The following is a 288,358-nucleotide window of genomic DNA, read 5'->3' on the forward strand; positions in this document are numbered from 1 at the left end:
ATATGATAGTGGCACAAAAATAGACACAGATCAATAGAATAGGAGAGCCCAGAAATAATTAATTAATTATTAATTAATAATTTATTGGTCAATAATAATTTGGTCAATTAATCCATGACAAAGGAGGCAAGACTATACAATGGAGAAAAGACAGTCTCTTCAGTAAGTGGTGCTGGGAAAACTGGACAACTACATGTAAAAGAATGAAATTAGAACACTCTATAATACCATATACAAAAATAAACTCAAAATAGATTAAAGATCTAAATGTAAGGCCAGAAACTATAAAACTCCTAGAGGAAAGCATAGGCAGAACACACTTTGACATAAATCACAGCAATACTTTTTTGGATCAGTCTCCTAAAGTAAAGGAAATAAAAGCAAAAATAAACAAATGGGACCTAATTAAATTTAAAAAAAGCTTAAATTAAAAGCTTTTGTGCAGCAAAGGAAACCACTGAAGAAATGAAAAGACAACCTACTGAATTTGAGAAAATATTTGTAAATGATATGACCAATAAAGGATTAATAGCCAACATGTATAAACAGCTCATACAACTCAATATAAAAAAAATACTCAATTAAAAAATGGGCAGAAGACTTGAATAGACACTTTTCCAAAGAGGAAATGCAGATGGCCAACAAGCACACAAAAAGATGCTCAACATCGGTAATCATCAGGGAAATGCAAATCAATACCACAATGAGATATCACCTCACACCTGTCAGAAAGACTATCATCATAAAGAACAAAAATAGGGGCTTCCTTGGTGGTGCAGTGGTTGAGAGTCCGCCTGCCGATGCAGGGGACACGGGTTCGTGCCCTGGTCTGGGAAGATCCCGCGTGCCGCGGAGCGGCTGGGCCCGTGAGCCATGGCCGCTGAGCCTGCGCATCCGGAGCCTGTGCTCCGCAACGGGAGAGTCCACAACAGTGAGAGGCCCGCGTACGGCAAAAAAAAAAAAAAAAAAAGAACAAAAATAACATTTGTTGGTGAGGATGTGGAGAAAAGGGAACCCTGTACACTGTTGGTGGGAATGTATATTGGTGCAGCCACCGGGGAAAACAGTATGGAGGTTTCTCAAAAAACTAAAAATAGAACTACCATATGATCCAGCTATTCCACTCCAGGGTATATATCCAAAACAAAAACAGAAACAATAATTCAAAAAGACATACACTCTCAATGTTCACAGCAATTGCCAAGACATGGAAGCAACTTGTGTCCATCAACAGATGAATGGATAAAGATGTGGTATACACACACACACACATACGTATACACATATGAAATAGTGTCATATGCAGCAACAAGTATGGACTTGGAGGGCATTACGCTAAGTGAAATAAGTCAGACAGAGAAAGGCAAATACTGTATGATATCACTTATATGTGGAATCTAAAAACTAAAACAAACTAGTGAATATAACAAAAAAGAAGCAGACTCACAGATACGGAGAACAAAATAGTGGTTACCAGTGGGAGGTGAGGGGTGATATAGGGGTGGGGGAGTGGGAGGTACAAACTATTGGGTGTAAGATAGGCTGCAAGGATGTGTTGTACAATAGAATATACCCAATATTTAGAATATGACCAATATAGCCAATATTTTTAATAACTGTAAATAGATTATAATGTTTAATAATTTTTAAGAAGTTCATTTCTTTTCATTGCTGAGTAGTGTTCCACAGTATGTTTGTTTGACCATTCTGCTTTCATAAGACATTTGCAGTTTCCAGAAGATTTTTCACTAAGGGAATAGCATGCTGAGGTTTGTCTTCTAAGGAAAGAATTCTAGTGGCAGGAGGAGGAACTGGACTGAAATGAGAGTTAACATAAAGAAGAGAAAGGGGGACAAATAGGAAGTCATTTTAATAGTAGGAGAGAGAGATGAGGGCTGGAATTAAGAAAGTGGCAATGAGTGAAGAGGAGGTAATGGATTCAAGAGATATTGCTGAGGTAGACTTGACAGAAAGGGGTTTGTGATGGATTTGATGTAGAAGGGAAGGGAGAGGAAGACTCAAATATCACTTCAACTATCTGGCTTGGGTGCTTGCAAGATCAGCAATCCTACAAGCTATAAAATGGCGTTCAGGAGAAAGAGACATTTGGAGAGAGGATATTGAGTCCTATTTTGGACACCAAGAGTTTGAGAGGCTTAGCAATAGATCCAAGTAGAGGTGAACAGTGGCTCAGGAGAGCGTTCTGGGCAGGAGATCAAATGGAGAAGCTACCAGAATACAAGTTACATTTGAATCTATGGGATGGATGAGATTGTCCAAGAAGTGACAGAAAGTTTAACAGAAGGCTGAAGACATAACCTTGGGAACATTCACATTTAATGCTGCCAAGTTATCAAACACGAGAGGGAAACGTATTGTACTGCAGTAAGGTATTCACTGTGTGATCTTTGCAGGAGTAGGTCAGTAGACAGAAGCTTGGTGGGGCAGATGAGGTAAAAAAAGAGAGGAGAAGCAGTGAAGGCAAGAAGAATAACATGAGCCTTTGAGAAGTTTGGCAACAAAGGTTGAGAGAGAGTCAGGGTGGGACAGGATCTGCAGTACTCATCAAGAGCCCCAGGACACCTGGTTCTTCCTGTGACCATGGGCACACATACTACCCTTCAGGTATATCTTTTTTGCGCATCCACACACGATCCTGGGAACTCCTCTTGCCACTGTGCTCAAGAAGCTGCTACCAATTTGTCCAAATAGCTCTTGACTAACACCTACTTGCCATTTGGGGGTCACCAAGGACTCTGAGAAATGAACAAGTCTGTGAGTTAAGGACAAGCTAATGAATGAGGAGAGAAAAGGTAGAGAGCATGAGCGTTGGCATAGCTGATGGAGCAAGGGCCCTGAGGTGGGGGAGAGCATTAAATGGAGAGGTCAGTCTTGGAGAAAGAATATTCCTTTCCTCTGAATCAGAAAGTAATTGGTTAAGGTGGGGAGAGGTGATAGAGGTTGGGATGTGCAGGGAGGGGTCTGACGCCACAATTTTCTCAGTGAGGTAGGTGGTCATTGCAGTCAGAAAGAAGAGAAGAGGGGTTGTTTGATTGCTTGAAGAGAGTGATAAAGATCCCGAGCAACCCTCTTTCGCTATAGTACCAGCCACAAACTGACCTACTACAGTATCTGTCTGAATTTTGGCTCTCTTTCCTCAGTGGGATATAAACTCCATGCAGACAACAGGTTGTTCTTATTCACTTTATATCCCCAGAAGTTAGAACAGTGTCTGATACATAGTAGGGCTCAATGACTATTTATTGAATGGATGAAAGAGGAGGAGTAGAATGGTGAGAATCACAGAGGACCCAGCTGAGGCTGGAAGTAATCCTTCCCTCTCCTGAGTGACCCTCTCACTTGCACTCATCTCTGGCTGCCTTGTGAATGAGTTATTTACAGTCACATCTTGTCTCTGTCCTGCAGTGAACATTCTTCAGGACCAAGTCTGCATCTGTCCTGGTGTGTACACAACACAGGCTGAATGAATGGACATGTGAATAGAATGCTAAGCAGCTTTGGCTGTTGCAAAGGTCCTTTTCACGTTGCATTAAAATCCAGCCTCTTGTGACGTCTATACATTGGTTGAAGTTTTGCGGTTTGGAATAAATAAAGCCTATTTGTTCTTCCTTTAGATAGCCCTTCAAATATTCGAATGGTTGTGGTGCCTTCCACACTCTCGCCTCAGTAAAGGCAAGTGATGACGTTTGTAACTGTCCCTCATATGACTGGCTTCCAAACCCCCTGATACTCTGATCTCCCTGGGATGGGAAATCTTTGACCCTAGGGGTTGTTTAGACAGCATCAGACTATGCCTCCATGGGGAATCCAGGCATCCTAGGTCTAGAAGAATATAGGTATGGCCTGAGGCCCTGTCTTTATCACCCCTTCCCAAAGCTTTAAAGTCAAGCTCTGTGTGAGGTCAAGTGAATCCTAAAATTAGGAGTGAGTCTGTCACTGGAGCTCACTTCTGTGCCAACAAGGAGGCACCTCTCCCTGCCCAGCATGACGGTGACCCTGGGCCTGTTAAACAAGCTGCAGTCTGCAGAGAGTTGTGCCTTGTCCCTTTTTGGACAACAGAGGGAGATGACTGGCAGGCACCTCTGGTATTCCCCCTTTGAGTTTTAACAGATGAAGATAATAAATAAGGGGTCAGTATACTCCTGGGGTGTGGGTGAGAGACACAGCCTTCTCAGCACCACTATGCAGAATGGTTGAAGTTGTTTTGCTGAAACTCTCCTTTGTCTTTACCTCTCAGGGCCAGGCTACTCGGGGAGTTCATTACGCAGATCTCACGTTTCAGTCAGAGGGAAAGTGGCCTCCAAAAAGCAAGGCCGTAACCCTGTAGCTAACCCAATGAGGTCCATTAAAACAAAGTTATTGAGATCAAATTAATGTACAATAAAATACATAGGTCTTAAGAATTCAATTAGAAGAGTTTTGATAGTTTTAGACACCTGTGTAACCACTACTCAAAGTGAGAGAACATTTCCATTAGCTCCCAAATTTCCTTTGTGCCACTTTGCAATCAACTCCACCACCCTCCTGCCCACTTTCTGACTTCTATCACTATCAGCTCGTATTTTCTCTTCTTGGACTCCATACAACTGGAATCACAGAATAGGCATGTTTGTGTGTGTCCTCTTTTGTTCAACATAACGTGTTTGAAATTTTATCATATTGTTGTACATATCAGTAGGTTATTCCTTTTTAATGATGAATAGTATTCCATTTCATGAGTAGGTCATATATATTATCCATTCTCCCATCAATGTGTTGTTTAAAGTTTTTGGCTATTATGAATAAAAGCTGCAATAAAAGTTGCAACTCCTGTTAGGTAGTGAAAAACAGTGAATGTATTTTAACCTTATGAGAAATTGGCTAACAGTTTCAAAGTGAATGAGCCATTTATATATGCCCTAGTAATGTATGTGCATTCAGTTGCTCCACATCCTTTAGTGCTGTCAGTCATTTAAATTTTATCCATTCTAGTGGGTCTGTAGTGTTACCTCGTTGTAGTTTTCATTAGCATTTTCTTATGACTAATGAGGATGAGTGCTTTCTCACATGCATTTTGGCCATTTTTATATCTCTTTTGGTGAAGTATCTTTTCAAATCTTTTGCCCATTTTATAAATTGAATTACTTGCCTTTTTATTCTTGATTTGTAGGATTTCTTTATATATTCTGGATTTGTAAGATATGTGCTGTATATATTTTTTCCAAGTCTATGGACTATATATTAATTTCCTTTACCATTTCTTTTGATGAGGAGAGTGGTTTAATTTTGATATCAATTTTTTTCTTTTATCGTTAGTGCAGGGTGGTTTAATTTTCATGTGAGAGGTTGTTTTTAGCCATGAGACATGGTATGTCTAGGAGCCCAGAAAGAGTCTTGGATAATTGGGAGTGGGTGGGAGATATAGACCCTTCACCTACTAAGGGTACAACAGCCCCACAGCTTGCTGCTTTGAAAAGGCACCAGGTTAGTGAGTAATAAGGAGATCTGGGTTCAAGCCCTGGCTCAGCAATTTACTAATTGAGTAACCAACTTATTCATCTGCAAAATGGGGATAATCATGCTTGCTCATGACATCATAGTGGGCTTTGAATAGTGGAATTTGAATAAAGTCTGAAAGCCATAAAGTACTCCACAGGTGGTCATGAGTATTATAATATCAATATCAATAATTACTACTATTATTATCCTCAACCCTCCCATCATCCATTACCCTGCTTGTGTTATCTTATCCTTCCTCTCCACCCAGCCCTCACTCCTGAGCACCTCATTGCTCAAGAACATCTTTCTTAGGGGACAGGCAGGAAGGAAAGATTGAAAAACTCAAACGCATCTCATCTCTTCTTTGCATTTCCAGGAAAAGTCCTTGAGATCTGTTAGTCCCATGGGGCTGTGCTGTGCTCTGCAATAGGAGGGTCATGAGAGGGCTTGAGAGGCTGACAAATAATGGAGATTCCCATGGGGCAAACCCCGAGCGGCTGGCATGTCATTTTGCCTTTTCACCTCTAATGTCTCCTCTCATTGTTTTCTGCCTGCACATCTCAATTTTTCACATACTTTTCCACCAAAAGAAAATCTCATTTATGTGATTGTAGGTAATTATTTTTTCAGGAGACAGACCTTATTTCCCCTTAAGTTAACATACTAAGTTCATGAATTACAACTAAAAGTAAAGGATGCTGCTGCTGTTGTTGCCATTAGCCCGTGCATTTTTATAATTGGCTTTTTAAATGTTGAAATTATATGGGTATCTCCATTCCTGCCTCTGAGGGGCCCAGGCAGATGGGGACCCTGACAGGGAATTCCTGCTCGTTGCAGTTAGTGTCTTTCAGAAAAGCTACATAGAGGGAATTTTTTTTTTTTCTTCAAGGCACAGCTTTCCTTCTTAGAAGGAGCAAAGGAAGCAGGCAGGGAATCTCTTTATGAAGTAATCTGTCAATTTGTGACGGTAATGATCTATTTCCAAGCTTGGGATACTTGGAAAACACCCTCATTACACGCCTGCTGAGCTGGTGGCTTAGGGCTCCTTAGACCCAGAAGTGCTGAGCTGGGACATACACACCAGAGCTCCTCAGGTGGCCACCCACTGGCCAAACCTGGGGTCCACCAGACTGTGGTAACCCTGGAATCTTCCCCAAAGATGGAAAATGCTGTCTCTTCTGGTCTGGGCCTGATAGCACAGGGGTCAGTCTTTGTTATCTTCCTCTAGAAGATGCTTAAAGCATAAAGCTGTCTAAGAAAGTCTACAGTCTTGTTTTTCATCTCCTGAATTTATGGAGCAGTGGAAAAACTCCAGACCAAAATTTCAAATCTAGGCCCTTTCCCCGCTCCGAGATGGGACCTCCAGGGCTTACCAGGGCATGTGACCTGCCTAAGTCACCTGAGACTAAATTGGGAGAGGGAGGAAATGAAGGCAAGATAAATGGTCCTCACCTGGCTACAGCATCACTAAACAATGAATCCAGCAAACAGAGGGTGTTAAGGGACGTGGCATGATCCTCAAGGCTTCAAAGCAGGAGTGGTCTCTGTTCTCTGTGTGGATCTGACAGAGGAGAGTTGGAAGGTCAAGGGAGGCAGCAAAGATAAGCCAGCGGCTGGGGGTCACATTACAAAGCTGAAAGGAAGAAGTGGAGAAAGCAAGAACAGGCAAAAGAAAGATCAGAGAGAGCTATTATTATGTAATATGCCCATTGCAGACAGACAGGCGGCACTGGCCCTTCATCTTTCTTAACCTTAGATTCCAAGAAAGCCTTTGTTGTAGCCTGATCAGTCACACACAGTCACAGGCTGGGGTGAATGTCAAAGTCCCGGTAAATCCTACTCTGGACAAGAGGGTAAACTTGGGAAACATCTGAAACATTTTCAGGTTAGGGAACTGACACACTCAGCCCTATCCTAGTTATCATCTTCCCAAACTTAGCTCCCTTCTGTTGCCCCCAACTCCAGACCAAGCACCTGAGAGGACAGTGGGAAAATAGGGTTGCTGCCAGCACCACAACAGCAACACGTATGAGACCGCAACCTGCCCACATACTTGGCAGGCAGCACCCTAGACTCATGCCAACTTGAGCTGGGTGAAAAGTGAAAAACCAGTCCATCAAAGAGCTGCTTTGTCTATGTGACACCAAAACAACCAGTTGTTTACACTGGTACCACATGGGGCCAAGAGCTGTTTTGACTGAAACCAGCTCCTTTGACTTTGTGCATAGCCCATAACCTGCATTTCACACCACGTGGAGGGAAGGTTAGAGCAGTAGGTCAGATCACCTCTCAGACCCAGCCCGACTGAGATGGGCTCTGTTTGTGTGTCCCCCTCTTACAGGACCAAGTGTTGCTTTGTCCACTGCCACAGCTCTGAGTGTACACGTGGTATCAGTAGGTGTCCTTGAATGGAACACATCACAGATGGGAGAGAGGTGAAGGAACAACGCACTGTGCTTGCAACCAAGAGGATGGAAACCAGAGCTGAACAGGGACAGATGCTCAGCTAACAGTTTGGCATTTGAGAAATGTCTTAGGGAAGCTAATCACAACCTGGACTTGGCTTAACCCATTTGTGTGTTCTAAGCAAGTCTCGAATGAGCAGCTTCTCAGGTAGGCAAATGCCAGGGATGAATGTGGACCATGGGAGACACAGAGAAACACCTGCCACTTCCTGCTATGGAACCTGTGCCAGGTGTGGCCTCTCTGGGGGTCATTTGAGGTTGGCCTTTTGATTTCTTGGGTCCCATTAAATGGCTCTGATTTTAGATAATATTCTTAATCTTTTGACAAAATCTAGAGAAAACAAGGAAAAAGACCACAAAATATCTAAGACATCAGATTAATTTTCCCTCTCCTGCACACACACAGTGTTTTAAATTTTCTGACAGTTTTCCCAGTCATCACATTGCCAGGAAAGCTCCTGCCCTAGATACCCACAAACTTACCACCTGCCTCCCCTCAGTTCCTTCAATTCCACTTAAGTGGTCCTTCTCAGAGAGACTTTCCTGGACACCTGGTCTAAACTTCACTATCACCCCTCTGCTCCTGCTACTTCCATCTCCCTACCCTGCTTTATTTTTCTCCTGGGCATTTACCATCATCTAACACACTAAATATTTACTTATTTGTCTTATCTGTTTTCTGCCTTCCCCCCACTAGAATGTAAACTCCAGGAGCGCAGGGAGTTTTTCCATGTGCCCTGCTGGTTCACTGCTCTATGCAGCCAGGACAGCACCTGGTGCAGAGTGAATGATCAATATGTATTTGTGGAATGAGTTAGTAATTGCTTTCTGCCCTTCAAGTAGAGCAGATATCTCCATTTTACAATTGAGGACTTTGAGGCAGAGAGTCTCCATGCTCCTGACCTCCAGGATTTTGAAAAAGAAATATTTCTTGCAAAATAAAGACTATTTTTTTTCTTGGAGTATAATTGCTTTACAATGTTTTGTTAGTTTCTTCTGTAGAGCAAAGTGAATCAGTTATATGTATACATATATCCCTTCCCTCTTGAGCCTCCCTCCCACCTCCCCCCACATCCCACCCCTCTAGGTCATCACAGAGCACTGAGCTGAGCTCCCTGTGCTGTACAGCAGCTTCCCACTAGTTATCTATTTTATGCATGGTAGTGTGTATGTTAATGCTATTCTCTCAATTCGTCCCACCCTCTCCTTCCCCCCACTGTGTCCACAAGTTCATTCTCTGTGTCTGTATCTCTTTTCCTGCCCTGAAAATAGGTTCATCAGTAACATTTTTCTAGATTCCATATATATGTGTTAATATATGATATTTGTTTTTCTCTTTCAGACTTACTTCTCTCTGTAAGACACTCTCTAAGTTCATCCACATCACTACAAATGACCCAATTTCATTCCTTTTAATGGCTGAGTAATATTCCATTGTATATATGTACCACATCTTCTTTATCCATTCACCTGTTGATGGACATTTAGGTTGCTTCCATGTCATGGCTATTATAAATAAAGCTGGAACGAACATTGGTGTACATGTATCTTTTTTTTTTTCACACACACACACACTGTATTTTATTTTTACAAGAGATAAAAAAAACTGACACCAAGCATTGTAAGTGGATGGCCACAACAAAAGCAACAAAGATTGCAATTACCAAACACAAAACACACTCATACTCTGTCATAATATTGACATTCAGTCCAGTAATCCTCCACTGTAACAGCTCCTTTACTTTGCAGTGAAAATTGATTTGTATATTTTTTGTCTCTAAGCCCTTGTGTGATTTTTTTTTATTCAAACAGAAAGTCACAAAAATTATAATCATCCTCATCAGTTCACTAAGTCCCATGTATTTAATTTTTTTTTATCTTGATCTTTTGTTAGCACTTTTATGAATTCATCAGTTTTCCATTAGAGTTCTGAAAATGCTAATTCATTCAGTTCAGCAGTATGGTCAGTTACCAGAAACCTGGACTTGTCAGAGTCTTTTCCATGAATTCCTTAAAGATGAAACCCTTTTATAGGAACATTTTTGCAAAAGAATCAGAGTATACCCAGAACTGTCTGTAAATGACAAAAGACTTAAAAATGACCACGGTTAAAGATTTGACAAAAGTTCATAATAATGCAACTGACAAGGAAATTTCATAATTTCTGAGATATACATTTTAAAGTAATAACTAGATATGACTTATAACATTATACCAGAACATATAAGATTTTTAGAAATTTCATGTAATGTCTGAAACATTTATATTAACATATTTCCATACAAATAACCCAAAGAAAGTTTAGTATTAGTTGGTTTTTGTTGTTTGTTTTTCTATACTGCCGGTTCTTATTAGTCATCAATTTTATACACATCAGTGTATACATGTCAATCCCAATCGCCCAATGCAGCACACCATCATCCCCACTCCATGACAGTTTTCCCTCCTTGGTGTCCATACATTTGTTCTCTACATCTGTGCCTCAACTTCTTCCCTGCAAATCGATTCATCTGTACCATTTTTCTAGGTTCCACATAGAGGTGTTAATATACGATATTTGTTTTTCTCTTTCTGACTTACTTCACTCTGTATGACAGTCTTTAGATCCATCCACGTCTCAACAAATGACTCAATTTTGTTCCTTTTTATGGCTGAGTAATATTCCATTGTATATATGTAGCACTTCTTCTTTATCCATTTGTCTGTTGATGGGCATTTAGGTTGCTTTCATGACCTGGCTATTGTAAATAGTGCTGAAGTGAACATTGGGGTGCATGTGTCTTTTTGAATTATGGTTTTCTCAGGGTATATGCCCAGTAGTGGGATTGCTGGGTCAAATGGTAATTCTATTTTTAGTTTTTTAAGGAACCTCCATACTGTTCTCCATAGTGGCTGTATCAATTTACATTCCCACCACAGTGGAAGAGGGTTCCCTTTTCTCCACACCCTCTCCAGCATTTGTTGTTTCTAGATTTTCTGATGATGCCCATTCTAACTGGTGTGAGGTGATACCTCATTGTAGTTTTGATTTGCATTTCTCTAATAATTAGTGATGATGAGCAGCTTTCCATGTGCTTGTTGGCCATCTGTATGTCTTTGGAGAAATGTCTATTTAGGTCTTCTGCCCATTTTTGGATTGGGTTGTTTGTTTCTGTAATATTGAGCTGCATGAGCTGTTTATATATTTTGGAGATTAATCCTTTGTCCATTGATTTGTTTGCAAATGTTTTCTCCCATTCTCAGGGTTGTCTTTTCATCTTGTTTATGGTTTCTATTGCTGTGCAAAAGCTTTGAAATTTCATTCAGTCCCATTTGTTTATTTTTGTTTTTATTTCCATTACTCTAGGAAGGGGATCAAAAAAGATCTTGCTGTGGTTTATGTCAAAGAGTGTTCTGCCTATGTTTTCCACTAAGAGTTTTATAGTGTCCAGTCTTACATTTAGGTCTCTAATCCATTTTGAGTTTATTTTTGTGTATGGTGTTAGGGAGTGTTCTAATTTAATTCTTTTACATGTAGCTGTCCAGTTTTCCCAGCACCACTTATTGAAGAGACTGTTTTTTCTCCATTGTATATCTTTGCTTCTTTTGTAATAGATTAGTTGACCATAGGTGTGTGGGTTTATCTCTGGGCTTTCTATCTTGTTCCATTAATCTATGTTTCTGTTTTTGTGCCAGTACCATGTTGTCTTGATTACTGTAGCTTTGTAGTATAGTCTGAAGTCAGGAAGTCTGATTCCTCCAGCTCCGTTTTTTTTTCTTCAAGACTGCTTTGGCTATTAATGGTCTTCTGTGTCTCCAAACAAATTTTAAGATGTCTTGTTCTAGTTCCGTAAAAAATGCCATTGAGGGCTTCCCTGGTAGCTCAGTGGTTGAGGGTCCACCTGCCAATGCAGGGGACATAGGTTCGTGCCCCAGTCTGGGAGGATCCCACATTCTGTGGAGCAGCTGGGCCCGTGGGCCATGGCCGCTGGGCCTGCGTGTCCGGAGCCTGTGCTCCACAATGGGAGAGGCCACAGCGGGGAGAGGCCCGCATACCGCCAAAAAAATTAAAAGAATGCCATTGGTAATTTGATAAGGATTGATTTCAATCTGTAGATTGCTTTGGGTAGCATAGTCATTTTCACAATATTGATTCTTCCAATCCAAGAACATGGTATATTCCTCCATCTGTTGGTATCATCTTAAATTTCTTTCATCAGTGTCTTATAGTTTTCTGCATAGAGGTCTTTTGTCTCCCTAGGTAGGTTTATTCCTAGGTATTTTATTCTCTTTGTCACAACGGTAAATGGGAGTGTTTGCATAATTTCTCTTTCAGGTTTTTCATCATTAGTGTATAGGAATGCAAGAGACTTCTGTGCATTAATTTTGTATCCTGCAACTTTACCAAATTCATTGATTAACTCTTGGAGTTTTCTGGTGGTATTTTTAGGATTCTCTATGTACAGTATCATGTCATCTGCAAACAGTGACAGTTTTACTTCTTTTCCAATTTCCAATTTCTTTTATTTCTTTTTCTTCTCTGATTGCGATGGCTAGGACTTCCAAAACTATGTTGAATAATAGTGGTGAGAGTGGACATCCTTTTCTCGTTCTTGATCTTAGAGGGAATGCTTTAAGTTTTTCACCATTCAGAATGATGTTTGCTGTGGGTTTGTTGTATATGGCCTTTATTATGTTGACGTAGGTTCCCACTATGCCCACTTTCTGGAGAGTTTTTATCATAAATGAGTGTTGATTTTTGTCAAAAGCTTTTTTCTGCAACTATTGAGATGATCATATGGTTTTTCTCCTTCAATTTGTTAATATGGTGTATCACATTGATTGATTTGTGTATATTGAAAAATCCTTGCATCCCTGGGATAAATCTCTCTTGATCATGGTGTATGATCCTTTTAATGTGTTGTTCGATTCTGTTTGCTAGTATTTTGTTGAGGACTTTTGCATCTATATTCATCAGTGATATTAGTCTGTAATTTTCATTTTTTGTAGTATCTTTGACTGGTTTTGGGATCAGGGTAATGGTGACCTCATAGAATGAGTTTGGGAGTGTTCCTCCCTCTGCAATTTTTTGGAAGAGTTTGAGAAGGATGGTTGTTAGCTCTTCTCTAAGTGTTTGATAGAATTCACCTGTGAAGCCATCTGGTCCTGGACTTTTGTTTCTTGGAAAATTTTAATCACAGTTTTAATTTCATTACTTGTGATTGGTCTGTTCATATTTTCTATTTCTTCCTTGTTCCATTTTAGAAGGTTATATCTTTCTAAGAATTTGTCCATTTCTTCCAGGTTGTCCATTTTATTGGCATAGAGTTGCTGGTTGTAGTCTCTTAGGATACTTCGTATTTCTGCAGTGTCTGTTGTAACTTCTCCTTTTTCATTTCTAATTTTATTTATTTGAGTACTCTCCCTCTTTTTCTCGATGAGTCTGGCTAATGGTTTATCAACTTTGTTTATCTTCTCAAAGAACCAGCTTTTATTTTTATTGATCGTTGCTATTGTTTTCTTTGTTTCTATTTCATTTATTTCTGTTCTGATCTTTATGATTTCTTTCCATCTGCTAACTTTGGGTTTTGTTTGTTCTTCTTTCTCTAGTTCCTTTAGGTGTAAGGTTAGATTATTTACTTGAGATTTTTCTTGTTTCTTGAGGTAGGCTTGTATAGCTATAAACTTCCCTCTTAGACCTGCTTTTGCTGCATCCCATAGGTTTTGGATCATCGTGTTTTCACTGTTATTTGTCTCTAGGTATTTTTTGATTTCCTCTTTGATTTCTTCAGTGATCTCTTGGTTATTTAGTAACATATTGTTTAGCCTCCAGGTGTTTGTGGTTTTTTCATTTTTTTCCCTGTAATTCATTTCTAATGTCATAGCGTTGTGGTCAGAAAAGATGCTTGATATGATTTCAATTTTCTTAAATTTACTGAGGCTTGATTTGTGACACAAGATGTGATCTATCCTGGAGAATGTTCCATGTGCACTTGAGAAGAAAGTGTAATCTGCTCTTTTTGGATGGAATATCCTATAAATATCAATTAAATCTATCTGGTCCATTGTGTAATTTAAAGCTTCTGTTTCCTTATTTATTTTCATTTTAGATGATCTGTCCATTGGTGTAAGTGAGGTGTTAAAGTCTCCCACTATTATTGTGTTACTGTTGATTTCCTCTTTTATAGCTGTTAGCAGTTGCCTTATGTATTGAGGTCCTCCTATGTTGGCTGCATATATATTTATAATTGTTATATCTTCTTCTTGGTGTGATCCCTTAAGCATTATGTAGTGTCCCTCTTTGTCTCTTGTAATAGTCTTTGTTTTAAAGTCTATTTTGTATGATATGGGAATTGCTACTCCAGCTTCCTTTTGATTTCCATTTGCATGGAATATCTTTTTCCATCCCCTCACTTTCAGTCTGTATGTGTCCCTAGGTCTGAAGTGGGTCTCTTGTAGACAGCATATATATGGGTCTTGTTTTTGTATCTATTCAGCAAGCCTATTTCTTTTGGTTGGAGCATTTAATCCATTCACATTTAAGGTAATGTTCCTGTGACCATTTTCTTAATTGTTTTGGGTTTGCTTTTGTAATTCCTTTTCTTCTCTTGTGTTTCCCACTTAGAGAAGTTCCTTTAGCATTTTCTGTAGAGCTGGTTTGGTGGTGCTGAATTCTCTTAGCTTTTGCTTGTCTGTAAAGCTTTTGATTTCTCCATCGAATCTGAATGAGATCCTTGCCGGTAGAGTAATCTTGGTTGTAGGTTCTTCCCCTCATCACTTTAAGTATGTCTTGCCGCTCCCTTGTGACTTGTAGAGTTTCTGCTGAGAAGTCAGCTGTTAACCTTATGGAATTTCCCTTGTATGGCGTTTTTCATTTTTCCCTTGCTGCTTTCAGTAATTTTTCTTTGTCTTTAATTTTTGCCAATTTGATTACTATGTGTCTCGGCATGTTTCTCCTTTGGCTTATCCTTTATGGGACTCACTGTGCTTCCTGGAGTTGGGTGGATATTTCCTTTCCCATGTTAGGGAACTTTTTGACTATAATCTCTTCAAATATTTTCTCTGGTCCTTTGTCTCTCTCTTCTCCTTCTGGGACCCCTATAGTGCGAATGTTGTTTTGTTTAATGTTGTCCCAGAGGTCTCCTAAGCTGTCTTCATTTCTTTTCATTCTTCTTTGTTTATTCTGTTCTGCAGCAGTGAATTCCACCACTCTGCCTTCCAGGTCACTTATCCATTCTTCTGTCTCAGTTATTCTGCTACTGATTCCTTCTAATGTAATTTTCATTTCAGTTATTGTATTGTTCATCTCTGTTTGTTTGTTCTTTAATTCTTTTAGGTCTTTGTTAAACATTTCCTGCATCTTCTTGATCTTTGCCTCCATTCCTCTTCTGAGGTCCTGGATCATCTTCACTATCATTATTCTGAATTCTTTTTCTGGGAGGTTGCCTGTCTTCACTTCATTTAGTTGTTTTCTTGTGGTTTTATCTTGTTCCTTCATCTGGTACATAGCCCTCTGCCTTTTCATCTTGTCTATATTTCTGTGACTGTGGTTTTTATTCCACAGGCTGCAGGATTGTAGTTCTTCTTGCATCTGCTGTCTACCCTCTGGTGGATGAGGCTATCTAAGAGGCTTGATGGGAAGGACTGGTGGTGGGTACAGCTGACTGTTGCTCTGGTGGGCAGAGCTCAGTAAAACTTTAATCTACTTGACTGTTGATGGGTGATGCTGTGTTCCCTTCCTGTTGGTTGTTTGGCCTGAGGCAACCCAACACTGGAGCCTCCCTGGGCTCTTTGATGGGGCTAATGGCAGACTCTGGGAGGGCTCATGCCAAGGAGTACATCCCAGAACTTCTGCTGCCAGTTTACTTGTCCCCATGGTGAGTCACAGCCATGCCCTGCCCCTGCAGGAGACCCTCCAGCACTAGCAGGTAGGTCTGGTTCAGTCTCCTCTGGGGTCACTGCTCCTTGCCCTGGTTCCCGATGCACACAGTACTTTGTGTGTGCCCTCCAAGAGTGGAGTCTCTGTTTCCCCCAGTCCTGTCAAAGTCCTGCAATAAATTCCCACTAGGCTTCCAAGTCTGATTCTCTAGGAATTCCTCCTCCTGTTCCGGGCCCCCGGGTTAGGAAGCCTGACATGGGGCTCAGAACCTTCACTCCAGTGGGTGGACTTCTGTGGTATAAGTGTTCTCCAGTCTGTGAGTCACCCATGCAGCAGTAATGGGATTTGATTTTACTGTGATTGTGCCCCTCCTACCATCTCATTGTGGCTTCTCCTTTGTCTTTGGATGTGGGGTATCTTTTTTGGTGAGTTCCAGTGTCTTCCTGTCGATGGTTGTCCAGCAGTTAGTTGTGATTCTGGTGTTCTCCTAACAGGGAATGTGAGCACATCCTTCTACTCCACCATCTTTGTTCCTCTCTATCTTTTTGAATTATGGTTTTCTCAGAGTATATGCCCAATAGTGGGATTGCTGTGTCATATCGTAGTTCTATTTTTAGCTTTTTAAGGAACCTCCATACTGTTCTCCAAAGTGGCTGTATCAATTTACATTCCCACCAACAGTGTAAGAGGGTTCCCTTTACTACACACCTTCTCCAGCATTTATTGTTTGTAGATTTTTTTTTGATGTTCGGGGTAGGAGTTTATTAATTAATTGATTTATTTTTGCTGTATTGCGTCTTTGTTTCTGTGCGAGGGCTTTCTCTAGTTGTGGCATGCGGGGGCCACTCTTCATCGCTGTGTGCGGGCCCCTCACTATCACAGCCTCTCTTGTTGCGGAGCCCAGGCTCCAGACGTGCAGGTTTAGTAGTTGTGGTTTATGGGCCTAGTTGCTCCATGGCATGTGGGATCCTTCCAGACCAGGGCTCGAAACTGTGTCCCTTGCATTAACAGGCAAATTCTCAACCACTGTGCCACCAGGGAAGCCCTGTAGATTTTTTGATGATGACCATTCTCACCAGTGTGAGGTGAAAACTCATTATAGTTTTGATTTGCATTTCTCTAATAATTAGTGATGTTGAGCATCTTTTCATGTGTTGTCTGGCCATCTGTATGTCTTCCCTAGAGAAATGTCTATTTCGGCCTTCCATCCATTTTTGGATTGGGTTGTTTGTTTTTTTTGGATATTGAGCTTCAGAGCTCTTTGTATATTTTGGAGATTAATCCTTTGTCAGTTGCTGCATTTGCAAATATCGTCTCCCATTCTGAGGGTTGTCTTTTCGTCTTGTTTATGGTTTCCTTTATTGTGCAAAAGCTTTTAACTTTCATTAGGTCCTATTTACTTTTGTTTTTATTTCCATTACTCTAGGAGGTGGGTCAACAAGGATCTTGCTGCGATTTATATCAAAGAGTGTTCTGCCTATGTTTTATTCTAAGAGTTGTATAGTGTCTGGACCATGTTCTTGGATTGGAAGAATCAAGATTGTGAATATGACTATACTACCCAAAGCAATCTACAGATTCAATACAATCCCTATAAAACTACCAATGGCATTCTTCACAGAAGTAGAACAAAAATTTTCACAATTTGTATGGAAACAGAAGAGACCCAGAATAGCCAAAGCAATATTGAGAAAGAAAAATGGAGCTGGAGGAATCAAGCTCCCAGACTTCAGACTATTCTACAAAGCTACAGTAATCAAGACAGTATGGTACTGGCACAGAAACAGAAATATAGATCAATGGAACAGGATAGAAAGCCCAGAGATAAACCCACACACATATGGTCACTTTATCTTTGACAAAGGAGGCAAAAATATACAATGGAGAAAAGACAGTCTCCTCAATAAGTGGTGCTGGGAAAACTGGACAGCTATGTGTAAAGAATGAAATTAGAACACTTCCTAACACTGTACAAAAAATTGAAAAAGAAACATTTCTGATGACTAAGATGCTCAGTTTTTTTTGTTTTTTAATCTCCCTCAGGTGAGACGGGATGACTATGGGTGCTGAAGTTAGGTATTTCCCTTCCTCCACATGGAAGTCTAGAGTGGGCTGGAGTTGAGTATAACCTTTCCTCTCTGTTAGGCTCTGGTAAAATAGTTTTCCGTGAGGACAGGCCTTTAACAGGAAGAGAACAGAATGCTCTGGGCATATTTCATAATGGCTACTTTTCTCCTCTCCTTGATGAGAGCTTTAGGGGATCTTTTCTGATCTTCACTGTGAGAGCCTGGTAGGGCTCTTGGAGGTAAAACTGGCAAAAGTCTCTCAAGTCTGGGTACCCTGGAGCTCTTAACTCTCGCTGTCATCTGCCCTGAGTCCTCAGCAGTCCATCAACTATAGGTTAAGCATTCTTATTCAGGACTGGTTCCCACAGAGGCTTCTGCTCTGGTAAGAAGTGATTCTCTGTATCCACCTGTCTGTCATTCTAATTTTTGTGCAGCAGTTTTCTCTGTAATCTCCACTCTTTGATGAATCTGAGAAGAGTTCTTGGTTTTGTTTGTTTAGCTTTTTCCTTATGAGGATGGGTGATAACTTTCAAGCTCCTTACATGCCAGATTAGACTTAAAATTTTTTTTTTCCTGTTGAGTTTTGAGAGTTCTTTTTCTATGTATTCTAGATACCAGTCCTTTGTCAAATATGTAGCTTGCAAATATTTTCTCCCAGTCTGTAGCACCACATCCTCTTCATGTGTTGTATGACAGAGGAAAATTTTAAATTCTGATGAGGTCCAAATTATCTTTTTTTTTCCTTCTATATATCATGCTTTTAGTGTCAAATCTAAGCACTATATACCTAGCTCTAGATCCTGAAGATCTTCAGCTGTCTTTTTCCTGAAGATTTTATAGTTTAAAATCTACATTTAAGTACATGATCCATTTGCAATTAATTTTTAAAAAATTATTTTTTTTATTTTTGGCCACGTTGTGTCTTTGCTGCTGCGTGCAGGCTCTTCTCTGGTTGCAGTGAGCAGGGGCTACTCTTCATTGCGCTGCATGGGCTTCTCATAGTGGGAGCTTCTCTTGTTGCAGAGCATGGGCTCTAGGGGCATGGGCTTCAGTAGTTGTCGCACACAGGCTCAGTAGTTGTGGCTCGTGGGCTCTAGAGCACAGGCTCAGTAGTTGTGGTGCATGCTTGTAGTTGTTCTGTGGCATGTGGGATCTTCCAGGACCAGGGTTTGAACCTGTGTCCCCTGCATTGGCAGGCAGATTCTTAACCACCGTGCCACCAGGGAAGCCCTCTAATTTTTGTATAAGGTGTGAGGTTTAGGTTGAGGTTCTATTTCTGCCTTAGGACTGTTCAGATTATCAATTACATCTTGATTGAGGTTTGGTAATGTGTGGTTTTTGAGGAATTTTTCCACCTCTTTTAAGCTGTCAAATTTATGAGTGTTAAAAAATATTTGTAGTATTCTCTTACTATCCTTTAAATGGCTGCAGGACCTATGATGATATCCTGTTTTATTCCTGATATTGGTGGTTTATGGGGTTGTTTTCTCATCAGTCTACATAAAGGTTTATCAATTTTATTTTATTTTTATTTATTTATTTATTTTTTGTGGTACGTGGGCCTCTCACTGTTGTGGCCTCTCCCGTTGTGGAGCACAGGCTCCAGACGCACAGGCTCAGTGGCCATGGCTCACGGGCCCAGCCGCTCCATGGCATATGGGATCTTCCCGGACCCGGGCATGAACCCGTGTCCCCTGCATCGGCAGGCAGACTCTCAACCACTGTGCCACCAGGGAAGCCCTATCAATTTTATTAATTTTGTTCAATGAACCAACATTTTGTTTTATAGATAATCTTTATTGTTTTCCTAAATTCAATTTTATAGATTTCTGCTCTAATCCTTATTGCTTCCTTCCTTCTCCTCGCTTTGGGTTATTTTGCTCTTCTTATTAGTTTCTTGAGGTAGGAAGTTAGTTTATTGATTTGAGATCTTTCCTCTTTTTAAATTTTTTTAAATTAATTTTTATTGTTGTATAGTTGCTTTACAATGTTGTGTTAGCTTCTACTGCACAGCAAAATGAATTAGCCATACATATATCCCCTCCCTTTTGGCTTTCCCTCCCATTTAGGACATGACAGGGCATTAAGTAGAGTTTCCTGTGCTATACAGTATGTTCCCATCAGCTGTCTATTTTATACATCGTATGAGTAGTGTATATGTGTCAATCCCAATCTCCCAATTCTTCTCACCCCACCACTTTCCCCCTTGGTATTCATACATTTTTTTCTCTATGTCTGTATCTCTATTTCTCCCTGGCAAATAAGGTCATTTATACCATTTTTCTAGATTCTCCATATATGCGTTAATATATGATATTTGTTTTTCTCTTTCTGACTTACTTCACTCTGTATGATACTCTCTAGGTCCACCCACGTCTCTAAAAATGACCCAAATTTGTTCCTTTTTATGGCTGAGTAATATTCCATTCTACATATATACCATACCTTCCTTATCCACTCCTCTGTTGATGGACATTTAGGTTGCTTCCATGTCCTGGCTATTGTAAATAGTGCTGCTATGAACATTGGGGTGCATGAGTCTTTTTGAATTATGGTTTTCTCAGGGTACATGCCCAGTATTGGGATTGCTGGTTCATATGGTTGTTCTATTTATAGATTTTTAAGGAACCTCCATACTGTTTTCCATAGTGGTTGTATCAATTTACATTCCCACCAACAGTAAGAGGGCTCACACCCTCTCCAGCATTTCTTATTTTTAGACTTTTTGATGATGGCCATTCTGACCAGTGTGAGGTGATACCTCATTGTAGTTTTGATTTGCATTTCTCTACTAATTAGTGATGTTGAGCATCTTTTCATGTACATCTTGACCATCTGTATGTCTTTTTTGGAGAAATGTCTATTTAGGTCTTCCACCCACTTTTTGATTGGATTGTTTGTTTCTTTGATATTGAGCTGCATGAGATGCTTATATAATTTGGAGATTAATCCTTTGTCAGTTGCTTTGTTTGCAAGTATTTTCTCCCATTCTGAGGGTTGCCTTTTCATCTTGTTTATGGTTTCCTTTGCTGTACAAGAGCTTTTAAGTTTAATTAGGTCCCATGTGTTTATTTTAATTTTTATTTTCATTACTGTAGGAGGTGGGTCAAAAAGATCCTGCTATGATTTATGTCAAAGAGTGTTCTGCCTATGTGTTCCTCAAAGAGTTTTATAGTGTCTGGCCTTAGATTTAGGTCTTTAATCCATTTTGAGTTTATTTTTGTGTATGGTGTTAGGGAGTGTTCCAATATCATTCTTCTACATGTAGCTGTCCAGTTTTTCCAGCACCACTTATTGAAGAGACTGTCTTTTCTCCATTGTATATTTTTACCTCCTTTGTCATAGATGAGGTGACCAAAGGTGTTTGCGGTTATCTCTGGGCTTTCTATCCTGTTCCATTGATCTATATTTCTGTTTCTGTGCCAGTACCATACTGTCTTGATTACTGTAGCTTTGTAATATATTCTGAAGTCAGGGAGCCTGATTCACCAAGCTCTGGTTTTTTATCTGAAGATTACTTTGGCTATTCGGGGTCTGTTGTGTTTCCATACAAATTGTAAAATTTTCTGTTCTAGTTCTGTGAAAAATTCCGTTGGTAATTTGATAGGGATTGTAGTGAATCTGTAGACTGCTTTGGGTAGCATAGTCGTTTTCACAAATTGATTCTTTCAATCTAAGAACATGGTATATCTCTCCATCTCTTTGGGTCGTCTTTGATTTCTTTCGTCAGTATTTTATAGTTTTTTGTGTACAGGTCTTTTGCCTCCTTAGGTAGGTTTATTCTTAAATACTTTGATATATTCTTTTTGTTGCAATGGTAAATGGGATTGTTTCCTTAATTTCTCTTTCTGATCTTTTGTTGTTAGTGTATAGGAATGAAAGAGATTTCTATGTATTAATTTTGTATCCTGCAACGTTACTAAAATCATTGATTAGCTCTAGTAGTTTTCTGGTGGCATCTGTAGGAATTTTTATGTATAGGATCTCATCATCTGCAAACATTGAGACTTTTACTTCTTCTTTTCCAATTTGAAGTCCTCATTTCTTTTTCTTCTCTGACTGCTGTGGCTAGAACTTCCAAAATTATGTTGAATAAGAGTGGTGAGACAAGGGGTGAGACACCCTTGTCTTTTTCCTGATGTTAGAGGAAATGCTTTCAGTTTTTCAGCATTGAGAATAATGTTTGCTGTGGGTTTGTCATATATGGCCTCTATTATATTGAGGTAGGTTCCTGCTATGCCCACTTTGTGGAGAGTTTTTATCATAAATTGGTGTTGAATTTTGTCCAAAGCTTTTTCTGCATCTACTGAGATCATATAGCTTTTATTCTTCAATTTGTTAATATGGTGTATCACATTGATTGAGTTGCATATATTGAAGAATCCTTGCATCTCTGGGATAAACCCCACTTGATCATGGTGTATGATCCTTTTAATGTGTTGTTGGATTCAGTTTGCTAGTATTTTGTTGAGGATTTTTGCATCTATGTTCATCAGTGATATTGGCCTGTAGTTTTATTTATTTGTGGTATCTTTGTCCGGTTTTGGTATCAGGGTGATGGTGGCCTCATCGAATGAATTCTGGTGTGTTCCATCCTCTGCAATTTATTGGAAGAGTTTGAGAAGGATAGGTGTTATCTCTTCTCTAAATGTTTGATGAATTGACCTGTGAAGCCATCTGGTCCTGGACTTTTGTTTGTTGGACGATTTTAAATCACAGTTTCAGCTTCATTCCTTATGATTGGTCTGTTCATATTTTCTATTTCTTCCTGGTTCAGTTTTCGAAGGTTGTATTTTTGTAAGAATTTGTCCATTTCTTCCAGGTGGTCCATTTTATTAGCATATAGTTTATGCTTGTAGTACTCTCTTATGATGTTTTGTATTTCTGTGTTGTCAGTTGTAACTTCTCCTTTTTCACTCCTAATTTTATTGATTTGAGTCCTCTTCTTTTTTTTCTTGATGAGTCTGGCTAAAGGTTTATCAATTTTGTTTATCTTCTCAAAGAGCTAGCTTTTGGTCTTACTGATCTTTGCTATTCTTTTCTTCATTTGTATTTTGGTTATTTCTGCTCTTACATTTATGATTTCTTTCCTTCTACTAACTTTGGGTTTTATTTGTTCTTCTTTCTCTAGTTGCTTTAGGTGTAAGTTTAGGTTGTTTATTTGAGGTTTTTCTTGTTTCTTGAGGTAGGATTGTATTGCTATAAACTTCCCTCTTAGAACTGCTTTGGCTGCATCCAATAGGTTTTGGGTCGTGGTGTTTTCATTGTCATTTTTTTCTAGGTATTTTTTGATTTCCCCTTTGATTTCTTCAGCAATCTCTTGGTTCTTTAGTAACGTGTTGTTTAGCCTCCATGTGTTTATTTTTACAGTTATTTTCCTGTAATTGATTTATAATCTCCTAGCATTGTGGTTGGAAAAGATTCTTGACATGATTTCAATTTTCTTAAATTTACCAAGGCTTTATTTGTGAGCCAAGATGTGATCTATCCTGAGAATATTCCATGAGCACTTGGGAAGAAAGTGTAATCTTCTGCTTTCAGGTGGAATGTCCTATAAATATTATTTAAGTCTATTTGGTCTCTTGTGTCATTTAAAGCTTGTGTTTTGGTCTGGATTATCTGTCCACTGGTGTAAGTGGGATGTTAAAATCCCTCACTATTATTGTGTTACTGTCGATTTCTCCTTTTATGGCTGTTAGCATTTGCCTTATATATTGAGGTGCTCCTATATTGGGTGTATAGATATTTATAATTGGTATATCTTCTTCTTGGATTGATCCCTTTACCATTATGTAGTGTCCTTCCTTGTCTCTTGTAACAGTCTTTATTTTAAAGTCCATCTTGTCTGGTATGAGTATTGCTACTCCAGCTTTCTTTTGATTCCCATATGCATGGAATATCTTTTTCCTTCCCCTCACTTTCAGTCTGCATGTGCCCTTAGGCCTGAAGTGGGTCTATTGTAGACAGTGTATACACGGGTCTTGTTTTTTTAATCCATTCAGTTAGTTGTGTCTTTTGGTTGGAACATTTAATCCATTTATATTTATGGTAATTATATATATGTATGTTCCTATTACCATTTTCTTAATTGTTTTGCGTGTGTTCTTGTAGGTCCTTTTTTATGTTCTTGTGTTTCTCGCCTAGAGAAGTTCCTTTAGCATTTGTTGTAAAGCTGATCTGGTGGTGCTGAATTCTCTTGGCTTTTGCTTAAAGGTTTTGTTTTCTCTGTCAGATCTGAATGAGATCCTCCCTGGGTAGAGTAGTCTTGTTTGTAGCCTTTGCCCTTTCATAACTTTAAATGTCTTGCCACTCCCTTCTGACCTGCAGAGTTTCTGCTGAAAAATTAGCTGATAACATTATGGGGATTCCCTTGTAGGTTATTTGTTTCCCCTTGCTGCTTTTAACTTTTCTTTGTATTTAATTTTTGTTACTTTGATTAATATTTGTCTTGGCATGTTTCTCCTTGGGATTATCCTGTATGGAACTCTCTGTGCTTCTTGGACTTGACTGACTATTTCCTTTCCCATATTAGGGAAGTTTTCAACTATAATCTCTTCAAATATTTTCTCAGGCCGTTTTCCTTTCTCTTCTTTTCTGGGATCCCTATAATTTGAATGTTTGTGCATTTAATGTTTTCCAAGAGGTCTCTGAGACTGTCCTTATTCTTCTCATTCTTTTTCTTTATTCTGCTCCTTGGCAGTTATTTCCACCATTCTATCTTCCAGCTCACTTATTTGTCCTTCTGCCTCAGTTATTCTGCTGTTGATTTCCCCTAGTGTATTCTTCATTTCAGTTATTGCGTGGTTCTTCACTGATTGTTTGTTCTTTAGTTCTTCTAGTTCCTTTTTAATCTTCTTGATCTATGCCTCTATTCTATTTCCAAGATCTTGGATCATCTTTACTGTCATTACTCTGAATTCTTTTTCAGGTAGATTGCCTATTTCCCTATTTCCTCTTCATTTATATGGTCTTGTGGGATTTTATGTTCTTCCTTCATCTGCAACATACCTCTCTGTCATCTCATTTTGTCTAACTTACTGTTTTTATGTTCTTCTTTCTGCAGGTTGCAGGGTCTTAGTTCCTCTTGCTTCTGTTTTCTGCCCCCTGGTGAGTGAGGTTGGCCCAGGGGCTTGTGCAGGTTTCTTGGTGGGAAGGCCTGGTGCCTGCGCTATGGTGGGTGGAGTGAGTCTTTTCCCCTGAAGTCCAGGTCCTCATCAAGTGGTGTGTCTTAGGGTGTCTGTGAGCTTAGTACAACTTTAGGCAGCCTGCCTACTGATGGATCAGGCTGTGTTCCTGTCTTGCTGGTTGTTTGGAGTGAGGTGTCTAGCACTGGAGCCTGCAGGCAGTTCTGTGGGGCTTGGTCTTGGTGTTGATATGGGTACTTTTAGGAGCACATACACTGATTAATATTCCCTGACCTGGGAATTCTCTGGTGGTCCCGCATCCTGGAGCCTATGCTCCCATCCCAGAGGCCCAGGCCTGACCCCTGGCTGGGGAACCAAGAGCCCACAAGCCACACAGTGTGACCTGAGAGAAAAGGAAAGAAAAAAAATGAAAACAAACAGATGAACAAAACCCAAGACAAATAGCAAAAACAGCATCAAACAAACAGCAGCAACAACAACACAGCACACAGACACACACACACACTCAGAAAAAAAGAGAAAAAATTAAAAAATGTAAGAAAATTTAAAAAACAAGGGAACAGACCAACAAACAAAAGAATTCTAATATGAGAACAGTCAATAAGGGCTAAACTAACAAAAACAAAGAATGAAAAATAAAGCAAAACAGAAAGCAAACAGACAACATAAAAAGTGAAGAAAACATAAAATATACACATAAAAACAATGTAAAGAAGAAAAATAAAATAAAAAATAGATAAGGAAGAAGAAAAACAAGGAAATAAACCACAAAGAAACAAAAAGTAAATTAAAAATAGAGAAATAAAAAATTTCATATACTGGAAAAAGATTAAAAAGAATAAATACCAAAAATAAAAGGCAAAAAAATAATAAAAGTAACAATGCCAACAACTGAGCAACATAAAACAAACAAAATAAGAATAATAGTAAGAAGAATATTTTCCTGGGGCCTCCTCTGTCAGTGTCCTTGCTCCCACAGTGAGCCAGAGCCAATCCCGCCTCCCCAGGAAGCCCCCAATACCTCTAGGTAGTTCTCTGGACCTGCTGTGGGCACTGTGGAGCCAGCACAGACTCTGACCTGGCCCGATTCCCACATGCACTTGTCCCCAGAGTCCAGTGCTGCAAAGGCTAGACTGGTTTCAAATGTTGAAACACTTGCTGTCTATTCAGGAATTCCAGAGATGCAGGATTTGTCCAGCCGATCTCAGGGATTTAATCCACAGCTTGTGCAGCTGCATGGAAAGATTTCTGTTCCTCTTCCTTAGTCGCACCACCCCTGGGGCTCAGCTTTGGTTTTTACCCTACCTCTGCGTGTGTGCGGCCCTCAGGCTCTTTTCCTTGCCCAGGTGGGAGGGGGTGAAAGCAGAGGCTGCTTGGGGCACACTTACTCACTCATGCCGGGGCCTGAGTACTGCAGCCACAATTGGAGTGCCTGCAGTTTGCCTGAGGCAGTGGGTCCAGCAGGTAGTTGGAACAGACCGTGGCTCTGGTGAATGGGAGTGGTGGCGGCCCTGCCCCTCATGCACCTCTCAACAATAGTGACTCCCTTTCTAGGCAGACTAAGCTTTCTCTACAGGCATTCCCGGCCATGTGCCACCTCATTCCCGTCTCCTCTGCTGTATCCACACAGCCCACAGTGTTCCTCTCCCTGGATCCTTTCCCCCAGCCCCATGCTTTAGAATGCAGCCCCCAGCAGCATCGGCAGATTCTTGTCCCAGGCAGGGGTGCCCAGGGCTGATTCCCAAGGAGGCTTTGGGATGGGTGGCACTCAGGTCCGCAGAGCCCACATGGGCAGAGGAGACCCTGATCAGAGGGGGGGAGTGGGCTTGCTCAGGTGGGAGCTCCTCCCAGTGCCTGTGGAGGCTGAAGAAGCAGGTGGTTGGGAAAAGGGGTTATAATGGCTCTGCCCCTTGCGTGCCACTCAACACTGATGTCTTATTCTTATTTTATGGTATCTCAGGCTTTTTCTGAGGACTTTCCCAGTTGTGGGGCTTCTTACTCCTGTCCCTTCAGTCTGTATTTTCACAGCCAACAGTTGTCCCTTCCCTGGGTCCGTGCTCCAAACCCTACTTTCCAGTGCCCAGCTCCTTTTCACAACTGGCAACTCAATTCGGGAATGTGCAGAGCTGCAGTGTAGACCCTGCCTGCAGTTCTTACTTTGTCTTGCCTTCCACAGACCGTGTACTGTATTCTCCTTTGATCCCCATGAAGGTCCTTTTCTCTCCCAGCTGATTTTCCCACCATGAGTTTTTCTGAGTCTGGGGGCCTCCACTCACCTTCAGCTTCCTGCTGGGGTTGCTGGTCCCTTTTCTGATTCCTTTTTTTTTTTTTCATTCTTTCATTTTTTTAGGTGTCCAGAGTCTTCCACTAATGTTCAGCAGGTGCTCTGTGGGAATTGTTCCATCCATAGATGAATTCTTTCTGTATCCATGAGGAGTGATGAATTCCGTGTCTTCCTATTCCACCATCTTGACTCCTCTCCTTTCCTCTTTTTTAGTGTAAGCACTTAGTATTATGAATTTTCCTCTTGACATTGCTTTAGCAGTATACCACATATTTTGATATGTTGTATTTTCATTTACTTCTATCATCTAAAAAATTTTCCTTTGAAACTTCCTCTTTGACCAATGGATTATTTAGCAGTATGTTGTTTGGTTTCCATGTGTTTGAATATTTTCCTGTTATCTTTCTGTTATTGATTTCTAGTTAGATTGCATTGTGGTCAGAAAACATTCTGCATGATTTTGACTTTTAAAAAATGTTGATGTTTGTTTTGTGGCCCAGAATATGGTCTGTTTTGTTTTATGTTCCATGGGCAATTGAAGAGAATGTGTATTTTGTTATTGTTGGGTGAAGTGTTCTAAAATGCCTATTATAACCTTTTGGTTCATGGTGCTGGTGAGATCTATATACTTGTTGGTTTTCTGTCTAGTTGTTCTATCAATTGTTGAGAGAGGAGTGTTGAAATCTTCAACTGTAATTGTGGTTTTATCTCTCCTTTCAGTTATGTCATTATTTGCTTTACATATTTTGAAGATTTGTTGTTTGTTCATACAAATTTAGGGTTGTTATATCTTCTTGAAGGATTGAGGCTTTTATTGTTATGTGATATCCCTTTCTGTCTCTGGTTATTTTCCTTGATCTGAAGTTTACCTTATCCAATTTTAATATAGCCACTCCTCCTTTCTTTTAATGATTGCATGGTATATCTTTTTCATCCTTTTACTTTCAACTTATCTATGTCATTGAATTTGAAGTGAGTTTCCTGTAGATAGGACATAGTTAGGCAAGGTTCTTTTTGTTTGTTTTTTTAATCCACTCTGTCAATCTTTGCCTTTTGATTGATATATGCAGATCATTTATATTTAAGGTAATATATGTTGGAGCTTAAGCATGCCATTTTATTGTCTGTTTTCTATTTTTTCCTCTACTTTTTGTTCTTCTGTCTCTATTCTTTCTCTATTCTGTGGCTTAAACATTTTTTTAAGGATTCCATCCTGATTTACTTATGGTGTTTTGGAAAGAAATGTTCTCCAAATATATAGTTTCTGTAGTTGCCCTAATTATTACAATATACATATATAGCATATTACATTCTACTGTTATCAACCTTTTACCCCTTCTAGTGAAGTATGGAGACCTCATTTCTATTAGGTCCCTTTATTTTTTCCACTTTTAAATATCATTGTCTTGAGTATCAAATCGTGTTATAATTTTAGTTTCAAGCATCAAATATGACTTCTAAAACTCATGTGAACAGTCAACCATTATATACTATTATTTCTCCCTTCCATTGCCCTTTCTTCCTGATGCTCCAAATTCCCTTACTCTAGCATTTACTTTCTGTTTAAAGAAATTCCTTTGGCCAGTCTTTAAGAGTCTGTCTGTTAGTGACAAATTCTTTAAAGTTTTCCTTCATCTGAGAAGGTCTTTATTTCTCCTTCATTTACAAAGGACAGTTTCACTGTATATGGGATTCTGGGTTAACAGTTCTTTTCTTTCAGCACTTGCAAAATGTGCCACTTTCTTCTGTCCTCCATAGTTTCAGATGATAATTTAATTTGGTGTTCCCCTATAGGTAAGGTGTTTTTTACTGCTTTCAACACTTTTTTCATCATTAGTCTTCAAACATTTAGTTGTGATGTGTCTTTCTTTGCATTTATCCAGTTTGGCTTTCACTCAGCTTCTTGAATGTATAGCTTTGTATATTTTATCAAATTTGGGAAGTTTTTAGATATCATTTCTCTGAATACTGTTTCAGCCCTACCCTCTCTCCTTCTGAAACTCTGATGATACAAATGTTGGATCTTTTGTCACTGTTCCACAGGTCTCTGAGGCTCTGTTCATTCTTATTTATTTTAGTCTATTTTCTCTGTTGTTCAGATTGTGTAAATTCTATCTGTCCTCAAGTCCACTGATTCTATCCTCTGTCATCTCCACTCTGTTACTGAGTTTTAAAAATATGTTATTGTATTTTTCAGTTCTACAATTTTCATTTGGCCCTTTTGTACAACTTCTATTTCTTTGGTAGGATTTTCTTTCTTTTTTTTTTTCATTTGTTTCAAGATAATTTGTATTTATTTGCCCATTGACACATTTTTAAGATGGCTGCTTTTAAATCATCTTGATGTTGGTGTCAGTTGTCTTTTCTCACTGAAGTTGTGATTTTCCTGGTTCTTGGTATGACAGGTGATTTCAAATTGTATCCCGGACATTTTGTCTGTTATGCTAGGAGACTCTGGGCCCTACTTAAATCTTTTATTTTAGTAGGCAGTCACCTTGTTTAGCTTTAGCACATAGGCCCTGGCCTACCAGGCATTGTAGGTCCATTGATAGTTTTTCAGAACCTTTGTGGTGCTACTTTGATCTGTTCTCAGCCAGAGAAGCCTATTTGTTCTTTGCCCTGAGACTCCCCAGGCTGAGTGCTTTTTGTGGTATAGAATCCCTCCCTTCCATGGCTTCTGGCCATCCTAGTGTCTTTGGGTGGTTGGGTTGGGGGGAGTCTTATGCCTGCTGGGGCAAAGATGCTTCCCAGACTGAACTGCTTGTTGTGACTGAATCCTTTCTGTTATTGCCTGGCCGTTCCAGTATCTCCCAGTGGGGGAGGGAAGTCTCAGGCCTGGCCACTTAGTGTGGCTCAACTCTCCCTTTTGCTGGTGGTGCCTGGCTTACCCAATGGTGTCAGAAGGACTCCCTCTGATCTGGGAAAGGAATGCACATATCTCTGCTGCCTTCGTTTGCTAGGTTGGAAAAGGCCGGGCCTGGCTCTCCTTCTTCTGTTGGCTGAGGGGATGTAAGATGCTCTGTTACTGTGGTTTTTTCCAGTCCTAGGGTTCTGAACCAATTCACCCATCTTTTAGGGTTCTTCTTTGGTTGTCCTTTGCATTGTTTCCAGGATATATAGATATACTTAGAGAGAAGGAGCAGGGAGACACAAGTCTATACAATTTTGTTTGGACCACCTTTCAGCCCAACTATTTTTACATTTATCATAGGTTTCTGAATTATTTCTGATACTGAATGATTCTCTTAAGAGATATCTAGCTGAGACACAGTAACTTAGCAAAGTTTGTATTGGTCCTCATACATAACTTGTATCTGCTTTATTATGGAAGAGGTATTATCATCATCCCTATTTTAAGGTGAAAGTGAAAAAAAAGAGCCTGTGGTCAGAATGAGCTTCTAGCTGAATGTACCTAGAACATAGGGCTATTGTGAGCATTAAATGAAATAAAACTAATAATGCTCTGGTTGCCAGTGCATGCAGGCAACAGTGAGTGCCCAATGTTACTGCTCTCCTTCTACACAGCCCAAATTTTCCCTTAGTTCTTTAAAGTCCCTGAACACAGGAACAATCTATCTTTTTTTACCTTTATCCTGGGGTCTAGAATAGTACCTGGAAATAAAAATTAAACTGCCTGACCAGTGTACATATCACTTGTAATATCTCCATCTCTCCCTAGCCATACTCTTTCCCTTTTCTTAATTTTCCTTGAACTCTTTGTGACTCAGTGAATTAGCTCATCTACAGCTTTCCTCCCCCTCTGTTCATTTGCTGTAAGCTTCAAGCAGTAAGCTTCTCTGTGTTCATGTATTTTGATGATTCTCTGCTTCTCAGTCATCTCATTCTTGGGGCAAAGATGTAAAATGTCTTTTTTCTTCTGAAAATTTTAGGCAGTAACCATCAGTCCCTATGACCTGGTAGAGACAGAGTATTTCTTTACAGCAACCATTTTACTGGCCCAGAGTAATGGACCTACCTCACAAGTACAGGTTTTTAGCTAATTTATTTACTCCTCATAGCAGATCAAGAGGCTGTAAGAAGTTCTAAATGTAATTCCAAGTTACTGTAATCTAAAAATTAAACCTAGATGAGTGAAAACAACTAGCATTTAAATCTTAATGTCTCCCAAACCCACATCTTCTATTGTCATATAAAATCAAACTCCTGAAAACATATTTACTTTGCCTTAAGAAATTAAATAGGTTAGAAAAACACTCTGAACTATCTACAGATGCACATGCCCTCTGACATTGCACAATGAGAACACACATTGTACAAATTAAGAAACAATATACATCTATTACCACCCTGTGCATATTTCTTTGGGACTTGGAAACAAAATTTTCCAAATTACACCTCAGAGCCTTCTGCCAATTCTACCACATATCTGACATTATATAGAACTAAAGTTTACTTAGTTCCCCTTTTTAAAAATAATACAAATGAAGGATTTATACTCACAGGTGGCTTAGGAACAGAGTAGACTCATACTTGGGGTAGAAAGCACAGAACTCAAGAGTACTCTTCCTTTCAGCAGGAAACTTAGCTTATGAGATATCCTTGTAACCAGACTAGATATTAAAGAAGTTAGCATTTTACCCAGCTTTATTATTCATTTTTTTCTTTGTATTGAAATAAACAGTTTGCAAAGACTTCCTCTCAAGTCATTAAAACATGGCCAGATAGGAAAAGATCAGTTAAACACTTACTACCATAATTTGGATTAAGATACATAATATTCTTATTTTCAAAGACAAAATATGCCATTGGTTCAAGGATACATTAGATCCTTTCAATTTGATGCCATACCATGAAAAGTAGAAAAACACAAAGTGAGATAATTTATTGAATCCAATGTTTTTAGTAGATTAAGCCTCTTCTTTAAAAGCAAAAATCATCTTCATATTTTGCTCAGAGCAAACCATTTTTTTTCTGGACTAAGGTAGTATATTCTTTTGAATATTCTTGAAATGGTGCTTAAACTTATATAGAGTGAACTTCCATGAACTTTGAGAAGGCAAAGATGCAGCAGTCATGGGAAATGAGAATACTTGATAAGTTTACCTGACTTCATAAGTACTGATGTCTTGTAGTATCTGGATCCAGACATCTTGGGATGTCTGGACGTGTCTCGCGTCAACTGGATACTCTGGTCAGAATGGTTCAAATTTAGACAAGAAAATCTCATACAATCAATTAAACTGAGTTGATGGTTCTCTGATATGAGAATATAGACTTAATACGTATCTGAATCTAGGAGCGCAGTGTAAATATAATGTCTAAGAAAAATGAAGACTTTGTGTATGAAGCATAACTTGTTTGGTAAACAGTAAGATTAGAAAACTATAAAAGAAAAAAACCTCTTTTTCTAGAGAGACTAACCATGGCCTATGACTAAAAGCTCAAAGATCCAATTCAACATTAATTACATTTTATGAAATTTCCAATGTTAAGCAGAAATTGGGCTCATTAGCTAAAATGAGTCTACAAAGGGCAATATTGCTCTGGTGGGACTGTTAACTCTGAAGAATGGTGTTTTATTTAATAGACAAAATGGACTTCATACATATCCATTATCAGTGCCTTTAAAACCAAACAACTTTAAAATTTAGCAGCAGTTTCTGCAAGTACAAAAATACACATTTATTACATAACATATGGTAGTAAAATTTGTCAAGATATATTATACAAACTCAAAAGCATTTTAGATAAAGCATTGGTCTAATATATTATAGATTGACAGAGTATGATAAAATGACATGTAGTCTGTCTTCAAATCATACAATATAATACTTTACAGCAATATTAACTATTCACATTAAATGTTACAGGAGTATCTAAGGGAACACAGAGAGTAGGAATGGTTATTGAAGAACCTCAGCATCTATTTTCTTCCATGCTTCAAACTGAGTGGATGATTTCCTATCCATCAATATGAAAGCAAAAAGGATAGAACTATTATTTTGTTAAGTAGAGAAGCAATTTCTTCTAGAAAGACACTCCAAGCCATAAGAGCTTCATTCACATCTTGTGGTTCTGCAGTAGTATGCCCTAAGGGTGAGGGGAATCCCTGTTGCCTTTATATATTATACCACAAAAGATGCCTATGGACACTTAGGAGTCTAAATATAGGAGTGGTTAGTTATAAGGTAAAATCTACTTCACATCTGTGACTGAGATGGCCAGTGTCATAAAGGAGCTCTTTGGAGAGGGTTCTAAAAGTTAATTATAATGCTTAGGACAAACAGGACCATGTCCCCTAGAGGTAGGTAGCACCTAGAGCTAATACTGAAAGGATTTCTTCTATCTTACAGAAAACATTATTTTTTTTTCTATAACTGAAAAATGCAACCTTTAGGACAACAGTGAAAGAACATTTTGACATGAAAGTTTCTGGGTGGCTGAGAAAAATAATTTGGAATTAAGCAAATTTGTGGGAGGAAGGTCCATCTGATACTGAACTAAAGAAACCAAATGGGCTCTAAGCAACTTCTTATAAGTATTTAAAATGAAGGAAGATGCACATCCATTTCTGATTCTACCCCTTCACACTGGCTGGCAAGGCCAAATAATCCATGGAAATAATCCAGGAGAGGTACTGGTATAAACTTTAAGGCAAGAGAGGAGAAATGTCCATGGATATGAAATGAACCAATGGGGTATAAACCATGAATCATTTGGAACAAAGAATATGTAAAAACTTCTGGAGGTAAGAAAATCCAAAGCCGATGACTGTCTGAAAGGAGGCCTGACAGCCACTCTTATGGCTCCTCTATTCTGTGACTCTTTATAACCTGCCAACCTCAAAACTGTTCTCAACTGCCAAGTGACAATCAGAAAAGGGATGATTTACCAGTAATTTTTTCTGGCTGACTAATCTAAGAGGCAAGGAGCAGAAAAAAATTTCAACAAAGAGGAGCCATGCTTTGATCACATGTTGGCAATAGCAATCGTGTAACAGAGAAAGGACTGCTGTGGCAGTTTTTTCCTCCACACTAAGACAGCAAACACAGTCAGAAGGTCACGTTATAATAGGAAAAATGCATTTCTGGAGAATGTTTCTAGCTCAGGCACCTTGCAAGGACATTGAAATGAGCAACCATCTCCTTCTTTCTCCTCACAGTTCTGTGTCCTGGAACCTCTGCAGAGCAATGAAACACTAATGGAAAAGCACAACCAACACAACCAAAGAAACAAAACAAACAAACAAAAACCATTATATCATGGTACTCATGGCTCTTGAATCACTGTAGTTTTCTTCCTCTCTAGTTGCATCAATGGGCTAATACCTGAAATGATGTTGTGAGGGCATGTGACTGACTATAAGATGTCACAGAAATGGCCACTGGTTCAGATTTGGGGAAAAGTTTCAAATAATTTCCTTTATTATTGAACATGTTTTCCTTCTGTAGCTTTGATTAGTGGCATTTTTCTTGCCTACTTATTAAACACATTCCATGGAATGTGGATGGTTTCTTTCCACCCTTCCCTCTCTCTCTCCAGCTCCTATTCTTCACTTTTGACTTCCTGGCTTTCTCAGGTTACTAATTTCATCATACATGGCATGTTTCCTCTACAGAAGATGCTTTCTCTAGCCCTCTGCTTGTAGCTCTTAAAACGCATGACAGGATCAAACCATGCTCTAATAAGGAAAAGCCTCCCAAACACTTAGGTGACAAAAGTTTTTAGTCTAAACTTTTTGCCAAATAGTCTCAATAAAGAGAATTCTTTTGTTGTCCTAAGTATTAGCAATGATTATCCTTATGCTACCCATCCCAGGTATTTTACACAAAGAGGTCATAATAATTATTATCTTTATATCATGATTAGCCCAGTTTCTGTTCTTGTAGACATCAGATTCTTATTGTGGTTAAATGTCTTTGGTCAAATGTCTGTCCTCAACATCACAAACCACTGTAGGCCCTGAGTCTGGGCTGCACACATGATCCACAGTCAAAGAGCTGGGTGAGGATCTTCCGTGAGGCAGAGTACCAGGAGAACACTGCCCACTAATCTCTCCTTCCTCGGGTGACTTCATACAAAGCCCGAGTCTGTCTTCCACTAGGCTGACTGGAGAGCTACAGTGTTTCTCTGAGTCCTGGCTGGGGTAAGAACTATACCAGCGGGCTGTTTGCACAGCTCCAAGTCCTTCAGCCGCCCTTCGGGGCATGTCTTTCTGTCTCTCATGCAGTGCGTTGGCTTCTGGAACACCAGAAGCATGTGGAGGAGGCTCTGTGTGTCCTTTTAGAGAACCTATTTTATTTTCCTCTGGTCTGGGTGCCCTTGCCTTCTTTTTGAGGGACCAGTTTTTCAAACTGGCTACTCCATTTCTCAACCATGTGCTGGGGTGAAGAGTTACAGAATGCATTTGTGAATGCCACTCTACACTGTCCTTTTTTGTATAAGCCAGGTGGCCGCTGGCCTGCCCTGATGAGGGACCAGGAATTCCAGAAATGAGGCTGGAACTGCTAAAGTCAGAAGAAAGCTCTTCCTGCTTTCTTTGAGCCTGAAAAGTGCAATCTATTGGAGAGGAAGTTTCAGTGGGTGTAAACACGGAGTGTTCAGAAATCTGAGAAAAAGCACTGTCTTGGGAGCTCACTGATGAGCCAGATGGAGAAGTGCCTGGGGAGGACAAGCTGGAATAGCTAGTCCTTGAGCAAATGTTTAATCTTGGGGGTAAAACCTTATCAGTGTTTTGGTTTGTGGCACTAGTCTTGCCCACCTCAATCCCCATGACCAAACTCTGATTAATAAGCTTTTGCCCCTCCATTTGCAAAGACTTGTGCCGCTTGAGATAATCTTCCTCTCCATGCAAGAGACTGGCTTCATAGCTGGCTTTATGTTGTTTCTTTGAATGAATCCCCCTGAGATAGGTCAGTTTGCAGTGTTGGTCATCAATGTTGGGCTCTGAGCATCGCCGGTGCCTCCTTGAACTCTTGAGGGTATCTGTTGTGTGTGGTGGGGAGTATCCAGATGTATCTGTATCAAAGGTCTGGTTCCTGGGATGATCACATGAGGACATGTGACTATAAGATGCCATGGAAATAGCTACTGGCTTGGATTTAGGAAAAAGTTTTACATGATTTCCTTCATTATCAGACAAGCTTTTCTTCTTAACATTTTTATTAGTGGCATTTTTCTTGATATCAGTGCCTATGACTAAACTCTTTTTAAAACATGTCTTACCCTCTTCCTGGAGGGGTTGATTCTGATTCAGATGGCTCTCATCTTTTTTCGAGAGAACTGCATCACAGCTGGACTTGCGTAGCTTTTTCTGATAAAACTCCCTGAGATAGGAAAGCTTTGAATCTAGATAGTCGTAGCTGGGCTCTGAGCAGCGCCGGTGTCGCCTCAAGCTTTTTGGAGCATCTGCTGCAGTTGTGGACAGGTGGCTGGGCGTGCTCATGCCAGAGGGGGCCCTGGCATGATCCTGCAGGGGTTCCTTTGTGTACACTGCAATGTTCACTGGCTTGGATTCAAGAGGCTGCTCCATTTGAATGTCTTCATCTTTAGAATGGTCTAAGTCAAAGTCGCTCAGGGTTAAAAGACCTTCTACCTCAGGCTGGTCGAGGTCATAGTCACTGAGGGTTAACACAGAGTCCATGCTCCTGCTACCCTGACCAAGTTTCTTTACCAAGTCACTACACGGGGCATCAACATCCTCATTCAGCTCATTCTCCAAGCTGTCATAGGAGGAGTCATTCAGTTGGAAGCAAGAGATATCTGTTGAAAAAGCGAATCATGATTATTGTTTTTACTTACCCAACTGTGATGATGTTTAGCTTAATTCTGTTTTCATGCAGATTGTTCAAATTCCTACTCTAAAGAAAGAAAGGATCTTTCACAGTCTTCCCAGTAGTAAGTGCAGAATTAAAAATAAACTGTTGGGGTATAATAGATTTACCTCAGTTCCTGAAGAAATGGGCTTTCCTTAAGTAAGATTTCCTCAAAGCAATGAGGAGATACCAAGAAACAGTTAAAAATATAAAGGAATTAATGCCAGATATACCCAGGTTCTGAATAAGATATACCCAGGTTCTGAATAAGACTCTTGTCTTTTAAATGGATTAGCTGGTGGATATACATAATTAACTCTAGTCTCAGAGATACCATTTACTAACCCTAACAATCTCTATTTGACAAAGATTTTTTACTATCCTTTATTTAATCTTTAATACAACCATCACAGTTAGATATTATGGTTTATCCATATTTATAAACGAAGATAATGATTTTCAGTGGCATAGAATAATTGGCCAAAGGTAACATAACTAATAATTGGTGGTACAGGAATTCATAATCTGGAACGTTGAATGTCTTTACCCCTAACACACCCTGGCTTGCCCCATGATGCTAGTTGTTTTTAAAGTGTTTTTGCAGTGCACTAGAATTCTGAGAAGTCTCAGGGACCTCTAGGAGGAAGGTGAGGAGCAAAAAAACCAGGGCTGCCTCTACTGCCTCTGGGCCTCCTACTCCAGTTTCAACCACAGCAGCTGTGTTATTCATATTGGGGTTCCTTGTAAAGTTTTATTTAAAGAAAGGTTAAAAACATCATACCATATAATGCTGCCACTAACAACTTCTTGGAGTTTGGAACCTTGTCTTATACATTTCTTAACACTACCACAGTGTTAACATACTCTGACCTATTAGCAGGCCTTCTAAGGAAGGAGCAGAAGTCCTAGGCCCACTAACCCAGGTGAGAGGCACCTTCACCTGAGCTGCTGTGGGCTCCAGGATAACCACTGTCCCAGCTGATCTTCACAGATGTGTGTCTGTTTCCCACAAAAAACAATCCAATTATTCACAATACCTGAGGCATTCTCTCTAGTATCACATCTCACTGAAACCTCTCCCAAGAGGGAAGTGATTTCTTCTCCAAATATCCGACAGCAATTTTCAATCAGAAATTGTATAAGAAGAGAAACCTGTACAAAAAAGGGACAAAAATGAACTGCTACTTCTCATATAGCATGTCTATAAATCACATTTCATATATGAATCCTGATTCTAACAAAAAATGCAAAAGAATCCTGAGAAAAATTCATGTCTGCTTTAAAAGTATACAATACAGTTTCCTCTAACAAACTATAATACTTTCAAGAGTAGTTTGAGCATAGAAATTAACTTTAATCAGTGGACTAAAGTTATTATTTGTTATTATGTGTGGCCTTGGCTTAATGCTAACATTTTTATGCCAATAGCTCTGTCTTTAAAATTAGAGTAATTTTAAGTATTCTCTATAGGGCATTTGGGGTGAAGAAATAAACCTTCTCATTAAAATTCATGAAGCATCATTAGATGAACATTTATAAAATGCATTTCTTATGTAAAAGTCAGGTGTCATAAGCGTGGGAAGTGGGTAGGTATCCTCTGTGGATTTATTGTGAAGGAGAGAGACAGCTGGAGAGAAAACTTGCATTTTGCCTGACTAGTCTCTTCCCTTAGGCTCCCTAACTGGAGGTGCTTGGGGGAAGAGGTAAGATTTTACTAGGGAGCTTTGTGCCTCCATGGGATATACCGGAACCTTTACATAGTTTTCTTGCCCCAACAGCTGAGGCAAAGGAGCAGGCAGAATGTTGGGAGCAAGGGGAACCGATACCCCCACCCCTGTACTAACCACCAGGCCCTACATGAGTGTGATTTCAAGTAACTACTGTATGAACTATGTCGATATTATCAACACCTCCATTTTTTAGATGAGGACACTGTGGATCAATGTAACTAATTTTGCCCAAGATTGTACATCTGGCAAGTGGTAGGGCTGAGAATCCAACCCTGACCTGTCAAATTCCAAAGTCCTTATTTCTTTTTAAAATCATATCAACTGCTTTCTTATCACTCTATGGTTTAAGTCAGTCAGTCATAGTTGGTTTTCCTCCTGAAAGGGAAAAGGGAAGTAATCCAACTGCTATCACTTTTTTGCTCAAGAAATCACCTTTCTACAGTCTACCAGGATAGGATAAAACACTCAATGAACTCAAATTTATAAGGGTATGTACTGAAGTTATTTAAGAAAATATCTTTCAGAATTAATACCCTGAATGTTAGGTTCAAAATGGGGACTTGGTCCCTCACAGCATAAAAATGAAAAACTTCATTACCTTTTTTGTAAATTCGTTTTCTAGTTCTGGGCTGGAGGAAGTAGGAGGCCAAAGAATGCTTGGAGCGATGCACACTGCTAAATTAAATGCAGTCATCTGATTGGATGAGGAATGTTGCTCAATGTTGTATAATACCCCAAAAAGATACCTTAGGAGAATAACATTGGCTCTTGGAAGCTGGTCTAATAGCCTAAAGACAGAAAAATGCACTCTTTAAGCAAACATTTCATAGAAAACTTGTATAGCCAGGCAGCCCTTGCTTTTCACAGTTGAGATGTACAGGAAAGTGTGTTAACATGGTACATGCAAAGTGAGGACTGCCTGTACATAGGAGAGAAAGTGAGCACTGGAGATTTATTTATTTATTTTGTACACTGCCTTCACAATCCAATGAAAATGTGAAAGAATGCAGAAAAATGGTTCATAAAAAAATGCTGCCTGAAATATTTACCTGAAACTGGTACAATGTGTCTTATGCAAATCCTGTAACATTCCAGAATATTCTCAACCAATACCCCAAAAAACTTTCTGATGAAATTAAACAGTTATACTTAATATGCTCCTTTACTTCCAAGTGGCAACACAAGGATTCTGTCTCTTGGTAAAAACCCAAACTTCAGCTACGAAGACTCCCAGGTCCATTCTAAGAGCTTATGCTCTGCTCCCACATCTTCCGAGATCAGTTTTGTCCCACATCTCTTTATCTCACTGGTGTTACTATCACACATAAGTCAAGCTTACGATAGTATTTTTCCTACTGTTCCTATTTTGTAATTGGTAAGGAATTTTAAATGAACATTCACTAAAAATGATTTTTACTACCATACAGAAAACATATGCTGATAGTCATGCTTGTTGCTTTTTTCCAGCAAGAATCTGTAACCTGGGGTTACACTGGGTAATCTGACTCCTGTTGCATAAACAGCAGAGAGGTGTTTTTTCGGCACTATGGACTGACAATGAGTACAGTTTTGTAGGGACAAATTATGAAAGATACTGAAATGGACCAAAAGATTACTGAATGTATTCAATGGAAAGTGAGGCACTGTCTATCATACTCTAGGGCAGTGGTCCCCAACCTTTTTGGCACCGGGGACCGGTTTCATGGGCAACAATTTTTTCATGGACAGTGGGGTTGGGGTGATGGTTCAGGCGGTAATGTGAGCGATGGGGTGCGATGGGGAGAAGCAGATGAAGCTTCGCTTGCTTACCCACCGCGCACTTACCTCCTGCTGTGCGGCCCGGTTCCTCACAGGCCGCAGACTGCTACTGGTCCATGGCCCAGGGGTTGGGGACCCCTGCTCTAGGGTATCTGATTCTATGGGGGCCCTAAACCTTTGAGTTATTTTACAACTCTGAAAACTGTAGATTACTGACAGCAGTGCACTTAACACTTGTCTATAGACTGGAAAATTCTGTCTGGTGGAGAGATAAATGGTTTATTTGTACATACACCCCCGTGCCCCAGTAGTAAAAGTCAGTTTTGCATCTACTTGTAAATTCATTTCAGCATTTCTGAGTTAACTATGTAAGTTGTGGTATTGATAGTTTGAAATCTCCTTCGAACTGGCAGTAATATCTTACTAGTTCTCTCATTAATTAATGTTTTAAATAAAATCTTTCACATGTGTTAATTTTGTATTTGTATGAAAGCCATAAGTCTACCCTCTTTAAAAAAAAATCACCCATTTAACAGTTTGTAGAATATAAAGTTTTAGACAATGAGCAACAAAATACAAAATCTGATGTTCACTACCTCTGAATGGTTTCCACCAAACCTTAATGGATGCAGAGATAGAATTTTGTTACATGGCTTTGATTCTGGTGTCTTCAACAGTTATACTATTTTCTTCTACTGATAAAAGGTGTCTATCAATAGCAGTGTGTAGATAATAATTTGTATTTGAAAGCTGCTCAAGAAAAACCTGTACTAAACAAGCATAGGCAAATAAATGACATTGGGATTCTTGGGTTTTCAGAGAGCTGGAAGTATTGCTTCTCTTATAATGCAGGAAATATTCAGGAATCAGGATGGTGAGTCCTGCCAGCAACTTACCTTTGCATGAATACAGACAATGCATTCTTTGCATGAATACAGACAATACACTTTTCTCTCTGTAGTATTCCCACATATCCTTCTTCATATATCTCTTTCACTGATTATACTACACTGTTATTCTTTGTTTCATCTATTCTATCTATTCGACTAGACTTAGTTCCCTGAGGGGAAGGAATTTTCTCTATGTGAATTCAGTTGCTAAGTGAAGTATATAAGGAATTGTCTGTTTAGTTAAATATTTACCAAAACTAAGATTATAAATTGTAGATTGGGTCTACTGTGTTAGCTATTGGTCTAATGGGTTTCAGCTCCTATCAGATTCAGATATACAGAAGGTGTACAATGGTAGAGTATTCCACGTTAATAAGGTTAGGGGTAAAAAACAATAACAATGACAGTAGCTAGCATAAATCTATTTTTAAACTGGTCCTCATGGATTTGACTTTGGTAGTCATATTACATTAATAGACAAACTTATAAAATGTAAGTTTTTTAAAAAGTATTTCTGAGAAATGACCAAATTAGAATAATTACCTTTGAACTGCATGTATTTTCTCTTCATCATTTCCTTGATCCATTACACAGACCCAATGATCATAGAGATCTGACGAAAAAGTACTTCCTGGAATATTTCGTAGAAAATCCTTATATAGAGGGAAAAATAAATATTTTAAATTGTTATTCTCATGCTAATTATATATGAGAGAAATTACAAAGAAGACACGTTATTGGAAAGTACAGTTAAGGTGTCCCTTCTTTGGAATACACAGAGCTCTGTGCTAACCCTTCAATGATGTGCACATATAGAAATGCATGCTTTGATATTTTTCTAACAAAAAACAGAGGGAAATTGGATTCTGGACTATAGTGGTAAAGATAATGGACAACCTGTTTGGGATGAAACCTCCTGTGTGTGTACATTTTAGCAAATTAGTATAACATGGCAGGGTCTGGCAAACCATCCTAAATCCTTTTTATTTCACTAGTTAAAAGAAATGCATGAAGATATTTGTGAGATTCATAATGTGGTAATCAGTCATCCAATCATTCTATACATATTTATTCATATGTTCCAGGCACTGTTTAAGGTGCTAGGGATAGAGTAGTAAATAAAACCAAGTCCCTGTTATTTTAGAACTTTATATTCCAGTGGCATTGGTGAATAATTCCATCCAGAGGTACTTAGAATTTCTCCTTATATTCCCCATAGAAGGGCTCTCATGTATCATGGGGAGAAAGCACTCCAGACTATGACTGGGCTCTGGGAGCCTAGGACAGCACCCCATGCCTAATGTACATTAAATAATATGTCCCTGGGGGCTTCCCTGGTGGCGCTGTGGTTGGGAGTCCGCCTGCCGATGCAGGGGACACAGGTTCGTGCCCGGGTCCGGGAGGATCCCACATGCCGCGGGGCGGCTGGGCCCGTGAGCCATGGCCGCCGAGCCTGCGCGTCCGGAGCCTGTGCTCCACAACAGGAGAGGCCACAACAGTGAGAGGCCCGCGTACCGCAAAAAAAAAAAAATGTCCCTGGTACATTATCTTGTCTGGCCTTTGAGAGCCTTTTATTTTGAGGCCACTGGCAGGGCTAGGTGTGGTGAAACCAGACTATGACACAAGTAGGATATAATCAATGGAGTTTGTTGTTTGACATATGTTAATAAAAGGCTTAAAAATGAACTAATTTTGGTCTTGGTCCTATGTTCCTTTCTGATCTAGGCCAACTCTCTCTGCTGCTTTTGGCATGGTTCTAACAAGCCAAGCTTGCAAAGTCTGATCTCCACCTTAGTAAACTTCAGGCAGACAAAACTCAATTTCATATCTAAGCACTGTACCCATGGTTGACTATCCTTTTGCAAGTTCCTGCCTACAACATGGAGATAGGTGAAAGTCTGCAATTGAATAATTTTAATCCTTGCTGGAAAATCGAATGAGCAACATCATCTATGTGCTTTAAAACGGCAATGCACAACTTGTTGCTTATATGTCATGTTTTTATTACTAAGATGGAAGCTGTGATACCTAAGTGTTGCAGTTAGCTAATTAGGTGAGCATGTCCGCCACTAGCTTATTAGCTCCTTCAGGGCAGGATCAGACCCTCACCTTCTACATCATACACCTTAATGCCAAGCACAGTCCCAGACATAGTCGAGGTCATTACTGAACTGTTGCTATTTGTCATATGGTCAAATATTAGTGAAGGACAAGGGAAGGTCAACTAACTATAACTGAGATTCTAAAATAATTTTTATAAACCTCTTTGTAGTCATGTTACCTATTATCATACATTTGTTTTAGAGTAGTTAACAAGTAGGAAGATGATTGATACAAAGTCTTTCTCTGTTCTATTATATTTTTCAGCAGAAATGTACCTGGATACTTGTGATTCAGATGTGTCATCACAAAAGTTACCTCTTTCTTTTGGGTAAAGCTACCGAATTTTCACAATTTCAGACTAATTTTAGTTGCTGCACCTACTTTAAAAGTCAGAGTCAGAAGAGCCAAAATCTGTTATTTCAAATTGGGGCAGTGACAATGCCTCTCTTTTTAAATCTCAGTGGAAAAAATACTTATGATCTGTTTTGAAGAAAAACATCATTAAATCTTAAAACCTACACTTGAAAGATAATAACTTGTAACATCTCAATGAACTCTCCACAGCTGGAATAACAAGTTGCGAAATAACAACCACCATCGGTCTGAGAAAGGATGTGAGAGCTGGTTCTGAATTACAATCACCAACTCTTAGCACTCAGAGGAAAGCCTCCTCCCCTCCAAAACCAGAACCCAAGCCATCAGCAGAATGCCCATATTAATTTGAGATGAGATTCCTAGGATTAAAAATGAACTTTTCCTCAAAGGTCTGATGGATCAAAATTACAGTATCTCAAGCAATTTTCTTCCAATTATAGTTTGAAGGTTAAGCTTATATTTAAACAAAACCAGTATAAGCAAAACATTAAAGGAAAACTTAAGTATCACTTCCAAATAGTCTTAAAAACAAGAAACAAAACAAAACAAAAGCTCAAAAACTTTCGGCAAAAAGTTTCCCTTTCCTGCAACCACTTGGAAGAAATGAGAGTAAAACACAGTTATATGATTATGAAACTTTAATTAGTTGGAACCCATCTAGCCAGACTTTTCAATCATTTGGATTACTTTCTGTCTTTTGTTTATTCCTCTATAAGTACAATTTCTTCAATCTGAAATACAGTTTAACTCTTCTAGAACCATACTTCTTTGTAATAGCCTCAACAATTTAGTACAAAGTTTTAAGAAGCATAGTGCTGTGATGAATAGCATAGTAAGGAAAATTTTCTAAAACATAGGCTTTAACTTCTTAAATTAAGAGATGGGAGAAAGCCTAATTATATGAAAAAAAATTCATCATGCATATATCTGCATGTATGTGGCTAAGCACACCATACATACTTTTATTGTACTCCAGGATTGAAGGGTAATCACAAATCCTGTGTAAAATAAATTACATGACCCTAGCTCCAATTCTCCAGTTCTTCTGAGTGATACTTTATTGTGAAAGTCCATGGCAGGGATTGTTTAAGAGCAGACATGGCCCTTTTACCAAGAGACATCTGATTGTTCATTAAGTCATGAAGTATGATTCTGTAAGCAACTGACCAGCAGTAGGGATATGCAAGAGTCTTCTTCACCATGTTTTCCTTAATTTGGTTTTTATGCTCCAGGCCCTGGGATGCAGGCTGGGGCACTGTCTCCACCCCTAGCTCTGGTGCATTCCAACCCTGCTGGGAGATGGGAGCCTGATGCTGGTCTGCAGAAGCTATTGCTGAGGCCAAAACCTCTGCTAAAAGCTGGTTTTGACTCTAGGTTTTCCAAAAATGTGAGGCATTTTCAAGAATGTGAGGAGGAAAACATTTTAGAAGTCTAACTCAACTGTGGATGTGAGTTAAGTAACCACAGGGGTGGGTTCTAGGGTTTTTTTGCCATAAGTAAGCTTATCTGCCACAAGCATTTTTGCTGCAAAAACTTTTACCAAATAATGAATTGGCTGTAAGGCAATTCTACCATAAAAGGTAAAATAACAAAAAATAAATGAGGAACATTAAAAAGGATATAATGAAACACGAGAATAACAAAATTAAAGACTTTATTGTGAAATGCAAAATATCTGAACGCATTTAAAATGTGTGTAGATTCATGGCAATACTGCGCAACGAACTGACATTATTTTGTGGGTTGTACTTAAGCACTTGTCTTCCAAGTCTTTCGTTCATAGTACTTTATACATTTTTTTTGCTTGTTGATTCGTCTCTTGTTCAGCATCACACTTTTTCTTTTTTGCTAAAATTTCTTCCTTCATTAAGAGAGGCACCAGGTTTCAAATACTATGTACTAGGATGCATATTTGTGCCTGAGTGCTTGTGAAAGCCTTCCACACCATTGTATGTTTTTGGCATACTGTCATTTGTCCATTGATAAATGTTCCTAAGTTCTAGGGGAAATGTGGGTTCATGCTATGCCTTCAAGGTCCTTGGCCTCCTTCACCTCCAATGTAGTGTGTTTCAAAATATGAAACCAACTCTTGGGACCAGTCATCATCACCTGTCATGATTTTTATATTGTGTATGTCAAAACCAACCAGTTATTTTATTTTTTATGGTAAAGTTGACCTGTGGCCAATGAGTTATGTGGCAAAAATATTTGCAGCAAAGAAGCTTACTGTGAAATGCCAGACACACATGGGATGAAGGGTGAGAATCTTTAAGAATGCCAAATGTGGTAAGGATTTCATAAAAGAAGGACTGGATGTTGGAGTCATTCCTACTCCAACTTTACTTTTAAAAGGCATTAGGGGGAGACTGTATAAATGAATGGAATTTTCAGTGGTCTCAGTGAGCAATTTTTTGTTTCAGTTGTTAGGCAAATGTTTGTTTACTCTGGTAAACTCTGTTTCAAAGTTTAATAAAAGTTTACTTCTGAAAATTTCGCCTTTATTAGGAAGATAGTGAGATTGTGAGAAAGTCATCAGGATGTTTACTTTGGTAAACATGCTGTGTGTTATGATTATTTTTAATTTTTATTTAATTTTTTTGCATGGGATTGGCAGACGTGAAGATGAGGACAGTGCTGTGGGATGAAAAAATTTTAAAAAGCCTATCTGACATACCATATCATTAGCAGTGGCTTTTAAATGCCAATGTGACTTTGTGTTATTAACACTTTTTAAGATTCTAATTCTATTATGGTCCTTTGCAGATGGGGATAATGTTATAGTGAGAGAAACCAGTTGTCTTTCTCCAGAGCTATGCTGTGGGGTGGATGAAGGGAGAACTTTCCCTACCTTTAAGACAGATGCTATCACGAAAATAGATTCACAGTCTAGTTGTACTTCAGCTCCAGAATTCAGTTTCTCTTTCAGCTCTCTGCAGGATTTCACATTGGCCGACTGTCTGAAGATGCCTTTTGTGAGGGGTCCTTTTTGGTTAAGAAAGAAAAGCATATCCTATGGGGAACAAGGGGAAAAAAATCAAAATGGCACCTCATGCATAACAAGCAAGGGAACATACATTTGCCCTGTCCAGCTGCCAGAGGCTAGGGTATAACAGGGGGAAGCCCTGAAGGATTGGGGCTAGATGGCCTCCTAGAGATTTAAAGTCAATTTGTTTTTTGCTATCTTTAAATCTCTTTCTCCTATTTATTCTTGCTATATTCAACATCTAAAACACTTTACTTTAAACGCTTGCTTTAATGAGACTGTCTTTTTTCAGTGAACCAACAGTCACTTCAAGGTACCTGTTAACTTGTCTCTCTCCTCCCTAACTACTCTTTCCCCATTATTCTCTAATACGGACTCTTTTCCCATAATATGGAAATGCTCTTGCCAAATTCACTCTCCACTTGCTTGTCTTTCTTTTTATATGACTTTACATTTTATTCTACTTCCTGTATTTACTTCCTTCTTTTAAAATCAGCCTCCAAAATCATCTCTTCCAGGAAGTTTTCTTCATTCCATTCCATTCCATTCTCTTCAACCTTTCATTTTACTTTCTTTCTTTCTGTGTGTCCTCTGCTTGCCATGTAGGAAAAGAATAGGTGTTGGAGACGAGCAACCCATGGGATCTGGAACCTAGCTATGACACGTATTTATTGTGTGACCTTTGGTAAACTCGAGGGTTTTTTTCCCTTTAATTTGTAAAGTAGGAATGATGGTGATGATGATGATGATGATGGTAACTACCCTCTAAATCTGTTGTGACGGATAAGGAATAAAGTGGCTAGACTAGTACAATAGATGCACAATACAGGAAAAAGTGCCAGGCATCTAGCATAGTGCTTGGAGGATAGTGGACACTCAATGAATGTTGCTTAACAGTGATCATTTACTATATTAACCAGAGACAATAATACTCAATGGCTTGCATTTGATCTCTTCTACATACAAAAGATAATTAAATGCCAGCAGATGTATCTTTATGCTTAAAGACCTAGAATACAAATATAAGATTTAGTATAGAAATATAAGATTTAGTCTCTGTTGCTAAAGTGATTAAATGAGACTTTCTGAACAATGTAGGGTTCAAGAAAGGCTGTGGGAGAAATGTGAGGGCTAATGTGGATTCTCTTTCTACAAAGCAGATTCTAATTTATCTGAGCAGGTTTATGTGGCTTTTCCCTGAAACCAGTAGACTAGATCATCTCTCCCCATTATGTCTGCCTTATGACTCTGCAATAGCTTAATCAGATTTTTATTCTTTGAAGTAATAATAAAGATTCTCAGCCAGAGCCATGGGTGTCTATAATTTTCCATTTGGGGATAGATTTACCTCCCTGAGCTCTCCTTTCCTAAACCTCCTTTCCTGTTAGTGTTACAGGCCAAAATGAGACTTACCAAGACAGCTTTGGGCAGATTGTCGTTCTCACAGATATTTGGCAGAGAAACCCCAAAGAGCTGTCCTGGCACAGGAGATGTTGGTGACATGGGCAAGTTATCCAGGTGAGTGCTAGAGCCCCGCCAGAAGGCCCAGTTTATGATGGATCTTCTCCTTTTAAATGTCTTCTGACCTGAATCTAAGGAAGAAGTGAGATTATTAGGGAAAATAATTTAATTCACTTAATCTTATTTCTACAGTTCTCATTTTACAGTTCGTTCATTACTATGGCTCAGTAGTTTATAAATTAAGGAAGAATCAAACATTTGGGTTATTCGCCTAACTATCTTGGAGACATCACTGTGCTATTTAGTTAAGTTCTGGCACTAAATTTTCATAGGTAAAAGAAGGGATCCCTTACTGAACTATAACAAATTAAAGCAAAAGGGTTTCATACCAACACATATCCCATTTTGAAGCGGAGACTAAGCATACAAAGAAAGTTGAAGATTAAATTAGATCACAATTAAATAGTGAGAAAAAGAAAGGAAGGAGAAAAGGAGAGAGGAGAGGAGAAGGGGAAAGAGGAAGAGGAGGAGGTAAACAAAGAGGAAGGAGAAGAAGAATTAGGGGAAGAAGAGTTGTCTCTATTAAGTTGCTCTCTAGAAACAAGAATGCTTTATTATCTGATGTTCCACTCTACTACTGAGGATAGAGATATAGGAAACTAGTGTTCTATATTCCCCCCCTTTTTTCCAACTGCAAAGACTTTCATGTATCTTTTTGTTTCCTGACTTTAAAAAGCATGTTTAAGGAAGCATGGATGGATACAAACATGAGTGAGACTTGCCCTTGCCATGGTAAAGTTTACAATCTAATGGGGGAACAAGGCTGGTGATGGGGGGGGTGAGGGGAAAGCAAGTATATTAATAAATAAAATGTCATAAGGGGGGAACAAAACATCAAAGATATTCAGAAGAACAATAAAGCACATCTATCTACCGATTAGGAGTGAGGGAGTGATCCTGGAGTCATGTGCATTTGATGTGAATTTTGAATGAACACGATTTCAATAGGTAGAGGATCTAGCACCACGACTTGCATGAAGTTAACTACTCAATAAATCATTCTCAAACAGTAATTGAACTGAGGAGACATTTAGGTGGTGAAGATAGTATGAACAAAACAGGCAGAAGTAAGAAAGGTCAACAGTGAATCATGATTTTGTGAGATCATAATTCTAAGACATTTTTGATGTCAGCTGTATCTAATTTTAACATGAAAACTGATTGATTTGCACAGAATTTGATACTTAAAAAGACAGCTCATTAAGGTTCCTTTTGGACCTTTCTGCTGTGTGTGTCCTCTGGACCTCAACACATACGCACAGGTAACAACTATAAACTCTGGACAAAATTAAAGAAAAATATAAAGGCCTACCTGAAGGCACTAAAGAGTAACCAAAAGAAGATAGACAGTGGAGGTAAAAGTCTGATGCTTGGAAGAAGGGAATGGCATGGCACTGGGTGAGTTTCCTATTTTTACAGCTTTCAGCCAGAGGACGGGCCCCAGGGTGTAGGGGTGACTAAAATTGGGAGAGAAATCTGCACTCTTACTGGCTTGAAAAAACTAGAGAATAGAGATGGAGGTAACCAGAGCAGCTGGAAAGTGAGGGGGGGGCGAATCCCAGAAAGGAGAAAACTGAATAGTGGGAGCCCCAAACATTGTGTATAAATCCTGCCCAAATCTCTGGCTGATGCCCGAAGCATGCACCTGTGTGGGGCAGATTCAAAACAGCTTGCAGTTAAGGTTAACAGCGCTGAGATTTGAAAGGCCATAACTCCCAGGTGGCGACCACACAGGGTTAGACTCAATTTTCTCTAGGGACAGTGCATGGGATTAGTCAATACACTTCAGCTGTGTGGTCCTGACATGCAACCAAGATGCCAGAGATGACGTTCAGCTACTCAGCACTCCCTGACAACGGAACAATGAAGGAGATGATCTTTTCAGGGAGGACACGATCGGCAGTGTCAAATGCTCATTTCAAACAAGTGTTTTATACTGTTTATTTCCTTAGCGTAACCAACTTAAACCAAATACTAAAAAAGCCAAATCGTGGGAGGATAATCAAATAAGTAACATTTTACTGAAAAGCCTTCAGACCATCATCCACCCTTGGCTTCCTCAGGATAGAGTCAGTGCATCATTAATGTGCATACATCCAGGTGTAAAGGTCTTTGGTTCTGCAGTCAGGAGCCCACTTAGACTCCTGGCTCAAACACTAATTTGTGCACGTTACTTACCCTTTTTCTTCAATTTTAAAATGAGAAAATTACCTACACCTCAAAGCCTTATTGAGAGGATTAAATAGGATAGTGTATGAAAAGTGCTACTTTGCTCAGGGCATATAGGTCATAGCAATCTTGATTAAAGCTGCTAAGACACCAATCTCCTCTCCACAAAGAGGACCTCCTCCCCACACCCTTTCTCCATCTGTGTAACAGCCTTCAGGAAGTATGCAGACAGGAAGGAATACCAGACTCTGCTTAACTAAAGCACTTCCTTTCTGCCCTGACACTCCCAACCTCCACCATTTTAAAAAACAGAAAAGGAAACTGAACCTTATTCTTAAACCCAGAAGGGGGTTCCTGTAGGCCAGCAATGTCAATCTGTGCAAATGTTTGTTTAATATGTATCTTTATATATGTTGAGTAGTTGTACTCAGTCTAGTTTCCTCACATTTAATCTGGTTTCACTATTTCGAAACCAGATTTATTTGATTTTTTTAGCTTTCACACACTTCTTAGGAAGAATGCTCTATCATAAAGTTATATACCCAGCTATCTGATGAATGTAGACAGAGGATAAAGTAGAAATTGAGTTCTGTACTTTATTATAAATGCTTTCAGCTGCAGCCATGCCTTTTATTATATACAACAGTCAATTTTAGAGTTCAAGTTCCCTTTGGGACTGAGAGAAAAAAAATTTCATTAAAGTTTACTTTCTTGCAGAGGTTTTAATGCATAGCTCTTACTTTCTAAATGTCAAAGGCTGATGAAAAAACATGCAATTGTTATAAAAAAGATTAGGATGATGTAAATGCAGAGCAAATGAAATTCATGTACATCCAGCTTTCCTAAACAATTCTGGCAAGATTCAAGCTAGAGTTTCTTCATGCTTAAATTATGGAACTGAATATTAAAAATTGTAATTCTTAAAAGTTTGTGCTTATAGATTATTAAAGAGTAATAAATAACCACAACAAAAAACCCTTAATTAGAAATTTTAGCAAGATGGTGATGTAGGAAGACCTTGAACTCACCTCCTTCCATGGATACACTGTATCAACAGCTATATATGGAACAATTTCCTCTCAATAACCCCTCAAAACTGGCGGAGAGACCCTGTTACATTGGGCAAATGAGAAGGAAACTACATCCTGTTACATTGGGCAAATGAGAAGGAAACTACATGCAAGTGGGTAGAAAAGGCTGAGACACTATCTCACCATAAACCCCACCCCTCGTGCAATGACCCATAGTCAGGAAGAAACTCAAAACCCAGAGCTTCCCCAGAAGGAGTGAAGGATTCATACCCCACATAGGTCACCCCAACTTTTAAGATCTGGCATCTGAGGGATGAGCCCCCAAAACATCTCACTTTGAAGACCAACATGTCTCATGCCATGAGACATGTGTGGCTTTGTGGAACTGAGGGAGGGTTCCTTTTTTTAAATTTTTAAAATTTATTTTATTTTTGGCTGCACTGGGTCTTTGTTGCTGTGCGCAGGCTTTTCTCTAGCTGTGGAGAGTGGGGGCTACTGCTGTGCGCGGGCTTCTCACTGCAGTGGCTTCTCTTGTCGCGGAGCATGGGCTCTAGGTGCACGGGCTCAGTAGTTGTGGCTCGTGGGCTCTAGAGCACAGGCTCAGTAGTTGTGGTGCATGGGCTTAGTTGCTCTGTGGCATGTGGGATCTTCCTGGCCTAGGGCTTGAACCTGTGTCCCCTGCACTGGCAGGTGGATTCTTAACCACTGCACCACCAGCGAAGCCCTGAGGGAGGGTTCTTAAACGGCTTACGCCCAGGATCACCCACCCCAGAGCTCAGTCCACAAGCAGCCCTTTGAAAAGCACCCAGACTTCATGTGAAAGAGATTCATTTACTAATTTTAAAGCATTGGTCTAAGGGGCAGGGGTCTGCTGGGATACTCCCCAGGACAGAGGCTCGTGGACACTATCTTCCTACTTTCCTCTGCACTGCTAAAGCCTGCAGGCACCATCTTTTTCCCCCCCTTTCTGATGGGTGTCATCTTTTACTTTTTCTTCTTTCTTTCCTTTTCCTCCCCTCCTCTTTTTCTTTCTCTTCTTTTCCTTTTTTCAGTGGATGCCACCTTTGTACTCCCCCTCTGCCCCGCTTCAGCTAGTGGGCACCATTTTTGTGCTTTCCCTCTGCTGTGCTCCAGAGTGTCTCTATCTCCTGGAGGGGAGGCTCTACACACCTCTGGTGCACTGGTTTTTACATTTGGTGACACAGTTTTTGCAGCTGTCACCCAGGGAATGCCCCTTGATCGCCTGACCAGGGGGGCTTGCATTCCTGGGTCCCACAGGACGGTAACAATTATACAGACAGTTCTTAGAAGACTACCATCCCTAGGATATTGCACAGACAGCAGACTGAAACACACCCCCAGTCTTTTTGTAAAAGTGGCCTATTTGCTCATCCAGGAACTTCAGACCTGGGGGCAGGCTTCAGGTTTGGCACACACCTAGAGGTTATGGAGGTGCTCTCAAAGAAGGTACCCAGGGGACACCATCTTTTCACTCCCCTATGCATGACTACAGAACAGTGGTATCTCCCAGAAAGGAGTTTATACACCCACTTGGAGTCCCAATTTTTGTGACTGCTGCCAGAGGACACCTCCAGATGGCTTGGCTCTGGGGGCCAGCATGCTTATGCTTGCAGTCCTAGAGGACTGCATATATTTTCGTTCTTGAAAAGCTGCTGCCTGAGGACCTGGTTTCCAATCAGCCTGAATAAAAGGTACTGACTGAGCTCTCTCCCCTTTGGGACACTGACTAATCTTGGTACATCCTCAACTACTGGGAGCTATTAAAAATAAAATAGGCTGCTTGGGCAATTACAAAGGGTTGAGAGAAAACCAAGAGCTAGGGCAGGGTTGAATGAAAAGGTTCATCTCTTACACAAGGACAATGGTTCAAGACTGGAAGAGGTGGTTGTTTCATGTAATGCATAGAAACCAATATAGAATCAAGCAAAATGAAGAAATAGAGAAATATGTTCTAAATGAAAGAACAAGATAAAAGCTCAGGAAAAAAGTTAGCGAAGTGGAGATAAGTAATTTACCTGATAAAAATTTCCAGCAATGGTCATAAAAATGCTCACTGAACTTGGGAGAAGAATGGATGAACACAGTGAGAACTTCAACAGAGATAGAAAATATAAGAAAGTTCCAAACAGAAGTCACAGAACTAAAGAATAACTGAATTGAAAAATACCCGGGGGGCGGGGTCAACAACAGATTGATGAAGCAGAAGAAATGATCAGTGAACCTGAGACAGGGCAAAGAAACTCACCCAATCAGAGTAGCAAAAAGAAAAAAGAATGAAAAAAAGTGAAGATAGCTTAAATGCAACAACATCAAATGCATTAAACATCACATTATAGGGGTCCCAGAAAAAGAAAAAAGAGAAAGGGGAAGAAAACTTATTTGAAGAAATAATGGCTGAAAAGTGTTCTAACTTGGGGAAACAGAAATTCAGACCTAGGAAGCCCAGAGCATTCGAAATAGATGAACCCAGAAATCTATACTAAGACACATTATAATTAAAATGTCAAAAGGTAAAGACAAGGAGAGAATCTTAAAAGCTACAAGAGAAAAACAACTTATTACGTATAAGGGAAACCCCATTAGACTATCAGCAGATTTTTCAGCAGAAATGTTAAAGGACAGAAGGAAATGGCACAATATATTCCAAGTGCTGAAAGACAAAAATTTCCAACCAAGAATACTCTATCTAGCAAAGTTATCATTCAGAATTGAAGGAGAGATAGAGGTTTCCAGACCAGCAAAAGCTAAAGGAGTTCATCACCACTAAACTGGCCTTATAAGAGATGTTAAAGGCACTTTTTTAAGCTGAAAAGAAAGGGTGCTAATTAATAATATATAAAAGTATAAATCTCACTGGTAAAGATAAATATATGGTAAAGGTAGTGAATTAATTACTTATAAAGCTAATATGAAGGTTAAAAGACAGAAATAGTAAAAAATAACTGTAACTACAATATTTAAGTAAGGGTATACAAGATAAAAAGATGTAAAATGTGACATCAGAAAACAAAATGTTGGGGGGGAGAATAAATATGTAGAGCTTTACAATGTGTTCAAACTTAAGTTGGTATCAACATAAAAATAATGTTACAAATATAAGTTGTTACATGTAAGCTTCATGGTAACCAACAAGCAAAAACCTAAAGTAGATACATAATAACAAAGGAACCTAAGCATATCACTAAAGTTATCAAACCACAAAGGAAGAAAGCAAGAGGAGAAGAAGTGAACAGAGGAACCACAAAACAGCCAGAAAACAACAGAAATGGCAATAACATATCTATCAATAATTACTTTAAATATAAGTGGAGTAATTTCTCCAATCAAAAGACAGAGAGGGACTGAAAGGATAAAAAAACAAGACTCATCTACATGCTGCCTACAAGAGACTCACTTCAGACCTAAGAACATTCACAGACTGAAAATGAAGGGATGGGAAAAGATATTTCATGAAAATGGAAACCAAAAGAAAGCTGGAGTAGCTATACTTATATCAGACAAAATAAACTTTAAAACACAGACTGTAATAACAGACAAAGAAGGGTATTACATAATGATGTCAATCCAACAACAGGATATAACATTTGAAAATATTTATGCACCCAATGTAGGAGCACCTAAACAGATAAAGCAAATGTTAACAGACCTAAAGGTAGAAATAAACAGCAATAAATAATAGTAGGGGACTTTGATAACCCATTTACATAAATGGATAGATCATTCAGACAGAAAACAGTAAGAAAACATCGGCCTTAAATGACAAGTTAAATCAGATGAACTTAAGGTATACATACACACATGCAAAACATTCCATCCAAAAGCAATAGAACATACATTTTTCTCAAGTGCACATGGAACATTCTCCAGGATAGATCATATGTTAGGCCACAAAACAAGTCTTAACAAATTTAAGAAGGCTGAAATCATATCAAACATTTCTTCTAACCACAATGGTATGAAACTAGAAATCAATTACACGAGAAAACTGGAATATTCACAAATATGTGGAGATTAAACAACATGCTACCGTTATGGGTACAACATGCTACTATGGGTCAAAGAAAGAATCAAAAGTGAAATAGAAAAATACCTTGAGACAAATGAAAATATTATATACAAAACTTATGGATGCAGCAGAAGTTCTAAGAGAGAAGTTCATATCAATAAATGCCTACTTCAAGAAACAAAAAAACTCAAGTACACAACTTAACTTTACATCTCAAGGAACTAAAAGAACAAACTAAGCCCAAAGTTACTAGAAGGAAGGAAATAACAAATATTAGAGCAGCAGTAAATGAAATAGAGACTAAAAGACAGTAGAAGAGATCAATGAAACTAAGAGCTGGTTCTTTGAAAAAATGAACAAAATTGATAAACCTTTAGCCAGACTCAATAAGAAAGAGCTAAAATAAATAAAATCAGAAATAAAAGAGATGTTACAACTGATACCACAGAAATATACAGGATCATAAGAGACTACTACGAACAATTATATGCCAACAAATTGGACAACCTAGAAGAAATGGATAAATTCTTAGAAACATACAAACTTCCAAGACTGAATATGAAGACATAGAAAATCTGAACAGATTGATTATTGATAAGGAGACTGAATCAGTAATTTATAAACTCTCTATAAAGTCCAGGACCTGACAGCTTCACTGGTAAATTCTACCAAACATTCAAAGAAGAATTAATACCAGTGCTTCTCGAAGTCTTCCAAAAAACAGATTCCAAAGTCATTTTACAAGGCCAGCATTACTCTGATACCAAACCAGACAAGGAAACCACAAGAAAAGAAAATTATAGGCCAATATCTCTGATGAACATATAGGCAAAAATTCTCAACAGAATATCATCAAACTGAATTCAACAATACATTAAAAGAATCATATGTCACGATCAAGTTGGATTTATTCTAGAGATACAAGGATGGTTCATATTCTGCAAATCAATCAACATGATACACTGCATAAAAGAATCATATGTCACGATCAAGTTGGATTTATTCTAGAGATACAAGGATGGTTCATATTCTGCAAATCAATCAACATGATACACTGCATTAACAAAAAAGAAGATAAAAATCATATGATCATTTCAATAGATAAAGAAAACACTTAACAAAATTCAACATTCATTTATGATTAAAAACTCTCAAGACAGTGGGAATAGAGGGAATGTAACTCAACATAATAAAGGTCATATATGACAGCTAACATCATACTCAATGGTGAAAAGTCAAAAGCTTTTCCTCTAAGATCAGAAACAAGACAAGGATGCCCACTCTCACCATTTTTATTCAACATAGTATTGGAAGTCCTAGCCAAAACAAGTAGGCAAGAAAAAGAAATAAAAGGTATCCAAATTGGAAAGGAAAAAGTAAAACTGTCACTATTTGCAGATGACATAATACTATATACAGAAAACTCTAAAGACTTCACCAAAAAAACTTTTAGAACTGCTAAATGAATTCAGTCAATTTGCAAGATATAAGATCAATATATATATATCTGTTGTGTTTCTATACACTGATAACAAACTATCAGAAAGAGAATTTAAGAAAATAAGCCCATTTATAATTACACCAAAAAGAATAAAATACCTAGGAATAAATTTAACCAAGAAGCTGAAAGACCTGTTCACTGAAAACTATAAGGCACTGATGAAAGAAACTGAAGAAGACACAAATAAATGGAAAGACATTCCACGCTCATGGATTGGAAGAATTAATATTGTTAAGATCTCCATACTATCCAAAGCAGTCGATAGACTCAGTGCAATCCCTATCAAAATTCCAATGGCAGTTTTCACAGTAATAGAACAATTCTAAAATTTGTATAGAACCACAAAAGACCCCAAACAGACAAAGTGGTCTTGAGAAGGAAGAACAAAGCTGGAGGCATCATGCTTCCTAATTTCAAACTATATTATAAAGCTATAGTGATCAAAACAGTATGATATTGGCATAAAAACAGATACACAGATCAATGGAACAGAATAGAGAGCCCAGAAATAAACACATGCACTTATGGTCAATTAATTTATGACAAAGGAGCCAAGAACATACAATGAGGAGAGTATAGTTTCTTCAATAAGTGGTATTGGGAAAACTGGACAGCAACATGCAAAACATGTAACTGGACCACCCATACAAAAAAAATAACTCAAAATGGATCAAGACTTGAATGTAAGAACTGAAATTTTAAAACTCCTAGAAGGAAACATGAGAGTAAGCTACTTGCCACTGGTCTTGGCAATGATTTTTTGGATTTTACACCAAAAACAAAGGCAACAAAAGCAAAACTAAACAAAAGACTACATCAAACTAAAAAGCCCCTGCATAGCAAAGGAACCCATCAACAAAATAGAAAATCAATTTACTGAATGGGGGAAAATATTTGCAAATCATGTATCTGATAAGGGGTTAACATCCAAAATATATAAAGAACTCATACAACTCAATAGCAAAAAACCAAACAACCTGATTAAAAAAATGGGCAGAGGACCTGAAAAGACATTTTTCCAAAGAGGAAATGCAGATGGCCAATAGGCATTTGAAAAGATTCTCAACATCACTAATCATTAGGGAAATGCAAATCAAAACCACAATGAGATATCAACTCACACCTGTTAGAATGGCTATTATCAAAATGACAAAAAATGACAAGTGTTGGTGAAGATGTGGAGAAAGGGAAACCTCATGTGCACTGTTGATGGGAATGTAATTTGGTGCAGCCACTATGGAAAACAGTATAGAGGTTCCTCAAAAAACTAAAAATAGTACAACCATAGGATGCAGCATTTCCATTTCTGGGTAATTATCTGAAGAAAATGAAAACACTAATCTGACATTTAAGACATTTAATGGACAAGTAATGTCAAGCTACTTTTACCCTTCTCCTCCTGTCTAAAGTTAAAACAAGAAGCAAGATCTCCATTTCCATAAAAACTTATAGCAGATGTATTTCCTGGGCTCAAACTACAGTTCCAGCAGTATTTACCAACCTTAATGCAAGTGAAAGGAATTTTCTATGTTTCAAAATCATTTGTGCAACTGAACTGTGCAAAAAGAAATTTCCATATTCCAAAATCCTTTAACTTCTACCTAACCTTCAATTGGAAGTGATTAATTTGCAATGAAACGACATGCCAAAAGGCAAATATCAAAGGAGGAATCTAACAAAATTCTATAAATGCCTCCAAAGAGAGGAATATGCTCAATTAAAATTATATGCTTGTAGAATGATATATTAGTATTTGGCAGTACCTATCTGTGTGAAAAGATATTTTCAAAGATCATGAAATATATAAAATCTCATTACAGATCAGAACATTTTGCATTCAATTATTATCATAGGAATATTAATTTTGAACCCCAATTAAGCAAAATGTTATTTCCGAAAAAGAATTCAATTCTTCTCATTAGTATATCTGTATTACATAAAACGGTACTCAGTTACTACTACATATTGAACATCATCAGTGAAAAATTTGTGGAAATTTGTTTTCTCTCGTTATAAGTACCTAGGTAATAGCTGCAATTTTGTCTGCTGACGTGCAAATTTTACTACCTGGTCCCTTACAGAGAAAGTCTGTTGATCCCTGATCTAAGTCAGTGGTTTCCAAAGCAGTTGTTCACCAAAATCCCCTGTATTAAAAAAATACAAAACTGCTTCATCTGTTAATTTTTTAGCTACACAGGTAGGTTGTCACCATTGGTCTATAGTTACTCCATCCCTGATCCCATTTATCATGAATCATCTTACAGCTGCAACCATTACTACCTTAACTTTTAACAGGGAGAAACAGAGGATTAATAAGTAGAGGATGCCTACAATTTAATAAGCAGGTCGTTGACAAAATTGGGTAAACCCCTTAGGATTCTTGATCTCTGATTATTTTGGTCCAATTAATTAAAATACATTTATTTTATTTTATTGACAAGGGACCCAGAGAAACAATTTTGAAAAACAGGAGTATAAAGGTAGAAGAGTAAAATATTATTCTCCTCAGCTTAATTATAAAGGCAACATTCCCTTTATATCTTTAATGAATACTAACAACAGACCTATTAATAAATTAATTCAACAAATATTTATTGGATGCTTTTTTTATATATATTCAGACACTGTTCCAGGTGCTGGGAATATAGCAGTAAACAAAATAGACCAAATTCTCTGCCTCACATTTTAGTGGATGGAAAACTATAACATCTCTATAATACCCCTCCCAAATGGTCCAAAGATGTGAGTAAATAGCGTTAGGGTTCAAAACCTCAATTTACCACTATAGGAGAGAGGAGGACTAGTGCAAATGTAAGATAAGTTTTTATAGCTGGTGTTAGCAAGATTAGGGAGCCCTGACCAATGACTTCAATAAAGGATAAAGTGTGAGGCTAGGTCATCAACAGAAAGTGACAGGGTTGGACATGCATGTGTGGGGCGATGAGTATAAAACAATGGCCACTGTTCAGTGGGTCCCCCAGTTTGTTCAAATTGACATAAGCAGCTACAAAAATTCAGCATCAATTTTCTACTACCCCACTCACACTTTTTGGTGTGATATATTTTCTTCTATTTTCTACACAATCTATTCTCAGACTGAGGGCGTAAAGCTCAAACTTGGGTTAAGGTAATTAATGATGGTCCTCCTATGTTGATTATCACTTTTATCATTCTGGAGTCTTTATTATGGTGTGGGTAAGGGATGGTTACGTTCACAGGGATCAGAATAGATTAGTAGACAAAGGAGAGATTTCTGTGGAAATCATCTTAATCTTAACAGACTTACCAGTACCAGGATCCAGGTAGGGCATCAGAGTCTCCTGACACCCATCACTGACAGCCTCCTTTTTATAATGTGACCATTTAGGGGGAACACACAATGCAATGTATTACAGTACAAAGAAATCATTGAAGCACCTGCAGCACTGCCTGGTGCCTTTGACTCTGCAGTGGGCATAGGTTAAAGGGGAAAGAATAGTGAAGAAAGAAGGAACAGACTCTACTGCAGTCAGTAACTGCTGATTATAAGTCAGTCACTCCTACTGCTGATTTATAAAACCATCTTCTAAAACTCCATCTTTCCTTTCAAAACACTTAGCAAATTCAAAAGAAAAAATACTTCATCTGGCTGGAAGTTTGGGTCTTTGTCTGTATAAAGGCAAAGAACTTTGAAAACTTTGCTTTCAGGAATGAAAAGTTTTGCTAAAAAAAGTCTCTATGAGGGAGGAGAAAACTCACCACTCAGCTGCTGGGCCACAGCCAGGCGGCTGGGCTTCAGGATGAACTGGCATTGCATCTCTCGGGGCAGCTGTTCCATGAGGAAGGGCTCTTGGAAGTTGGAAGGTGTGGGGGAATCCTTTGATCCCTGCGTCAGGAGTGTAGTGTCTCGAAGATGGCTCATTTTAATTCCATAGGGATATTCATGCCCTACACAGAGAAAAAATCTAAACATAGACTTTAGGCTGACTGACACCAAGAGCGTGTGTGCTACATACTGGAATGTACTGCAATTTGCTCCTGGGACTTTTGGTATAAAGAATCCTTTTTTTGGCTTAATGATCACCATGCACACTCTTACAGTTGGAGACCAGTGCATGATGCAGCAGCCCAACCAGAGTAGTCTTTTTTTTTTTTTGGAGAGGGGAGAAAAAAAAATCAAAGAGGAAAAAAAATCTTTAAAGAATATCTTGTTTGGGAATGCACAGATTGTCTTTAAGTTGCATAATGTTGACTCTTCCTATGTTCACATCTGAGAATATTTAAAGGTAGTCTAGTTTCTCCTTTGACACTAACTATATCTGCAAATCTTCAGCCAATCCTTGACCTCTGATTTAAAATATTTACCCTACCTACCACACAGCATTATAAGGATCAAATAAGTAAACATTAGTAGTTAATATTATTTAAATAATAAGGGCAGAAAACTATATATTTCAAGCATCACTATTATTACTATTATTCAACACAAGATATCTTTCTGAAAAAGACATTTTATACTGTTTACTAGTTATATAATTAGAGTTACTCAAGACTCATTAGGACTGGTTTGTTTGATTTACGCTTCCCTCCCACCACTGTCCTCTGAGGTTGTTATTCATAAGCAATAATTAGAAGGAAGACTGCAGGGTATCAGAAAAAGAGACAAGATTCAAAAAGGAATTTTCAAACTAGAAAAACTAAACCCTGGACATCTGACTGCAACATGATTTTTTGCTCTTTAGTACTCTTAAGTAATTCTATTTTTTAAATTAATCCTCATGTACCATTATGCCATAGACTTAGTTTACGTTTTAAAGAGGGTAAATTCTCTTCTATTCCTGATTTATCACTGAATGTAATTCAGTGAACTCTTCCATTTCCTTTCCATCTGGCATAGGGATACAATGTCAATGTTCCATTAACATCAAGTACTACAGCAACTTTCAGGGATTAAGGCAAAAAAAGGACTTCTATGACAGCAATAAAGCAAAATCAATTTAGCAAAATAGCCAATAGCTAATCTATAACTGAAGTTTACAAGGCATGTTAAAATATGCAATGGAGAATTGTTGCTAAGTAACAATCATGTCCCATGTCCCATGTATTTTTTTAGTGAGAGTTAGAAATGAGCTTGAAGCTGTTTAAGTCTGAGAGTTACCATCTATATAGTTTTAATTAAATTAATATATTTTATTAAAACAATTATTTTATGTACTCATTCGGTTTTTAAACACAGCTTTAATTGTTGCTCATTGACTTTTACAAAAATGACAACATTAAGAAACTGGAAATGCAGTGAATTTTGTCCCCAGCCATGTGCACAATGACTTGCTTTACTTTAAGTCTGAGAATATACATTTCATAGAACAGTTTGGTTTTAGATTATTCAGATTATTTGAAACCTGAATTACACAGTAGTGATCTCACAGGTAAATGAAAGGATTCCATGAGATAACTCATATGATATGCTTTGCCCAATTCTGGCAGGATAGTAAGCATTTAAAAATTATTAACAGAAATCATCATCATCACCATCAATCATCAATGTCATCATCTCAAGATCTGCTACAGATACTGTCCCTTATTGTAATTGGTTTATTTCTGTTAACCACACTGAAGGGCCTCACTGATCAAGAATATTTTTTAGCTAAATGATTTAAATAAGGTGAAGATGTAACCTATTTGCCAATAATTCTTCAAAACAAATGCTGGAAAATTTGGCTAGAGAAGTAGCAAAGTAGTTAGTAAAGTAGTAGTTATTGCTAAGTTGGTCAGTGAAGACTAAGAATCTAAATGGTTTAATTTCATTGTCTTTATGATGGCTAGGAAAGTGCTGGGCACAGGGCAGGTGTTAAATACTCACTGATATTGATAGATTGAGGCATGATTGGATTATAGTCTTCCATAGAGACAAGTAGTAGGTAGGAAAGGGAACAGGGAATTCAAAAACTAAATATGAAAAATAAATATATAGGGAAAAAGGAATACCAATACATATTGCTTTATTTTGGAAAAAAAATTAAAAAGGTTGACAAGATAGTGCTTCTGTAAAGTGAAAAAAAAAGAAGAAAATTTACATTTCTCTTCCCAACTATACCATTAGCTTCTTGAATGAAGAGATATTATTTGTCTGGCACATAGGAAATATTTGATATTTATTAAATTAATATATAAATATTATAGAAGATTAATATTTAATAGTATTGAAATTTAGGACCATATGACCAATTCTCTGAGGCATTTAGAATTAAAATTAAAACACAATCAATCCTATCTTATATTTTCATAGAAACTTACCAATAAGTGGGTATGGTGCCTCTTCTTTGCCAGAATTGACCCATAACTGGTACTCTCTCTCAGAGCCCTTGGAGATAAAAGAATTAACAATAATTCTTTCACATTTGGTAAATGAATGAGGATACTTATTTTTTTGGCAATTTTATGTTTTGCAAAACAGAAAGAACAGAGACAATATAAATGCTTTTCAGGTTCATGGGGGTGGATATGGCCTTTGAAGATGGCAGTGCTGATTCCTACAAACCATCTCTCCCTCTCTAATCCCCAAAAGAGGACTAAGAAACCCTGCCCTTTTTCCCTAGGGATGACTAGGGATCCATGAACTGCAATAGAATCAGGCCCTCACTATTATGGGTAGCCCACAGAATATGAAATCATATATTTGCCTTTTTACAAAGTAAGCAGAAACTTCCTGGTTTTCTAAAAGGTAAATCTATCTTCTTCAGAGTCCTGCCTTCTGCTATCTCTAAACTTCTCAGAGAATATTGGACTTAATCTCCAACATGTCCCTGCAAAGACAACCTTGTTATCCAGAAAGCCACTACACTGCTGTGTCTGTGATGAAAAAGTAAAGTCTCAAAGGCTGATTATTAGCTTAGCTGCTTCTGAGTGGAAGAAGAATGACCAACGGGCTTTGAGGAGAGGAGACAGGTAGCTGGCACAATCCACACTGGCTTTATTTTGGGCAAGTCCAGGCCTAGGGACAGAAAGGACAAGAATTCTGTCTACAGAATAGGCCCAGTTATGGGGAACAATGAAACTGTTCACTAGCAGAACTACAACCCAGCAATATTGAAACTCCCACTTGAAAGAAATAATACTAAATTATACAGACTTTGCTGTATCCTCTAGAAGATAAAGCAAAAATGTTTTAAATGAAATTACAACAGACTGATAATATTTAATGTTCTTGCCTTTATCTTCTGATTAAAAATCAGGACCCTGACCTTATAATGGAGGGTCCTGGCTAGGAGATTACCCCTCCCAATACCCTCCCCTACTCTGTCACTTCCTTCACTATCCCCTAGTCAAAAAATTTGTATTGCAAACAGGAAGAGCAATCTAACAATGATCATTTCTTTTTTTTTGGTAGTGTCTGAAAACACCTTAATAATCCCTTAGAACAGTACAGCCAAACAGCCTCAATTCCTAACTATATTGAACAGAAATATTTTTGGTATGATGAGATTGATCACTTTATCCAAAAGGAAAGCATAAATAAGAAAATGAGTCATGTCATTAATTAATCTCTCTTCCTTCCCTTAAACTACTCATTCTCTTCCAATGTATAATTATATAAGCTTAGAAATCAATGCAGAGGTGCCTGCTTTATTCAGTGCATATATATTTATTTACATCTTAAATATATTATTAAATTTCACTAAAATAAATCAGATCTATTATTCTAAATTGTGGTTGCCCTGAGTTCTTAAGGGCTTATAATAGCAATGTGTAAAAGCAATCTGAAATACAGTTAAGACTATGGCATATCTTATGTATATGCTATGTCACATCTTAGTAACACCATGTTTTCATACTTATAGAGAATCTCACTCAAGAAATGGTGTTGTTCAAGTTCTTCCTTTAGTTCCATCCTTCTGAAAGTCATTCCCTTTAATACAAGTACCTACTGTGTGGTTTTTATATACTGGTAGGGAGGACATGAGAACTTTCTGATTCTTTTTCCCTACCTCATCCTCAAACATTCCAATCTTCCCTATTAATAAAATTTCAAAAACTCATCATTGCCCCATGAAACAGAAGGAAGCAGAAGCTAAAAGCAAAACTGGGGAAAATGTGGTGTCCATACTAAAAGTCTTTAAATCCATGATCTAATTCAAAGCTTACTTTTAAATTTACAGATTCAATAGGAGGTACCATCTACCTTATCCTCTGGACCTGCAGCCAGTGAATATGGTTATTAGCTGTATGTTCTTTATGTAAAAATTCTACTGTAGAGCAGATCCTTCAGAATTCATCATCCTAAGACTGATTGACTCTTGGGATAAGTGAATAATTGGGGAAGGAGGTTGAAAGGAGAATTTTATGCCAAAAAACTCCCTAACTGTATATGTATAGCATATAAAATTAAAATGCATATTATTATCTCTCTAAAATTATAGTCTAATCTTATTATGCTTTTCAGTTCACACAGGTTATAAAATGGGAGTGGAAGAAGAGCACTCAATGTTAAGCTAATATTAAGACTTTACTGTCCTAGGCAAAAGACCTGTACTCTGAAAATTATAAAACGTTAATAAAAGAAACCAAACATAAGGCAAATAAATGGAAAGATAACTCATGTTCACTGATTGGAAGGATTAATATTGTTAAAATGTCCATACTACCTAAAGCAACTGACATTTAATACAATCCCTATCAAAATACCCATGACATTTTTCACAGAACTAGAACAAATAATCCTAAAATTTGTATGGAACCATGAAAGACCCCAAATAGCCAAAGCATTCTTGAGAAAAAAGAACAAAGCTGGGGGTATCATGCTCCCCAGCTTCAAATGATACTACAAAGCTACAGTAATCAAAACAGTATGATACTGGCACAAAAACAGGCACAATGCAACAGAATAGAGAACCCAGAAGTAAATCCAGATGAATATGGTCAATTAATCTACAACAAAGTAGGAAAAAATATACAATGGAGAAAATAAAGTCTCTTCAATAGTGGCATTGGGAAAACCAGACAGCTGCACATAAAAACTGAAATTAGAATATTTCCCCTACCATGTACAAAAATAAAGTCAAAATGGATTAAAGGCCTAAATGTTAAGACTGGAAACCAAAAAACTCCTAGAAGAGAACACAGGCAGAACACTTTTTTTTTTTTTAACATCTTTATAGAACACTTTTTGACATAAACAGTAACAATATTTTTTTTTGCATCTATCTTCCAAGGCAAATCAAATAAAAGCAAAAATAAAGAAATGAGACCTAATCAAAGTAAAAGATTTTACAAAGCAAAGGAGACCACTGACAAAACAAGAAGACAACCTACAGAATGGGAGAAGATATTTGCAAATGATATGACCGACAAGGGGTTAATATTCAAAATGTTTAAACAGCTCATACAACTCAATATCAAAAAAACAAACAATCCAATCCCAAAATGGCAGAAGACATGGATAGATATTTTTCCAAAGATGACTTACAGATGGCGAGCTAATAGGCACATGAAAAGGTGCTCAACATCGCTAATTATCAGAGAAATGCAAATCAAAACAATGAGATATTACCTCACACCTTTAAGAATGGCTATCATCAAAACAATCACAAGTAACAAATATTTTCAAGAATGTAGATAAAAGGGAACCTTTGTACACTGTTGGTGAGAATGTAAATTGGTACAGCCCTTGTGGAAAATAGTATGGAGGTTCCTCAAAAAACTAAAAATAGAGTTACCATAAGATCCAGCCATTCCACTCCTGGGAATATATCCAAAGAAAACAAAAACACTAATTTGAAAAGACACACACACCCCAATGTTCACAGTGGCATTATTTATAATATCCAAGATATTGAAGCAACCCAAGTGTCGGTCAACAGATAAATGGATGAAGAATATGTGGTGTGTGTGTGTATTTGTGTGTGTGTGTGTTTGTGTATATGTATAGTGGAATACTACTCAGCCATAAATAAGAATGAAAATTCTGTCATTTGCAACAACATGGATAGATTAGAGAAAGACAAATACTGTATATATTCATTTATATGTAGATTCTAAAAAATAAAACAAACAAACAGATATAACAAAACAGAAACAGACATACAGAGAACTAGTGTTACCAATGAGTTGTAGGGTAGGAGGAAGGGCAAGATAGGTGAAGGGGATTATGAGGTATAAACTACTAGGTATAAAATAAATAAGATACCTGGATGTAGTACAGCACAGGAAATATAGCCAATATATATATATATTTTTTGGCGGTACGCAGGCCTCTCACTGTTGTGGCCGCTCCCGTTGTGGAGCACAGGCTCCGGACATGCAGGCCCAGCGGCCATCGCTCACAGGCCCAGCCGCTCCGCGGCATGTGGGATCTTCCCAGACCGGGGCATGAACCCGTGTCCCCTGCATCGGCAGGTGGACCCTCAACCACTGCGCCACCAGGGAAGCCCTGTAGCCAATATTTTATAGTAACTTTAAATGCAGTATAATCTATAAAAACATCAAATCACTATGTTGTACACCTGAAACTATTAGGCTGGCCAAAAAGTTAGTTTGGGTTTTACCATACGATGTTACTTAAAAAACCAAACACACTTTTTGGCCAACCCAACAATGTTGTAATTCAACTACACTTCAATTAAAAACAAAACAAAACAGGGCTTCCCTGGTAGCACAGTGGTTGAGAGTCTGCCTGCCGATGCAGGGGACATGGGTTCGTGCCCCGGTCCGGGAAGATCCCACATGCCGCGGAGCAGCTACGCCCGTGAGCCATGGCCGCTGAGCCTGCGCGTCCGGAGCCTGTGCTCCGCAACGGGAGAGGCCACAACAGTGAGAGGCCTGCGTACTGCAAAAACAAACAAACAAACAAAACAAAACCCTCAAAAAGAATAAAAAACTTTACTGTCCTTATTTTCTACATTTCTGGGGACAAAATATGACTGGTATCTCTAATAATCAGCTGTCTTATGATGGAAGGGATAATATTTATAAGAATCAAAGTATCAAAGTTTGTTTTTAATTAAGAATATCTAGCAGAGTAACTTACAGTTATCCCTAGCATTGGCAGTGACATGTTGATAACTTCATTTGCTGTATCTGAATTCGTTACTGTTATAGTTTTAGACTGTGGAAAGAAAAGAAATAAGAAATATAGCTATAAATAAAGAATTTTAAAACAGGTGAACAAATAATTATTGTCAAGTGATTATCCACAGGCAAATCCTGATTTCAAGTGTTGACAGAGTAAAGCACAACTTAAGTAGAACACAAACCCTTGATAATTTACTTTCATTCCATATTATGCCTTTTAATAAAACATCTCTTCCTCTTAAAATAAAGAATATATGACTCAAAAATATAAGAACTTAAGCCAGAAATAAAAAGAATAAATATATTTCAGAGAGACAGGACCACCCTCCCAATCAAACAAACAAAAATAATCAGTGAGGTTGGTCCTCTGCATCATGTCCATGACTATTTCCATTAAGCATTGTGCAGTAAAAAAGGGAGAGCATTAGATTACTTTCTATTTCTTTCTGAGTACTGTTTTCACAGTGTGGGTTTTCATTTCTTTGTATGGTAAAGTCAGTTCAGGTAAAATCAGAGTAAGAAATGGTTACAAAAGACATCTTTAAAAAAACCCCACTATTTATTGAGCACTTTCTGTATGTCAGGCACTGTGGCTGCTGAGATTTTCGTTGTTGAAATCTTTAGAGGCCTTAAAACCAATGGGCCTAGCAAACAAATTGAAAATTTTAGAAAGCTCAATTCTGTTACCAACTCTGCCACTGAATAGGGTATCTATAATAGCCCTATGCTAAATGCTAAACTACATTGAGAAATTACTATCTAAAAATAAAGAGTTCACAAGAAAGAGAAATGGAATTAACGAGATTCCGAGATATCTATAGAGTTCACTGAACTCTAAATAGACATTATTTAAATATAAGACAATGCTATGCTATCAAAAAAGAAATATTAGTTTAGGATTGACATGTACACACTGCTCTATTTAAAATAGATAACCAACAAGGACCTACTGTATAGCACAAGGAACTCTGTTCAATAATCTGTAATAACCTAAACGAGAAAAGAATTTGAAAAAGTATAGATACATGTATATGTACTGTGTAACTGAATCACTTTGCTGTACACCTGAAACTAACACAACATTGTTAATCAACTATACTCCAATATAAAATAAAAATTAAAAAAAGAAATATTTACTATGCACATAGAGTAGGTTTTACATATTATAATTATTGGATAAATGAGCAATTAGTGCTGTGTCCCTGATAAGGCTTAAATGGCACAAATAAGTAACATAAACGGAAACAAAATGATCTAAAAATAAAGCTAAGTGAAATCTACTGATAACTCATCACTTATCTCTCCATTACAGTATTTATTCTCTATAAGCCTACTACTTAACATGACAAATTGCCTCAAGTTTGTTAACTGATTTAAAATGGTGTTCCTTATAGCTCCAAGGATTAAGCAAAAGTATCTCAGAAATGAACAGGGAAGGCTCAGTGTTTGTCTTCTACCAGAATGGCAGAGATGTTTTACATACTGGGCTTTAAGTTGAGATAGAATATAATAAAGGCTTCTGCTTTTTTCTTTTGAGTCTGAAAACCCTTTCATTTAATTTAAAGAAACACTCTATAAAGTCTTTTGTAAAGTGAAGGATCTACCCTGTAATACTAATAATCACTCCCAATGTACCTGGTTTCTAAGATAATGGTTTTTCTTAATATTAGGTATATATGTTCAAAATAATAATTATAGGATGTGTTTTTTTTCTTTTTTCCTGCATGCCTCTTGGGTAGACAAAACAAATGAATTTTAGCAGATAAGTGTTCTTTGCTAGTAAACAAATAAAATAAAGAGACAAAACTGAGAATGTGGCTATTTGTTTTCCCATATTAGCAGAATTCACTAACAGGTTGTGCATAATCAGAGGCCAAGGATAAAGAATGCTTCTCATACATGCACTACTATTTGGGGGGAATCACTCTGCAAGCAGGGCTCCCTGAAAGGAGGCTCTTGCCACGAAACAACTTCAGAGAGCAAAGGACAGAGTGTCATATCATCATGGACTTTAACCAGGGTACTAGTGATAAAACAGAGCACCCAATTCAACCAAATCTCGTCTTCTTTTCCAAAACCAGTCCTTTCTCAAGCACACACTTTCCATACACTGAAAGTGTTGGAAAAAATTCAAGAGCTTTTCCATGAAAATCCTGAATGTAACCAACTGCCATAACAACTGAATCAAAGCTGGCAGAAAAACAGTGGTGCTTTTTTCCTCTTTACTTTGCTACAGAAGATGTCTGTAGTCTCATAGCATACACATTTGAGCATTTCCCTCAGGCAATGACATCTAGCACTCATGTCAGAACATTTGTATGACTTTTGCCCAAAACATAACTATTTTGTACTACATATTTTTCCACACACAAAACTATTCTGTGTGATCTAGGGCTGCTATGAAGTGTGGCAAACCACAGTATCATAAAAATATTCATTTCCATTTTGTGTATCATTAATAACATCTTGGCATGATATTTCAGCCATAAAATTCCACACAATAACTAGGGCTAAACAAACTTAATTTTCATTGACCAAAATGATAAAAACCATGAGGTAGAATATGCTGATCCATTAAAAATGTTATCTTTCCCAGCTCATCCATTTATTAACCTGAGGAATTCAATACTTAAAAACTCAAAGAATGAAGAACTTTCCAAAACCCACTCTCTACTTGAGAAGTGACAAGTTGGAAAAACTTGCTTAATACTAATAGGAAATATCTCCTTGTGGAAATGTCTTTACTACAAGCCTCTGCAGCTGCTACTGAAAGGATCCAGAGAAACATTAATGCCAGAGGGAGGAAAGAGACATCTGACAGGCAATATTCTTTCCAAGTGTAAATGTTAAATACTGTAATTAATATGAATCTCTCTTGCTTCATTTTCTCTAGGGTTACTTTTCATATGAACAAAGATACACAGATACCCCAGGAAATGCACTTTCTCATAATGGTACTTCTAAATGCCTACCTTCCACAGCACATACACAGACTGTCTGTCTGCCTGCCTGTCTCTCTTCTTATCCATGGTGTTCTGCCTTATGCAGGGACTTGGAATTTAATTTTCTGGCTTAGAAACACTTACATAGGCACAATTCCCAATGTCCTTGGCGAAGATTTTGAGGGGAATGCTCTTCGGGTAGTCCTTCTCTTTCTCTAGATTGATGTATCTAATCAAATGCAACAACAACCCAAAACAACACTGAGTCAGATGGATTTTGCCAATGGCTTATTTTTAAATCAATCTATTTTGCTAATATTTTCAATATACTTATATGCTATTTTTAAAAAAGACAGATGGAGAGACTCAGCAAGGTCAGATTACATTATGGGTTGGAAGAGAATTTTAAAAAATTCTCAGGACATTAGGCATGGGCACAAAAAAGAAGAGGAGATCTATTTCAACTGAGGCTTGAGAAGTACAGTCAGGTTAAGGCACCTCTGGATGGTGTTTTATCCTCAAAGCTTCCCTACCTTCTCTGGACAGGCCCAGAATCTTAGTGATAAGTACAGGAGCATACATAATACTTTACTAGACCAAACCAAAACAATGGCCTTTTATTTCTCATTGAGCTCTCCAGTGCAGTATATATCTTGGTCGTCTCCATGTTTGGGAAGGGAGAGCAGGGAAGGGCTATGGGAATAAGAGATGAATCTCAATTGACCATTTTAGTCTTAATGCTCAAAGGTAGGGAAAATAATTGAATTTTGAGGTCCTCAGCAGAAAACCTCCATGTATGGAAACTTAATACATGCTTTGAGGAAACTGTTAGCTCCACATGGTAGGTTGGAGGCACCGAAAGAGATGGGAGAGATTACTGACTAATTTCTGTCTAGAATGATCTAACCAGACCTCAGTGTTCTCCTTCCTAGTAAGAAAGAAATACACATAATAACAGAACATTATTTATAGTAAGTAGTTGCTAGTGTACAGTCTAAACAGCTTATTTTGAGGCAAATGAACAATTTCTACTAAGGCAAAGGGGGACAGTTTGGGGCGCATCCCTGCAGAGAAAAATTTAATTCATTCAGCTACAACTTAAAGATTAAAAAAAAAAAATATATATATATATATATATATATATATATATATATATATATATACTGGAAAAAATACCTCTGAAGGAGAGAGAGCCATCTGTCCTTCTGTTCTGGAGAACTACAATCAAAGAAAATGGGAGACAAAATTAAACCACATAAAATACTTACTTCTAACAAATTAAGATTGTCAGTCCAAACGAAATATCAACAACCTGTTGTTATTGATGTGGGTGCACACAACTGCAACCCTGGCATGACTGTGTTCTGAAGAACCCTGAAGTGAAAATGCCCATTAGGCAGAGCTACACAGTTAAGCGTAGTTTTATTAAAACCTCTTGGACAGATCCAAGACAGACCCACTTTCTTACTTTATGGCTCTTTTACAAGTGGTACCCTGATAGTGGAAAGAGTACTTGATTTGGAATCCAAGCACCTTGTTTCAAAAATATATGCAAGATATATCATCATGGGCAAATCACTTAACATCGCTAAACTTCGATTTCCACATCTGTAAAACTGGGCTAATTATCTCAGAGTGTTTTTGTAGTTTTAAGTGCCATGCAAATAGAAAATATGCTTCATTTGAGATTAAAGAGGTTAAGGAGAAATGTGGCACATCGATGGAAATATCTTGGCCCAGAAACCAGTTGGTTGTCAGGAAAAGAAACACTTATTTCTCTATACATATGGCAGAACTATAATTTAGCCAATGAGTTCATAGAACTTATTCTTAATTACTATAATCCTCTAATTAAGATCAATTCATTAACAACTAAATAACTTAATTATTAATTTTACTGCTGAAGTCACTGTTGCATTTAATTCTTAAAGTTAAAAATAAAGTTTATTTCTATATGGCCTTATTGCTCATTAGCTTTTAAAATCATGTTTCTAATCTTCTCAAAGAAGTTGGAAACCCTAGTTATTTTCTTGTTCCAGAAAAATATACTTAACAAATATTTGTAATTTGTTTCTTTGTAGCCTAGCAATTTTCTCCATAAGCAATTTCCCAGAATTGGTAATCAGAAAGTGCATTATATCTCTTTTGCCACTGACCAATTTTTATCTTTCACAACTCCTTACAATCTTTGATGTCTTCTCCTTTCATAAACAGAAGATTTTCTAGGTTCATTTATGTCGAATATTACACTTATTTAGCAAAAATCTGTGTTGAAAAATAGATGAGTTTTCTTTAGACCTTAAAACATTTTTCAAAGCAATTAAAGAAAATTACCCCTTTAAACACTTAGTATTTTTTGAACTTTTAATTGACTTGTAAGACACAAACTGTACAATGCTTAAATGTACTGTTTGAACAATTTTCACAAATTGAACACATCCATGTGACTAGCACACAGATTATGAAACAGAAAACCACCATGGAAGGTCTCCCTGTGTTCCTTTTCAGGCACTAGCTCCCACTATACTGACTTCTAACAAAATAGAATAGTTTTGTTTGTTTGGATACTTTATATAAATGTAACCATATAGTATGTACTATTTTGTATCTGGCTTCTTTCATTCAACAGTATATTTGTGAGATATCCATATTACTGCATGTGGTTTTAGCTTGTTCATTCTCATTGCTGTATAGTGTTCCATTGTTTGAATATGTAGCATACAATTACTTTAAAATAAGCAAATTATGAAGTGCATCAGGTTAATTCATTGACATTGATTTGGTAATCTTCCTGTATTTTCCCCATCTCCTGCTCTATGCAAGAATCCAGGACTTCTCTTTCCTTGGTAATTATTCATCTCAGGCATTTTTACAGAACTAAAAATGGAAGTACTCCAAAATCAAGGTTAGCTCTGAGTTTAATAAACACCTATGGTAAGAGCCAGGAGAGAAGAAAGCCACATATCTTAGAGAAAGAAAAAGGGTAAGACAGATTGGAAAGATTCCCTCTAACTTGGGAGGAGATAGGGTCTGTTATCCCTAAGAGTTAGCTGGGAACCATATGTCACTCAGTTGAGGTGCCTAAAGAAACAGAAAGTCCCCAGAGGAAATGGTTATAAGGAGCAAGTGGGGAGGCTTGTTCCTAGGTACCAAGGTTTTTACATCAGCTAAGATACCTGCAGCCCACAAGTGGCAAGGAATCAGAGTATCTCGGATGTCAAAGAACAACTCTGGGCATAGCAGAGATAATGTCAGCAGTGGCCACAAAGAGACTGAAGGTCAGACTTTTCATCTGTTTTGAAGATATCACAGAAGTCTCTCATATCCTGGTTCTCCCTAAGAAAACAGGGGCTCCAGTAAAGAAGAAAATTTAATTTCCTAAAAGCCTGGCAAAATGGGGGCTCAAGATAGGTTTTTTTTTTTTTTTTTTCTCGGTACGCAGGCCTCTCACTGCTGTGGTCTCTCCCGCTGCAGAGCACAGGCTCCGGACGTGCAGGCTCAAGGGCCATGGCTCACGGGCCCAGCCGCTCTGCGGCATGTGGGATCTTCCCGGACCGGGGCACGAACCTGTGTCCCCTACATCGGCAGGCAGACTCTCAACCACTGTGCCACCAGGGAAGCCCTAGATTTTCTTAATATTTCCCGATATATAAATGATTTCTGATGTTATTTACTCCTTGGTAAAGATATGAGCCACTCTCATATCATTTCACTTCAGGCTGAAAAATTTCTGTCAGCATTTACTTTTTTGTACAGTTCTGCTGGTGATAAATTCTTAGAGTTTAAAACATTTTTTGAAGGATATTTTTGCTAGATATAGTATTCTAGGTTGAAAGCTTTTTCTTTAAATACTTAATTTTTTAACTGAAGTATAGTTGAATTACAGTATTATATTTGAGGTATACAGTATAGTGATTCAGTATTTTTATAGATTATATTACATTAAGAGTTATTATAAAATAATAATTATAATTCCCTGTGCTGTTCAATATATCCTTGTTGCTTATTTATTTTATACAGGGTAGTTTGTATCTCTTAATCCCATGCCCCTAACGTGCCCCTCCCCCCTTCCTTCTCCCCACTGGTAACCACTACTTTGTTTTCTGTATCTTTGAGTCTGTTTCTGTTTTTCTATGTCCATTCATTTGATTTATTTTCTAGATTCCACATATAAGTGATATTATACAGTATTTGTCTTTTGTTGACATACATCACTAAGCATAATATTCTCAAGGTCCATTCACATTGCTGCAGATGGCAGAATTTCATCCTTTTTTATGTCTGAGTAATACTCCATTGTGTGTGTGTGTGTGTGTATGTATATGTAAATATACACCACATCTTTACCCATTCATCTGTTGATGGACACAGGTTGCTTGTACAATATCTTGGCTATTGTACATAATGCCATTATGAACATTGGGTACGTGTATCTTTTTGAATTAGTGTTTTCATTTTTTTTCTGTATATACACCCAGGAGTGAAACTGCTGTATTCTGTGGTAGTTTTTAGTTTTTTTTGAAGACCCTCCATACTGTTTTCCACAGTGGCTGCACCAATTTACATTCTCACCAACAGTGTACAAGGGTTCCCTTTTATCCACATCCTCGAAAACATTTGCTATTTGTGTTCTTGTTGATGACAACCATTCTGAAAGGTGTGAGGTGATATCTCATTATTGTTTTGATTTGCATTTCTCAAACAATTAGCAATGTTGAGCATCTTTTCATGTGTCTGCTGTAAATCATCTTTGGAAAAATGTCTATTCAGGTCTTCTGCCTATTTTGGGATTGGGTGTTTGTTTTTTTTTGATAGTGGGTTGCACGAGCTGTTTAAATACTTTAGATATTATCCCCTTGTTGATCATATTTTCAAATATCTTCTCTCATTCTGTAGGTTGTCTTTTTGTTTTGTCAGTGGTCTCCTTTGCTATGCAAAAGCTCTTCGTTTAATTAGATCTCATTTCTTTATTTTTGCTTTTATTTATTTTACCTTAGGAAATAGATTAAAAAATATTGTCACTGTTTATGTCAGAGTGTTCTGCCTATGTTTTCTTCTATGAGTTTTATGGTTTCTGGTCTTACACTTAGGCCTTTAATCCATTTTGACTTTATTTTTGTATACAGTATGAGGGGATGTTCCGATCTCATTGTTTTACATGTAGATGTCCAGTTTTCCTAGTACCACTTATTGAAGAGACTTTATTTTCTCCATTGTATATTCTTGCCTACTTTGTTGTAGATTAACTGACTGTAGGTGTGTGAGTTTATTTCTGGGCTCTCTATTCTATTCCATTGATCTATGTATCTGTTGTTGTGCCAGTATCATGCTGTTTTGATTATTGTAGCTTTGTAGTACAGTTTGAAGTCTGTGAGGGTGATACCTCCAGCTTTGTCCTTTTTTGCTTCAGCAAAAAGGTTGCTTCAGCAATTCAGGGTCTTTTGTATTTCCATATGAATATTAGGATTATTTGTTCAGTTCTGTGAAAAATTTCACGGGTATTTTCATACAGATTGCAATACATCTGTAGATTGCTTTGGGTAGTATGGTCACTTTAACAATATTAATTCTTCAAATCTAAGAGCATGGGATATCTTTCCATTTCTCTGTATCATCTTCAATTTCCTTCATTGTTTCATAGTTTTCAGTGTATATGTCTTTCACCTCCTTAGTTAAGTTTATTCCTAGGCATTTTATTCTTTTTGATGTGATTTTAAACGGGATTGTTTTCTTGCTTTCTCTTTCTGACAGTTCAGTATTAGTGTATAGAAAAGCAACAGATTTATGTATATTAAGCTCATATCTTGCAACTTTGCTGAATTCATTTATTAGTTCTAATAGTTTTGGGTGGAGACTTTAGGGTTTTCTATCCATAGTACCATGTCATCAGCACAGTGACAGTTTTACTTCTTCTCTTCCACTTTGGATGTCTTTCATATCTTTTTCTTGTCTGACTGCTGTGGCACAGACTTCCAATACTATGTTAAATAAAAGTGGTGAGAGTGAGCACCCTTGTCTTGTTCCTGAATTTAGAGGAACAACAGTTTTTCACCATTGAATATGATGTTAACTCTGGGTTTATCATAATGCTCTTTATTATGTTGAGATATGTTCCTCTAATCCAACTTTGATGAGGTTTTTTATCATGAATGGATGTTGAATTTTTTCAAATGCTTTTTCTGCATCTATTGAGATGATGATGTGATTTTTATCCTTCCATTTGTTAATGCGGTATATCATACTGATTGATTTGCAAATGCTGAAGCATCCTTGTGTCCCTGGAATAAATCCCACTTCATCATGGTGTATGATTCTATATACTGTTGGATTCCATTTGCTAATATTTTGTTACGGATTTTTGCATGTATATTCATCAAAGATATTGGCCTGTAATTTTCTTTTTTTGTAGTGTCTTTGCCTGGTTTTGGTATCAGGGTAATGGTGGCCTCATAGAATGAGTCTGGGAGTGCCCCCTCCTCTTCAATTTTTTGGGATAGTTTGAGAAGGATAGGAATTAGCTCTTCTTTATATATTTGGTAGAATTTTCCTGTGAAGCCATCTGGTCCTGGACTTTTGTTTGCTAGTAGGTTTTTTTTAAATTACAAATTCAATTTCAGTACTAGTGATCAGTCTGTTCAAATTGTCTGTTTCCTCTTGATACACTGTTAGCGGGTTGTATATTTTTAGACATCTGTCTATTTCTTCTAGGCTGCCAATTTGTTGGACAACTGTTCACAAAGTTCTTTTATGATTTTTGTATCTCTGTAGTATTAGTTGTTATTTCTTCTCTTTCATTTCTTATTTTGTTTCTTTGGGTCCTCTCCCTTTTCTTGGTGAGCCTAACTAAAGGTTTATCGATTTCCTTTATCTTTTCAAAAAACCAGCTCTTGGTTTCGTTGGTCTTTTCTATTTTTTTTTTTTTTGGTCTCTATTTTATTTGTTTCCTTTCTGTTCCTTACTATTTCCTTCCTTCTGCTGACTTTTAGCTTTCTTTGTTCTTTTCTTTCTATTCCTTTAAATGGTAGGTTAGGTTTTTGAGATTTTTCTTGTTTCTTGAGAAAGGCCTGTATTGCTATAAGCTTCCCTCGTAGAACTGCTTTTGCTGCATCCTATAGATTTTGGAGTGTTGTGTTTCCATTTTCATTTTTCTCAAGGTATTTTCTTATTTCTTCTTTGATTTTAGCATTGTCCCATTGGCTCTTCGGTAGCATGTTGTTTAGTCTCCAAGTATTTGTGTTTTTCACATTTTTCTTTCTGTAATTGTTTTCTAGTTGTTATTGGAAAAGATGCTTGATATAATTTCTATCCTGTTAAATTTGCTGACACATGTTTTCTGGCCTAGTATGTGATCTATCCTGGAGAATGTTCCATGTACACTTGAAAAGAATGTGTATTCTGCTCGTTTTGTTTGGAGTGTGCTGTAGCTATCTATTAAGTCCATCTGGTATATTATGCCATTTAAGACCACTGTTGCCTTAATTATTTTCTATCTGGATGATCTGTCCACTGATGTAAGTGTGGTGTTAACATCCCCTACTATTATTGTATTACTGTCAGTTTCTCCCTTTATGTCTTTTAATATTTGCTTTACATGTTTAGGTGCTCCTGTATTGGATGCATATATGTTAATGAGTATAATATCCTCTTCTTTTATTGATCCCTTTATCATAAAATAATGCCCTTTTTTGTCTATTGTTATACCCTTTTAAAAAATCTATTTTGTCTGCTATGAGTATTGAGATTCCAGCTTTCTTGTCTTTTCCACTTGTATGAAATATATTTTCCCATGCCTTCACTTTCAGTCTGTGTGTGTCTTTAGCTCAGAAGTGAGTCTCTTGTAGGCAGCATATAGGTGGGTCTTGCTTTTTCTTTTAAAATCCAATCAGCCAGATATGTCTATTGATTGGAGCATTTAGTCCATTGACATTTAAGGTAATTATTAATAGCTATGTACTTATTGCCATTTTATTACTTGTTTTCTGGTTGTTTTTTGTAGTTCTTCTCTTGTCGTTTCTTCTCCTTCTGTTTCTTCCCTTGTGGTTTTATGATTTTCTTTAGTAGTATGCTTGTGTTCCTTTTAGTTTTTGAGTATCTATGGTAGGTTTTTGATTTGTGGTGACCATTGGGTTCATATATGTTGACCTACAACTACATCTACTTATTTTAAATTGTAGTCATTTAACTTCAAACACATCCTAAAAGATCTGTATTTTTTACTCCCCCTCCTATGTTTTGTGTTTTTGATGTCATCTTTTACATTTTCATGTTTATCCCTTAACTGTTTATTGTGGTTATAGCTACTTTTACAAATTTTTCTTTTTATTTTCATACTAGCTTACTTAAGCAGTTGATCCTCAGTTCTTAGTATTATTTGCCTTTCCTAGTGGAATTTTCCCTTTCCTATAGAGTCTTACTTATTTTCCACTTAGAGAAAACCCTTTAACATTTATTTTAGGGTAGGTTTAGTACTGATGAATTCTTTCAGTTTTTGCCTTCTGTGAAGTCCTTTATCATTCCTAAGACTCCAGATGATAATCTTGCTGGGTAGAGTATCATAGGTTGAAAGATTTTCCCTTTCAGCACTTTGAATACATCACGTCACTCCTTCCTGTCCTGTTTGGGATCCTCTGTGCTTCGTGTACCTGGGTATCTGTTGCTCTCTTCAGGTTTGGGAAGTTTTCAGCCATAATTTCATGAAATATATTTTCAATCTCTTTCTTCCTCTCTTTTCCTTCTGGGACTCCTATAATGTGAATGTTGGTAAGCTTAATGTTATCCCAGAGATCTTTTAAACTTTTCTCATTAAAATTTTTTTTCTGTTCTTATCTGGTACTTTTTATTATCCTATCTTCTAGGTCACATAGCCTGCTATTCCTTTTAGTGTGTTTTTTATTTTGGTTATTGAATTCTTCATTTCTAACTGGGTCTTTTCATATTTTCTAGATTCTTGTTAAAAATTTTCAGTGTTCATTTATTTTTCCCTAATCCAGCTAATACTTTTATTATAAACGTTTTGAATTCTTTGTCTGATACATTGTTTATTTGTTTCATTATTTATTTCTCTCAGGGGTTTTCTCTTATTTCAGTTGAAACCACTTCCTCTGCCTTTTCATTTTGCTTAACATTCTCTGCCTCTATGAATTTTGGTGAAACACTTACATATGATATTCTTGAGCTGGTGTACTTATGTGGGAGCATCTCTATACAGACTGTGTGTGCCCGGTGCCTTTGGTGGGAGAGCTGGATTTGATGTGGATACAAGTCACATTTTTCCTCAGTGTGTGTTGGCAGCTATAGCCTTGGTAGTGGGTGTGGCTGGAGATGGATAGGCTAAAGCTGAAGCTACGTGTGAGGCAGGACTTCCTCTCTGCTCAGTGGATCTCAAGTTGCTGCAGCAGAAGCCCTGAGATTCAGTCCTGAGCTGGCTCTGTTCCCGTTAAGTGTGTGCTTTCAATTCTTCAAGCACTGCAGCCCTTGCTCCAGAGGTGGCAGTGCTGATGCAAGGGGGCCCTGTGTTGGCTCTTGGCTAATGTTGGCCTCCGACAGATATCTGAGCTGTTTCTAATCTGCTGCCTGTGCAGGAATCTGCAATTGTTTTCCTTAATCTGCTCATAGGCAGCCTTGGGTCCAAGTTCCCTTTGTCCTTCTCCCTCCTCTCCACCTCACTGGGGAGCTGTACTGCAGGGCAAGTGGGGTCCATGTGAACTCTCTCCATATATTGGGCATGAGCAGTGGTGGACTGGCTGTTATATAGAGTTCTGGGCTGCTTCTGATGCACTACTTAAGTAAGTACCAACAATGGACACTGCCACCCCACCCAGATGCCACCCCAGGACCAAGTTGCCTTTGGTGGTCCAAGCTCTGTCTTTAGTCATGGCAGCCCTCGCTCCAGTGGGGAGTTGCAACATGGAGCAAGCGGGGCTTGAGCATTCACTCTGCCAGAGCCGAGGCGCACACTGAGATGGTCACAGGAAACTGGCAGCCACTAGAGTGATCCTTTATCGGCCCTCTCCAACCTGCCTCAGGGGCAAGCCAGCTTGTGTGTGTGTGTGTGTGTGTGTGTGTGTGTGTGTGTGTGTGTTTCTGGGTATGGGTGTGCAAGCAGAGTCTAAGTTTTCCACAGCCCTCCTGTTAATTCCAGCAGTCCTCCAACCAGCCAAGGGGGTTGGTCTCCCCTGTGTAGGACGCCAGGAGTGGAATGCCCAATCTGTGGCTTGAACTGCTCACTCCACAGGGCAGGTCTCTGCCTGTGTAATCTCCCTTTTCCTCTGAGTCCCCTCCCAGTGGCAAGGTCCCAGCCTGATCACTTTTCTTCCTTTCCTGTCTGATTACGTGTGGATCTTTCTTACAGCCTTGGTTGTACAGAAGTCTTTCTGCCAGTTTCCAGTTAGTTTTCAGTGAGAATTATTCCACACACAGATGTATTTTTGATGTGTTCGTGGGGGGAGGTAAGTTCCACAACCTCCTACTCTGCCATCTTGATGAATCTAATGAGTCTTCTTTAAACACTTTAAAGATGTCATTTCACTGACCTCTGAAACAGCCATAATTTCTGATGAAAAAAACCACAGTGAGGCAAATTGTTGTTCCACTATATGTAATGTGTTGTTTTTTTCTGGCTGTTTTCATGATTTTCTCTTATCTTTGGTTTATAGCAGTTTGTCTATAACATGAATAGGTGAAGTTTTCTTCACATTACTCCTATTTAGGGTTCACAGAGCTTACATTTATGTCTTTTACCAAATCTGGGAGGTTTTCAAACCATTATTTATTCTGCCACATTCCCAGTCTCTCCTCTTTCTGGAATTCCCGTTACATGTATGTTATACATTTTGGTTTTCCTACAAGCCTGTGATGTATTTTTCATTAAAAAAATCTTTTTTTCCCTCTCTTCCTCAGAGTGGACAATTTCTGTTGATATACCTTCAATTTCACTGACTCATTTCTCTTTCATTCCATTTTGCAACTAAAGTCACAGAGGGAATTTTTAAAAATTTAAGATATAATTTTTAGTTCTAGAATTTTCATTTGGCTTTTAAAAAATATTTTCTATTTCTCTGCTGAGATTTCCTATCTTTTCATTCATTTCAATTGGCTTTTCCTTTTACCTACTGAGCATAGTTATAAGAGCTGCTTTAAAGTTCTTTTACAGTAATTCCAACAAATAGATCATCACAGGATTGGCTTCTATTTGTTATCTTTTTCCTTTTCAGGTTTTCATGTTAAAAAATTTTAGATTACATTCTACACATCATAAATGTGTTTTAGAGACTCTGAGTTTTGTTATATTTGCAAAATAATGATGTTTTTGTTTTAACAGACAACTAACTTTATTAGATTCAAGCTGCAAATTCTATTTCACCTGTGTTGAGCAGCACCTCAGTTCAATTCTTTTAGCCTTAGCTTCAAGCTCCTTTAAAGTCTGTTCCATGCATGTGTGGTTCAGCATTCAGCCAGAGACTTAGGCAGAGTCTAAACAAAAAATCTGGAGCTTCCTTTCTCTGATACTCTTCTTTTTGAGATTTCCTCCCTCACGTTGCTGTGGCTGTGGCTGACCCAGACTCTGTACTTTGGTGTTTCAGCCCAGAAAGACTGGGTTTTCGTCAGTTTAGTTGCTCTGCACCACAATTTGACTGCAGCCTTTCCTCAGGCTAATAATGCCTTAAAAACAGAAAACTTGCTCAGTGCTGGTGCTTCCCTGATGGCACAGTGGTTAAGAATCCACCCCCTAATGCAAGGGACACGGGTTCGAGCCCTGGTCCAGGAAGATCTTACTTGCCATGGAGCAACTAAGCTCGTGTGCCACAACTACTGAGCCTGTGCTCCAGAGCCCGCGAGCCCATGCGCCTAGAGCCTGCGCTCTGCAACAAGAGTAGTCCCCACTTGCTGCAACTAGAGAAAGTCCATGTGCAGCAATGAAGACCCAACACAGCCAAAAATAAATAAATAATAAAATTTTAAAAAGTTTCAATTCTTCTCCAAAATCTGCCAACTTTTGTTCACTTTCCAGAACCTTCAGGGAGTTGTTGTTTGTGTTTTGTTCAGAGTTTACAGTTGTTATCTATAGAGTGGTCAGTCTGTTAATACGTCACTCTGCCATACCAGAGTCTGAACTCTTCAACACTACTTTTTTTAAGAGTAATCTTTTAATTTTGAAATAATTTTAGATTTTCAGAAAAGTTACAAAGATTGAGTACAGAGAATGCCTGTATAGCTCACACCCAGTTTTAGTTTCCTCTAATGTTGTCCTCTTACATTATCATGGCACATTTGTCAAACTAAGAAACCAATATTGGTGCATTACCATTAACTAAACTATTGATTATTCAGATTTCACCAGTTTTTCCATTAATGTCCTTTTTCTATTCTAGGATGCATTCGAGGATTCCACATAGCATTTAGTTATTATGTCTCCTTAGTGACCTTTTTTGTATCTTTTCCTGGTTGCTTTTTTTTCTGATCTTGACAATTTTGAGGCTTACTGGTCAGGTAACCCCACAGAACATCCCTCAATTTGGGCTTGTCTGATATTTTTCTCAGGATTAGACTGGGGTTATGGGTTTGGGGGAGAAATACCACAGAAGTGAAATTGCTCCTCATTACATTCTATCAAAGCATAGATGATATTCACACAACATCACTAGTGATGTTAATCATTCAGTTAAAGTACTATACTTTTTGAGGAATTACAGTGTATGCAAAACTTGTTTCTACATTTTCCCTTCTTCTTAAAAAAGTTTTATGGAAACTCCTTGATTAAAGACATCATGTAGTCCCACCCCTCACTTGAAATCACTTCCTTTCAGCTGTAAACTCTAAGATTAAATAATAGGAATTGATAATATCTAGAGAAGTCTGTCATGGAAAAGAAGATATGCAGAGAATGATACATGTTTCTTCCAAATAAGTTCTTAATATCTTGTGGTAGGCCAATAGTGCATAATAGAATTTAATGGCATGCCTTTCCTTTATTAGAAGATTAACAGCTTAAAACATTTAGTTATCTGGCTTTAGGATGGTGCCTGAGGAGTTTGATGGTAGTGAGGAGAGAAGTAGAAAGAAAAATGTGTGCATGAAATAAAGACCAGCTCTTTTAAGTGTAAAACAAATATTGGACTTGAGGGCACAATCGTTCAAAATCATAAGTTTGAGTTTTGGTATGCTCACTCTGAACTAAAAAGTACCAATCAGAATGTTCAGATAAGAGCACAAAGATTCTCTATTTGTACATTCTCCAACTCCATCCCAGCCAAGGAGTGAGTCTTAGGAAACTGACTTTCACTCCTTGAGTCATAAATTTGCTTTTGATTGTCACATCTCTATAGAAAGCAATTTAGGAAACACATTATTTCATGACATTAAATTTATTTCTATAATTAAAAACTAGTTTTTAAGAGATTTGGGAGTGTAAACCAGTTATTCAAGCTTAATTGGGGTATTTTATAAAATTGTTTTCAGTAAAAGGTCTGTTTCAGTGGTTTAAAAAGCCAACTTGAAAGCTCAATATACAAAGAAAATACCTAAACATGAGGGAAGGGGATGTTGGAGAGGGGGGGGTCCTAGAGCTCTGACCACTCTATTCCTCTTCTATGGTCTTTGAGGTGTTTCAGTAGCCCCTTTAAAAATCACAGCTCAAACCAAGGTAAATGATTCCAGGAGTTCTCAATATTTACCATTATATTTCACATATTTTAATAAAAAACTCTTTGGGAGAAACATAAGGCATACAGGTGTCTTTATTGGGGGTGTGCCAAAAGATGAGTTATTGGCTTCAGAATACAAATTAACTTATTGACAAAATAGAACAGATCAATCAGAATAAAATATTTTTCTTTAAAAAATTAGGGGAACAAAACTGCATTAACTTTTTTTCTCTCCATCCTAGAAATTACATAGCTGACTGTATTTCACAGTAGCTAACCCATGTGAATACAGGACAAGCTATGGTTCTCACCTGAAAGTGGCCACGAAGTTCACTGTGGGCCAGCCTAAGACAAAGGATTTCAGGGCATTGGTGTTGCCTTCTCCCACTTCATCCACACAGCTTGCTGTCCACATGTCACTTAATTTTATTTTATTTTTTATCTTAAAGTTGTTGTTATATCTAGAAAGATAAGAACCAGACAGGATTTTTTGTTATTCTGTTTCTTAAATTTTATGAGAACTTCTATACTTGTGATAAGAGGACAGTTTCCACTAATCATGGGCAAAGAATGCCTTATTCATTTTTCTTACCTTCAGTGCCTACCACAGTAAATTATGACATTTGGCTACCTTAGCCCAAAAAGGCCGTTGAAACATTTGGTGTATTGGTCCTCATGCCTGCATTTATGGCAGCAAATAGCCATAAACTGGCAACTTTATTTTTCTATACGTTGAGCATTGCATTTGGATCAAAAACCTAATTTTAAACTTACTGCTGTTATAAAAAAAATTCTTTTATTATTTACAACTTGCTTATTTCCAAAATTATTTGGAATAAAATAAAATAAAATTATTTGGAATAAAATAAAATAAAATATTTATTTATTTATTTATTTATAAATAGCCATTTATTTATTTATAAAATAAAAGCCATTTATTTATTTATAAAATAAAAGATTTATTTATTTATTTATATATAAATAGCCATTTATTTATATGGCTGAATAAAAGATTAAACATAAACATTATTTATTAAAATATTTATAAAATTTTCACTTTATATGCACTAAAAAATATAAACTGGAATTAATTAGAGAAATTTACAATGCATTTCCAACTGAGTGGTTATGATTTTCTAGTCTTTAGAAGCAAAGATTATTTTAAATTTCCTTTTTAAACCATTTCCCCTTATATTTTGGCTAAAATTGAAAAAACTGTAGCCTAAGAATAGACCCTAAACTAAGCTGAAAAAAAAAAAGATGCCAGGAAGTATTATATTTAAGTAGAGTTGATGCAATTAATATTTATCTCTGGGTACAGAGAAGGTGATTTACTTTTAAGCTGGCAATGAAATTGCTTTTTGACAATTTCTATCTAATCCCCCTTACAACCCTGATATTGACACTATCATATCTCTTGACCTAGTTTACAGTTTTAATGCTCATAATGGACCTGAGACTTAAATAGTTAGAAGGCACTGGTAAGCCCAGGGTCACGTCGGTACTTCCTAGCATTCAGAGCCATTTATGGAAACATTAAAAGCTAAAATGAAATCAAAGATGCTTCATATGGAAGTATCCCTAAAACTCATCATGGAATATTTAAAGCTAAAATTCTTCAGTAGGATTTATAAAATGTAAAGGGATTTTTCAGGAGCTATACATGAAGAATAATCTAGATTCAAAGCTTCATCTATGCTTCCTGTAGCGCACACAATGTAAGTACAATAGAAAAGTGCCTTGAGGCACAATGCCTTCATTCTATATTTCATTTCAGTATTTTTCACCCTATTGCTATAAATCATTCGATTTTTTAAAAAGTAAAATCCTACTTCTTTTGTTTTTTCCTTTTAAAAATCTTATTTCTTGATGGCAGCTATCTAGGTAATATAAAACTGAAACTATGAATCTTTTCCAAGGAAAAGTATGTTTCCATATCTGTTTTCATACATTTTGAGTTTTTTAATGCAGTCCCCTCTTTATATTAGATACTTCAAATACCATGTGGGAACTTGTATACCTATTGACTTGGAAAAAGCCATTCCAACGATTCCTTCCCTAGATCAATAAAGTACCAAGATTTCCACCTCATTATACATAAAACAAGGAACTGTCCAAAAGTGTAAACAATACTTCCATTCTAATGGTCAATATTTATTGAGAACTTACCATTTGCCAGTCACTGTTAACACTTTACACATATTAAGTTTAATCCTCAAACATTTTGGAGATGAGGAAATGTTGTCACAGGGAGGTTAAGTAATTTGCCAAAAGCAGAGCTAGAATCCGAACCTGAGCAGGGTTGATTCTTGAGCTTGTTTATGCTCATAACCATTAAGTATCTATAAAAAGCCCTGGATATAGTCATTCTTACAAAGCACCTGGAGGTGACTTTGTATCCATGAAGTTTCCTTCAGCTTTACTATCTTAAGACTTACTTTTTCAAATCTCCTCACCTACAAGGCTTTCTGATGGGACTGTTTATTATGGAAGTAGGGGAGAAATCTCATGAATATTTATGTCCATAAAGCTAGAGGTACTAGCTTAAAAATATTTAAAACAAGTATTCCAATAAAGCTTTATATTAAGATGGATAGTATTAGGGTCACAGTGTGTATCTTCAGATTTTTCACTCTCAATTTCCAACAGTATTAGACTATTCCAATGGAAATTTAGAAGTATGAATTCCAGTGAACCGTTGAAATACATAGGATTCTAGAGAGATTTCCCTCCATTCTAAGATGGAGATGGTCTATTAAGTACGTTTTGGGGTAGAGAATATGGTATATTCCACAAGTATCTGATGGTAATTCTACTGGTAATGAATTAATAATCAGAACTTTTTTTCTCCTCATCTTTTTGACCTACACAGAATTCATCATTACTTCCCTATTTGTTTAGGAAATAAAATATGAGAATAGTGATGGCTTAAGAGGGTATGAAATAACTACTTTCATTTCCTTTTAATAAATTCCAAATAGGTGCTCTATGGCTATTAACAGAGATAATATCAGCTTCTTTCTAAATACTCTGATGCTCATAAACATTGTTTTTAAAAAAATGTAAAGCCCTACTTCTATAGGAAAAATAACTTTTAATTCAGCTTTCTAATGAATATCAAAAGTGGTCCCTAAGGTCGCATCCAGCTTTAATACTTGTTCTAATTCAGTATGGAAAAGAATGACAATAAACTCAAAACAATTTTAGGCAAACATTGTCAACATTCAGCATAAAATGGAGCAAATAAAATACCTTAGCCAAAGAAAGAAAGACTTTGGGCTTTCGTTGTTCTTCTTTATCTAACTCCTTTAGATGGTAGGTTAGGTTGTTTATTCGAGATTTTCCTTGTTTCCTGAGGAAGGCCTGTATTGTTATAAACTTCCCTCTCAGAACCACTCTAGCTGCATATCATAAACTCTGAAGTGTTCTGTTTCCACTTTCATCTGTCTCAAGGTATTTTCTGATTTCTTCTTTGATTTTTTTCATTGACCCACTGTTTATTTTGTAGCATGTTGTTTAGTTTCCACATGCTTGTGACTTTCCCATTTTTCTTTTTGTAATTGATTTCCAGTTTCATACAGTTGTGATTGGAAGATGCTTGATATAATTTCTATCCTGTTAAATTTGGTGACACTTGTTTTCTGGCCTAGTATGTGATCCATCCTGGAGAATGTTCCATGTACACTTGAAAAGAATGTGTATTCTGCTGGGTTTGGTTGGAGTGTGCTATAGCTATCTATTAAGTCCACCTGGTCTATTATGCCATTTAAGACCACTGTTGCCTTAATGATTTTCTGTCTGGATGATCTGTTCATTGATGTAAGTGGGGTGCTCACATCCCCTACTATAATTGTATTATTGTCAGTTTCTCCCTTTTAACATTTTCTCTCTTTTAACATTTGCTTGATATATTTAGATGCTCCTGTACTGGGTGCATGTATGTCAATGAGTATAATACCTCTTCTTGTATTGATCCCTTTATCCTTACCTAATGCCCATCTTTGTCTTTTCTTATAGCCTTTGTTTTAAAGTCTACTTTATCTGATATGAGTATTGCTACTCCAGCTTTCTTGTCTTTTCCATTTGCATGAAATATCTTTTTCCATCCCCTCACTTTCAGGCTGTATGTGTCTTTAGCTGTGAAGTAAGTCTCCTGTAGGCAGTATATAGATGGATCTTGGATTTTTTAATACAATCAATGTTTTTTGATGTATTTTTTCCAATGACATTTAAAGTGATTATTGATAGGTACTCTTATTGCCATTTTGTTATTGGTTTTCTGGTGTTTTTGTTTTCCTCTCTGTTCCTTTTTTCTTGTGGTTTGATGATTTTCTTTAGTGGAATATTTGTGTTCCTTTCTTTTTAGTTTTTGTGTATCTATTGTAGGTTTTTTTATTTGTGATTACCATGGGGTTCATATATGTTGACGTATAATCTACTTGTTTTAACCTGATAGTCATTTAAGTTCAAACACATTCTAAAAAAACTACATTTTTTCTTCTTTCCCCCACATTTTGTGTTTTTGATGTCCTATTTCACAAGTTCATATTTATCCCTTAACTGTTTATTTTAGTTATAGTTGATTTTTACAATTTTTGTCCTTTAGACTTCATACTGTCTTATTTAAGTCATTGATCCACAGCCTTTACTGTATATTTTCCTTTATTAGTTGTATGTTTCCTTTTCTGTAATTTGTTACTTCTTGTTGTAGCCTTTTCTTTTCTACTAAGAGAAGGCTCTTTAACATGTTTTAGGGTCAAGTTAGTATTGATGAGCTCTTTTAGTTCTTGCTTGTCTGAGAAGTTCTTTATTTCTCCTTCAATTCTGAATGAAAACCTTGCTAGGTAGAGTAACCTAGGTTGTAGGTTTTTCCCTCTCAGCACTTTTAACATATCATGCCATTCTGTTCTGGCCTGCAAAGTTTCTGTAGAAAAATCAGCTGATCGCCTTATGGGGGTTTCCTTGTACATGACACTTTGTTTTTTCCTTGCTGCCTTTAGAAGTCTCTCTATCTTTAACTTTTGCCATTTTAATGTGGTATGTTTTGGTGTGGGTCTCTTTGGTTTCATCTTGTTGGGGACTCTCTATGGTTCCTGCACCTAGTTATCTGTTTCCTTCTTCAGGTTTGGGAAGTTTTCAGTCATAATGTCCACAAATACCTTTTTGGCCCGTTTCCCTCTCTCTTCTCCTCTGGAACCAGTATAATACAAATGTTAGTATGCTTGATGTTGTCCTACAGTTTCTTTTTGATTAGTGATTTTCATTATTCTATCTTCTAGAACACTTATGCATTCTTTTGTATTATCTAGTCTGTTAATTCCTTCTAGAGTGTTTTTCATTTCAGTTATTGTATTCTTAAGCTCTGACTGGTACTTTTTATATTTTCTAGTTCCTTGTCAAAATTCTCACTGTGTTCATCTATTCTTTTCCCAAGTTCAATTAGCTTTTTTATTACTACTACTTTGAACTCTTTATCTGGTAAGTTATTTATCTGCTTCATTAGTTGTTTTTTTCAGGTTTTTTTTCTTGTTCTTTTGATTGAAACAAATTCCTCTTTCTTCTCATTTTGTTTAACTTTCTCTGTCTCTATGAAATTAGGTGAATACTTACCTATCCCAGTCTTGAAGCAGTGTCCTTGTGTGGGAGTATTCCTATTCAAGTATGTGTGTTCTCAGTGGCTTTGGTGGGAGAGCTGGATCTGAACTGAGCATGCGTCATATCTTCCCCCAGGGTGTGTTGGCAGCTATCGAGGTAGGGCTGGAGGCAGAGGCCTAGGGCCAGAGCCAGGTGTAAACTAAGCTTCTCCTATGTTCAGTAGCTATCACCACCCTATTTGTGGTAGGGTCAGGTCCATACTGTTGGAGCAGAAGCCCTGAGGGTCAGATATGAGCTGGTTCTGTTCCTCTAAGTATGCACTCTCCCCTCTCCCAGTCATGGTACCTTCACCCCAGAGGGGAGTAGTGATGCAGCAAGAGGGATGTGGAGCAGGCACCTGGTGCAGCTAGGGCACACACTGGGATGGCTCCAGCATGTCAGTCAGAGCTTCAGACAGCTCCTGATCTGTTGCCCTCTGTGAGTGCCAGCAATAAACATCCTTGCCGCATTTAACTGCAGTGCTGGGTCTGAGCTGGCTCCATCCCCTGCAAGTGCACACTTGCCTCGGCAACATTAGCCTTCACCCTAGTTGGTAATTGCACCAGGGTTAGAGGCGAGGCTGGGGTGTTCACTATTGTCAGAGCCCTGGGCAGTTTTAATCTGCTTCCTCTGCCTTGTTTTGGGAGTAAGCAAGAGTGTGTCCATTTCTTCATGGGTGGAGTCTCGATTTCTTACAGCCCTCCTGTCAGTCAGTGGTTTTCAAACCAACTAAGAGGACTTGTCTTCCCATTGCTGGCTGGGGTGCCCAATATGTGGTTCAAACCCCTCACTCCCCAGGGAGGATCTGCAAGCCCATGATATCTCCTTCCTCCTCTCTTCCCTTCCTAGGGATGTGAGTCCTGACCTGATTGCTTCTCCTCCCTTCCTTCCTGACTCCCTGTGGATCTTTCTTTACAGCCTTGGTTGCCGAAGAGTCTTTCTGTCAGTCTCCAGTCTGTTTTCAGTGAGAATTTATTTTCATGTAGATGCACTTTTGATGTGTTTTTTGGGGGAGGTGAGCTCAGCGTTCTCCTACTCCACAATCTTGATCTCCTCCCCACCCACATCTTATTTGTGACATGGCACAACTTAGGTGTGAGGGTACGGATAGTAGAAAAAAGTTTACTATTCTCTAGTGACAAAAAATCTCTTTGATGAGATTGGATTTGTTAAACTACTCTTTTATGATGTTTCATAAATAGTGAGAATGGGGGAGGGAGAAAGTTGTAACTATCGTGTTCTAGGTTGGATGATAACTGCACTGGCATTTAGTGTTGAGCGAAAAGTGAATTCTTTTGGTTACCTCTAAAGTATATTCCAAATATGTCTGCATCCTTCCTTTAACTGCCATTTCCCCAGATAAAGCCTTCATTATATCTCATCAGGACTACTATAATAACCTCCTGTCCAGTCTCCTTGCTTCTACTCTTTTCTGTCCTCTAATCCATTACCTATCATAGCCAGAATGATATTTTAAAAATATGTACATTATTCTACTCCCCTAATTAAAACCATTTGGAATGAAATCCAAACTCCTATCATAGCCTTTGTGGTACCCATCCTCCAAGATGGCCCCCAATGATCCTGGCTTCCTAATACACTTGTGTAGTTCCCTTCCAATTGTACCAAGGTTGATCTGTGTGGCCAATAGCCCCTACATCAGAAATGATGGTATACTACTTTCAAAATTAGGTTATAAAAGACTGCAGCTTCTATTTTAGGTGTTCTCTCCCTTTAATACTCTCTTCCTCACTCTCTTGGATCTTTCACTTTGAAGGAAACAATACCATGTTACAAGCAGCCCTGTGGAGAAACTTACATGGAGAAGAACTCTGGAAAGCAGCCATTGTGGAACTGAGGCCTGCCAGGATCCACATAAGTGATCTGGGAAGTTTCAAGATTCTCTCCAGTTAAGCTCTGAGATGACTATAACCCTGGTTCAACACCTTGACTGCAACCTCATGAGGGCCCCTGAGCCAGAACCACTAGCTAAGCCATTCCCAGATTCCTGACTCAGAGAAAATGTATAAGATGTTTGTAGTCATAAACTGTTATGTTTTGGGGTAATTTGTTATACAGCAATAGATAATTAATAGATAATTAATGCAGTCCATAAAGGTCCTGATAACTTGATCCTTGTCTATTTCTCCAATCTCAATTTATATTACTCTCTTCCTGCTTATTATGCTGGCTTTCTTTTAACTCCTCCAAAGGGCCAAACTTTGCCTACCACCCTTGTACCTGCTGTTCCCTCTGCCTAGAATACCCATCTTCCTAATATCTGCATGACTAGTTGTTTTTCATTCTTCATTGATTTATTTCCCCCCGACTATACCTATCTAACATATATCCCATATTTCACTTCACCGTATTTTCTTCACAGCATTAAGCACAATTTGTCATTTCTCCCTACACACATTAGAATGAAAGCATCAAAAAGCAGGGACTGTACCCATCATATTCTTCACTGTATCCCCTTTATTTATTCAGAGAATGGCACAGAGTGGGACTTAAATGAACACTTGTTAAATGAATAAATAATTAAAACATCTTTTCAAAACCAAATCAAAACAAAATATAAGAATCACTTCAGATATTAGTTATGATAACAGAGGCCAGATATTCTTACAGTGAACATTGAATATAAAGGTTACCTTTGTTGGTGGAAATGCAATTTTATAATGATAACCAGGAGAGAGTGTCCAGAATACCTACTTGATTTTGGCCACGATAAACAGATCATTGAACAGGAAAAGATGTCGCTCCTGCCTCTGCAGACCTCTTTTCAGTTCTACCCGGCCATCAATTAGCAGAGTCCTATTGGAGCACAAAAATGATGACAGAAATGCACATGTGTCCACGCTAGCAGAAGGACTTTCCCTGTAACAGATCAAACACCACAGATCTTTAGTCAAATGATAAAATATAGGATTGAGTTTCTACAAAAAATTATAGGTTAAATTTGGTCAAGAAATATAAAGCTCTATAATTTTTTTAATGCAATGGCATAGTTTTCTAACAGGTCCCTCAGTCTGTCTCCACATGGTGGTCCTTAATACTTTATTATAAAATTTTTTAAACAAAAAGCAAAATTAAAAGTTTTATAATAAACATATGTATATCCCAAACTAGATTCTACCATTAAAATTTTACTGTACTTGCTTTATCAGATACCTATCTCTCTCTCAATTAACCCATTCTATTTTTGACATTTCAGTAAAATCTGCATACATTTCCCCCTAAATACTTCAGCATGCATATCATGTACAGTGAAATGCACAATTCTTAGGTGTATATTTTCTGAGTTTTGACAAACGTATTCACTTGTGTAATTTAAACGCTTATCAAGATATAGAACATTATCATCACTCCAAAAATTTTCCTTTTATCCCTTTTCAGTTGTTATAGTAATTAGATGAAGACAGCCTCTATGTATTGGCTCAAGTTGTTTATTTCTTTGTTGCAGGCTGAGATCCATTAGCTCCAAAGTCTGCTGGAACTAAACTAACATTTTTATATACCCAATTATTTAAAAAATAACCCAAAACAAGCAGATTTTTAACCATTTTATAGCTTGCCTGCTTTGTGTACTCCACAAAACTACACCCAGCACCTGCTAGCCATTGATAAGACAGAGGCTTGTGGTTATAAGACCCAAGTCACTACTACCTTTGGAGTTCTCTGACCCAGACTCCCCACCGTGCTACTGAGCAACATCATTTAGACATGTAATCTCCAGAGCCACCCACTCCAATCTCCTTCACCTCAGGAATTCCTTTGCCCTCCTCCTTTTTTGGATGGTGGTCCTTTGGCCATAAACCTCTAGATTGTCTCATGCTGTAAGGGACTTCCTTTCTTATGCAAACCTGTCCAAGGGTCATAGTTTTTTCATTGATCAGCCCCCAAGTCCCTCAAATTCCTTACAACAGTCAATCCCTACTCCATCAACCCCAAGGCAACCATTATGATTTTTCTTCCCACTGAAGATTAGTTTTGCCTATTCTAGAATTTCATATTAACAAAACCTTAGTATGTACTCTTTTCGTGTAAGATATTTCTCACTCAGCATGTTTTTGTTACGTTTATTAGTAACCCATTCCTTTATATTGATGAACAGTATTCCACTGTATAAATATATCAGTTTGCTTATTCATTCTCCTACTGATGGACACGTGGGCTCTCTCCAGTCTTTAGCTATTATGAATAAAACTGCTATTAAACTTCTACTGATCTTTTTTATGACCTATGTTTACATTTTTCTTGGAGAAATATGTCACAGTGGAACTGCTGGGTCACAGAATAGGTGTTATGTTTATTTTTAGAAAAAAACTACCAGTAAGTTTTCCAAAGTGGTTGTACCAATTTATATTTTCAACAATAGTGCAGGATAATTCTAGTTACTTCACAACCGTGTCAACATTTGCATTATCAATCTTCTAAGTTTTGGCCATTCTAGTGTATATATAGTAGCATCTCATTAAGATTTTAATGTGCATTTCTCTGATGACTAATAATGTTGAACACTCATGTTCTTATTGGTTATTTGTATATATTAATTTGTGAACTGTCTCCAAATATTTTGCCTACTTAAAAATATTGTGTTATATATCTTTTTATTATTGAGTTGTAGGAATTTTTTATATATCCTCTATCTATCTCCTGATATACATATATATACACACATATGCACATACATACCTATACAATATACATATATATACACATATATATATCCTCTGTCAAATGTTTTGCAAATATTTTCTCCCAGTCTGTGATTTGCCTGTACATTTTCTTAAAACTTAAAAAGTTTTTAATTTTGATGAAGTCTTATTTATCATTTTTAAAATGGTATTTGTTTTCTGTGTCCTTTCTAAGAAATCTTTGCCTACCCCCAAGTCATGAAGATACTCTCCTATGTTTTCCACTAAAATCTGTATGATTTTAGTTTTTACATCTAAGTCTATGATCTATCTTAAATTAATTTTGGTTTATGGTATAAGGTAGGCGCTAAGCTTCATTTTGTTTTTCTATATGAATACCATATTGTTCCAGCACCATAAGCACAAAAGGTTTTCCTTTCCTCAGTGGATTGCTTTGGTACCTTTGTTGAAAATCACATGACTGTAAGACCATGGGTCTATTTCTAGGCTGTCTATGCTGTTTCACTGATCTTTTTAAGAATTAATCTATGCCAGAACCACATTGCCTTATTATTCTATCTTTACAGTAAATCATGAAATTAGGTAGTATAAATCTACCAACTTTTCTTTTTTTTAAATTGCTTTGGATAATCTAAGTCTCCTGTATTCACATACACATTTTTGAGATTAACGAAGATGAAGAACACAGTAGAGAAAACACATTGTGGCTGGGGAAGAAGAGATGAGTGCAGCTTCAAATATACTGAGTGTGGAATTACCAGGGGACTAGGTGACACGGGGAGATAAGGCAGGCAGCCAGCACTTAAAAGAGATGTCATATTTGTTATCATACAAAGACAGTTGCATAAATAATACTATGGGAATGACTAGAACTGCCCAAAGGGGCAAAGAATAAGAAAAAAGGCAGAAACACATCCCTGAAAAAAATGTAATCTGAACGGGTGAAGAAAGGAGGAGAATCTGTGAACAAGATGGAGAGTAGTGAATAAAGCAGCAGAAAAAGAAGAACAAAAAGCAGTGGTGGTCTGTAGTACTGAAACTGGTGAAGGGGATAACAAGTTGAAGACTGAGAACATGTCTGGGAAAAAAGTCATCAGTTGTTCATTAAGACCTTCAACAAAGCAGTTCCAGGAAAATGGTGAGGGCAGAACTCAAATGGTCTAGGGTTTGAGGTGAGGAGTGAAAAGAATAGTGAAGAATTAAAGGCAGTAAATCTGGTTAGTTTTCAACAGCTTAACACTAGAAAGTGACTTTAAGAGGAAAGGGAGGAAGAAGAGAGAAACAATACCTAAGCCCTGAAGGTAGGTCCCATCTCTCATTTTACAGATTTGGAAGCTGATGTTCATAACAGTTAAAACACACTGCTGTTAAGTGAAGGGGACTTACAAGTTAAGTATGTTCAAAACACTTACTTTAAAAAATTCCATGTAGCCTTTCAAAAGGAAAAGAACTTCATTCATACCGACTCAGATTCCTCCTCCACCCATGGCAGTTGAGCTCAGTAGTTTAGGACTTGATGGGGATAGGGGAGGGTGTGGGCTAATCTAAGACTTCTTCCTAGGTAGTGTGACATGGTGAGTTATTTTGGCTGCCTCAGTTTCTTCATTGTAAAGTAAGGCAGTTGGAGTAAAAGGTCTTTAAATTCCTTTTATAATTTGTATACGTGACTAACTATACTAACATGTACTCAAAAGGTGGAATTAAGATTACTGATGAGAGAGGTTGGGCCAAGACAGCAGAGGAGAAAGACCTTGAGCTCACCTCCTCTCACAAACACACCAAAATCACAACTATATGCAGAATAACCCTCACTGAAAAAGACCAGAACCTATCAGAAAAGATCTTCTACAACTAAGGACATAAAGAAGGAACCACAATGAGATAGGTAGGAGGGGTGGACCCGTGATATAGTCAAGTCCCATACCCTAGGGTGAGTGACCCACAAATGGAAGAATAATTACATTGCAGAGGTCCTCCCACTGGAGTGAGAGCTCTGAGCCCCACATCAGGTTCCCCAGCCCAGGGGTCTTGTATCAGGAAGACAAGCCCCCAGAGCATTTGACTCTGAAGGCAGCAGGGCTTAATTTCGGGAGCCCCACAGGACTGGAGGGAAATAGAGACTTCGCTCTTAAAGGGTGCACCCAAAATCTCACATGTACCAGGACCCAGGGCAAAAGCAGTAATTTGATAGAAGCCTGGGACAGACCTATCTGCTGGTCTTGGAGAGTCCCCCAGACAGGCAGGGGGTGGGTGGCTGTGACTCACCCTGGGGAAATAGACACTGGCGGCAACCATTCTTGGAAGCTTCTTCTACTACGTGGAAGCTGGTGCTTGCAGGTGACATTGTGGGATGCTCTCTCTGGCTCATTAGTGCCAAGACATAGCCCCAACAGCCTGTAGGTGCCAGTGCTGGGATGCCTCATGCCAAGCAACTAACTGGGTGGGGACAAAGTTCCACCCATTAGTAGACAGGTTGCCTGAAGACCTCCTGAGTCCACACCCACCTCTAGACATGCCTCTAGACATGGCCCTGCCCACCAGAAGGCCCTGGACACAGCTCCATTCACTATTGGGCAGGCACCATCTCTGAAAGCCCCTGGGTCCCCCACTGCCCTACAGGAAGCCTGCACTAGCCTCTAGACCAGTCTTATCCACCAGGGGGCAGACAAGTAAACCACTATCCTGCAGCCTACGGTACCCGGCCTGCTCACAGCAGGCCAGACCTTGCTGTGAGACCAGCTGGGCCTCAGCCCTGCCCACTAGCAGGCTGACACAAGCTCTGAGACACCCTGGACCCCATACCCAACTGTATCAGGAAACCCTCCCCCAACCAGTGACCTGACACGAACTCTGGGATCCCTGGGCTCTGCAACCAGCTTCCAGGACACAGCTCTGCCTGGCAATAGTCCAGCATGAACCCCAGGACCTGGCTTCACCTACCAGTGGGTGAGCAATAGCCCTGAAGTCCTCTGGACCCTGACTCTGCAAACCAGTGAGACAGCATAAGCCCCGGGGCCCCCTGGGGTTCCACAGTCAGCCACGTTGTGACCCAGTCCCAACAACCAGTGGTTGGCAGCCTCTGCACAAGGTAAGACCCTGGGCCATCCAAGCCTCCAGACCATCTACATAGTCAGCCTGCCACAACAGAAGGATACATGCAGCACTCATAGGGGAACTTCTAGAGCATACAGATTGGGTGATGAGAGGGGACTGTGCTACTGGAACACGTAGGACATACCCTACAAAAGGCAACTTCTCCAAGGTTAGGAATCATAACCAATCTACCAGATACATAAAAATAGAGCAACTTAGGCAAAATGAGGCGACAGAGGAAAATGTTCCAGACAAAGGAACAAGATAAAAACCGCAGAAGAAGAATTAAGTGAAGATAGGAAATCTACATGAGAAGAAGTTTAGGGTAGTGACTGTAAAGGTGATCAAAGAACTTGGGAATAGAATGGATACACAGAGTGAGAAGCCAGAAGTTTTTAACAAAGAGTTAGAAAATTTAAAGAACACCCAAACGGAAATGAAGAATACAATAACTGAAATGAAAAACACATTAGAAGGAATCAACAGTAGACTAAATGATACAGAAGAATGAATCAGCAAGCTAGTAGCCAGGGTAGTGGAAATCACTGTTGCTGAACAGCAAAAAGAATGAAAAGGAATAAGGACAGTTTGAGAGCTCTAGGACAACATCTAGTGCACCAATATTCCCAATACAGGGATCCCAGAAGGACAAGAGAGAGTGAAAGGGGCAGAGAACATATTTGAAGACACAAAAACTGAAAACTTCCCTAAGTTGAGAAAAGAAACAGTCTCATACAGAATCAACCCAAAGAGGACAACCCCAAAACACACTGTGATTAAAATGCCTAAAAATAAAGATAGAATACTTATGAAAAGCAGCAAGGGAAAAGCAACAACTTACCTACAAAGGAACTCTCAGAAGGCAATCAGCTGACTTTTCAGCAGAAAATCTGCAGGCCAGAAGGAAGTGACATGATATATTTTCAATGATGAAAGAGAAAAACCTACAACCACGAAATCTCTACCCAGCAAGGCTTTCCTTCAGATTTGGAGGAGAGATCAAAAGTTTTACAGAGAAGGAAGAGGTAAGAGTTCAGCACCACAAAACCAACATAATAAAAAATGTTAAAGTGATTTCTCTAAACAGAAAAGGCCACAACTAGAAATATGAAAATTATGAAAGGAAAAATTTCATTGGTAATGGCAAATATACAGTAAAGGTAGTAGGCCAACCACATATAAAGCTAGTAGGAAGGTTAAAGGACAAAAGTAGTAAAATCATCTATATACACAGCAAGTAGTTAAGGGATACACAAAAGGATGTAAAATATGATGTCACAAACAGTAAACACAGGGGACAGGTAAAAATGCAGGGTTGTTAAACTGCTTTCAAACTTAAGAGATCAGCAACTTTAAATAATTGTGTATACACACACACGGCTACATAAAAGCCTCATGGTAACAATAAACCAACAACCTATAATAGATATACACAAAAAAAGAAAAAGGAATCCAAACATAACACTAAAGACAGTCATCAAATCACAAGAGAAGAGAATAAAAGAAGAAAGAAAAAAAAGACCTACAATAACAACCCCAAAACAAGTAACAAAATGGCAATAAGAACATACATATCAATAATTACCTTAAATGTACATGGACTAAATTCTACCATCAAAATACAGAGTAACTGAATGGACACAAAAAACAGACCTAAATATGTTCTGCCTACTAGAGACTTGCTTCAGATCTGAAGACACACTGAAAGTGAGGGTATGAAAAAAGATATTCCATGCAAATCAAAAGAAACTAATGTAAGCATTTCTACCTTATATCAGACAAAAGAGATTATATAGTAAAGGCTGTTAAAGAAGGACACTACATAATGATGAAAGGATCAATCCAAGAAGATAGAACAATTGTAAATATATATGCACCCAACATTGGAGCACCGAAGTACATAAAGCAAATGTTAATGGGCATAAAGGGAGAAATCAACAGTAACACAATAATAATAGGGGGCTTTGACACACCACTTATATCAATGGACAAATCATCCAGAAAGAAAATCAATAAGGAAACACTAGCCTTAAATGACACATTAGAGCAGAAGAACTTAATTGATGCATGTAAAGCATTCTATCTGAAAGCAGCAGAATACATGTTCTTTTCAAGTGCACACAGAATGTTCTCCAGGATAAATCACATGCTAGGCTACAAAACAATGCTTGGTAAATTTAAGGAAATTGAAATCAGATCAAGCATCTTTTCTGATCACAATGCTATGAGACTGAAACCAACTACAAGAAAAAAAATGCAAAAATCATAACCATGTGGAGGCTAAACAATACACAACTAAACAACCAATGGATCACTGAAGAAATCAAAGAGGAAATCAAAAAATACCTAGAGACAAATGAAAACAAAAGCACAATGATCCAAAAACTGATGGCACTCAGCAAAAGCAGTTATAAAAGGGAACTTTATAGCAATACAAGCTTACCTCAGGAAACAAGAAAAATCTCAAATAAACCATCTAACCTTACACCTAAAGGAACTAGAGCAAGAACAAACAAAGCCCAAAGTTAGTAGAAGGAAAGAAATTATAAAGATCAGAGCAGAAATAAATAAAATAGAGATTAAAAAAAAACAATAGAAAAGTTCAAGGAAGCTAAAAGCTGGTTCTTGGAAAACATAAACAAAATTGATAAACATTTAGTCAGACACTCAAGAAAAAAAGGGAGAGGGCCCAAATCACTAAAATCAGAAATGAAAAAGGAGAAGTTACAACTGACACCACAAAAATTCAAAGGATCACAAAAGACTACTACAAACAACTATATGCCAAAAATGCACAACCTGGAAGAAATGGACAAATTCTTAGAAAGGTAAATCTCCCAAGACTGAACTAAGAAGAAACAGAAAATTTGAACACACCAGCTACCAGTAATTAAATTAAATCAATAACTTAAAAACTCCCAACAAACAAAAGTCCAGTACCATATGGCTTCACAGGTGAATTCTACCAAACATTTAGAGAAGAGTTGACACCTATTGTCCTCAAAATATTCCAAAAAATTGCAGAAGAAGGAATATTCCTGGGCTCATTCTATGAGGTCAGCATCACCTTGATACCAAAACCAGACAAAGATGTCACACAAAAAAGGAAAATTACAGACCACTATCACTGATGAATACAGATGCAAAAACCCTCAACAAAATATTAGCAAAATAAATCCAACAACATATTAAAAGTATCATACACCAGGAACAAATGGGATTTATCCCAGGGATGCAAGTAATTTTCATTATCTGTACATCAATCAATGTGATATACCACATTAACAAACTGAAGAATAAAAACCATATGATCATCTCAATAGATGCTTTTGACAAAAAGCGTTTGACAAAATTCAGCATCCATTTATGACAAAAACTCCCCAGAAAGTGGGCATAGAGGGAATAAACCTCAACATAAGAAAGCCCACATATGACAAACCCACAGCTAACCCCATACTGGATGGTGAAAAGCTGAAAGCATTTCCTCTAAGATCAGGAATGAGTCAGGGATGCCCACTCTTGCCACTTTTATTCAACACAGTATTGGAAGTCCTGGCCACAGCAATCAGAGAAGAAAAAGAAATAAAAGGAAGTCAAATTGGAAAGGAAGAAGTAAAACTCTCATTGTTTGCAGATGACATGATACTATACATAGAAAATCCTAAAGATGCCACCAGAAAACTACTAGAACTAATCAATGAATTTGGTAAGATTGCAGGATACAAAATTAATGCACAGAAATCTCTGGCATTCCTATACACTAACAATGAAAAATCAGAAAAAGAAATTAAGGAAACAATCCCATTTACCATCACAGCAAAAAGAATAAAATACCTAGGAATAAACCTACCTCAGGAGGCAAAAGACCTGTACTCTGAAAACTGTAAGACACTGATGAAAGAAATTAAAGATGACACAGATGGAAAGATATATCATGTTCTTAGATTGAAAGAATCAATATTGTTAAAACGAACATGCTTCCCAAGGCAATCTATAGATTCAATGCAATCCCCATCAAAACACCAATGACATTTTTCACAGAACTAGAACAAATAATTTTAAAATTTGTATGGAAACACAAAAGGCTTTGTATAGCCAAAACAATCTTGAGAAAAAAGAAGAAAGCTGGAGGAATCATGATCCCTGACTTCAGATTATCCTACAAAGCCACAGTAATCAAAACAGTATGATACTGGCACAAAAAGATACACATAGGTGAATGCAACTGGAGAGACCAGATTAATTAATTATTAATTAATAATATATTGGTCAATAATAATGTATTTGGTCAATTAATCCATTACAAAGGAAGCAAGAATATACAATGAAGAAAAGACAGTCTCTTCAATAATTTGTGCTGGGAAAACTGGACATGTACATGTAGAAGAATGAAATTAGGACATTCTCTAACACCAATATACAAAATAAATTTAAAATGGATTAAAGACCTAAATGTAAGATTGGAAACCATAAAACTCCTAGAAGAAAACATAAGCAGAACTCTCTTTGACATAAATTGTAGCCATAATTTTTTGGATCCATCTCCTAAAGCAAACAAAATAGAAGCAAAAATAAGCAAATGGGACCTAATTAAACTTAAAATCTTTTGCACAGCGAAGGACACCACTGACAAAACAAAAAGACAGCCTACTGAATGGGAGAGAATATTTGCAAATGATATGACTGATAAGGGTTTTAATATCCAATATATATAAACAGCTCATACATCAGAAAACAAATAACCTGATTTAAAAATGGTCAGAAGACCTGAACAGACATTTCTCCAAAGAGGACATACAAATGGCCAAAAGGCACATGAAAAGATGCTCAACATTGCTAATCATCAGGTAAATGCAAATCAAAACCACAATGAGATATCACCTCACACCTGTCAGAATGGCTATCATCAATAAGAACACAAGTAACAAATGTTGGTGAGGATGTGGAGAAAAGGGAATCCTCATATACCATTGGTAGGAATGTAAATTGGTGCGGCCACTGTAGAAAACATTATGGAGGTTTCTAAAAAAGCTAAAAATAGAACTACCATTTGACCAAGGAATTCTACTCCTGGGTATATATCCAAAAACAAAGAAAAACACTAATTCAAAAGATACATGCACCCCAATGTTCACAGCAGCATTATTTACAATAGCCAAGATATGAAAGCAACCTAAGTGTCCATCAACAGATGAATGGAGAAAGAAGATGTGGTATATATATATACATATATGTATATACACATATATATATATACATACATACATACATACAATGGAATACTATTCAGCCATAAAAAAGAATGAAATTTTGCCATCTGCAACAACATTGAATGACTTGAAGGGTATTATGTAAATTGAAATAAATCAGACAGAGAAAGACAAATACTGTATGATATCACTTCTACGCAGAATCTAAAAAATACAGCAAACTAGTGAGTATAATTAAAAAGAAGCATACTTGCAGATACAAAGAACAAACTAGTGGTTACCAGTGGGGAGAGGGAAGGTGAGAATGGCAACATAGGGGTAGGGAATTAAGAGGTACATGATATTACGTATAAAATATAATATAAGGATATACTGTAAAACAAAGGAATATAGCCAATACTTTATAATAACTGTTAAGTGGAAAATAACCTTTAAAAATTATGAATCACTATATTGTACACCTGTAACTTACATAATATTGTACATCAATTATGCATCAATAGAAAATTAAAAAGAAAACGATAAGATTACTGATGAGAGGGAAATTCTGTGAAAACAACCCTATCCTAAAGTATAGTTTATAAAGGCAAGGATAAGCATACATGAAAGTGGCCTCAGGGAAACAAGCCAGTGTAAAATCCAAGCAACAGTAATAACAATAATGACAAGAACTAAGAGATATTTCTCGTATTAGTCTAATTTTTAAAGGAGCTCAAAGAACAAGAATTTGTCAGGGTCTCCATCAAAGTATAGGGTAGAAGAGACCATGCTCTGTCACCCCAAGTATCTGGTTCACATGGCAGCTGCAATAAATGGAGATTCTGGCTTATCTATGTTTCTTGGATTTGAATAGTATGGGTCTCAGTGTCTGATCTCTCCTGGGTATACTAAAGGGCTGAGAACCACACACTATCTTGATAACTCTCTGAGGTAAATCTGAGTAATCAGCCATCCTTTCCTCTATTACAGTTGTTCTTAAAGTGTGGTTTCCCCACAAGTGGCATCAGCAACAACTAGGAACTTCTTAAAAATGCAGATTCTCAGGGCCACCTCAGACTTACTGAATCAGAAACTCTGGAGGGTTGCCTGAGCATTTTGTATTTTAACAAGCCACTCAGATGATTCTAATGCATGCTGAAGTTTGAAAACTACTGTTCTCTTCCAACTCTCTAAGACTGGTTCTAACATTCTAAAATTCTACAACTGTGTTTTTAAACTAAGTATAAATAGCATTTATTTCTACTTAAGGTAAAGTGAAATTTTAAGATCTGTTCCATCATTTCCTGTGTTTTTTGAGCTATAGTTACCATTCCAAATAAGTGAATTCTGTTATGCTCACTAATTACTAATTAAGCACATACTATGTATAATTTGCAGAGATGAAGAAGTGAATAACAAGGCAAATAAATCAACTGAAGTCCTTTGAAATAAAAGGGAAATGGAGTTACTATGTTTAATATTATAGATTGGAATTAAACAGAAAGACCCAGATTCACCATCACACAGAAAAATCCTTCCTATTTCAAAATCTTCTGGGGTGGGGGAATAGGAGGAGGCATAATAGCATCTTGTATTACGTAGTGATTTTCAAATTTATAGAAAACAAGAATAAAATTTAACTTACTCTTGTGAAAACGGAGCAAGGACAAGGCTAGCAAGCAATGAATGAATGAAGAAATGGCTAACAGCATTTTACATAGCTCTAGTTTCTTAATTGCCTAGCAGGAAAATTTTGCAAGGGGAAAATCATTTTTTGCATTTTGGCTTTACATATTCAATGAATAACTGCTTTCTGATGACAATGATAAACCATTAGATAGTAGTATCATTTAAACCAGGGATCCTCAAACTATTACTCAGAGGGTCTGAGAGTAAATAGTTTAGGTTTTGTTGATCTCTGTTGTCAAATATTCAACTAGCCATTGTATGGCAAAATTAGCCATAGATAATACCTAAAGAAACAGGTGTGGCTATGATCCAAAAAAACCTTATTTATAAAAACAGGCAGCCTCTCTGGGCCATAGTTTGCTGACCCTAGTTGAAACAATATTACTTCTAAAACATTTAAATGCTTATAAATAAAGACTAATCTGAAGTAATTAGGGAGTTAAAAAGAATTTTTTTTGTTTGCTTGTTTGGGGTTAGCATAGACTAAAGGTTAATTAGGTTATATCAAAAATGGTTTGTGTTTTAAAGCAATTCCAAAGGATTTTAGTACATAATAATTCATTTTCCATCTCACAATAATACTTTCAAATAAATAGATTTGATGATGGTGTGGGGGATAACTCACAATGAAGTTAAAAATCTTGCTTTTTCAGTGTAGATTTTTCAATGTACATGTCTACAGTCTATCATTTTAAAGGTCTACATATAAGTAAGGCAAGAGACGTCTCGTGATTTTAGCAAGCTAAGCATTGGTTAAAAAAAACCCCAACATTCTGACAGCACCCTACAGAAAAATAAACATCTCAGTACTCACATAATTTAAAAAGAAAAAAATCTTTTGTAGAAGGAAACAAAAACACAAACAACCTTTGTTTTTTTAAAACTACAATCTTAATCAGTGTTTCCTACTTAAAAATGTACTTCTCAATTATGTGACTCTGAATTGTTTATTTTTATCCCGAGTGCAATGTAGATGTGTTTATTTTAGTCTCTTTGAGTATGGAAATGGGAAGAAGGGCAAGATGATAACCTTCTATTTAGCCTCTTAATATAGCTTGATTAGGTTTTACAAGTTATAATTAACAAAGCTCTAAAATGATCTAACAAATACAATCAGAGTCTAAGAATTAACCTGCTGCCTGCATCTTATGTATTAACATTCCATTTTCAAATAGGTTTGTGAAGCCACTTCAGAAAGGCAAAAAGGAGTTTTAGGACCTTAATCATTTTTCACTAAAACTAGATAATAGCTTTCATGAAACTGGGCCACAGTAGTATCTCTTAATATTTATTACTTAGGAGATTTGTTAAAGATGGCAGAGTAGAAGGACGTGTGCTCACTCCCTCTAGCAAGACCACTGGAATCACAACTAACTGCTGAACGATCATCAACAGAAAGACACTGGAACTCACCAAAAAAGATACCCAGATCCAAAGACAAAGGAGAAGCTGCGATGAGACAGTAGGAGGGGTGCAATCACAATAAAATCAAACCTCATAACCGCTGGGTGGGTGACTCATAAACTGGAGAACAATTATACCACAGAAGCCCATCCACTGGAGTGAAGGTTCTGAGCCTCACATCAGGCTTCCCAACCTGGGGGTCTGGCAATGGGAGGAGGAATTCCTAGAGAATCAGACTTTGAAGGCTAGCGGGATTTGATTGCAGGACTTCGACAGGACTGGGGGAAACAGAGACTCTACTCTCGGAGGGCACACAAAGTAGTGTGCACATCAGGACCCAGGGGAAGGAGCAGTGATGCCACAGGAGACTGAACCAGACCTACCTGCTAGTGTTGGAGGGTTTTCTTCAGAGAAGGGGGTGGCTGTGGCTCACCGCGGGGACAAAGACACCAGCAGCAGAAGTTCTGGGAAGTACTCCTTGGCTTGAGCCCTCCCAGAGTCCACCATTAGCCCCACCAAAGAGCCTGTAGCCTCCAGTGCTGGGTCACCTCAGGCCAAACAACCAACAGGGAGGGAACTCAGCCCCACCCATCAGCAGACAAGCAGATTAAAGTTTTACAGAGCTCTGCCTACCAGAGTAACACCCAGCTCTACCCACAACCAGTCCCTCCCATCAGGAAGCATGCAAAGCCTCTTAGATAGCCTCATCCACGAGAGGGAAGACAGCAGAAGCAAGAATAATTACAATCCTGCAGCCTGTGGAACAAAAACAACATTCACAGAAAGAGAGGCAAAATGAAAAGGCAGAGGGCTATGTACCGTATGAAGGAACAAAACACCAGAAAAACAATTAAATGAAGTGGAGATAGGCAACCTTCCAGAAAAAGGATTCAGAATACTGATAGTGAAGATGATCCAGGACCTCAGAAAAAGAATGGAGGCAAAGATTGAGAAGATGTGAGAAATATTTAACAAAGGCCTAGAACAATTAAAGAAAAAACACCTAGAATAATTAAAGAGCAAACAAACAGAGATGAACAATACAATAAATGAAATCAAAAATACACTAGAAGGAATCAATAGCAGAATAACTGAGGCAGAAGAACGGATGAGTGAACTGGAAGACAGAATGGAGGAATTCACTGCCGCCAAACGGAATAAAGAAAAAATGAATGAAAAGAAATGAAGACAGCCTATGAGACCTCTGGGACAACATTAAATGCACCATTTGCATTATAGGGGTCCCAGAAGGAGAAAAGAGAGAGAAAGGACCTGAGAAAATATTTGAAGAGATTATAGTCGTGAAAACTTCCCTAACATGGGAAAGGGAATAGCCACTGAAGCCCAGGAAATGCAGAGAGTCCCAGGCAGGATAAATCCAAGGAGAAACAGGCCGAGACATATAGTAATCAAACTGACAAAAATTAAAGACAGAGAAAAATTACTAAAAGAAACAAGGGAAAAATGACAAATAACATACAAGGGAACTCCCATAAAGTTAATAGCTGATTTCTCAGCAGAAACTCTACAAGCCAAAACAGAGTGGCACGATATATTTAAAGTGATAAACGGGAAGAACCTACAACAAAATTACTCTACCCAGCAAGGATCTCATTCAGATTCGACAGAGACATCAAAAGCTTTACAGACAAGTAAAAGCTAAGAGAATTCAGCACCACCAAACCAGCTCTACAACAAATGCTAAAGGAACTTTTCTAAGTGGGAAACACAAGAGAAGAACAGGACCTAAAAAACAAACCCAAAACAACTAAGAAAATGGTCATAGGAACATACATATCAATAATTACCTTAAATGCAAATGGACCAAATGCTCCAACCAAAAGAAACAGGCTCGCTGAATGGATACAAAAACATGACCCATATATATGCTGTCTACAAGAGACCCACTTCAGACCTAGGGACACATACAGACTGAAGGTGAGGGGATGGAAAAAGGTATTCCATGCAAATGGAAATCAAAAGAAAGCTGGAATAGCAATACTCATATCAGATAAAATAGACTTTAAAATAAAGAATGTTACAAGAGACAAGGAAGGAAACTTACATAATGATCAAGGAATCGATCCAAGAAGAAGATATAACAATTATAAATATATAGGCACCCAACAAAGGAGCACCTGAATATATAAGGCAAATACTAACAGCTATAAAAAAGGAAATCGACAGTAATACAGTAATAGTGGGGAACTTTGACACCTCACTTTCACCAATGGACAGATCATCCAGACAGAAAATTAATAAGGAAACACAAGCTTTAAATGACACAATAGACCAGATAGATTTAATTGATATTTATAGGACATTCTAACCGAAAACAGCAGATTACACTTTCTTCTCAAGTGCACACAGAGCATTCTCCAGGATAGATCACACCTTGGGTCACAAATAAAGCCTCGGTAAATTACAGAAAGCTGAAATCATATCAAGCATCTTTTCCAACCATGCTGAGATTAGAAATAAATTACAGGGAAAAAACACAAACCATGGAGGCTAAACAACACATTACTAAATAACCAAGAGATCACTGAAGAAATCAAAGAGAAAATCAAAAAATACCTAGAGACAAATAACAAGAAAAACACGATGAACCAAAACCTATGGGATGCAGCAAAACAGTTCTAAGAGGGAAGTGTATAGCAATACAATCCTACCACAAGAAAAATCTCAAATAAACAATCTAACCTTACACCTAAAGGAAGTAGAGAAAGAATAACAAACAAAATCCAAGGTTAGTAGAAGGAAAGAAATCATAAACAGAGCAGAAATAAATGAAATAGAAAAAAGTAAACAATAGCAATGATCAATAAAACTAAAAGCTGGTTCTTTGAAAAGATAAACAAAATTGATAAACCTGTAGCCACTCACCAAGAAAAAGAGGGAGAGGACTCAAATCAAGAAACTTAGAAGTGAAAAAGGAGAAGTTACAATGGACACTGCAGAAATACAAAGCATCCTAAGAGACTACTACATGCAACTCTAGGCCAATAAAACGGACAACCTGGAAGAAATGGACAAGTTCTTAGAAAGGTATAATCTTCCAAGACTAAACCAGGAAGAAATAGAAAATATGAACAGAACAATCACAAGTAATGAAATTGAAACTGTGATTAAAAATCTTCAAACAAACAAAAGTCTAGGACTGGATGGCTTCACAGGTGAATTTTATCAAACATTCAGAGAAGAGTTAACACCTATCCTTCTCAAACTCTTCCAAAAATTGCAGAGGAAGGAACACTCCTAAACTCATTCTACGAGGCCATCATCACCCTGATACCAAAACCAGACAAAGATATCACACAAAAAGGAAAATTACAGACCAATATCACTGATGTATGTATATGCGAAAATCCTCAACAAAATACTAGCAAACAGAATCCAGCAACACATTAAAATGATCACACACCATGATCAAGTGGGATTTATCCCAGGGATGCAAGGATTCTTCAATATATGCAAATAAAACAATGTGATAAGCCATATTAACAAAATGAAGAATAAAAAACATATGATCATCTCAATAGATGGAGAAAAAGCTTTTGACAAAATTCAACACCCATTTATGATAAAAGCTCTCCAGAAAGTGGGCATAGAGGGAACCTCCCTCAAATAATAAAGGCCATATACAACAAACCCACAGCAAACATCATTCTCAATGGTGAAAAACTGAAAGCATTTCCTCTAAGATCAGAAACAAGACAAGGATGTCCTCTCTCACCACTCTAATTCAACATGGTTTTGGAAGTCCTAGCCACGGCAATCAGAGAAGAGAAAGAAATAAAAGGAATACAAATTGGAAAAGAAGAAGTAAAACTGTCACTGTTTGCGGATGACATACTATACATATAGAATGCTAAGATGACACCAGAAAACTACTAATCAATGAATTTGGTAAAGTTGCAGGATACAAAATTAATACACAGAAATCTCTTGCATTCCTATACACTAGCAACGAAAGATCAGAAACAGAAATTAAGGACACAATCCCATTCACCATTGCAACAAAAAGAATAAAATACCTAGGAAAAAAACCTACCTAAGGAGGCAAAAGACCTGTACTTAGAAAACTATAAGACACTGATGAAAGAAATCAAAGATGACACAAACAGATGGAGAGATATACCATGCTCTTAGACTGGAAGAATCAATATTGTGAACATGACTATACTACCCAAAGCAATCTACAGATTCCATGCAATCCCTATCAAATTACCAATGGCATTTTTTACAGAACTAGAACAAAAAAATCTTAAAATTTGTATGGAGACACAAAAGACCCTGAATAGCTAAAACAATCTTGAGGGAAAAAAATGGAGCTGGGGGAATCAGACACCCTGACTTTAGACTATACTACAAAGCTACAGTAATCAAGACAATATGGTACTGGCATAAAAACAGAAATATAGATCAATGGAACAGGATAGAAAGCCTAGAGATAAACCCATGCACCTGTGGCCAACTAATCTATGACGAAGGAGGCAAGGATATACAATGGAGAAAAGACAGTCTCTTCAATAAATGGTGCTGGGAAAACTGGACAGCTGCATGTAAAAGAATGAAAATAGAACATTCCCTAACACCATACACAAAAATAAACTCAAAATGGATTAAAAACGTAAATGTGAGGCCAAACAATATAAAACTCTTAGAGGAAAACATAGGAAGAACACTGTTTGACATAAATCACAGCAAGATCTTTTTTGACCCACCTCCTAGAGTAATGCAAATTCAAACAGAAATAAACAAATGGGGCCTAATTAAACTTCAAAGCTTTTGCACAGCGAGGAAACTACAAACAAGATGAAAAGACAACCCTCAGAATGGGAGAAAATATTTGCAAATGAATCAATGGACAAAGGATTAATCTCCAAAATATATAAACAGCTCATGTAGCTAAATATAAAAACAAACAAACAACCCAATCAAAAAAATGGGCAGAAGACCTAAACAGACATTTCTCCAAAGAAGACATACAGATGGCCAAGAGGCACATGAAAAGCTGCTCAACATCACTAATCATTAGAGAAATGCAAATCAAAACTACAGTGAGGTATCACCTCACACCAGTTAGAATACCCATCATCAGAAAATCTATAAACAACAAATGCTGGAGAGAGTGTGGAGAAAAGGGAACCGTCTTGCACTGTTGGTGGGAATGTAAATTGATACAGCCACTATGGAGAACAGTATGGAGGTTCCTTAAAAAACTAAAAATAGAATTACCATATGACTCAGCAATCCTACTACTGGGCACATACCCAGAGAAAACCATAATTCAAAAATACACATGCACCCCAATGTTCACTTCAGCACTATTTACAATAGCCAGGTCATGGAAGCAACCTAAATGCCCATCAACAGAGTAATGTATAAGGAAGATGTGGTACATATATACAGTGGAATATTACTCAGCCATAAAAAGGGACAAAATTGGGTCATTTGTAGAGACGTGGATGGACCTATAGAGTGTCATACAGAGTGAAGTAAGTCAGAAAGAGAAAAATAAATATCATATATTAACGCATATATGTGGAATCCAGAAAAATGGTACAGATGAACCAGTTTGCAAGGCAGAAATGGAGACACAGAAGTAGAGAACAAACGTATGGACATGAAGGGGGACCCAGGGTGTGGTGGTGGTGGTGGTTGGAGGAATTGGGAGATTGGGATTGACATATATACACTAATATGTATAAGATAGATAATTAATAAGAACCTGCTGCATAGAAAAATAAAATAAAATAAAGAGTCTTAAAAAATATTTATTACTAAGGCTCATTGTAAAAGTGAGTCAACTTTTAGGTACAGTTTTAGAGGTAGTGTTGCTTGATCTTAAATTACAAAAGAAAATAAACTAAAATTCAGAATGATTCTTGGAAATGTCTATGTTTATAAGTGGTAATCAATTAGTGATTATCGTCACAAGTACTAGATTGGATCTTGATAACCTCAAAGCCTAGCACATGGTCACTGCTCATTCCAAATACCATCTCTTCCATGAAAATTTTCTCTCAATTGAATCCTTGATTGGTATCTCATATATCTGGCACTTACATCCTACCTCGTACCTCTTAAATATCTTCATTTGACATATATTGAGTATATGATCACCATATAATAAGTTAGTTATTTGTAGTAGTGATAAGGGTTGCCTTTGCTGGGTGGTTGCCACGCACCAGGCATTGGAGATAGATGTGGTCCCTAGCCTCAAGGAGCTAGCAATGTGATAGGGGAATCAGACAGTAAACACAGTGATAAACCAGTGAGGTAAGTGCAATAAAAAAATGTAGCATATTGAGGGCACAGGGAGGAACATAAATAGGAGGTCCTATCTGAGACTGAATTGGTTAGGAAAGTTTCTTGGAGGAATTGAAGTCTTAAAGGATGGACAGAACAATGAAGGCTGAAGGGCATTCTCTACAGAAAGAAGAGCATGCCAAACATAATATGCATGGTGTGCTTCAGGAATTGTGGAAGTTCAGAAATGCTGGAGTGACGAAGGCCTGAAGAAGAGCAGAAGCGGACGAGGAAGGGGCCATATTAGATATGTTTTTCCTAGCACATTTAGCCTTTATCTGAAAGCACTAAAAGATTTTAAGTGGGACATTGTGTTTTGCAATATGTTGAAGAGACTAGAGGAGGACAAGCTTAGAGGAAGGGAGATCTTTAGGAATTTACTGCAGTAATCTAAGTCAAGAAGTGTCATGGACCTGAGCTGGCAATGAGAAAAGGATAGAAAATATAGGAAAAAACATATTCAAGAGATATTAAAAATAAAGATTGTTAAAATTTGCAAATTGATTAGCTGTGGGGGTGGGTAGATGGCAATAGAATTGACTAAGAAAAGGAATACAGATGTACTGCCCAGCCTTTATTTACTTACTTATTTTTAATTTATTTTTCATTCAACAAATGCCTGGTGAGCCTCTATATGTGTTGGTTTGGCATCGTGCTAAATGGTGAACTTATGAGATAAACAATTTAGATTTATCCTCTTCCTAACCTTTATGGAATCATGAGTCTAGTTCTACTGTCAGCTATCTGCTTGACATCACCCATCATTGTTGCTCTGTTCAATCTGTAACAGAGATTGAAAACCATAGCCCACAGTCATGTTTTATTTGGCCCACACAGAGGTTTCAAAAACGTGATTTTGACTGTTCAGTTCACCACATTCCCTCCCTTGCTAATTCATTACTCTGTTTTCTGCACCTCCCAGGGACCTGAAAGCATTTAAGTTGGTGATTCTTGTCCTAGTGTTACTCTTTTTTTAAATAAAAAAAAGCTTAATTTTAAGTTATTTTTTTTAATTATGGTAAAATACACATAAAATAAAATTTTATCATTTTAACCATTTTAAAATGCATAATTCAGTGGCATTTAGTATATTCACAATGTTGTACAACTATCATGACGACCTAGTTCCTGAATATTTTCATCATCCCAAAGGAAAAGCTGTACTTATTAAACAGTCACTCCACACTCCACACTCCATCCAGTCTCTGGCAACTAGTAACCTCTTCCTGTTTCTATGGATTTGCCTATTCTGAATATTTTATACCATATAATATGTGGGCTTTCATGTCTGGTTTCTTTCACTTAGCATAATGTTTTCAAGGTTCATCAATATTGTAGTATGAATTAGTACTTCATTCCTTTTTATTGATGAATAATATTCCATTGTATGAATATACCACATTTGTTTATCCATTCATTAGTTGATGGACATTTGGGCTGTTTCCACTTTATGGCTATAGTGAATAGTGCTGTTACAAAACTTCATGTGCATATTTTTGTTTGAACATCTGTTGTTTTTCTTTTGAGTATATACCCAGGAGTGGAATTGTTGGATCATATGGTAATTCTATGTTTAAGTTATTGAGGAACCACCGAACAGTTTTCCACAGTGGCTGTATTATTTTACAATCCCACCAGCAATGTATAAAGGTCCTATTGTTACTTTTGATTCCTCTCTCTTTTGTTCCCCACATATAATCACATCTTATGTTTAAGGGCATTCTAACTAAAAAAGATAATCTCCTTAGTCTAGCTCCTCATAAACTCTCCTATAGTTTGTAATAAATTCCTTAACTGGATTTGCTACTTCCTTGCTGTCACTTCTTCAATCTATACTACTTCCTTCCTTCTTCTATCACATTAATCTTCCTGATGTATATTATCAATGCATGCCATGTACACTGTCTAAAGAGTAAGCCCAACTCATTAACCTAGCATTCAAGTTCCAGCATCTATTGTACCCTACCTGGTTACGATGCTATATCAGGTTAGAAATCTCTATATTGCCTGTGTAAAGGTAACCCTGGTGAGTCTTAGAGAATAAATTTGTCCAGAAGTAATTTAGAACAAAAAGAAATAACTACTGAAATGAAGCTACAAAATCCACTACCAAGGAAATTCCCTGGTGGTTCAGTGGTTAGGACTCTGCACTTGCACTGCTGGGGGCACAGGTTTGATCCCTGGTCATGGAACTAAGAGCCCACAAGCTGTGTGACCAAAAACACAAAACAAAACACTACCAACATCAAAATTCTATCTTATTCAACAATACCAATCTGTCCATTAAATATTCATGACTATCTCAAACATCTCAGACATTAAAAGCACATTTTCAGGAAATCTAGTCTAAACCAAGTATCTGTCTTACTGATGGGATAAAACATGAAAAAGTACTATTACATTTCAATAGTCATCATCTAGGTAAAATCACATCCAAATTACCAAAAAAAAATTGTATATGATGTGGCTGTACACAATATGTGCTATTATTTCCACTTCCAAATTAACATCGATGATTAAATGACACATCACATAGTTCATATTATACACTCTGAATTCTGACTTGCTATTAAAACAGAATTTAGTGATAGTGATAATACCAGGATCAAAATGAACTAAGCTAGGATAAGGGCTTATAGGATACATCAATGAATGGTTGGATAAACAAAGTGAGTGAGCCTAAGAAATATACAAAGAAGAACTTTTAAATTATCATCAAAATGAGAACAGGCAGCATAAGTGATATAGTGAGAACAACAATTTTATATCAATGATGCTAATATTTAAAGAGCAAGGAAAACATAAACATTAAACAAGCAAACACAGAATAGCTATATGGAAGGGAAGAGTGAAACACAGAGGACACTACCATAAGTCCCCTACATATGAACCTTCAAGCTGCAAACTTTCAAAGACGCAAAAGTGTATTCGCATGTCCAATCACGTAAGTTAATTCACACGTCTGGCGCATACTGTCACATGTGAAGTGGCTGTGCTTTTGTGTACTTTGTACAGTACTGGATAGAGTACAGCATCTTTATTTCAAGCCCAGGATGTCCGGAAGCAAGCATAAAAGCAGTGGTGATGGAGGTGGTACTGCTAATAAGCGCCAAGTGATAACAATGGAAACAAAAGTGAAAACAGTTGAGAAAGTGGAGTGAGGTGAAAAGATGGTAGATGTCATTCATTCTTATAACATGCATCGTTCAACCACTGGCATGATTCTACAGGACAAGGACAAGATCGTGGAACATGTGAAGTCTGCTTTGCTGATGATGTCGACAATAATATCGAAGAAGCATGGAAAAGTCATGGAGGAAACGGAGAAACTTCTCAGTGTGCGGATGCAGGATCAACATCAGTGTCGAGTCCCACTCAACTTAATGCTGATTCAAAAGAAAGCTAAAAGGCTTTATTAAGACTTGAAGAAGAAACATGGTGAAGAATCGGATGGCACATATTTTAATGCCAGCCATGGCTGGTTTCATCAGTTCAAGGCTAGAGCCAAACTGCAAAATGTAAAAGTAAGTGACGAGGCAGCAAGTGCAGATATGGTAGCTGCCCCAAAATTTCCTGAAACGCTTCGAGAAATTATTGATGAAGGCGTGTATTTACGACCTAGTTTTTAATGTGGATGAGACAGGACTGTACTGGAGGAGGATGCCACACCAAAGTTACATCAGTAAGGAGAAAAAGTTGATGCCAGGCTATAAAGCAGCAAAGGATAGGCTAACTCTGTTGTTTGGTGGCAATGCGTCCAGCGACATGAAGCTGAAGCCTCTCTTAGTTTATCATTCATGGAACCCAAGAACCCTTAAAAACATAGCCAAAGACTCTCTTCCTGTTGTGTGGAAGAGTACCCCAAAGCCTGGGTTACACAGGCCATTTTCCAGGACTGGCTTCTCCACCACTTTATCCCTGAGGTAGAGAAATACTGCTTGGAGAAGGACATCCCATTCAACATTCTTTTGCTGCTCGACAATGCTCCGGGCCACCCCCCATTCATGGGCGACTTTCAACCCAATGTCAAAGTAGTACATCTGCCACCAAATACTATGTCGCTCATCCAACCTATGGACCAGGGAGTTATAGCAACTTTCAAGAAATATTATTTATGTCACACTTTTCGTCAGGCAGTAAAGGCAAGTGACGAGTCAGGAATAATCTTGCAACAATTTTGGAAAGACTGTGACATCTATAAGGCCATAAAAAACACTGACTTTGCTTGGAGTGAGGTTACGGCCATCACCATGAGTGGGGTTTGGAAGAACCTTTGCCAGCAGTTTGTTCATGATTTTCGTGGATTTGAGAAGGTGGATGAGGAGTCCAAAGAAGTCTTCACTAACTTAGTGACCCTCAGTGAGAAGCTGAAGCTAGATCTGCAAGAGGACAACTTCACTGAACTCCTTGCTGTGTAACACAAGGAGCTTACTAATGAAGACTTGATGGAATTGGAGCCCCAGAGAAAGGATGAAGAGAGACATGAGGAAGAAGAAGTAACTGAAGAACCGAAGAGATTCATGACACAGGAAATGGCAAGGGGATTTTCTTTAAGGAGGCACTATTAGTTTTTGAAGCACAGGACCTGAACGTAGAACAGTACACAAAGGCTGCAGCAGCTGTTCAGAACACAATCCAGTGCTACTGTATCATCTATGATATGATGAGAAAAAAAGAGCTACTACCCAGACATCGCTGGATTGTTTTTTCAAGAGGGTAGATAGAACTGAATCCAGCAAGGAACCAGAACCTGTGCCATCAATGTCAGGCATGAGTGAAACTGCAGCTTGCACTCTGTCTCTTATTGCTGACGATCCTTCAGCTCTAACATCTCCCACCTCCTCTCCCTCCTCCAGTCAGTAACTCTTCTTGCCTGTTCACTCCAAACCAGCCCCTGGATACCAGTTGTTGTACTATACTACTGTACTTTTCAAGGTACTGTACTGTAAGATTAAAAGTATTTTCTTTATTTTTTTTGTTTGTTTTTTATGTACTGTTTGTGTGAAAAGTATTATAAACCTATTACAGTACAGTCATGTATAGCAGATTGTGTTAGCTGGGTACTTAGGCTAACTTTGTTGGACTTACGTACAAGCTGGACTTATAAACACGCTGTCGGAATGGAACTTGTTCGTATGTGGGGGACCTACTGTAATGAACAGTTACAGTAACAGAGCAAGATCCATACACTAAGGGATATTATCTCCGAAGAAGTGAGTAAACTACATAACTTCTTCATAGCCCCGACACAGAAGTTGCTCAACAACATCTATTAGGAATTCACTTAGTACAAAACACTTGTCAAGACATTGTAAGAAAGGAGAGAACAAGGTCTTATGAGCACTGTCTCTGAGAACTTAAAAAAATACATACAAATTATATACAATAAGGAAATTCACTTAGAGAAAAACCTGAGCTTTAGAACTTGAAACGTTCCAGTGAAAATGACACCTCCTCAAGAAGAATAGCTCTATTTCATTATGAAAGAATGAGTAGGAACAGACAGATTCCAACTAAGCATGGAGAAGCCCCCAAGCCAATTTAGTCACTTGTGCAGCTTGTTGACTTAAAAATATTGTTTATCTTAATTATCAACTAAGTAAAATTGGTTTGGTTCATCTTCTTGAATCAGATAAGGATGCCAAATATATTTAACCTACTCAAGGAAACTTATGTGTAGTGACTACAATGGGATATGGTTATATGTTAGTTTGTTTACTGATTCAACAGTGAACCAAGTCACCAATATGCCAACTTGGCACTCCTGTAGTTTGAGTAGTTTGGTTCAGGTAATAATTATATAATGGTATACTGGAAGGAACAAAAGGAGCATACCTGATTAAAGGTAGTTCTATCTATAGTTTCTGGATCTGCTGAAGTTAAAAAATATGATTTCATAACTTCTAATTAAGAAATTAAGAAATATACTTATGAATTATAAAGTCCTCAAGGCCATATACTCAAGGTAGTGGCTTAAGTTATCCACTACCTACAGCTCACTTACAACAAAATGTCAATATTAAAGCTGATGCATAAATGAGTTGACTCAATTAGTTGATTCATAAGTAATAGAGAAGACTTAGCATTGATGGGAAACTTTATAGCTGACCCTTGAACAACATGGGTTTGAACTGTGGTGGTCCACTAATACACTGATTTTTCTCAATAGTAAACACAACAGTACTACACGACCCATGGTTGAATCCTTTAATGCAGAGGAACAACCAATATGGAGGGCCAACCATAAATTATATGTAGATTTTCAACTGCATGGAAGGTCAGTGCCCTTTAAGCCCCCTACCTTGTTCAAGGGTCAACTGTGCAATTTTACCAAACTACCTACATAATACATTTCAGAGCAAGGAAGAACAACATAATACTTACTTTAAGACATTAAAAAAATAATAATCATAGCAATGAGTTGGTTGAAGTCTCAAAAAACTCAGAGGCTTTGAAATACATTCTTAAGCACCTTCTTGGTTTTGATAAATTTACTTCAATTTAAATCATTTGGGAAATAAAAGAGAAAATAAACTTTTTAGTGGATGATAAATATAAAGTTGAATATTAAAGGAGTATTTTAATCCAATGTGTTGTTTTCCTATATTGAGATGGATAAACTATTTGAAGAAGTTTAACTTTTATTTTTTAAATCCCAATCATAGTCCATATTTACAAATAATTTGCTCAGTCACTTACATACAAATGATTGCCAACAATGCATTAAGCACTATTCAAGGCACTGGGGATATAGCAGTCAATGAAGTAGCCAGGGGCCATGCAAAGAATTTCACCTTTTTTATTCTGAGTGAGATAAGAAGAGGCGGTGGTGGTTTGGACAGAGAAGTGACAGGATCTATATGGTGAACAGAATGGAAGGAGGCAAAAGTTGAAGCATATAATAAATACTTGCTTAAAGAAAATTTTAAGGAAAATCACAGTACTGAGTTGACTAAAATTCCTTAAGTAAAAGCTTTTTGAAATGTACTAAGGAGAGAAATAATGGTGGTTTGGTAGCTGTGGAGGTGGTAAGAAATAGTTCTATTCTGGATATATTTCAAGGTAGAACTTAATAGGATTTGATGATAGACTGATTTCTGGCATGAGTAATGGGGGTAGGGGTGGAGATAAGAAAATCTGTTTTAGACATACAAATTTCAAATAACAATTAGACATAAAATGGAGATGTTAAAGCTATGAATGAGATTGGGTCATGTAGGGAGTTAGTATAGATAGAGAACAGGTTCAAACACTGTGCCCTGGGACACCTCAACATTTAGAAGCTGGGAAAGGAGAAACCTAGCTGTCAGTAAATAGAGCTAAGAAGCCCTGGGAAGAATGGAGAGAAAGGGGTTATCCAACATCACAAAGGTCAAGGAAGATGATGTGACCATTGGGCTTGGCATTACGGCAGTCACCAATGACCCTGTTAAGAGCAATTCTGGTGGGTATTCATGAAGAAATGATTCCAATTTGGTTTACATCAAATTTTAGGTAATTGATGATTCTGCAAGAATCATCATATAACTTGTCTAAAACCATATACAATTTTTTGGGAAAAAACTGTTAAAAAGATACCAAATAAAATTGGAAACATATCCAAAGAAGTGCTAATAAAATGGTCTTAGCCATTATTTGGCAGAGGTATTACAAAGTTCTAACAGTACTCTCTCACTATAACAGATAAAAACTAGACTGAGTAGAACATAAAAGCTATCATAATTAGAGCAGATATTTTCATATATTCCAGAAAATTCTCCCCACAGTGCTAATAAAGTACCTTCCCTCTGAGGATGCAAAGTATGTTTTCTTATGCTAAGCAGCAGTATTTTTTATCGAACACTGGCAGCTTTTCATAAAATGAACGTTGAAGTCAAGAATCAGTTAATACGTTATAGGGAAAAGATGTCGGAACACTTTCTTTGACAGCCAGTCTATTTCAGTTTTCAAAAAGAATAAGTTTTAAAAGTACATTGTAAGGCTTCCCTGGTGGCACAGTGGTTGAGAGTCCGCCTGCCGATGCAGGGGACACGGGTTCGTGCCCCGGTCCTGGAAGATCCCACGTGCCGCGAAGCGGCTGGGCCCGTGAGCCATGGCCGCTGAGCCTGCGCGTCCAAGCCTGTGCTCCGCAATGGGAGAGGCCACAACAGTGAGAGGCCCGCGAACCGCAAAAAAGAAAAAAAAAAAAGTACATTGTACATGAAAGCCTTGAATAAACCACCAAAAAGCCCAACATGCTTTTTGTTCCAATCTCTGTGACTGAACAACCATCCTGTCTACCAAACTCAGTCATATATGTACATATATATGACTAAATCCTTGATAATAGGATCTAGCAGTTGTTATGGACACAAGTAATTAAGATTCCACACAAAGGAATATGCTCTTAGGTCCCATACCACAACACAAAATGCTTTATAAATAAGTAAATCTCTGCCGTCAATCGCAATATTCTCATTTGTCTCTTTTTGATAAAAGTGCCCCAAATTCACTTTTTGATAAAAGTGCCACAAATTCTGAGCTTTCCAGATAAACTGGTTGTTTGTCTTACTGTGCTAAAATGTACTAATTGTAGGTAGAATAAAAACAATAACACTTAAAAATGCTGCAGTTTGTTTTAGATAGGGCTGACTTAATATACCTCAAGTGCTTCAAGAAAGCCTATGCTGGGATATTTAATCCTGACATTAACTTTTTTTTTTTCAATTTTATTTTTATTTTTGGCTATGTTGGGTCTTTGTTGCTGTGCGTGGGCTTTCTCTAGTTGTGGTGAGCGGGGGCTACTCTTCATTGGGGTGCGCGGGCTTCTCACTGTGGTGGCTTCTCTTGTGGAGCATGGGCTCTGGGCACACGGGCTTCAGTAGTTGCGGCACACGGCTTAGTAGTTGTGGCTTGCGGGCTTCAGAGCGTAGGCTCAGCAGTTGTGGTGCACGGGGCTTAGTTGCTCCGTGGCATGTGGGATCTTCCCAGACCAGCGATCGAACCCACATCCCCTGCACTGGCAGGAGGATTCTTAAGCACTGTGCCACCAGGGAAGTCCCCTGACATTAACTCTTGAAAGCATGAAAATCTAATACACTTTCCAATTTCAAACAAAAGTTAACCCAAGCCTTAAAATACAAGCTTTATATGGAACATATACAATACATACTGTCAACAAATGATGTGATACAGATTTTTAAGTTGTTAAGAGAAACAATTTTTATAGTTACTGCTGTATAAGAAATTGTCTAATTTCCAACTATTAATACTTTTAACCTGGGACTGTCATCACTGGTGCAAATACCTGAATGAAATATAACACTCTTTTTACCCTGTAAAACATTGGCATCTGTCACTGAAACAAAAAACAAACAAAACAAACACAAAAAATCCTTTAAGTTGACCAGGCACCATTGGTTGGCATCTAGATGTATTGAAAGTAGTGAAATTGGATGTAAAAATGATACACTATAAGGCCCCAAGTGGTATGTATCATAGAAAAGAGGTATAACTCAAATGTTAAGGGAATTTAGGAGTCAGAAAGTGTCCTTCAAAACAAGCAGGTGGTGAAGTGGGAAGAAGAGGGTGGACAAGGAGGAAGAGAGGAGATCTGAAAAACCTTCACAGAGGAGTCAGCATTTGATCTGAGTTTTTCAGAGAGTTAGGTTTAGGACAAAAGAGAAAAACTTCAGCATAAAAAGATCAGGTGATTTGCTAAAGGTCACAAAATTACTTATTAAAAGTCAGGCCTGGAACAATGGTTTCCTGATGCAAAAAAGCAAGTAGGCTTTGGATTAGGCATTAAATTTTGGACAGAAGTGGCAGTTTCGCAGTGCTTTTCATCTAGTTTTTCTCATAGTACATGATCTTTGTCTATTTTTCCATTTTTCTGGTTGAAATTGGTCACAATGAAAACACTATTTGCTAAAAGGTCAGAGAGAACAGGAAAAATTTTAGTTTATGTTTAAATTACCTACATTACTTGATCCTTCTCCTCTCTAAACAGAAATTATGTGAAACTTTAAAAAAAATCTGTATCTTGGTATATTAACAGTATCTGACTCATAACAGGTGTTATTATTATTTGTTGACCGAAGTACTACAAATGTGCTGCTTAACACTTAAGTATATATTATCATTCATGTTCTCTACTTATTTTCTACCTGTATGCCATGTTTCCCCAATTGGATGGAGCACCCAGTGAGCACTTTACACTGTATAGCAAAGTAGGATCCATGTCTTATTTCCTCTTTTACATATATATATATATATATATATATATATACATTTAACATATTTATTGGAGTATAATTGCTTTACAATGGTGTGTTAGCTTCTGATTCATAACAAAAGTGAATCAGTTATACATATACATATGTTCCCGTATCTCTTCCCTCTTGCGTCTCCCTCCCTCCCACCCTCCCTATCCCACCCCTCTATGTGGTCACAAAGCACGGAGCTGATCTCCCTGTGCTATGCAGCTGCTTCCCACTAGCTATCTATTTTAAGTTTGGTAGTGTATATATGTCCATGCCACTCTCTCACTTTGTCGCAGCTTACCCTTCCCCCTCCCTATATCCTCAACTCCATTCTCTAGTAGGTCTGTGTCTTTATTCCCGTCTTAGCCCTAGGTTCTTCATGAACTTTTTTTTTTCCTTAGATTCCATATATATGTGTTAGCATACAGTATTTGGTTTACTCTTTCTGACTTACTTCACTCTGTAGGACAGACTCTAGGTCCAACCACCTCACGAGAAATAACTCAATTTCATTTCTTTTTATGGCTGAATAATATTCCATTGTATATATGTGCCACATCTTTATCCATTCATCTGTTGATGGACACTTAGGTTGCTTCCATCTCCTGGCTATTGTAAATTGAGCTGCAATGAACATTCTGGTACATGATTCTTTTTGAATTATGGTTTTCTCAGGGTATACGCCCAGTAGTGGGGTTGCTGGGTCATATGGTAGTTCTTATTGTAGTTTTTTAAGGAACCTCCATACTGTTCTTCATACTGGCTGTATCAATTAACATTCCCACCAGCAGTGTAAGAGTGTTCCCTTTTCTCCACATCCTCTCCAGCATTTATTGTTTCTAGATTTTTTGATGATGGCCATTCTGACCAGTGGGAGATGATATCTCATTGTAGTTTTGATTTGCATTTCTCTAATGATTAATGATGTTGAGCATTCTTTCATGTGTTTGTTTGCAGTCTGTATATCTTCTTTGGAGAAATGTCTATTTAGGTTTTCTGCCCATTTTTGGATTGGATTGTTTGCTTTTTTGTTATTGAGCTGCATGAGCTTCTTGTAACTTTTGAAGATTAATCCTTGTCAGTTGATTCACTTGCAAATATTTTCTCCCATTCTGAGGGTTGTCTTTTGGTCTTGTTTATGGTTTCCTTTGCTGTGAAAACGCTTTTAAGTTTCATTAGGTCCCATTTGTTTATTTTACTTTTTATTTCCATTTCTCTAGGAGGTGGGTCAAAAAGGATCTTGCTGTGATTTATGTCATAGAGTGCTCTGCCTATGTTTTCTTCTAAGAGTTTGATAGTTTCTCCCTTACATTTAGGTCTTGAATCCATTTTGAGCTTATTTTTGTGTATGGTGCTAGGGAGTGTTCTAATCTCATACTTTTACATGTACCTGTCCAGTTTCCCAGCACCACTTATTGAAGAGGCTGCCTTTTCCCCACTGTATATTCTTGCCTCCTTTATCAAAGATAAGGTGACCATATGTGCGTGGGTTTATCTCTGGGCTTTCTATCCTGTTCCATTGATATATATTTCTGATTTTGTGCCAGTACCATACTGTCTTGATTACTGTAGCTCTGTAGTATAGTCTGAAGTCAGGGAGCCTGATTCCTCCAGCTCCATAATTCGTTCTCAAGATTGCTTTGGCTATACAGGGTCTTTTGTGTTTCCATACAAATTGTGAAAATTTTTGTTCTAGTTCTGTGAAAAATGCCAGTGGTAGTTTGATAGGGATTGCATTGAATCTGTAGATTGCTTTGGGTAGTAGAGTCATTTTCACTATGTTGATTCTTCCAATCCAAGAACATGGTATATCTCTCCATCTATTTGTATTATCTTTAATTTCTTTCATCAGTGTCTTATAATTGTCTGCATACAGGTCATTGTCTCCTTAGGTAGGTTTATTCCTAGATATATTATTCTTCTTGTTGCAATGGTAAATGGGAGTGTTTTCTTAATTTCACTTTCAGATTTTTCATCATTAGTGTATAGGAACGCCAGAGATTTCTGTGCATTAATTTTGTATCCTGCTACTTTACCAAATTCATTGATTAGTTCTAGTAGTTTTCTGGTAGCATCTTTGGGATTCTCTATGTATAGTATCATGTCATCTGCAAACAGTGACAGCTTTACTTCTTCTTTTCCAATTTGGATTCCTTTTATTTCCTTTTCTTCTCTGATTGCTGTGGCTAAAACTTCCAAAACTATGTTGAATAAGAGTGGTGAGAGTGGGCAACTTGTCTTGTTCCTGATCTTAGTGGAAATGCTTTCAGTTTTTCACCATTGAGGATGATATTGGCTGTGGTTTGTCATATATAGCCTTTATTATGTTGAGGAAAGTTCCCTCTATGCCTACTTTCTGCAGGGTTTTTTATAATAAATGGATGTTGAATTTTGTTGACAGCTTTCTCTGCATCTTTGAGATGATCATATGGTTTTTCTCCTTCAATTTCTTAATATGGTGTATCACGTTGATTGATTTGCGTATATTGAAGAATCCTTGCATTCCTGGAATAAACCCCACTTGATCATGATGTATGATGCTTTTAATGTGCTGTTGGATTCTGTTTGCTAGTATTTTGTTGAGGATTTTTGCATCTACGTTCATCAGTGATATTAGCCTGTAATTTTCTTTCTTTGTGACATCTTTGTCTGGTTTTGGTATCAGGGTGATGGTGGCCTCATAGAATGAGTTTGGGAGTATTGCTCCCTCTGCTATATTTTGGAAGAGTTTGAGAAGGACAGGTGTTAGCTCTTCTCTAAATATTTGATAGAATTTGCTGGTGAAGCCATCTGGTTCTGGGCTTTTGTTTGTTGGAAGATTTTTAATCACAGTCTCAATTTCAGTGCTTGTGATTGGTCTATTCATATTTTCTATTTCTTCCTGGTTCAGTCTTGGCAGGTAGTGCATTTTTAAGAATTTGTCCATTTCTTCCAGGTTGTCCATTTTATTGTCATAGAGTTGCTTGTAGTAATCTCTCATGATCTTTTGTATTTCTGCAGTGTCAGTTGTTACTTTTCCTTTTTCATTTCTAATTCTATTGATTTGAGTCTTCTCCCTTTTTTTCTTGATGAGTCTGGCTAATGGTTTACCAATTTTGCTTATCTTCTCAAAGAACCAGCTTTTAGTTTTATTGATCTTTGCTCTCGTTTCCTTCATTTCTTTTTCATTTATTTCTGATCTGATGTTTATGATTTCTTTCCTTCTGCTAACTTTGGGGTTTTTTTGTTCTTTCTCTAATTGCTTTAGGTGCAATCTAGGTTGTTTATTTGAGATGCTTCCTGTTTGTTAAGGTAGGATTGTATTGCTATAAACTTCCCTCTTAGAACTGCTTTTGCTGCATCCCATAGGTTTTGAGTCATCGTGTCTCCATTGTCCTTTGTTTCTAGGCATTTTTTGATTTCCTCTTTGATTTCTTCAGTGATCACTTCGCTACTAAGTAGTGTATTGTTTAGCCTCCATGTGTGTGTATTTTTTACAGATCTATTCCTGTAATTGATATCTAGTCTCATAGCGTTGTGGTCAGAAAAGATACCTGATACAATTTCAATTTTCTTAAACTTAACAAGGCTTGATTTGTGACCCAAGATATGATCTATCCTGGAAAATGTTCCATGACCACTTGAGAAGAATGTGTATTCTGTTGTTTTTGGATGGAATGTCCTATAAATATCAATTAAGTCCATCTTGTTTAATGTATCATTTAAAGCTTGTGTTTCCGTATTTATTTTCACTTTGGGTGATCCGTCCATTGCTGAAAGTGGGGTGTTAAAGTCCCCTACTATGAATGTGTAACTGTCGATTTCCCCTTTTATGGCTGTTAGTATTTGCCTTATGTATTGAGGTGCTCCTATGTTGGCTGCATAAATATTTACAATTGTTATATCTTCTTCTTGGATCGATCCCTTGATCATTATGTAGTGTCCTTCTTTGTCTGTTGTAATAGTGTTAATTTAAAAGTCTATTTTACCTGATATGACAATTGCTATTCCAGCTTTCTTTTGATTTCCATTTGCATGGAATATCTTTTTCCATCCCCTCACTTTCAGTCTGTATGTGTCCCTAGGTCTGAAGTGGGTTTCTTGTAGACAGCATATATATGTGTCTTGTTTTTGTGTCCATTCAGCCAGTCTGTGTCTTTTGGCGGGAGCATTTAATCCATTTACATTTAAGGTAATTATCGATATGTATGTTCCTCTTCCCATTTTCTTAATTGTTTTGGGTTCATTATTGTAGGTCTTTTTCTTCTCTTGTGTTTCTCACCTAGAGAAGTTCCTTTAGCATTTGTTGTAAAGCTGGTTTGGTGGTGCTGAACTCTCTCAGCTTTTGCTTGTCTGTAAAGGTTTTAATTTCTCCATCAAATTTGAATGAGATCCTTGCTGGGCAGAGTAATCTTGGTTGTAGGTTTTTCTCCTTCATCACTTTAAATATGTCCTGCCACTCCCTTCTGGCTTGCAGAGTTTCTGCTGAAAGATCAGCGGTTAACCTTATGGGGATTCCCATGTGTGTTATTTGTTCTTCTTCCCTTGCTGCTTTTAATGTGTTCTTTATATTTAATTTTTGATAGTTTGATTAATATGTGTCTTGGCATGTTTCTCCTTGGATTTATCCCGTATGGGACTCTCTGTGCTTCCTGGACTTGATTAACTATTTCCTTTCCCATATTAGGGAAGTTTTCAACTATAATCTCTTCAAACATTTTCTCGGTCCCTTTCTTTTTCTCTTCTTCTTCTGGCACTCCTATAATTCGAATGTTGGTGCATTTAATGTTGTCCCAGAGGTCTCTGAGACTGTCCTCAGTTCTTTTCATTCTTTTTTCGTTATTCTGCTCTGCAGTAGTTATTTCCACTATTTTATCTTCCAGGTCACTTATCCGTTCTTCTTCCTCCGTTATTCTGCTATTGATCCCTTCTAGAGTATTTTTAATTTCATTTATTGTGTTGCTCATTGTTGCTTGTTTCATCTTTAGTTCTTCTACGTCCTTGTTAAATGTTTCTTGCATTTTCTCTATTCTATTTCCAAGATTTTGGATCATCTTTACTATCATTATTCTGAATCCTTTTTCAGGTAGACTGCCTGTTTCCTCTTCATTTGTTAGGTCTGGTGGGTTTTTACCTTGCTCCTTCATCTGCTATGTGTTTTTCTGTCTTCTGATTTTGTTTATATTGCTGTGTTTGGGGGTCTCCTTTTTGCAGGCTGCAGGTTCATAGTTCCCATTGTTTTTGGTGTCTATCCCCAGTGGCTAAAGCTGTTTCAGTGGGTTGTGTAGGCTTCCTGGTGGAGGGGACTAGTGCCCGTGTTCTGGTGGATGAGGCTGGATCTTGTCTTTCTGGTGTGCAGGTCCACATCTGGTGTTGTGTTTTAGGCTGTCTGTGGCCTTATTATGATCTTAGGCAGCCTCTCCGCTAATGGGTGGGGTTGTGTTGCTGTTCTGCTAGTTGTTTGGCATAGTGTGTCCAGCACTGTAGCTTGCTGGTCATTGAGTGAAGCTGGGTGCTGGTGTTGAGATGGAGATCTCTGGGAGTTTTTCGCCATTTGATATTACGTGGAGCTGGGAGGTCTCTTGTGGACCAGGATCCTGAAGTTGGGTCTCCCACCTCAGACACACAGCACTGACTCCTGGCTGGAATACCATGAGCCTTTCATCCACACAGCTCAGAATAAAAGGGAGAAAAAGAAGAAAGAAAAGAAAAGAAAAGAAAAGAAAGAAAGAAAGAAAGAAAGAAAGAAAGAAAGAAAGAAAGAAAGAAAGAAAGAAAGAAAATAAAGAAAGAAAGAAGGGGAGAGAGAGAGAGAGAGAGGAAGGAAGGAAGAAAGAGGATAAAATAAAATAAAGTAAGATAAAATAAAATAACGTTATTAAGATAAAAAGTAAAGAATAATTAAGAAAACAACTTTTTTAAAATTAAAGAAAAAAAAACAGATAGAACCTTAGGACTAATGGTGAAAGTAAAGCTATACAGACAAAATCTCACACAGAAGCATACACATACCCACTCACAAAAAGAGGAAAAGGGGAAAAAAATAAAATATCTTGCTCTGAAAGTCCACCTCCTCAATTTGGGATGATCCATTGTCTATTCATGTATTCCACAGATGCAGGGTACATCAAGTTGATTGTGGAGCTTTAATCCGCTGCTCCTGAGGCTGCTGGGAGCGATTTCCCTTTCTCTTTGTTCGCAGAGCTCCTGGGGTTCAGGTTTGGATTTGGCTCCGCCTCTGCGTATAGGTCGCCTGAGGGAATCTGTTCTTCGCTCAGACAGGACGGGGTTAAAGGAGCAGCTGATTGGGGGCCTCTGGCTCACTCCGGCCGGGGGAAGGTAGGGGCACGGAGTGCGGGGTGAGCCTGTTGCGGCAGAGGCCGGCGGGACGTTGCACTAGCCTGAGGCACGCCGTGCATTCTCCAGGGGAAGTTGTCCCTGGATCCCGGGACCCTGGCAGTGGCGGGCTGCACAGGCTCCCAGGAGGGGAGGTGTGGAGAGTGACCTGTGCTCGCACACAGGCTTCTTGGTGGCTGCAGCAGCAGCCTTAGCATCTCATGCCCATCTCTGGGGTCTGCACTGTTAGCCGCAGCTCGTGCCCATCTCTGGAGCTCCTTTAAGCAGCGCTCTTAATCCCCTCTCCTCGCGCACCAGGAAACAAAGAGGGAAGAAAAAGTCTCTTGCCTCTTTGGCAGGTCCAGACCTTTTCCCAGACTCCCTCCCGGCTAGCTGTGGTGCACTAATCCCTTCAGGCTGTGTTCACGAGCGAGTCCTCTCCTTGCAATCCGACCGACCGAAGCCCGAGCCTCAGCTCCCAGCCCCGCCCACCCCGGAGGGTGAGCAGACAAGCCTCTTGGGTTGGTGAGTGTTCGTCGGCACCGATCCTCTGTGTGGGAATCTCTCCGCTTTGCCCTCTGCAACCCTGTTGCTGCGCTCTCCTCCGCGGCTTTGAATCTTCCCCCCTCCGCCACCTGCAGACTCCACCCGGGAAGGGGCTTCTACTGTGTGGAAACCTTTCCTCCGTCACAGCTCCCTCCCACTGGTGCAGGTCCCGTCCCTATTCTTTTGTCTCTGTTTTTTCTTTTTTCTTTTGCCCTACCCAGGTACGTGGGGAGTTTCTTGCCTTTTGGGAGGTCTGAGGTCTTCTGCCAGCATTCAGTAGGTGTTCTATAGGAGCAGTTCCACGTGTAGATGTATTTCTGATGTATCTGTGGGGAGGAAGGTAGTCTCCGCGTCTTACTCTTCCGTCATCTTCCCGGCCCGCTCTCCATGTCTTATTTCTAATCCCGTTTCTAGAACTGTGCCTGGTACAGAGCACTCAAATATTTGTGGAATGAACAGCTAAACAAACAAAAGTGTGTCTTTAGTTTCTTCTCCACAAACAAAAGTGGAGAAATCACTCAATTTACCTGGATCATTCAGAAACCAAAACCAAACCCTAAAGCCACTTTTCTCTGAATCTATGTTGATACTAATATTCTTTAGCTGGAATAGGGTAGGAGTGGGAAAGAGAGTTCTCCTCTCCTCTGGCGGTGATTACCACAGTTCCAGTAACCCAGTGGAGCACTGCATAAAGTAACTTAACTCTCCCGAGGGAAGGCAGACCCATCTGCTTATTTGTTCTTGTTCCCTACTTTATGTTCTTGTTCCCTACCTACTATATGATTGTCGTCTCACTGTTATAGCCACATCACTCTATTTCTGGAATGCTTTTCCATCAATGCTCCTAAATAAAAATAAAAGACGAAGGGAGGAGAATTCCAGAAAGATGAATATTTGACTTCACACAATTTCAGTCATAGGGGCTTCTAGTGATCAAAGCATTCCAAAAAGTGAGAAGAAGCTAAAAGATATTAGAAAAAGACTTAACCAACTGTTTTTCTTGCCTAAATTAACAGACTCTAACTCAGACTCTAAGACTTCGTCTGTGTGCACATGTACAAAAGCATGTGTTAAGATGCCCAGTGTGGTTTCGGAATTCTAATCCCCCATGCAAGGGCGAATCTTTCAGTTTTGCTCCTTACAAAATACAAAGCCTAGCGTACACTCCACAAATGTTTACTGAATTGAAATCCAAACTGGACTAAAGAAAAACAAGAAGCATTAAAGTACTCACCAGCTGGACACTAATGGGAACCATCATATTGAAATCATCATATTAAAAATCCTTTCATCATTCTCAATTTTTTTTCTCATGATCAAATCATCAAGAGATTAATCACAATGATCATAAATTAATGCTAAGTAACAAATGTCTTAATTTATATTTTATTCAAAGTCTTTTAAAATGTTAGTAATAAACGGAATACTTATAAATAACTGCTAGTGCACGTTCAAGTGTGAAACCCACAAACTAAAAGCCAGACAAAATAAAATTCGACAGCTCAACTAAAACCAAACCACATTTTAAAGTCATTTTTCACACAGCTAAAATGACATCATTGCCTTAACAAAGCAGAAAGCACGCATTGCATCTGTGTTGGTAGAGCTGAGCAAGCACACATGTGGCCTGATTTATTTTCAGACTGTGAAAATTTTAGCGCACTGCTAAAGGTGCTTTCTCTGACCATACAGCACAAGTGAAGTGCTAAAACAATGTTCCCTGTCATAGAGGCCTCAACTGAAAAAGAGGTTACTGGGAAAGTGCTCTTGTTTCTATCATTCCCAATAAAATTATATTGGGAATAAATTCCAGAGGTTTCTGTCTATAGTGGTTCAGAGAAGGTTTGAGAATAAAGCTTTAAGCAGAACACAAATTCCAATGGAAGTTTCACCTTTGTCATTCTTCAGAAAAAGCTCCCCCAGTGACCTCAATTCTGGAGATCTATAGGGAGTGTCAATACCCCATAAAAAACAGAGTCGAACTAACTACATTTGAGCTATCTATACTCTGTTCTTTTTATAACCAGGAAGCTAAGTAGACAGACTTTGGAAAGAGAAGAAAACAAAAGGAGAGGTGGGGAGCAAGCCTTCTTCTCTTCTAGAACCAGAGCTTAAAGTGCCCCAAATATTAAGAACAAAATCAGGGTCCCACCCTCCATGAGGACAATGGGTTTTGTCTGCTTTATTCACTGCTGTGTTCCTAGCAGTGCCTGGCCACAGGAAGCTCAATGAATATTTGCTGAATGAATTATGATGATGAATGTCTATTTTGTTATGGTCTTGTAAAGCCCCTTATAGACAGTCATGGGTCTTCTCTGAAGGTGGCAGATGCTGTCAAGGCTAGTGACATGGGGAGAGGCAGGTCTCTGAAGTGGATGATAATTCCTGACTCTGACTTCTCACTCTTTGATCTGGTGCCTTATAAAAACGTGGAGCTCCTTGGGGTTGGCACTGAGATGACCAGGAGAAAGAGAGGAAAGAAAAAGTTCTAATTTAGAAATGATATTTTCTAATGCCATGTTGTTCCCTTAGGGCCCAGCATTTCTCTGATTATCTTCCATGGGACGTTAATAGGTGTCCAGCTCAGGGAGGCCTGCCCTGCAATCCTACCTAGTCACTCTCTAATTGCCGTTTTTTTCCCCCCACACTAGGTACTAATTTCCAATACCCTCATTTGTTTGTGTGTTTTGCTATCCACGTCTCCCCACTAGAATGTAAACTCCACGAAAGCAAGGATAACTATATAAACAAATGCCTAGAAAAGTGCCTGACACATAGTTGTCACTTAAATATTTCTGGAATATATTAACAGTTACCAGGCATTGTTCTAAGAGATGAATGAGACAAACAAAATACCTATCCCTACTAGAGCTTATGTTCTGTGAGGATCAGGAAAAAGGAACCTAAGGGAAATATGAGATTGAAGAGGTTTCTTTACTTCCCTATTTTCCAGAGCTTTTACTATGCTGTATGTACAGTGAAAACTGATGAAGAACATTTCTTCCCCTCAGTTGAACATCTGCCAGCAGAAATGTTTCCCATTTACATTGAACACAGATTGAGAAATGAATTCCTGTGTCTTGCTTAGGTAATCCCATTTAGTCTGCTCTTGCTGTGATGCTGGCACTAAAGGAAGACTTCTACATGTACAAATGGCTCAGAATCTTAAACTGCCAATGTGATGATAGCAGTGATAACTAGAGAAAGATCCTCAATGGTTTTTGCAAGTAAAGGGTTAAGACACTGAATTGAGAGTTCTAGCCATCCCTCCCTGCCTGGATATTCTCCTTTGACTACCAATGTAGAAGGATTTGGGTTTAGTTATTCAGCTTAAGAGTTTCCGAGCTTCTTTATTAATTTTGTAAAACTCTTGGCCATTTGTATCTTCAAGTATTTTTTCTGTCCCATTTTCCTCTCTCTTCTTATGGGACCAGTTACATGTATGTTAGGCTGTTTGGTATTATTCCTCAGCTCCTGGATGCTTCACATGTGTTTTCTTTGTATTTCACTTTGGAAAAGTTCTATTAATCCATCTTCAGGTTTACTGATTCTTTCTTCAGCGATGTCAAGTCTGTGGATAAACTTGTTGAAGAATTCCTCACTTTTGATATCACATGTTTATCTTCAAGATTTCCTCTTGACTCTTTTTCAGTTTCCATCTCCTTGCTAAAATTTCCCATCTGTTCATGAATGTTGTCCACCTTTTCCACTAGATCCTTTACATATTAATCATAGTTGTTTTAAATGTCCCTATCTGATAGTTCCAACATCTGGTTCATCTCTAAGTCCAGTTGACTGCTTTATCTTTCAACAGTGGCTTTTTTTCTTGCTACTTAATGTGTTGTAAAATTTTTGATTGAATACTGGACATTTTAATAGAAGAACAATAGAGACTGAGGAATCTAGAGTTTTCTCATGGAAGTAAATGGATATGCCTCTTCTTTTGTTAGGCCATTAGCATGGGAGGTTGGGTCAATTTAGTCAGTCATTGAGCTGGGTTTGGGTTTTGTTGTTGCTATATTTAAACTCAGTGTACCACAGGCTTCAGATTCTTCCAGTGATGGAATACTGGAAGCACTTAGCAGCACTAAGACTGCTATTGCCTTGTGCTTAGTGTGAGGCCTGGAATACTGGAGAGTTTTTCTCAGTGTTCCTGCTCCACTGTTATCTTTTAGCAGTCCCTGAATGCCTGCAGTTTGTGGCGGGGGGTGGGGGTGGGCTTCTTGCCAGCTCTTGTTCTTGTCCTAGCAGTAGACTCCTACTGATTGTTACTCAGCATCAGGCTCTTGGTAAGAGCATGCGGGATTCTCAGTCCTTCTGATTTGTCTCAATTTTAGGCAAAGTCTATGCACCCGGGCCTCTGAGGTAGGATCTTCTCATATTCCTGCCCCTCCTCAATCCCTATAGCAGCCAAATTCTGCCTTGAATCTGTGATAGCTCTTGAACAAGTTTCCAGCTTCTCCCTCAGTGACAGCAGACCTTTGGTTTGTATTGGTGCAGAATCCTGGGACCAAGAGGTTTTTCTTGGTCCTTTTCCTTTCCTTTTCTATATGGGTAGATGATCCAGAAGCAGTGGATATCTGCTTGAGTCCCATAGGTGAGGGAGAAGTTCAATTCTAAGAGGCAGATGGGTTTTGCTTATATCCCTCCCCAGGAACCAATGGAATTTCACCTGGTCCCTGAGGGTGAGAGGATTTTCTCTTTCCCTCGGTGGCTTAAGGCTTTTGCTTAATATGAAAAGAGGTTCTGAGGAAGAAGGCAGTATTTCATACCTGTCTCCTAGGGGCAACCAATCAACTTTTGTATGCCTGTGCTACTAAGGTGGGCTCTTTTCCATCTTCTGACCCACCTCTAATCTTTTCTGTGAGGAAACTAGTGGAGGCTCAAGAAAAAGAGCCTACAAGTGAATGTTAACTCCCTCTGTGTTCTTTAAACTGATACTTTAGCCCAAACTTGGCCTTTAAGAAATGCATTAAACTTTTAGTAGATTTCTTCTTACCCACTTTGATGATGGTCAATATCTTCATCTTATGCTCTTTTAAAAGTGAAACAATTTGTGAGTCCTATCTCTTTTCAGAGGGACTTGTCACTCTTTGGAGTTTAGTTCACTTGGTTGTCTTACAAACTCAGTTCACTAATGGGTTCAAGAAAAGTTATAATTATGAAGATTATATGGCTTTTACTCATTGTTATAATGGGAATGATAGTCTCCTCAGGATTTATTTTATTAAGGAAAGCAGCAGCTACCAACCATGTAATAGTTTTTCAACTTTTGGTCCTCAAAGATGTGAGTTAAATCTTCTTCTTTTTTTGTGTTAAGTCCATCACAGTTCTAAATTTCTAAGATTTTTAGAATATCATAGAAGGGGACTATAAATATAGGCTGGAGCAATGGGAAAAAGAATAACAAATTAAATTTGGCTGTGAGGTAGTCACTGGCCATTGAGAGAGACGATAAGATATGATTATATTACAATGTATGGTGAGAGAGATATAGCTTAAATGAAAAATCATGATGGGAATTTAGTGTGAGGAGTCAGGGGAGCTTGGGGAAGGAAGACAGGAAAATCTGGCCAGGAAAGGTGTCAAAAAGCACAAATTCAACTGAACCCTGAAGTAGTTCTCTAAGTGGAGAAGCAGAAGGGAAATATATTTAAGGCAAAGAGAGGTAAATAAACCATAGAAGTGTTTAGGGCTGAAGGTGTGGGGAAGGAGCGCTAAGAGATGAGGGTTAAGAGCATAAACTCTGGAGTCAGACTGACCTGAGTTTGAAACCTGGTCTGCTTGCTTCAAGACTATGTGGCTTTGGCCAGTTAGTTAAGCCCTTTAAACTGTATTTTACCAGTCTGTCAAATAGAAGTATTAATGCTTACCTCTCAGAGTAGTTGTGAAGATTAAATGAGATAATCCACCTAAGGCACTAGCTAAGCACAACTGGAATACATGTGCTAAATACATAATGGCTATTACTACTAGTAGCAGTGGTTCCCCATCACAGCAGAGGCACCAACATCCTCGCCTAAACAGTCACTTGCTTTAGGAAAACAACTGTCTCACTGTAGCCTTTGTATAATCCTCTTCTTCCTTAAGGCACTACAGTTCCTATCTCCTCCTTGGCATAAAAACTAGAAATCATATTTAAAAGTAGCTGAAGCAGAGAGTCCCTCCTACTGGAGACAGCTAGTAACAATTTATACCTGGCAATAGGAAGAATTACTAACTTCGTCTGTTTCACGGTTCCTATGTGGGAGGAAAAGCAGATTAAAAAAAAGTATGTGCTGAAAAAACATTCTTACTTACAGGGCAGAGTTAAACTCTGGTTCACGTAATGCAATACAGTGAAACATGGATATTGCTCAGTAATGACTCCATTTCTGTCGGAGGACTCAGGTTTGGCCCATGTCTACAACATTCTACGCTCAGGTTGTTGCTATTTATTGTTTGTTTTTGTTTTGGGCTACCAGAGTCTGCAGAAGCTCTCTCCAGACATTCAGTAAACCTGAAGAGGCCTGGAAACTGCCGTTCTAGTATTGCTTAAGGATTAACTATGTTACCTGAATTTCACTCCTTGGGCTATGCTACTTGGCTATGGCTTAATTACTTCTGAGAATAAGACTTCATCTAGAGAATAACCTCAAATTTTAGCCTGTATCTGAATCACATTTAGGACTTGTTAAAATGTAGTATGCCGGCTCTAGTCCTGGAATTTTTGATTCAATAAGGGGTAGGACCTTTTTTTCAGAATTTCTAACATATTCCCAGGTGATTCCCTGGAGCAGACTTTGTGGACCACTGTCCTCAGAGGTTTTTGTTTTCACAGAGCAGTATACCTTCTAGTTACCTGAGGTATGTGTTAGAAGACAGCACTGTTGCCGGCTTATAGAGAGAGCTGTGAGAATGAGAGAAAAGTGAATAAGTAATAACAGGGAGTGGGAAGGGCTAAAAATAATGAGTGATGAACTATTCTGCCATAAGTTTTCGAAAGGGGTTGAATCCTGAGGCTTAACTTGGGGGCAAGTGGAGAGTGCCGGCAGGTCAGCCTGTTTTCATATTATAATATCTTCATTAGCTTGTGGGAGCACAGAGCCAATTTATCCACACCCATCAACAGTAGCTCTACCCTACTTCTCTACTTCCTACACCAGTGGGGAGTAGATATTCTCAGGAACACAATCTCTAAGAACATTATCCTGATCTTTCCCTCTCAGAATTAAAAGAGGTTATCCACATTTCTATTTTCAATTTTCTATTCTATTTTCAATGCCTTAGAAAACAAGCAGCACTTCTGCTATTCTCTTTATGAATATCCCGTGCTTGATTATAATGGCCTCTTTTTTATCCACTCTCTTATTTTTAAGGTCAGATATTAGAGAAAAATTGAGGCTAGAGTGGGGACAGTGAACGCCTGGGCCCTAGCCGTAGCCCTAGTTCTAACCCTCCCTTGCTTTGTAACCTTAGGCATTCAATCTCTCTTACCTTAAGGTTCCTTGTTCATAAAATAAAAAGACTGGTGGAAAGATCTATTGATTATTTTAGAAAAGTCTTTCCAATTCTCCATGATTTTTAAGATTCCACATTTCTTTACTAGTACAAAAAGAGGAATATCTGTATCTGAAATAAAGATATACAATAAAGGAACTTTAAATTCTACTTGAATTTACAATTACCCTTTAAAGTTGCATAACTCAATATAGTAGCTTCTGTCCACAGATAGAACACCACCACTACTATTTATCAGCATTGCTTTAGAGGTCTAACCATAAAAGAGTAAACAATTCTCTTTCCTTTTCCACTGAAGCTTGTTTTTTTCCCTCCCGCCTCTACTACCTCACCCCCACCAATAAAACTCTGTCTGGAATCATTTAAATATTTGCCTTAACCTTAATTTTACGTTATAGTTGTTAACAACAACTATGCATCAGATATATGACAATATATATAACAAAATTCTATTTCTAGAATAGAAAATGATTTTTGCCAAGGAATGAGTTCTTGAGTAGTATAATAGCCTCTAGAAATCTTTAAAATAGTATAGCTTCTCATTTGCCTAGAATAGTTTAAGTATGATTCTGTTTTCAAGCTATGGAGTTCTGTCTAAAATGTCAGGTAGTTGAAGCATAGCTACCAAACTCGATAGCTTATCCCTTGTATTCCTGGGTTCCTACCTATGTTTTCAAGAGACCTCCTTTTTACACTATGTATAAGTGCTACCATTCTTTCTATAAGCAGTACTGTCAACAACATGGTCTCTGGAGTCAGACATACCTGAACTGAAATACCAGCTTTGTCATTTACTAGTTGTGTACCTTAACATTTAAACTCTAGGAGCTTAAACTTTTCTCACCTATTAAAATGGGGATAATTAAGAGCACTTATTTCATGTCACTGTGAAAGTTAAAATGAATAAATGTATTTAAAAGCACTTAGCAGATAACAAACGCACAAAAAAGTTAGCTACTAATGTTAAAGATCACAGGAAGTTCAAATTCTTGCCCCCAAAACAGGATATCTGGTAACTGTCAAAGTATCAACTCACATATTACTTTCTAATTGCAAAGGGAAAAAACACCTTTATAAAGGATATCAGATCACCTTAGCCAAGTATGACAACTTGACATTATGTACATCCTGAAGTGATGCAATATGAAATACACTGTATTATCTAAGAAGCATTCTTGCACACAATGATTACTTGAATCTAGTCAAGCAATTAGACACAACTCCCAGTTTATAGGAAATATGGGAGAAATAAAGGAACACATGAAATGACAAACAAAGAAACCAGACAAATCCAGAATGTGGGCTGTAGTGGCCAGCAAGTTGGTGCACCATGATATCTGCCTATTGTTATTCATACCCTGTACCCCCCAACACTGTATTAGTGTTAGTCCTTATGACCAAGAGAATATGGCAGAAGTGACAGCATGTCACTTCCAAGATTAGATTATAAAAATACTCTAGCCTTCATCTTGGTCAGTTTCTCTGTGTGTGTCCTTCTCTTGGATGGGGCAAGTTAGCTGCCATGTTGTTAGCAACCCTATAGAGAGATCCACATGCCAAAAACCTGAGGCCTCCTGCTAAGAGCCACATGAGTGAGTGTTACTGTTAGTGGATCCTCCAGCATCAGTCAAGACATCAGATGACTGCAGCACCAGTTGACATCTTGACTGCAACGTTATGAGAATATCTGTGCCAGACCCATCCAGCTAAATTGCTTCTAAATTTCTCATTTTCAGAAACTGTGTGAAATAATAAATGTTAGTTGTTTTAAACTTCTAAGTTTGGGATAATTTGTTATATAGACTCAGATAACTAATATGTCAGCTCTTCTACAGACATATCCAGAATTTAGGACTAGTTTCTTAAAAAATTAAGGGCTAAGGATTAAAAACAAAAGTGGTAGGGACTGTTCTATATCTGTTCTTAGTCTGTCTCCAAGAGACTAAGGAGACATAACAACCAAATGAAATTGTAAACCTTGATTTAAATCCTGGTTTTAAAAATGACAGCTATTAAAAAATGTAGGGACTATTAGGACAATTTGAATATAAATGTGTGTTAGATGATATTAAGAAAATTTTAAATTTCTTAGATGTGATAATGGTTTTCTTGTCTAGAGGAATGCTCTATTTTTAGGAGTTTTATATGAAGTATTCTGTGAAAGCACTATGTCTGTACTTTAATTTCAAATGTTTCAGAAAAATTATAGATATGGAAAGACCTAGATGAATACAGATGAAACAAATAGGGCAAATGTCAACAATTACATATAAAGTATAGGTAGTGAATATGTGTACGATTCTATAACTTTATGTTAAAAGTTTTCCTAATTAAAATGTCAGACGACAATTTAATGTTACCCCCACCAGATTAGCATAATTTCTAATTGTCATTAGATTAAAAAATTTCAGCCCAGTGAATACTGAGTCCAAATTTCTACACTACAGATTGCTGATATTCAGTTCAGAAGTTTGCACAATTCTGAAACAAATATATCAGAGGGCCATTGTTAAACCAGTAGTTCCACTTAAAAGTTACCCTATTTATCCAGTGTTTGTGGGAGGTTAAAAAAAAAAGTTGATACTGATTCCTTTGTCTTCTTTTCCTGTTTTCATCTTATTTTCTTCTTCATAAAAAGCAGACAATTACTAAGTCCAAGAGGAATGAGTCCACTTCAGTATCCAGGTGCACAAACATAACGATAAGCTCATTTTTATGTAATAAATAAAAAACGTGTTTATCCAAAACACTGGGGGAAAAACGCAGTGGGGGAAAAACAACAGCAGGAGGACAAGGAATTCAAGTCCAGAAGTTAATTGAAAAAGGTCCTTTAAAACCAATGAGTTAATGTGAAAGTCTAGTAAAATTTTACTTCTTACTGTAATATTGATATTGAAATATTGTCTGGGTGTAAGTTCTCAGTTTAAGAAAAATTCAGTGACACTCTCATCATTAACACACCCAAATTATACTTTTTAAAAACTGACATAGCTGAAACAATAATTCAGCATTTATTTTTATGTAAAGAACATTTTATATTTCTACATTGCACTGATGAGTTTTTGTTTTGTCATTCATTTCTGATTATGTTTTCAGAGCCTAGTAAATATTTCAAAATTTAGTTTACATTTATTTAGAATGGTATATAATTTAAAATATAAGTTTTACTTCACACCAATAGAAATTTATATTAAAAGTACCCTGATACATCTTATCAACATAATCTGTTAGTGAGGCTATGGCAGAGACAGGAATTCTTCTACATCAGTGGTGAAAATGGAAATGGCACAACTTTACAATGGGAAAATGTGTCAATATCTAGCAAAATTATATACAGTAATCCCGCTTCTGATAAGTACAAGTTTATCACTGGAGTATCAATTACAGCAAAGAGTAAAAACAAAGTAATCATACATTTATCAGTAAGGGACTGTCTGAATAAACCGTGGCACATGTAAGCAATGGATTACCAGGAAACTGTAGAAAGGGAAGAAAAATATCCCTATATACTAGTATAAAGCAACCACACAGATATGGTGTTATATAAAAAAAGTGGAGTGGAAAGTATATATTATTGTTTAATAAAGAAGATATATACATATATATTCATATCTGCTTATATAAAAATTTGAATGTTTTAAAAGTTACCAATGGTAAAGGGAAGAAAAATCCAAGGTTGAGGAGACAGAAACAGAAACTAAGCTTCTTTCAATATATCTTGTTTTAAAAGAGATTCAACTTGTACTACGTAAATATTTACATAACTGTACAAATTTTATTAAAAAATTTTACAAAACTATAAACTATAAAATTATAAAGTATAAACTATAAAACTTTTATAAAACTGTATAGTTTTTAAATACTATAAAACTATAAAAGGAAAATCAGAACAAATTAGCCAAAATAATCACATAGAGAAAAACTATTCCAAGTGACTTTAAAAAACAGTAATATTACTGTACATCACTACTGGGATATGCCATAAAGATAATTGCTTAAAAAATCCAACTATTTCCAGTAATCATATTGAGGGTAGTAGCGCTGATGTTATTCTGAAACAGTTGTGTATATATTGTAAGATAATATAATTATATGATATTCCATTTCATATTCCCAGAGTCACTGAAAGTGGTATTCTCAGCATGAAAGGAAACATAGATATCAACATAGACTAGGTTAAGTAAAACACCCGTAGTCGTGAATCTGAGTTGGAAATAAATTTATATTCAGTTATGACATATTTTGTCTCTAAAGAAGGTATATTCTCTTTATGATCTCCACTAGAAAAGACCCAGAAATGATGACCAACCTACTAGCAGTGAATGCCCTTAGTGCTTAGATTATAGTCTTGGAGAAATACCTGGTTCCAGTTCTGAGGAAGGAAGTACTTAAGTTGAACAAAGAACATCTTGTCATAACTAAAAATTAAACATTTAAGCCACCTATATATCAAATAATAAATCAAAATGGAAATTAGAAAGTGTTTTCAAACGAAAAGAAAAACACTACATACCAGAATTCGTGGGTTGCCACTAAAGTAGCACTTGAGAGATTTATGCTATTCAATGCCTATATTAGAAATAGAAGAAAGACCTTAACACAACTACTTAAGAAACTTGAGAAAAACAAGAGCAAATTAAATCCAAAATAAGCAGAAGAAAGGTAATACTCAAGACCAAAGTAGGTATCATTGAAACAGAAAACAGAAAAGCAATAGGAGAAATTAATGAAACCAAAAGCTGGTTCTTTGAGAATACTGATAAAAATTGTTAAACCTTTGCTACACTGACCAAGAATAAAAGAGAAAAGACACTAATATTCCTATTATATAGTGCACTAGCATTAGAATTACTAGTATAAGAAATTCAAGAGGAAATATCACTACAGACTCTACAAGATCATAAGGGAATACTATGAAAAATAATATGGCTATACATCTGACAACTTAGTTGAAATGGAAAAAATCCTTGAACTACATAATCTACCACAGTTTACTAAAAAGAAATAAATAAATGAATAGTCCTATTAAAGAAACTGAATATGTAATTAAAGCCTTCCCATAAAACAAACAAACAAACAAAACAAAACAAAACTCCAGGCCCAGACAGCTTCAGAGGTGAATTCTACCAAAATTTAAGAAAGAAAGAATACTATTCCTACACAAACTCTTCCAGAAAACTGAAGGGGAGAAACTTCCCAACTTATTCATAGAGACTAGCATTACCCTGATACCTGAGCCACATAAAGACATTACAAGTAAAGAAAACTACAGACCAGTAGTTTTAGGATATTATATTGTGCAAAGGTTATTATATCACGACAAAGTGGGGTTTATCCCAAGAATGCAGAGTTACTTTAACATTTTAAAATCATTCAATACAATTCACATATTAACAAACTAAAGACAAAAAAATCACACGATCATTGCAATAGATGGTGAAAAGGCATTTGACAAAATTCAATACTCATTCACAATAAAAAGTCAGCAATCTAGGAACAGAAGATAATTTCCTCTCTCCTCTTATTATCAGGAATAAGACAAAGATGTCCACCATCACTACTTGTCTTCAACATTGTACTGCAGGTTTTGGCCAGAGAAATCATGCAAGAAAAGGAAATAAAAGGCATCTAGATTGGAAGGAAGAAGTACAACTATCTTGTTCATAGACAACATGATAGTCTTTGTAGGAAGTTCAACAGAATCAACAAAAATCTACTAAAACTAATAAATGAGTTTAGCAAGGTTGCAGGATAGACAATGTACAATCTACAAAAATCAGTTGTATTTCTACACACAGGCAACAAACACTCGAAAAAAGAAATAAAAAATACTGTTTACAAATAGCATTGAAATATTTAGGGGCAAATATGACAAAATATGTAAAATACTAGTACACTGAAAACTATAAAACACTGCTGATAGATATTACAGAAAGTGTAAATAAATGTAGAAATATATCTGGTTCATGTATTGGAAGATTCAATATTGTTAAGATATCAATTCCATTCTAATTGATCTCTATAGACCCAGTACAATACCATTTAAAATCCTAATAGATAAGTTGCAGAAATCATACAGAGTATGTTTTCTAATTACCATAGAATTAAATTAGAATCAGTAACAGAAAGACATCAGGAAAGTCCTGAAATATTTGGAAATTAAACAATGCGAAACAATAACCATGGGTATAAGAAGAAATCATAGGGAAATTAGAAAAACATTCTGAACTAAATGAGAATGAAAACACAACATATCTAAATTTGTGGAATGCAGCTAAACCAGTGCTTAGAAAAAATTTCTCATTTTAGAAAAGATGAAAGGTTTAAAATCAATAATCTGAGCTTCCATTTTAAGAAGTTAGGAAAAGAACAAATAAAATCGAAAATAAGTGAAAGGAAGAAAATAATAAAGATAAGAGCAGAAGTCATCAAAACAGAGATTTCTGTTCCCAATCAACTTAGAATAATTTAAACAAACAAACAAACAAAAAAAGAGAGAGAAGAGAAGGGAAGAGAAGAGAAAAGATAAAAAAAGAGGAATCAACCATTTCAGACACTGGACAACAGGAACACAGAACAGTGATTCCCTAAGAGAAGAGAAACAAATGAGGTGAGCCCTGAGATTGTCCCAGATTGCTGCCTAGAGAGAGATTCCACTCCACAATGCAGAGAAGAGGAAGCCAAATACAGCCCACCTTGAGGAGACGGAGTTGAGAATTCGAAGAGGCCAGAGTAGCTACAATTCAGAGTACCAGTGAGGAAAGAGCTGTCCATAGACAGAGCTTAGTGATCTCCAATGGGTTTCATCTGAGAACTGATCAGTGTACATGTGTGAGGAAATGACCCGGGGCTGGGGAAATAATCACCAGGAAAAGGCAGGTAGAACAATACCCTGAATTCAGAGGGGTGCAAAAAGTTCATGTTTCCAACAGCCAAAATGGAGAAACCTCATTAAACATAAGGGGCATTGAGTGAAAAATGATATGATTATTTATGTAGAAAATCCTAATCAATCTACCAAAAAATACTACTAGAACTAACAGTGAATTTAATAAGGTTGCCAGATACAATCTCTCTCTCATATATGTGTGTATATATATATATATATATATATATATATATATATATGATTTTTTTAATATATTAGCAATGACAATTGGAAGTTGAAATTTTAAAACTGTACCACTTACAATACCATCAAACAATATAAAATACCTAGGGATACATTTGACAAAATATGTGCAAGATACTGAAAATTGTAAAATATTGTTGAGGAAAATAAAAGCTGATGAAATAAATGAACAGATACCATGTTCACAGATGGGGAGAGTCAATATTGCTAAAACATCTATCTTACCCACACTGATGTCAATGAAATGCAATCATCATTAAATTCCCAGCAGTGTTACTGAAGAAATTGTTAAGCTGTTTTAAAAATTTATACGGAAGCTTATAGGACCTAATACCAAAACAATTTTGAAAAATAAGAAAAACAGTTGAAGGGTTTGCACAACCTGATTTAAAAACATATTTTAAAGCTACAATAAGACAGTGTGATACTATCATGAATCCAGAAGTAGGCACACATTTACATAACCAAATGATTATTTGACACTGGTGCAAAGACTGTAAGTGAGGAAAGGATAATCTTTTCAAAAATGGTGCTGGAACAACTGGTTGGCCATATGCAATAAAAATGAACATCAACCTGATCTCATCTGACATAACAAAAATTAACTCAAAATGGATCACAGCCCTAAATGTAAAATCTAAAACTATAAAAATTCTAAAATAATACATAGGAGGAAATCTTGACCTTGGATCTAAAAAGAAAATATTTTAATAGAACACAGAATGCACAAATGTATAAAAGGAAAAAAATGATAATTTCATTAAAATTTAAAACTTGGCTCTTTGAAAGACAGTGTTATTATAATGAAAAGGCAAGCTACATACCAGGAGAAGATATTCACAAAACATATGCTCAAAAAGGAACTTATATCTAGAACTGCACTGCCAAGAAGATTTTCTGAGATTATGGAACTGTTTTATATCTGCACTGTCCAACAGGTAGCTACTATTCATATATAACTAAATGAGCACTTGAAATGTGGCTAGTGTGACTAGGGAACCGAATTTATAGTATTGAATATTTAATTTTAATTAATTTAAGTGTAAATTCCCACTGGTTACTGACTAACATACTAAGCAGTACAGATCTGGAATTTATAAAGAATACATAAAACTCAACAATGAGGACAAACAACCCAATACAAAATGAACAAGAGATTTGAACTGACACTTTACCAAAGATAATATATGGATGCCAAATAAGCCCATGAAAAGACACTCAAATTTATTAGTAACCAGAGAAATACAAATTAAAACTACAAAGATATGACACACATACAAAAACAGCTGAACATTTAAAAAATGACCATACTAAATGTTAGTGAAAATGTGGAGCAATGATAACTTTCATAACCTAGTGGGAATATAAAATGGTACAACCACTTTGGAAAACAATTCAGCAGCTTCTTAATACACCTACCATACAATCAAGCTATTCTACTTCTTGATACTTACCAAGAAATAAAAAAAACTATGAAATACAAGTACACGTAAATATTTGTACATGAATGTATAAAGCAGCTTTATTTTTCATCACAAGACTGGAAAAAACCCTACCAGCAGGTAAAAGGAATATATAAATTGTGGTATACCCACATACCACAAAACTAGTGCAATACTAGTCAGCAATAAAAATGGAATATAGTATTTATATAAAATTCTAAGAAATGCCAACTAACCTAATAGTGACATCAAGTATTGATAGATCACTGATTGCCTGAGGACAGGTTGGTAGGGTAGCAGGAAAGAATGAATTACAAAGGCACACGAGGAAACTTTTGAAGGGTATGGAACTGTTCGTTATCTTGATTGTAGTGATGGTTTAATGGGCAAACTGCACACTTTAAATTTGGGTACCTTACTGTACATAATTTTACTCCAATAAATCTTAAACAAAAACAAAAGCAAAAGAATCAGTGAAATAGAAAGTGAACATACCACAGAGAAAAGCAATAAAACCAAAAGCTGATTTTTTGAAAAGATAATAAAATTGATGTGCTTCTAGCTAGATTAATCTAAGAAAAAAAAGAATCTAGAAATTACAAATACCAAGAATGAAAGAATATCATTACAGTACTTACAGACATTAAAAACATAAAAGAATATTACGCATAACTTTGTTGTGATTAAGTTGACAACTAGGATGAAACGGGCACATTCCTTGAAAGAAACAGATCATCAAAACTGACTCAAAAAGGAATAAAATGCCCAAATAGTTCTACATCTATTTAAAAAATTAAAATCATAATTTAAAACCTAGAAAGAAAACTCAAATGCTAGGTAACTTTACTAGTAAATTCTACTCTAAGCATTCTAGAAAGAAATAATGACATTCCTTTACATGCCCTTTCAAAGAAGGAGGTAACACTTCTCAACTCATTTTATGAGGTCACCATCACCTTGATGCCCAAACTGGACAGGAAAACTGCAGACCCTATCCCTCATGCATATGGACTGAAAATATTTTATAAACCAATAACCCCTTTCTAACAAACCCAAATTGAAGAACATTCTACAAAATACCTCAAAATCGTCTACCAATACTCCTCAAAATTGTCAAGGTCATCAAAATCAAGAAAAGTCTGAGAAACTGTCACAGTCTAGAGGAGCCTAAAGAAGATATAATGACTAAATCTAATATGGTATCTGGGATGAAATCCTAGAATAGAAAAAGGACATTAATTAAAAACTAAGTAAATTTGATTATGTATGGCCTTTAGTTAATAACAGTGTATTAATGGTGACTCATTATTTGTGACAAATGCACTGTAGTACTGTAAGATGTGAACAATAGGGTATACTGGTTGGAGGATATGACGAAATGCTGTAATGTTTTTATAACTTTTCTGTAAATCTAAAGATATTCTAAAATTAAAAGTTCATTTAAAAAAATCAATGTAGTCCACCTTATTAAGACTAAAAGGAGGAAATCATAATATATGATCATTTCAAAGTTGCAGAAAAAGCATTTGACAAAATTCAACACTCATTTATGATAAAACACTCAAAAACTGGGAATTAAAGGGACCTTCCTCCATTTAATAAAGGACATCTACAAAAAGACCCTGTAGCTAGCTAATATCAAACTTAATGATGAAAGACTTAGTATTCTCCTAACTAAGAAGAGGAACAAAAAAGTAAGTCTGCTCTCACCACTTCTGTTCAACAATATACCAGAGGTTTTAGCCAGTACATTAGGGCAAGAAAAGGAAATTTTTTTAAAAAATTGAACAGATTGGAATGGAAGAAGTAAAAATGTCTTTATTCACATAGGAAATGAGTGTGTATGCAGAATATCCTGAGATATCTACATTAAAACTGATAGAATCTTTTTAAAAAGCTAATAGAACTAATAAGTAAATTTATAAGATCAAGGGATTAAAGGTCAATAAACAAAAACTCAACTGTATTTCTATATACTATCAATGACCAAATGGAACGTGTAATAAAAAGAGTTAAAATATCAATAAAAAGACCTGTTAGAAAGCTCAGGAATCAAGATACTATAATATTGGTAAGGACAGACATATAGATTGATGGAACAAAATTAAGTCTAAGTAGACTTACACATATATGGCAAATTGATTTTTGACAAAGGTTCCAGAATGAAAACATGTCCTTTTCCCCAATCCAACTGGCAAAAGAAACTCTCTTCAATCATTGGTATGGCAACAACTGGATATCCATTAAGAAAAATAATAAACCTCTACCCTTATATACTATATACAAAAATTAAATCCAACTTGATCACAGGCCTAAGAGAAGAGAACATAGGATACTATCTTTGAGACTTTCAAGTGTTCAAATATTTCTTAGATAAGACACACAGTGTATAAACCAAGAAAAAACTTGATAAAATTAGACTTCATCATAAAAAACTTCTTGCTCCTCAAAAAGCAATGTTAAGAAAATGAAAAGACAGATTTAGAGGAAATATTTTCACCATATATATTTGACAAAACACTTAACCAGAATATATAAAGAACTCCTTCAACTCCCTAAGTTTATAAATAAAGAAATGAGAAAAAGATTTAAACAGATCAGTTCACAAAGAAAAATATATGAATAGGCAATAATTACATGAAATGATGCAAGATATTATTAGTCTTCAGGAAAATGCAAATGTAAACCATAATGAGATACCAACAACACACCCACTAGAAAGACCAAAGATATTTTTAACTGTCATTTACTAAGTTTTGGGAAAGATGTGAGCAACTCAAACTCTCATACATTACTGACAAGTATATAAAATGGTACAACCACTATAGAAAACAGTCTGGCAATTTAAAGTTAGAAAAACACTATATGATTCAGTAATTCAACTCTTAGGTATTTACCCAACAGAGTGAAAACATATGCCCACATAAAGACCTGCACACAAACATTCATAGAAGCTTTCTTCATAATAGCTCCAAACTGCAAACAACTCAAATGTCCATCAACACGTGAGTGAATACGCTAACTGTGGTATATCCATACAATGGAATACTACTTGACAAGAAAATGGAACAAACTTCTAATAAATGTAACAATGATGAATCTCAAAAACATTTCACTTAGCTAAAGAATACAGACCCAGGGCTTCCCTGGTGGCGCAGTGGTTGGGAGTCCGCCTGCCGATGCAGAGGACATGGGTTCGTGCCCCGGTCCGGAAAGATCCCACATGACACGGAGCAGCTGGGCCCGTGAGCCATGGCTGCTGAGCCTGTGTGTCTGGAGCCTGTGCTCCGCAACGGGAGAGGCCACAACAGTGAGAGGCCCGCGTACCACAAAAAAAAAAAAAAAAAAAAAAAGAATACAGACCCAAAAGAAATAAATAGGACAAAACAGAGATATTTCCACTTGATAAAAGGTACAATATACCAAAAAGATATAACTACCCTGAGCTTTACGGACCTCACAATACAGGTTCAAAATACATAAAGCAATAAACTAATAGAATAACAAGAAGAAATTTATAAGTTCACAACTGAAGTGAGAAACATTTCACCCCTCTTTTAGCAAGTGACAGAAGATGAGGACAAAATATTAGGAAGGTATTGATGATTTACATAACTGGTAACATACTTTTCAACATACATGTAAAACTCCTAAAAATCTATGTGTCAAATCATAAAGAAAATTTAAAAATCAAACACCACACAACCATATTCTCTGGTACAAGCCATAAACAAGTTAACATTAAAAATTAGAGTCCAAATAAAAACAAAAACAAGTAATACAAAATAAAATATATAGCATTTCAACTTCCTGTTTTACACTAGAAAATATCCAACATTAAGTAAAAAAAGAATAACATAATTTATAATTTTTACAAATTTATAAATTTGTAATTTATAGGAATTTTTAGCCTCTGTGAGTTAGATAAAAATCAATGTTTGCTAAGTGGCAGAATAATTTCAGAACCATTCTATCATTTTCATTTAAAGTGATAATCTCTGATCGGCCACACCAGACAGAACCTAATGGTTACAATGAGATTATAATAGTTACAATGAAGTTTATAAACTTAGCTTCTAGAAATGTTCTTTATATATCTTATGAGATAGGAAATTCTCAAAATTGAATCGCTTTTATTGAGGCAGTACAATATATTGGGTAAGGTCATGAATTTTAAAGTCAGAGAGAAGTAGATTTAAATTTAAACTCCATTACTTAATAGTAGTGAGATCTAAAGTAAATTATTTTAAAGTTCTAAGATTAAATATCCTTATTTGTAAAATGAAAAAATTACCCCAAAATGTATGCATAAAATACTTAACTAAGAACTTGGTACCTGGTAAGCACTCAGTTTAAGTTATACCTTTTATCAGTATTTCTAATACTAACACTTTTTCATACACCTCAAAATTTACCATGTTCGAAACCATCTATCCAGTATTCAAAAGCTAGAAACTTCGTTCTTGACTCCTTTCACTTCCTTACATCCAAATCTTATTGATTCTCATTCCTAAATGTCTCTAAAAATTTCCCCTTCACTGTATAAGTACTTCATTATCATTTACCTGAATTATTTTCAACTGTCTCTTAAATAGTCTCTCTACCTGCCTTGCCTATCTCTCTCTTCCAGTCAATTTTTTGATAGCACTTTCTTTCAAAAACACAAGTTAAATCACATAATTGACTGATTTTTTAATATTATTTCCCTACTACCCAGAAATCTAAAGTCTTCAGCCTGACAATGGTTGTTCCCAGTCTGATCCTTATTTACTGTACTAGCCCCATCTCCACTCCTTTCTAGAAACTTTGAGCTCTAACTTAAGTTCTCATTGCTAGAATATTATGTCACCCATTTCCTATGCTAAAGAACTCCTACTCATCCATTAAAACTCAGCATATAGTGTATCACTTCTTTGAAGCCTTCTTTCATGCCTTAAGGCAGCTGCTTTGTTTTCCTCTTTCTACTTCAATGTTTACATATATAAGACAAATATGGTAAGTACAGAATGTTTCTACCGTATAAAGCATTATTTATGATCATGTTGATGATTCAGTCATAAAATACATTAAATGTGAAGTCAAATGACAGAAAAAGGTGTCAAGGCTGATATCTAGGGATGCAGACCAAAATTTTGTTTGTACCTCTCTGCATTTTCCAAATTTTCTAAAATACACGCATATTAACTTTATAATTATTAAAAAATGTGTTTGTAGAAAATAATCAAAAAAGCAGCTATTCTAGAAAACCATAATTATCAAAAAAGTTAGGATTATTAAATGTCCTAAATTAATGTTAATTTATAGAGTATGCATCACAGAAACCTGCCACAGGACCATTTTGGATTCACCTCGCAGAAATTATTTTTTTCCAAAAACTGAAGGGTTAGTCTCAATGGAAAAAAAAAAAAAAAGACCAAGCCAAAGTTATATAGATACAAAATGAAGTAGACAACTGAAACTTGGTTGATCTTCCAGATGTTTCAGGCTCAAGTGCTTTGGGAGCCTTGGAAGCTACAAATTAATGCTACAATCCTGTATTTTGCTTTGCATATGCACACATAATATTAAGAATACTGAACTCTTACAACTCATTAATAAAGAGACAAATAACCCAAATAAAAATGTTCTAAGTTTTAAATGGAAAATTCTCACCCCAAAGATATGCAAATGGAAAATAAACACATGAAGGATGCTCAATGTCATAAGGGAAATGAAAATGAAAACCACAAGCGATACCTCTTCACACTCACCAAGATGGCTATAGGTAAAAAGATGGAAAATAATAAGGATTGGTAAGGATGTGGAGAAGTCAGAACCATCATATATTGCTGGTAGGAATGGTGCAGCTGCCTTGGAAAATATTTGGCTCCTCCAAAAGCTAAACATAGAGTTACCATATGATGCAACAATTCCACTCCTGGATATATGCAAGAGAAATGAAACATAAAAACTTGCACATGAATGTTCACAGCAGCATTATTCATAATGGCCAACAGATGAGAATAACCCAAATGTCCATCGACTGATGACCAAATAAACAAAACTGTTGTATCTATCCATATAATGAAATATTAACAACAAAGAAAAGTAATGAAGTATTGATACAAACTACAACATAGATGAACCCTGAAAATATCATGCTAACTGAAAGAAACCAATTACAAAAGACCACATAGTGCATAACTGCATTTATATGAAATGTCCAGAAGAGGCTAAGCTATAGAGACAGAAAGGAAGTCAGTTGCTGCTTAAAGCTAGAGATAGGGAAAGAAGGGACATGGGAGAGAATGAAGAATGACAGCTAATGGCTATGGGGTTTCTTTTAGGAGGGATGAAAATGCTTTAAAAGTTGTGATGGCTGCACAACTCTGTGAATATACTAAAACCCACTGAACTGTACACTTTAAATGGGTGAATTAAATGGTATGAACTGTATCTCAATAAAGCTGTTTAAAGAAAGAATGTCAACTGGCCCCTTTACCAACAAATTACATGATCTGGGGAATAAGCGTTTTCATTTATAAATGGGAACAGTATCTGTTTCCATCTTTCCACTTCTAGCAGTAAGAATACATAAAAGATATATAGGAGAAGTGTTCTAGAAAGCTAGTTTCATGACTTGAAGACAACTGTATTGGTTATCACTTGCTACATAACAAATTACCCCAAAGCATAGCCACTTAAAACAAGAAACATGTATCATCCCACACAGTTTCTAAGGGTCAGGAACCAGGGAGTAGCTTAGCTGGGTGAGTCTGGCTCAGGTTTCTTACGAGGTTTCAGTCAAGATACGGCTGCAATCTCTGAAGACTTGACTGGGGTTTGAAAATCTACTTGCAAGGTTATTCACGTGGCTGTTGGTTGGAGGCTTCAGTTCCTCCCATTATAGGCCTCTCTGTAGACGGCTACTTAGGACATTGCTTCCCCCAGAGAAAATGATTACAGAGATGGAGAAAGTGTGAGAGCAATTGAGACAGAAGCTTGGTCTATTATAACCTAATCTCAGAAGTGATAAATCACCATTTTTGCAATATCCTATTGGTTACAGAGATCAATTCAGATACAATGTGTGTGGGAGGACTGGACAAGTATGTGAATTCCAGGAGGTAGGAATCATTGGGGCCATTATGGAGACTGGCTACCAAAATGACATTATGACAATAAACTGACCAAAGATCCCACATAAGCAAATGCTTGACCTCTGCACTAAAAGAGGATAAGGAGGATACTCATTTCTTAGTAGGGTGACAGACACACACTTGGAGATGTTTTAAGAGTTGTGATAAAAGGGTTTGTAAGAAGCATTCATACCATTTTCCATTCTCCTTGTGACTGAGTTATGGTTAGCCTAAAGAAATACAAAATTGTACAGTTGGGGGCTGGTGGAGAAAGTATATAAAGGATTTAGTCAACTGCCCCCTCCCCCTCCTCCCACCACTGACAGGTAAGGAAAGAGTCCTGGTTGAAGAAAGGCTAGATGACTCCACCAGGGTCATTAGTGATAGAGCAGAAACTAGAATCCATTCCCTGTGTCTTCTCATTACACCAGGAGCTATGCATCAGAGAATCAATGGCAGTGACTCATTATACAGCTGAGACGTTAAACATGTGAGCATTAAATCAACAAATATTAAACTGCTGGTCATTCCAGAATTGGCATTTCTTTGTGTAGCTTTTTGACGCTGGCTGTGTCACTTTCTCAGGCAGCAGTGGACTCTTATCCTTCTTTCTACTCCAACTGAGAGTTGACTTACTTAGCTAGGGGAAGAATCACTCATTCAGCTCAGCTAATATTTATAGAATATCTGTTCTATACCTAGCACTAAATATGCAGATATAAGAGCAGAAAACATGGTACCTTCACTCAAAATGCAGGTAGTCAAGTAGAAGAAAAACCTATACCTGGAACACTAAGAGAATTAGACATTATGTGACATGGCAGCACAAGGATTTATATATTTTTAATAATATTATTTAACAAAAAACTTATATAATGCTTAAAATGTGCCAGATATATTACAATTTCAACTCTTTAATCCCCTATGAGGTTATCCCCATTTTACAGATGAGAAAAGTGAGGCCTGAAGAGGTTATGAAACTTGCCAAAGTTCTCATGCTTGGTAATAAGGAGGGCCAGATTCAAACCCAAGAAGAATGGCTCCATAGTCCATACTTTCTTAACCATAATAGTATGAAGGTTCTCAATAATACTAACAATTATTCTTCTGCTTTTTTAAAGGTTTTGAAGGAAAGTCAATCATGAAATTCCAAAGCTCCTCTAAGAAACCTTTCAAGATGTACAGGGTAAGGCAGTATTTAGCCCAATATAGTAAGGACGTCTTAGGACAGCCTGCTAACCCCGTGGAGAGGGGTGAGAAAAAGTGAATAAACATTCACTAATGAGACAGTGCTTTCCTGGTGCCAAAATGAAAGATATAACTGAACCATAACTGCAATTAACAAATTAGGTTATAGTTGGAATAAAGAAATTAAATGGATGTACTGTTCTGCAAGTGCAGAAATAAATTAATTTGACCCTGTCAAAGCTCCCTAGAATGTAGAGAGACTTACATCTTCTAAAGATTTCCTCCCAGAATCATACGATAGGAAAATAGCATACTACACCAGGAACAGATGTATTTGATCATGTTTAAAGAATACAAAAAGTAGTTTGAAGAGAATAAAGTGATATGTGGGCCTGGGAAACCTTTTGCTTAACAAAGCAATGAATTCCATTTTGGTAAAAATTTGCCAACTTCGCCACTTTACAAAGCAATTGCTGCCATCTTTTTCCTTTACATCTGATTTTTTTTTTTTTTTTTTTGCGGTACGCGGGCCCCTCACTGTTGTGGCCTCTCCCATTGCGGAGCACAGGCTCTGGACACGCAGGCTCAGCGGCCATGGCTCACGGGCCCAGCCACTCCGCGGCATGTGGGATCTTCCCAGACCGGGGCACGAACCCGTGTCCCCTACATCAGCAGGCGGACTCTCAACCATTGTGCCACCAGGGAAGCCCTACATCTGATTTTTACTTTGGAAAATGTTCCTTGCAAGGAAAGAAGGGACCCTGTAGACTGCTGGTAACCTTCGTGTATTAAATTTCTACTTGGTGTTCTGTTCATCACATACCTTGAATCATCTACAGGTCCTAAAACCTCAGAACGCATTGTCCAAAACTGTAGGAATAGGCCTTATTTACAGCCAACTGGCATGTAATGCAAGGCAGCACAAGGAGTAGTGTTTTTTTCTTTTAAAAAAACCTGAATACAGGTTTTTATCTAAGGTAATATAACAGTATAGTTTATTGTAATTTTGAAAAGGTCTTAAAGATTTTTTAAAAATTTCTCTAAAATTTAAAATTTAAAAGTCTTGTATCAAAAAATTGTATCTAGGTACAGAAGGTTTATAGAATTCCAAAGGAAAGTCTAGTAACTTCCCTTTTAAATTGACTTTTCCTTTAAATTCTATCAAACAGTTACCATAACTAGAGTCTCAGCATAAGGATGGACTTTATGAGATCATTCAGTTCATTTCAATGACCATATCTGTCAAGTTTACACTTATCACAGGTAGAAGCAGGTTTTCATTCTCTTATGAAAGTAGATTTGACCACAATCCTCAGTAAACTACTCCAGAGCATAAATGTTCTCCTTGCATTTGAAAGTATGGCAAGTTATCATCCACTTTAGACTAATTAGATGTTAGATGCTAACATGACAAAGAAAAAGGAAATGGAATGATGAGGAATTTGCAGAACACAATGTGGGACATTCTGAGTAGGACGATGTTAGCGTGTATATGAGTGAGTGAGTGTGTGTGTGTGTGTGTGTGTGTAGAGTCATACATAACAGGAGTGAACTGACCAAAAGGAAGAAGTCAGTTAGCAAACAGCTGCTTTCCTAGTCTCAAATGGCTTCTGCTTGGGCTCTGTCACCCTAGTATCCTTACCCCAAACTAGCTAATTCTATATGTGTCTAATCTTGATTCATAGCTTTGGCACATATGACGCTCCTGGAGCCCCTTCATCTCAAGTGGCCAAGCAAAGCAGTCAATCCTCCATGTCTCAAGCCCTTATTTCCCAGAATCATCCAAGGTATACTTTGAATTTTTGCCTAGGGAGACCTCAAGAATTGTCAGGGTCTACCAGGAATAAATCCCAAATATTCTGAGCTAATCTTGCTTCAGGCCAGGCCTAGATATATAATTATCTTGCTAAAATGAATTTAATACTAGAGTCTAGCTGGCTTCCAGATTGCATCTTTCATCTTTTAAAATTTTCCATCTATTATGGTCCTCAAAGAGTCTCTTTACCAGGATAATATGAACTTCTATTTCTTTATTAATGCTTCCACTACTACTACTACTACGACTACTACTACTATTACCACTACAACGACAACATAGCCTTCAAATATAAAAGCACTGATTATGCGCTAGAGACTACATTAAAAGCTTTACATATATAATACCCATTTAGTCTTTCTTACATTATGAGGTAGGGTTTATTATTATCCCTGGTTTAAAAATCTACCCAAGATCACATGACTGGTAAGGGGCAGTATTGGGATTCAAACCTGGCAGTTTGGCTCCAGAATCCATGCTCTTAGATGCTATATCATATTCCTTTTGTTTGTGTAATGCAAAGAATATTCCATCAAGATCAGAGACCTGGATTTCCATTCCTATCTCTAATGTTAATCAGTTGTGTGACCTAGGGCAAGTCTTTGACTCCATTTCTACTATATAATGATCCAGGCTCAATGATTTGTTTCTAGTCATACAATGCTGTGATAATAAAGTAGGTGCTTTTCATTAACAAATGGTACTGGATAATTCAGGAGGTTTAAAGCTTGAAAATGAAATATATCTAAGGGAAGGAAAGAGGCAACTAAAAATAACTAAGTCAATCTTTTAAACATCTTCACTTATTTTCTCATTTCATATTCTATGAAAGCATTAGATTCATATTTTACAGAGGAAGACCCTGAGACTCAGAGATTAGGTAATTTATCTGAGGTCACACAGAAAACCAGGATGGAGAGCCAGCATTTGAATGCAGCCAAAGCCCAAGCACTTCCTGCTGCACCACAACACTTCCTTGGCATTGCCTTTCTCTCCTCTCAGCAGCAATAAGCAGAGATTTAAAATGTAACATATGTAAAGTACCTACTACAAAGTCTTTCAAGCAGCACACACACAATAAATTGATTTGGAGGTAAGGATGGAGACGCGTGAATACTAACTTGAAAGTGCTAACACTGTAACTTAAAACAAAAATGGGTATATTTTTGTGTATTTTTCTACAAGGTGGGCTGAATACCACATCAAAACAAGTGAATTTCTGGAAGAAAAGTTTGTGTGACTTGAATTTATCCCTAAGTAAACGATGAAGAAGTACCACAAGAATGCCACTATATGTGGTATTTACAGACCACATACATGAGTTCTTGTGGTATTCTGCTGCATGAAATAACTTCCTCACAATAAGTCAGAATCATTTTGTTAAAAGTAATCTTCCTTTTTCCCTAGCCAGAATTTCACAAATAATACCAATGAACAAGGAAGGTCTTTTATGTATTGGCTACTCAAAGGAGGGCAGGAGAGTCAGAAACTACTGTGCTAACTTATTAAATTCCTATTGTAGTTTGGAAATGGAGTCACTTGCTTATTCACCGATTCATCCAACAAATAATAATTGAACACCAGATATTATTTATAAGGCATTATTTTATTAACAAATGTCAGGGACATTAAAGGGAACATGACATAAACTGTAATGCCAGTGCAGTGGGATGAGTGCTGTGGTTCAAGATATACAAGGTGCTATAGGAGCACGAATGTCATTTGCAAAGGTTTAGGAGTTCCTGAAGGAAGTGACATTTGAGACAATGCTAAACAGTATACTGTGTTTAGGAAACTGCAAGTAATTAAGAATGATTTAGAATTCAGAGTAAGTGTAGGAAGTATCGAATTTCAACAAATCATAATTATATAGCAATAGAACTAGAAGTAGAAGGGTTTAACAGATAATAACTTCAATACTCTCATTTTACTTTGAAGGAAACTAAGCCCTCTAATATAGGTGCCCAGAGTCTTACCAGGAGGATGGCTATTACATGAGGTGAGGTCATCCTTAAACACAGTACTGAACACTATTGTGTTTGAGAGTAAAAACAGCTGAGTGCAGCCATGTTGGAAAACCACTAACCTTCTTAGTGTGAAAGATACGTGTCATCTGCTATACCAGCTAATATAATAATTACTTACAGGAATCACCTCCAGCTGATCAATGGTGTCCAGATAACCCCCCAAAAAGTTAAAATCTCTAAATTGGCCCTTCCTTATGAACTCGATGGGTTAAACAAAGAATTTTGGAGATAAAACTGTGTTTAACACACAAACACATTTAAGTCACCACTTAACCTATTTCCTCCTCTTTTAAACCTAACTCTTGTTAATTAAATTCAATAAAAATTGAGATGCAACAGCTGTTAAATGAAAGGATTCCATTAAATGTCCTCTGTGGATGTTTGCTAAACTTTGGACAAAAGCTTTATCACCTACAAGTCATTAATTACTAAATTACACCTTAACTAGGGGACAACAGTAGAAATAACGTTCTACTGCAAAGCCAAAATCAAATATAGGTTTAACTCAAGAAATATGAAATGCTATGATGGCTTTATTTAACTCAAGGAATATGCAATGCTAATAAATAAAACACTCAATTTCTTTGCTGTCTGTCCACACACTGTGTACAAATCTTTTATAGGTTAGCTCCCATGATATTACATGCAAAGAGATAGTAAGATTCTTTTTAGGTACTAGAATTTTGTTGCATAAAGTTCTACTTCAGATAGGTGTGCTCAGCTTAGACTTCAGAAATTTTCCTTGTTTCCTGGGTATAAATTATGGAAAAGCAAAATTCAAATTATGAAAATCTGAGTTATTTTTAACAACTCTGAAAAAAGAAGTGATTTACTTTATAAAACAATTCACTACAAAGTTTCTTTAAAATAGCAAGTTCATTAACTGGCTGATATAACTTTTCAGGAGTGTACATTATATAAAGATGGTCAAAATTCAAAGACTTTCTTGAATGGTTGTTGTAATAGGATTTGATCTCTAATTTTTTAAAAAAACTGCAAGACTTGAAAATGCAAAGAACTAATTTATCTATATTAAAGTGAGAATTTAAACATTACAGAAAGCAAATAAAAATTCTAATCACACTTGCATAGACAAGGTTTAGAAGGACATACAAATGATTAATCATGGTTACCCCTGGGGATGGAGAGGGGACTTTGCTTTTGGTTTTATAATGTCCACACTGTTTTATAAGAAATACATATTATAATCCTGTACTTCCTTAAAATTTTGGTTCAGTATTCCCTTTTTGAAAGCATTCTTTTATAAAAGGATTCTTTTGTAGCAGCCTGTCATAGTGGTTCTCTACCAAGAGTGTATCAGAATCAACTATGAAGAGTTTTTGAAAAATATGTAGATGCCTGGGTCCCTCTGCAGAATACTGACTTTAAAAGCTTCGGAAACCACCAGACTAGATGACCTTTAAGGTTCATTCCAATCCTGAGATTACACTACTTACAAATATTTTGTACACATTCAACACCCAATAGCTTTTTGGTTTTTTTGGTACACACGTTAACCACCCAATACTACATAGCATAAAAGCATTATTTCTAAAAGATAGGTGAAGGTCCTGTTCCCCTGCACTATGCACTCACACTACTGACCTGGAGAAACTCACAGGAAATAAACTGAAGATTAAAACATATCCATCTTCAACTTAAATATCCTTTTTTATTTTGCCAAAAAACCATCATATTTCCCTATTTCTGAGGCAGGAATTTGGGAAACTGACTCTAATGTAAGCACCAATTATTACAGAGGTGATGGGGAGGCAGGAATGGGGAAGGACGTGGTTGTATATTATCATATTGGTTCTCTAACTCAAAACAACCCCAGTAAGTCAGGTAAGTGTTAGCTCTTCCCTAACCTGGCACTTAATCTCTATCAGTCATTCTCAATCCTAGATCCAATGTCCCTTTGTTATATAAAGGACAAATGCATATACATTTATTCCAATTCCTCCTTTTCTATCCTGAAACAAAATTCACAGATATTTAACAGAATTTCAAAAGTGTCGATAAAATACTCTGATAGTAATATAAGAGAAATGAAAGTAATTAATAACAAATTATGTATTTCAATATGTATATGCTCATTCATGACTATATTAAAATACAATGAAGTAGTCAGATATGCTTACACCTACTTATAATGAATATATTTAGTACGAGAAAGTGAAGTAAAGCCAAGTGATTTTCTGAAATGATTCCAAACAATACAAAGTGCAATTATCTCTTGGTATGCAAGGTAGCTACATTTCTGGAAACTTTAGTGTTTATTATATCTACATAAAAGGATATAAAATACTTTGTATATAAAACATAGTTATAGGCATTGATAATTATATAAAGTTTTTTTCCCCCTCTTCACAAGTATTCCATACATGGTACATTCAAAAACTATGCAGGAGCCACAAAACCGTTGTGTAGGATGTCCTGTGCATTATGTGATGTCTAGTATCTCTGGCGACTGCCCCCTAAATCATTTTGCTTCACAAAATTGCAGAATGCCCCCTGGAGGTTAGTACCACCCTTTTGAGAACCAATGGTCTATATGAACTTTCAGTACCTACATGCATACTGTTGTAAATCCTCACCCTGGGTTAGCGGGTAAGTGGGCCACTATTTGACCCCTGATTTGGGGCTAAAGCTTCTCTGATACGAATAAGGGTACTTTTTTTTTTTTTTTTACATCTTTATTGGAGTATAATTGCTTTACAATGGTGTGTTACTTTCTGCTTTATAACAAAGTGACTCAGTTATACATATACATATGTTCCCATATCTCTTCCCTCTTGCGTCTCCCTCCCTCCCTATGCCACCCATCTAGGAGGTCACAAAGCACCGAGCTGATCTCCCTGTGTTATGCAGCTGCTTCCCACTAGCTATCTATTTTACGTTTGGTAGTGTATATATGTCCATGCCACTCTCTCACTTTGTCACAGCTTACCCTTCCCCCTCCCCAAGGGCTGCTTTTAATTAAAAAGCTTAACACATGTTCATCCCAGGAACTTCCAATAAAAAATTTTACCTACAACTGTTTACCTGTTTTTAAAAAAGTGCGTAATAAAGCTATTTTTACATATACAGTAGAATTAAAGACAATTCTGCCTCCTCTGTCTATTTCCCCTAAAAAATAATTTCTCCTGAGTTTTCTAGGTAAGCAAGGTCAAACTGTGAAGATATAACCATTCTTTTCTCATCTACATGAATGCAAAGATATACTAATATAAACAATCTAAAAGTCATTTATATATGGCACTGAAGTATATTACTGTATTATTCATTTGGCAGAAGAATATCTTCCTAATTAAATTTTGATTAGGCATCTATTAAAAGTAATTTACATTTTCTGATCAACCCAATGACTAAAGCGTGTGTCATCTGTGGGCAGCTGGGGGAGCTGCTTGAGTCTGAGAACTTGCTGAGTACTAAGAGGGGAGGGGCTTAAGTATTTTGAAAGTTTCACTCTTTGAGATTTGGCTATATAATTTATTTTGGACACTGAAAAAAAATTCCATGCCTTCACATAGATTTTATGTTAAATTAGCACACCATTTCATAGAAATATCAGATATACCCTCATTTTTTAAAAAGTGATAAGGACTTCACTTTACATGAAAGGATTCACATATTAGAGGAAAATCATCACAGGTTTCCTTTGAACATAAAATGCCTCTGAGTTAAAATGCCATTAAAAATTATTGAATAAATTAATGATTGAATAGCCATTCAATTTCTAAGTATTATGAAAGACTCTCTTAAGATGTCCACAGCCTGTTTTTCCACTTTAAATTTCACTAATTAATCACTAATTAATCTAACCAGTAATGCCTAAAAGAAATCAACACTCTTTTTTTTTTTTCCCGGTACACGGGCCTCTCACTGTTGTGGCCTCTCCCATTGCGGAGTGCAGGCTCCAGACGCGCAGGCTCAGCGGCCATGGCTCACGGGCCCAGCCACTCCGCGGCCTGTGGGATCTTCCCGGACCAGGGCACGAACCCGTGACCACTGCATCGGCAGGCGGACTCTCAACCACTGCGCCACCAGGGAAGCCCAACACTCAATTTTTTAATAATCTTAATCTGGTTCTCTTTCTTCATACCTAAAATTGGTAAAAACTTGCCTTTTCCCCATACACAGGCATCACCTTATGATAAAAAGTAAGCAAAAGTTTGTGCATAACCAAACATGTATAGTGGTTAAAATAACTTATCTTTAGTATACTGATTTCTAATTGTTTCCATAAATAAACTTTAACAATGTGTGAAACATGCATGTTTGTGTACCATGTGATGTAAGATTCACTTCTGAAACAGTTTTAAAGCAATTGATCACCAGCTCTTAAAAGGCTTTAAGTGTCACATAAAGAATAGGCCTTATTAAATAAACTCAGAAGTCATATTTTCTATTATTTAACAGAGAATTCTGGTCTTGATAAAAAGCAAACAAGCCCCACAGGTAAAAGAAATGAAGCACATACCAAGTGTTTAACACAAAGCTTTTCACTTACTTGGTACTAGGTCGTTTTTGCAGAGCTTTATCCAGGATAAGAGATGGAGCACTCCTCCTCCTTTCTGCTAGTGTTTTCATTTTCTGTAGAGGAAAAAAGATCACAGTGAAGACCACATGGCTTGTAAAGCAAGTAAATGCCTATTTTCAATCCAACTCAGCAAGTTTTGTATTGCCTATCCTTACCTATCAAGGAGTTTGCAATCTTATTCTGGAAATAAATAATAACATCTAAACTAAGATAGTAAGCATCAAAAAGTGGTACAGGCAGTAAGTATTTTTTATGGTCAGAGAACAAGGTGGTTAAATGGTGACTAGAGTATTTGGGAAAACAGTTCATAACCATTATCATCAACTGCAGCTTTACTGCTTATTATGTGCCAGGCCCTATGCCAAAGGCAGGACTGGATTATCTAATTTATACTCTAAAACGTCATCAGAGTAGGTTCTACTAGATCTATTTCACTGGTAGGGTAGGCCCCAAACTGGGCTTCAGGGACAGACAGAATTTGAAGAGATCAAGTAAATGGAGAAGATAAGTAGTTAAAGCACAAGATGGAGACTAGATTTCTTACACACTTAATAGACATTTAAATTTAAATATTTACACATTGGGGAATCTGGTTTTCAAAGGAGGTTTTGTGGGTTTTTTTGCTGTAACTTTAAAGAAAAAAAGATTTTTTTTCTTTTCTAAGTGGTATATAAATATAGAATTAATTGGATAATTCAGGTACTCTGTTCTACAGGACCTAAAATTTGTGGTGAGGTTTTATTCAACTTGAATTAACCCGACAATTACTCTCTAAATTTTCAAGCTTACAGATTTAACACCTCTAGATAGAGTCAGAGGAACTGCCACTGGATATAAATGTGAAAATTTACAATACAGTCACAAATAGCCATGAGTGAAGTTCAGGCTGTGTCACCAAAGCATTCTTCCTGCTCTACTCTCTCACCCTTTCCTGGCCAGAAGTCTCACCCACTGCCTGAGGGTCTAAGCCAGCCATGCTTGGGACTGCATGCTCTAAAAAAACCCCACATAAAACCAAGTGGCTCAGTATCAGTTTCTCATTACATGATTCATAAAGGAACTGCTTCTTAATAAAACCTAGACCATCCTAAGGAAGAGAAGAAAAATCATCTAGTGAGAAGGGGATACTAGACTTCTTTGGCACAATTCTTTTCCCCCAGTTTCACCATGCCCCCATGGATCTCTCCCATTATTGTTGGCAGATGTGTGAGAAGTCAAATGCTGAGTGTATCTACATCATCTAGTAGACTCATATTCAGTGCCATGGCCTCAGTGTTGCTGTTCCCTCCATTAATCTTTTGGCTCACACATGAAAACTAAATGCCCAAACCTCCTCAGTATACCTCAGACAGCAACAGAAACAATTACGTAAAACATTAATAAAGAACAGGAAACAAATGGGTAAGAAATATAGAACACCATACTTCTCAATCAGGAGTTATTAACCATGAATCAGTTTCAGGGCAGGTTAAATTGTATAAAATTTTTTACATGATAGTATTTGGTGCCTTCCTTCTGAAGAGAAAGCCCACAGTTTTCATCAGATTCCCAGAAGAATCTCTAATCCCTCCAAACCCCAGTGATTTTGATAAACTACTTTATATATTATAGCTCGTAAGCCCTATCCTACTGTTTTCCATTAGTCACATCTCCTGGGAACCCAACTCTCAGGAATCTAACATCCTGAGGACAGTGTGAATGTAGAGGTTGCAGGGTGAAGGGAAATCTAGGAGACAAGTATTTGTATTGCAAAGTCCAGCAGCCTGTTCCCATATGAAGAGTCTCAATTCTGAAAGATTAGGTTGATTTTACTTAGAAAGGTGGCAGTTTGTTCCTATGCAGATTTTCTGCAGGATTCTGTTTCACCTTCAGGTCTAGGTTTGATTCCTACTCCTTATCCTGAATCCCTTTACTCAGGATCTATTTACTACGCTTTGAACTTTGAAATGCTCCCAATCCTTTAAGCTTGACCTGGGCCCCTCACCCTCGATCTGTTTTGACCTTGAGGGTCTGCCTAGCCTACCTGAGCAGGGGCCACATTCCTGGACCTGTCTCAGCAGTCTTACTTCTGCTGCTCCTAATCCTCTGACACCACTCTCAGCAGATCCAAGTGCCTAAACAAGATCTTCATTAACATATGATTTCTAATTCTGAGCTCCTTGGTTTTCAGGTTTACAAAGAATTTGGAAAGGGCTCAAAAGACAGCCATAAAAATGATTTAAAAATGTGAAAAAAAGAAAGAACCCTAAGACAAGTTAAAATGATCTTAAATTCTTCATTTGGAAACAGTAAATCTCCAAAGTAATGCAGTTATTATACAGAGGATAGCAAGGGTCTTCCAAAGAAGATAAGGCGAAAAGAAATGCAGCTATACTACAGACTGAGAATCCAGGTTAATCCCTCAAGATATTTATCAAAGCTGTGAACGAAATTATGAACATAACTTCAAGGGGTTCAGAAACACCCAACAAGGATTCTTGAGGGATCCATGGACTCCAAATTTGAAACCTTCCCATACAAGGAAATCTTTCTGAGACTGCCGGCTGTTAAACATGAGAATGGATAATTAAAGAAGAGTGACAAATTTTCTTCTGTAAAGGTTCTTTTAAAATAGGAGTTTTTCATGGAGACCTAATGTACAGTACCATTTATATATATTTGTATATAGTAATTAGGTTGTGTTTTCTTAGTTATAAAATTGGCAGATGTGTGAGAAGTCAAATGCTGAGTGTATCTACATCATCTAGTAGACTCATATTCAGAGAATGCAATCAAACTACAGGCAAAATATTATTTTTATTTGAGGTCCTATTGTTTGTACTGAGACACCACTACTAATGAGACATGCAGCCTAAGGCAATTCAGACACCCCTCTGGGCCTCCATTTCTGTATCTAGAAAATGAGAAAATTTGGACTACATAGTCTCTTAGGTTCCTTCTACTTCTGATATCCTCATGTTAAGTGTATACCAAAGATTCACCCTGGATATGCTAGAAAATAAACATTATGTACAAAATGAATTTAGAATTTGTAGGATTCATTTCTCTTGTAAGTAATAAAAAGTCTTAAGAGTTGTCAATATAATGGGAGCCTAGGTATTAATTCATTCAAAATACATATCTCTTTCTTTTGCTCAAAAGTATAGCAAAACAAAGAACCAATGGTGACTTCAAAAAACTTCACATATCTATCAAAGAATCTGTTCTCAGGCAATAAAGACTTGGATTTTCTTTTTGTTTATAACAACTGTGTGAAATATAATACATGGAAATAGAAGGAGACTATCGATTCCTTTCTAAATGTACAATACTACAAACTTGTCAGGAAAGACTGAGGCTATACTTATATTGTACCAGCACCAACAAATTTCCCAGTTGTTCAGTGACAGGGAAAACTATGATCGTTTGCCTCACAGGAAGCAGAAAATAGGTTTAAAACAGTAGGTTTCTTTGTTAGCTTAAAAATCGTAATCCACGGTGGTTTTTCAGAATGCCCAAGTGCTTGATGTCTATATTGAGATTACCTCATAAACATTGGGTGCAATTCTGAAACTGAGTAATTTTTAAAAGGTAATCTTCTAAATTGACAAACTAAACATTAGGGAAAAACTCAACTGCATTAATCTTTTAGAAATGATTTTCTTGATTTTGTACCATTTGCCAAGGTTTAAGCACTAGAGGGAAATTAGATCTTTGGTTTTCTAAGCTGTCTCCTCTGCAGCTATATTCAGTATCAGAGGCAAAAAAACTATTCTGCCAAAGAGTAAATGAATGGAGATCATAAGTGAAGATGAGACCCAAATGCCTATACTTCATTTTTCTTTCATGTTTCAATAATAACACAAAACTGTAGCAACTTTACCAGCTAACGTGCAAGGTGCTTTCCACTTCAATTCTTTTTTTAATCAGTTGGATGAACTAAATGTTGAACTCTCTGTGTTCCTAACTTGCTTCACAGCTATGCCTCAGTTATAGCATTTCAGATTATATTATAATTATCTTTCTGCCCCTTTCTAGAGAGCAAGGACTACATCTTATTTCCAAACTTTCTCCCGTCCTTCAACAACTACTGAAATTCTACTCTGTAGCAGACCTATCTTTGCATTCCTAGAGCCTAGTACAATACCTGGTACAAACTATATACTCAATAGATGAAGGTTTTAAGTGAATTTAAAAATCCACTCATTGTCCACATCTACACTACTGCGTCCAAACACACACACAGAAACATAAACAAACTTACCTAAAGGGGTTCTGCTGGAATGCTGTCACTAAGGAAATATAAGCATTTGCTATGGAACTGGATGGTAGAATCATCCTTGTACATTGCAAACTACATCTTTTGACATAGTGTTGACATTTACATTACCATTGAGTTTCATGGTAAACATTTGTCTGATGATTCTTTTAACTTGTTGGCAACTTAATTCCTTGCCAACAAATGGTGCTGGGACAAGTGGATATCCACATGCAAAAGAATGAAGTTGGACTCCTATCTCACAGCATATACAAAAATTAACTCAAAATGGATCAACGATCTAAAAGAGCTGAAACTGTAAAAATTTTAGAAGAAAATATAGGCATAAATATCTGTGACCATGGATTAGGCAATGGTTTCTTAGATATGACCAAAAGCACAAACAAGAACAAAAAAAACACAGATAAATTGGACATTATCAAGGTTAAAACTTCTGTGCTTCAATGGACACTATTAAGGAAGTGAAAAGAAAACCTACAGAATGGGAGAACATTTTTGCAAATCATGTATCTGATAAGGGATTTGTATCCAGAATATTTAAATTTAAGGAACTGTTACAATTCAATAAAGACAAGTAAGCTAGTTTAAAAATGGGCAAAGGATCTGAATAGACAGTTCTCCTAAGGAGATATATAAATGGCCAATAAGCACATGAAAAGGTGCTCAACATCATTAGCCATCAGGGAAATGCAAATCAAAACTCTGAAATACCACTTTATACTCATCAGGATGGGTACAATAAAAAAGACAAATAAATAACAAGTGTGAGGATGTGGATAAATTGAACTGTTATTCACTGCTAGTGGGAATGTAAAATGGCGCTGTCACTTTGCAAAACAGTTTGTAAGTTCTGCAAATGGCTAAACATAGAGTTACCATATGATCCTGAAATTCCTCTTGGGTATATAACCAAGAGAAAGGAAAATATATGTCCACACAAAAACATGTACATGAATGTTCACAGCAACATTGTTCACAATAGTCAAAAAGTGGAAACAACCCCAATGTCCATCAACTGATGAATGCATAAACAAAATGTGGTACATCCATAAAATAGAATATTACTTGCCAATAAAAGAAAAGAAGCCATGAAATGTGCAACAACATGGATGAATCTTGAAAACATCATGCTAATTAAAAGAAGTCAGTCACAAAGGACCACATACTATATGACTCCACTTAAATGAAATATCCAGAATAAACAAATCTATAGGAACTTAGATTAGTGCTTGCCTGGGGTTTGGGGGATGAGGGAATTGGGATGTAATGGCTAACAGGTGCAGTGTTTCTTTTTGTGGTAATGAAAATGTTCTAAAATTGTGGAAATGAATGCACAATTCTAGGAATATACTAAAAACCATTGAATCCACTTTTAAGTGGATAAATGGTATATAAATTATATCTCAACAAGGCTGTTAAAATGAAAAAAACAAAAACAACAGCAACAAAAATTAACTACCAAACTACTAAACTACTGGGCTCCAGCCCAGCAAACTGGTTCATAGCCAGAAGCTATAATTTTCCTTACTCATATAATAATCATCTGAAGTATATTTACATTAAAATGGAAATTACTTATTTGGTTTTTGTCCAACATGTTTTTGTACAAAATATCTGAGTGGCTCTCCATTTGAATTCCTCAGAGATCTGAGGAATATGCCCACCTGCTTATTGTGGTTTGCCACTATTCCTTCCCTATTCCTCCAGTGCCCTACTCAGTATTTCCACATAGTAAATTCTCAATAGCTGTGTGTTAAATCAATGAATTAACGCTACCAATACCTGAGAGTTTAAGGTGGTAATGCAAGTGTGCCTACGTAGGAAACTAAGATTGTAAGCAGGTTATCGAAGAAAAAAGTTTTGTTCTTTTATTTTCAACAACGCATAAAACACTGTTTATATTAAAAACCTATATGTAGGACTTCTCTGGTGGTGCAGTGGTTAAGAATCCGCCTGCCAATGCAGGGGACATGGGTTCCAGCCCTGGTCTGGGAAGATCCCACATGCTGCGGAGCAACTAAGCCTGTGCGCCACAACTACTGAGCCTGTGCTCTAGAGCCCGCGTGCCACAACTACTGAAGCCCGTGCGCCTAGAGCCCGTGCTCTGCAACAAGAGAAGCCACCACAGTGAGAAGCCCTCACACCACAACAAAGAGTAGCCCCCGCTTGCCACAACTAGAGAAAGCCCGCGTGCAGCAACGAAGACCCAACACAGCAAAAAATAAACTAATTAATTAAAAATTTTTTTTTAAAAAGAAACCTATATGTAGTCTCTCACTGGAATTTTAACTTCATGTCAACCAGAAGATACAGAGCTATTTTTGGAACCTCTAAATCACTCTGAATCTGGTCATTCTCAGTTCTCATAGAGATTTAAAGGAAAAAAAGCCTATCAAAAGAAAGGACCAGGATGAAAGAGTTAAGTCAGATGGACTACAATTTTTCATACTTTGCTTTGTTCCAGTCACTTTATGAAGAAAAAAATTCAAGCATTTCAGTTGAATTTAAGTCAAATGTACTAAAGTCACTTTCAAACATTTAAAATTAGCATAACGTTAAAATAAGGACTTTGAGGAAAGCTTTTAAGAACTCTAAACTTTCAAAGATAGAAAAAAAATGTTTAATCAAATTTACAAATTACCTTACTCAAATTTGACTCTTAATCCTTTGTGGCTAATCTGTACACTTTAGTGAGCAATGAACTATTTCTTTCTTGTCTTCCATACATGTCTGCAGCACTTATTTGCAGAGACATATCTCAAAGACATCGGCCCTGCAAGGGAACAAGGAAATTATTTTTACCCCTGCCCCTTGCTTCTATGTCCTATTATTACCACAAGGTTTTGACCACTGGATGAGCTGAAGCTTCCCACTATTGTCACTTTTGTCTGTGATGAGTATGATCTTCTATTTACTCATAATCATCCCAGCCAAAATCAGTTTGAGCATTTAATTAAAACAAATGTCATCACAGCCCAGACTATTATAAAGGGATATAATTTCTTTCTGAAATTAAGAAAGAAATGTTTCTACTTTTGGCTATCTTTCCTCTTTCTGTGAGACAAGAACTTTGAAATAAAATAACAAACCTGAGAATCTATGTAATGTAGAAGAATCGGCACTGGGCTAGAAGACAATGGACCTAAATTCTGGATCCTGGTTCTATCACTTCTCAGAGTCTTCTCTGTAAAATGACATGACTGTTTGACCTACCACAAAGAGTCAAAAAAGATTATATATGTGAAAGTCCTTTGACAGGGAAAGCACCATGATAGTATAACATACAGAGTAATGCTTTGGAGTGCATAAATACTGTATGTAATAAATATGAGGATTAGTAGAACTCCCCTTCTACATTATTATTTGTTCCTCTGTCTCTACCCTACCCATGCAGACTTCTGGAGCACCACTATGTGCCTTCAAGTTGGCTAGACTTTCTTCTTTGGCAAAGCTACCAGTTTCAACCTCCTGTCATGATTCCCTTTAGTAGCACCCTGGAGTAGGCAAGGTTGATCACCAATGGTCTATCCCTAATATTCCCTTACAGGGCAGGGCTTCACTAAATTTTTCACATCACAGTCCATACGAAGTGCTATTATTTCTACATCCATGGCACACTGTGACAAAGGGGTTCTCTGGTTCCCCAGTGCCCATCCACCTGCATGAAGGCTAAGAGGCTTGAATGTATCAGACATTGTTGGAAAACTCGGCAACCTCTCACTTCCTCCTGCAGAGGGGAAGAGTACAGTGATCAAATCCAAAAACCATAATGGTAAAAACCAGAGTGTATCAAATAAGAATAAAAAACAGGCCAAGGGCTTCCCTGGTGGCGCAGTGGTTGAGAGTCCGCCTGCCGATGCAGGGGACATGGGTTCGTGCCCCGGTCCGGGAAGATCCCATGTGCCGTGGAGTGGCTGGGCCTGTGAGCCATGACCGCTGAGCCTGGGCATCTGGAGCCTGTGCTGCACAAAGGGAGAGGCCACAACAGTGAGAGGCCCGTGTACCGCAAAAAACAAAACAAACAAACAAACAAAAAACAGGCCAAGATCCGATCAGATTCAGATATACTGTAACCTCATAATGCCTACTGTGGAAGCTGAGGTTCCAGATGGTGAATGTAGGGGTAGAAGAGGAAATACAGACACTCTCCTAGGTATAAATTAGGATGAAGGTAAACAGGGAAAGCAAAAGGCCACAGAGCAGTTGGGTTTTCCAGATCTTTGAAATATGAGCTGATGTGGGCACACATACATTCCATTTTCAGAGTCCACACACAAGTGACCAGACATCCAGAAACAGGCCTTACCTTTCAGTTGTGTCATGTGACAGCTGTCTGTCAAAATTAGGTCAAGGCTGCTCAGCACAGCAGTGACATACTGATAGAGCTATTTCTGCTGTCAGTTGGATGTTTCTAATCTAAACTTGTCCTGGATAAAGAAAATCAGACTGAAACAAAATTATAAAATAAACTGGCTATGTTGCCTACAAGCCCCATTACTGGTGGCTGACAAAAGGCAGTTTCCTCTGATCCCTTTCCAGCCTCCCACATTGTGGCTAAGTCTTCCATAAGCAAACAAAAGCTAAACATCACCCCATCCTAGGCTGCTTCAAAAAACTGCTGCTGTGGCTACTAACGAATTGAGCATTCACCTTGAAGGCTTTCTGCACACATTAGAACCTTAGAGTCCCTGTGATCTAGAACACTTGCTATACCAACAGAACAGGAAAGCAAACTTTCACCTCAATGAAAGTTTATTTTAAAGGTAGTCTGGGGACTTCCCTGGTGGCCAGTGGTAAAGAATCCACCTTACAGTGCAGGGGCCACGGGTTCCATCCCTGGTCAGGGAACAAAGATCCTACATGCCACGGGGCAACCAAGCACATATGCCTCAACTAGAGCCAGCATGCTGTAAACTACAGAGCCCATGTGCTCTGGAGTCCGCATGTCACAACTAGAGAGAAGACCGCACGCTGCAACAAAAGATCCTGCATGTCTCAACGAAGATCCTGTGTGCCGCAACTAAGACCCGACGCAGCAAAAAGTAAAATAAATAAATAAATAAATAATAAATCTTAAAAAATAATAATAAAGGTAGTCAGCAAGCTCAGGCTACTTACTATACCAAAATAACACAGACTGGATGATTTAAATGACACAAACTTATTTCTCATGGTTCTGGAGGCTAGGAAGTCCAAGGTCAAGGTGTCAGCAGATTTAGTTCTTGGTGACGGCCCTCTTCCTGCTTTGCAGACAGCTGCCTTTTTGTTGTACCCTCACATGGGGTACACAGAGAGCAAGCTTTCTGGTCTCTTATAAGGGCAGTAATCCCATCATGGGGATTCTGCCTTCATGACCTCTTCTAAGCTAATTATTTCCCCTATCTCCAAATACAGTTGACCCTTGAAGGACACAGATCTGAACTGTGCAGGTCCACTTACATATGAAATTTTTTTCAATAAATACATACTATAGTACTAAACTATATGAGGTTGGTTGAACATGTGGATGCAGAGCCATGGATAAAGAGTGCCCACTGTAAAGTTCTAAGTGGATTTTTGACTGCATGGAGGGTCAGCACCCCTAACCCCCACATTGTTCAAGGGTCAATTGTATTATCATAATGGGGGTTACAGCCTCAAAATCTGAGTTTCGGGAGGACACAAACGTTCAGCCTGTAACAGAGGTTTTTGCCAAATACTCTGGAGACTGAGGGGTATGAGTCATGAAACTCCATCAAATCACAATAATAAAATGTACATATATGTCCTCAAAGCACTGTTTATATGAGTGTATGTACATATAAGTTTGTAAACACACACATATCTAACCTTGATATTATATACCTATTTATTTTTGTGACACTGTATAGTTTATAACATGTTTTAGCAGCAATTTAAATTGAAGTCCAGTGTATTTTCAGCTACTGATACCTTCTAAGAAGGCAAGTTTTATAATCACAGATGTTTGTTAAGTTGTATGTGGTCCTATAAGGCACAAGACATCTTTACTTTGAAAAGAAGAACCACCAAGTCCTGGATGGCAGGATAAGAACAGTGAAAAAATTCAGACACCCAAATTATTGAAGTTCAAGTTTTCACTTTCTGAAGATGCTATCAGCTGTCTCACTTCTCCCAGTCTACTGAATATGTTCCACCTCTTATCCCGCAGACCTTTCACCAAACCCTAAATCAGAAGAATGGTGAAGGGAAAGAGTTATAAATTGCTTCACAACAAACTTCATTTCAGAACCAAAAAGCAACTGCACCATTTAGATATCTGTGACTTGTGAATTTTCAGTCTATAAGTTACAACTCTCTATTTAACTCTGAGGACTCAATATTCAAAATTAATAATTACTTTTTACACAAATGTGTAAAGAATGTGTAAAAATAAAGTATTTAACTTTCATTTAATAAAAAACAACATATTCTGTTCTAATATATGAATGTCAGAGTCACAAAAATTAATTTTCTTTTGCTATGTTAAAATGCACTGCTGTGTTCACATTTTAAGTGAAGATGACTATGGAAGCAAGTTTTTTCCTACACTCAAGATTCATTATATCAAAATGTTTACTGAATTGAGAGTTTCAGCTGGGTTTCCCACACACAATTTTCCACGGTGGAAACAACTGAGGCATAGGATTCTGTGCAGCCACACATAACTTTAAAATATATTTCTATGAGTTTGGAGAATATGCCAAGTTTTCCAACAGCATCAATGTGGAAAGCAGGCCTGGCTAAAGAGCTCCTGAAATATGAGTGTCTTATATAAAACATCTGAAAATGACAGATGACAGATACCAAGGGATAAAGATCACAAATTTCCAAAGAAATTATAGCAATGATTGTGTCACTGATCGTCACTATTAGTCAATATTTACTATGATGGTTAATTTTATGTGTCAACTTGACTGTCCATGGCATGCTCAGATTATACATTATTTCTGGGTGTGTCTGTGAAGGCATTTCCAGATGAAATCAGCACTTGAATTGGTGGACTCAGTAAAGTAGGTTGTCTTCCCCAATGCGGGTGGGCATCATTCAATCCCTTGAGGACTTTTACAGAACAAAAAGTGGAGGAAGGAGGAATTTGCCCCTTTTTCCTCCCTCACTGTCCAGCTGGAACATTTCATTTCTTCCTGTCCTCAGGAAAAGATGGTGGTGAATTACACCACCGACTTTTCTGCAGATGGCAATCATGGGACTCCTACTGGTCTGTTTTTCTGGAGAACCCCGACTAATACATTTACCTAACATTTACCTAATGGCAGCAGTGAACATAATATTCTGTGGTACACGGAGAATGTAGAGACTCTGCTCCCTGAAGAACAAAATTATCTCTCAGGAGAAAAACTTCTCAAATATGGCTTGTTCAACTGCTTATATAAAATTCACATCTACTCTCTCCTACATCTTATGTTATAAACAATAAAAAATGCATCTATAATCTAGTTGGAAAGAGAAATAGAGTTAGAAGATCTGGGTTCAAATTCCAGCTCTGCTGCTTACTACATGCAGCCTTGGCAGGGCTCAGTTCCTTCCTCTCTAAGAGTACATTAATAATGCCTACTCCATATATTATAATCAATGTGTATTATGTATAGTTAGGCATTTAGTTAAAGAAGTTTTTTGAAAAATTTCCTTTACTTTTCCGTATATTATAAACAGTAAACTCTTATCTTTTTCCTCAAGTTTCTACCTTACAATATTTGATATTTATGACATTCAAGGGTGACTGCTTTGATGGTTAGTGTTATGGGCCAAATACTTGTTCTCCCCGCCCCCAAATTCATATGTTGAAGCCCTAACCTCCAATGTAATGGTATTAAGAGGTGGGGTCTATGGGAGGTGATTAGGCTTAGATGAGGTCATGAGAATGGGGCCCCTATGACAAGGTTAGTGCCTTTATGAGAAGAAACCAAAGATATCTAACTCCACCTCCATCTCTCTCACTACCTCTCCCTCCCCTTCTTCCCCTTCACCTTCCTCACTCTTTCTTCTCACTCTGTCTCCCATGCGAGGACACAGAAAGAACTGGAAGCCAAGAAGAGGGCTCTCAGCAGGAACTGAATTGGCTGGCACCCGGATCATGGGAATTCATAGCCTCTACAACTGCAGGAAATAAATGTCCTTTGTTTAAGCCACCAGGTTATGGTATTTTGTTACAGCAACCCGAGCTGAATAAGACAAATAGCATTCACTCATTTGCATGTAAATGTTCTTGTATTAAATCCAATGAAATAAAACTTTTTTTATTGCTTTACAGATATCACCTGGTAAAAATTACTAATGGCCTCTGCACTTTTTTCGAAAGTGTTTTTATATTCTTTCTTCTTTTGACCCATAAAAAACAACTTTGTGAGATATACAGGATATGGATTATTACCCCTATTTTACAAACAAAGAAACGAAGTACAGCCAGAAGTTCAGAGGTCACACCGGTGATAACAGGCTCTTTCTGATCTAATTCAGTTTTTGATAATTCCAGACTGCTCTCAGCCAAAACAATCTCATGTACCTGATTTTATGCCACTCATTTTGTGAATAACATCAGAAAAGTATTCAGTAGGATACTGGCTTAACCATGAGCATAATATTTTTCTCACTATTAAAGAATAAAACCAAGTCTTACACACAAAGATGCTTCATTCAAACCCCAACTGCAAGACACACACATGGCTTAAAGTTGGCTCTCAGGGGTGTTGTACCATAAACTGCTATAAACAGATTTGGACCCAGAGAATGTAGAAAGAAAAGCCAGAATGAAGTGTATAATAGTAGCTGTTACATTTTTAAATGTTGGAGCTATTTTAAAATCCTTTTGCTTTGACTGATTTTCTGTTCCTGTAAGTCTCTCTTCCCTCCCCACAACCTACCTTATTTAAAGACTTTTCAATTAGTATGTGAAACCAAAGGGTCGGGGGCTTGAAAATGACACAAATCATCCCTAACTGAAATTATTCTAATATGTGCTGCCATTTCATTTCACAAAAACTGTTCTGCCCAAAAGTGGATATGCTCAAGGATATGTTATCCAGAAGAATTATCCAGAATTCTATCCATAATGCATTATCCAAAGCAACAAATTGTACACTGTAAATAAAGAGCAGTTCTCGGGCTTCCCTGGTGGCACAGTGGTTGAGAGTCCGCTTGCCGATGCAGGGGACACGATTTCGTGCCCCGGTCCAGGAAGATCCCACATGCCGCGGAGCCGCTGGGCCTGTGAGCCATGGCCACTGAGCCGGAGCCTGTGCTCCGCAGCGGGAGAGGCCACAACAGTGAGAGGCCCGCGTACTGCAAAAAGACACAAAAAAACAAGCAAAAAAAAAGAGCAGTTCTCTCACTGCAGAAAGTTCTAGTCAACAGTCATGCTCTAGAGGTCAGCAAACACCAGGGATTCACCTCCTGTTTTTCTAAATAAAGTTTTATTGGAACATAGCTGTGCCCATTCATTTACATATTGTCTATGGCTGCTTTAGTACTACAATTGCATAGTGGGTAGCTGCAACAGACACCTTATGGTCTACAAACCTAAATTATTCACTAGCTGGCTCTCTAAGAAAAGGTTTGCTGATCTTGCTCTAAATCATAAACTCTGAACACAGGGGCATATCTGTCCCTGTTCACTGCCGTATGTAACCCAGCTTATATTTAATGAGTATCTAATATGTAGCACTGTCCTTGACACTGAGGCAGCTGCTTTGAACAATACAGATAATGTCCCTATTCTCATGGTTTTCACAATCTGGTGAGAAGTTCAGGTAACACAACAAGGAAGTAAATAATAATATGTAAGGCAAGGCTGAATGTTAAAATGAGAATAAAACAGAAGGTACAGAACATGACTGAGAGGCAACTTCCACTTAGGTAGTCAGGACAGGCCTCTGGGATAACCTAAGATCAGAACAATTAGAAAGAATCAACACTGCAAAGATGTGTGGCAAAAAAAAAAAGACAAAAAGGGAATAGCAACACCAAAGCCTCAGAACAGAATGAATGTGATGACTCAATGTGTGAAAAGGAAGGCCCATGTGGCTGGAGAATACACAAGCAAAGCAGAAAAGGCAGATGAGGGGAATGAAGTAGGGAGGGCTAAGTACAGGAGTCTGAATTTTATTCTAAATATGATGGAAAGCCACCACAAGATTTTAAGCAGTGAGGAACGTGATCAATTTAAATTTTTAAAGATCATTCTGGTGCTTCTAAATGGAGACTAGGTCAGGGAAAAGCAAAAAAGGTGTTAGACAAGTTAGGGAATTTCTGCAAATGTTCAAGTGAGAGATGGTGGTGGTTTGGCTTCGACTACAATGGCAGCAGTAGAGATGAAAGTGGAGAAATTCAAGATATGTTTTGAAGTGATATTCGACTGGCCTTTCTGATGGTTGTTGTAGACTGAGGAAATAAATGCCAGTAGTTGAAAACAAATTCTAGATTTTTAGCTTGAACAATTGGGACATAGTAGTGTGAATTACAGACATGGTGGGGAAGTACAAATAAGAGCCATCACTTATTGAGTGCTATTATATATTAATATTCACTCAATTTCACATTTAATTTTCCTAACTATCTTGAGGACTTAGGTACTATTGTTATTTTTCATTTCACAAATAGGAAACTGTAAAAATTCTGGGGTGGGATAGGGAGGGTGGGAGGGAGACACAAGAGGGAGGAGATATGGAGATATATGTATATGTATAGCTGATTCACTTTGTTATAAAGCAGAAACTAACACACCATTGTAAAGCAATTATGCTCCAATAAAGATGTTAAAAAAAAATTCTGACTGTTCAGTAAGAAACACATTTTACATCGCTGCCCAAAATGCACATATATATAAATGAAACAGAGAAAAAAGTTACACAAAGCAATCTTTACCCTTACCACTGTGCCAATATTTTCTGTTCTATTTCATTTTTTTAAATGTTGATTGTAACTGGCAGTTTAAACAACACTGATCCAAGTCTTAGTAATTAACAGTACAACCATATAGTAGACTTTTTAAGAAATAAGTCTCATGACTCACTAGGACTACCAAACACTAAAAAGGCAAGATGAAACATAAAAGATCAATCTGTTGAGTATTGGGGATACAAAAAGATTGTGGTCCATGAGAGTGTAATGGCAATGATTCTGTGAGCTACAATTTGGAAATATTCTTTTATTATTATTATTTTCTATTGCTATGGAGGTCTGAAATCAAACAGATATGCCTACTAACATTTAAAACAGGCAGAGATGCACTTTTCTGGAAAAAAAATATTAAAAGCAAAATAAAACAGTTCTTCAACCTCACTCTCACCCTAAAGGGAGTAAAAAGCTGTAGAAAGACCAGACTGGCAAAATTTTAAAAGGAAAAGACTAGATTGGTAATGTGACAAATCATTACGTTTTATAATGAAGGACAGCATCTTAAGGACAATGGCTTAAGATGCCCAGCAACCCTTCATTTATTGGACAAGTACTTTGCGGTACTCGGGCCTCTCACTGTTGTGGCCTCTCCCGTTGCAGAGCACAGGCTCCAGACGCGCAGGCTCAGCGGCCATGGCTCACGGGCCCAGCCGCTCCACGGCACGTGGGATCTTCCCGGACCGGGGCACGAACCCGTGTCCCCCGCATCGGCAGACGGACTCTCAACCACTGCGCCACCAGGAAAGCCCAAGACAAGTACTTCTTGATAGATCAAGCTACTCTCATGCTTTCTCGCTTAATTACCGTTAGTAAAAAAGGATGAGATCTGTTCTGGAATACAAATACTTTATTTCCCCCAATTCCTTAAGTTTACAGGAATAAAAACTGCTTTAAAACCTATGTTAATTACTGAAAATGCATATAGCACTAACCTAGTAAATTCTCTCCCTCCCTCCCTGCATCTCTGAAGGGGAAAAGCGACAAGGACAAACCGCAGCCTCCATACATCAAAGGCTTGAACCAGCACTACAGCCGATACAACATCAAGTTCACTGACACTCCTAGATGGCTCCGCGACACGGTCAAGGTCCTTGGGAGCTCACACACACTTTTACTCTGCACCGATCTCACCACTCTTCCACTGACCTCTAGCCAACCCAGGATCCTGTTGGGAAGAGTCATGAAAGGCAGCAAGATCCGGACAATCAGGGGAGCCTGCGTAGCCCCTTAAGGTTCCAATGATGCAAATGCAATGCCTCAAGACATTTCTTAAGGATGAGTTAGGTTATCCCTCTAATCCCCATTTTTCTCCACAGAAGCTGGAAGGGAACCACCAGGACACAGAGAAAAAAAGCCAAATATCAGGTTTTGGGGGAGGGGAGGAGCGAGGGCAGACACGGCTAAAAACACCCGAATCAATTCCTCTGAGAGCCGAGCAGCAGAGGCCGGCAGCTCGCGGCCACGTGCACTTGCTGAGGGAACCGTTCCAAAGAAACCTGACCCCATCGGAATCGGCACGCCGCTCGGCGGCCGTGTTTATCCGAAAGGAACGCTACAAGTTGTTGCCCGCATCCCTCCTCCCAGCTTTGTCAGGGGCCACGCGCGCTGCCCGCACGCCCACACCGACACCCAAGCCCTCTCCAGCCCCGCCAAGCCCCGAGGGCCAGGGGACAAGCGTAGGGTGAAGGCCCCTCCGCCGCAGCCCACCCGCCCCACCCAGCCCAATTCCAAGCCGAACCGGCCCTCCGCGTCCCCGGGCGTCGACCGGGAGTCGTTCTGTGGGGCGCAGGCACCTCTTCCCGGCCACCCCCAGCAAAATATCGCGGAGAGGCCGCGTCCAGGTGAGGGGCTGAGCCCCGCAGGCGCCGCAGCCCGGCCGCCTACCTTCCTCAGCGCGGTAGCCGCACACGGGCGGACGCCGCTGCCCTGACGACCTCAGAGCTGACCCCGTCAAGGGACGGTGAGCTCCCGGGGGACCTCAGGGAACCCCGGGGCTGGGCAACAAGAGGGGCCGGGAAGGGCGATGCCCCAAACCCGGGCCGCGCGCCCCGCCTGAGGGAGGGGGGGCGGGTCCCGCGGCGGATGGAGACGGGGAGGAAGGCTGCCGGGTCCGCTCCGAGAGCGACTGAGACTCCAGACGCGAAAAACCCGGGGGTGACGGGGTCACTTGGGAAACGGGAAGGCGAGAATGGCCTCACACGAATGACGCGGGCCTCGAGCGTTAAATCCCTGCGGCGTCCGGCCCGCGCGGCGGCGGCGGGCGCCGGGCCCCGCTCGGCGTCCTCACCTTCTTGGTTCCGGGGGCGCCCGCGATCCGAGACACTCCTGTCAGGGAAGAGGAGCGCGCCGGCTGCCCCCCTAGAGTCTCCTGCTGGGGGGACATCGCTTCCATGAAGAGGACTTTCAAGCAAATCCCAGCCCAGGAGGAGGCTACGCGGGCATGTCCGTGGGACGTTGGCCGGACGGGCGAGGACGCGCGAGGCCGAGGCGGGCGCCGAGCTCAAGCGGCGAGCCGGGCTCCGAGTGCGAGCCGCGCGCCTCCCGTCGGGGCCATGTACAGCCGCCCGCGCTCGGCACCGCAGCTGCAGGCGATTGCGGCGGCGACCGCCCGTCAGCGCCGCGGCCGCCCCGCCTCGGGCCCGCCCCTCGGCGCCAGGCGCCGCGCGCTGGGCCCTCCCCAGGCCGCCCTCCTCAGGCCGCGGCCCTCCCCGCGCCGGTCCGGCCTGAGGCGCGCCCTTCTAGATATATATTAGGGCACGGGCGCCCGACCGACCTTCTCAGTCTGCGCCTCCGAGTGGGGCCAGCCCGAAGGAGCTCACCGGCCGGTGTCACGAACGCAGGCCTCTAGCGTGGATGCGCACCTCTCCAGCTGCCCAGCCCACTCGCACCCGACCCCATCCCTTCCCGCGCCGCGCCCGTGGGGAAGGCGCCCCGTTAGCGCGTGGAGCGGCGCAGCTGTGGCGACCTCAGCCTGAACAGAGGAGTGGCAGCGATTCCTGCCTAGCCCTCGGCCGACCGCCGAGGGGTCCCCCGCCCCCGCCCCTTCCCCGCCCGGGAGGCCGGGGACGGAGTCGCACGTTGCATAGGGCCGCGGCCGCGCACATGGGAAGCCCGCGGCGCCGCCTGACCTGTCGTGCGGTTCCGCACGTTAGCCTGCCCGCGGTGGCTCTGCAGCCGCCCGGCAGCAACCCCTGCGCAATTTGCACCGGCGGTTTCTCTGCGAGCTGCAGAGACCCGGGCATTCCAGACGTGCAAGCGCAATTAAGGAAAATGCGGCAGAGAGGACTCTGAAATTTGGCTTAGCTATTGAGAAGGCTACAATATGTGGAAGTGTTTATCAGATATCTGCGCTGAGAGCATAACTTCCTGTCAGCCCAAATAGTGGCAAATTTTTTAAAGGCTAAAGAATAATCAGAGGGAGAGGATTTGGAGCCGACCTGGGCTGAGTTGAGTGTTGCCTCACTTTGCAGGACTGGCTGACTGGGGCGGATGATTCGGTAGGTGGCATTCTTCCCTTGGAGTCGGGACTCCATAGGGCGGATTAGTGATGAAGGACACCGCTCTATGATACTAGCTTGTGGAAGAGGTTTGTTTGTTTTTCTGTAAGAAATAACAGATTGAGGCCCCTGCTGGGTTGGGCTGTTATCAGGTCAGGTTGTAGAAGAATAGGGTTCTGGCCAGCTCTGTTCCAAGCAGAAGTTGCTGTCCAAAACACACCCACACACTACCACCACCACCAAACCCCGGAATTGTTTATTGTGGAAGTAGTGGGGAGAAAATATTCCAGCCCAATTTAAGCCTCGTCCATATCACATTGTTTAAAGTAGGCTTACACAGGCTTTGTAAATCATGCATGCACATATATATATATATAATTTTATAAATCATATATACACACACACACGTTTTCAGGTTGACTCTCTGTGCTTAGATCCATGTCCAGAGACAGGACTTTGCACTCACCCTAGAGTTTTTCATGAATTTTACACTGCAGAGGGCTTTGCAGCTCTTTTCATTCCTTGTTGAAATCATGCTATTGTGATTCCTATCATGAATGGATGATTTCAGTTCTCTTGCTCTGCTTCATTTTTTAATTTCAATAATTTTTAAAGAATATTTCATGTAATTTACTTATTATGTTTAAGGTTTATTATCTTTGTCTTCCAGAGAGCAAGACTCCTTATTGTTGTTCATCCCAAGTGCCTAGACCAGTGTCTGGCACAATAAATATTTGTTGACTCAATGAATGAATGACACGCAAAAAGGATATGAGATAGATCCAGAAGGGCCAGGCTGGAGTTGGTTATTTCAGAGCCTCGTGTATTAACAGCTGTTTCTTTTTGAGATAAATACCTCGTGCTCCAAATCAAAGTATTATTTAGACTGCATATATGGAAAACCCACTTTCACTTCTTAATTTCTAAGCACTTTTATTTCAAAATCCATTAGTTCTGATTTGCTTAGAAAACTGCCCTACCCCTCTCCTATAAGGAGTTTTGAGGGAGGTCTCACTTCCTAAATAAAACTGAGTTTGCTCAGATTAATATGATTACCAGTGTAATGATTTAAGAACACAAATCAGATCACATCACTCCTCTGCTTAAAACCTTCTTTGGCTCCTTATGTCTATGGAATAAATTTCAAATGCTATAGTACAAATGTCAGTACAATCTGACACCCTTGCCATCACTTCTTTCTTTTCTCATTTCTTACCCCTTTTCACCTCTCACCCTTTTCTCCCTCTCATTGAACTATTTGCACTTCAAGAACTTGTCTTGACCTCTCACATCTTCATGGCTTTGAACCTGCTGTTTCCATTGCCTGGGAAATTTTCCTTCTATATTTTCCAACCTACTGCTTTATACTTACTTATCTAGTGCAGGGTGCATAGTAAATACCCAATAAATATTTGTTGAGGAAATAAATCTTCAACACTTACATTAATAATTAAATCAGGGAAATCTTCCTGACTTTATTACTCTTTACCTAGCTACCGCCACACACCAATCACACACAAAGGGTTAAGTGCACCTTCTGTAGTAGTAACAGATAACATTTATTGAGTGCTTACTTGTTTATTGAGTGCTTACTTCATATCAGACACTATTCTAAGCATTTTACACATACTAATTTACTTAAATCTTCATAATAATCCTGCAGGGTAGATTTCCTCACACCTTACTTTCCAAATTGGAAAACCAAGCCACAGAGATGTTAAATAACTTGTTAAACAGCTGTTAAGAAGTGAAGCCAAGCTTGGAACCTGGGGAGTCTGCTCCAGAACCAGTGCTCTTAACCACTTGGATGTACTGTCTCTCCTGTGTGTGGTTTCTTCTCTTTATAGCATGTATTACACTATACTATTATTATCTGTTTTACTTGCCTGTAAGCTCCTTGAAATTGAAGGTTATATTTATTTGTCTTCTTTGTGCCAGGCACAGAAGTATGCTTTCAATGATTTTTTTTTCAATGACTTACCTTTGAAGGAATGAATGAATAAAGTATTAGAAACAACCATCTTCATTATGCTGCACAGTAATAAGGAAGATGCTCTGATAGCGAAGAAACAGTCCTAGGCTAGTCCTGTCATCCCTTAGATAGTAAAAACTATTTTCCCTTCACTGGGAATGTTATGTTGTAGAAAAGGGTGATGCCAAAAATCAAAAGTGATGACAAGGCAGTTGAAGGAGTGTGATGACCATGTCTGACACAAGCAGGATGTATCCAGAAGATTTTGAAACAAACCATTAAGCAAAGTACTAAGAATAGCAACATTTAACAGCTGGGAAATACCAATAGCAGACCTTTAACAGGAACCGATCTAAGAATGAATCCAAAATGTTTTGCCAACCATTAGATTGAATAACAGTGAATAAGGTTAGCTGTAAAGTGAGATGTCTATGAAAGGTGTTCATTCAGTGTATATTTATTGTGCGCCTGCTATGTGCCAGACACCGTGCCAGGTGCTTGGAATATGGTTGAGTCCACAGGTATAGTCCTTGCAAGCCCCAAAATGCACACAAGAATCATTGGCAGTGCTATCCAAATATCCTAGAGCCAAGCTGCAAACAGATAGCCCACAGAGTGAATTCAGGCATGTTTTTCAACGTATACACTCTTTTTTTTCAAACTTGTTGCCAACCTTTAAAATCAAGATAGTTTACATAAAAATCTCTGTCGTCTTGAAAAAAATCAGAAAATATTGTCAACACTCAGCTCAATTTCTGCAAGGCAACAATCAGTTAAAACTGAGTTGTAGCTGTTATTACATTTCATGCTCACAACAACCCTATGATTGTCCTGTCACCACTGTCCCTAATGCTGGGGAACCACTAACAGGTAAGGCAATGGAAAATGAAAAACTGGCAAGAGAGGGAGAGAATAGGGCAGAGTAAAATGAGAAACACCGTGTGTGTGTGTGTGTGTGTGTGTGTGTGTGTGTGTGTGTGTGTGTGTGTTTAAAGCCAAAGTAATAAGAGGTTTTCAACAAGAGAAAAGATTGACAGTGTCTAATGTTGTAAGAGATCAAGCCCTCTCCGAGGTAACTAGGAGCCTTGATAGAAGAGAGCTTTTGACTTTACTTAATTATCAAGGTCAGATGTGGGGCTTTCTTTATCATCCTTGTTTAGAATCTCAAAAGGGGCTGTTTCCTTACAGAACATAATCCCAGTTCTAAGAGTGGAAGCTTATGAAGTGGAAGACATGGGAGTTAGGGAAGGGAGGAAGGAAGAGATAGAGGATGTTAGGAGTTCAGGCTAGAAAATGAGCTAGGGACCAGACCGTGAAGGACCTTAGATTCTATGGTAAATATTTGGTTATTTCCTAGGGAAAGTGGTAGAAAGGGAACTGGCATCTGTTGAATGCCTGCCATGTGTTAGGTATACCTTACATACATTATCTCATTTAACCTTGACCATCACCAAAGATGTGGGTGTTATACTCACTTTAAATATGAAGATGAGGCTCAGAGAATTGTTAAGCAATTTTCTGAAGTCACACAACCAAAAAGTGATGGAGTCAGGATTTGAACCCAGGCCTGATTGAATCCAAAGGCCATATGCTTATGATGTGAACAGTATTATAATATTATTAACAATAAATACCATTCATTGAGAGTTAGCTTTGTAGAAATATGGATTAGGTAGCCAAACACTTTGCTAAGCGTTTTACGCACTATCAAAATATTTGAAACAAAACTAAGGGCTTTATGCCCACCCTACAAATGAAGAGCCTGATACTCAGAGATATCAAGCTACTTGTCAAAGATTATATAGCTATTGAGTCCAAGAGCCAGAATCAAACCCAGGGCCCCCAAACCTATGTTCTTAACTGCTACACTTAATGGTATTGTCTTAGGTTTTTTCCTTATGAATGAAGAGCATCGTACATTGTGTTGCATCCATTTCATGTGAGATAAAACTAGATATGACCCTAAACCCTTCTGCTTAGTCCATGGTAAGCTTGCTTGCTGGTCAGAGGCTTAACTTAATCATTTAAAAAAATGTATTTTTTTTGATATTTTAATAAATAGCACAAAAAAGGAAGAAAAAGGTGTTTTCCATCGAAGTTTAGGTTGCTCTGTAAGCCAGGCTAAGTTAATTAACTAATGATTATTTATTGTCTACCACATGCCTCGTGCTCCTGCCTGTCCTTCAAAGGTAAGCACAATCTGTGACACTTCTCTCCCCCACAGATCACTTTGGGTTTAAAAATTTTTTTCTCTTTGTTTTTCCTAGGCATTTCAATTGACTGAATGTTTTTTAGCTCTGTCTACATGTTTATGTTATAATCCTCTCCAGAGATTTGTGGAAACTAGCTCTTTTAATTATACTCCTGTTTCTCTGCTAGATCTGCTGCACAGTTATTATCTTGCTGATATGGTAGAGTTAGGGAGCTCAGTAGATTCAGGAATCTGTGCAAGATTGCTCGACTAATAAGTGGTGGAACAGCATTCTAGTCCACTTGTTACTCTCAAAACTGTGAGACTTAAATTCTTAACCTTAAATCCTATTTAAATTATAAATGAAAATCACCTGTTGCATACTTGCAATATAAAATAACAGAAAATGGTACTGGTAATTAAACAAAAATATGACTTATTTTTTAATAGTGCTTATGTCAAATAAAAAGAACTTAGAGATGAACATTCTGAAAGAATTTTTACTTTAAAGCATATTTTTCAAAGCATCTTATATGCAACACTAGTCCCTTAAGATGCTTTTAGGGAAAAAAGGGTTCCATAGTGAAGGGTTTCATTGGAAATACTGCTAACGTGTATTAGCACTTACTACGGTCCCTTGCCCCCAACTTTCTTTTTTCTTCACTGCCAGCTTTTGGAGAAGGGAATCCATATGAACTGCCTCCACTTTTTCATTGCCTTCCTTGTAAATATGAGATACCTTCCATGATTTCCCAAAGATCAAATGCAAATAGCTTCTATAATCAATTCAAGGATAACTCTTTGTAGCATATGATCAGCCACTCTTCTCTTGGCAGCTATGACACTGTACTTCTCATTCATTCATTTCACAAATCTATATCAATTACCCAGTTGTGCTTGCTACCATCTTAAGCACTGATGGTACAAAATGAACAATTTAGACATGCTTTCTACTCTCCTGAAGCTTACATTCCAGTTGCTCTCCTATTCCTCTGAATTCTCTAAGTCACCTTCACTGGATCCTCTTTTCCTACTCATATGTTTAATATATGCATCTCCCAAGCCCCAATCATTTCTCTTTTTCCAACATACACTTGTACATGCAGTCTCTCTTACTCTTTCTCTCCCCACCTGCCCCCCCCGTTGAAGTGTCATGACTTTTGATCCCACAAATGACTTTTGATCCCACAAATGTTTGTCAAATAAGTGAATTTATGATTTTCCTAATACTGGATATAATTATAGCACTTATACTGTTATTTTTATTCAAAATGTAGATTGTTATATTACCCACAAATGGAATGAGGAGGAGGTTTTTTGCCCCCATGATAAATAGTTCTGTGTTGAGTGAGGGAAAGGCAGAAGTGGATTTCAGAGGACTGTATCATACATAGGAAAAAGACAATGTAAGCAATTAGCAAATAGTTATTGAGAACTATTCAATTTCCTGTTAAGAAGTTATTAGGAAGATGGCAGGTTAAAATTTTACCATAGAACTTCTCTCCCAAAGCATATCACAAAATGAGCAAAAAGGGTGTTTAAAAAAATTACCAACTGTCACCAAAGAAGGAAAAGAGCATAACCTAAGCTTGTGGTTCTTAAGCTTGGGTCTCAAGCATTGAAACCACCTTGGGAGCTTTTTATAATTGTACTTGGATTTCGTATCCAAAGAGTCTAATTTAACTGGTCTGGGGTGCAGCCTGAATGTCAGAATTTTTTAAAACTCCATAGCTGCATCCAAGGTTAGAAAACATTGACCTAAGTAAAACATTTCAGAACCTGGTTGTTGAGGGGGTGAAAAAGATTCTGGAGAGTAGTAAAAAAGAGTAGTAGGGCTGTATTTCTTACCTCACTACAAATCCTAGAGGATGAACTTCTAAATTGGCCAAATAGAACTCTCCCTAGTATCACTAAATCTAGAAAGAAACAAAATGGGTAAGTATCCTTATTTTTTCTCCCTTCCTTCTGACCGTTGATTAACAGGAACTATTGCTGGAGAGAAATAGGTGATAATACCTCTTCCTTATGAGCAGAGAGGCTCCATAACTGCAGTTCAAGAAATGATCTAAGCTTAAAGGTTTTCCCTTACTGGAATGGCCTCCACCCCAACTAGAAGCAGAGAATCCTAATACAGAATATATAACAAAATCTCAAAAGAGATAAGAGAATGAACAAGATGAAACAAATGGCTTGACAACAATGCAAAAATGCTACAGCACAACATGAAATCATGAATTAGATGCAAAAGATAGAGTCCAACCTAAATGAAAATATAAAGTAAAGGAACAGAAAATTCATAAATTCTGCATTCTATAGAACAACTTAATATGAACCCATATTCAGTGAACAAGAGCTCAAAGATGAAAAGAGAGGTTGAGTGCTTAAGAAAATAAAATGACCAAAACCAATGTCATTACAGAAAAATTAAATAAATTTGACACAAAAATTTAATTTTAAGATCAAAAGAGCACACTCTGTTCTTGGTAAATTTAAAATAAAATGCTTAACACAAAGATATATTAAAATGCTTAACGCAAAGATATATATTAAAGTACTCAACTTCAAGTTTCCACTATCATGCAAGTTCCATGAATGCATGATGTTTTGTTCACTCTTATAATACCAGTGCTTGGAACCCAGTCTGGGAAGTTGTAGGTGCCCAGTAAATATTTGTTGATTGAATGAAAGGATGAAGAAAAATTTCTTCACTTATTCAGGAATAAAAAGCAAATTATTGAATTTCTGGTTTTGCTTATAAGGAGCTTAGGAGTCACCACTAGCTCTTAACAAGTAAAAAGCTGAATGGACTGAAAAGTAAACCACCCTTCTTAGATCCATAAGAAGGGAGGACACAAGTCAAATGGCTGCCCCCAAGATTGAGAGGCAGGCAGGCAAATACAGGCAGGGAGCCACAGCTTACTGGAGCAAAGACTCACAAGCAGAAACTTGCCACTGGAACCAGTGCCAGTGTAGGAAAACCTGAACTGTAATTGATTAATTGCTGGAGGCTCAATGTGGATAACTCTGAAAATTAAAAACTCTAGGGATCTCAGACATAGGAGGTGTCCCACATATTGTGATATTTACTTCCAGGAGCTCAATCAGGTTCCCATACTAAGTACTGGAGTGAAATCCCTGAGGGTTTCCACCAGGGAGAAGGGAAAAGGAATCATTTTGAAATATGCCAGAGCATTCTGTTCTTCTTAATAAGGCCTGCCCTCAGGGGAAACTAGTTAACCAGAGCCTAGCCTGGTGGAGTATTATCACAGCTTAAGTGACCTGGGAAAGGAAATACTCAATTCCAGCCAACTCTAGCCATCCTATTCTACATAAGTTGGGAGAAAAAAAAAAAAAAAACCTGAGGAATGCTTGTGAAGTTCACAGTCCAGAAGCATAGGCTCACTAAAACAGTAAGACCTGATCATAGGACTATAGGACACTTCCCCTCCCACACACCTCACCATCACATTACTAAAGGCCTACTTACAGCAGTTCCTTTTACCCAGTACACCATGTCTGGCTATCAAGATAAAGTTACCAGGCATAACAAAAGGCAAAAAACCCAGCTGGAAGAGCCAGAGCAAGCATCAGATCCAGACAAGGCAGGGATGTTTGAATTATCAGACCAGGAACTTGAAACAACTATGACTAATATAGTAAGGGCTCTAATGATAAAGTAGACAGCATGTAAGAACAGATGGGCAATGTAAGCAGAGAGGTAGGTAATCCCAAGAAAGAACCAAAAAGAAATTCTAGAGATAAAGAAAACCCACCATAACAGCTCATTAGTAGGTTGGATAATGCTGGGGAAAAACCCTCTACACTAGGTTATATATCAATAGAATCCTTAAAAACTGAAAAGGAAAGAAAACAAAGGCTGAAAAAAAAAACCAGAATATCCAAGGACTGTGGGACAACTACAAAAGGTGTAACAAACACATAATGGGAGTACCAGAAGGAGAAGAAAGAGAGGAATAGAAGAAATATTTGAAACAATAATAACTGAGAATTTCCCCAAATTAATGTCAGACACCAAACCAGGAATCCAAGAAGCTTGAGAAGACCAAGCAGAATAAATGCCAACAAATGACACCTACGCATATTATTTTCAAATTATAGAAAATGAATGATGAAGAAAAAAATCCTGGAAGAAACCAGAGGAAGAAAACTTACTTATAGACAAGCAAAGAGAACAATTACGTCTGACTTCTCAGAAACTATGCTAATAAGAGAGTGGAGGGAAATATTTAAAGTGTTGAGAGAAAAAAAAAGCCGACAACCTAGAATCCTGTACCCTGAAAAACATTATCATTCAAAAGTAAAGGAGAAATAAAAACTTTCTCAGAGAAACAAAAATTGAGGGAATGTGTTGCCAGTAGACCTGCCATGTATGAAAAGTTAAAAGAAGTTCTTTAGAGACAGGGAAAATAATATAGATCAGAAATTCAGTTCTACATTTTAAAAAAGAAAGAACATCAAAGAAGGAATAAGTGAAGATAAAATAAAAACTTTTTTCTTATTCTTTATTGGTCTAACAGATAACAGTTTATTAAAAATAATAATAGCAATAATGTATTTGGTTATGTATGCTTATGAATATGTCATACGTATGCTTATGTATGCTTATATATAAGATAAATAAATGATAGGAGAAAGAAATTAAGAATATTTTGTTACTATAAGGTACTCACTACCTGTGAAGTGGTGTAGTGTTATCTGAATGTGGATTTGGCTTAGTTATAAAAGTATATTGCAAATTCTAGGGCAAGCACTAAGAATAGTTTTTAAAAAAGTATAACTGATGTGCTAAGAGGAGAAAATGTGAACATAAAAAATGGTCAGTTAAAACTACAAGAGGCAGAAAAAGAATGGAAGACAAAAATAGGAACAAAGAATAAGGGCAACATATGCAACACAGTAACAATGATGGTAGAGATTAATCCAACTATATCAGCAATCACTTTGGATGTCAGTGGTCTAAATGCACCAATTAAAAAACAGATTTTCAGAATGGATCAAAAACCATGACCCAACTATACATTATTTGCAAGAAACCTACTTTAAATATAACGATACATTTAGATTAAAAGTAAAGGGATGGAGAAAAATATACCATGCTAACACTAATCAAAATAAAGTAGGAGTAGCTATATTAATTTCAGACAGAGCAGACTTCAAAGTAAGGACAGTTATGGATAAAGAGGGCATTACATATGATAAAAGACTCAATTCCCCAAGAAGACGTTACAATTATTAACATGTAAGTGCCGAACAACAGAGTGTCAGACTATGTGAGGCAAAAAAATGCAAGGAGAAATAGATGAATTCATTATTCATAGTTAGAGACTTCAACACTCCTCTCTCCCTTTCTGTCTCAGAAAGGGATAGATCCAGCATGCAGAAAATCAGTATGGACATAGATGACCTCAACTGGATATAATTTTCTTCTATAGACTACTTTACCCAACAACAGCACATTACACATTTTTCTCAAGATCACATGGAATAATCACCAAGACAGACCACATTCTTGGCTATAAAACACACCTTAACAAACTAGGAATAGACAGGGAATTTCTTCATTTGATAAAGACTATCTATAAAAAACCTGCAGCTAACTTCATACTTAGTGATGAGAAACCCAAAGCTTTTCCACTAAGATCAGGTGTAAGGCACTTTTTGTCCCTTCTCACCACTTCTTTTCAACGTCATGCTGGAATTTCTTGCTAATTCAATAAGGCAAGAAAAGGAAATTAAAAGTATACAGATTGGGAAGGAAGACAGAAAATTGTCTTATTTGCAGATGACCTGATCATCTATGTAGAACATCAAAAGAATCAATAAAATAACTCCTTGACCTAATAAGTGACATAGCAAGGTTGCAGAATACAAAGTTAATATACAAGTCAGTTGCTTTCCTATGTACCAATAATGAACAAGTGGAATTTGAAATTAAAAACAGAATAACATTTACATTAGCAACCCACAAATGAAATACTTAGGTATAAATCTAACAAAATATATGCAAGATCCATATGAGGAAAACTGTAAAACTTTGATGAATGATATTAAAAAAGAACTAAATAAATGGAAGGATTTCCATGATCATGGATAGGAAGACAATATTGTTAAGATATAAATTATCCCCCCGCTTGATCTATGGATTCAATGTAATCCCAATCAAAATCCCAGCAATTTATTTTATAGATATCAATAAACTTACAAAGTTTATATGGAAAGGCAAAAACCCAGAATAGCCAACACAATATTTAAAGAAGAACAAAGTTGGAGTACTGATGCTACTCGACTTCAGGACTTACCATGAAAATATAGTAATTAAGACCGTGTGGTATTGGTGAAAGTATATACAAGTAGATCAGTGAAACAGAATAGAGAGCCCAGAAATAGGCCCCCCATAAATATAGCTAAATTGTCTTTGGAAAAGGGGCAAAGACCATATGATGGAGCAAAGTTAGTCTCTTCAACAAATGGTACTGGAACAACTGAACATCCATATGCAAAAAAACAAAAACAAAAAGAAACCTAAACACAGACCTTACACCCTTCACAAATATTAACTCAAAGTGGATTATAGACCTAAATGTAAAATGCAAAACTATAAGGAGAAAACCTAGGTGGTGATGTCTTTTTAGATACAGCACCAAAGGCATAATTGATAAAAGAAATAATTAATAAATTAAAAACTTCTGCAGTGCAAAAAACAGTATCAAGAGAATTAGAAAAACAAGCCACAGGTTGGTAGAAAATATTCACAAAAGACACATCTGATAAAGAAATGTCATCCAAAATAAAGAAAACTCAAAACTCAACAGTAAGAAAACAGACAACCTGATTGAAAATTGGGCCAAAGCACTTAATAGACACCTCACTAAGGAAGATATACAGATGGCAAATAAGCATAAGAAAAGCATAAGAAAAGATGCCCCACGTGATATGTCATCAGTGAAATATAAATTAAAACAACAGCGAGATACCACTACACACCTATTAGAATGGCCAAAATCCAGAACAGTGACAACACCAAATACTGGTGAGGCTGTGCAACAACAGCAACTCTCATTCATTGTTAGTGGTACATCCACTTTGGAAGACAGTTTGGCCGTTTCTTACAAAACTAAACATACTCTTACCATATGATCCAGTAATTGCACTCTTTGGTATTTACCCAAAGGAGTTGAAAATTTATGTCCACACAAAAACCTGTACATTGATGTTTACAGCAGCTTTATTCATAATTGCCAAACCTTGGAAGCAACCAGGATGTCCTTCAGTAGGTGAATGGATAACTAAACTGTAGTATATCAGACAATGGAACAGCATTCAGTACTAAAAAGAAATGAGCTACCAAGCCATGAAAAGACATGGAGGAACTTAAATGCATATTACTATGTGAAAGAAGCCACACTGAGAAGGCTACATACCGTATGATACCAACTATATGACATTCTGGAAAAGGCAAAACTATGGAGACAATAGAAAGATCAGTGATTGCCAGTGGTGGGGGAGGAGAGGAGATGAATAGGCAGAGCACAGAGGACTTTCAGGGCAGTGAAAATACTCTGTGTGATATTATAAAGATGGATATATGTCATTATACATTTGTCCAAACTTTTTAAATGTACAAAACCAAGAGTGAACCCTTAAGTAACTATGGATTTTGTGTGATTACAATTGTCAATGTAGGTTCATCCTTGGTAAAAAAAAATGTACCATTCTGGTGAGTGAAGTTGATAAAAGGGGAGGCTATACATTTATTGGGGCAGAGGGTATATGGGAAATCTGTATACCTTCCTCTCAGTTTTATTGCAAACCTAAAACTGCTCCAAAAAGTCATCTTAATAAAAAGCAAATTACCTACAAGGGGAAAGGGTTGATTGAGGCTGGCTTCATACTTCTCCACAGAGCGTCAAGAAATGTATCTAGCCAAAATGGCATTATGATATAAAGGCGGCAAACAGACATTCGCAAACAGTTTGGAGAACACAGCATTACTGAAAGAATATTTTGACAAATAAATCTAGCCATTTAAGAAGTGAATCAAAATAAAGAATTCAGGAATATAGAAATCATAGTAAAAGACTGGTGGGTAAGCACTGAGTCAATTTAAGTATAAAACCAATATAAATTAATTATGGGGTATGGAAACAGGACAAGAAATGAGCATGGTTAAATATTGACAATGTAAAGATAAAAAAAAATAAAAGTTTTTTGAGAGATCAAAGGAAGAGTCTAGGAAAGAAGACCATTAACGTCTTTTAAAGCATGGCATCAATGAATATTAACTAAAATTGATAATTATGTTTTTAAAAAATGACAGGTCATTAATATTTTATAGTCTCTCTTTGTCTCCCTCAATCCGTACAATTCCTTCAATTTATTTAAATGTTTTTAAAATAAACTTCAAGGGAAATAGAATTTAATTATTTTTCTATCCATCCATCCATCCATCCATAAACACATTCATGAATTCATCCAGCTATCTTTAGTAGGAAATACCTTGAATTATTTTCTTCTAATATTAATAACAATAATTTATGCATAGTGTGGTTTAAAGTGATTTTAAAACTTTAGTTTTCTGGAGTTCTTGATCCTTTTTAATTACCACGTATTATTTTTACAAAAACAATACAGCAACTTTTGTTTAAAACAAAAAATATTTAGAAGCTAATTTGCTAAGATGTTAACAGTAATTAATTCTGGGTGCAGGAATCTTTTAATTTTTTTCTTTTACTATATATATATTTTTTGTTTCTAAAAAGCATAAACAACATATTTTTAAAATAAAACATCTTTAGAAATTTGTTTAATCAACAGAACATTGGCAAACAGGAACATTTACTAAGTTTCACTTTCAGAATGAAATTTAAGATGAATTTTTCCCTAGATTTCTAAATTTTAATAGTGGGGAGTTTGATAGAAGTTATTAGAATGTTTAATAAGAATAATTGCAAGAAAGAAAGTTACATTTGGGAACTAAAGGGAAGGGAAAAAGAGAATGATCATTTCATGAATGTGTACTATATGCTTGGTACTGGACTAAGTCCTTTATACATGATCTCATTCAGTCTTTACAATAAACCTATGAGAAATGCACTATTATTATACTTGTTTTTAAAAATGAGGAGTTTGAGGTCCTACAACATTAAATCACTTGCCAGGATTGTGTGAGCCAGGAATCTAACCCAGGTGTATAACTTCAAAGCCCTCTATATTCATTCTTTCATTTAATTATAATGATTCTGTGGATGATGTTTTCCCCTCAGATAAGAAAACTGAAGTATTAAAAGGTGAAATAATTTTCCCAACTTATGATAGGGCTGGGATTCAATTCAGACCTATATGATTCCATCAATCATGGACTTTCCAGTGGATCAACCTTTAATATTGTGTGTGTGTATGTGTGTGTGTGTGTGTGTGTGTGTTTAATAATAATTTGATTTGATTTCCATCCATTCTCCTCCCCTATTCACCTTTTCTTGGAAAACATGCTATACAGAAAGAGATAGCATGATTGATTCCTAAGGCTTTCACTTAACAACCCTATTTTATGATCTAGTAAACATGCCCTAGTCAATTTTCATTCAAGATCAAAATTGAACTTTGTGACAAGAGAGCTTTGGTTCTAGGTGTGCTTCAGAAACGAAAGAAATTGGAGAAGGGCAGAGAGTGGTGATATTCTCACAAGATAACTAAACACTGCTATTCTACTTACTTCCTTAGCAATTTTTCCTGTGGAAAACAAAACAAACCTAATAAGCTCTGGTTTCTCTGCCTGTTCAGATACCTCTTTATTTGTCCTTTCTTTTGTTTTTGAGAAAAATATATATATTTTAAGATTTAGAATAAAAGATTTCCAGTTACTGGCCAGATCAGGAGATCTTTTATAGTATGATTCTATGAAGCAATAACCAAATCCTTGTGTTTGTGAATTAGAAAATAGAAAACTTTGGAGGAGTGATTACTTTGGGACTGGTTATATGTACAGAAGTATATAATACAGAGAGTCAAATTGCTTCAGGGATGAGCAAATCAATGAATGTAGATTTTATTTTTGTATAAGAGACCAACATATCAGTTACGACTATGCTCTGATTTTATTTTACTGTTATGAACCCACATTCTGAGGTAATGGGCCATGGAAAGAAATTCCCACCATGATTTGAACTGAGTCTTTAGTTTCTTGGAGGGCATAATATGCCCTGTGAGAATTTTAAAGTCATAGATGAAAAAAATTCTTAGATGCTCTTCTGAAATTTTAAAAACAAGACTTTTTTTAAAAAAAGTTCTTCTTCAGTCAAATAGTTAATTTTAGATTACATTACTAATGGACCCGAGTGTAGCTAATCCCAAACCACAATGAGCCAAAAAGAATGTATTCATTTTGTTTGGAAATACTAGTAGAGGTTTTTTGGTGGTCGGTGTTAATTGTACCATATTTAGGCTAATGTTAAAATTGATTTGATTACCTAGAATAGTAAATGTTGACTGGTTGATTCAGGGAGACAACTGGTCTGGGATTATAACTTTTCAACTATTTGTTGTTCCTGTCGGGGATTATAACTTTGCAACTATTTGTTGTTCCTGGGTAAGGATCACTTAAATAGCAATCAACCTTGAATCTGTCCACTTCATTCTTTTTATACCTGGGTTGGGATAGCAAAACCGTTTTATGAAATGGCCATTTGAAGGAAGATTTTATAGCTGATTTTAAGTATGAATCCTAAAAACTGTTTGAAAACAATAAAGAAGACCTGCAATGTTTATTCCAGGGAAGAACAAATAGCTAGTGCATACAAATAATTTTAAATCTCCACAAGCATATTTACATTATTTTTTTGTAGTCATTGTACCTTCCTGGCATTCTCATGTACATTATTGATACCCAATAACTTGACCACCTAGCATTTTATTTAAACTGAAAGCTTATTTATCCTTAAAAATAGAAATTAAAAAGACATCTAAGATGGGTGAAGGTCATCAAATGTACAAAGTTCTAGTTATAAAATAAATAAGTCCAGGGGATGTAATGTACAACATGGCGACTATAGTTAATAGTACTGTAATGTATACTTAAAAGTTGCTAAGAGATTAGATCTTAAATATCTCATCATAAGAAGAAAACTGTAACTGTGTGTGGTGATGGATGTTAACTGAACTTACTGTGGTGATCATATTGCAGTATACACATATATTGAATCATGTTGTACACCTGAAAGTAATATAATATTATATGTCAATTATATCTCAATTAAAATAAACAGATATTAACTATATCTCAATTTTAAAAGTTTATGAATTTGCTGCTGGTACTTTCCTTTAAGAACCATTAGCACAAAGCATGGAATTAAGCAGAGAAACTCCACTTGGAATCAAGGATCTAAGTTTGCTTCCTGGCTCTACTTCCCAACTGAGTAAACACAGGCAAATTACTTAACTGCTCTGCACTTCAATTCAGATATATTTAATACTTACCTCAAGGGTTTGCTGGCTTGGCATATATGAGATGTAGGTAAAACCATGTTGAATAATGTAAAGCACGACACAGGTGGTATTTACTGTTATCTTCGGTTTACTACAGACATGAATTCCCCTGAACCTTAGCTCTAGGGTGGGAGCCTCAAGTTAATTTTGCAGTTTCTTGACTAAGTCTTGTGATAGGCACGGGCTATGGTCTGAGAGGAGAGGGTGGGGTGGGAAGGAGAGAAATGATCTTCTTTTCATCTTTCCTAAGCCATGAAAAAAGGCCTTACAAAATAAGAGAGTATGCAAATAAGAGTGAAACAATGGGAATTCACTCTCCTGTAAATTAAACTTGAGAGAACTTTTCTCTCTTCTGTGAGCTAATCATTAAGACACTGAAAGCTTTGTCCATAGTTCCAGTGATAAAATACTTCAATGTTAAATTACTGAATGACACCATAACTCAAAGAACAGAGCGGGAATAGGAGAGCAATGAGAAAAGAAAATGCTTATGTTGACATATAGCAATCCTTTAGTAATCAGCAAGGAATGGAATGAAATAAAGTATACATGAATGTTTAATGGGGTTTTAGCAAATTAAATTTTGAAGAAATATGCTTAAACATGTGGCATTGCTAAGGGCTAGCCCCATCAGGTCAGGTGAGACAGTCTTTTGTTTGCATACCCTGCGTGGCAGGGAAGAGAGAGAAATACACATTCATTTTCAAGGAACGTAGGATGTGTGAGTTAGATCAGTAATATATCTTCTGCTAAGTCTTTTGGTTAGGAACATTAGGCACCATCTACACTGAATCCATGGACAAGGTAAGAAAATAATGCTTTCTAGAAAGAAAAGACCAAGTGAAGAAAGCTTCATTGTATCACAGAATGTGTTGCTCGGTAGGGAGATATTAAGAGGGGACAAGATAAAATTACAGCAGATACTGCATTTTTTTGTTATCTTGACAAGAACAGCAGCAGGACTTAGCTTAACCAAATGTTAACACTCTTCCCAAATGCTAATGAAATACAAGTAGAAAAATTGGGGGGATTCCCAATTTAAGTATTTTATTGGCTGGTGCTTTACACATTTATCATGTGTCTTGTTTACACAGGCACCAACAAAGAATTGGAAACACATGTCCCCCCACCTACACAATCACATTCCCTGAATTGTCATAGTCATCTTGGTGTCCTTCAAGTATCCAGATCTATGTTTAGGAAAGAAGGACTGGGGGGTGGAGAGAGAGAGGAGGAAAGGAGGAATGGGGAGGGAGGAAGGGAAGGAGAAAGTAAAGGAGGGAAGGAGAGGAAAAGAAGGAAAGGAAAGGAAAAAGAAAAGAAAAGATATTGTGTGCAAACAGGCATTAGTTTGCCAAATCCCTAAGAAGTATGTGAAGGACTGACCTATGATTGGAAGGTAGAAAAAGATTAGGCCTAACTGCATTCATCAGAAATAGCCTATGTGGAGACGAAACACACCCAAGAACTTTACATCCTCCTCTGCAGTACACTGCAAATTGATTAGAATATCCTTTCTAACTACTGCTGCTGCCTTGCCTAAGGAAGGAAATCTATTGCAGATGAATAGTTTAGTGACTTAAAAGATAATGTGAGAGAGGAGCTCTGCTTAATTAAATTTAAAAAACAGTGTTTTCTCAAACCAGGAAAGTAATTTATAACAGGATAGGCTGACTTGATCAAGTTTTCTTATAGAGTCTTTTTCTCATAGACTGATATGGTTTGTATGCCTCTGGTAGTTCTCTGCAAAACTTCTCTGCAAAATAAAGACATTCTACTTTGACTTCAGGGAAATATTTTTATGTATCTCTCCATTGAAGATACAGTCTCGTATGTCAAAGATTTTCCTATTTATTTTATGAATCTCTCCACCTGGTAGATACAATTATATTCCATCCCGTCTTATTTTTTGAAAGAAAAAAATATTATAAAGATTGATATTTCTTAAAGCGTTCCTGCCGGAGGAATTCCATACCTCAAGTCTGGAGGTAGGAACAATGAAGAGGAGAAACCTCTAGCATTGTGCTGTCCTTCCAGTTGTGGTCAAGTGAAGTTCACCCTCATCACTTACAGGCTGTTAAAAGAACAAAATTCAACAGAGTAAATTTGAAGATCTACTTGGCTTTATTCAACTATTCATGAACCAGGCAGCATCCCATCTAGCAACTATCAGGGCACTCTGAGGAAGGCGCTATAAGAAGGAAGGCTTTTACAGAAAGGAGGATGGGCCAAGGAAGACTTAGCAAAAGAAAAGAAAGGGTTATTTGGGGGTCAGGTCATCTTCTTTTGTGGGGGAAGGGAACAAGTGTTTTATCATGCAGTTTACCTAGTGTGGATCAGGAAGTTTCAGGTCGATTGTTTTAAAGGTCACATTTCTGGGAAGGGTTGAAACTGCAATTAAATCTTGATTTGCTGTGGGTAGGGAGCAAATGACTTCATTTTGGGCGTTCATTTCTTTTTAAAAAAAATTTATTTTATTTATTTATTTATTTTTGGCTGCATTGGGTCTTCGTTGCAGTGCGCGGACTTCTCATTGCGGTGGCGTTTCTTTGGGGGAGCCCGGGCTCGAGGCGCGTGGGCTTCAGTAGTTGTGGCACTCAGTTAAGATGACTTAGTTGCTTCATGGCATGTGGGATCTTCCCGGACCAGGGCTCAAACCCATGTCCCCTGCATTGGCAGGCAGATTCTTAACCACTGTGCCACCAGGGAAACCCCATTAATTTCTTTTTTTTTTTTTTTGTGGTACGCGGGCCTCTCACTGCTGTGGCCTCTCCCGTCGCGGGGCACAGGCTCCGGACATGCAGGCTCAGCAACCATGGCTCACGGGCCCAGCCGCTCCACGGCATGTGGGATCTTCCCGGACCGGACCACGAACCAGCGTCCCCTGCATCGGCAGGCGGACTCTCAACCACTGCGCCACCAGGGAAGCCCCCGTTAGTTTCTTTTTAACGAGGTCTTGTGTAGGAAAAAATCTTTTCACAAGGATGGCTGAGGAGCTGTCCCTACTCACTCAATGGTTTCCATTAAATGTATTAAAGTTACGGCATTTCCTTCAGATATACAGTCAAATGCAACATGTTTAGGTGGACGCTTCCTCATCCCCCATTACATTGGCTCCTCTTCTTTCCTCTCAGTTTTACTACCTTTCTGTCAACCCCCAAAAGTAAAAACGTGACTCCTACCTTTTCCTCAATCTCCATGTTAAATCAGTTAAGTAATGCTCAAACATGCATCTTCTTCTAACCTCAGCGAGTGCACGTGCGTGCACGCGCGTGTGCGCACACACACACACACACACACACACACTCCTCTTCTTCTCAGTGCTTGGATTCTTACAAGCTGGCCTTCATACCTCCATTCTCTTCATGTCCAACCCTCCTACAGATCCTGTGATTTGTGTGTAGGAGGGTTATCAGAAAGTGCTCACAGAAACATCTGTGAGGGAATAAAGGAAGCAGGATTGGGCAGATGGAAATGTAAAATTGCAACTTAGTTGCAACAGAGGCCTTAACCAATTCCACAGGGAACTCTGAAGGGCTGGACCTTCAGAGATATCCACAATTGAGGCAAGTGGGCTGGGCCCTTGTAATCCCACAGAGAGCTGTCATTAGAGGTGGGCTGCCTATGGAGATGTAGGCATAATCTTGGGCAAGGTAGCTCTCTTTAGCCACCATGCCCTCCTCAGGCTATGGCTGTAGCATTTGTCTATTTACCACCAAAACTGTGCATAAGAATACCAAAAAATTCCCCAGTTGGTCACCTGGGGTCCTAAATAGACTGCATACTGGCCCAGAGAATGGCACTTGCAGGGTATTGTCTCTGAAAGCTCTCAGTTGGTGATACTGTTTGAGGCCTTGTGGGCAGGAAAGGCAAACCCTACCTGGAATATGTGGCACTTCTAGTCAAGGTGAATTGTTGCCTCTTTCAGTGTGGAGGGAATCAACTGTAATAAATCTGCTAAGAGGCTAATTGATCTCTTCAAGAGATAGTGCTGTAACAGGGACTCAGCATGGGTTTCTGTTTTTGGCAGGGGGGCATTTGGCAGTGGTAGTAACTGAATCAACCCTGGTGATTGGGAGCCTGTGCAATTGGGCCCATGAGTATCCTCTATGGCTTTTCTTTATATAAACCAATTGTACTAGCACTTATTTTTCCAGTGGCAAATGTAGGCTGACATCAAATGGCTAGGCCATTCTGTCTACTTGGGGGTTAAGTGCCTCTTCTGTGGGTGTATGCTCTCTGGTGGCGATAACATGTGACACAAAGATCTTTACCATTTGTACTCTCTCCCATTTGTCTGTCCACATGCCTCCTCCCCAAACTTGTACACAATCTCCCAATCTTTCTCCTTCATGCCCCTGCCAAGTCAATCATCACTGCCATGGGTTTATATTCTTTCCTTGGCCTACTGTTCTTTTCATACAAAGTGGATGACCAGTACACTATCCAAAGATTCCCCATCACTAGCTTGCTTACATTCTCTTCTTATTCTTATGCTTAACTCCAGATATACCCCTTCTATCTTAAGATGGATTGATGCTGGGAAAGGCCAGTCTTGGTAGGTCTGACAGAATGATGGACTGTTCTGGCCTCATAGTCACCTGACGTTTCACAGTCAAATCTCCATCTCTACTAGGGCCCCGTATATATTGGGATACATATATTGTAGTATGTTTGTCAAATGGTGTATAATTTTGTGTTATAGATGGCATGACCCTAGGATCTACTTGTGATTCTTCTATGGCTGCTTTCCAAAAATTCCACACAGTGTCTTTTCCCACCAGAGGTACAGTAGGGTCTGCTGGGTTGTATGAGTCATATGGCCCGAGTGGCAAGGCTATTGACACCACAGCCTGGACCTGTGCAGGGCATGTCCTTGCTCCAGGTCTCACTCAAAGCTGGCAGCATTATGGGTCACTCAGTAAATGGGCAGAGTAGTATTTCCAGTTGGGGAATATGCTGACTCCAGAATTCAATAAAGAAGTTTTGTGTTTCTTTTTTCATGGTCAGAGGGACAAGATGTAATAATTTGTACTTTACTTTGATAAGATATCTTAGGCTCCCCCACTAGCTTCCTGAACATTGCACTGATCTGGCAGGTCTTCTATCTTTAGAGTGCACATATCTTACCAAGGCCTCCAATGTACTTGCCAAGGTTCTTTCTTATTTTGTTCAATGAATGTGATCTCTTCTGCCCACTGAGATATTCTGCAGAGTGTCTAGATGGTCTAGGTTCCTTTGGATTATATTAAGACAGACAGCAGGATAGCTAACATCCCTGGGGCATGACTATAACTTTATACTGATGTTTGTCCCACGTGAATGTAAATTGCTTCTAGCCCTCCTTCCAGATAGGGTAAAAAAAACCCAAAACATATTCCTCAGATTAGTAACCTTATACCAAGTACCCAAGGCCATGGTATTCAGTTTTAGCTACATCTGGCACAACAATTGGGCCTACTACTTGGTTGATTTTGCATTATCCCACTTTCATTCTGTGGGATCTATCTAATTTTTGTAGGACCCAGACTAGTGAATTAATGGAGATTCAATGTGGACACCATTTCTGTATCCTTCAGGTTTTTTAAGTTGGCAATCTTCTCTTCCATTCCTGGGAAGTAATTTTATATTCTCAACTGGGAAATTTCAGAGGTTTCCACTTGGCCTTCTCTAGAGTCATAGTTTGTACTTCATAGGCCAAGGAACCAATGTTGAGGAGATGACCATGGATCAAGTAGATGCACTCTGAGTCAAACCTTTTTATTATCTGGACCCCATAAGCCTCACTCTAAAAAACAAGTCAAGGATGGGTAATCAGGCTCTAAGCCCTGATTATCCATTCATGATTTCTTTTGATTTACAAAATTTAACAATATCTTTATTGGCTGTCCATTTATATTGCCCATAGGGGTGCCATGTTCTATTAACCTAGCAGTTCTCAAGTTGTGATTTCAAACTACCAGCATCAGTATCAAAAGAGAGCTTATTTACAATGCAGTTTATCAAGTTCCACCTCAGACCTACTGAATCAGAAATCTGGAGGGTGAGGTCCAGCAAGTTGTGTTTTAGAAACTCTCCAGATGATTTTGGTGCATGCTCAAATTTGAGAAAAATTATATTAACCATTACCTTAGCTCTCTTTGAGTCAGGTCTCTCTGACATCCACTCTCAGTTTTTTTTTTTTTTAACATCCTTATTGGAATATAATTGCTTTACAATGGTATGTTAGTTTCTGCTTTATAACAAAGTGAATCAGCTATACATATACAGATATCGCCATATCTCCTCCCTCTTGCGTCTCCCTCCCACCCTCCCTATCCCACCCCTCTAGGTGGTCACAAAGCACCGAGCTGATCTCCCTGTGCTATACGGCTGCTTCCCACTAGCTATCTATTTTACATTTGGTAGTGTATATATGTCCATGCCACTCTCTCACTTCATCCCAACTTACCCTTCCCACTTGCCATGTCCTCAAGTCCATTCTCTATATCTGCATCTTTATTCCTGTCCTGCCCCTAGGTTCTTCAAAACCATTTTTTTTCTTAGATTCCATATATATGTGTTAGCATACGGTATTTGTTTCTCTCTTTCTGACTTACTTCACTCTGTATGACAGTCTCTAGGTCCATCCACCTCACTACAAATAACTCAGTTTCATTTCTTTTTATGGTTGAGTAATATTCCATTGTGTATATGTGCCACATCTTCTTTATCCATTCATCTGTCGATGGACACTTAGGTTGTTCCATGTCCTGGCTATAGTAAATAAAGCTGTAATGAACATTGTGATACATGACTCTTTTTTTTTTTTTTTATTAATTAACTTATTTATTTATTTTTGCCTGTGTTGGGTCTTTGTTTCTGTGCAAGGGCTTTCTCTAGTTGTGGCAAGCGGGGGCCACTCTTCATCGTGATGCGGGGGCCTCTCACTATCACGGCCTCTCTTGTTGCAGAGCACAGGCTCCAGACACGCAGGCTCAGTAGTTGTGGCCCACAGGCCCAGTTGCTCCGCACCATGTGGGACCTTCCCAGACCAGGGCTTGAACCCGTGTCCCCTGCACAGGCAGACAGATTCTCAACCACTGCGCCACCAGGGAAGCCCCCATGACTCTTTTTGAAATATGGTTTTCTCAGGATATATGCCCAATACTGGGATAGCAGGGTCGTATGGTAGTTCTATTTTTAGATTTTTTTTTTTTTTTTTCTGTGCGCGGGCCTCTCACTGTTGTGGCCTCTCCCGTTGCGGAGCACAGGCTCCGGACGCGCAGGCTCAGCGGCCATGGCTCACGGGCCCAGCCGCTCCGTGGCATGTGGGACCTTCCCGGACTGGGGCACGAACCCGTGTCCCCTGCATCGGCAGGCGGACTCTCAACCACTGCGCCACCAGGGAAGCCCTATTTTTAGATTTTTAAGGAACCTCCATACTGTTCTTCATAGTGAGTGTATCAATTTACATTCCCACCGACACTGCGAGAAGTTGCCCGTTTCTCCACACCCTCTTCAGCATTTATTGTTTGTAGATTTTTTGATGATGGCCATTCTGACTGGTGTGAGGTGATACCTCATTGTAGTTTTGATTTGCATTTCTCTAATGATTAGTGATGCTGAGCATTTTTCATGTGTTTGTTGGCAGTCTGTATATCTTCTTTGGAGAAATGTCTATTTAGGTCTTCTGACCATTTTTGGATTGGGTTGTTTGTTTTATTGATATTGAGCTGCCTGAGCTGCCTGTATATTTTAGAGATTAATCCTTTGTCAGTTGCTTCATTTGCAAATATTTTCTCCCATTCTGAGGGTTGTCTTTTCATCTTGTTTATGGTTTCCTTTGCTGTGCAAAAGCTTTTAAGTTTCATTAGGTCACATTTCATTAGGTCCCATTTATTTTCGTTTTTATTTCCATTTCTCTAGGAGGTGGGTCAAAAAGGATCTTGTTGTGATGTATGTCATAGAGTGTTCTGCCTGTTTTCCTCTAAGACTTTTATAGTGTCTGGCCTTACATTTAAGTCTTTAATCCATTTTGAGTTTAGTTTTGTGTATGGTGTTAGGGAGTGTTCTAAATTCATTCTTTTACATGTAGCTGTCCAGTTTTCCCAGTACCACTTATTTAAGAGGCTGTCTTTTCTCCATTGTATATTCTTGCCTCCTTTATCAAAGATAAGGTGACCATATGTGCATGGGTTTATCTCTGGGCTTTCTATCCTGTTCCATTTATCCATATTTCTGTTTTTGTGCCAGTACCATACTGTCTTGATTACCATAGCTTTGTAGTATAGTCTGAAGTCAGGGAGCCTGATTCCTCCAGCTCTGTTTTTCTTTCTCAGATTGCTTTGGCTATTCAGGGTCTTTTGTGTTTCCATACACATTGTGAAATTTTTTGTTCTAGTTCTGCGAAAAATGCCATTTGTAGTTTAATAGAGATTACATTGGATCTGTAGATTGCTTTGGTAGTATTTCACAATATTGATTCTTCCAATCCAAGAACATGGTATATCTCTCCATCTGTTGTATCATCTTTAATTTCTTTCATCAGTGTCTTACAGTTTTCTGCATACAGGTCTTTTGTTTCCTTAGGTAGGTTTGTTTCCTAGGTATTTTATTATTTTTGTTGCAGTGGTAAATGGGAGTGTTTCCTTAATTTCTCTTTCAGATTTTTAATCATTCGTGTGTAGGAATGCCAGAGATTTCTGGGCATTAATTTTGTATCCTGCTACTTTACCAAATTCATTGATTAGCTCTAGTAGTTTTCTGGTAGCATCTTTAGGATTCTCTATGTATAGTATCATGTCATCTACATGCAAACAGTGACAGCTTTACTTCTTCTTTTCTGATTTGGATTCCTTTTATTTCTTTTCTTCTCTGATTTCTGTGGCTAAAACTTCCAAAACTATGTTGAATAATAGTTGTGAGAGTCAGCAACCTTGTCTTGTTCCTGGTCTTAGTGGAAATGCTTTCAGTTTTTCACCATTGAGAATGATGTTGGCTGTGGGTTTGTCTTATATGGCCTTCATTTTTTAAATTTTTTTTTATTTTTTTATTTTTTGCGGTATGCGGGCCTCTCACTGCTGTGGTCTTTCCCACCGTGGAGCACAGGCTCCAGACGCGCAGGCCCAGCGGTTACAGCTCACGGGCCCAGCCACTCCATGGCATGCAGGATCCCCCCGGACCGGGGCACGAACCCACGTCCCCTGCATCGGCAGGCAGACCCCCAACCACTGCGCCACCAGGGAAGCCCCATGGCCTTTATTTTGTTGAGGGAAGTTCCCTCTATGCCTGCTTTTTGTAGGGTTTTTATCATAAATGTGTGTTGAATTTTTCAAATGATTTTTCTGCATCTATTGAGAGGATCATATGGTTTTTCTCCTTCAGTTTGTTAATATGGTTTATCACATTGATTGATTTGCATATATTGAAGAATCCTTGCATCCCTGGGATAAGCCCCACTTGATCATGGTATATGATGCTTTTAATGTGCTGTTGGATTTTGTTTGCTAGTATTTTGTTGAGGATTTTTGCATCTATGTTCATCAGTGATATTGGCCTGTAATTTTCTTTCTTTGTGACATCTTTGCCTGGTTGTGGTATCAGGGTGATGGTTACCTTGTAGAATGAGTTTGGGAGTGTTCCTCCCTCTGCTATATTTTGGAAGAGTTTGAGGAGGGTAGGTGGTAGTTCTTCTCTAAATGTTTGATAGAATTTGCCTGTGAAGCCATCTGGTCCTGGGCGTTTGTTTGTTGGAAGATTTTTAATCACAGTGTCAATTTCAGTGCTTGTGATTGGTCTGTTTATATTTTCTATTTCTTCCTGGTTCAGTCTCGGAAGGTTGTGCTATTCTAAGAATTTGTCCATTTCTTTGTGGTTGTCCATTTTATTGGCATAGCGTTGCTCGTAGTAATCTCTTATGATCCTTTGTATTTCTGCAGTGTCAGTTGTTACTTCTCTCCTTTTTCATTTCTAATTCTATTGATTTGAGTCTTCTCCCTTTTTGTCCTGATGAGTCTTGCTATTGGTTTATCAATATATTTAACTTCTCAAAGAACCAATTTTTAGTTTTATTGATCTTTGCTATTTTTTCCTTCATTTCTTTTTCATTTATTTCTGTTCTGATCTTTATGATTTTTTTCTGTTGCTCACTTTGGGGTTTTTTTGTTCTTCTTTTTCTAATTGTTTTAGGTGTAAAGTTAGGTTGTTTATTTGAGATGTTTCTTGTTTCTTGAGGTAGGATTTTATTGCTATAAACTTCCCTCTTAGAACTGCTTTTGCTGCCTCCCATAGATTTGGGTCGTCGTGTTTTCATTGTCATTTGTTTCTAGGCATTTTTTGATTTCCTGTTTGATTTCTTCAGTGATCTCTTGGTTATTTAGTAGTGTGTTGCTTAGCCTCCATGTGTTTGTATTTTGTGCAGATTTTTTCCTGTAATTGATATCTATTCTCATAGCATTGTGGCCGGAAAAGATACCTGATATCATTTCAATTTTCTTAAATGTACCAAGGCTTGATTTGTGACCCAAGATATGACCTATCCTGGAGAATACTAGCTGTGGCACACTGGAACCCTTCAGGCTGTCTTCATGTAGCCAACCCCAGTCTTCTCCCTGTGGTCTGACCTCCAACGTCTGAGCCTCAGCTCCCAACCCTGCCTGCCCCAGCGGGTGAGCAGACAAGCCTCTCAGGCTGGTGAGTGCTGGTTGGCTCCAGTCTTCTGTGCGGGGATTTCTGTGCTTTGCCCTCTGCACCCCTGTTGCTGCACTCTCCTCTGTGGCTCTGAGCTTCACCTCCTACCCACTCAACATCTCCTCCAGTAAAAGGGCTTCCTGGTGTGTGGAAACTATTCCTCTTTCACAGCTCCCTCCAAGAGGTGCAGGTCCTATCCCTATTCTTTGTGGTTCTCTGTTGGAGTTGTTCCACATGAAGATGTATTTCTGATGTATTTGTGGGGAGGATGATGATCTCCATGTTTTACTCCTCTGCCATCTTGAAAGTCTCCTCCCACTCTCACCTTTCGAGTTGTATGAGTTATTTTTATATTTTGGATATTAACCCCTTATTGATACATCATTTTCAAAAATCTTCCCCATGCAGTTGGCAGGCTTTTTGTTTTGTTGATACTTTCCTTTGCTGTACATGAGCTTTTTAGTTTGATGTAGTCCCATTTGTCTATTTTTCTTTTGTTTCCTTTGCCTAAGGAGACATATCCAAAAAATATTGCTAAGATGCTTGTCAAAGAGCTTACTGCCTGTTTTTTTCTAAAAATTTTCTGGTTTGAGGTCTTACATTTAAGTCTCTAATCCATTTTGAGTTTATTTTTATATATGGTGTGAGAAAGTAGTCCAGTTTGAGTCTTATGCATGTAACTGTCCAGTTTTCCCAACCCCACTTATTGAAGAGGCTGTCTTTCCCCCATTGTAATTCTTGCCTCCTTTGTCCTAGATTAATTGACCATGTAAGTGTGGGTTTATTTCTGGGATCTCTATTTAGTTTCATTGATCTATGTGTCTGTTTGGGGGCCAGTACCATACTGTTTTGATTACTGTAGCTTTATAGTATAGATTGAAATCAGCAAGTGTGATACTTCAATCTTTGTTCTTTTTTCTCAAGATTCCTTTGGCTATTCTGGGTTACCTGTGGTTCCATATAAATTTTAGGACTATTTGTTCTAGTTCTGTGAAAAATGTCATCAGTATTTTGATAGGGATTGCATTGAATCTATAGATTGCCTTGGGTAGTATGGTCATTTTAACAATATTTGTTCCTTCAGTTCATGAGCATGTTATATCTTTCCATCTGTTTGTGTCATTTCCAATTTCTTTCATCAGTGTCTTATACTTTTCTGAGTACAGATTTTACCTCCTTGGTTAGATTTATTCGTAGGTATTTTATTCTTTTTGATGCAATTGTAATGGGATTGTTTTCTTAATTTTTGTTTCTGATAGTTTGTTGTTAGTGTATAGAAATAAAAACAGATTTATGTGTATTAATTTTGTATCCTGCAACTTTATTGAACTCATGGATGACTTCTAATTTTTTTGGTGGTGTCTTTAGGATTTTCTATGTATAGTATCATGTCATCTACAAAAAGTGATGATTTTACTTTTTCCTTTCCAATTTGGGTTCCTTTTGTTTCTTTTTCTTGTCTTATTTCTGTGGCTAGGACTTCCAATACTATGATGAATAAAAGTAGTGGGAGTTCCCATCCTTGTCTTGTTTCAGATCTTAGAGGAAATGTTTTCAGCTTTTCACCATTGAGCATGATGTTGGCTGTAGGTTTGCCATATATAGCCTTTATTACATTGAAAGTTTATATCTCTATAACCACTTTTTTGAGAATTTTTATTATAAATGGATGTTGAATTTTATCAAAACCTTTTTCTGGATTTATTGAGATGATTATACGATTTTTATTCTTCAGTTGTTAATGTGGTGTATCACGTTGATTTATTTGTGAATATTGAAATATTCTTGCATCCCTAACATTTATTGAACTTTATCATGGTGTATGATCCTTTTAATGTATTGTTGAATTTATTTGCTAAAATTTTGTTGAGAATTTTTGCATCAATGTTCATCAGTCATATTGGCTTGTAATTTTTTTTCATTGTGTGTTTGTCTGGTGTTTGTATCAGAATGATGCTGGCTTGGTAGAATGAATTTAGAAGCATTACTTCCTCTTCAACTTTTTGGTATAGTTTAAGAAAGATAGGCATTAACTCTCCTTTAAATGTTTGGTAGAATTCACCTATGAATTAATCTCATTTTGCACTTTTATTTTTTTAGGATTTTCTTTGACTACTGATTCAATTTCATTACTAGTAAACAATCTGTTTATGTTTTCTATTTCTTCCTGATTCTGTCTTGGAAGAGTGTACATTTCTAGGAATTTATCCATTTCTTCTAGACTGTCCTTTGTTAGCACATAATTTTTTTGTAGTAATCTCTTGTGATCTTCTGTAGTAATCTCTTGTGATCTTTTGTATATCTGTGGTGTTGTAACGTCTCCTTTTTCATTTCTTATTTTATTTACTTGGGCCCTCTCTCTTTTTTTTCTTGATGAGTCTGGCTAATGGTTCATCAATTTTGATTATCTTTTCAAAGAACCAACTCTTGAACCAGTTTCATTGATCTTTTCTATTTTTTTGTCTCTATTTCATTTGTTTCTGTTCCAATCTTTATTATTTCTTTTCTTTTACTAACATTGGATTTTGTTTGTTCTTTGTTTTCTAATTACTTTAGTTGTAAGGTTAGAGTGTTTATTTGAGATGTTTCTTGTTTCCTGTAGTAGGCTTGTATCATTATAATCTTTCCTCCCAGGACAGCTTTTGCTGCATCCCATAGCTTTTGAATCATTGTGTTTTCATTTTGTTTTGTCTCCAAGTATTTTTTGATTTCTTCTTTAACTTTTTCAGTGATCCATTCGTTGTTTAGTAGCATATTGCTTAGCCTGTACATGTTTGTGTTTTTTGTAGTTTCTTTTCTTGTCCTTGATGTAGTCTCATACTGTGGTGGTTGGAAAAGATGCTTTATATGATTTCAGTCTTCTTAAATTTATTGGGACTTGTTTTGTGGCCTAACATGTGATCTATCCTGGAAAATGTTGCAAGTGCTTTTGAAAAGAATGTCCATTCTGCTATTTTTGGATGGAATGTTCTGTAGATATCTATTAAGTCTACTGACCTATGTGTCACTTAACACCACATTGCCTGAGAGGTGGAGTCAAGATGGTGGTGTGGGAAGACGCAGAGTTAGCATCTCCCCAGAACTGGGGCACCTGCCAGCCACTGGTGGAGAACTCTGATGCCCAAGGAGGTGGAAGAAACCCCAAAGTGAACCAGTAGGACATAGGGAGACTGAGGGGGGAGAAGTGGAGGCCAGACAGGATCAGCACCCCTGAGCCAAGGGAGATCAGGAGAGGTGGTGGGAGGGACTCTCCAGGAAGAGCAAGAGAGGAGTGGAGGGCGATTGCATGGCCCACTTGAGCCAGGGAGCCTGCTGAGCTCCCAAGACAGTGTCCCCACTCCAAAGCCCCATCCAGGCCACGTGGGTCCTGGGGGCATAGGAGGGAGGCTGGGGAGATCAGGAGAGGCAGGGGGGAGGAGCCATCCAGGAGGAGCAGGAGAGGATCCGAGGGCGATTGCCCCACCCACTTGGGTACAGGAGCCTGCTAAGCTCCCAGGCTGGCCCCCTGCTCTCAAGAGCCCCCTCCAGGCTGCGTAGGTCCTTGCTGGCATAGGAGGTAGGTTGGGGAGATCAGAAGAGGCAGGTGGGAGGGGACTTCCCAGTTAAGAGGAGCAGGAGAGGAGAGAAGGGCATTTGCCCCACTCACTCGAGCCCAGGAAGCCTGCTATGCTCCCAGATGAGGTCCCCTGCCCTCTGAGACCAGGTATTGGGAGCAAACCTGGGCCCGTTCTGTGTTTTGAGCCTAAGCCCCACCATTCACAGCCCCCAGGGCCTTTTCCAGCCCTGTGAGTCCTGAGCATTGGCCCCACCCACCACCCAAACATCACCCTTGCTTAGGCCCCACCCTCCATAGCCAAGGCCTTTAACCCCTTTTTTTTTTCTTTTCCCTCCTCCTCTTTTTTACTATTGTGGTACTGATGTACCTTCCACTTGATGATTCATCTTATTTTTATTTTCTTCCTAACATATCTGTAAGTTTCCTAGTCTAATTTTATTTTTTACTTTGTTATTGTTCTTTCTTTGCTGCCCCAGGTGGCTTGTGGGATCTTGGTTCATGAACCTGGGGTCAGGCCGAAGCTCCTGCAATAGGAGATACAAGTCCGAACCACTGGACTAACAGAGAACCTCAGACCCCAGGAAATATTCATCGGAGTGAGGTCTCACAGAGTTCCTCATCTCAGTACCAAGACTCATCTCTACCCAATAGGCTACAAACTCATATGTTGGAGGCCTCAGGCCAAACAACCAGTAAGACAGGAACACAATCCCACTCATAAAAAAAGAAAAAAGAAATGACACGGCAAAAAAAAATATTACCGATGAAGGAGCAAGGTAAAAACCTACAAGACCAAATAAATGATGAGGGAATAGGCAATCAACCTGAGAAAGAATTCAGAGTAATGATAGTAAAGATGATGCAGAATCTTGGAAATAGAATGGAGGCACGGATTGAGCAAATACAAGAAATGTTGAACAAACATCTAGAAGAAGTAAAGAACAAACAGAGATGAACAACACAATAATTGAAATGAAAAATTCACTAGAATGAATCAATAACAGAATAACAGAGGCAGAAGAATGAATAAGTGAGCTGGAAGACAAAATGATGGAAATAACTGCCGAGAAGCAGAATAAAGAAAAAAAAAAGAAAAGAATTGAAGACAATCTCAAAGACCTCTGGAACAACACTAAATGCACCAACATCCGAATTTTAGGGGTCCCAGAAGAAGAAGAGACAAAGAAAGGGTCTGAGAAAATATTTGAAGAGATTACAGTCAAAAACTTCCCTAACATGGGAAAGGAAACAGTCACCCAAGTCCAGGAAGCACAGAGAGTCCCATACAGGATAAACCCCAGGAGAAACACACCAAGACACATATTAATCAAGCTAACAAAAATTAAATTCAGAGAAAAAAATATTAAAAGCAGCAAGGGAAAAACAAAAAATAACATACAAAGGAATCCCCATAAAGTTATCAGCTGATTTTTCAGTGGAAACTCTTCAAGCCATAAGGGAGTGGCAGGATATACTTAAAGTGATGAAAGAGAAAAACCTATAACCAAAATTACTCCACCCAGCAAGGATGTCATTCATATTCTATGGAGAAGACAAAAGCGTTTCAGACAAGCAAAAGCTAAGAGAATTCTGCATGACCAAACCAGCTATACAACAAATGCTAAAGGAACTTCTCTAAGTGGGAAACACAAGAGAAGAAAAGACCCACAAAAACAAACCCAAAACAATTAAGAAAATAGTAATAGGAACATACATATTGATAATAAATTTGAATGTAAATGGATTAAATGCCCCAACCAAAAGACACAGGCTGGCTGAATGGATACAAAAACAAGAGCCATATATATGCTGTCTATAAGAGACCCACTTCAGACCTAGGGACACATACAGACTGAAAGTGAAGGGATGGAAAAGGATATTCCATGCAAATGGAAATCAAAAGAAAGCTGGAGTAGCAATACTGGTATCAGATAAAATAGAATTTAAAATAAAGACTTTTACAAGAGATAAGGAGGGACACTACATAATGATCAAAGGATCAATCCAAGAAGAAGATATAACAATTACAAATGTTTATGCACCCAACATAGGAACACCTCAGTACATAAGGCAAATGTTAACAACAATGAAAGGAGAAATCGACAGTAACACAATAATAGTAGGGGACTTTAACACCCCACTTACACCAATGGACAGATCATCCAAACAGAAAATCTATTCTCCAGGATAGATCACATCTTGGGTTACAAATCAAGCCTAGGAAAATTTAAGAAAATTGAAATTATATGAAGCATCATTTCTGATCACAGCACTATGAGACTGGAAATCAATTACAGGAAATAAGCTGTAAAAAACACAAATACATGGAGGCTAAAAGTGTGCTACTAAATAACCAAGAGATCACTAAAGAAATCAATGAAGAAATAAAAAAAATACATATGACAATGAAAACATGATGACCCAAAACCTATGGGATGCAGCAGAAGCAGTTCTAAGATGGAAGTTACTAGCAATACAATCTCCCCTCAAGTAACAAGAAAAATCTCAAATAAATAATCTAACCTTACACTTAAAACCACTAGAGGAAGACGAACAAAGAAAGCCCTAAGTCAGCAGAAGGAAAGAAATCATAAATATCAGAGCAGAAATAAATGAAATAGAAATGAAGAAAACAATAGCAAAGATCAATAAAATTAAAAGCTGATTCTTTGAGAAGATAAACAAAATTGATAAACCCTTAGCAAGACTCATCAAGTAAAAAAGGGAAAGGATGCAAATCAATAAAATTAGAAATGAAAAGGAGAAATCACAACTGACACTGCAGAAATACAAAAGATTTTAAGACACTACTACAAACAACTATATGCCAATAAAATGGACAACCACGAAGAAATGGACGAATTCTTGGAAAGGTACAATTTTCCAAGACTGAATGAGGAAGAATTAGAAAATATAAACAGACATATCACAAGTAATGAAATTGAAACTGTAACTAAAAATCTTCCAACAAACAAAAATCCAGGACAAGGTGGCTTCACAGGTGAATTCTATCAAAGATTCAGAGAAGAGCTAACACTGATCCTTCTCAAAATCTTCCAAAAAATTGCAGATGGAGAAACACTCCCTAATTCATTCTGTGAAGCTACCATCACCCTGATACCAAAACCAGAAAAAGATATCACAAAAAAAGAAAATTATAGACCAATATCACTGATGAACATAGATGCAAAAATCCTGAACAAAATATTAGCAAACAGAATCCAACAGCACATTAAAAGGGTCATACACCATGATCAAGTGGGATTTATCCCAGGGATGCAAGGATTCCTGAATATAGGCAAATCAGTCAATGTGATACACCACATTAACAATTTAAGGAATAAAAACCATATGATCATCTCAATAGATGCAGAAAAAGCTTTTGACAAAATTCAGCACCGATTTATGATCAAAACTCTCCAGAAAATGGGCATAGAGGCAACCTACCTCAACATAATAAAGTCCATATATGACAAACCCACAGCAAGCATCATACTCAATGGTGAAAAAAGTGAAAGCATTTTCACCTAAGATCAGGAACAAGACAAGGATGTCCACTCTTGCCACTCTTATTTAACATAGTTTTGGAAGTCCTAGCCACAGTAATCAGAAAAGAAAAAGAAATAAAAGGACTACAAATTGGAAAAGCAGAAGTAAAACTGTCACTTTTTGCCAATGACATGATACTATACATAGAAAATCCTAAAGATGCCACCAGAAAACTACTAGAACTAATCAATGAATTTGGTAAGGTTTCAGGATACAAAATTAAAGCACAGAAATCTCTGGCATTCCTATACACCAACAACAAAAAATCAGAAAGAGAAATGAAGGAAACACTCCCATTTACCAATGCAGCAAAAGGAATACAATACCTAGGAATAAAACTACCTAAGGAGGAGAAAGACTTGTACTCTGAAAACTATAAAACACTGATGAAAGTAATCAAAGATGACGTAAGTAGATGGAGAAATATGCCATGTTCTTGGATTGGAAGAACCAATGTTGTGAAAATGACTATACTACCCAAAGCCATGTATAGATTCAACGCAATCCCTATCAAACTACCAATGGCATTTTTCACAGAATTAGAATAAAAAAATTTGCAATTCACATGGAAACAAAAAAGACCCTGAATAGCTAAAGCAATCTTGAGAAAGAAAAACGGAGTTGGAGGAATCAGGTTCCCTGACTTCAAACTATACCACAAAGCTACAGTAATCAAGACAGTATAGTACTGGCAGAAAAACAGAAATATAGATCAATGGTACAGGATAGAATGCCCAGAGATAAACTCATGCACATATGGGCACCTATTTTATGCCAAAGGAGGCAAGAACATACGGTGGAGAAAAGGCAGCCTCTTCAATAAGTGGTGCTGGGAAAACTGGACAGCTACATGTAAAAAAATGAAATTAGAACACTACCTAGTGGGAAGCAGCCGCATAGCACAGGGAGATCAGCTTGGTGCTTTGTGACCACCTAAGGGGTGGGATAGGGAGGGTGGGAGGGAGGAAGATGCAAGAGGAAGAGATATGGGGATATATGTATATGTATACCTCATTCAATTTGTTATAAAGCAGAAACTAACACACCACTGTAAAGCAATTATGCTCCAATAAAGATGTTAAAATAAAAAAGAACACTACCTAACACCACACACAAGAATAAATTCCAAATGGATTAAAGACTTAAATGTAAGACCAGACACTAAAAATGCTTAGAGCAAAATGTAGGAAAAACACTGTTTGCCATAAACCATAGCAAGATATTTTTTGATGCACCTCCTAGAGTAACAGAAATAAAGACAAAAATAAACAAATGGGACTTAATTAAACTTAAAAGCTTTTGCACAGCAAAGGAAACCATAAACAAGATGAAAAGACAACTCTCAGAATGGGAGACGTTTGCAAATGAAACAACAGACAAAGGATTAATCTCCAAAATATACAAACAGCTCATGGAGCTCAATATCAAAAAATCCAAACAATTCAGGTAAAAAATGGAAGATCTAAATACACATTTCACCAAGGAAGACATACAGTTGGCCAAGAGGCACATGAAAAGATGCCCAACATCACTAATTATTAGAGAAATGCAAATCAAAACTACAATGAGGTATCACCTCATGCCAGTCAGAATGGTCATTATCAAATAACCTAAAAACTATAAATGCCAGAAACGGTGTGATGAAAAGGGAACCCCCCTGTGCTGTTGGTGGGAATGTAAATTGATACAACCAATATGGAAAACAGTATGGAGGTTCCTTAAAAAACTAAAAATAGAACTATCATATGACCCAGCAATCCCGGTACTGGCCATATATCCTGAGAAAACCATAATTCAAAAAGAGACATGTACCACAATGTTCATTGCAGCACTGTTTACAATAGCCAGAATGTGGAACCAACCTAAATGTCCATTGACAGATGAGTGGATAAAGAAGATATGGCACATATATACAATGGAATATTACTCAGCCATAAAAAGAAATGAAATTGAGTTATTTGTAGTGAGGTGGATGGACGTAGAGTCTGTCATACAGAGTGAAGTAGTCAGATAGAGAACAACAAATACCATACCATACACATATATATGGAATCTAAAAAAAAAAATTGTATTGATGAAGCTAGTTGCAGGGCAGGAATAAAGAGGTAGACATAGAAAATGGACTTGAGGAAAATGGGTTGGAGTGTGAAGGTGGGGTGAAGTGAGAGTAGCGTCAACATATATACACTACTGAATGTAAAATAGTTGGCTGGTGGGAAGCAGCAGCATAGCACAGGGAGATCAGCTCAGTGCTTTGTGATGACCTATAGGGGTGGGATAGGGAGGAGGGGAGGGATGCTCAAGAAGGCGGGTATATGGGGACATGTATATGCATATGGCTGATTCACTTGGTTGCGCAACAAAAAACTAACACAGTATTGTGAAGCAATTATACTCCAATAAAGATGTTTAAAAAGAAAAAAAGTACATGTACATCTTCCCTATGACCGAGTAATTCACTTCTAGAGAAATAAAAACAAATGTGCAAAAAAAGAAAAAAAGAAAAGTCACTTTAATTCCCGTGTTCATTGTACCTTTATTCCTAGTAGCCAAAATGTAGAAACAACTCGTGTCCATCAACAAATGAATGGATAAACAAAATGTAGTCTATACATACAATGGGATGTTATTCACCCATGTAAAGGAATACACTTGTGATATATGCTACAACATGGATGAACATGAAAATATGCTATGTGAAATAAGGCAGTGACAAAAAGACAAATGTTGTATGATTCTATTTATATGAAATATCTAGACAGGCAAATTCATAGAGACAGAAAGTAGAATAGAGTTTCCCAGTGGCTGGGAGAAGAGGGGGATGGGAGATATATTCTTATGCTTATAGTTTCTTTTGGGGGTGATGGAAAAGATTTGGAAACAGAGCAGTGATGGTTGCACAACAGTGTGAATGTAATTACTACACTGAATTGTAAACTGAAAATGCTTAAAATGACATATTTTATGTCATATATATTTAATCACAATAAAGAATTTTTAACACCCCCCCCACAGAAAAAAGACTACATTGCCTTATTGATTTTCTGTCTAGATGACCTGTACATTAATGTAAGTGGAGTGTTAAAGTCCTCTACTGTTATTGTATTATTGTCAATTTCTCCCTTTTATGTCTGTTAACATTTGCTTTATATATTTAGGTGATCCTGTATTGGTGCATATATGTTAATGAAAGTAATATCCTCTTCTTTATTGATCTCTTTATCATTATATAATGCGCTGCTTTGAGTTTTGTTGTTGACTTTGTTTTAAAGTCTACTTTGTCTGATATGAGTATTGCTACCTCAGCTTTCTTGTCTTTTCCAGTTGCATGAAATAGCTTTTTCCATCTCCTCACTTTCAGTCTTTGTGTTTCTTTAGCTCTGAAGTGAGTCTTTTGTAGGCAACATATATATGAGTCTTGATTTTTAAATCCATTTAACCACTCTATGTCTTTTGGTTGGAGCATTTAGTCCATTTAAAGTTAAAGCAAGTATTAACAGTTATGTACTTACTGCCATTTTGTTCATTGTTTTGGGGTTGTTTTGTAGTTCTGTTTTGTTTCTTTCTTCTTCTTTTGCTCTCTTCCCTTGTGATTTGATGACTACCTTTAGTTACGTTTGCATTTACTTTTCTTGTCTGTATCTGTTATACATTTTTGGTTTGTTATTACGAACCTTTATACATTATTGTTTTAAGTTGATAATCTCTTAGGTTTGAATGCATTTTAACTCGCCCCACCACATTTAATATTTCTGATATCACATTTTATGTTTTTGTTTTGTGCATCCCTTAACTACTTATTGTTTTCTAAGTGGTTTATAAGTGGTTGATCTACTACCTTTACTATATGTTTGCTTTTACCCCTTAGATTTTTCTTTTCATAATTTTCATATTTGTAGTCATGGCCTTTTTTTTTTTAATGCTTAAAGAAGTCCCTTTAACATTTTTTGTAAAGCCAGTTTAGTGGTACTAAACTCTTAGCTTTTGCTTGTCTGTGAAACTCTTTATCTCTCCTTCAAATCTGAATGAAAGCATTGCCAAGTAGAGTATTCTTGATTGGAGGTTTTCCCCTTCATCATTTAAAATTTATCATACCACTCACTTCTGGCCTGCCAAGTTTCTGATGGAAAGTCAGCTGATTATCTTATGGGAGTTCTCTGTTCTTACCTAGTTGCTTTTCTCTTGATGGTTTTAAGATTCTCTCTTTATTTTTAATTTTTGACATTTTAATTGTAATGTGTCTTGGTGTGGACGTCTTTGGTTTCCTCTTGTTTGGGACTCTCTGTGATTCCTGAACCTGAATTTCTCTTTCCTTTCCCAGATTCGGAAGGTTTTTTTATACTTTTTTTTTTTTTTTTTTTTTTGGTGGTACGCAGGCCTCTCACCGCTGTGGCCTCTCCCACTGTGGAGCACAGGCTCCGGACGTGCAGACTCAGTGGCCATGACCCACAGGCCCAGCCACTCTGCAGCATGTGGGATCCTCCCAGACCAGGGCACGAACCTGCGTCCCCTGCATCAGCAGGCAGACTCTCAACCACAGCGCCACCAGGGAGGCCCGATTGGGAAGTTTTCAGCTATTATTTCTTCAAATAATTTCTCTGTCCCTTTCTATCTATGTTTTTCTTCTGGGACCCCTATAATGGGGATGTTAGCATGCTCGATGTTATCCCAGAGGTCTCTTAAACTATCATTCTTTAAAATTCTTATTTCTTTTTTCTGTTCAGCTCAGGTGATTTCCACTACCCTGTCTTCCAGTTTTCTATGTTTCTCTGTATCACCCAATCTACTCTTGATTCTTTCTAGTGTATTTTTATTTCAGTTATACTCTTTAGTTCCTTTAAGTTCTTCTTTATATTTTCTAACTCTTTGTTAAACATCTCTCTGTATTCATCCATTCTTCTCATGAGTTCATTGAGCATCTTTATAATCATAACCTTGAACTCTTTATCAGATAGAGTTCTCGTCTCCATTTTACTTAGTTCTTCTGGGGTTTTGTCTTATTCCTTCATTTGAAACATATTTCTCTCTCTCACCACATTTATTCTAATTCTCTCTGTTTATACCTATGTAATAGGTAGGTCAGTTACATTTCCCGATCTTGGAGAAGAGGCCTTATGTAGAAGACATTCTATAGAGCTCAGCAGCACACTCGTCTCTGGTTACCAGAGCTATATGCTCCAGGGGTGCCCACCTCTGGGCTTCATGGGCCCCTGTTATTGTGTGGCTGACCACTATGGGCCTGCTGGCAGGTAGGGCTGGCCCCTGGTCTGGTTAGTTGCTAGGCCTTGCCTTGTGCGATGGCTGCTGGCCTGCTGGTGGGTGGGCCTGAGTCTCTGTGGGGCTGGCTGCTTGGCCTGGGGCTTCCAGTGCCTGGTTCAGGCCTGCTAGTGTGAAAGGCTGGGTCCCTCCATGACTGCCTACTCTGCCTGGAGGGGTCCTAGGACTGATGCCCGTTCACTGGTGGGTGGGTAAGCTCCTGGTGCTAATAGGCTAGAGAAGGAACTCCAAAATGGTGCTTGACAGCACTAGAGTGTCCTCATGGTAGAACAATCTTCCCAAATTGGCTACCACCAGTATCTCTGTTCCCAGGGGGTATCCCAGTGGCCTCTTGCCTCTCCAGGAGGCTCTCCAAGATCTGCAAGTGGGTCTGGCCCAGGTTCCTTTCCAATTATTGCCTCTGAACTCAGACTTGGAACATGAGAGATTTTGCATGCACACTTTAAGTGCAGAGTTTCTGTTTCTAGAGCCCTCTGACTCTCCCGCACCTAGGCCCCACTGGCTTTCAGGACCAGACATTTTGGGGGCTTGTCTTCCCAGTACAGGACCTCTAAGCTGGGAGCCTAATGTGGAGCTCAGACTCCTTGCCCCTTGGGGAGAAACTTTGTGATTGTGATTATTTTCCCTTTTGTGAGTTAACTATCTCAGAGTGTGGGTCTTGACTATTCTACATCTCTGCCCCTCCTACCCATCTCACTGTGGTTCTTTCTTTATATCTTTAATTGCGGAAAATCTTTTCTGCTAGTCTTCAGTTCATTATTATAGATAGTTGAAATTTTTATGTGGCTATGGGAGATGGTGAGCTCAGGGTCTTCCTACTCTGCCATCTTGCCCACACTCCTCCAGCAAAAGTTTTAAATTTTCATGAATTTTGTTGTGGTTAGTGCTTTTGCATTTTGTCTAAGAACTCTGTCTATATCAAGGTCACAAAGATAATCTCCTATGTTTTCTTCTAGAAGCTTTGTAGTCTGTAATTTGATCTTTCTCAAATTAAATTTGGGTATGATGTAAGAGAGAGAAGTAGAGGTTGTGTGCATGTGGTTTTTAAAAATATATGATTATCCAATTGTGTCAAAGACCTTCCACATTTAAATTGCATTGATATATTTGATAAAAATCAGTTGATTATATATATGTATATATATACATATACATATGTATATATATATGTGTATCTATACATACATATATATGTGTATCTATATATAGGCTTATTTTTAGGTTCTTTAATTTGTTACATTGATTTATTTTTCTATCTTTATGCCAGTTGGATACTGTCTTCATTACCCTTTATATAGTAAGTTTTGAAATCCTGTAGATAAGCCTTCCAATTTTGTTCATTTTCAAGATTGTTTTGGCTTTTCTAAGTCCTTTTTATTTCCATAAAATTTTAGAATTAGCTTCCCATTTTCTAAAAATATAAAAAACTTTAAATGGCCTGCTTGGATTTTAATTCAGATGGCATTGAGCCTATAAATCAATTAAGGACACTAGAATTAATCTTTTAATACATAATCTCAACTCTTTCAATCCATGAGCACGGGGTACCTTTACCTTTATTTAGGTCTTATTTAACTTTCTTAGAACATTTTAGTATCTTTTATTTTATAAGTCTCATACATATTTTGTTAAATTTATCTCTAAATATTTCATATTTTTGTGCTATTTTAAATGGAATAATTTTTAATTTTTAAAAAAATGATTGTTGCTAGTATACAGAAATACAATTAATTTTTGTATTTTTACCTTGTGTACTGTGACCCTCCTAAACTTACTTATCAGTTTTGGTATTTATTTTGTAGATTTCTTTGGATTGTCTATATAAGTCAATCATTTGTGAATTAAAACAGTTATATTCCTTCATTTCCAACATTTACGCCTTTTAAAAAATTTTATTGACTATTTCACTTGCTAGATCTCCAAAATAACATTGAATAACAGTGATGACAGTAAACATTCTTTTCTTCTCTCTGGTCGGGAAAGGGTTCAGTATTTCACCACTTAGTATGATGTTATTTGTAGTTTTTTTGAAAGATGCCCTTTATCAGATTGAGAAAATGTCTTTCTATTCTTAGTTTGATGAGAGTTTTATTTTTATATCATAAATGGATATTGAATTTTATCAAATCCTTTTAAAAAATCTTTTGAGATGATCACGTAACTTTCTCCTTTATTCTTTAATGTAGTAAGTTACAGTTATTTGTTCTCCCAATAGTGAACTGGTCTTGTTTTCCAATAATAAATCCCAGTTCATCATTTATTATCTTATTACTACTAAATTTGGTTTTTATTGAAATTTAGTATTCCCATCCATTATGTTTGTAGGCAACAAACCACAATGATATTATTGATGCTTGTGATTTAGTCACCAGTAAAAATGAGATGTTTTCATATTTCATTACAATTAATACAGATATCTTGAATATAGTTTATGCTCACTACTGCATTGGTATTATATATCATGGTTATTACACTTTCTGCTATATCATATTACTCAATGAGTTAAAGAAGTAGTACCTCTTATTATAATATCATAAATCTATTTTCTTGTATTTGCTAACTGTGTTTCAGCACAATGTATTTCTTTTATAATAGGCTGTATTTTACTTATACATTTAAAAACGTTTTCCTGTGAAGGGGTCCCTAGGCTTTATCAGACTGCAAGAGATGTTCATGGCACCGAAATTTAAGAATCCCTGGACTAGAGCTAAAAAATTCAGTCTTTATCTTAAAACATATAGAACTGGATGGGATCACCTAGAAAGTGTAGACAGAGAGGATTAGGGAGTGGAGGACACAGCCCCATATATTCTCAATGTTTAAAATTTGGTAGAAGTAGAGGATCTTACCAGGAGAAAAATCAAGTGATTGTGATATGAAAGATGTGTAGAAAAAAAGGTTCAGTAACACATCCAATTCTACTGAGAGGCCACAAAAGATGAAAATGGAAAATTGGGACGCTGACCGGGTTATGTCACTGATGAGTAGCAGCAACAAAAGCACAATTAGAGGAGGTCAAGAAGTGAATGAGAGTCAGGTTAAGTAGAGAAAGGAGCATAGATAACTCTTTTGAGTAGTTTTGCTGCTAAGGGAAGCTGAGAAACAGTGGAGCTAGAGAAATGTGGAATCAAGGGAGTCCAGTTTGTTTTTTTAAGACAGGAGACGTTAATTAAGTCATGTTTGTATGTCAATGAGAATGATCCATTAGAAAGGGAGAAATTTATGTAGAAGGGAAAAGATTGAAGGTGTAAGGAGGTTGGCAGAAGGATCATTAGGCAACGAGGTAGTTCTTTTTCTACTGGATTTATATTTTTCTATGAAGTATGAGGTAAGATCCTTAGGTATAAGGAGGAAGAGGAGGAGAAATTAGAGATTTGAAGAGAGAAGAGAAGGTTTGAAATAGATGCCTGGGGGAGTAGAAAGTTAATTTTCAGTATAAGTGATTTATTTAACCATCGGGTCTTATGACACTTGCTAAATAACTCTTATTAGGTATTAGGGCTGTCTTCAGCCACTCTTGTCAAGATAAATGTTATAAATTAGTTTTATAGGCAAAACACAGTCCTGGAATCCTTTTTAGTCTTTCCCATGTTAAGGTTTGTGTGACTGTTTAGGGGAGAGCACAGGGGGCAGGACTGTACCACAGCTGATGATAAATAGCCCTCTTCTAATCCTACAAAGTCAGAATCTGTAGGCAAGTGCTTTGTCATCCAGATTATTTAAAGATACTAGAAAGTTTCAAATGCTTAACACTAGTCAGTTTCACAAGATATCTTTAAACCAACTTCCATCACACTCCCTTTGTACCACTTACCCATATGTTGGTTACTTAATCCTTTGGCAGAAGTTTCCATTCATATCTGGCTATTTGATATCAGCCAGTTTCAGTGTGTGGATCATCACTCCCATGTAATGGACTGAAATGTCATGAACACTGGCTTTTGACAGTTCTAAATTAACAAGAAGATGAAAGGAACATTTGATTATTGAGCCAATTTTTTTTTAAATGCATCTTTCTTGTTAGAAGTGATGGGAAAGGAAATACTGGAAAAGCACATGACGACTTAATGATGTTTTGGGAAAAAAAGTCAGTCTGTTTTCAGCAGTTCTTCCATGGAATGGCTGATTAGGCTTTGGTTGGTCCCACCTAAGTTTTATTTTTGGAAAAGAAAATTAACCTAACAGCTGTGGCTTATTGCAGTCAGCAAGGGCATCTACTTTATCAAGGGGCCTGTTATCTCAGGCCCCCATATGCTTCCATCCCTAGTCCATCCTTATGAAATGCAATCTCCTGGTGACACAGGGGCTTGCGTTTAATATCATGATAGTTTCCAAAAAATCTATCACAGGCCTGAAACCTTTGGGAACTGGATTCTAACTCTTTCACTTTATATATTTGCTCTCTCTTCCAATTTCAAGTCACCTACAAATTGTTGTTGTTGTTGGTGGTGGTGGTGGAGGTGGTGTGTGTGTATTTTAGTCACCTATACATTAGGAGATAGCACTGAAGAAATGCCCCAGGACTGCTCCCTCACTATACTGAGGTCCTTTGCAGTGAGAATCATGTGAGCCTGAGGTCCACCATGTTTTTGATACTATGGCCATGTCTTGCTTTTAGAAAATTTAATATGTATATTTAGAAATATTTACCTAACAAATATAGTGTATATATGGTTGATTCTGATTATTCTTGGTACTTGTGTTCTGTAAAGTTCCAGCAACACTTAATTAGTGAATACTGAATCATTGGTCCTAGGAGAAATACAAGGTTCTTTTACTTTAAAAAATTTTTATTTTATTGATGTATAGTTGGGTTAGTTTCAGGTATACAACAAGGTGATTCAGTTATACCTATATATACATTATTTTTTTCATATCCTTTTCCATTATGGTGTATCACAAGATATTGAATATAGTTCCCTGTGCTATACAGTAAGACCTTGCTGTTTATCCATTCTTTTTTTTGAATTTTTGAATTTTATTTTATTTATTTTTTTATACAGTTGGTTCTTAATAGTTATCAATTTTATACACGTCAGTGTATGCATGTCAATCCCAATCGCCCAATTCATCACACCACTACCCTCACCCCCCACCGCTTTCTCCCCTTTGTGTCCATACGTTTGTTCTCTACACCTGTGTCTCAATTTCTGCCCTGCAAACCGGTTCATCTGCACAATTTTTCTAGGTTCCATATATATGCATTAATATACGATGTTTGTTTTCCTCTTTCTGACTTACTTCACTCTGTATGACAGTCTCTAGATCCATCCACGTCTCAACAAATGACCCAATTTCATTCCTTTTTATGGCTGAGTAATATTCCATTGTATATATGTACCACTCTTTCTTTATCCATTTGTCAGTTGATGGGCATTTAGGTTGCTTCCATGACCTGGCTATTGTAAATAGTGCTGCAATGAACATTGGGGTGCATGTGTCTTTTTGAATTATGGTTTTCTCTGGGTATATGGCCAGTAGTGGGATTGATGGATCATATGGTAATTCTATTTTTAGTTTTTTAAGGAACCTCCATACTGTTCTCTATAGTGGCTGTATCAATTTAAATTCCCACCAACAGTGCAAGAGGGTTCCCTTTTCTCCACACCCTCTCCAGCATTTGCTGTTTGTAGATTTTCTGATGATTCCCATTCTAACTGGTGTGAAGTAATACCTCATTGTAGTTTTGACTTGCATTTTTCTAATAATTAGTGATGTTGAGCAGCTTTTCATGTGCTTCTTGGCCTTCTGTATGTCTTCTTTGGAGAAATGTCTATTTAGGTCTTCTGCCCATTTTTGGATAGGGTTATTTGTTTTTTTAATATTGAGCTGCATGAGCCATTCTGACAGCTATCTTTTCATGTTGTTTATGGTTTCCTTTGCTGTGCAAAAGCTTATAAATTTCATTAGGTCCCATTTGTTTATTTTTGGTTTTATTTCCATTACTTTAGGAAGTGGATAAAAAAAGATGTGATTTATGTCATAGAGTGTTCTTCCTATGTTTTCCTCTAGGAGTTTTATCGTGTCTGGTCTTACATTTAGGTCTCTAATCCATTTTGAGTTTATTTTTGTGTATGGGGTTAGGGAGTGTTCTGATTTAATTCTTTTACATGTAGCTGTCTAGTTTTCCCAGCACCACTTACTGAGGAGATATCTTTTCTCCATTGTATATCCTTGCCTCCTTTGTTATAGATTATTTGACCATAGGTGCATGGGTTTATCTCTGGGCTTTCTATCTTGTTCCATTGATCTATATTTCTGTTTTTGTGCCAGTACCATATTGTCTTGATTGCTGTAGCTTTGTAGTATAGTCTGAAGTCAGGGAGTCTGATTCCTACAACTCCAGTTTTTTCCCTAAAGACTGCTTTGGCTATTCGGGGTCTTTTGTGTCTCCATACAAATTTTAAGATTTTTTGTTCTAGTTCTGTGGAAAATGCCATTGGTAATTTGATAGGGATTGCATTGAATCTGTAGATTGCTTTGGGTAGTATAGCCATTTTCACAATATTGATTCTTCCAATCCAAGAACATGGTATATCTCTCCATCTGTTGTTATCATCTTTAATTTCTTTCATCAGTGTCTTATAGTTTTCTGCATACAGGTCTTTTGTCTCCCTAAGTAGGTTTATTCCTAGGTATTTTATTCGTTTTGTTGCAATGGTAAATGGGCATGTTTCCTTAATTTCTCTTTCAGATTTTTCATCATTAGTATATAGGAATGCAAGAGATTGCTGTGCATTAATTTTGTATCCTGCTACGTTACCAAATTCATTGATTAGCTCTAGTAGTTTTCTGGTGACAAGTTTAGTATTCTCTATGTATAGTATCATGTCATCTGCAAACAGTGACAGTTTTACTTCTTCTTTTCCAATTTGTATTCCTTTTATTTCTTTTTTTTCTCTGATTGCCATGGCTAGGACTTCCAAAACTATGTTGAATAATAGTGGTGAGAGTGGACATCCTTGTCTTGTTCGTGATCTTAGAGGAAATGCTTTCCGTTTTTCACCATTGGGAATGATGTTTGCTGTGGGTTTGTCGATATGGCTGTTATTATTTGAGGTAGGTTCCCTCTATACCCACTTTCTGGAGAGTTTTTATCATAAATGTGTGTTGAATTTTGTCAAAATCTTTTTCTGCATCTATTGAGATGATCATATGGTTTTTCTTCTTAAATTTGTTAATATGGTGTATCACATTGATTGATTTGCATATATTGAAGAATCCTTGCATCCCTGGGATAAATCCCACTTGATCATGGTGTATGATCCTTTTAATATGTTGTTGGTTTCTGTTTGCTAGTCTTTTGTTGAGGCTTTTTGCATCTATATTCATCAGTGATATTGGTCTGTAATTTTCTTTTTTTGTAGTATCTTTGGTTTTGGTATTAGGGTGATTGTGCCCTCATAGAATGAGTTTGGGAGTGTTCCTTCCTCTGAAATAATTTGAAAGCATTTGAGAAGGATGGGTGTTAGCTCTTCTCTAAATGTTTGATAAAATTCACCTGTGAAGCCATCTGGTCCTGGACTTTTGTTTGTTGGAAGATTTTTAATCACAGTTTCAATTACATTACTTGTGATTGGTCTGTTCATATTTTCTATTTCTTCCTGGTTCAGCCTTGGAAGGTTATACCTTTCTAAGAATTTTTCCATTTCTTCCAGGTTGTCCATTTTATTGGCATGGAGTTGCATGTAGTAGTCTCTTAGGATGCTTTGTATTTTTGCAGTGTCTGCTGTAACTTCTCCTTTTTCATTTCTAATTTTATTGATTTGAGTCCTCTCCCTCTTTTTTTTTGATGAGTCTGGCTAATGGTTTATCAATTTTGTTTATCTTCTCAAAGAATCAGCTTTTAGTTTTATTGATATTTGCTATTTTTTCTTTGTTTCTATTTCATTTTTTTCTGCTCTCATCTTTATGATTTCTTCCCTTCTGCTAACTTTGGGTTTTGTTTGTTCTTCTTTCTCTAGTTCCTTTAGGTGTAACGTTAGATTGTTTATCTGAGATTTTTCTTGTTTCTTGAGGTAGGATTTTATAGCTACAAACTTCCCTTTTAGAACTGCTTTTGCTGCATCCCATAGGTTTTGGATTGTCGTCTTTTCATTATCGTTTGTCTCTAGGTATTTTTTTATTTCCTGTTTGATTTCTTCAGTGATCTCTTGGTTATTTAGTAACGTACTTTTTAGCTTCCATGTGTTTGTGATTTTTACATTTTTTTCCCTTTAATTCATTTCTAATCTCATAGCATTGTGGTCAGAAAAGATGCTTGATATGATTTCAATTTTCTTAAATTTATTGAGGCTTGATTTGTGACCCAGGATGTGATCTATCCCAGAGAATGTTCCATGCACACTTGAGAAGAAAGTGTAATCTGCTGTTTTTGGATGGAATGTACTGTAAATATCAATTAACTCTACCTGGTCTATTGTGTCATATAAAGCTTGTGTTTCCTTATTAATTTTCTGTTTGGATGATCTCTCCATTGGTGTAACTGAGGTGTTAAAGTCCCCCACTATTACTGTGTTAATGTCAATTTCCTCTTTTATTGCTGTTAGCAGTTGCCTTATGTATTGAGGTGGTCCTTGTTGGGTGCATATATATTTATAATTGTTATATCTTCTTCTTGGATTGATCCCTTGATCACTATGTAATGTCCTTCCTTATCTCTTGTAACATTCTTTAAAGTCTATTTTATCTGATATGAGTATTGCTACTCCAACTTTCTTTTGATTTCCATTTGCATGGAATATCTTTTTCCATCCCCTCACCTTCAGTCTGTATATGTCCTTAGGTTTGAAGTGGGTCTCTTGTAGACAGTATATATATGGGTCTTGTTTTTGTATCCATTCAACGAGCCTGTGTCTTTTGGTTGGAGCATTTAATCCATTCATGTTTAAGGTAATTTTCGATATGTATATTCTTATTACCATTTTCTTAATTGTTTTGAGTTTGTTTTTGTAGGCTCTTTTCTTCTCTTGTGTTTCCCACTTAGAGAAGTTCCTTTAGCATTTGTTGTAGAGCTGGTTTGGTGGTGCTGAATTCTCTTAGCTTTTGCTTGTCTCTAAAGCTTTTGATTTCTCCATCGAATATGAATGAGATCTTTGCCAGATAGAGTAATCTTGGTTGTAGATTCTTCCCTTTCATCACTTTAAGCATATCATGCCACTCCCTTCTGGCTTGTAGAGTTTCTGCTGAGAAATCTGCTGTTAACCTTATGGGGGTTCCCTTGTATGTTATTTGTCTTTTTTCCCTTGTTGCTTTCAATAATTTTTCTTTGTCTTTAGTTTTTGCCAGTTTGATTACTATGTGTCTCGGTGTGTTTCTCCTTGGGTTTTTCCTGCATGGGACTCTCTGTGCTTCCTGGTCTTGGGTGGCTATTTCCTTTTCCATGTTACGGAAGTTTTCGACTATAATCTCTTCAAATATTTTCTTAGGTCGTTTCTTTCTCTCTTCTCTTTCTGGGACCCCTATAATTCAAATGTTGTTTTAGTTAATGTTGTCCCAGAGGTCTCTTAGTCTGTCTTCATTTCTTTTCATTCTTTTTTCTTTATTTTGTTCCACAGCAGTGAATTCCACCATTCTTTTTCTCCAGGTAACTTATCCATTCTTCTGCCTCAGTTATTCTGCTATTGATTCTTTGTAGTGTAGTTTTCATTTCAGTTATTATATTGTTCATCTCTGTTTGTTTGTTCTTTAATTCTTCTAGGTCTTTGTTAAACATTTCTTGCATCTTCTTGATCTTTGCCTCCATTTTTTCCCCAAGGTCCTGGATCATCTTCACTATCATTATTCTGATTCTTTTCCTGAATTGTTTCCTATCTTTACTTCATTTAGTTGTTTTTCTGGGGTTTTATCTTGTTCCTTCATCTAGTACATAGCCCTCTGCCTTTTCATCTTGTCTATCTTTCTATGAATGTAGTTTTCCTTCCACAGGCTGCAGGATTATAGTTCTTCATGCTTCTGCTGTCTGCCCTCTGGTGGATGAGGCTATCTATGAGGCTTCCATGGTTACGTTCTGAGAACCTCTGATCATGACATTTTCATCTACTGATCAATAATACAGAGTCTTGTTTTATGTGTGTTTCTGTTTAAAGACACCTTATTTAATATACACCTTGAACTCAATCGCAAAAGCACTATAACTTTCACCTGAACAAAGCTTATCTTACACACATGTTTTCTCCTTAAGGCACATCACAGCTTTCTTGCCCTCAGAAACACGAGACAGCCCTTTAGCACTGTGCTTGGAGGCTTGTTTTAGATAGAAAAATCACCACCAAAAAGCACTAAAATGCAAAAACGTGACACTAAGTGGACAGTGAAAAGACAGACTATGGGAGTTGAAATAAGAAGGCAGAATGTCACCTAGTTTGACGTCAATTGGGAACGTACACATTGTGCAATTCAAAGTTTTCACTGATCTGTGCATGTTCACAAATGGCTGTGAAAGCACCATAGGTATTGATCTTGGCATTACAAGTACATTTTAGTGAGTAGGTGAATTCACAACTGCGGAATCTGCAAATAAGGAGGATGAACTATGTTTTTTTCAAGCAGATATGGAACATTTACAGATATTGACCACACTTTAGGCAAAACAAAAGCAAAAAACAAAAACCCTCAACTGTCAACGGATCAGTATCATACAGATTACATCATGTGTCTAGAGTGTAATTAAAGTACAAACTAATCTTACCTCCCCGAAACTTATCAAACACTTAGAATTGAATAATAACAAAAATAACATAATTTAAAATGTGTGGGATATAGCTAAAATAGGGGGCATAGAGAATTTTATAGCTTTAAATACTTCATTAAAAAAAGTGAAATTGGATGTGCTAAGGGTATATCTTGTGTTAGAAAAGGAACAACAGAGCTAATCTAAAGAAAGTAAAAGTAATAAGATAATAAAAGTAGAGACTAGAAAAACAGAGCATAAATATATAATAATTTAGATTAATGTAACCAAAAATTAATAAACATGCCTCTGCTGAAACTGATCATAAAAAAAGGTAAAACAAACAAATGTTAGGAATAAAAAGTGGTTATAATACAATATAGCAGACTTAGTGAAAGAATAATATATTTACATTTTGCTCATAAAATTTAAACATATACCAAATGACCATATTCCTCAAGGAGAAATAGAAAACCTAAATAGTCCTGTAATTAAAAAAATATTCTATCAGTAATCAACCACCTCCCTTGATTGAAGACATCTTACCAGATGATTTTATTAGTTCTACAAAACTCTAAAAAACAGATCATTTTAGTTTTATACAAAGTCTTCAAGACAATAGAAAAATAGAAAAGTTCCCAAGTCATTTTACAATATTAAATAACCTTGATGTCAAATTTGGACAAAGAGAATAAATTAAAAATAAACAGGGCTTTCCTGGTGGCGCAGTGGTTCAGAGTCCGCCTGCTGATGCAGGGGACACGGGTTCGTGCCCCGGTCCGGGAGGATCCCGCATGCCGTGGAGCGGCTGGGCCCGTGAGCCATGGCCGATGAGCCTGCACGTCCGGAGCCTGTGCTCCGCAATGGGAGAGACCACAACAGTGAGAGGCCCGCGTATGGCAAAAAAAAAAAAAAAAAAAAGCCAATCCACTTTCTTTCCCCTTTAGAAAACTAGAATGCTACTCACCTTTACTTACTATGTCTTTTAAGACCCCTTCTCTACTTGTCTTAGAGCTCACTTGTATGAACACAGTGATTTTGCTTGCAAGATTTCTGAGTTCCCTGGCTTTAATCCCTGGCTGAGGAACTTGAACTGATTGGGAGCAGCCAGATGATTTCTTAGAATCTCTGAATCTACCTCATCCATTTTAATCTATCTTTCTCATCATGGAGATAATTTTCCTTGAAAAGGCAGAAGTAAAACAGAAGTTAAGCTCTATTTTCTCTTTGTTATCCATGAACATTACACTATCTTTCTTAAGTTAATGTCTAAAATTATTATTATTAATAACCCATAACTTAATAGATTTCAAAGGGTGATCACATACTTGGCCTGGAATAGTCATTGCAATTTAGCAAAGGAATATCCTGGAAAAAACTTGAACCCAAACCAAATAGAATAGATGGTTTCATTCATTTATTCAATAACTATTTATTGATCATCTGTTATATGTCAGGAATTATACTAGGCCCTATGGACACAGAGTTTTATGTTCCTAACCTGGAGGAGCTCACAATTTAGGAGCTAGGAAGGGAGTGGGTTGGGGAAAAACATAACCTGAATGATAACACAGTAGCTAAAATTTCAGTTAGTTGTATATAAAAAAGATGATTAATAACTAGGTACTAACATGAAGGGAATTATTTCATGGTGCCAACGGGCTGTGTCCATGTCTGCCCTCTTCCAGAAACCTAGTGAAGATGTGGAAGGCATGCTCATCAAATCTACAGATAACACAAATCTGGGAGGAAGACTTAGGGCAGGGATGACACTTAGATTTAAAGCATTCCTAACAAGTCAAAAAAATAGGCTTAAAGCAGATAAAACGTAATACAGAAAACAATTATGTATATAAAATTTTTGATTGCATAGTATAGGAAGGAAAAGACTTGAATAAGCAATACTTCATACGACAAAATCCGGAAGTTTCAGTTGACCGCAAGCTCAGTTTCAACTGGTAAAAAGTTAATGCATTTTATGCTATATTAGTAAAAGTAAAATATGAAGATATGCTTGTGCATGCAGCTAATTTAGCAAATATCAAGCTATATTAAAATTATTTGTTTAGTGTTCCTCCCAATAGATTGTGAAATCCTTGAGTATAGGGTTTGTAAATTGTTTATTTACATATTCCCAAGATGTAGCTCAGTTCTTGGAATATAGTGAATATTCAGGAAACAACTGTCAAATGACTAATGAATAATAATTTTGTGTAGAGGCTGCTCTAAGCTTGTTAATGTAATTAACTCACTTAATCCTCTCAATATACCTATTAAGGAAAGTACTATTACTATTTCCATTTTATAGATGAGGAAACTGGGTCCTCAATATGTGGTTTATGAAATAAGGGGCACAGAAAAGCAAAATACACAAAAACTTTCAAAATCTAAATATAGAAAATCGTTTCCAACTTCTCTCTTCAAGACTTTTTCAAGACACAAATAACTTGTCAAAGGTGACACACCTATAAGTGGCAGAGCTGAGAGTTGAACCCCTGAAGTCAAGCTCTTAAGCTTAGGTTCTTATCCACTTTGTTTACTATAGTGTTTACATAACAATATGCTATTGGATTGCGTGGTTCAGAGCATCATAAGGTTCAAAGGCCAATGGAGACACTTTTCCTTTGCTTCTTCCCTTTCTTCTTCTCTCCTTCCCTCTCTCTCTTTTCCTTCCTTACACTTTTATAAAAGAAAAAAAAAGATTTAAATTGGTTTATAAAAATAAATGTAACAAAATGGAAAACAAAAAGGAAAAGTTTCAGTAAAGGGAAAATTAAGATAGGTAAATAAGATGGAGTCATAGTAAGGTTAGTACAGAGAACACACACAGTGAGGTCCTATTTCCATGAAATTCTTTGTGACTGCCTAACTCCATACTTAGAGCTCCCTTCTCTCATCTATTGCATTTCTTGTTTATATGATGCATTTGGCACTTTATCATAGAATTCTGATAATTTTATGTATATAATCTGTTTTCCCTATCTGTGAGTTCCACATCCCTGGATTCAACCAACCGTGGGTCAAAAATCACAGATATAAAGTGCTGATTGTACTATGCCATTTTATAAAAGGGGCTTGAGCATCTGTGGATTTTGGTATTCGAAGGGAGTCCTGGAACCAATCCTGCAGATACTGAGGGACGACTTTACAGCTTTTATCCCCTTAGTAAGATTGTACACTTATTGAGGTAGGGACCTTGTCATATTATCCTTCATATTCATTTCGCCACTAACATGATGCTAGTTTCATAATAGATTCTGTGTAAACACCTATTAAATTGAAAGGACATTCAATTATTGGGAGTTAATCCATATCTACTTCTGAACTTTTCCCAAATCCTTGTTTCTTCTCTTTGTCTTTCTGTCTTCCTGGAACTCCAGGCAGAATTAACCATTCTTCTTCAGTGCTTCTGCAAAGAACAATTTCCTTTATATTGTATTTCTACTCTAATACATTACCTACTACTTATATGTCTATTGTCCTGTATAGGCTGTGAATTGTTTGTGAACATTATTTATGCTCATATTCCACTATGAGTTCAATTCCTAGTAAAAATTCAGATTCAGTAAACAAACATGGTAAGGAGTAAAGAAGAAAGGGAGAGGGGAATAATTTTTTTCCTTTTGCCATTTGATTACTGATCATCACCAGAAAGATGTTAGGAGAAAACACTTAGGTGACAAAACTTTGCATGGTATGGGCATGGGCCACAATACACCCTGTTATGCATGGTAGGCCTAGCCCAATCCAGTGAAGGATGGATCTGGTATATACAGAGAGTCCTGTGCCCTGGGACTAGAGGTCTGGAACAGGAATCCTTTATCACACATACAGTTGACTTTTACCTAATCTTGGTTTCCCCTCTCTGCACCTTTTACCTGTCCCAGCCTCTCCTAACCTCTCTGCACCACATTTTCCTGTTCAGACCAATTTCCAGTCTTTCAATAGAAGGAGACCAGTCATGGGGCAACCAAGTTAAAGCCTAGTCTCCCAAGAAACACTGAAGATGGAGGGGTTTAAAGAGGACACGATGGAAGAAAATCCAGCTCTAATTGGCAAAAATGAGGTAGTTCAATAGGTTATACGCTCCAAATAGTTGTTCCCTCTGGTGATACAGCAACAAAAAGTATTCCGGCTGTGCAGACCTGGAGCTGCTGCTGACTTATCCCTGAGATTGCTCACGTACCTGAGAACACAGTGCAGGAATGAGAACACAGTGCAGGAATGAGGGCCTTAGATTAAAATACACAGAAATACAAAACCAGAATATTTATATTATGAAAAAAAAGTTAAAATGCACAAGATACGTCATTCGCACACAGCTAGTGCAGCTGGCATCCTGGAGAAAGTGGGACCCAAGGTACAGTCATCCAAGGGAGCCAATAAATAAAATTGTATTGGCACAGAATGGAGTGGGATTGAGCTTAGAAGCAGCAGGTCTGCAGCTGCTCCCTCAACCACCCCTTTTGCCTAACATCACAACCCACTGCTTGGGACAGTTCTCAGCACTGTATCCCAGGAGGGGGTTATGAGGAGACAAGATGAGGAAAACCCTGCCTTACCCCTGAGATATTTCCTCCCACAGAAGGTAGTGGCTTGTGGGTTGGGTCCATCAATCTGGTCTCATGCTTAATCTTTTCACTCTAGCATAGGAAATATTATTCCCTATCTTTCTTTAAGAGTAAAACAACTTCCCTATCCAGGCCACTTTCAAAAGGTGGAGATTCTGGGGTTGGAGACTCAGATAAAGCATGTAGGGAGGGTTACCCCCCAAAGCCCTCAGGTGTATTTGGATAGAGGGAAGAGGGGGTGATGCTGTGGACCCTGGCCTGAGTTATATGGCAGTGCCAGCTGCCCCTACCCACCCTGTCCCCACTTTCTCCACTCTGCCAATTGATGTCTGTTCCTCAAAACTTTCTGATCACAGAAGGATAGCACCCACCCACTGTGGCTCAATTCTGGGCCTCTGGGAGCATGGCAGGGCTGTGAATCTCTTCTTCCTCTTCCCGAAGCAGGCTGGCCTTCTCTGTGAGCTGGGAGCTTGCTGGGCCTTCAGTGGACATGAGGCTATGATATGGTTGATGCTCTGGCAGAAATGGCACTTCTTGGGCTGGGTGGCTGTTTGGATTCCTTGGCATGATGGTCTAGACCTCCACAGTTGTAGCACCTGTCTCCCTTTGATCTGCGTTTCTGCATGTTCTTCCCTTTGGGCCGCCTCTCGCTGCCAATAAAGGACACCCCACCAGGGCCGGTGACTCGGAGAGATTCAGGCCTTTGGCGGACTTCTTAAAGGTGAACTCCACGGCTTCACCATCCTTCAGGCTCCGGAAGCCCTCCATGTGCAGCTTACTTGGGTGCACAAAGACATCCCGCGCGGGCCGTCATGGGCAGGAAGCCGAATCCCATGCGCAAGTTGAACCACTTACGGATGCTGGCTCCGTGCATCAGCTGCGGCTCCACGGGCGCCCTGGCCGCATCCTCCTGCAACTCCTCAGGCGCCGCCACCTGCAAACTGCTGGTTTGACCCCAGAGCCCATGGCAGTTGGCTGAGCCCGGGGTCCCAGGCCCCTGGCTGTCCAGTTGCTGGCCCCAGAGAAGTCCGGAGGCAGAAAGAGTATTAATGAGGGGAAATAGTGGAAATTACTTGCTATAATGAGATTTTGGAATTTGTGTCTTTTGCTTTTCTACACCCCCTTTCAATGAATAGCCTTGTAAGTAAGAGTCTGTAACCTTCCTATCTGGGTTCGGATGCTGCCACTACTACTGCATAGCTATATAACCTTGCGCAAGGCATTTATTTCTCTGTACCCCAGACTCATTATGTATAGTATTGGGTTACTAAAAATAACCTACCTCACAGGATCCTAGTATGAATTAACTAAATAGGTATGACAGAAATAATTAGAATGGTTCTTGGCACATAGAAAGTACTATAGAATTGTTTGCTGTTATTATGACCCCTGTTTTTGAAAGATAGAATTTCTTGCATTGCAAAGTTTGGAATGCCAGATACTACTACAGCATCAACTTCCCTTTTAGAAGAACTGGAAACACTCCAGGACTTACTTTTAGCCAGGGTGCTCTGCACTTCCTGAAGTGATGCTGGCCACAAAAGCAATGCTCATACAAGATAATGAAGTACCACATGATTGCAAAGTCAAGAATATCTAACCTCTAAAAACACCAAAAGGAACTTGGTTTAGATTTGTCCTATGCTTGAGAGCATAATTGGTATAAGGCAGGCAAAGATCCAATTAATGGGTGGCCCAGGCAATGGAGAGGAGATCCTGGGGATGGGAGGATGGCCCCACAGAACACCTGGACTCAGCTATGACATTCCTGACAGCTGCACACAGGAGCTGGCTCCAGGACCTGAATCCAAGTTTACAAATTCTCTAAGTTAAAAGTGATGGAACAAAGGCAACTGAACCCATACTACACTTTTATTCTTGTAATAGCATCTTAACTCAGTAAAGTCTTTTGAAGTTTATAAATACTCTTTCCAATATAAAATCTCAGTGATTCACTAGTGAAAGATAGAGAGCATATATCTTCTCTAAAAAATTCATAATATAAAAATAAGTATTAAGAGGATGATACAAATTTACTTATCATCCCCAAAGTCATTTCCAATCTTTCACCTCTTATCCAATAGATACAGTTTTTCTTAGAGAAAACATCCTGGATCTAGAAGTTGAGAAACAAATTAGGAAAAGTGAAACTATTGAAAGGGTCATCTCAGCTAGGTAAGAAAAATAGTAACAGCACCATAAGCATGGCTCCAATGTTTAGATTTGACTCTACTCCCTCAGCCTGTACAGAAAGTCATGGCAGACACAGCTCCTACAGTGCTATGGTTTGCTGCTTCAACCCCACCCCAAACTCTGATTGAATCCATTCCAGATTCCCCCTTGCCCAAGCTGCTCAGCACTGCCTATTGCTCAGTGAAGATACTCCCAGTTGGAAGTGGTAGTTGAGGAGCAAATAAGATAGCAAGTTCAATTCAACTCAACTTAATTGAATTAAATTCAGTTAAATGTGTACTTATTGAACTCCTTATAATACAAATTATATAAATGTGCTAATTCATATAAATAAACTAGGTTCAGGATTAGGGATATAAGAAATCAATATAAGGTACTATTTCTACCTTCAAAGAGCTCATAATTTAATGAGTTAGACATGTAAAAGTATTAAGAACCAAGCTGCAGGGTGCCTTTTAAGAGATATAAATGTAATAAAATGGGCTATGAGGGCACAGAAAAAAGTGCTTATTTCTAATGGGGCAAGACAAGTACCCTGTGCTATAGTATCTCATTTAATCCTGTGAACTCATTAAGGTGGAAGCTATCCCCATTTGAGAGATAGAGTAACTGAGCTTGAAACAGGCTGCCCAAAGTTATGCAGGAAGTAAATGAGTGAACTTAGACTTGAACTCAGGTCTTCTGAAGCTAAAATCTTGTATTCTGTTCCTCACATCTTGCTGACAGTCCTGATCTGATTGGGGACCTGTAAAATTCCATCGTAGGGTCCCTGAAACCCTATACATTCCATGGGAAGGCAATGCCTTGTCCTTACAAGGGTCTGAGCCTACCCTGATATTACTTACAGTGGGAATTACAACATTTCGGTGGACTTGTGCATCTGGATTACAATAAAGGCAATATTAGGGAGATATAAATCCATAATTGCAATACACTCAATAAGGAAGAGGCACAGAATCTCAGAAATCAGTCCAGGAATGGGTTCTGCTCCCTGCTGTCACGTGATGCTTCTATGTCTGCAGCCCCTGTTGCAGCCCCCAGCACTGTGGCAGGTCCGTGAAGTGGTTTTCTCAGGGAGAACAAATGAGTGCTGCTGAACCAGGTGCCTGTTGCAGAACCATCATTCTATAGACTTTTTATTTGCAGCGCTCACCTTAGGAAGTTAATGCTTCTAAGTGATGCCTAGGCAAACTGCCAGTTGTTTTTGCTTAACGTTAATACGTGCTTATGATTTGGTTACTATGGCTACAGACACTTCCAGTGTTGGCTTTCACTCAAATCAGAAGTCCCATCTTTTATACATCGTGAATGTTGCACTCTGACCCAACATTCCAATCTGGTCCCATCCAAACAGGGACCCATAACTTCATGTTGTAGTCTTCAAGGGCAGGGGGTTAGGTAAGGGGGCCTTATTTTTAAAAAAATGTTTTATGATACACTTCTATAATTAAGTGAAATGCTACCTTCTGAAAGGAAAACAGGATATTTTTTCCTAATAGGAGCCTGGGATCCAATTCAGGTGAGGGCCATTTACCTCAAATGGTACACACTTTACCTCCATGGGGAAAATTAGTTTTCTTTGCATTACTCCTCCAAAATAATCAGAATTCAACAGAATTACTCTCCTTCATCACTACATAGTGGGGGATCCCCAATATCATGACTGGTTGCAACTTTGTCTATCATCACCCAAGGCAGAATCACCACCAGCCCGTGAAATTACTTCCCCCAATAGCAGGATGACCTTTATAACTGCCAGCCTTCGGAAAAGTGCCTGGGGAAGCCTTAGCCCATTCTTCCGATCAGATGCCTAGCTGCCTCTGCCTTTGATAAATTAATCATTCAGAGGGTGCCAGCTCAGATGCTGTGAGATTTAAAATAAGCATGTGCTTTACACGTCTACAGTTACCCTTCTGCTCAAGCTACTCAGACAGGAGGCTGGAGGTTGTTGGGAAGGCTGATAATGTACTCCCTGTCCCCTTTTCAAACTGCCCTTGACATTCATTTTTTACTAACTTAATCTGCATACAAGTCTTAGGCAGGGAGGTGAGGGATCCACTTAGAATGACTGGTCCTAGGCCCCATCGCCAACATTTTGGTAACAATAAAAAGATGCTCTTGGGTTTCCCTGGTGGCGCAGTGGTTGAGAGTCCGCCTGCTGATGCAGGAGACACGGGTACGTTCCCCCGGTCCGGGAAGATCCCACATGCCGCGGAGTGGCTGGGCCCGTGAGCCATGGCCGTTGAGCCTGCACGTCCGGAGCCTGTGCTCCGCAAATGGGAGAGGCCACAACAGTGAGAGGCCCACACACCGAAAAAAAAAAAAAAGAAAAATGCTCTTTCTCATCATACATATTATTTTGATTCATCACTGTTTGCAGTGGCTTCGTTTTGTTCTTGCTGGAAAGGATTACGGAGAATACTTTTATTCTGGGTCTTTAAAATAGGAACGCTTTATTCTGCTCCCCTAAAACCCAGGCAGCAGGCAGCTCTGGCACTCCCCCAGAGCAAATAATGACTCGGTACTTCAATATTCATTCTGAACACTATCTATTCCCCTGGGCAGTGAGGCACATGGCCCTCTGGAAATCAAGCAGCAATAAAATCCAGTTTAAACTGGTCAAAGTTAAGACATTTCAGAGAACGTGCACTTGTTTTTTTCTACAAGTATAAATCTGACCACACTACTGTCTGTAGCTTCTCCTCAAGGACAGCAAGTATAGCTGCTGTAGTCAGGAAGGGATCTGACTTAAGAAAAAGGGCTCAAATTAACTATTTGCTTGCTTGATAACCAAAACGTTCCCCAGAGCCAAAGTCACAGTAAGGATACCTAATGAGGAAGGAATAAATAACAATTCTTACTTGCCTGCAGCCTGATTTCAGTTGGGGAAAGTTTAATTTAGTGCTTGTGTGAGTGGCATGTGCAAATTTGCAGAAGAACTAGCATTAACTGTTTATTTACTTGTCCTTTTGGAATTTGGCTTGCAGCCTGGCAGCCATTCACTGGCCAACACTTAGCAAAAGTGAGGAGTAAGGAAAGTTTATTTTAGACAATCCCACTGCCTCTTTCTGCTCCTTCTTTCCACATCTGTGGCATCCCTTCTCCCAGATGCCTCGAGCTATTACGTTCACTCTCTCTCTCTCAAAATTTGCTCTGGAAAGAATCAGAATAACTCATTTGTTCTAAGTTATGAGACATCATCCCTTTGGGACAATAATGTCTTTTTTATTCAGCAGTATTAGCAAATAAGGCATTCTACATAAATAAAATTTCCAGATAAATGAAGATTATACTTTTAAGTGTCAATTAAAAATTAATTGTCTTGGATAGCTACATTTTAAAATGCATTATGTGTATCACTATCTTCATATGCTAAGGATATTAAAAAATAATAATTGACCAATTGTGTAGCACTTTACATACTACAAAGTGTTTTCATTACATTTTCCCATTGATTTTGACAGTTTTTAAAGGAAGATACTAGGTTCATGTTTGTAATATATGAATCATTGTTTCAAGTACAAGTTGCTATACTATAATTCATACTGCAGTGTAATGCAATGATATCTTTCATGAGTGTATATCATTTGCCCCTTTGGGTCTTTGTGCTTGCTACCTCTGTAGAGTCAGCTCCTATTTCTCATTGCTGGAGAACCAGTATCCAGCAATTTTGACCATCCATCCTGGTTTACTATTTCTCCTTCAACTGACTGCTTCTATGAATTAACTTATTAAAATAGTGTCTTAAAGTAAGACCAAACAAAGCTATCCATTTTTTTCAGCTTGGCTTTCAGAATGACTCTATTTCCAAGATATAAAGCTTTAAAAGTCTCCTCTCTGACCACATTTTCTCAGACCATGACCCTTTTCTGGTTTTTAATATGCTTCCATACCCAGACTGGACCTTGTTGTGAGCCAAGCCCACAATACTTTATATTTTTTATTTTTATTTTATTTATTTATTTTTGGCTGTGTTGAGTCTTCACTGCTGTGCATGGACTTTTCTCTAGTTGCGGTGAGCGGGGACTACTCCTTGTTGTAATGTGCAGGCTCCTCATTGTGGTGGCCTCTCTTTTTGCAGAGCACGGGCTCTAGGTGCGCGGGCTTCAGTAGTTGTGGCTCGTGGGCTCCAGAGTGCCTGGTCAGCAGTTGTGACGCATGAGCTTGGTTGCTCCGCGGCATGTGGGATCCTCCCGGACCAGGGCTTGAACCCGTGTCCCCTGCATTGGCAGGCGGATTCTTAACCACTACGCCACCAGAGAAGCCCCACCATACTTTAATTAGGATCCCCCAATTGCTTCACTTCTGAGCAAGCCCAACCATCAGGTTCCTCTGATCCTGCCCGCAGGTTGCTGAACATTCCTAGGGAAATTCAGGGGCCCATGTTGAATAGTACATTATGATTTTTAAAATTTTGTAAAAATAATACATTATTTATAGAAATGTAGAAGATGAATTTTGAGATGGTCTCTTCTCCAGTAAAGGAAATAAATCACTAGCTTCGTTGGGCAGTTTGGTGTATTTCTCTTCAAACCTTTTTTTGTGTGTATACGTGCACATGCATGTGTGTTTGTGTGCATTTAGATAATACTTTTAATTTTGCATTCTTCTTTTTCCACATATGTTTATATCATTGGCATGTTCCCTTGTCATTGTATAGTTTTTCTACCCATCATATTTAATGATTGCATAATATTTTGTCAAGTAGTTATAAATATTTTCAATGTAAATCATGTCTCCATTATTAGATGTTTACCTTCTTTCTTATGGTTTGTGACTTTGTAAATAACACTGAAAAAACCTTTTAATATTTGTACATTTTCTCTAATTAGGATTATTTCCTAATTAGCTCCTTGAGTTAGAATTACTGATCAAATGGCAAGAACTTTTAAAAAACTTAAAGTCTCTAGAATCTTACATCTTTCCTTCACTTAAATTTTTATCTTTTCCTATTTAATATGCTCACTAATTGATCATTTATCTTGTGTCTACTTTGTGTCAGGGACTAGGGAGACCAAGAGGAATAAAACATGGTCCCTGCCCTCAAGGGATCCTCAGTTCAAAGTTATCCCATGATTGGTGCCACAATGAAGTATTTAAGTGGTGGTGACACAAGGAGAGAATGACTAACTTGACAGAGGAGGCAAGATGTTTGCCTTAAATTTTTTTTTTTTTTTTTTTGCGGTACACAGGCCTCTCACTGCTGTGGCCTCTCCCGTTGCAGAGCACAGGCTCCGGCTCAGGACGCGCAGGCTCAGTGGCCATGGCTCACGGGCCCAGCTGCTCCGCGGCATGTGGGATCTTCCCGGACCGGGGCACGAACCCATGTGCTCTGCATCGGCAGACGGACTCTCAACCCCTGCGCCATCAGGGAAGCCCTGCCTTAAATTTTAAAGAATGAGCAGGAATTCACCAGACAAAGGCACAGACCCTGAAGAAGAACGTTGTACTCAGAAAACTACAAGCACTTCATTTTCATTTGAACACAGTGGGGGAACCACTAAAATAAGAACACCTGATGTAATGTATTGCAAGCTAGGTATTGAGTACTTGCTAAATGTTTTGTAGACATCATCTCCATCAGTCTTCACAACAACCTGTGAGATAGGTATTATTAGCCACATTTTACAGATGAAGATTACTTAGTCACTGAATACTGATAAACAGCAGAAGTGTATCTGAACCCAGGTCCACCTGACTGCATAGCCAGAGGCCCTATTCATCATGTTTTACTACCAGGTAGATTATAATTTCTGCTAAAGAGTATGGCTTTTTTTTTTAGTGCAGCAGGACTGATTATTCCCTCTTCTGTACTCTTGTCAGACCTGTAAATATTTCTGTTACAGCATTCATTATACTTATTTCTAGGGTCTGTTTGCAAGTATGTCTTCTCCATTAACCTGATATTCTCAAGTGTAAAGGTTGTCTCTTATTTATATTTATCTTCTCAATGACTAACTCAGGCTCTAGCAAAGTGCAGAGATGAAATCAGTGTGAATGAATGAATTATTGGATGAATTTGTGAATTTTTAAGCCAGCCTGCAACAGGCCCTTTCTGTCTTGCAATTGCCAGTCATTTACATTTTTAGGAATTATCTGTTGTTAAACACAACCATTATTAAAAATTAGATTTTATAAACATATAATTAAATACATTCTATTAAAAGCACAGGTAGGACATTGTCAAAATTCATAATTTCTTAATTATTTTACTATTACATATGCCCTTGCATTTATTTTGTTTATTGCCTCTGAATGGTGGAAATAGTCTCTAAAAGTGAGCTTCTCTTCCAACTCTGCCTTCACATTGGTATCTTACAATTGCCTGTAGTGCTGACCCTTTCTTTTCTTTTTTTTTTTTAACATCTTTATTGGAGTATAATTGCTTTACAATTGTGTGTTATGGTATTCATTGTTCTGATTTCCCTGTTTCTCTGACTATTTCTCTTTCCTTTGCTTGTTCCTCTCTTTCTTCCTGTCTTTTAGAAGTTCTTTCTTTGGTCCTCTTAAATTCTCTTATTTTTTATTTCACCTACTTCCAAAGTGTCAATTTCTATCTCTGTAGAAACGAATTTCTCATTTATATCTCCAATACTAGCTTCTCTTTTTGGCTCCAAAATGCATATATCTTATTTCCAAATACCTGATGGGTATCCTGATCTAGATATTCTAGAATAGTTCTTGAACCACCGTGCCCATCGCATGCCTGAGACCAGTCCCCCACACCCTTGTGGCCATTCTGACTCCCGTAATCAAGTTGATGGTGACTTCTTCATTTTATTTAGTTACCTAGGCATGGATACTTAGTGTCATCTTTGTTTCCTTCCCCTCAATCCCCCTGACATTTTCCTTAAAATCTTCATCTGATAGTAGTGTTCCTTATGTTCTCTTTTCTACTGAATATTGTATAGATGAGATAGCGTGACCACATTTTGCCTTGTATTGCAGTTATTTATGCACTTGTCTTATACTTCTTAGCAAGTCTTTTAAAAGGCCAGAACTAATTTTTAGAGTTCTTGGTATTGCTTAGAGCATCTAATAATATTATACATAGTAAATGCCTTATCTATATTCATCAAACTTAATTGAGGGACAGCCTGAGGGAGCTCTCTTATGATTAAATTGTATGGACTTTATGAATATATTTTGGTGTCTTAAAGGCTTCCTTTGACTAATTTCAAGTTCTTGGCTAGGGCTTGCATAATTGAGAGTGACAGATAAATAACTTCAAAGTAAGAATTTGAAAGCAGTAAGCTGAATAATGGCCCCCAAAGATGTTGACATCCTAATTCTCAGAACCTATGAATATGTTATCTTACATGGCAGAAGAAACTTTACAGACGTGAAATAAATGATCTTGAAATGAGGAGATTATCCTGGATTTTCCAATTGGGGTGTGTCCCATGTAATCACAAGGGTCCTTAGAAGGGGGAAGCAGGTGGGTCAGAGTCAGAGAAGGAGATATGATGACAGAAGCAGAAGTTGGAGTAACGTGGAGCCAGGAGCCAAGGAATGCAGGGATCTTCTAGAATGTGCAAAACACAAGGAAATGGATTCTCCCTGAAGCCTCCACAAGAAACACAGCTTGGCTGACGCCTTGATTTTGGGCTTTTGACCTCTAGACTGATTTTGGACTTTTGATCTCTAGAACTATAAGGTAATAAAGTTGTGTAGCCTTAAGTCTCTATGTTTATGATAAATTGTTATAGTAGCAATAGGAAATTAATACAAGGGATCTTGCTGGAATGTACATTTTAATCTGAGACAAAGCCAAGGAATCAATTCTTAATTGTGGAATTTCAAGTATATCTGTAAGCTGGTTGGAAGGGGTAGGTTTTGGCCAATACATCCACAGATTATAAGACTGGTTGGCCGCATGACAAGGAATTACCAGAAACGCCTCAGGGGCAGAAAGTGTTCATGTGTACGCATGATGTTCTGATCAGCAAACAACTCATCATAAACCCAGGAGTCAAATTAGCCTTCAGAGAATGAGAAATCAGAGAGATAGAGGCTTCCCAGAAAGTACTCTTTTTATTAGAGATGAAGACATTATAGACTAAAGTGTGAAGTTAGGCCTTTGTCACAATTACCTCATGGCTGCACTGGGACCAGAATCCAAGTTGTTTTAGTCCTAGTTCAGTGTTCTTTCCTCTCCACTTCACTTTAACCACCCATATATTTAAACCACTGTTGAAAAATATCACCTTTCATTCTTTAGCAAGATTTTGGCTAATGTGATCATGTATTAATTAGTTACCTATTGTTGTGTAACAAATTACCCCAAACCTAGTGACTTAGAACACATTGATTATTTCTCATAGTTTCTGTCAGTCAGAAACTCAGAGGCATCTTGACTGATCATTTCTGGCTCATGGTCTCTCAGGTTGCAATCAGGATGGTGGCTGAATGGGGCTGGAGTAACCACTTCCACGCTTGAAGTTGGTGTTGGCTATTGGTGTGAGGCCTCTGTTTTCTCCATGTGAGTCTCTCCATAGGGCTTCTTGAGAATCCTCATAACATGGTGGCAGGTTTCCCCCAGATCATGAAATATAAGAGAGAAAGAGGTAGAAGCCTTCCTTTTTTATGATCTAGACTCAGAACTCACATAACATCACTTCCATTGTATGTGATTTATTAGAAGTGATTCACTAAGTCTGGCACACATTCAAGAGGAGGAGGATTAGATTCTACCTTTTGAAGGAAGAGTGTTAAAGAATTTTTGGACATATTTTAAAACCACCACATCATGCCTTGAACCTCATAAATTCTTTGCAAAAGATATTATTATTCTTACCCCCATTTTAAAAAGTAGGAAAGTGAGGTTTAGAGACCTTAAGAGACTTGCCAAATCTAGTCTTTGTGCCTCCAAAACTAGTGCTCTGTTTTATCCTCCACTTTCACTTTTTATTTTCCAATACCGGTGTCCTTATGGAGCAAACACAAGAAGAATATAAAATATGTCCCCCTTTTTCCTACACACTTTTGTGGCTCATTATAAAGAAGCATAAATTAAAATGAAATGTTTTCTGTGAACATACATTTTCACCTTCAACTTATTTCCCACCCTCACTTCATCTTGTTCTCCTGCCCTGCAATGGACAGAGGCTGCAGTAAGATGGCCATGCAGAGTGTTCTATGGCTGTCAATTACCGGGGTGACAAGGAGCATGATTCTTAACAGGGTACACAAGCTTCCTTCCTCCAAAGCACAGATATGCTCCATGAGAAATAGATGTTGTGTCATTTTAATCCACATGGTTAGCTGCCTCTCCTTAAAGTTCGGTGACTCTATCCAGGGTAAAGAAAGAAAAGCAATGTATATTGATCCTCTGATATGTCCCAGATATGGTGCTTTATATACTGGTGAGCTCCTTGAGGGTGAGACTTATTTACCTTTGTCTCTTCCTTCTCTTCTCCCAAATTCTAAACAGTGACATTCCATGGGGCTTGATTTTTACATTTCTTCCCTTATCCATCTATACTAACTTTTGGATGAGCTCGTGGCTTTAAATGCCCTCTGTATCCCAATAGCTCCCAAATTTATGTCATCAGCCTGGATCTCTCCTCAGCACTGAACACTCACATATCCAGACACCTACTAGACATCTCTGCTTGGTGTCTTAAACCCAACCTGTACAAAACTGAACTTCTGACTTCCTTTCCCTTTAAACCTTTTCCTTACCAATCATAGTGAATGATGCTAATATTCATCCAATTGCTCAGATCAAAAGTCTTGGGAGTTCTTTCTGACTTTTCTGAAGTCTTCTCATACCCACATCCAATGCATCAGAAAATTCTATTAGTTTTATTTTCAAAATTTTATCTCAAATCCAGTGACTTCTCAACACCTCTATCACTACCTCCCAGTCTTAGTCATCATTCTTCTCCTAACCTGTCCTAACTTTTCCTTCTTCCATTCTCATCTGTCTTCCTCCAGTCTAGTCCCATGCAACAGTCAGAGTGATCCTTTGAAAATATAAATCCATATCTCATTACTCCCCTGGTCAAAATCCTCTAGTGGCTTCCCACAACACTCAGAACTTCTTTCCAGTGTCTCCAAGGCCCAACACACTCTGTCCCTTTCCCACCTGTCTGAGCCCTTTTCCTGCCACACTCACCCTTGCTCACTTTGCCTCAACCACAGGGCAGTCTAGCTTTTCCTTGAACATGCCAAGCACACCCCCACCCCAGGGCTTTACAAATCCTCACAACTCTGCTGGAATGCTCTTCCACCAGACAGCCACTTGGCTTTCTCCTTTACTTCATTCCAACTTCTGCTAAATGTTGCCTTCTCAGAGAGGTCTTCCTTAGTTACTCTATTTAGAGCTTACTCTCCCACTACCTTCCCATCAGTCTCTGCCCCTTATTCTGCTGTTTTTCTTTAAAGCACTGATTAATTGTGCTGTAAACATATACGTAAATATTGGGTTAAGTGTGGTTTTTGCTTATGTCCTTCAGTACAACATAAGCTGGAGCTTTGTTTTATTCATTAGGCTAATAGTAGGTGCTCAGTCAACATTTTCTGAATGAATGAATGAGTGAATGAATAAGTGAATTAATTAATCTTTGTATCCTCAGTGTCTAATCTCAAATCTGTAATGTAAAACCTGCTCAATAATATTTAGTTGAATTATTTCACTTAATGCTCCTAACTAACTTCAGATGTGAATAATTTTCTCACTTTACAGACATTATGTAATTTGCCTAAGGGCACTCAGCTGAGCAGAAATTTGATTCCTGATCTCTGCACTTTAGAGCTTCTGCATTTCCACTTCCTCCTAGGGTTTCCATTTCCCTATGCTGCCTACCAGGTCTCAGGATGGCTCAGATGACAATGAAAAGGCTCCTCTACATTGTGTTCATATGAGAAAGCTAAGGAGAACTCAGGTGGATGGGATCTGGGTCTCCATAGTAACCCAAAGAGACACTTGGCAAATTCCAAGTACCAAGTCTTCTGATCGATGAGGGCAATAGCATTCTTGTCATTTCCTCCTCAAAGAGCTGTTCCAGAGTGCATCCTAAGAGTTTTTCCTGTACCTTGGCAATCAACAACATACTCCAAGGCTGTTGCCTGAGGCCAAGTCTAGATGGCCTTAGAGCCCACATTCCACTGTGGTTCTCTTCAGATCTCAAGAGGAGAGATGGTGGAAAGACAGGGTACATATTAAATGACACTCTGCATACCTTAGGAAGCTGTGGGTGGGAGTGACGGTAGGAAGCATCAGTGAGCAAAATCAATTACTTTTCCACAAATCTTCATGTCAATAAGCCTTGTAAATAAGGCTATTTAGTGTAATTATCATGTACTTTGTAGCTATTGCTTCCAAGACTGCCCAATCTAAAAGGCTATCTTCTCCATGAAGCCAACTTCAGTTACTCCAGCTCAAACGAATCATTTTATCACTTGCCATCGGGTTTTATATTTTGTCCTTCAATTATAGAGTTCTTTGATACTGTTCTTGATTCTTTAGCGGGCACATAGCTTGGCTCCCTAACAGGATTGCCAGCTCATTGAGAGCAGGACCACAGCATATATTCCTCTGTTGTCCTCACAAAGCTCTTTCCTTCCCCTCTCTTTTTTACTATAATCTACATATCAGCTCATCTCCATGGAGATTCCTGAAATAATCCAGGCCAAGGTAGAGAGTATTTTAGGTGGCTTCCTACCCCACTCTCCTACATCCCATCTCAACCAGGTTTTATATTCTAGAATTCACTGTGTTACATTGACCCATTGACTGATATGCCTGGAGGGAGCTCTGGTCACTTGCCCACCTAGCCATAGTCTTCCCTGAAGGCCTCCTACATCAGGTAGGAGATCCAATTCTCTTACTTACTGACCCTTTAACTCCTGGCAAGTCATTTAACCTCTTCCAGTCTCCATTTTCTCTGTCTCTTAGGGCTGTTTGTGAAAATTAATTGAGGCAGTGTGTATTAAAAAACTTTTAAAAATATACATTTTCTTACTATATTTTTAGATACTTATAAGGTAATAACAATAACCAAGATTAATAAGATAGTAAGATGTGGTAATAAAATGGAGATTTTATTTTGTACAATGCTAGCTGACTCATCTGGGCATTATAACCATAACTTTGTAAGAAAGAAAACTATCTCCATGTGGATTTTTCTCTGGAAGTAATTCCTAAGACCAGGATTCAAGTGCAAATACTATATCCCATGAAACACCAGCAGGGGAAAAAGGAATTGATATAGAAAAGGGAAGGCAGGGAAGAAGAGGTGTGTTATTTCACCAGCTACCAGAGTGGACAAATGAAGCTTATTCCCATGAGAAAACTCCAGGAAAATTATAAAGCACATGCCTTGGAATTATCCCACTCGGGAGGTGAAGGAGCAGGAGATATTAATGCACTCATTCGCATCACTCATTGCTTGCAGACTGGTGGGGGTGAGAAAGTTAATTCCTGGTACTTCCAGCCTGCCTTGTGGAGGCGTCTGGGGGTGGTGGTGGGAGCTATAGTGCAGCCCTCTGGAAAAACCCACAGGCACATAACTGGCTAAAATATTGTGATCTATAATAAGAAACACATATTTGGTCTTTGTCACTGTTTCTGGCACAGAAATCCTAAAACCATTGGAATTTCTTAAATGACGAGAGTGATAAAGGTAAGACAATTTTAAGATTTTTTTAAGTTAATGAGGTGACTTTTGGAAAGTACCTAGGTAACCTAGGGGTGGAGGCTGGCCACCATGGGAGCCAAGTGTGTGATTAGAGGGTTGGAACTTTTAGTCCCACTCCCCTGACCTCCAGGAAGGGAAGAGGGGCTGAAGTTTAAATCAATTGCCAGTGGCTGATGATTTATTCAATCATGACTATGTAATGAAGCCCCCATAAAAAAACCTAAAAATGTTGGGTTTTGGAGAGCTTCTGGGTTGGTGAACACTGGATATTCAGGGAGAGTATGTGCCCCTTCCCACATATCTTGCCCTGTGCATCTCTTCCATCTGGCTGTTCCTGAGTTATACACTCTTATAATAAACTGGTTATCTAGTAAGTAAAATGATTTTCTGAGTTTTATGAACAGCTCTATTAAATTAATCAAACTCAAGGAGGAGGGTCATTGGAACCTTCGATCTATAGTCAGTCAGTCAGAAGCACAGGTAACCACCTGGACTTGCTATTGGTGTCTGAAGTGGGGCTGGGGGGACAGTCTTGAAGGACTGTCTCCTGGTAGATAGTGTCAGAATTGAGTTGTAGGCCACCCAGCTGGTGTCTGAGAATTGCTTGGTATAGTGGGAAACATTTCCCCCAAATGAATAAATTAGGCATCATATTTTTATATTCATTATTTAATTATATCTGGGTTTCATAATAACTTTATGAGTTATTTATGAGAAAGTATTATTATTATAAGCCAAATTCTACAGATGAGAAGCCTGGCACTAAGTTATGAGTTAGAATTTCTTGTTTAAAAGGCAGGAAATAAAGAATTAATTCTTTTGATCTGAAATGCATAAGTCACAGAAAATGTATAATGATAAAAGCTAATAAGTGGTTATTTAAAGGATAATATAGTCAACAATGCCTGGAAATCAGAAGCAAAATTCCTTTTTCTATAGTAAAGGGCATTTAATATAAACTTAAAAAAAAAAGGTTATGTGTGCGTCAATTGTTCTTAAATTGTTTTTGTAAAACTTTTGCCATGTTTCCAGCATTTTTATGAAGGCTTAAGAGGAAAAAATTACTCTGTGAACATTTTTTTCTTAGTAAAGCAAATAAATAAATAAAGATGAAACTCTGCATGCCTCTGAAACCCAGATAAGCGTTCCTTTGTAACTCTCACCAATATAGAAAAATCTATTTAAATTTTCTCACTTCCCCTTTCCTTTCAAACATGATCCAGTTAGCCTTGGCTCCCACCTCCTCCTTCCCCAGTTATAAAACCAAACAGAATGTTTGTACTGAAGGGACAAGTCTGTGCAGTGACTCAGAGGAAACAAGCGTTTATAAACCGTGTTTCACTAAAGCCTCGGCACAAACATGGCTGTGGCCCGATTCCAGATTGGACAGGGTGAAACTCAGTAGTATAGGCCTGGCAAAGCAGAGTGTTGGAGGAGTCTAGCCAGAAACAAGACCTGGGCTGCAGGAGGCCTTGAGGCAACACCACACCTTGGAGATCTTTCATCTCCAAAGGTCAAAACAAAAATTGCTTAAAACTAAGTCAGACAAATAAATGTTTGGGTTTTGCTGGAATGGCGTATTCTCTTTGAATTTTCAGTATAGTTTAGCCTGGCTGCAGCTTCCTTGCTGGTGAATCTCTATTTCACTGTGTCCACGAGCTGTGTTCTTTGCGTAATATTTTGCCCTAGGGCCTACACTGACCATATCTGCCTGGAATTCAAAAGGTTGCAAGGATAGTTCGGTTTATCTCTGAAGTCAGTCAGATCTAGTTTTGACCCTCAATTCTCTGCTTTATACTTTCATTTGACAAATATTTACCGAAGACTTATTTTATGCCAAGTATGGTTTTAAGTGCTGAGAATGAGTGAGCCAGCAGGATAGACGAAGCCCCTATTTCCTTGGTCTTCCCTTCTAATTGGAGTAAACAGGAAAAAAAAAAGAAAACGAGAACACAGATTATTTCACAGTGATGGCAGTAATGTCATGAAAATACAGTAAGTCCCCTGCATACAAACGAGTTCTGTTCCAAAAGTGTGTTCGTAAGTCCAATTTGTTTGTAAGTCCAACAAAGTTAGTCTAGGTACCCAGCTAACACAATCAGCTATATAGTACTGTAGTGTAATAGGTTTATAATGTTTTTCACACAGATAATACATTAAAAACAAACAAACACAGAAAAAAGAAAACATTTTTAATCTTACAGCACAGTACCTTGAAAAACACAGTCGTACAGTACAACAGCTGCCATCCAGGGGCTGGCATTGTGTGAACAGGCAAAAAGAGTTACTGACTGGAGGAGGGAGAGGAGGTAGGAGATGGTAGAGCTGAAGGACTGTTAGCAGTTGGAGATGGAGGGCAAGCTACAATTTCACTCACTCCTGACGTTGATGGCACAGGTTCTGGTTCCTTGCTGGATTCGATTCCATCTACCCTCTTGAAGAAACGATCCAGTGATATCTGGGTAGTAGCTCTTTTTTTCTCATCATAGATGACATGGTAGCACTAGATTGCGTCCTGAACAGCTGCTGCAACCTTCGTGTACCATTCTACGTTCAGGGCCTGTGCCTCAAAAACTAACATTGCCTCCTCAAATAAAGAAAATTCCCTTGCCATTTCCTGCGTCATGAATCTCTTTGGTTCTTCAGTTACTTCTTCCTCTTGTCTCTCTTTGTCCTTTCTCTGGGCCTCCAATTCCATCAGGTCTTCATTAGTATGCTCCTGGTGTTGCACAGCAAGGAGTTCAGTGAAGTTGTCCTCTTGCAGATCTAGCTCCAGCTTCTTGCTGAGGGCCACTAAGTCAGTGAAGACTTCTTTGGACTCCTCATCCACCTTCCCAAATCCATGAAAATCATGAACAAACTGCAGGTAAAGCTTCTTTCAAACCTCATTTTTGGTGATGGCCATAACCTCACACCAAGCAAAGTCAATATTCTTTATGGCCTCGTAGATGTTATAGTCCTTCCAAAATTGTCGCAAGATTGTTCCTGGTTCGTCACTCGCCTTTACTGCCTGACGAAAAGTATGATGTAAAATAATATTTCTTGACTCCCTGGTCCATAGGTTGGATGAGCGACATAGTATTCGTTGGCAGATGCACTACTTTGACTTTGGGATGAAAGTCATGCATGAATGGGGGGAGCCTGGAGCATTGTCGAGCAGCAAAAGAATTTTGAATGGGATGTCCTTCTCCAAGCAGTATTTCTCTACCTCAGGGATAAAGTGGTGGAAAAACCAATCCTGGCAAATGGCCTGTGTAACCCAGGCTTTGGGGTACTCTTCCACACAACAGGAAAAGAGCCCTTGGCTATGTTTTCAAGGGCTTTTGGGTTCTCTGAATGATAAACTAAGAGAGGCTTCAGCTTCATATCGCTGGAAGCATTGCCACCAAACAATAGAGTTAGCCTATCCTTTGCTGCTTTATAGACTGGCATCAAATTTTTTTTTAACATCTTTATTAGAGTATAATTGCTTTACAATGGTGTGTTAGTTTCTGCTTTATAACCAAGTGAATCAGTTATACATATACATATGTTCCCATATCTCTTCCCTCTTGCGTCTCCCACCCTCCCTATCCCACCCCTCCAGGCGGTTACAAAGCACCGAGCTGATCTCCCTGTGCTATGCAGCTGCTTCCCACTAGCTATCTACCTTACATTTGGTAGTGTATATATGTCCATGCCTTTCTCTCAATTTGTCACAGCTTACCCGTCCCCCTCCCCATATCCTCAAGTCCATTCTCTAGTAGGTCTGTGTCTTTATTCCTGTCTTACCCCTAGGTTCTTCATGACATTTTTATTTTCTTAAATTCCATATATATGTGTTAGCATATGGTACTTGTCTTTCTCTTTCTGCCTTACTTCACTCTGTATGACAGACTCTAGGTCTATCCACCTCATTACAAATAGCTCAATTTCGTTTCTTTTTATGACTGAGTAATATTCCATTGTATATTTGTGCCACATCTTCTTTATCCATTCATCCAATGATGGACACTTAGGTTGTTTCCATCTCTGGGCTATTGTAAATAGAGCTTCAATGAATATTTTGGTACATGACTCTTTTAGAATTATGGTTTTCTCAGGGTATATACCCAGTAATGGGATTGCTGGGTCATATGGTAGTTCTATTTGTGGAACCTCCATACTATTCTCCATAGTGGCTGTACCAATTCACATTCCCACCAGCAGTGCAAGAGTGTTCCATTTCCTCCACACCCTCTCCAGCATCTATTGTTTCTAGATTTTTTGATGATAGCCATTCTGACTGGTGTGAGATGATATCTCATTGTAGTTTTGATTTGCATTTCTCTAATGATTAATGACGTTGAGCATTCTTTTATGTGTTTGTTGACAGTCTGTATATCTTATTTGGAGAAATGTCTATTTAGGTCTTCTGCCCATTTTTGGATTGGATTGTTTGTTTTTTTGTTATTGAGCTGCATGAGCTGCTTATAAATTTTAGAGATTAATCCTTTGTCAGTTTCTTCATTTGCAAATATTTTCACCCATTCTGAGGGTTGTCTTTTGGTCTTGTTTATGGTTTCCTTTGCTGTGCAAAAGCTTTGAAGTTTCATTGGGTCCCATTTGTTTATTTTTGTTTTTATTTCCATTTCTCTAGGAGGGGGGTCAAAAAGGATCTTGCTGTGATTTATGTCATAGAGTGCTCTGCCTATGTTTTCCTCTAAGAGTTTGATAGTTTCTGGCCTTACATTTAGGTCTTTAATCCATTTTGAGCTTATTTTTGTGTGTGGTGTTAGGGAGTGATCTAATCTCATACTTTTACATGTACCTCTCCAGTTTTCCCAGCACCACTTATTGAAGAGGCTGTCCTTTCTCCACTGTACATTCCTGCCTCCTTTATCAAAGATAAGGTGACCATATGTGCGTGGGTTTATCTCTAGGCTTTTATCCTGTTCCATTGATCTATATTTCTGTTTTTGTGCCAGTAACATACTGTCTTGATTACTGTAGCTTTGTAGTATAGTCTGAAGACAGGGAGCCTGATTCCTCCAGCTCTGTTTTCCGTTCTCAAGAGTTCTTTGGGTGTTCGGGGTCTTTTGTGTTTCCATACAAATTGTGAAATTTTTTGTTCCAGTTCTGTGAAAAATGCCAGTGGTAGTTTGATAGGGATTGCATTGAATCTGTAGATTGCTTTGGGTAGTAGCGTCATTTTCACTATGTTGATTCTTCCAATCCAAGAACATGGTATATCTCTCCATCTATTTGTATCATTTTTAATTTCTTTCATCAGTGTCTTATAATTTTCTGCATAAAGGTCTTTAGTCTCCTTAGGTAGGTTTATTCCTAGATATTTTATTCTTTTTGTTGCAATGGTAAATGGGACTGTTTTCTTGATTTCACTTTCAGATTTTTCATCATTAGTGTATAGGAATGCCAGAGATTTCTGTGCATTAATTTTGTATCCTGCTACTTTACCAAATTCATTGATTAGCTCTAGTAGTTTTCTAGTAGCATCTTTAGGATTCTCTATGTATAGTATCATGTCATCTGCATGCAAACAGTGACAGCTTTACTTCTTCTTTTCCGATTTGGATTCCTTTTATTTCCTTTTCTTCTCTGATTGCTGTGGCTAAAACTTCCAAAACTATGTTGAATAAGAGTGGTGAGAGTGGGCAACCTTGTCTTGTTCCTGACCTTAGTGGAAATGCTTTCAGTTTTTCACCATTCAGGACGATGTTGGCTGTGGGTTTGTCATATATGGCCTTTATTATGTTGAGGAAAGTTCCCTCTATGCCTACTTTCTGCAGGGTTTTTCTCATTAATGGGTGTTGAATTTTGTCGAAAGCTTTCTCTGCATCTATTGAGATGATCAAATGGTTTTTCTCCTTCAATTTGTGAACATCGTTTATCACACTGATTGATTTGCGTATATTGAAGAATCCTTGCATTCCTGGAATAAACCCCACTTGATTATGGTGTATGATCCTTTTAATGTGCTGTTGGATTCTGTTTGCTAGTATTTTGTTGAGGAATTTTGCATCTATGTTCATCTGTAATATTGGCCTGTAGTTTTGTTTCTTTGTGACATCCTTGTCTGGTTTTGGTATCAGGGTGATGATGGCCTCGTAGAATGAGTTTGGGAGTGTTCCTCCCTCTGCTATATTTTGGAAGAGTTTCAGAAGTATAGGTGTTAGCTCTTCTCTAGATGTTTGATAGAATCCGCCTGTGAAGCCATCTGCTCCTGGGCTTTTGTTTCTTTGAAGATTTTTAATCACAGTTTCAATTTCAGTGCTTGTGATTGGTCTGTTCATATTTTCTATTTCTTCCTGATTCAGTCTCGGCAGGTTGTGCCTTTCTAACAATTTGTCCATTTCTTCCAGGTTTTCCATTTTATTGGCATAGAGTTGCTTGTAGTAATCTCTCATGATCTTTTGTTTTTCGGCAGTGTCAGTTGTTACTTCTCCTTTTTCATTTGTAATTCTATTGATTTGAGTCTTCTCCCTTTTATTCTTGATGAGTCTGGCTAATGGTTTATCAATTTTTTTTATCTTCTTAAAGAACCAGCTTTTACTTTTATTGATCTTTGCTATCGTTTCCTTCATTTCTTTTCATTTAGTTCTGATCTGATTTTTATGATTTCTTTCCTTCTGCTAAATTTGGTGGTTTTTTGTTCTTCTTTCTCTAATTGCTTTAGGTGCAAGGTTAGGTTGTTTATTTGAGATGTTTCCTGTTTGTTAAGGTAGGATTGTATTGCTATAAACTTCCCTCTTAGAACTGCTTTTGCTGCATCCCATAGGTTTTGGGTTGTCGTGTCTCCATTGTCTTTTGTTTCTAGGTATTGTTTTATTTCCTCTTTGATTTCTTCAGTGATCACTTCGTTATAAAGTAGTGTATTGTTTAGCCTCCGTGTGTTTGTATTTTTTACAGACCTTTTCCTGTAATTGATATCTAGTCTCATAGCGTTGTGGTCAGAAAAGACACTTGATACAATATCAATTTTCTTAAATTTACCAAGGCTTGAGTTGTGACCCAGGATATGATCTATCCTGGAGAATGTTCCATTAGCACTTGAGAAAAATGTGTATTCTGTTGTTTTTGGATGGAATGTCCTATGAATATCAATTAAGTCAATCTTGTTTAATGTATCATTTAAAGCTTGTGTTTCCTTATTTATTTTCATTTTGGATGATCTGTCCATTGGTGAAAGTGGGGTGTTAAAGTCCCCTACTGTGAATGTGTTACTGTTAATGTCCCCTTTTATGGCTGTTAGTATTTGCCTTATGTATTGAGGTGCTCCTATGTTGGGTGCATAAATCTTTACAATTATTATTTCTTCTTCTTGGATCGATTCCTTGATCATTATGTAGTGTCCTTCTTTGTCTCTTCTAATAGTCTTTATTTTAAAGTCTATTTTGTCTGATATGAGAATTGCTACTCCAGCTTTCTTTTGGTTTGCCTTTGAATGGAATATCTTTTTCCATCCCCTCACTTTCAGTCTGTATGTGTCCCTAGGTCTGAAGTGGGTCTCTTGTAGACAGCATATATATGGGTCTTGTTTTTGTATCCATTCAGCCAATATGTGTCTTTTGGTGGGAGCATTTAGTCCATTTACATTTAAGGTAATTATCGATAGGTATGTTCCTATTCCCATTTTCTTAATTGTTTTGGGTTTGTTATTGTAGGTCTTTTCCTTCTCTTGTGTTTCTTGCCTAAAGAAGTCCCATTAGCATTTGTTGTCAAGCTGGTTTAATGGTGCTGAACTCTCTCAGCTTTTGCTTTTCTGTAAAGGTTTTAATTTCTCCATCAAATCTGAATGAGATCCTTGCTGGGTAGAGTAATCTTGGTTGCAGGTTTTTCTTCTTCATCACTTTAAATATGTCCTGCCAATCCCTTCTGGGTTGCAGAGTTTCTGCTGAAAGATCAGCTGTTAACCTTATGGGGATTCCCTTGTGTGTTTTTGGTTGTTTTTCCCTTGCTGCTTTAATATGTTTTCTTTGTATTTAATTTTTGAGTTTGATTAATATGTGTCTTGGCATGTTTCTCCTAGGATTTATCCTGTATGGGACTCCCTGTTCTTCGCTCAGACAGGACGGGGTTAAAGGAGCCACTGATTCAGGGGCTCTGGCTCACTCAGGCCGGAGGGAGGGAGGGGCACGATGCGGGGTGAGCCTCTGGCAGCAGAGGTCAGTGTGACGTTGCACCAGCCTGAGGCACGCAGTGCGTTCTCCTGGGGAAGTTGTCCCTGGATCCCGGGACCCTGGCAGTGGCGGGCTGCACAGGCTTCCCGGAAGGCGGGTGTGGATAGTGACCTGTGCTGGCACACAGGCTTCTTGGTGGCAGCAGCAGCAGCCTTAGTGTCTCATGCCCGTCTCTGGGGTCCGTGCTTTTAGCCGCAGCTTACGCCCGTCTCTGGAGCTCCTTTAAGCAGTGCTCTTAATCCCCTCTCCTTGTGCACCAGGAAAAGAAAGAGGGAAGAAAAAGTCTCTTGACTCTTCGGCAGGTCTAGACTTTTCCCCGGTCTCCCTCCCGGCTAGCCGTGATGCACTAACCCCCTGCAGGCTGTGTTCACGCCGCCAACCCCAGTCCTCTCCCTGCACTCCAACCGAAGCCCGAGCCTCAGCTCCCAGCCCCCCCACCCAGGCGGGTGAGCAGACAAGCCTCTCGGGCTGGTGAGTGCCAGTCGGCACCGATCCTCTGTGCAGGAATCTCCCCGCTTTGCCCTCCGCACCCCTGTTTCTGTGCTCTCCTCCGCAGCTCCAAGGCTTTCCCCCTCCTCCACCCGCAGTCTCCGCCCGCGAAGGGGCTTCTTTTGTGTGGAAATCTTTCTTCCTTCACAGCTCCCTCCCACTGGTGCAGGTCCCATCCCTATCCTTTTGTCTCTGTTTATTCTTTTTTCTTTTGCCCTACCCAGGTATGTGGGGAGTTTCTTGCCTTTTGGGAGGTCTGAGGTCTTCTGCCAGCATTCAGTAGGTGTTCTGTAGGAGTTGTTCCACGTTTAGATGTATTTCTGGTGTATCTGTGGGGAGGAAGGTGATCTCTGCGTCTTACTCTTCCGCCACCTTCCCCTCGTCCTCCTGGCATCAACTTTTTCTCCTTTCTGATGTAACTTTGGTCTGGCATCCTCTTCCAGTACAGTCCTGTCTCATCCACATGAAAAACCTGCTCGGGTAAATATGTGCCTTCATCAGTAATTTCTCGAAGTGTTTCAGGAAATTCCTGGGCAGCTACCGTATCTGTACTCGCTACCTCGCCGCTTACTTTTACATTGTGAAAGTTGGCTCTAGCCTTGAATTGATGAAAACAGCCATGGCTGGCATTAAAATATGCACCCTCTGATTCTTCGCCGTGTTTCTTCTTCAAGTCTTCATAAAGGCAGTTAGCTTTCTCTTGAAACAGCATTAAACTGATGGGGATTGATGCTGATGCTGATCCTGAATCCACACACTGGGAAGTTTCTCCGTTTCCTCCATCACATTTCCATGTTTCTTTGATATTATTGTCGACATTGGCACAGCAGACTTCACATGTTCCATGATCTTGTCCTTGTTCTTTAGAATTGGGCCGATGGTTGAACGATTCATGTTATGAGAATGAGCGATGTCTACCATCTTTTCACCTCACTCCATTCTCTCAATTATTTTCACTTTTGTTGCCATCGTTATTATTTGGAACTTCTTAGCAGTACCAGCTACATCATCGCTGCTTTTACGCTTGCTTCCAGACATCCTGGGCTTGAAATAAAGATACTGCACTACTGCACTCTATACAGTACTGTACAGTAAAGTACACAAAAGCACAAACACTTGTAGAGGATGCACGCATGTGACAATATATGCCAGATGTGTGAACTAACATGATTGGACATGCAAACACACTTTTGAATCTTTGAAACTTTGCAACTTGAAGGGTCGTATATAGGGGACTTACTGTAAATCAGGGAGCTTGACTGGGCAATGAGGAAAGCCCTATGCAAGATTGTGAGGAGGAGGCTCCTATGAAGAAGTGACATTTAAGCTGAGACCTGAATGACATGAAGGACCCTTGAGGATAAGAGCACTCCCGGCACAGGCACACAAGGTCCTGAGAGAGGAATAACCTTGGCCCATTTGAAGAACAAGAAATCCCATGAGGCTGGAGCACTGAGAGTGAGGGAGAGGAAGATGAGGTAAGTTGGAGAGTATGGCAGATGAAAGATGAACATCCATTCTTTGAGACACCTCTCACAGAGAGGTGGGTATATTTCCCCTCCCCTTGAATCTGGAGTGGGCTCCAACTGTTTGTGTTGAACCCCAGCGTGTGGCAGAAATGATGCTGGGCAAGTTCTGAGCCTAGACTTTAGGATGGCTGACACCTCCATCTTAGTCGTTCTGTGGCTCTAAACTGACATGTGAGAAGGCTGACCACCTGCTGGAGAGACCACCTGGAGAGGCCCTGAGAATGAATATATGAAGAGGATAGGGCCACACCTTCCAGCTGTTGTCCCTGCCAAGGTGCCAGACAAATGAGGGAAACCATCTCAGATCAGATTAGTTGCCAGCTGAATATCACTGAGTGACTCCAGTAGATGCCTCATGAGACAGAAGAACCATCTGGCTGAGCCTTGCCCAATCCTGACATACTAAATCATGAGATAGAATTCAATGGTGTTGTTTTAAACCACTAAATTTTAGGGTAATTTGTGTCTCAGCAAATGATATCCAGAACAGAGAGACAGGCTGAAGCCAGGTTACTTTGATCCTTAGCCAGGATAAAGAGTTTGGCTTAAGATGGTTGAGGTACCACAGGAGGGTTTAAGCAAGAGGTGTAGGAACTACATTTTAAAACTTCCTTTGACTGCTATTTGTTTCTGGTTTCCTAGTTCTTTGCCTCGTACAAGTAACTGAACTCTGCCTTGGTCTCTTTAACTGTAAAATAAGAATAATAATAGTGCCTACATCATAGGATTGTTTGAGGATAAAATAATATAAAATCATTAACAAGAGTGCCCAGCACCTGGTTAAGGGTTCCTAGAATGATATCTGCAATTGTTACTGTTTTGCTGGCTCAGCTTCAGAATTGAGAAGACTCTAGCCACACTTAAATTCCTCTCAACAAGTTCAGGAAGCCCTGAGGAGAACTGTATTATTCACATTCCAGTTGGTGCCTCTCATATGCACCAGAAATGTCCAGCAAAGCTGCCATCTTGTATTCTCCACAGCCTTCTCTCCTCCTCTGATGTTGGTCCCATGGATCCTTCGAAACAGCAAGCCACATTAGCCTGACTGGATAGCGGCCCAGGCCTTTGCAGTCCTCTTCTGTGGCTGCTTTGTCCCCTCCAGCATGGGATGTACCAGGTTGCTACCTCTTAGGCTGTCAGTTGGTGGACTCGGGCCATCATCACGCTCAAGTGGGGTAAACAGCCTCTCTCCTCCCCCTTAGAGAAGAAACTGCCAGAAGAGTGATTCCTTGATCTCCTGGATTCCTACAGAACTTTCAATAATGAAAGTATATTATGTTGTGTTACGTTAGATTACGTTATCTATTTCAGTAATGCCCATTATAAGGTGACTTAGTCCAACCACAAGTGGACTGTGAACAAGCTCACTTGCTGATAAGCTCTCTACTTGGCATCTGCCGCCCTTCCCCTTACCCAGCCTCTGCTTCCCTTGTTTGTGCATTAGGTCAGTTTTTCTCAAGCCTGCGTTGGAAAACATCAGTTCAATTCTTCAGACATGTCCCATTAAAAAAAAAGTGTTCTTGGTTAAATGACTGCTCCTTTCCACCTTTCCATTTCAGAGGCTCACAGTGCACATCTCCATACTAAGACCATGAGACACACTCCAGCAAGAAACACTGTTTCACTTGGCTTAATCCAGTATTTCATAAACCTATTTAATCACAGAAGTGTTTTGTTTTCTCCTATGAAGAAATGTTTGAGAGGTGCTACATTTAGTTCCTTCACCACTTCCACAGATTATAAGCTTTCTTTTATTTAGTTTTTACCCTGACTCTTTCAATTATAATAAAAAATACGAGAACTTTTTATTCTTCTGGGTGTTAGTTTTGTTGCATAGTGAATAGACTGCCTGGTTTGAGTCCTGAATCCATTACTTATAGCTACATAACTTTGGACAAATTACTGATATGTAAAATGAAGGTAATAATAGCATTTTCCTCTCAATACGGCTGCTGTGATGATTAAATGATCTCATGCACAGAAAGCGAGTTCCACATTTTCTGCTCACGAGTGTTAGCTGTTATTGATATAATTATATTATGTTACATTACATTATATTATTATTACTATTATTATTATTTTAAAAAAGCAGTCAACATTTAGGGTCTATAAATATTTCTTTTATATAAAGATTTGTCCAGCTTTATCTGAAGTAAGTCATCCTGTTCTCTTCTGAATCATCACTGCTCTACCGTGTTTGACTTTAGGACAGGTCTATACAGGTAGTGTATTGATATCACTGATATTAATATGAGAAACGTGTTAACTAAATGCTTTTTTTTCTCCACCTCCTGTATAACACTTCAGCCATTACACAACAAATATCTCCAAAAGAAAGGTTATTGGAGAGGTGTAAGCCTCGTGTTAGCCATTTATTCTAAGTACTCAAGAGTTCTCTAGTTCAGCAGTTCTTACTATGTTTAGGAGAGCCATGCATGGTGTGGTAAGAATCCGTATTGATCCCATTTTCTAAATGAGGCCTTCAAGGCATACGGAAATTTTATTTTTATATTTCTGCCACTGGAAGCAAAAAGACATAGGCTGGTTATCAGGGTAGTGGAAATCATGATTAGGACCTCTCCAGGATCTGCTAGCAGTCACTGTTAAGCTTCTTTTGTGGGGGCAGTCAGAGCCAGCTTCGAAGAATGGGAGCAGCAGCCCTTTGATTCCAGCCTCCAGGGAGTGGGTACAAACAGCATTTTTTTGACTTTGCGAGAGAAAGTTAAGGCCAGTGTTTCCTTTTTGAAGTATAGAAGATCAGGGTTGAATTGAATACAGATAGACTACAGTTTATCATAAATTGAAGTTTAGTGATAAACACGTTCCATAGTTTCCCTTGATCTTGCTCTATATGTCAGTCTTCTTTAAATTATATGTATATTATCAACAGCAAAAAGCAGGTTAGATGCTCTGCTCAGCTTCCTGTGCCTTGCCATGCAGACAACTGCCCCAAAGAAGAAGGATTCTATATATGGGAAAATATTCAATAAGGCTATCCTTGAAAACTTGAACTTACATTAATGGTGAATGTACTTAGTACAATCACTTAATAATCAGCTTTATTGACTTTGAAGCCTTCTGATTTAGAAGCAATAAGCTTTCAGGCACATCTTTTGACTAATGTAAAGATGGAAGTGATTTTATAATACAAAGCACAAGCCTCCTTACAGAACTGTTACTGTTATTATTGTTATAATTATTTTTTTGGCTGGCTTTCTTGCTTGCATTCTCTCCATCCTTGCACAGAACATGATTTTCTTATGACTGGGAAGAGCAGGAGTCCTCAGTGGGTCATTTAACACCCAGAGGGCAGGGCTGTGCCCATCTTGTTCCCACTGTATCTTCAAGGCTGATATCACTCTGCTCTGGCACTGAAGATTGCTTTTCAAAAAGTCAAAAATCAATTTTGAGTCTTTTTAAAGAGCAACTCTTTCTAGAATCCAAAATATGATGCAAATATGAAAAGATGTCTTCTTTGCTATCAGTTGTGGTCTTCTTCAAGACAATTTCATATGTTGCCAAAAGCAAGAAGACAAGTATCTCTTAAATGCAATGCAGACAAATTGCCTACTGCTATTTAATGAAAAGGAAACAAAATTGATCTTACTTTGTACTTTTACACAAATAAAAATATTTTTAAACCCTCAGGCCAGAAAACTTCCCTAGAGTAATACTGGATGATGGCTTCACATTTTTTTCTTTACAAAAATATCAATACCAACTCTCTAATATATGGGTTTTATCTTCTTTTGTGCAAAATCAAACCATAAAATAATTTTTATCATCTATAATATACATAGTTATGTTTTGCTGGAGTTCTTCTCAAAAACTTGTTCTCTAAGATATATCTCAAAGTGAATAAAAATAAAGTTATAAAAATATTTCTATTGGCAATATATTTTTTTCCTGCTGTTTCACTGAACCAAAAGGGTGAGAGAAAAGATTCACTGGGAATTCATTTGTTAGTAATTTACACATACAGTATCTTGGAATATTTTTCCTGCAAATGACTTTATATTGGAGATGAATCTTCCTACAGCTTTTAATTCAAACCATGTGTTCTGGGTTTAATATCAGGATCATTCTCGACTATCTGGCTTGAAGGACAAGGAAGGACAAAGAGCTCTTTAATAACAATGCAATATAATTATAAAAAGAAGAACCCAAACCAAGAGAAAGATGTTGCCATAAACTTCAATGTCTATGAAACTGGCATTCAGCTTATTTCTCTGAGTACCTATGAATTCAGCTTAAAAGGTTCTCTGTTTTATCATTACTGGCATCCAAAACACAAGCCACACATCAGCTTTCAAGATTAAGTCTTGCTCTCCTCTTCTTGGCGGTGTGTGTTTGTGTGTGTGTGTGTGTGTGTGTGTGTGTTCTTTCCGAATTAAAGTAATCACTCTTGCTTTGCAAAATACAAAACATAGGATTTATGGGAAAATGGCAAAGTTTGTGGGAAATCATACTGTTTAACATATACCACAGTCTTGTTAATTTGAAACAATTTTCTGTGCAGATTTTTCTATTCCCCACCCTCTCATCTGGAAAGCATACATGAGCCTTCCTTAAAAATATGCCAGCAGGGCTTCCCTGGTGGCACAGTGGTTGAGAGTCCGCCTGCCAATGCAGGGGACACGGGTTCGTGCCCCGGTCCGGGAAGATCGCACATGCCGCGGAGCAGCTAGGCCCGTGAGCCATGGCCGCTGAGCTCTGCGCGTCTGGAGCCTGTGCTCCGCAACAGGAGAGGCCACAACAGTGAGAGGCCCGCGTACCACACACACACACACACAAAAATGCCAGCAAATATGCCATTCATTTATTGAATCCCCATTATGGACCCAGCACTGTCGTGGGCTCTGTGAGACATCTTGGCACTCAAAGAACTCATGGTCTATTTGGGGTTAGCGGATTTATAAGGAAGAACACTGATGAATGAAATGACTTTGTGCAAAATCATGTGCCTAGACGGAGGCAAATGTTAAATGTTACAAGGTGTGCTTTCCTGCTTCTATGCCCTCACTCATGCTTTTCCATCCACCTGGAATACCATCTTCTTTTAGAAACTCTACCCATTCTGTAAAAACTGGCCCAATGGCAATCTGTAGGAAGCATTTCCTTATTACTCTAAATCAGAACTGGTATCTCTCAGCTCTATAGTCCTACATCATTTTTCCCCTAGTACTAATCCTAAGGGAGTTATCACATGGAGGTTCATATTGTAGTTATTTATGTACATGAGCAAAAACAAAAGTCCCCTTCAGTTCCTGAGGGCCAAAATTAGGTCTTTTGAATCTTTGGATGCTCCACGGCATGTAGAACCATTTCATCCATTCATTGAATGAGTGCTCTATATACATTTATTGAATGGATGACTGACTGATCAAATGATTGAATCACAGGCTTTTATACAAAAACTCCAAGGATATTTGTGTTGTATATAACAGTTTACCAAGACCTTTCCCTTACATTATCTTTCTTAATTCTCTAAGGTAGTTATTATCATCATCACCTTACAAATTAATGAACCAAGGATCAGAGAAGTCAAGCAACTTGTTTAACCACATATAGCAAGTGAATGGCAGAGCTGGCACTCAAACTCAGGTCTTTTGGCTCCAACTCTAGTGCTCTTTCCATTCCTTTATTCTAGTTCCTATAGTAATTCATTCTTTATTCACTGCAGGGTTTATTTAAATGCATTTTAAATCTTTATAACTGTAGATTGTAAGCAGTTTGAGGAAAGACTATTGAGATTATTAGTACTATTAAAGAACTAATGCAACACCTCATTTTTATACATTTTCATGAATCTGATGCTAGTTGAAGAAACGGTGCTACTAATGTTTCATCAGATGTTAAACATCTAAGGTTGGGGCCTCTTAAGGTGATAAGGCCCTTTTCTCTCTCTCCAGAAAGCAGTTGTTTGGTCTTTTTTTATCTTATGTCATAGGTATGTTTTTCAAGTATCAAACTGATGTCCATGAATTAAAATGCCCCAATATTTAATACATCAGTTAATTTTGTTATAAATAAGGCTTCCTATTACAGCTTTTCTATTGTATATCGCAGTTCTCTAGCACTCATCAGAACAATGGATACTTGTACATGCCTTACAGTTCAAGTTTTGGGTTCTCTTATAGCCAACTGGCTGCAAAGTAATAATATCTATCTGATGAAAAAAATGTTCTGGTAGAGTGACAAGTGGCTTAACTTGGAGTCAGAAGACATGAGTCAACTATCCTTTCTTCCATTTAAACTAACTGTGAGATGCTGGGCAAATCCTTAATATGTGTGGGTCTTAATTTCTTCATCTGTGAAATGAAAGAGATTAAAAAGTCTGATCTCCAGCTGTAACATTCTAGGATTCATTTGGTCTTTTGTTCAACAAGAAAGCCATATGCTTTTTTGTTATAGGGAGATTAATTTTATACAATTAAGACATCTCTGCCATTGATCAGTATGTGAAATTAAAGAAGTTTCTTAAGCTCTCCCTTGGCTTACTCACTTGTAATGTACAAAGAGTAATAAATGCTGTACAGGATTTTTAAAAGACAGGTTATGAGAAAGACCTTTATACATTTCAATATACTGTACACATATCTTTGGACCTTGGCTACTCAAACATAAAATATCAAGGATGACATAATTCTCATTACGCTTCTTGTACCAGTTTTTAATTATTTATTATTATATAAATTTTGATAAATACACAATAATATATATATATAACATATATATAAAATTTGAAGCATATAATAGAAATGAACATCTGCAAACCCACTATCTAGCCTAAGTGCTAGAACATTCTCAACATAAATTAAACCAAACAATGTTTTTCTCTGATTCAGCCCTCTGCTTTCTCATTAGAATTTGTGTTTTTAACTTTTAAAAATATTTTTACCACATATGTATGGATCCCTGAACAGCATATTGTTAAGTTTTGCTTGTTTTTTGGTTTTATAAAAATGACATCATACTGTATGTAATCTAAGACTTCCTGTTTTCCCCACTTAATATACTTTTATTATTAAAATTATAATTTTAATATATTAATATTACTATATTACCACATTAATCACAATATTATATATTAATTACATGTAATTTTTATATTAACATATAAATCACATAATTTTTGTTATAATTACACAATTTATAGATTTATATATGTTAATTTTACATATAATTTATATATCAATATATCAAATTATATATATTTATATTATAATTAATATAACATTATTATATTATAATTTACATGTACTTTCTATTACTATATGACTAAATAAATATAAATTAAATGTAAATTATAATAACATTACATATTAATTATAATATAAATATTGTAGCTTAGAGATAGATAAATCATTTTTGCTATTGTATACTATTCCACTCTGTGAATATGCCACACATTATCCATTTTCATGAAAATGAACATTTGGGTTGTTTTCAGTAGTTTTACTATTAAAACCATAAAATCAAAGCAGACACAAGCCTTATGAGGAAACATATTCTCCTGGTGCACATGAATAAGAATTTGTCCCCCTTCTACCCATGCTTAATTTTTCTCCTTAATATTTATCACTATTTAACATTGTGCACACACACATATATCTTGATAATTACCTGGATTCACAACTGGAATATAAGATTCTATTTTATCAATGCCATAACCCCAGTTCCGAGAAAAGAGCATCTTGCAAGGGCTCAGAAAATATTTGTTGAATAAATGAATTAATGAATGAATAGGTGAATAGGGTTTTGTTGCTTGTTTGTTAAGTAAATTATCCTGTTTGGATTTCCTACTGATACAGAAATCAGCACGGAATATTAGAAGGACAGCGAGCACACTCTTCTGGGTTCTGATCCCAGATCTGCCACTAACTTTGGGCAAGTTACCCAATCTTTCTGATTCTGAGTATCAACATTTATAGAAAGGAAATAGTAATAATTTCTGGGCACTATACAAATGTTTTATAAACCCTGACTTGATAAATATATGCTAGTTGTCAACCCTTATAGAAAAAATCCCACATATTTTTATGGAGACAAAAAAAAATGAGCACAAGATCAAATTATTTGTTCTGTATTAAGAATTTCTGCAGTTGTGTAGGAAGCCAGAAAGGAAATAACAGACTGGAGAGAATTAGAGAACCGAGTTCCAGGGGCCTAATCTGATACACTTCCTATGCTGGATGTGGGGCAATCAAGTTTTTGCTGCAAAATCAAGCTATTTTTAACTTCAAGAAAGCATAAAGACTTCTTTTTAAGTAGGGCAACCAAGATAGTGTGTTACCCTTTTCAATCAGCCTGCCTAAATGAAATATTCATCTTTTGTGTCACAATATGAAGTGTTATATATAGTTGGGCACTAAGAAGGGATGAAGTCTTCTGAGGGTAAATCCTTTAAAAGTCTTGGATAAAATAACTGTAGCAGAAACATCCATTTATATTGAATTAAGGTTCTATACCCTAGAGAAATGAGGTTTAAATTTTTTTTTCTTCTATCCTTGTCTCACATCAACAGGCAAAGGCAGAGGTGACGATGTCTGGGGAAACATTTCATCCGCCTGGATCCAGGGCAGCATAATGGAAAAGACCCCTGGATTTGGAGTTGGTTCGACCCTGTGCTGCTCGAAGTTAATAGTGTTGGCCTCTGTTTCATCATCTGTAAAGTGGAGTTAATAACAATATTGTCCCACTCTGGTGGTTGTAAGAATTAAGTATGATAATGTGAGTGAAAGCCATTTGTGAACTGTAAAGTACAATGTTGATGTTATGAGATCTGAGTTCTGAGATCTATTGTCATGAGACTGAAACCCAAGGCAAAGATGTGTATTTCTGTTATTAGAACTAGACAAAAATTGAAGGAAAAGTTTAATTTTGCCCTCTTCCTGTTGCCCTCACCTTTTATTAGACGTTCCTACTTCCTTCCTCACCCTGTCTTTCCCACGGGTGCCCAGCACTTGCACTCAACCACTGCTGAAGGTCTCCTGTACCCAGACCTGGAACCATATGCCCCTGTGCCCTACATGTCCATCCTGTGCCCCTCCCTTTAGGTTTGGCTCTGCCCTCTCCTTCCTAAAATAATACCAAGGTCTAGCAGAATGGGAAACAAAAAGATTATTTGGCTTCCTGTTCACTAAGAGCCCAAGTCCTGAGTTTTGCTGTGATCTCTGCGTGAGGTTTATATAGTCATGGAGAATCACTGACAAGACTGAGGAAGAAATGGTCCACTGGGAAGCTTTAACTTTTCTACAACTTGCCCAAATGTGTTTTGACACTTTTACGTATAACAGGAACCTCTGGAAAAAGCACAGGCCTCTCTCAACCTTTGACAAGGTCTGGGTGACACAGTTAATATGAGATCATTGTTAATAGATGCTCGTGGAGTAGTGTTTATGGTTTTAATTCCGTGTTTCATAGCCATAGTGAGAATTTAAATGGATTGGTTAGGAAAAGAAACTTAGTAAATTCCTAAGGGAAAAAAAGTTGTTCAAAAAATTTTTTTAAAATTAAATGTGGATTACTATGCATGGATTGGAGCTAGAACTGAAAACCCGCTCTTATAATTCTCTCTTATTGTCTCAGTTTCTCTCTACATTCTTCTTCATTCCCTTCTCTATTCTTTCCGGGTCAAATCCTGGAGGAACTTAGCTTGCCTGGCTTAGCTCACCATTACTACCCTGTGGGAGGTTCTTGAATTAATCCACCTAGTGAGTTTCTTCTGGTCCACCCCACCTACTCTTGATTTAACCAGCAGCAAGTACTTTGCAGAGAACAGCCTGGCTCTGACTCCTTAGGCAGGGCTGAGGGTCTGCAGGTTTCCAGTAGAAGAGAAACATGACTGACAGATTCAGGACACTTGTCAGGGCTGTATGAGCATGAGGGAGGGAAATTGCTTTGAGCGGATCCCTGTCTTAGCTTGAGAAGCTTCCCCCCGCCGCCCACCAAGTCTCAAAGTTGCACACCCCTCTCATCCTCCCACCTCTACTTCAAACAAGATTGGTTCTGTAGATGAGACACAAATCTCTCTCTCTCTTTTACATATACAATTCAATTTCTCAAAGACTCCGAAAAGGAGTAGGCAAAGAGTTCTGGTCTTGGGGGCGGGATGGGAAGGCTCTTTCCTTGAGGGCAAAGCATCTCAAAGGATTTCATTTAAGACTGTTAGAGGGCTTCCCTGGTGGCGCAGTGGTTGAGAGTCCGCTTGTCGATGCAGGGGACACGGGTTCGTGTCCCGGTTCGGGAAGATCCCACATGCCGTGTGAGCAGCTGGGCCTGTGAGCCATGGCCGCTGAGTCTGTGCGTTCGGAGCCTATGCTCTGCAACGGGAGAGGCCACAACAGTGAGAGGCCCGCGTACCGCAAAAAAAAAAAAAAAAAAGTTAGAATTTGAGGCCAGTGTTGAATTTCATTTCCCATTTCAAACCCCAGATTCCATTCTTCCACTTAACCAGCTATAAGACCTTGAGAAAGTTATTTCATCTGTATAATGGGCACATTGGTAATATTTACCTCCACACTTTTATAAGGATTAAATCAGGTAACTCATGCAAAGTGCTTAACCCAGTTCCTGGCACTTAGCAAGTCCTCAATATATTTTAGCTAGATTTTTATTGCTATTGCTTGATTACTTTATTAACTCTCCAATCATGCCATTTAATCAACATTTATTGAGAGCTTGCTCTGTGTGAGATATTTTACTAAGGTATTGGATTGGCCAAAAAGTTCATTCGGTTTTAAATAAAAATAAAAGACATTTTTCATTTTCACCAAGAACTTTATCAAGTAACGTATTCATTAACTGAATGAACTTTTTGGTCAACCCAATATTTAAGGCACCCAAAAATAATTGAAAAATTTCAAAATTAAAAGGTTTAATCATATCAGTTACACTGCTAAATTTTTTATCAAAGTCTTTCTTCACAAATGCAGAATTGTATAATATCAGTGAGTTTTGGTATTGCTTTAAGTTATAGATTAAAGAAACTTTCTTAAACATTCACGATAGTGAATCTGTGTAATTGAGATGAAATTACTTGAAAATAAATTTCTAAATAATGTAAAAGTTTATCATATTTAAATAGACTGGGGAATTATGCCAAAAGAGACATGGTCAAGCTTCAGAGAGCATACACTGCTTAAAAATTTTGAATCTGTGTAATTTTTATGACATTTCTTCTCAAAATAAACATTTCTTTTCCTTAAATGAAAAATTCTGTGCTAACTCATATCCTCCCCAAACTCTTCTTGCCCTGCAAAAACTTATCAGTGTGTGCACAGGATGGGAAAAAAAAAAAAAAAAGCTAAGGAAGTAGTTTTCAGTTTCAAGTTTCCAAAGGGTTATTATAAATAACAACCAGTGCGTTTTAACAATGGTGTTTTCTAGTTAATTAAATTTTTGCTTACTTGGGAATTAACTCAAATACCCTTTTCATTTTGATCCATTTAAAAATTCACTATAAGATGGTGAATATAGGTGAATCTTTCTTAAGATAATTTGGGGTGCTTTGTCATAAGCAAGAATGTCAATTCTCATGTAGGCATTCAAGAAACATTTGTTGACTGTACTAAACTGTAGCTGTACAGGGTACAGAGGAACAGCCAGGAGATGTTTTAATTCCAGGACATGCTCTATGGACTTTCAAACACTTTTACAGCAACCCACAGTAAAAAAAAATACTTTTTGTATTGCAACCCATTACCAATAAACACACACATGCATCCATATAAATAATTGAAAGAAAAATTTTGCAAAACTAAGCTGCAATGCATTCTGATTGTTTTAATCCTATTCTATTCTATTTCCTTTTTAAGAAAGAATGTTATCTGTGACCTACTAAATTAATTTCATGACCTATCAGTGGACTATGGCATATAGTTTTAAAACTCCTGTTTTGAAAAACAAGTATCTTATATCAACATGTTTTGTTGTCATTTGCATAATTTACCAAAATATAGAACTCAGGAAAAAAAGCTTTTCTAGTTATTTTCTTTAACCTTAGAAAAATGGAACCAAGTTTCTTGGTTAACACTGTCTTTTAAATTTGGATTAAATAAATTAGCTTTTGGCTCCTGTTGCTTAAACAACATCTATTCTTGAAGATCTGACCTTAAATAAATTGCTAAATTTGATTTACCAAAATATCCAAATGTGAGATAATTAATGAAAACCTTTGAAAAATAAGATATTCTGAAAAACTGTAGCAAAATTATAACTTTAAATTGCCTTACATGAAATTAAGATCCAAAAATAATCCAAAAAACACCTCATCAAGCCAATGAATAACTTGAACAAGTTCTAGAATCCTTTCTTCTGTGGCTTATTCATTTTTGCTTTTCATTGACATCAGGGATTATTTCTGTAATATCCTAGTATGTTTCCTTGCTGTGGGGTATGCAGTGTACATGTTCTTTGAAACAATTTCTTAACACGAAGAAACATAGTATGTCAGATCCTTACGTTTTGGAGAAATTAAAACCTCATTTGAAGATAAAAATGGCTTCTTCCATTTTCTTAGGCTCTTTAATTAAGAACTCAATTTGTCATAAGTGGGGATTAAGCTGGTGGGGAGAGCAGAGGTTTTTTTTTTAACATCTTTATTGGAGTATAATTGCTTTACAGTGTGTGTTAGTTTCTGCTTTATAACAAAGTGAATCAGTTATACATATATATATATCCCCATCTCTCCTCCTTCTTGCATCTGCCTCCCACCCTCCCTATCCCACCTCTCTAGGTCGTCACAAAGCACTGAGCTGATCTCCCTGTGCTATGTGGCTGCTTCCCACTAGCTATCTATTTTACATTTGGTAGTGTATATATGTCCATGCCACTCTCTCACTTCGTCCCAGCTTACCCTTCCCACTCCCCGTGTCCTCAGTCCATTCTCTACATCTGCATTTTTAATCCTGTCCTGCCCCTAGGTTCTTCAGAACCTTCTTTTTTTTTTTTTTAGATTCCATATATATGTGTTAGCATACGGTATTTGTTTTTCTCTTTCTGACTTACTTCACTCTGTATGACAGACTCTAGGTCCATCCACCTCACTACAAATAACTCAATTACGTTTCTTTTTATGGCTGAGTAATATTCCATTGTATATATGTGCCACATCTTCTTTACCCATTCATCTGTTGATGGACACTTAGGTTGCTTCCATGTCCTGGCTATTGTAAATAGAGTTGCAATGAACATTGTGGTACATGTCTCTTTTTGAATTATGGTTTTCTCAGAGTATATGCCCAGTAGTGGGATTGCTGGGTCATGTGGTAGTTCTATTTTTAGTTTTTTAAGGAACCCTGCATACTGTTCTCCATAGTGGCTGTATCAATTTACATTCCCACCAACAGTGCAAGAGGGTTCCCTTTTCTCCACACACTCTCCAGCATTTATTGTTGCAGATTTTTTGATGATGACTATTCTGACTGGCATGAGGTGATACCTCATTGTAGTTTTGATTTGGATTTCTCTAATGATTAGTGATGTTGAGCATCCTTTCATGTATTTGTTGGCAATCTGCATATCTTCTTTGGAGAAATGTCTATTTAGGTCTTCTGCCCAGTTTTGGATTGGGTTGTTTGTTTTTTTGAAATTGAGCTGCATGAGCTGCTTGTAAATTTTCAAAATTAATCCTTTGTCAGTTGCTTCATTTGTAAATATTTTCTCCCATTCTGAGGGTTGTCTTTTGGTCTTGTTTATGGTTTCCTTTGCTGTGCAAAAGCTTTTGAGTTTCATTATGTCTCATTTGTTTATTTTTCTTTTTGTTTCCATTTCTCTAGGAGGTGGGTCAAAAATGATATCGCTGTGATGTATGTCATAGAGTGTTCTGCCTATGTTTTCCTTTAAGAGTTTTATAGTGTCTGGCCTTACATTTAGGTCTTTAATCCCTATCAAACTACCAATGGCATTTTCCTCAGAACTAGAACAAAATATTTCACAATTTGTATGGAAACACTAAAGACCCCAAGTAGCCAAAGCAATCTTGAGAAAGAAAAATGGAGTTGGAGGAATCAGGCTCCCAGGCTTCAGACTATACTACAAAGCTACAGTAATAAAGACAGTATGGTACTGTCACAGAAGCAGAAACATAGATCAATGGAAAAGGATAGAAAGCCCAGAAATAAACCCACGCACATATGGTCACCTTATTTTTGATAAAGGAGGCAAGAATATACAGTGGAGAAAATACAGCCTCTTCAATAAGTGGTGCTGGGAAAACTGGACAGCTACACATAAAAGAATGAAATTAGAACACTCCCTAACACCATACACAAAAACAAACTCAAAATGGATTAAAGACAGAGGTGGTTTTTACAAGCAGTGGTGTGGCTAGTTGTCAAGTTCAGGAGTGTTCTATCAAGTAGGTAAGCTCCCAGGTATTTATTGAGTGCTTGCAAGATTTTTAGCCAGTCCCATGCTTCTTAAACTATTAAATATTATGCTGTCTTGGTACGCATTGCAAAACCTCAAATTTCTTTTCCTGTAGCTGCCATGTGGCTCTTTATATAGCCCAACTGGCCGGTGTTGTGCAACCAAGTCTGAACACTCCAGACACAGTGTGTTTCTGGTGCCAGAGGAAGTGGCAGGGCTGATCTAAAGGCTTGTGGGAAGTAAATATTCAGTCCACATTTATCCCCAGGCCTGACTCAAGAAGGCTGTGTGATTTAAGGAATTACCCCAGCTGTGCTTCCCTATTCCAGAGAGTAAAACCACAGGGCAGTGTGGGCTAATGTGTTTGCACCTGTCTGGTGTCTGTGCCATTGTTCCTGTCACCCTGAGTCACAGGGCATTAGTGACCGTCTTGTGGGCTGCAACAGTGTAGGGAGGGGTCAGTAGCTCTAGGGCTGGAGTGGGTTGATTCCCATTCAAATTTCAGTTGTGCCATGCTGGTTCTGTGACTCTGGATATGCTCCTTGGGTCCTCCAAGCACTAGTTTCCTTATCTATAACACAGGAACAATAATACCATCAAGTAAAGTTGTTGAGAAGAGTAAAGAAAATTGTTAAAGGAGCTAAACATAGTACAGTAAGTCCCCTATGTATGAACGAGTTCTGTTCCGAGAGCATGTTTGTAAGTCCAGTTTGTTCTTAAGTTCAACAAAGTTAGCCTAGGTACCTAACTAACACAGCTGGGTATATAGTGCTGTACTGTAATAGATTTATAATACTTTTTACACAAATAATACATAGAAAACAAACACTAAAAATAAAGAAAACATTTTTAATCTTACAGTACAGTACCTTGAAAAGTACAGTAGTTCATGACAGACACATGAACTAACTTGCGTGATTGGATATGCGATTGCATATTCGCATCTTTGAAAGTTCACAACTTGAAGGTTCATATGTAGGGGACTTACTGTAAATGTTTATTATGTGCCAGGCACTGTTCTGAGCACTTTTTTGCATTACACATATGAAAACAACTAATTATTATTACTGTGTATATTAATACACTTGTATTTTTCATTAAAAATGTTTTTATTTATTTTATTTTTTATTGAAGTATAGTTGATTTACTATGTTGGGTTGGTTTCAGGTGTACAGCAAAGTGATTAAGTTATATATATATATATATATATATATATATATATCCACTATTTTTCAGATTCTGTTCCCTTACAGTTTATTACAAAATATTGGGTATAGTTCCCTGTGCTATACAGTAGGTCCTTGTTGGTTATCTATTTTATATATAGTAGTGTGTATATGTTAATCTCAAACTCCTAACTTATCCCTCCCCCACCTTTCCCCTTTGGTAACCATAAGTTTGTTTTCTATGTCTGTGGGTCTGTTTCCATTTTGTATATAAGTTCATTTGTATCATTTTTTAAAGATTCCACATATAAGCAATGTCATATGATATTTGTCTTTCTCCATCTGGCTTATTTCACTTAGTCTGATCATCTCTGGGTCCATCCATGTTGCTGCAAATGGCATTGATTTCATTCTATTTTATGGCTGAGTAATATTCCATTGTATAAATATACCACATCTTCTTTATCCATTCATCTGTCTATGGACACTTAGGTTGCTTTCATGTCTTGGTTATTGTAAATAGTGCTGCAGTGAACATTGAAGTGCATGTATCTTTGCAAATTATGGTTTTCTCCAGATATATGCCCATGAGTGGGATTGCAGGATCATACGTTAGCTCTATTTTTAGTTTTATAAGGAACTTCATACTGTTCAATTAATTATTTTTACATTAAACATATAAGCTCACTTAATTCTCATGGCAACCCTAGGGGTAGGTGTTATCGTCATTTTCATTTTCCAGACTGAGACTGATTTGTATAAGATGATACAAGTAGGAAGTGGCAGAGCAGGGATTCGAATACAGGAACACAAAACGGTTTTAAAATGATTCTGCTGCATCCAAAATTTATTCGATGGCTAGTTAACAAACTTTCCTCACTGCCAGCTGGGTATGAAGCCCTGTGTTAAGTGATATGGGAAAGCAACAATAAGACGTTGTCACATATAATAGGGAAGAAAAATTTACTGCCTTCCCTATAATGGGGAGAAGTTTATGGAGATTGCTATAGGAATTTGGTGGATGGGCAGGGCCTGGGAGTTAGTGGTGTTGGCTGAGGGTGAGGTAGAATGAAGGGCAAAGTCAAAGACGGTGCTGAGATGTCAAGCTTGGGATATCAGGAGAATCGTGATCCCATTAACAGCATGTGGGGGATCCAGAGGAGCTGGGGTGGGTGTGGGGAGGTGGATATAATACAGGCAGTGTTGGTTGTCAAATTGAGCCTGCAATGAACATATTTGTTGCTTATTAATTCACTCCACTAATATTTAACGAGCATCTATTTTGTGTCATGGGCTCTTAGGCAGGCTGTGAGGTCCTCCCCATCCCAGTGTTCACATTTATGGTGAATTTATAAGGGAAAAACTTTAAATCGGTTAGTCTTTTAGGTGTTATCTTCTCTCTCAATTTTATTTACTAACTTTTGTCTTTACTGAATCCTTAAATTAATCGTATGATGTGGGGCAGGAGTATAAATGGAGGTCTGGCTACTACAAATGTTTTAATTTCTAAGTTATAAATCAGGAAAACAGATTATTAAATAAAAGATGTGCTATCTTCCTACTTTGACAAGAATACTCCCTATGCACTTGGAAGTCCAGGTTCGAGTTTACAATTGTTAGTTGTGTTGGAGTTCTGCACTGGAACACTGCAGTTTGGAGAGAGAGCACGGTTCTGCGGCCCATCTTCCTCCCTGCCTCAGGCCACTCAGTAAAGAACCTCAGGAGCAGGTGTGGGACACCTTGCCTGTGTATTTCAGCTTTGTTCACCTCCCACACACTAGCAGCCACTTCTTGTCCATCCTCTGGGCCTAACCCAGTTTGCTCTCAGGAGGACTGATGCAAGAAAGAGGCTGCAATTGGTCCCAGAAACAGAATTGAGGCCATTGTATAGTGAATTCTAGAGTTCCAAGAACCTGAGGCATGGCCTGGCCGTGGGGACACAGGCTCTGGGTGGACATGTCCTCTTGCTCTGTGGACCTTTTGCCCAGTGGAGAGGAGTGAATGGAGGGGGGCCAGAATACAGCCTCTAAAGTATGGAGCCCAGGGCAGGACCCCACTTGCCTTGTGTCTAGGAGTACTACTGACCAACTGGAATCTTGTTATTTGTGTCTTTACATTTCTCCAGTGAACAGCACATATGTGTTCCTACAAGGTCAGCGTGATCCCTGATCTACCTTTTAATACCTGTCATAAACTGAAGTTTTCAAATATTTATTTTCGTAGACCTTGCCAAAAAAATAAAAAGAAGAAGAAAAGGCATTCAGGACGCTGGTCTTAATGAGGGCAGCTGCTAATAAAAGTTCTCAGGCATTTAACAATCAAACTAAATCAAGGCAGATGCTACTCACTTTGCTGTAAATTCTGCAGACATTGTCTCTTCACATAAATCCAGGGAAGCTCTTAATTTGCATTACTGCAATTTTTAGTTTACTGCAATTTATTTCTCTCATTCCTCCTAATAATTAATTTCCTATATTTGTAATTTGTTTTCATTTCTTAGAGCTGCATCACAGCACCCCATCATTTGCTGTGAATCTCAGTCTGAAAGTCAGAAAATAACACTTTTTTTTAAAAAAATGTTACCAATGAGGATTCTGCTAATTCAGTTCAGTTCCATGCACTTTGCCCTCTACATCAGGCATGCATTTGCCCCTAGAAAGATCTAAATGAATAGGACCTGGTTACTACCCTTAAAGAGCTCACAGACTTGTGCTTTAGACAGACATATAAGCATGTCTATTATAATAAAACACAATAAATGTTACTACAGGGGGCCATGTGAGGAGACAGGACCGCAAAGCTGACACTCAGACCTCCGAGAGTCTGAGATTTCCCTGAGGAGCTGGCATTTCAGCTGGGTCTTAAAAATGAGTAGACAAGTGACAATTATTATTATCCATTTTCCTTTTGAATTATTTATTTTTTCTACTTATATACAATTCATGAGATGTCTGGATTTTCTATGCCATTGCCACAGAATTTAGATTTTTCTATGTTTTCTTATTGTTCAGCCCAGTATCTCACATATGGAACAGAGTTTTGGGTATTAGTGTCCTTGTTATCATATGTAAAGTGGGAACTAATGCTACCTGCTTAATAGAGTTGTTTTGAGGATTCAAAGAAATAATGTGTCTGAATACTCAGCACTGGCCCTGTGTGTGAGTTAGAATTGTGTTTGGTCACAGGTCATAGAACTCAAACTCTCATGGCTTAATCAAGTCTGGGGTTGTTTTCCTGGGGATGTCCTGAGGGGAGCAGCTCAGGGGTGGTGTAGGGGCTCTATGTAGGACAGTGCCAATGTCCCAGGCTTCTGGAACTCTCTACTCTGCCTTTCTTAGCATATGGTTTTCTTTTTTATGTTTGTTGAGTCATGATTGCAAGATGGCCACTCCACCTCCATCCTCACATACAATTCAGGAAGAAGAAAGAAGGAAGGAAGAATGAAAGGGTAATTCCTTTATCAGGAAAGCAAAAACTCGCCAAGAAATCTCTGTCAGACTTCTCTTTATGTGTCCTAGGCCAGAATTTTTCTTGTGGCCTCCTATGACTGTAAGGGAATCTGAGAGGGCAAATATTTCAGTTGGGCATTTTGGCATCAGAAGCAAGATTGGGGCTCTCATAGTAAAGAAAAGGAGCACAGATATTGTGTAAGCAGCCAGCAGCCTCTGCAACAGGCAGCACACAATAAACACTCAATAGTTGCTAGTATCAAGAGAAGACACTCAATAAAAGTTTGCTCTGTTGGACTGAAGCTTCTCCACACTGCCTTTCTTGCCCAAGTCACCATCATCTCTTGCTACAGCGAGAGCCTCCTCACTGATCTCTCTACCTCCATTCTTGCCTCTTTATAATCCATTTCTCACCAGGAGTCAAGGTGATCTTTTGAAAATGTAAGTTGACCTAAATGTAAGAGCTAAAACCACGAAACTCCTAAAAGAAAACATAGGGTAAAAGCCTCATGATATTGGATTTGGTAAAAATTTCTTGAATATGACATCAAAACATAGGCAACAAAAGAAGATAAATAGAAAAATTAGACTACATTTAAGTGAAAAATGGTGCATCAAAAGACATAATCAACAGACTGACAAGGCAATTGCAAAATTGGAGAAAATATTTGCAAATCATATATCTGATAAGGGGGTCCATATCCAGAATATATAAAGACCTCCTGAAACTCAACAACAACTAAACAAACAACCCAATTAAAAATGAGCAAAGGATTTGAAAAGACATTTCTCTAAGGATGATATACAAATGGCCAACAAGCACATAAGAAGATGCTCAATTTCACTAATCATTAGGGAAATGCAAATGAAAGCAACAATGAGATACTGCCTTACATCCATTGGGACAGGTGTAAAAAATATAACAATAAAACAGAAAATAACAACTGTTGGTAAGGTTGTGGAGAAATTGGAACCCTTATGCACTGTTGGTGGGAATGTAAAATGGTGCAGCCACTGTGGAAAATAGTACAGCAGACCTCAAAAAATTAAAAATAGGATTACCTATGATTCAGTAATTCCACTTCTGAGTATATACCCAAAAGAATTGAAAACAGGGTTTTGAAGAGATATTCATACACCCATGTTCATAGCAGGATTATTCACAATGGCTAAAAGGTGGAGGCAACTCAGATGTCCATAGACAGATGAATGTATAAACAAAATGTGGTATATACATACAATGGAATATTATTCAGCCTTAAAAAGGAGGAAAGTTCTTACATATGCTACAACATGAATGAAACTTGAGGACGTTATGATAAGTGAAATGTCAGTCACAAAAAGACAAATACTGTACAATTCTACTTATATGAGGTATTTAGAGCAGTCAAATTCATAGAGACAGAAAGTAGAATAGTTGTTGCCAGGGGCTGGAGGAGAGGGAAATGAGGAATTGTTTAATGGGTATAAAATTACAGTTTTGCAAGGTGAAAAAGTTCTGGAGATTGGTTGCACAACAGTGTTAATATACTTACCTTTAATGAATTATACACTTAAAAATTAAGATGGTAAATTTTATGCTATATGTATTTTACCATAATGAAAAACAAATATCAGATCACATCTTTCTTGTGTACCATCTTCTGGTAGCTTTTCATTGCACCAGAGTAAAATCCAAATGAACTTTCATGACCTATAGGTCACACTGGTTTGTCAACTGCCTACCTCCTCGACCTCATGTGATAGCAATCTCCTTGCTCATTATTTTCCACTGTCACTGATCTCATACATTAAACCTGCTAAACTCATTCCTGTTGTAAAGCTTTTGCTGCTTTTTTCTTTGTTTGGAACATTCTTCTCTAATTTCACACAGTTGGGTCCTTCTTATCATTCAGATCTAAGCTCAAATATTTAATCTTCAAAGAGGAAAGAGATCCTTCCCTAACCCTGTCTAATAGTGCCCTTGCCACACCTTAGTCACCATCTATCATATTGCCTAGTTTAATTTATTCAGAGCCCTTTTCACTCTGTTAAATTATCTAATTTGTTTATTACCTGTCTCCTTCAGCAGAATCTAAGCTGGATGAGAGCAGAGACTTTGTCTGGTTTGCTACTGTATTCTCAAGGTTGACACATGTAGAAATTTAATAAATATCAAACAAATAATTGAATTCAGCAAATATTTGTTGGGTTTTCATTATGTTCCAGGCAATGTACTAGGCACCAAGCATAAACAAACATTGTGTGATCAACTTCTTAATGATATATCAGTAGGTTATAGTCTTTCACAAGACTGGAGTTTTAAGGGCCACCACCTACTGAGGACCTGCCTTAGAGGGAGAACAGCATTGAGTGATGTAGGGTGGCCCTGATGACTCAGTTAAGTACTGTATCAAGCATCACCTGAGGTTAGCACAGGTGAAGCCTATAGATCCCCTTGTGTGTTTAAATCAGTTTGAGCTTGATTTTTGTCCCTTGCAAACCAAAGAGTCTTGGTCCATCAATACATAACAGAGTAGCAAGAGCCATAGACTCTTCATTCATTGTCCATGGATCACATGTACACATGTAAGAAGACAGAGACAATTTTGTCTTCTAGTTCCTCTTAGGAAGGACACAGCATTTATTTAAGAGGGAGAGAACTGAGACAGATGGGTATAAATGAAACTTCTCCACATGTGAAAGGGAAGAATCTCCTTATTAACCCAGTGGGAGAAGAAGAAGGAAGAAGGAAGAAGAAAGGAGGAAAGAGGTGATATTGGAGGCATGAGATGCAAAATTAACTCAACCTCATAATCCTCAAATCATTGGTAAAGTTATTAAACTCACAAAATGCTTGGGTGCAGGTGGATTTGTGGGGGTAACAGGGGTGGAGGTGGGATGTTGTCCAAAGGCTGGGCTTTGTGCCTGGATGGACATGCTACGGAATTGAGGCAGTAGAATGGAGAGGCAGAGAATATCCCAGAAGTCACAGAAAATGTGGGGAACGTTCCAGACTCTTCTCAGGCTGTGGATTTGGGCTCAGGTCATGTTGGTACAGATCTCACAGGGGCAAGGGACTCAAGATGATATCTGGTCTATACACATATATGTTCTTCTACTAAAATAAATATATTCTCAGTACACTACATTTCATTCATGTGTCAATATGAATAAATAGTTATTTATATGTACATTATAGACTTTTGGCTTTATATATAAGTTTTTAACTTAAATTTTACACAGAACTTTTCTTCTGAATCTTTTCAGGCTATTTTAGAAATTTCAGTGTATTTTATACATTTCAACCTATTTTAGAAGCTGCATCCTAATGTTCTATAATTGTCACAGGGTTGTTATGATTATACGCACTTCCAATGTTTTCACAGGAAATTGTTTTCCTTCTAAAAACATGTCCCAGTGCCAGAACCTGATATAGATATCTGAGTCAATGGTCAGTGTCAACTCCAGAAAGAAATGTTATGAATTTCTAACATATTGTATAATCCAACCCTTCTGAAATGACTTATGCTGTTTTAAAAGAAAGAAGTAATCACAGTGCATGCTGTGCTCCGTGGTTTGTCACCGCCATGGATCAGAAGACAGACACTGGCCAGATCTTGGACATGGGACCGAGTCAAAGAGGACCTGGGTACAGAGTTTCTGTCTCCTTGCGAAGTGGCTCATGGACCTTGGGCTGGAGGACACAGTAGTTAAGGATGTCAGTTGTAGCAGCTTCTCATCCTTATTATTCAGTCCTTTGGTGCTACAAAGCATGAAAAGATGGAGGAAATATGTTTTCCACAGAGGTGGTAGAGAGCAGTTAAGGCTTTGGTTCAGTCCTAGTTTCCTCCACTTTAGGCCTCCTTCCTCTTTAAACCTCAGTTTCTTCACCTGTAAAATAGTGCTACTGTCATGGTTCCAGAAGCCTACGCAGAATACCAAAATGCGTGGATGCTTTAGTCCCTTATCTAAAATGGTATAGTACTGCCTGCCCTCTGAATCCGTGGGTTCTGCATCCGCAATTCAACCAACCACGGATGGAAATTTCAGTTGAATTTGCAAATGTGAAAACCCTGGATAAGGAGGGCTGACTGTAACTAATACCTACCCTGTAGAGTTGTAAGGATTAAATACTAATGAAGCATTTATCATTTAGTACTTAGGGGCCTCTCAGTAAGGAAATCTATTACATGTTATTAGTATTACGGTCAGTGCATCAATGATATTATTCATTGGTGTGAAAAGGCAAATATATGGAAATAATGAGAAGTTACAGTAAAAAACAAACAAGATGTTGCAGTCATCTATGCAAAAGCTACTCGCATCATATAGATGATTCTATGTAAATGTTTTCAGTTTTGTCTCATTGCTACAACTATAGTAGGTAAAATGAAAATTATTTGAAAAATCAAATTCTCAAAATCAGTTAAGCTCTAAGAAATCATGATATTGTTATGTTAACATCATAATTTTATGTACCACTGTTCCCCACTTCTCCCCTGCTCTCCCCCCGCCCCCCAATTCTATTCTTTCTGCTTCATGGAAGGCAGTATATAATGTCATATTGATAGTATGGGCTTTAGGGAGACCAAAGTTGAAACACAGGCAATTGCTAAACTTTCTGGATCTTTTTACTCATTAAAATGGGATATTCCAGGGCTTCCCTGGTGGCACAGAGGTTAAGAATCCTCCTGCCAATGCAGGGGACACGGGTTCAAGCACTGGTCTGGGAAGACCCCACATGCCGCGGAGCAACTAAGCCCGTGTGCCACAGCCACTGAACCTGTGCTCTAGAGCCCACGAGCCACAACTACTGAGCCTGTGTGCCACAACTGCTGAAGCCCGCACGCTTAGAGCCCCTGCTCCGCAACAAGAGAAGCCACCGCAATAAAAAGCCCACACACCACAATGAAGAATAGTCCCCGCTTGTCACAGCTAGAGAAAACCCACGCGCAGCAGCAAAGACCCAACATGGCCAAAAATATAATAAATAAAATAAATAAATTTATTTTAAAAAATGGGTTACTCCAACTCAACTACTCAGTGTTGTAGGAATTTAGTAAGAAAATGCCTCAAGTTCTTATTGAAGTATCTACTATGCACAAAGTAGTTAATAAATGGTTGTTTTATTAATTATTGAAATTTTTGCTGCATGCTAATGAGTGGCAACATTCTAGCCTTTCAGATGGATTATTGAATAATGTACTCAAACATCTTGAAAGTATTGCTGTTATCAAGATGCAGCTTATAAACAGTACAGATGTTCACAAATTGGGCATTGGTTAGATCAGCATTTCTCAAAACATGGTCCAGAGATTGCTGAGGGTCTCTTTATGGGGGTCCTCAAGATACTTTCACGGGATGTGGAAGATCAAATTCTCTTCTTAATAATACTAACATTTGTTCTTTATCCTCTCATTTTCTCATGATTTTTCTGGATGCTATATGACATGTTATATCACAAGAGATTGAATGGAGAAGCAGATACAGGAAATTAGCTGTCTTAACTGAAACTTTAGAGACATTTGCAAAAATGTAAAACGATGTCACTCTCCCCACTAAATTTTTTGAAATACAGTTATTTTTCATAAAATGTTATGTTAACATGTAATTGGTTTATTATTGATATTTTTAATGAATGAATAAAATATTTAAAATTTCTCAGTTAATTTCTGTTATATAAATTAAAACTTGTACTATTCTCTAATAGGATCATTTGTCTTTGTTTTATCAGCAAGACAAGATTGTGTGGTCCTTCAAGGCAGAGACCAACACTTAAGATTCTTTTGCAACAATTATAGTACCTGACAGGGGGCTCAATATGTTGTAGGCACTAAATAAACACTTGAAAGATGTAAATGTTGCATCTCTCTTTCAGAAGAATTATCCCATTAATTCATTCCCATTCCATGTTAAAACCTTGCAATTTCTTCATTATTGTGTCATGAGGCAGGTCTAGAAGGAGCTAGAGAATTCTTAATATCAAAATATTTAGTTATTCCTGCAGTTTAGAAAAACAAAAATAAGCTTCTACAATCAAATATCGATATGTATTACTTAAAAACAAAACTTTCTCACTGATTCATTAGCTGACAGATTTCACACTCTGCGGTGTTAATTGCCTTATTCATGTCTATTTTTCCATTTGAAACAGAAATACTAAAGAGAATGCAAGGCAAGACTGAGGCTATCCTGAAGGATTGTTGATTTTCTATATCAACTCCCACGCTCTGATGACTCCTAGAAGATAGGGGAGTGAGACAGAAACCTACTGAGGGCTCAAGTGTATATAATTGTTAGCTGGTTAGGAGGCTGCTGGAGTATCACTGACAGGTGAAGCCCATGCTCTGACAGAGCAGTGGCAGTGGAAATGAGAGGTAGGGCCAGTTTCCAAAGCTGGATTCATGTTTTTGGCTGAGTAACAGAATTTGATGATGGCTGGGTATGAGGGTGGAGGAACAGTTGAGGGAGAAGCACAGATTTCTAAGCTTGGGAGACAGGAGATTGGAAACGCCATCAGCAGAGTCAGCGACAGAAGGTGCAGGTTGTAGCCTGGTGAGGAAGTGATATAATGGACTCAGGTAAGGACAACTCTTGAGCGTTCAGTCTGGGACTTTTGTGCTGCTTAACTTCTTAGACTTTCCTCACCATCAATGGATATTATTCTCCTGCAGACTTGCCTCCACGCTGCTCCCTGAGGTGGAGAATCTCTCTGATCCCAGCTTCCCTTGATTTTATTTACATGTTCTGAGTGTCTACTTCCTCCGTCTTTTAAGACCTGTTAGAAAGATTTCGAATTACTCCCAGCTTCTTCCTATGACACTTTCTTGGAAATCGTATTAGATCATCCATTTGTCCAATTTAGTATATGAACTGAGTGTCCTCTATTTCCATCTATATTCAAAGATTTTAGATTGTGCTTAGATTACGAGCTCCTTGAAGACAGGAAAACTGCCTCTTCTGACAGTTGGTGACAACCAGTGTAAAAGTCTTGAAAGCAAATGAAACCATATTCCAAATCAGGGTAACACTGCACTGATTTTCAGAACCTGGAGCATGGGAATAAACTCTATTTTATAATGGGTAGAACCCCAGACTGAGTCTCATAATAATCTGATTTATTGCAGTGGCTCCACCCCCAATTAGCTGTGTAAATCACTTAATCTCTCCAGGCCTCAATTCACTCAATTATAAAATTAAGTGTTAAGATAATTATATAAAGCAAGGTGATGTTAATAATAATCATCATAGCTAATATGCATTGATTAGTTACTATACCACAGGCACTGTGCTAGGCATATACATTATCTCACTTTCTTATCAGCAATCCTTTGAAGTAGGTACTGTTTTCACTCCCGCTTTACAGATGAGAAAACTGAGACTGGGTGCCCAGGTTCACAAGCTAGTAAGTGTTGCATCTGAATTCAAATGTGGATCTATCAAACTTCCAAGTCTTTGCCCTTATCCACTAAACCACTGCTTTTCTAGGTCCCTACTACTTTCTGAAATTTTCAAAGTTGAAACAACAACCAAAAATAATGAACAGGATCATGGTGATTCCTTCCCCCCTTGCCAAAATCAAACTGCTGAAGATCCAAACAGTCTGAAAAGAAAACTGAATAAGGCCAATTCTTGATTTTAGTTAATCCTCCAGCATGTTGGGAACCCAGCCTTGTACTGAGGAAAGATGGGCACTGCCCACATTCCTGTTAGCACTGTGGGGGAGGACAGGGAATTGAGAGGGTGTTTTTCAGGCTCCCTGTGGTGGTGAGCCACCACTGTCCCTGCCTCCAGTTAGAGCTCCTGATTCATACAGAAAAAAGTGTTGTGGACATGATGCAGACATCACAGTGTTGGTGTGAAGCATAGGTGGGTGCATTGGTGACTGAGGACTATTGCCCTGGAAACCTTACCAAAGTGAGTTTAAGCTAGTGGATGTTGGTAAATGATAATTACTACTGCAGAGGAGTCTAACCTCCGTGTCAAAGCAATAAGTTTGGAAAACTACACCCCTCTTCCCAAAATTAATTCAAGTTCCTGAGCACCTCCTAGGGGCCTCCTAGGGGCCAGTCAGAGTGGTGGGTATTGGGGACAGGAAGCTGAACAAGACATCAAGTGTGACCTCAGGAGCTGTGGGGGAGGGGACAGACACGTCACACATACTGTGCGCTGAGCACCCTGCTGAGGGAAGCACAGTGCACTGAGAGCACAGAATAGGCTGAGCCCAAAAATAGTTTCAAGGAGGAGTTAAGCTTACAGATGAAGGTCCCTAAATAGAGGCCTAGAGTTCACTTTCCAGACACTCATCACTGAACTAGATCGTAAACCAGCACAGCAATTTTTTTTTTTGGATTTATTTATTTATTTTTTAACATCTTTATTGGAGTATAATTGTCTTACAATTGTGTGTTAGTTTCTGCTTTATAACAAAGTGAATCAGCTATACATATACATATATCCCCATATCTCCTCCCTCTTGTGTCTCCCTCCCACCCTCCCTATCCCACCCCTCTAGGTGGTCACAAAGCACCGAGCTGATCTCCCTGTGCTATGTGGCTGCTTCCCACTAGCTATCTATGTTACATTTGGTAGTGTATATATGTCCATGCCACTCTCTCACTTCATCCCAGCTTACCCTTCCCACTCCCCGTGTCCTCAGTCCATTCTCTACAGCTGCATCTTTATTCCTGTCCTGCCCCTAGGTTCTTCAGAACCTTTTTTTTTTTTAGATTCCATATATATGTCTTAGCATATGGTATTTGTTTTTCTCTTTTTGACTTACTTCACTCTGTATGACAGTCTCTAGGTCCATCCACCTCACTACAAATAACTCAGTTTCATTTCTTTTTATGGCTGAGTAATATTCCATTGTATATACGTGCCACACCTTCTTTATCCATTCATCTGTCGATGAACAGTTAGGTTGCTTCCATGTCCTGGCTACTGTAAATAGAGCTGCAATGAACATTTTGCTACACGACTCTTTTTGAATTATGGTTTCCTCAGTGTATATGCCCAGTAGTGGGATTGCTGTGTTGTATGGTAGTTCTATTTTTAGTATTTTAAGGAACCTCCATAC

General features: G+C 37.9%; 1 protein-coding gene and 1 pseudogene across 1 annotated transcript; one reads left to right on the forward strand and one right to left on the reverse strand.

Annotated features, from left to right (window-relative positions):
- Positions 1-19,147: 19,147 nt before the first annotated feature.
- Positions 19,148-180,567, reverse strand: ARHGAP20 (Rho GTPase activating protein 20). The gene is made up of 15 exons (XM_022561561.2): positions 180,125-180,567; positions 162,639-162,721; positions 93,165-93,329; positions 85,127-85,276; positions 72,349-72,390; positions 71,317-71,401; positions 68,187-68,264; positions 63,458-63,524; positions 60,920-61,108; positions 48,346-48,524; positions 46,798-46,959; positions 42,015-42,124; positions 39,422-39,611; positions 38,131-38,245; positions 19,148-37,040 (listed from the first exon to the last, which is right to left on the reverse strand). The coding sequence occupies exons 1-15, from the start codon at positions 180,227-180,229 to the stop codon at positions 35,188-35,190; spliced, it is 3,573 nt and encodes a 1,190-aa protein (XP_022417269.2). The 5' UTR covers positions 180,230-180,567; the 3' UTR covers positions 19,148-35,187.
- Positions 179,023-179,767, forward strand: LOC149748809 (uncharacterized; annotated as a pseudogene).
- Positions 180,568-288,358: the final 107,791 nt, after the last annotated feature.

Source organism: Delphinapterus leucas, chromosome 7, assembly GCF_059928025.1.
Source record: "Delphinapterus leucas isolate spDelLeu-1000000601 "Yukka" chromosome 7, BTC_Dleu_Yukka2, whole genome shotgun sequence".
Classification (NCBI taxonomy): Eukaryota; Metazoa; Chordata; class Mammalia; order Artiodactyla; family Monodontidae; genus Delphinapterus; species Delphinapterus leucas.

What these genes read in the sequence shown, in the direction of transcription:
- ARHGAP20 (XM_022561561.2), bottom strand. Translation starts at nt 180,229, where the DNA reads ATGGAAGCGATGTCCCCCCAGCAGGAGACTCTAGGGGGGCAGCCGGCG. An exon ending in CAAAAACGACCTAGTACCAA is followed by an intron (nt 93,330 to 162,638) that starts GTAAGTGAAAAG and finishes GATCTGTTACAG; the next exon opens with GGAAAGTCCTTCTGCTAGCG. An exon ending in ATCTGCCCAAAGCTGTCTTG is followed by an intron (nt 46,960 to 48,345) that starts GTAAGTCTCATT and finishes TGTTCCCCATAG; the next exon opens with GATATGCTTTTCTTTCTTAA.